General features: G+C 45.6%; 1 protein-coding gene across 2 annotated transcripts; it reads left to right on the top strand.

Moving 5' to 3' along the window:
• The first annotated feature begins 138,395 nt into the window (after window positions 1-138,395).
• On the top strand, window positions 138,396-283,440 carry Ubash3b (ubiquitin associated and SH3 domain containing B). Of its 2 annotated transcripts, none has more exons than XM_021643053.2 (14): window positions 138,396-138,718; window positions 242,595-242,648; window positions 243,414-243,600; window positions 246,371-246,569; window positions 249,359-249,528; window positions 255,378-255,586; window positions 261,132-261,264; window positions 262,852-262,972; window positions 266,219-266,341; window positions 268,187-268,279; window positions 270,913-271,057; window positions 276,085-276,191; window positions 277,494-277,603; window positions 279,177-283,440. In XM_021643053.2, exons 1-14 carry the CDS (start codon window positions 138,591-138,593, stop codon window positions 279,312-279,314), a joined length of 1,917 nt encoding a protein of 638 aa, XP_021498728.1. In that variant the 5' UTR covers window positions 138,396-138,590; the 3' UTR covers window positions 279,315-283,440. The 2 variants fall into 2 exon arrangements, with proteins under 2 accessions (XP_021498728.1, XP_021498729.1); XM_021643054.2 differs by having other exon boundaries at window positions 242,595-242,652.
• The last annotated feature ends 4,918 nt before the right edge of the window (window positions 283,441-288,358 follow it).

Raw genomic sequence — 288,358 nt, 5'->3', positions numbered from 1 at the left:
TGCTCCTTTCAAAGCAGCTGCCCCGGATGGCTTTCTCCTAGTAAGATTTCCACACTTGTGAGATTTGCAACTGGAAAGGAACAGGCTAGAGTTTCTGGAGAGCTTTTCCTCTTGTCTGTAGCCACTGATTTAATATCATTGCAGAAGGATCATCTCCCTGAAGAACTGTGAAGGCCTCCCACTCCATACTTCCAGATTGATGTAGAGAGAGAAAGTCATCTGAGAGAAAAGCTGGGGCCAGAGAAGTGGAAGGGATTTCATTATTCCAGTATCCTTCGAAGCGTCTACCTGAGGTTCTTTAAAGTAGGGTAACCACTTTAGCCCACTCTCTTCTATAGTACAACCAACCAGGGAGCATGTGAGAGCAAGCACCCTATCTTTTCTGTCCAGCACCTGTTTATTAGTACATGGTGTAGGAAGGAGAGGCCAGCAGGAGGTGTGGAACAATGGGCACAAGCTTTGGGCCAATAGCTCAGCCCCTGAAACTGAAGGGCTCAGTAAAACTTCTAAGTCATTAACAGGAAGAGTTTATTTTAGTATCTGTTGCTAATACAGAAAGTTAAAACAAAAAATTAATAAATCCGTTTTCAATTTGTGTATATTGACAGAACTCAAGTCAGGTAGTGACAGGTTTTATCTGTTTGTTTCTTGGAGGATTAAAAAAAAATCCTTGTCTACATTTCTCAATCCCATTATCCTACTGTCACTAACCATTTCTATTTAGTGTATGTATGTTTGTATGTATCCATGCATACGTGTATGTGCATGTTTCTGTGTATATGTGAAAGAATGTATACACACTTATGTGTGTGGTTGCCCAAGGTGGAAGAGGCCAGAAGAGAGTATCAGATCCCTTGGAGCCAGAGTTCCAGGTGTCTGTGAACCACCAGTCAAGGATGATGGAATCTGAACTCTGGTCCTCCTGATTGAGCAACAAGTACTCTTAAACTAAACCCTCATCTCTCCATGCCTTCATCAGACATTTATTATTGAAGAGTATTTGAGTATTTTCTGTGTCCAAGGCCTCACACTAAGATATTTGAGAACTGTAAAGAATAAAACAAAGACCCATGTCTCCAGAAGGCTAAAATACAGATGTGATGCCTTAGAAGGTAACACGGAGCAAAGGACTGGGGTTTCGAATAGAGCTCCATCTGCAGCTGACTGGGGTCAACAAATGGACATCAGCTCTCTTCAGTCCTGTGAGGAGAGATGAGGAATGAAGGAAACAGACAGGCACATAACAACTGGAATCAAAACTCGAGTGTGATGCTAGGAACTTTGAACAAATCAGAATCCCAAGGGATCTCATGCTTTTCATTTCTTTCATTTGCTTTGAATAAGACACAGCAGAATCTACAATGTCTTCATTTAATCTGTCACAGCATCCTGGGCTAGAACGCTTTTACATCACCTGCCAATGCTTTTGCATCATCTGTCGATCCTAAGCCAACCACTGTTTACTCCACTCAGACAGAGCTTTGGCTGGAACACAGGGAAAATGAAGGAGCAACCCAAAAATCTAAATTCCAAGTAGCATTCCCTAAAACATTTATACAGACCTTCCCTTTTGTGATGTTAGTATGTTGACATCTGTACAACTAGAGAGTGCCAAAGTATAAGCAATTCAAATATGACAACTCTGTCTCAGGGGAGAGTGACAGAAAAGAGGGGTGTAGTGGTATTTATCAATTACTACTTTGGAAAGATAAGCTCGGTGAGTTGCCACTTCCTGGCATTAGACAGATGTCGTTTCACAGCTGTGAATGACCTCCAGGAGTCAGCTCCAGTGCAGATGAGAAGTCACAAGAGCTGTCAGGGAGCTGCAAACAATTATTGGTTAAATCTTGTCTCAGCACTACACCTACTCATCAGAATAAATTGTAGGCAGGGACCACTTCCAACAGTGCTCAGAGAAAGACCCACAACACTGCTCGACCCCCAGCAGACTTCTGCAACCTTTCCACACTCCAGGCTTATCTGCTCTTTTACAGGAGGCTATTCCCATCTGTTCCATTCTCTGCACACAGCACATTCTTCATTTGGTATCTTTAACGGAAGCCACAGTAGCCTAAAAAGAAAATGTCTGTCTGAAGGCTAGGTCCTGCAATAAAATGTTTACACTGTCTCAAAACCCAAGCAAGTCTCAAGGTTACACCATACCTCTGTTAGTCGGTCTTCTCTCATTCAATCAGACAACAGTATGTGTCTCACATCTGCTACAGCCTTTGTTTTTCCTCCCTTCCTCCTCCTCCTCCTTCTCCTACAATTTTTTTTTTCTTTTTCTTTTCCTCTTTATTGTACATCTCTAGTTTGGGTTGAATTTCTCCTTGATATTTATGTGGATGCTACATCTTCCTGACCATTCTCTGTCTCCTCAAATCCATCCCAGATGATAGAACTTAATCCATTAAAACCCTCATTATGCATTTTCCCCTCAATATAGTTTTAGAAGACAAGGTAAACATAAGAAGTCATGAGATGTTTATGACAATGGAATAGGATAAGATTTAATACAGGAGCCATAAAGGAAAACATGATAAATTAAATTAAAATTTTTCTATTTGAAAAAATAATTTGGCTCTCATATCAAAAATAGACCAAAAAAAAAAAAAAAACTAAAATAGATAGTTTAAATTTAAGTAAAGGAGGTTTAGGAGCTGGTGAAATGACTCAGTGTTTTGGAGCACCAGCTGCTCTTCCAGGGGTTTGACTCAGTGGCAAAAAGGACCAGCTGCTCTTCCAGAAAGCCCAGATTCTGTTCCTAGCGCTATTATGGTGATGTACAATTATCTAGAACTTCCTTCTTAGTAGATCCAGTGTTTCTCTGGCCTCTGCAGCAACAGGCATGCATATGGTACACAGACATCCATTCAGGCAAGAAACAAAACAAAACAACAGCAACAACAACAACAAAAAAAAAAAAACAACTATACATGTGAAACAAAATTAAATAAATCCAAATGAAGGAACATGGCAGTAAATGTACAAAAGCACACACAACTTTATTCATCACAGGTAAAACCAATGTGAAAAGCGAAGCATGCTCTTGACACAGTATATCAATGCATCAGACGTCACAGCTGTTCCCTAAATCTGATGCTGTGCCTGTGCATCAGTTAAAAACAGGAAAAAGCACGATGAATCCTGACTGTGCACCCCACCGGAAAGGCCACATTAAACACACGGGCCATATGGAATGTAGTACTGGAGTAACTAGGCTATTGAAACGTTCTGATGGAATGAACTTTCACTCTTCCATCAGGAAACATTGATCCATGCACACACCCCACATCCAGAAGTGTATCCTTGGGTCACCTACGCACATACTCAACAAAGCACAAAATAAGAAAAGCCAGTGGGTCAGCTTTCCTTGTAACAGTCAAAGTGCTCACCCTAAAAGGGAAATGCATAAAGACATGGTGAGGTCCTCATCTAGGCAGTGCAAACAAGTGTGAAGAAATCATGTCTATGTGCAGCAACATGAACTCAGGAAAAAAAAAAAAAAACTGAGTACAACAACCAACACAAAAAGATGCTTTCTGTAAGATTCCATTTACACGATGGACACAAACAGGCAGAGATAATCCATGCCAAGATTCAGGCTGGCATATCCCACAGGAGAGAGATTGACTGGTCAGGGCTGGAGGAGTGACAACTGGAGTTCCTAGAACATTTCCCTTCTCCTCCTGGGTGCTGCAGGAACAGATCTACTCACCTGGTGATAATTCACCAGCCTCCACACTGGTGCTCCAGGCCTTTATATTGTAGTAGAAAACCAAAGCAAAATGACATAGGCTTTCCTCTTATTATTCAGTATTTCTCAATGCAGTTTCATGACCTGTCAAATCCAAGTTTACTTTTACACACACACTCCCACACAGAGACTTTTCTGTGCCCTTGCTTATACAGTTTTCCCATATTGAAATGCCCTTCATTCTTCATGTCTGCTTTGGTAAACCACATCCCTTTAACACAGCATAATGATGAGCAGCATTTTGCTACAGTCCTGTTTAAGACTGTTGTCCTGAAGAAACTATGGAAAGTTCCTAGAAGCATTCTAGGTGCTTAGAATAGTTCTATTACTTTTAAAGAAGGAGCGTTTGTTTATCTGTGCTTGTTTGTTGATCGGGAGAAGTTTGCAAGTTGGTTCAACACCTCACCACCAAGAATAACAGCCAGTGTTTGATCTCTGGATCCCACTTGGTGGAAGGAGAGAACCTATGCCTGCAAGTTGTCCTCTGCCTTCCACAAGCATGCTATAGTATCTACAAGTGCATGCCTCCCACTACCACCCCCCAAAACCCATACACACGTAAATATATGTAATTAGCGTGAAGAGTAAAGGTGTTTTTAACATTCTTAATTCAAAAGCCAGTTTCTAGTGGCTTGGTTTCCTCACATAATTTTGTAAGCATTCAACTTAGTTTGCATGGAAAGATTAAATGTGGCATCTGATTAAGTTATATCCATATAACAGTAAAGCTGACACAGAAAAAAAAATAGAATCGCTGCCACAGACTGTTGGTTCTGGGAAGCTTTGCTGGTGGGGGAGCACAATGGTTACTGGCCAGACTGTTTCAGTTTTGCCCCCAGAAATCTGGGTACTTGCAGGTCAAATCTGAGTGGTTTTACTGTGTATCATTTGTTAAGAAAATTCCCAAACACATCAGATACACTAGCAAAGACTTCAAATCAACAATGGGAATGAGGGCAAAATTCTGCTGGTTTCCTTAAAGCGGAGTATACATTTAATCAAGAGATTGAAAAAAGGTTAGGGTTAAGCCACACAGATCTTATAGAATTTAAAAGCCATCACAAACATTCAGACATATACAGCCTCCCTGACCAAGCAGATGTTTTATGCAAAATAACCCAGGAGAGTGCCTCACTAGTACCAAGCCCTGGTGACACTCAGTCTTCTCTCTGACGCCCGCGGGGAGTTCAGTGCTGGCATGACCACAGAAATCTGCCTCCTGGTTGTTAGTCAGTCCCTTGACAGGGACATAACGGGAAGAAAGAGAACCTAATGGGATTAGAAAAATGAAAAAGGAGGCTGGAGCCAAGGATGACATCAGCCTTGTAGGGAGGCCAGGAGGTGATGGGAAAATACTGCAAGAAAGGGCATTCTTCATTCTTGTCATCGTGAGAAGATCTATCCATCTTGATGCTGGATTCCTTGCCACAGGCTAAATGTAAAATTTAGAAAAGCCCTTTCCATTAAATTGCCACTTAGCATTAAATACTTAGAAGAAGAAAAAAAAAACCAGAGATAAAATTGTGACCATCTAGCTAGCTAGTTCCTCCATCAAGCCATCAAGGTAGGCAGGATTCCCTCATGTCTGTGACTCTGGCAATGGTCATTGCATCCTAATGGAGCCTGCTAGGAGCAACCTGACCCAGCATGGCTAGCAAGAGAGGGATTAGACCGAGTGCTTTCCCATCCAAGGCACCTTTAAATAACATTACAGGATTAGAAGCCTTACAAGGAATATAATTTCTTTAGCTGGTTCCTCTTACTTTTTTCTAACTAAAACAAGAGTGGTGGGATAAATTCAGAATCCCCAGGACAGGGCTACATCATTCAATTCTGTTTGGAACAAGAACTTTTTTATGAGATTATTTGACATGGGTAAAATTCTTAATAATCATGTTTTAGCTGTTCCAGCAAGTCTCGGAACCTGGTCAGCATGCTTGCTTGTCACAAATGAAAACAGATGAGAAACAGAAGCAAATATACAGTTAGAAGAGGATGAAAGCAAGCAAGCAGTGAAACAGGGGTAGAGAGGCTGGGTTATATAGTTCAGTTGGTAGAATACTCACCTAGCATGTATGAAACTCTGGGCTTGACTCCAAGACACTGGAGGTTCAAAGTCTTTCACAGCTACATAGTGAATTCCACACCAGCCTGGGATACATGAGACCCTATCATAAATAGAAAAAGAGATAGCCAAAATGGAAGGGTTAATGTAATACACTGAATAGCAGATCCTTCTCTTTAAAATCTGTTTGCGCAAGAATCCATAAAACTCTACCATGCCAGCCAAAGTACTGATTCAGGAGGTCTGAAGGAGCCCTGCCTCAGTGTCCCTCTGGTAGGACTTGAGTAGCCTTGGGCAATATCTACACTGTCCTTTCAGGTTGCCTGATCAAGCCTCTCCTTCATCCCATAACCTTGTTGCTTATGGCTATGAGTCTCAAACTTACTTTACTTCTCAAGTCATTTTCCAGCCACCTCTTTAAAAATGAGCATGCGCATCAAAGGTGTAAAGGGCATTTCTCCAGTTGAAGCAGGTGGGAAGACAAAATCCCTGTGCCTCTCTGAGTCCCCCTACCTGGCAGTTTCTGGGGACACTTTTGAGGGACACATGGCTTCTCATATACGTGAAACACTTGAAGGCAAACAATTTAGCAGATATGGTGGCAGGAAGTTGGGAACATCTGCCCTCCAATGGCAAAACATACAGCATGGAGGCTCCATCTCACCCCAGTCACAAAAAGAAGCAAATAATAAATGCTGATGACAACGCAGGACAAGGAATTGGTACATGGACTGGTATGGTGTGGGAGTTGGTATGGAAAGTCTCCAGACTGCTACAGACAGAATTATCACATTGTGATGTCTAGCCTTGGTTAACAATCTGACTGAACCCAGAATGGAGTAAATTTCAAGCTGCTGGGCACACACATGTGGGAATGCCAAAGCAAAACCAACCCAGAATGGAGTAGAATTCAAGCTGCTGGGCACACATATGTGGGAATGCCAAAGCAAAACCAATCAATCTGGACAATTCTTTTGCATCAATAAAAGCAAAGCAGTAGTAGGGCATGGTAGCACACTCCTTTAATCCCAGAACTCAGAAGGTAGAGGCAAGTGGATCTCTGTGAGTTCGATATTAACTTGGTCTACAAAGAGAGTTTCAGGGCAGCCATGGCCGATACAGAGAGACCTTGTCACACACACACACACACACACACCAAACACACAAATAAAAGCAAGGCCGGATCTTCTCCAAGATCCCAGGGTGTGGGCCCTCAGAAGATCATTGAAGCCAATAGCTCAGCTGCTGTGTGAAAACATACAAAATTTCTTTTACCACCCACCCTCCCACTTGGGAATTACGGCTGTGTTGAAAGACACTTCTCATGACATCAGAGGAGCAGGAAACCAAATCTAGAACTTTCTGAAAAACAAATGACTACGGCGCGGGAAGCAAAATAGAGCTATGATACCCAAGATGTGAAGACTCTTCAGTTTTCCTGGGTTTTCTGAAACGCTGAGCTCACAGCTCTCAAACTGAGGATGGACACATACTAGCCTCCTGAAAGGCTGCGGGGAGCAGCAGATTTGCTGAAGCAGAGAACCCCCACCAAAACTCCACAGTCTACCGACTGGTGTCTCTTTTCTAGCCTTCTCTACCCTGTTCCCACTGAGCTGCTGGCAATCAGAAGTTGAAAGAAGAGCCGGAAGTCAGAGTAACGGTTTACACAGAGACGTGCCCAGCCAACGTCTAGTGTGCTAGGAAAGGCTGAGTGGAAAAGACATGGAACACCATCTAAATCCAGATGATGTCTGTTCCTTGACCTCCAGCTCATCAGAACACGTCCTTTGAGGGCAGGGATGTAGTTCAACGGTTAGGCACGCATGAGGACCTCAGTCTGACCCCTAGCAGCGACCATCTGTGGTGGTCCCTGATGAGAAGACCTCCCAGCTAGAACCACAGATGCCCTTATGGGGATTCCAGTGTGCCCCAACTTTGTGACCAGAAACCCCTTGAAAGCTTACTCTGTCTAGTTTGAAGTCTCATGATTTCTAACGGTTTCATAGATTTTTTTTTTTCTCCTCTCAAAGAGCAAGTAAATTCACAGCTGGCCACCCAAAATCATAGGAACCAAGGTAAACCTTCAAAGGTTAATATAACTTTTTACTTCTTTAACGTTTTCTTTGTGCCTCCATTCCATGCCACCACCATGCCCACAGATCCCCTACAGAGTAGATAATCGGGCTATTCCAATACACTATAAGGTTTGCATAAATACAGGGTCTGGCCTATGAGAAGTACAATGATCTTGTTATGGGCTTGGGTTGGTAAAGTCACCTTTCTTCTTATTTATTTGTCCTGCACTTAGAATAAGCAGAGGCCCCAGCAATGTGCTAGCTTTGGTTTTGTGGTTTAAATTGTGTGGTTTCCCATTATGATTAGAGGGGTCTGGTTTCTATCCTCTTTGTTGGTTCTTTATTCTTAAATGAGTATATGAAAGCTGTGGGGATGGATGGGTGGATAAGGCTCTTACTCCACACAGGTAAAGGCTAGAGTTTGGATCCCAGAACCCATGTATGCTCTGCAGGTTTGGCAGCCACCTGTAATCAGGAGTCAGAGACAGGGTCTCCCTGGGGAGAGATGGCTGCTTAGACTGGCAGGAATTGGCAAGTTCCACAGTCAGGGAGAGGCCTTGCATCAAAAAATAAAGAGGGAAGCAGTCAAAGAAGATACCTGCTATTTTGAGCCAGAGAGAGAGAGAGAGAGAGAGAGAGAGAGAGAGAGAGAACACAAAGCATTTTATTGAAGGGAGAACAAAAGGTATTAATATCATTAACTGTAAAAATTTAGATTAAAAAATGGTTAAATAGAAAAAAATTACCCACACATATACCCCTACCTACTATAAACCTCACTGTTCATTTAGACATGGTGTGTATTATTTAATAACAATTCTGGGAACTGATAGATTTATCCCAGACTCCAAGTTTATTCAACAATTATAAATAGACCACTTGATTTGAGAATGGGCCTCATCAGGAGTACCTGGTTCTAAAGTTTTTAGCAACTTCACCAGCCAGATATGAAGAATAAACACCTTCCAGCAATAGCCTCTCCTTTACAGACTTTATTTCCCTAAAGACAGGAATGCAGTAGCCAGAGGCCAACTGTGCTCTCAATCCTTCTGGCCATCTTTGTCTTTTTTTCCTACAGTGCTCAGCCTTCCATCTTTGAAAGCAGAAATTACTTTTCTTCAGCATTCAACCACAGAATGAAAGAGACCCTATACTTGTAGTGGTTATCCACATCAGCAGAAAGAAACGGTTCTGTTGGTTATAAAAAAAAAGAAGAAGAAAAACTTAACTTTCCTCTATTAACCAAGAGTCCTCAGGTTCCCAGTGGCAAAGAGCCCACAAATGTGGAAAGAGCAAGGGTCCTTATCAACCTTTGAGAGCATGAGCCAGCTCCAAACTTCCTCCTTTTAAGGTAGATTATCCATTTTAAGTTTCCAAATCCATTTAGCAGAATCATTTAAAATACATTGAAACAAGCATAACAAAATTTTAGGCCACAAGGAGAGGTAATTTCACTCTGGCTGTTTAAAGTCAAGGTCAAAGCCACTGGGCATGTCTTCCCACCATCTCTGTGGGTTCTTGACATTTTTGATGACTGGAGGGCTCAGTGCCAGTGGAGTCTGTGAACTGTGCAAGGTGTTTCTCATTCACGAACATCAAAAACAATGGCGTGTAGGCTTCACAGTTTCCAGCTCTGCTCCTGTACCTGCTTAGAGGCTTTGAGTAATGGAATTTACTGAGCTTGTGGGACTTGGATTACCTAACTCTGCCAAAAAAAATTAAAAAAAAAAAACATACAAATAGGCTTTCCTTCCCTTGAGCCTTGGTTGACTTTCTTTTTTCTATATCTATAAATGAAATATAAAAGGCAGCCAAGAGGGTATTCTTACCATGAGTCAAGACTGTAGGTTATAATCTTTACTCTGCCACTTATGACCAGATTGGCTTTGACAATGACTTGAGCCTCCACTGCTCGCTTTTCTCATTGTAATATTTTCATCCCAGAGTGTGAGCGTTAGTGAAACACACACGACAGCTTGGTGCTAGGCTGGAGCCCAGTTCCCTTCCCCTTGAATGTAGACATTGGTAACTTGCCAGAAAGACAGACCTGTGTCTCCTTCCACCCTGGGCTTTTTTTGGAATAGTTCTGAAAGCCCTGGGTTAGCACATACAAAGTACAAAGTTCAAAGCCATCACAGTGGAGAGACCACTTAGGCAGATCTTGAGATGAGAGAGTTAAATAGATTGTCCTTTAGTCCTGACTCCTCGCTGTTTAATCATCCCAGGAGAGACTCTCAAACATCAGATAGACCATAGCAGGCTAGACAATGCCACCAAGCCCTGACTAAGTCACAGGCTCATAGCAAAATGAATGACTGTCATTGATGTAAATCACCTCATTCTAAAGTAAATGACTCTACAGCGACAAAGCCAAGAGCCCACAGGTAAAATCCTCACAATAGAGATGGAGCCTGTGCCTTCTCCCCTGTATTCTCCACAACTATCAAATCCAAAGTCTCATGCATGTGTTAGTTTGTTTTCTATTGCTGTGATAAAATACCTCGGCCAAAAGCAACTAAGGAAGGGAAGGGCTTATTTCCTCTCACAGTTTGTAGTCCATCATGAAGGGAAGTTTGGACAGAAAGGTAGGAATGTGGAGTCAGGGACTGAAGCAGAGGCCGGGGAAGAGCTCTATTACTGGGTGGCTTTTCAGGATCACATTCAGCTACCTTTCTTATGAATCCAAGGCCCACCTGCCAGGAGGTAACACCTCTTGAATCAACTGCTGCTAATCAAGAGAGTACCAGCTAGGTTGCCTGCAGGCAAATCTGATGGACTCCACTGGCGGTCCCTCTTCCCAGACACTAGCCAGCACACCCTTCACTCCCAAACAAGAGTTGTGCCTGTCAGTACATGGTGGCTGAAAACCGAGCCAGACACTTGTTCTCATGGTGGCACCGATGCTGTATTGATTCACTCCTCATTTGGGGTATCCACCCTGGTCCTTAGACAAAATGGTGCAAGGAATAGGAACATAAGCAAATGCACTAGACAAAACCTCATAAAGGCTCTGGTGCGCTTCAGACACAAGAACACAGAAGGAGAGCTCCTACCTTAATGGCATTTGCTTGGGGCTAACAGTGAAGCACTTTGCTGGAAACAGACCCTGATTTAACTTCCACAAAAGAAGACCTGAGACTTTACCACCAAACAAAGTTTCTCCTAACAACCTTTAGTAACCTGTGCGCCACAAATTCCATGTCATCGCCAACAGCACCCATGACCATGAGGCTGGGGGCAGAGAAAAGCTACATCACAGTCTTTTTGACTGGCAAAAAAAAAAGGCACACCTCCCTAAAAGCTCATGTGGGCAGGTCAGAGGAACATTTTCGCTTTTTTTGTTTTTTTTTTTTTTTGTCTGTTTCAAAGGGAAGGTGTCATTGTTGTTGCTGCTGCTGCTGTCTTATAGTTTCTCAGTTGACATTCACATTCAGCAATGGAGAAAAGTGGGCTTCCGGAGACACGATGGAGTCTCTGTCAATAATGTTCATGAAAGGAAAATACAGGGAAAGGTTGTGTCTGTGAAGAGAAATTCTTCCATACACTCATGTGCTCCAGGTTAGACCGTGAGTTCACAAACACAGTCACCCACAATGCTAGGCTTCCACTACATGCATTGGCATGTTAGCACACCAGTCCTAAAATGTGGAAAGGGGCTGGAGAGATGACCCAGCAGTTAGGAGTATTTGTTGAGCAGTCATGAGGGCTGGAGTTTAAATCTCAGTGGTCACGTAACAAACTGAGCATTTCACATGATCCCCCCACAACCACATACCTGTACACACACATGCATACAAACACATACAAACATACACATGCACATGCGCACATGCTCACACACACACACACACACAGACACACCTCTAACTTAAGCTCTGATGAAAGCAGAGACAGGAGAATTACTGGGGTTTGCTAGCTTCCAGTTTGGCCAAAAGAATGCAAATCTCAAATTCATCTAAAGACCTTGCCTCAAAAGAAACTGTTAGAGGAGGAAACCCAACGCCCTCTTTAGGTCACTGCACTCACATAGATACACATACAGGCACATACACTCACACAGACAGGTGCATGCAAATCAATAATTTTTTTTAAAATACTAGAAAAAGAAACATGAAACCCAAACTTTTCTCTCCTTTCTGCATAATCCTAGTAAACAACACTTTTCAGTCAGACTATAAGTGATTTAAAACGTAGAAATTAGGTTAAGTGGTTCTATATTAGATTTCATGAGATATTTGGACAGAAGAGAATCTGAATAGTTGCTTTTTAATACAACAACTAGGTTTTCTTTATAGAAAGTCTGAGGGCTTTGGAATGGTTCCATGGGTAAAAGTTCTCGCTGAACAAGCCTGACCACCTGAGTTCAAATTCCCTTCACCCACATAAAAAGCCAGGCATGTGACTGTAACCCCAGTGTTGGGGAATGGGAAAAAAAATCCTTAGAGCTCACTGGCCATCCAGGCAGGTTCAGTGAGAGACCCTATTTAAAGGGAATAAAACAAAAAGTAATAACACCAGATACCCATCCTCCTCCTCTGGCATGCCACCATGCAGAGAGGCATTCACAATGTACCCATGATGGGTGAGTGTGTGAGTGAGCAACCAATCAGCATCAGGCAGAGACTTCACTCTCATCATATGAGAGAGAGAGAAGTTGACAGCATCTAGCTTTAAAGGACCTTTTACAGTGTACTCCCGATCTTAGCCCATTGGAATCTGAACTACAACCACCACAGTGCTTGACTGTGCTTTTCCACTTAGCAGCTGACCTCTGGCCCTTCAGTATCTTATTTCTCTTCAGTGCTACTCTGTATGGTACAGAACAGCTGTGGGTAAAATGTTCTGGGTGAACCAAAGCAAGCCAAGTACAGTACAGAGCCTTCCAAGCACAGTAGGAGACTGTGCTCAGAACACTGGCCTTTCTGCTCTCACCGGCATCCTTTCTGTTTTCAATAGTTTTTGTGAGGTAGACTCTGCCTATGTAGCCCAGTCCAGCCTCCATCCATCCTCTATGCTATGCTTCCCAAGCACTGGGTCTCCAGGCATGCACAGCCATGCTGAGCTCTGATTTGCTTAAATTAAAAAAAGAAAAAAAAACAGTTATTTAGAAACCTGTCTCTAGTCTTACTTTGTGTCCCATGCAGATGTTCAAATCAAATATTTTCAATCATAGTTGGCACTCTAGAATAAAGTCTACGTTCTTAATTCATTCTCTGAGGAGTGACTTAATGGCTCTCTACATCCCTCTTCTTCCTCTCCTCCCTGAGACTGTTAAGTCTCTCTGCTATCATTTGGCCAGGGCACAAAGCCTCACCACTCCAGACACTGACTAATGCTTTCAAATAAATTTCTCAGGGAAAAAAAATATCTCTCCACCATACACTAGACATGACTTCAGAGGGTTGTTTTTTTTTTTGTTTTTTTTTTTTTTTTTTTTTTCTTATTTACCAGTCTCCACATCAGCCTGATACTGATTATAGTAACTTCGGCTCACTATTTAAAGGGCAGGTGTCTGAGAACACTTAACCAATGAGGAGCTCACCAGCAGTTTGACGATCACGTGAGACTATAGTGGAAGGACTCATGAAAGCTAATGTACCTGAGCAAACACAGTGGGCCTCTCTGGCCCTGACCGTCCAGGGCTGCTATCCAAACCAAGTATAATGAAGCAGGTGGACTCTAAAAGTTGGCCTCTGGAAAATGAGTTCTGACAGGTATTGTTCCTCATCCTCCCCTTCCTCCATCCTCTCCTCCTCTTCCACAGACAGCCATGCTCCACATGATGCCACTTTGGTCAATAATGAACCACACGTACACAACAGTGGTCCCATAACAAAACACCACCTAACGATACCATAGCCATCAATCGGTATACGGGCGTTCCATAAGGTCCACACAAGATGAAAACATCAGGCGCCACCTTTCTCAGAGCTTCGTCAGCAAGTGACAAGTGACTGTGTGGTTATTCAGTTGTAGTAATCCAGAGCTGAAATTTCACAACTCAGACTGAATTTTTCATTTTAAATGGAAGAGAACTAAAGCCCAGAGAAGAGAAACCAATTTTCTGTAGTCATTCATCCAGTGCATTCTACAGCTGGGAATTATTTCATTCATTCACTCACTCATTCATTCATTCATTCATTCTTCATTAATAAAATATTCAGCAGGTATTGCTTATCACCCACCAGTCACATACACACCTTGGTTGGTTTTCTGTTGCTACTACAAAAACCTGAAATCAAGTAATTTATTAAAAACTAGATTTTATTCAGCTGACAGTGCTAGTGAACCTGGTGTGGACCTTCTTGTTTCGTCAGAGCATTGCTGATGGGATCACATGGTGAGACACAGAAATGACCCAATGGAACCACTCTTCCTCTTCCGGTAAAGCCGTTAATGCACCGTGCGCACCCACCCTGGCGGCCTCCTCTAACCCTCGTTATCTGCTAAAGGCCCGACCTTCAAATATCTTAACATATGAATCTGGGAGTGAATTTTATAACACATGAACTTTGGGGGACACAGCTGCATAAACTCAGATCGAGAATAGAACTGGGCCACACGGAACAAAACTGGCAGAATTTGAATCTTGGCCTTACTTAGTCCCAGGGCACTTTGCACTTCGCTTGTAGTGGAGAACTGAAGCAGATCAAAACCTGTCTTGAAGTCAAGCCTAGCTAGCTTTGTTTTTTGTTGTTTGTTTTGTTTTGTTTTGTTTTGTTTTGTTTTGGGGAGGTAGACAACGTCACATCTCTGCATTTATTAAGAATCCATGGAAAGGTTGTGTAAAACACCCTCCTTGATATGTCACACAGTTCTAGCATAGCTCGGCATTTTGTTTCCTGTTCATTGAGACCACTAGAACATAGGTTGTGCTCAAGAAGAGCTCTGTCTCCAAGAGAGATTTAATTAACAACTGCAGAAAGCCTGCCAGGTAAGGCTGAGCCCAGTTTTCTGCTCCCACAGTTAGAGAAGTTCAGAGGGCAAGAAAATACAATGACCATCTCCCCACCTGTCTCTGAAGCAGACAGTGGGACTTTGTTTGAATGAGGATATCCCTTAATAGGCTCCTGTGTTTGAACACTTGCTCCCCAGTTGGTGGCACTATTTAGGTAGGTTCAGGAGGTGTGGCCTCGCTCATCACTGGGGGAGGGCTTTGTGTCATTCCCGTGCTCCTTGTGTGCCTTTGTGCTTGCTCTAAGATGTGAGCTCCCGGCTTCCTGCTTGTGTGTCCTTGCCTGCTCCCTGCTCCCATCCCATCCCTGACCCATGGATTCTAACCCTTGGGAATGATCCGCCGAAATGAACCTGCTTCTCTAAGTTGTCTTAGTCCTGCTGTTTTATCACAACAGGAAAGTAACTAACACAACTTCCTACATTCTGAGATACCTCACTAATCAATAACCACTTTTGGCTGCTGCAAGAAGAAAGCCGCCAACCAAGTTAATTTCGGGGAGGTTGATAGCAACACAGACAGTGCAGTACTCCAGAGGATGAGCAAACACACTCATCCCTTCATATCCTCAATGCAAGGGTTCTAGAAACCCATCCCTCCATCGACACCAAGAGGTGACTATGTTTAACTCTCTTACATAAAATGACGTAGTGTTTACATGCGACCATTCACATCCTCCTACACACTTTAAATGGTGTCTAGATTCCTTCTCATACCTAATACAGCATACTTGTTCTGCTGCGTTTTTTTCAGAGAATGATGACAAGAAGGAAGGATCTATCCATTTTCAGTGCAGAGGCAAGTTTTTTCAGATATTTTCAATCCACAGTGGGTTGACTCCATGAATGCAGGACCCATAGAGAGAGAAGGTAGACTGTGCTAAAAATAACACATTCAAACACTTAAACGATCCGGCGCTTCCCTGAGAAAATGGCAACGATACCTGAGACAATATGGAGCCAAGGAATCGGTGTGTGCCACAGACATGTGGCCCCTCATAAAAGTTCAAGCCTACGTGATCAGCAGTTATCTTTACCGACAAAACAGCAGCTTTAGCTCCTAAAAAGACATTACAGTGATTTTCGGGTTTCTGTGGTTGGTGGCGTCACTTTCGGTGAGATGTGGTTCTCACCTGGTGTAGGCAGTGCTTAAAGATGGTGCTCAACGATCCTTACCAGCAACTAAGCACTTATATAACCTCTGCTCTAGGAGTGTGGGTTAGGCTGATGATGGAGTTCTAATAAAATGAAGGAATTTCTAATTACAAAATGTTACTTTTATCATCAGATTACAAGAGGCCATGACTTCCATCCTGCTAGACTCTGTTGACTTTTCATTCTGTGTCTTTTGATGAAGTGGACAGCCACTAGGAGACATTCAATCGGCCTGAAACTGAAAGTGGCATCTAACATCCCCGGGGGCAGGGGTGCTGAGACCTCAGTCCAGTAGTCTATAAGGAGCCTATGAAGAGTCATATGATCTCAGTAGCTGAGTTTCTCACATTAAATGCTGAGATGACCACAGCCTAACCTACGTTTTGACTGCAGCTTGCAAGAGAGCCTGCAGCATAGCATCAGTGCAAAACATGGACATAAAATAAATTGGGGTAAATGGAAGCCACTAAGTTTTAGGGTGGGTTTTATAATAGGTATGTAATACATGATCCCAGACAAAGTCACCTACACACACACAAGCACTGGCATGCACATGTGTGTGTGTGTGTGCATATGTGTGTGTGTTGGAGTATTATTTAATCATAAAGAAGAAGCTAGTTGTGTTATTTACAAGAAAATGAATGGAACTTGAAGACATTGTATTAGGTAAAGTAAGCCAGACCCAGAAAGATAAATATAGAATTTTTTTCTCATATACAGAATTTATGCTAAAAATAAATAAATAAATATAAAGTGAACATAAAAAGGGGATATATTTGTGAACAGTTGGTGTCATGTATGAAAACAAACAAAAAAAATAAGGTATTTTTTTCTACCAAAATATCTTCATCTGTCTTCTCATCATCCTCCACATTGACCCTTGAACGGATCTGAAAAAGTTAAATATCAGAGATGCCCCCATGTCCACTGTTTCCATTGCTGTTTCAAGGGTCAAGATTGATTCCTCCTGCAACTGATAAAACATGAAACAAGTGACTTTTGTTTAATACTCCTCAAATACTTATGAAAGACCTCGTATGCCATATCACCTCTTAAATACACTGTCACATGGAGCCTCTACAGTTAAGCCTCTTCATAACTCTTCCAAGTAGACATTATTTTTGGTAAACCAAAATGAAACTCAGAGCTTTAAATGCCTTGTCCAAGTCAGAACACAACTAAAAAGCTTGAATTCAAATTTGATTAAAGCCAAGTTCACCATCGCAGTAAATATGCTTTTTACTAACTCTTCCCAGATGTTTGAAGGGTTCCTGTAAGTGAATGTCTTGGGCTGACCAGCCTGGCTCAGGCTGTGCCAGGCACCTTCTCAAAGAGAATCAAGGGGAGGCCACCAGTCTGACATGCCCTATTCCTCACCCAGTGTTTTCCATACATTCTTCTGGGAGATGTAGAAAAAATATAAAATTCAAATAACTCTGAGAGTGCCAGAGTATTTGAAAGTCATATTAGAGTAAAAATCAGGGTACAGGAAAGTATCTGATTTTACAATGGAAGCACAAATGACTTTGAACCTGTAAGTGATTGAAAGAGAATTAAAAGAACAAGGGCATTTTTCATGACCCATGTTATATGAGCCCAACTAACCTCAGTGTCCATAGATAAAGTTTTCTTCAGATGAAGTCACACTTGTTCAGTTTTATAAAGCCAACCCAGCATGGAGAATCAGGCAGCTGCAACACAGGCCAATGGCCTGCAAAGCCTCAAATATTTTCTATGGCTCCTTATAGGAAAAAAAAAATGGTAGTATCACTCATAATGCACATTTTCTGATGCAGAGCCATTTCTGCAACAAGATGTTTGTTTTGTTTGAGTGAGCTGAAAAGAAAAAAAAATGGAGACGAGAAGAGGGCAGGAATAGTGCCTATTTTAAAGCCAGAGAAAGACCTGGGATGACCAGCGCTTGGGAGATGAAGGCAGTGAGCAGGCTGAGTTTCAAAGCCAGACTTGGCTACATGGTGATCTGGAGGCCAGCCTGGGCTTCGTGAAACTCCATCTCTCAATTAAGAAATTAATTAGTTAAAATTCAGGACAAGCCAAAGTGTAGGGGAAACAAAGAGTGGGAAAAGACACATTGCAGTCAGTGGCGGTGCATGCCTTTAATGCCCACCGAGGCAGGCAGAGCTTGGTGAGTTCAAAGCCAGCCTGGTCTACAGAGAGAGTTCTAAGACAGCCAGGGCTACACAGACATACCCTATCTCAAAACAACAGAAAGGAAAGAAAAAAAGAAATGAAATGAAATGACACATCAGGGGTCTGGAGAAATGGCTGTGTAGGCTAGGGACTTGCCTGAGTACAATCCCTGAAATCTATAGAGTAGGAAGAGAGAAGCTATTCCTTTAAACTAACCTTTGATTTTCACACATGCACTGTGGCATGCAAACTCAAGCCTATGCATGCAATGTGCACACACACACACACACACACACACACACACGCATACACACACACAAAATAAATAAACAAAAACAAAAGAGGAAAAATGAAGGAAAAAAGAAAAGACACATCAGCCTCATAACGCCACTTTTGATCCACTCCAGACAAAAAAAGTAAAGTGCCAACCACCTACTTTAATCACATCAGTTTGAAGACAACCAGAAGTCATGATAATTAACACCAAAGTTAACCCAGCAAATGGCATTTCATATGGATGGCCCCATGCTCAGTGATCCTCACCATGAAAACATACCATATAAACTCCACATGGACCAAGAGGATCATAAAACATTACTTACGCATCATTATAATCCTTTTGAAAGCCAAGCAAGTCAGTCTTGCTCGCAAGAGGAGCCTAGTTCTTCTTTTAGATACCCCTAGACCTGGAAACACAAGCCCTGATCTTGACAACAAAGGAATCCAGGTTTATTCAATTTTGAAAGTCTTTTAGTGTTTAAGTGTGAAGTACCAGATTAGATAATTAAAAACCAGGTGTTCTCATAACAGCAAGTGATAGCTTTATTAGTGGAACTGCCTAACTCAGAGGGTAATTCTAGCCAAAGTGGGTAAAAGATCTCCTGAGGTCTCACGTCTTCCAGAGGCCACACTAGTTTCTGGGAGAAACATTTACTTTGGTGTTATAACCACAGGTCAGGTGCCCATGTTCCTGTAAAGCTCACTGAGGCACCAAATCGGGGAGGATTGGGAAGGGGATTGGGGGGAGAAGGTGAAGCATAGAGATGGTAATGGTGAGTGAATAGGATGAAAAATGGTATACATTGTCCTAGGGTTACTATTGCTGTGATGAAACCCCACGAACAAAGCAACTGCGGAGGAAAGAGCTTATTTGGCTTACAGTTTCATATCAGTGTTCATCACTGAAGGAGGTCAGGACAGGAGCTCAAACAGGGCAGGAACCTGGAGACAGGCATTGATGCAGAGTCTTATTGGCTTGCTCTTCTCAGCTTGCTCAGCCTGCCAGGACCCAGGACTACCAGCAATGATGTCCTACAGGCTTATCTACAACCAAATCTTAGGGAGACGTTTTTGTAATCGACATTCCCTTAGGGCAAGTAGACAATAAATAAAGAAAGAAAGAAATAAACACTATCTAGCGCATACATATATAAAAATGCATTAATGAACCCCATTGTATGTGTTTAATATATACTGATTAAACAGTAAAAAAAAAAAAAGAAAAGGAGTAAATCTATAAAAGTATTAATAGTCTCTCTTGTTGGAAGACAAGGAGATGGCTCAGTACATGCTCTTACATAGGACTCAAGTTTGTTTCCCAGCATCTATCAGAGGGAGGGAAGGGGGTGGGAGACTCACAACAGCCTATCACCAGCTCCAGAGGATCCAATACCCTCTTCTGACCTCTGTGGACACTTGCATTCATATCCACGTACCTATACACAGTTAAAAATAAAATAACTCCTTTCCCCTCCCTCTTGGGAGAAGATGTCAGAGCTAAGAAGGTGAACAACCTTTATAAGACCTCTCCGCAAGATATGTAAGTAGTTAGCTATTGCTAGGAAGAGAGACTTCGGGATGTTATAGATGACTAGAGTTTGTCCTTTCCTGAAAGTAACCCCGATAAAGTCAATGGCTCATGAAGCTAGATTTAGAAGGAATCATAGATAGATAGATAGATAGTTAGTTAGATAGATAGATAGATAGATAGATAGATAGATAGATAGATAGATAAAAGGAAGAAAGAAGAAAAGAAAGCTAATTGTAAAGAAGCTACTATGGGAGAGGAGGGATGCTGGGAGATGGTATTACTGATGCCGTCAAGCATCCGCTATATAAAATAAACAGAATCTCTCTCCAGCGCATCAGAGCATGATGCACACTCCTTAGAATAACCGAGAAAACACACATTCACACCATTTTCTTTATTCTGTGGTTCAGATAAAACAGGTAGGAAGGAGGTAACAATGAAAGGGGTATGTGATTCAGCAGGAATGTAGTTGGCAGTATTAGGTACCACACATGGCAGCTGCTCAGTGACATTAGCTTCCCTCTGAATGACAGGTCAAAAAGAAACTGCTCTTTAGTTTTCAAGACACCAGTACCCTCCAGAATGCCCCCCAATGCAGCTCTCACAACCAGCTCCCTGACAACCATGTCTTCCAAATGGGGGTGCTTTTTATGTAAGAAGGTATTTTTGAGGACTGTAGGGGGAGGCATGTTAATTGGTAAATGAAACAAAGAGGTAAGCATTAAAAATTTACTGAATATGGGCGGTGCTGGCACACACCTTTAACCCAAGCCTTCAGGAAGCAGAGGTAGGTGGATCTCTGAGTCTGAGTTCCGGGGCCAGCCTGGACTACAGAGAGAAACCCTATCTTGGGAAAAATAAAAATAAAAAATACCGAGTGAAAAACACATGGGTGGCTGTGACCTTCCACAAAACCGTGGCATCACTCCTTTGCTTGTCTGTATTGGTCTGCTAGCTTGTGCTTCTCATCTTCATTACAAACTCCTTTAGGGCAGAGCTGAATGGATTTTTCGCCGGTGGTGACTAAGAGAAAACAGAACGGTATCTGTGATAAATGAATGACTGGGTGGATGAATGAATGAACAAATGAATGAATGAATGCCGAGGGAAGCCAGAAGAGTCTGAAGGCTCTTGCATAGGAACAAAAAATAAAAAATAAAAAATAAATAAATGTTCGGCCTAAGCAGCACTTCCCAGAGTACCTGCCTCTCAGCTAAGAGCATCGCCTCTCTCCTGTGATGGATGTGGAACTTGAGGGATCAGCCCTGCCAGCTTTCAAGCAGGCGCCTCCATGGTCTGGAAGGACCAGGCAACTCCATACTCGGTGCCAGCAAACAGCTCTCCTCCAGGCTCAGGTCAGGTGACCAAAGTCCAATTTTTATTCCAGGGACAACTCGCCTAGTCAAGCTGGCTAAAAGCACCGCGCAAACCACCTGAGGAAGTCCTCGCCTTTGTCTCCTCCGCTGTGGTGGTGATCTGTCAAAGGGTACACACCCGAGATTGATACAGTGTGGCAAGCTACGTCTTTTGAAGGAGGAGGTCGTTGGGGAGGCAGAGCCATCTACAAAGGGAGTCTCGGGCTAGGCGAGGTCCAGCGCTGTCGCTGTGGCAACTCCTGCCACCTCGCAGAGTACCCAGAAAAATAGTTCTTTTCTTTCTTTTTTTTCCTTCTGCCTCTTTCCCTACTTAAGTCGATGTGGCGTGGGGGTGGGGAATCGGTCTTTGAAACTTATCTGGGACATCTACTCGGTGTTCTGGAATTTGTAAAAAATTGAGGCTTAAAACAAACAAACAACAACAAAGAAATCAAGATTCTGGAAAAGGGCGCACGCCCCTGCAAGGCTGCTGGTGTAAAATGGAACCGCACGCGGGCACCTTAGCTGGCGTGGTTGCTTTGAGACGGTGCTCCGGGCTGCAAAGCCTGGCAGAAAGAAAGCTGCGGGGCTGGGACCCTACGTCCTGCCGGGGGCCTGGGGGCTCGCTGGAGGGGGAAGCCCAGACGTCCGCCCCGCCCCCACCCCCTCCCGCCCTCCGAGCGGTCACGGCTGAGCAGCCTCGGGTCCCGGGTTAAACAAAGAGACTGGTGTGCCTTAGGGGGGGAAAAATCTCTCTTCTCCTTTCGTGGAATAGGTGAAATGTGGAAAATTAATAACAGGAAATGCCTCCGCCAAAAATGCGGCAGTGTTTGTCTTTAAAGGGTTTTGGCCCCTTCCTTCTTCTCCATGCCCCTCCCCGGCTGCGGTGCAGCTCAGCAACCAGGAGCAGACAGCCATGCCCCCTCTCCCTCCTCAGACATCAGACACCGTCCCCTTCCCCCCGACCCCCCCGCAAAACTCTTTTATTATCAGTTGAGTCACGTCTCCTGCCAAGCAAAAGGTCATTTCAGGTCATCTTGGAGACGAAAGGACGGGATAATGCATTCGAAGGTGCTGGAATTGGCAAGTGCGCACACACACACACACACACACACACACACACACACACACACACACACATATATGGAGTATATGGAGGGAGGTCGGGAGTGGAGAGGAGAGAGAGAGAGAGAGAGGCGCGCCAGAGAGAGAGAGAGAGAGAGAGAGAGAGAGAGAGAGAGAGAGAGGCGCGCCAGAGAGAGAGAGAGAGAGAGAGAGGGAGAGGGAGAGAGAGGGAGAGAGAGAGGCGCGCCAGCATGCACAGCTCTGCCGGAAAGAGAAGGAAAAGCTTCAAAGCATGGCAGGAGCAGCTAGCTACCCAATCTGCAGCTAATTCCTTATAAAAATAAGAATGCGGTTTATAATTGTGTGCTGCCTGAAGAATAATTAAAGTTTCTAATTGTTCTCATCCAGAATCTCATTTCATCAGAGAAAGAGGTTGCAAAAGTGCGTGCTTGTGGAAAAGGGGGAGGAGGCGGGGGGCCGACCTGGAGCAGGGAAGAGACTGACTACTGCCTGGCGCTCTTGAACGGGTTTTAGAACCACCGGGGGTAAGCAGGCAACATGCTTAAGTGTCTTCATAGCACGCACAGATCGCTTTGTTTTGAGATGAGGAAAACAAAACTTGCAAGTATTATTTTTCTATTCTGTTTACAGGGAAGCAACGGCCTATTTTTTTTCCTTCTAAAAACCAAAGAAGATGCCTTCTACCTCCTTTGAGTTGTTAATTCAGTGCCATTACAATAAAGACAATTGGCGGTCTCTGAATTCCCGCCAAGTACATTTTTCCCTTCTTTCCGTTCCCACTGCTGTCTTTGAATGCCCTGAACTGGCTTCTCGAATTTGGTTTTTGTTTTTTTTTCCTGAGAAACAAGACCATTCCTCTTCCTCAAGCTGCTGCTGCTGCTGCTGCTGCTGCTGCTGCTGCTGCTGCTGCTTCTTCTTCTTCTTTTTCTTCTTCTTCTTCTTCTTCTTCTTCTTCTTCTTCTTCTTCTTCTTCTTCTTCTTCTTCTTCTTTTAATAAAGCATGCACCAATAGCAATCAGACCAGGGAGCCAAAGGTTTGAGCAAGAAATTGCTCCCCATTTCCAAAAGTCTCTTACATGGAAATTCTCCATGCACCCTACATCTTCAACAATGGCCTCTCTCTGCTCTTCCCTGTCTTATTATTCGCTGTCCTGGTTTGCTTCTGTTACTGTGATAAAACACTGACCAAATGCAACTTGGGGAGAAAGGAGGTTTCCTTCATCTCATACTGAATAATCCATCACTCGGGAACCCAAGGCAGAAATTCATAGTGAGTTAAAGTCGAAACCATAATGAACGCTGCTTACTGGCTTGCTTCCAAGGTTGCCTTCAGCTCCCTTTTTTTATACCCAGGATCACCTGCCCAAGGGTAGCATGGCACAGAGAGCTAGACCCGGCCTCCATCAACTACCAATCAAGAATATGTTCCCACAGACATATCCACAAGCCAATCTGGTGGAGGCAATTCCTCAACTGAGGTTCCTTCAGCTTAGGTGTCTCAAGTTTGTGACACATTGAGAAAAAAATAAACAATACATTAACTGAGGTGCACCTACCATTCCCTGCTCACACCACACCCATAGACGGTACCAGGAAGAGTGGTTAGGAATCACCAGTTAAAAAGAGAGAGAGCATGACCTTTCTTCCTGGACTCAACCCATCCGGGAACATCTCCATGGGAGGCCCCTTCCTTCAGCCTGCTTCCACATGGCCGTGAGCCACCTCCCTCCAGGGTTAAGCTCCCACTGAAGCTACACCACCTCACCCACTGCGGGAGTCACACATCTCTGCGAAACAAAAACATTGTCCTTTCTGTTGTAGCACGGAACTTGGTTTTCTGAGTGTTTGAAGAGAACAGATGACATCGGTATATAGGAGAGCAATTAACTGTGTGGAATGGCATGAATAATAAAGAACCAGCCGTGGATTTGGGGACAAGGCTCTTTGCTTTAGCTGAAGTCAGCAGCCAGCCAGCCAGCGACTGAAGTGTTACAGGCAAGTGTTAGAATGATTGGCTGGTACTTACCATACACAGCAGCTATGGCCAATCACACATGGCTAGAAAGATCTCTTAGGCCACAGCTGATTCCCTACCACTAATAAGATCTATGAGGGAGAGCCCTGCAGCAAATATGACAATGGAGCCATGGGTCTTGTCACCACCACATCCCTGACAAGATACTCTCCCAACACATTGCTATTAATGGCATCAGTTTTCCAGAGGAGCACTAGTACACCCTCATAGTCTTGTCCTCCCAGATCACTGAGAGTTAGAACAAGAGCCTAAAGGTTGGCTCAAAATTCTACCCAAGAAAGAATTTCTTTGAACCTTAGGGGAAAGAACCAAAGGAAGGAATTCAATGAAATGATCACTGTGTGTTATGCACTACACTGAAAGATAATTGGTGACATCGTTTACCCATGAGGAAACTGACAGTCAAGATCAATGACTCAGACAATGCCACATGTCTAACAAGGGGAAGAGAAGTGGTCTGAAGTTACGGAGAAGGCTTGATTCTGGAGACCCGGCTTCACTTTAGGCACCGTTCCTTTCAAATGAATGTGTGCTGCAAAAGTGTTGCCATTTTATCTGTGAAGAAATTAAGGTTCAAGAAACGTACGTTAACTTTTTCCAAGTCACAGACCTAAGAAACGAAGGAGCCAATATTCGAAGTCACATCATACTGGTTCTCATGGTGCCAGTTCAATGTTTTTTCCCATTAGTGTGAGATAGAAGAGTGAAAGATTAATTTTCAGCCCTGTTCCCCTAGTATACTACACAAGATATCTCCTTTCCTAGAGGGCTTCCCTCAGGAAAACTGATGTTAGCCCTTATTAGTCTGTTCACCATGAAGCCCTATAGGTCCACCAGAAAGATGCCTCAGACAATTTTATGGAGATCACAAATAATTAGCATTTAAGTATGGATTTTAAGTTAAGATTTCATGAGTGATGTTTGTTTTATGTCTCAAAGACTTCAAATGGAGAAATTCCATAGTATTTTCTCATTTTGGCTATTGACTATCAGTCTAAGACCATTTTTTAATGTAGCCATCAAATCTATCATTTTCAATTGAGTTGGCCATCTCAGTTAATGGAATTTGTTTATTCAACAAACAGTAAGTCCCTACGAGGTAGCAGGCCGTGTGCCAAATGTTTAAGATACATCTGTACTTGCGCAATTCACTAAATAGTGTCATCACTCACTATCTAGGGATTGAAGAACAGAAGAAGGAAACACAGAAATTGGAATGGTTTAGAAGGGAAAGTGATGAATCAAGATTTGGCAAACTGAATGGAGTCTGAGACACCTACAAAAGCATCCATCCCTGCAATATGCTAAGCAGACAGAGATATAGCTGTAACCTAAGGAAACAGATTAGGTCTGAAAACGTAGACCTGGAAGGCAGCGAAGTAAAGCAGGTGACAACTCAGGGTATAAGTGGGACAGCCCAGGAAAACACTGTCAAGTGGGAAAAAGACAACAGAAGCTTGAGCAGGTGTATAGGGAGCCTGTGATGCTTGCATACTCTTTCCAGCTGCATGAGTAGCAAAGCAAAGCATGCATGCATTCCTTCATTCACTAATTCACACCACACACCCTTGCTGATGAAGCTCTCTCTGTGTCTGATGATCATAATATCAACATGGCTCTGGGGATATCTAACGGAAGGCCATTAATAAAAATACCAGCTCTGGTACCTGCAGGGCTAGAGAGATGGCTCAGCAGTGAAGAGCACTTAACAGCTCTTGCAGAGGGCCTAAGTTCAGTTCTCAGCACCCACAGGGTGGCTCACAACCATCTGGATCTGTAATTCCAGCTCCAGGGGATCTTCAGGATGCCTTCTGCCCCACATGGGCATCAGACACATATGTGGCGCACATGAATACACTCAAACAAAGATCAGTATCCATGAAACTGTTTGCATTCTTCAAGGAAGAAAAAGAAATACATGGCCAATACAGGATCAAGGTAGAAAGGACATTTTAAACTTTACCTTGACTGATGAGTAGGGTAGAAAATATCAGAAACTATCTGATCTTTGTAATTTTTAAGCGGTGCAGAGAATCGGGAAATGTAATATTAGAATAACACAAACGTGCAGTGACAAGAAACAATATAGTGAGAGAATGAGTTTTGGAACCATATAAATGGAGTAGGCATGAAAAACACCAAAAAAATGTTTTAAAAAGAGAAAAATGGGAAGGAGGTTTTAAAAATGAGTGAGGAACCTCTATATTACTAGATAAAAGAATATTATTAGTCAAAATTTTAAAAAACTGGGGAAGGAAATTTTGACAGTTTCTTTACTGGGGGTGGGGGAGAGAAGAGAACAAAATTGGGCTGACCAACATTCTCAAGCTGTAACTAAGGCCAACAAACTCAGAGCAGTTTATGGCAGCAGGAGGGTGGGGTCGGGGGTAGAGGTCTTTGCAGAATGGCTGCTGTAGTGTCACATAGGACTCAAAGGGATGGATGGGCTGTGTCCCGGGGCTGGGGTTGGAGGAGTGGGGGCAGCTTGGAGGCTTGCCCTGAACGGGTGTTGCTAATCAGGCAGGCCCACTTCTCTCTTGTCTCTCTGCCCCTCTGCTTCACCCTCTCCTTTTCTTCCTCTGCTCTCAGTCCTTGTGCCGCAGTGGGAGCCTAACAGCCCAAGACTCTACACGTGCCCTTCAGTCACACTACAGCACACGGCTGTTTACCTTGACGATTGGTTATTTGGTGTCTCCCTAACTTTGCACCTGAAGCAAAGGGCTCACTCCTTTCAGCCCCAACCTGCTAAGAAGTGGGGAAACCAGGTGGAAATTTAGACAATGTCTTGTATGCAGAGAAGCTTGACCGAGCTTATAAAAGTGGCTTTAGGGTCATTCATCAATATGCAATTGGCAGAAACAAATCAAAGGCAAAAAGCACCCTTTAATGCCTTGGTTAGCGGGGCAAGACTTTGATTTAGACTTGACTGGTGTTTGGCTGAGAATATACAGATATATAGCTTCTGTATAGAAAACCCCAATTAGCCTACAAGAATAAATACTAGAGATAGTAAGCAAAGTTAGGCAGCTTTCAGGACCCAGGATGCTATGAGTAGAATTTTGTCTCCCAAAATAGATGATAAAAGTCTAACCTCTAATACCAATGAATGTGAACTTACATGGAAATTGAGTCTTTGCAAACACAATCACGTTAAGACATGGCCATACTAGACTAAGATGAGCCTTTAATTTAGTGGCTGGTGTCCTTCTAAGAAGGAAATTTAGACATTCACACACAGAGAGAATGTTGTGTGATTATCGAGGCAGATATTGGAGTGATACAATTAAGAAAAAAATGCCAAGGACTACAGACAACCACTGAAGCTAGTAGACAGACAGGGGACAATCCCCCAGGAACTTCCCGCAGAAAATAAACCTTATAGTCACTTCAGACCTTGAAGATTATGAAGGGATAAGTCTCTGTTGTTTTAGACATTAAATGGTGTTACTTTGTTGGAGTAATCCTAAAAAATTAATACACAAGATCAATGTATAAAAGGTTCTTTGTGTTTCTAAATGTTTGTTCTAAACAACCAACCAAAAGCTAAATTTTTAATGCCACATAAAATAGCTTTGAAAGTATCAAATATTTAGAAATAAGTCAAACAAAGTGTGTACAAAATTAATGTACTAAAAACTACAAAATATAGTTAAAAGATCCTAAGGAAGACTGAAGCCTTTGGATGTTGAGCTCATGGCCATAAATTTTAAAAGGCTATTAAAAGAGGATAGATTTGATTTAATATTCATGAGAAAAACAAACAAGCAAAAAAAAAATCCTAGGGACAGAAATCAGATCAATGACTGGAGATAAAAATAGAAAAGGAGATTTACAAGAAAAGAGAATAAAGACACATTTAGGCATGACAGGAATGTATCAAATCTTCAACATAACCATGATTGCAAGACTGTGTGTGTATGTGTGTGAAAATTTTGCTGAATATTATGCCTTAAAAAAGTGAATTTTGTTTATATCAGTTTTACCTCAATGAAACAAACTATAATGGCCAAACAATCAACTGAATAAATATTTGAACCATTTGTAAACTCACTAAGATCTAGTTATTTTCACTAGAAAATAAAATAAGTCACAAAATAAGAGTAAGCTTATGCACAACTCATAAACTAATTTGAAGCCAATTTTCCATTTTCTGTGTACGTGTACAGGGGGCATAGTCTTCATTAGCTCCTTTCCACTCCCTCCTAAAACCACTGGCCTCCTCCTGCTCCCAAGGTCACAGGTACAAGAACACAGATGCCCACTCACAGCCTACCCATTCAAGGCTGTCTATTAACCTCCTCCTGGATCTGGGCATCATCCCAGCAAAAATACATGAGGAAAATCTAACAAGGAAGAGATGGTTTCATTGTCACCTGGCCCATTCTGTGGTTTCTTTTGGATGGTGGCTGATTTGGCCTCCATTGGTCCACTTTCTCAATGCTGTCTATACCACTCTGGCCTCTCAGCAGTCACTCTTCTAGTTCAGCATGAGACATCATTTTTCTTTAACAGATCATTGACCCAGATTAAAATCCACTTATAGACCAGACACCAAATAGGTCTCCTGGTGAAGATGAACCTTGAGCCAACTTCTGAAGGAAGATTGGAACATGAGTTGTCAGACAGCAAAGGGAAGGAAATTGCCTGAAGCAGGAGACTGGCTGGAAAAGAGAAAACTGTCTGCCTGACTGCTTCAATAAAAATCTTCTTTTGGAGAGTAGAACAGTATCCCACAAAGTCCACTCACCCGTGAAAAGCACAGATTTCCTGTGTCTCCTGCCTCCTCTCCTTCAGACTTTCCAACAGGGCCAAGCTGCTCCTTGTTCAAACGCTTGGGCATTCTCCCCACTACATACACACATACACACACACCACAGCCCTGCAGGGTAACACCCACCCTGATATGTTAAATGTTCCAATCTGGTCACAACTTGCCTTTCCAGTAAATACTGCTTATAAGAAACTCACCCATAGGTTATGCATGGTGGTTCACACCTTTAATCACAGCACAGAGGTAGCCAGATCTCTATGAATTAGAAGCCAGGCATATTACATAGTAAGATCCTGTAAAGAGAAACAATAAGGCAAATGGAATAAATTGTACATAAGGAAATTTTCTAAAGTATTAGACATCCAGACTAGTCAGAGAAATACAAGGTAGAATTGTGATTACTGGGGGCTGAAAGAGAAGGAGAATGAGTTGGATTTTGAAAAGTATTAAGTTTCAGTTTTGAAGGAAGAGCTCAGAAAATGGCATGTTGTCTGTGCGAATAACCTTAACACTATTCAGTTGTGCACTTCCAATTATTTAAGTGATAAACTTGATGTTTGCATATATTTTATCAAAACTAAAACAATTTTCTATAAATGAACAGGCATTCAAAGAATCAGGAAATACTTTTATAACCTGGAGAATCAACATAAATCTACCCAAGTTGTGCACAGGGTAGAATTAGCAGTCAGGGATATTAAAATAGAGACTGTAAATATTATAAATATACTCCAGGTGTTCAGGGAGTATATGTTCACATGTGACATGTTCACATGTCAGAAAACATGAGAAGCAGAAGCTGTTAAGAGGAACTAACAGAAACATCTAAAATTAAAAATAAAATGTTGGGGGCGGAGGTGGCCTAGAGATATGGCTCAGAGGTTAAGAGCTCTGGCTGTTCTTCCAGAGGTCCTGATTTCAATTCCCAGCAACAGCAAGGTGGCTCCCATCCACCTGTAATGAGATCTGGTGCCCTCTTCTGAACTGCAGCTGTACATGCAGACAGAAAATTGACTACATAATAGATAGATAGATAGATAGATAGATAGATAGATAGATAGATAGATAGATAAACTTAAGAAAAGAAAATGTCTGGAATTAAAGCTACACTGAAGGGCCAGGTGTGGTGGTGCACACCTTTAACCCCAGTACTTGGGAGGCAGAGGCAGGTGGATCTCTGTGAGTTGGAGGCCAGCCTGGTCTGCAGAGCAAGTTCCAGAACAGCCAGGGCTACACATAGAGAAACCCTGTCGCAAAAAGTAAATAAATAAATAAACTACAGTGAATGAGAAAACAGAAAAAGATGACTGAAGTTGAAGGCAGAAATAGAGACAGCTACAAAACACAGAAAGAAAACAACACTGAAAAAATGTAAATAGTGCAGTCCTTCACTCATGTAACTGGAGTCCCAGGAAAGGCTGGGAAGGGAAGGGAGAAATTAGTAAATATGACACTATTTGAAAAACTAATGGCAGAAATCTTTCCAAATTGGATAAAAAAAAATGTGAACTTTTTCAGATAAAGAGGCTTACATTTTTTTTTTAATGTGAAGATACATAAAACACACACAGAAAGACATATCATAATCAAATTGTTGAAGACCAGTGAAGTCTTGAAGAGTGTTGCAAGAGCATTAGATTCTAAAGGGGGCATTCTAAACAAGAACAGAGGGGAAACGTAGATAACACCCTTACGAGAAATCATGCAGGTGAGAAGCCAGGACAGAGATGTGCAAATGAAAAGAACCAACATTCCACACATAGCAAACATATCTTTTATATTCCAGTAATAACAACTGAAAGCAAAATCAAAACTATTTTGGCACAAACAAACAAAACAAAAACTTAGTTCCTTTCTTTCCAGCAGACCAACATTACCAGAAAGTCCTTTGAAAAGGAGAGCGACTTTGATCACCTCCCCAAGTGTGTGGGGGGGGAGGGCAGGAGGGCAGCCTTGCCAGGCCACAGAGGAAGACAATGCAGACAGCCCTGATGGGACCTGATAGGCTAGGGTCAGATGGAAGGGGAGGAGGACCTCCCCTATCAGTGGACTTGGGGAGGGGCATGGAAGAAGAAGAGGGAAGGAGGATGGGATTGGGAGGAGATGAGGGAGGGGGTTACAGCTAGAATACAAAGTGAATATATTGTAATAAATAAAAGAGAAAGTAAAAAAGAAAAGGAAAGTGAAAACACTAGGTACAAATGTGACTACACAGAGGTGGAAAATAGCCATATATGCATATACTATAAATGACACTTTTTTTTCTTTCTTTCTTTTTTTTTTTTTTTTTTTTTTTTTTGAGACAGGGTCTCTCTGTGTAGCCTTGGCTGTCCTGGAACTTGCTCTGAAGACCAGACTGGCCTCAAACACAGAGATCCACCTGCTTCTGCCTCCCAAATGCTGGGATTAAAGGTGTGTGCCACCACATCCGGACCTATACGTGACACTTTGAAACTAATGATAAAACTCCTGAACAGGTAACTGGCTCTTTAAAACTATGAAAACATGTTCACAGCATAGAAATAAAATGTTCACCATCAGGAACACAAAGGGCAGCAGGATGACAGTAACATATTGGAAAAGTCCCATATTACACAGGAAGTAATTTAATATTATTTAAAGGTGTACCTGATAAGTGAAAGATTTTAAAGTAAATCATGTAGCTTATAAATAAGTGGTAGAGCTAGAGTAAAATTCAGACATACACATAATCTACAAAGAGGCTGGTGTACAAGGAAAGAGATGTAAATAAGAGACGAATGAATCAAAAGTAAAGGTGAGGTGAGACTTTCAACTCCAAAGAGTAGTAATTAAATGAAGAGGCCATGAATTTGAGAAGGAGTTGGGGAGGAGGACAGAAGAGGAGTTGGAGGGCTAAAGGGTGACATAGAAATGATGTAAAAACAGAACTCGTGTTTGACATGCTCAAAAAGTACATGTAAAGTATACCCCAAAGAGGATATCCTATAGTAAAATGTTAGTGGTAGAATTAAGCCATAAATGTATCTATGCTTAGTGTAAAGTTATTCCCACTTGTAGGCATAAGGTTAGTGTGAAATTCAAGTGCTGATTTCTGTACACCATTCCCCCCCCCATATCTGGTCGCAATCCTTGTCTGAGAATCTCCTGTCTCAATGCCGTGTAAGCACTGCTCCCAGCTGCCCCTAATATGCCAATAAAGCAACTTACAGCCAGTCGCTGATTAAGGGAGAAAATGGGGGTGGACTTCCTACCCTCCAGGGAGGAGGAGCTAGAGGAGGAAGTAGGGGATTCAACCAGGGGCGGAGGACACCTCAAAAGGAGGAGCTGGAGCAGAGAGAGCCGTAAAGTGCGAGTATCTCAGGATCTATGCTGGAAGGAAACCAGCCTCGATGGTTAAGAACAGAGTTAAAACTGCTCAGGATTGTGCTGTAAAGCTTGATAAACAAATAATATCATAGAGTCTCAATCATTTGTGTGATGGCCGGGTTAAGGAAGAAACCAAGAAACAAACACAATTTTATAAAAAAATAAATAAATAACTTTAACACCCACGAATGTGCAAAAATCCCTCCACTGAAATGTTATAACAATTAATTTTTATTTTTATTTATTTGTTTTTGAGCAGGTTCTCACTATGTAGCTCTGACCGTGCTAGAACTCACTATGTAGACCAGGCTGGCCTCAAATTCACAGAACTCTACCCACCTCTGCCTCCTGAGTGCCGGAATTAAACGTATGTGCCATTACACAAAGCTAACAATTTTAGCCAAGAGAAAGAAGTATGTGCTATTTTAATTCATACAAAATCTAAAGTGGGCACAAATGATGTATATAGATGACGGTCAGAACAGTGGCCACCTTTTGGGATATTGTCTGGGGTGGGGGGAGCTTTCTAGAGTATTTCTGGGGTATTGGAAAGTTCTAGATCCAGATCTGGGTGGCGTATATATGCTTGGATGTGTATAAAATGCTATCATTAGTTGTCATGCTTTGCAGTTTGTGATATTCCACACTTTATGAAAATATCTACCAGGCAAGTTCAGAGATCACTGATATTTTTTGAACCCATCATAGTTTTTACTTGTATAAATAAGTGAGAAACCAGATCTTTGCTCAGTTCATTATGAGAGAAAAATCAAATCTGAATAATTTAGCGACAGGTTAGATGCTGTGCTTTAGAGTGTTAGAGGTCTAAATTATTCAGAATCTCTGAATTTTACATTTCAAGCTGGTGCAGGAGGGTCTGTAGTTGGCATTTCTGTATTTGTCACCCTCCTGGACTTCTCCACTTTGCCAGCCCATTAAACCTCATGTCTAGAAGTAAGGTAACTGCTCCACATCACCCAGAAGCTCCTCCCACCACATCCCTTCACCTTGTCCTATTTCTGTCAAACAACCACGACTTGTCTCATCGTCACCCACTCGACAAATCCTCTCTGAACTTTCCTGGTTTGTAACGCAGTGAGGATCCTGCACCATCCTTCCCACATGCCTCATTTTGGCCCTCATTCTACCCGCGTATCGGAATCAAATCTTAAGTGTCCTGGCTGCGGCCTGTCTCCAATATCACTACCAGATACATCTTTCTGCTGTGCCCTTGGTACTCCCCTGCTTCTGATGTTGCAGAAGGTAACCCCTCTGCAACAAGCCCCATACAACATTCAAGACCTGCTGTGGTGCTCTAATCTACTTCTCCTCCCTGATTTCCAAGTGACCCAAAATAGTGGCCCTGACCACTCTCCTGCATTTATTAATCCATTATACTCTACATACTCCTCTTCTATGACCTCTTCCAATACCTTGTTCCCTATCTGGAATGTTCTGTCTTTTTATCATTTCTGAAAATTTTACGGCCAAGTGGGGAGATGACAAAGTGCATAAAGCACTCACACGCAAGCATAGAGACCGGAGTTCAAATCCCCAGGACCCGTGAGAAGCCAGGCTCTGTAAGTGTGTCTGTAATCCCTGTAGGCCAACATGGGAGGCAGACACAGGGGAATACCCACCCAGAAGCTTGTGAACAAGCTAGCCTAGCGTACTAAACAAGAAACAGATGGCTCTTCCCTCAAGCAAGGTAGAAGGTTGTTCCTCTGACTCTACACACTCCATTATCATGAGTGTGCATGCACTCAGACACCATACACAGACATACACGCAAACAGAAGAAAAAAATTTAAAAAACCAAAAACCATTTCCCATCCCCCAAGACATCTGTGCAGACACGGCCACCTCCCTGAAACTCCTTCACAGTTCTCCATATCCTATGCCTGGCAAATGATTCTGGATGCTTCAACTTTTCCACATGCTGATATTTTCCCTCCAAATATGGAAGTTCTTTGGGAACAAGAGTCCTTTTGAGATTTTGAGTACTTGAGAGATAAATATGAGCATACTTCACAAGGTGAATTGTTCATATGTGTCATTCCAACTAGAAACGGCTGTGGTATCATCTGTGTGGGTTCAGAAAAGCTTGGTTTACTACCACATCTCCAGACCTCCTTAGAGAGTTCCTGTGTCTGTGCTTTGGCTATGGGATATGAAGGTTGCATTTTATCCTCATTCAGGGACCTATAGTTTGGATCTAAAATGCCCACTCTGAAGGTGTGGTCCTCCTTTGGACCAGTGGTAGAATCTTTAAGAGGTGGGGCCTAGAGAGAGCTTGTAGATAAACCAGTGGGTGTGTACCCTAAAAGGGATTCTCATCCGCCATGCTCTTTCTCTCTTCACTTCCCAGTGCCTTGAGGTAGACAAACTTTCTCTCTCACATGCCCTGTATGAACATGCTACCTCATCTAGCCTAGGATCCACAGAGCCAGCTGACCATGGATAGAAATCTTCAAACCAAAATAAACCTTTTCTCCTTTTAAATTTATTTTATTTATTACTTTACTTTTGAAACCAAGAGGTCTATATTAGAAGTCTTGATTAAAGTAGAGATAATGGTTTGGGAGGTTTTCTGTGAAGACAGTTAGGACCATCAGTATTGATTATTCTGACCTAGAAATGCAGTAGAGGTGCCTGGAGAAAACCCAAATAGGCCATAAGGTCAAATTGTGAGAAGTGAGTCAGTGAGAATAATGGGTAAAAGGAAAGCATGTTATTCAATCGTGAAGGAATTCACTATTCACTGAGGATGCTTGCCCTTCAGAGCCCATAGTCACAGGCCTCAGAGCTGTCCTGTAGGTAGAGACTTAGGTAATCACAGTAAGTCATGGCATCAATGAAATGTGGTGATACTATGGGGGGTTTCTGCATGGCTGCCATCCAGAGCTTGAGTTTTGGAGTGTGGGTCATACACTCATTGAGTTCCAGTGCTTCCAATCACTGATACCAAGGCCAAATGAGATAATCAGTCATAGAGAGAGAATTCCCACCAAAGAAGTCTTCACATTAGTCATAGCCTCCTCTGCCTTGCTGAATTCTTTCCTCAAGTCTTCTTTTATGCTGGGAAGTTCTTTCTTCTTCTTTGGTCTAATAAAGTTTATAACCAAAGATGGCACCTTAGAGAGTAGCTCAAAGGTCATCTTCTGCCAAGCTTTCTCCTAAGGGTCATCTGAAAACAGCTTCTTCTCTGGGTATGCCTCAAGAGTGGTCCCCAAGCGAGAGTGGGACCAGTGTGGCTCTCAGTTTGCACAGTGCAGCGATGTTGGGATCATCTGCCAGGAGCCTGGGGCAGGGAAGCGTGCCCCCAGGCCGGATCCCAGAGGGTGTGATCTGTATCCACAGCATGAGGTTCTGCCCGAAGGCAGGACGCTGATGGTCCTGAAGGCCAAGGGAATCTGGCATATGAAATCATCAATATCAACCTGAAAAACAAGTCTGAGTGGTTCTTTAAGAATCCCTCTGGGCTAGTGCCAGTTCTGGAGACCAGACAGGGTGACTTAATCTCCGAATCTGTCATCACTTGTGAGTACCTCTGATAGTTATCATCTTGAGCTTTTTGTCACAGCAATGGGAAGTTGCCTAACATGGAACCACTGAAATCCATGAGCTAAAAGATCTGTTTCCAGTTCTATGGTTAGTTTGCTGTGTGTTCTTGAATCCCTCCCTTTTCATTCTGTAAAATGAAAATTTTGGGTAAGATGTGTTTGAAGTCTCTTTTAATTCTAAAATTATATTGGTATTGTTTCTCACTATTTCATGAACTTCACTATATCCTATCATAGCAATCATCAAACTCAGGCAAAGAAGTTTATGTATTTGTTAGATATACCTGTTACATCTTAATTAAATTTCACTCTTAATGTAAAAGCTCTGTGAGTTTCAATAATTGTGAAAATTCCCACAGCTACTGATTGGTAGGGTGAAGATTTGATGTTCAGAATTTCAAAAAGAAGCAAGGCATGATGGTGCACACCTGTAATTCTTGCTCTTGGGGGGCTAAAGGAAGTTGGGAAGTCTGAAGCCCACCTGGGCTACAGAGAGACCTGCCTCAAAAAAGCAAAAACAATAAAAAACAACAAATATCCAAGGAGATTAACTCCAAAGACAGCTCTACTTGTAGCATTTAACTGGTTCGAGAAAAATCTGTTTAAAAATTTTTTTCAGCTTATAAACAAATTGCTACATCATATACATTGGCTAAGAACCAATGTTTATATATACTCACAGAATTTATAATAGCCTTTCTCCAATTTATATCATCATTAGAATTATATTTTACATTTGTACAAGCCTTAACCCTCTGCCTAGAGGATCTCCTGACTCTCACAGCTTGTACGTGGGAAGATAACCATTATGTCCATCATATAAGAGAAGCAACTACGTCCTAAAGACGTTGGATAATTTTGCTTTAAGCTTTAAGGAGTTAGAGATCTTGTAGAATACTGGTGGAGAACCTAGATTGTTTTTATTATTATTATTATTATGCAGACCCAAAGCCAAATACAAGTTCACTGGCCTGCCATTTGAATTACCTAACTTATTTTTTAATGAGACTTTTATTTTGAGTTGTCTTACTTTTTTAGAGGCCGAAACTGGTAAGAACAGCAGCAACAGCAGGAACTGACTTTAAAGCAGCAAATGAGTCTATCTTGCTGTGTTGGTCATTGTGGTTCATAGGCTTTACAGCTGAGTAGGACTATTAACTGCTTGGAAGCTCACTCAGCCCTTGCAGATGCTATAAGCCAGTCCTCCAGCTTCCAGGCAAGTTCCAGCCCTATTCCTTTAGGTCCTTGTTCAAAGTATGGTGTCCCCTGCAAGTTACTGGGAGGTGACCAAGAGCATTGGCAGTAGTCTGTATTGTTTGGAGAGTCATACCCAAGAACATGTTATTGGCGTTTTTATCCTGAAAGTAGTACCTCTTAACAGGTAGGAATTTATGCCTGCTATTATAAACCTAGCCAACTCTGCCTAGGTGAAGTCATGAGCCCCAGGTGAGAACCTGTTTCCTCCACTTTCTGTGTCAGTATAATTCCCCTAATTCCCCACAGCATTCTAAATACCTGTCCTTACAGCCACAGGTGAGAGTATCTCTAAACCCCACCCCCACCAAAAGAGCTTCTTTGAGACTATCACAGAGATCCACAGCTCCTCAATACACAGAGAACGCCCAACCGCAGGATGCCCATAACCTCCACAGCATAGCTCCTACACCTAAGGCTCAGGGAATATCGTGAAGGAGAGGGTAGAAAGACTACAAGAGCCAGAAGATCAGGATATCAGGATGCTATGAAAGGATGTCCTCCGTCTCTGACAGAGAAGCTGAAATATTGAACATTAATGACAGTCAGCCAAACGAGACCTGCATGATGACAATACAGTTGGCATGCCAGTGTGAACCCCAGAAATCTTGCAAGGGTCCACCCCTAAATAAAGAGCTTCAACTGACTGACAGCTGGTGAGAGGAAAAGAACCAGTGTTATCCAACAATGAACCCCTGACAGGTTATCAAATCTCAGGTGATCAGCACTAAACACATATGCATAGCAGCAGCACTAAATAGAGGCAGTACCTTAAGTTTACATACACAAATGCATGTATGAATACACACATACATCCAGTAAAGAAGAGAGAAAGTCATGAAGTTGAGAGAAAGTGGTAGCAGCAGCTAACAGGGGAAGAGTTGGAGGAGGGAAAGCACAGGGTAGAAATGACATACATAAATTCACGTATGGAATTCTCAACAACAACAACAATAAATGTTTTAAAACAGCACATGGAAATGCTGTCATACCACTAGGCTCCCTTATCAGTAGATCATATTAGGACCCTTAGCTGACAGCATAAGTGAATAAGATATCGTTTATTCCAGAAAAGGTATGAGTGGCCGTGGCTCAGGAATGGAGATTTGGGCTACTTCAAATTTCCTGTTCCAATGTGGTGGCCATTTCAACAAGTTTTTATAATAACAGCATAAAAAAATCATGAATTGGGACACTTTTAAAACTATATGATTATAAACATCAGGTAGGTAGGTTCTGCAAAGTGGGAAAATCTCTGCTGTAGACCACAGATGCTAACTGATGACAATCATAGCGCCTATGTCATAGGCTTTTAGGAAGATTGGGTAAGAGATTACAAGTTATTTTACAGTTCATCTAACATGCAGTGGGGAGTATTAACTCTTACATGGTAGTTCAACCCCCCAAATTCTAACTCAGAATATCACCTCTTAGTTAGCTCATGACCCCTTGGTACTTCTGCCTATCGCCTTTGGGTAAGATTTAGGCTATTGCTTTATCCAATTGAGAACTTGAGTTGTGTGCTAGCACATCAAAGGAGACAATTAAGAACTAGACTCCGAAATAGACCTTTGAGTTATCTTCCAGGAATGGTGAGGACCAGTTCACTTTGAGACATCCAGACAATCTTTCCCTATCCCTAAATGAGTCATTATTGTAGCAGCAAGGCAGCTCCACACATTGTCTCCCCTCTGTAATTTCAGATCAGAGATCCTCTACAGATAATCAGCTTATGGAGGTGCAGAACCCAGGAGCCTGGCCTCATTAGCATCACATGATAGACAACTGGTTTTCATTGTAGGCCTCTGTCCGCGCTCACTCACATGCACCAAGTTTACCTTTTGATTATGAATGAAATAAAGCACTTACATCTCATTAAAAAAAAAAAAAACCTAAACTTTATTTTCACTATGTTCCAGAATAGCAGCTTGGAAAGAGTTAGAGAGTTAGCTTGCCACTGTGTGTGTGTGTGTGTGTGTGTGTGTGTGTGTGTGTGTGTGCGTGTGTGTGATATGCAATTGCTTTAAAAATACCTGCAGTTTCAAAATGGAAGTGTTTATATAGTAACTCACACTGGTTTCAGGCACGCTGGCAGTAGATCAAATCCCCAGCCAAGTGTTACAGCCGTAATTTTATTTTGATTTTAATTAGTATCAATTAAGACTAAAAAATAGACAGTGTGGACGAACAATGTGTGGTTGGCTCTAACAAGTAAATTAGATACTTTGCAGAAAAGAGAAGGGGAAAGCCATGGGGGACTCTGCTTTCTTTTCCAATCCCTTGCTCCTCCCCATAGCTGCTGCTACAGGCAACTTGGATTTTGGGATAGCGCCTGTGTTAATTCTCAGGGATCTAATATCTGTGTGGGGAAATTAAAGATAGGAAATGTGTACACCTCAGAGTGCCTTCTGGCATGCTAATGGGCTTATATTGTCTTCCACTGAGTCACTGAATGATATGAGTTCCTTTTGTTTTTCTTTGAAGCCTGCAACATTCACAGTGTAGAATTCACTGAGAGGTTCTGTCTTTGCTTTCTTTTCTTCATCCTCATCTCTAGTCCCAGGTTACCTTGTGAACAAGAAACTGTAAAGGGAAGTATCTACGGGTGTCCTGAGAAATGTTTAACAAATTTTTTATACAAGTATTTAGATGAGTAGATAGAGATAGATAGATAGATAGATAGATAGATAGATAGATAGATAGATAGAAGTGTAAATGATCAAAGATTAGTGCTTATTAAATTGTTATTGATACATCTGAGCTATAGTATAGTGAACTATTTACAAATGATAATAAAATACTATCAATAATGTATAAGCCTATTGTTCTGCATCATATAATACTCTTTATTAAAATGTTTGTATAGCAACTGGTTAGAATGAGTTTATTCATAGATTTCTACCAAACTTTTGCCCTCATATTTAAAAAGAAAGTCCGAGCATTCCAGGCTCCAGGCACCCATCCCTGCACATCTATCTGTGCTTGAGCCTGCATGCACCCTGAGCCATATTTGTGTTTAGCCCTATAGGCTGTTAAGCCTGTGCACATGGTGTGACAATGAGATGGGAAATGACTTACCTGTAGCTTACTGCAGACAGCACTACAGCTGCAGGTCTGAGCTGCTTGGCTGAAGGAGAACTCCCTGCATGCCAGCCTCCCTATGGGCCTGGTGTGCTGCCTTCTGACCCAGAATGGCCAGTTTCTAGCTACCTATGAGATTGTTTCTGGATACAGATTTGAGGAAACCTGAGCAATATCTACAAGTACAGTGTAGAAGTAACTACAAGCAACACAGGGAACAGTGAAATGTAGTAAAATAAACAGGAAATGATACTTGAGGGACAACTTGTGTGTGTGTGTGTGTGTGTGTGTGTGTGTGTATGCTTGCATGTGAGCACACAAGTACAAGTCAAAGGACAGCTCATGGGACACAGTTCTTTCTTTCCATCATGTGAATTCTAGGGATCAAAGTCCAGTTCCTTTAGCTTCTGAGCCAATTCACCAGCCCTATAATTTTTGTTTTTACATAATTTCTAACATTGTGGGTGTACACAATCTAAGTTTTAAGAATGGCCATATTTAATAACCGATGGGCAAAAAACTTAACAGACACAGTGGTCTTTAGAGGCCATTATGAGTCAACCCCAGCACATCACGGAACACATCTAAGCAACCTTATTCTTAATAGTAACAGTGATAGTGATTATGACAATAATGAGGTCCGAAACTGAAGTAGAGAGGAGAGTCTAGAAACTGAAAGAGGCAGCCTTCTCTTTCACAAGGACCTGATGCTGGGCACACACCTTTAATCCCAGTACTCTGGAAGCAGTGGCAGGAAGATCGCTGTGACTTCTGTGTCAGTCTGGTCTACATGGAAAGTTCTAGGCCAGCCAAGGCTAAATACTGAGGCTCTGTCTCAAAAAATAAATAAATAAGATAAAATAAAATAAAATACAGTCAGATCACTTGTGTTCACCAAATGCCTACCATCAGGTGAATCTGGGGCAATTGACTTTACATGGGTATTACATTCAAGCCTTAACATTTCATAATATTCATAAGATCATCAAGCAGAAGCAGTGACCAGATAAAAGCAGATAAATATAGACAAACTTGAAATGCAGAGGGAATATGCCATTGGCTTCCTAATCTTAGTTATTCTTTGTGACTTTGAGCAATGATAGCTCTAAGTCCTTGTTGCTAGAGTTTCTCAGACAAGGCCGATGGTTTCTTGGCTCGTTTACTTCAGTTTTCTCCGTGTAAAACACAGTTCACATTTGCCTCTTTAGAGACCTGTGTCTGCGTCAGTGTTTTGGTCTTTGAGGAAGGGAAATCCCAGGAACCTGGGATCTGACTTAGTAATGGCCAGATGACATTCACCCACATCCTCCTCACCAGAGTTTCAAGAAGCCTGGGGCCAATTCTAAGGCCTCCTTCTTCTGGTCTACAGTAAGGAAGCACTCACTGGCTGTTCACTTTTGACCAACACCTTTTGTTTAGAAAAAAACAAAGGAAAAATACAAAACACAGGAAAAGGCATTAGTAATACAAACCCATTTATTTCTAAAATAACAATATACTATCTCTATAGAAATATGTGCCCATATATCAAATATATACACTGACATGCATGTGTACCACTGTGTAATACCTATAGATTATACACAGTGTATACGTGTGTAACTTCTATCTACTCACTAGCACAGCTCACCTGAAACATGTTTATCAGCTAAGCTACCACTTTTCTCCGCTTACACAATTACGTAATGCTGGAGGCACATTTAGGCTACGCAGTTTTGGCTGAATTGTGGTGCACAGCTTCTTAAACATAAAACACCCTTCTAAGTCACTTCACACAGCTCAGTGTCAGGTCACTGCTTCTCAACGCTGACATGAAAGTCTCTTTCTTTTTCTTCAGTCAAGGCTGCATCTTAGTTTTCTTGTAACCAGCTTTAAAGCTCCCCAGTAAAGTGAGCTAAAGTGAGCTCAGGATTGAGAGCCACCTCCCACCATAGTCAATGAAGCGATGGTGATGGCTCGGTGTACATCCTTGTCCACCTTCATTTCTGTGCTCTTGCAGCCATGCACTGCTGTCCCCAAACACGGAGTTGCGATTCACTAAAACATAGAACATTATTAAACATGCTGCTCTGTGATTTGTTGCACCAGTCTGAAACTATGATGGACATCCCTTTGGGTCAATGCGTAGTCATAGCAAGAGAATAATCTTGTTTGAGGAGGGTCTTTTTAAAAAGAGCATTTTATGACTAACTACACAATATTATAAAAGAAGGATGCAAGGCAAATAACAGAGACCTCCTCATAGAAGCTTAAAAAATAGTCCAGAAGCCAGAGCTGTGGGGTTCTAAAGAGGTAGAAGCAGTTAAGGAAGGGAGGAGGCATTGTAAGAATTGCTAGGAAGAAAAGAATAATAGTTCTGGATACTGCCTCACACACGACAAAGAAAAGTGGGCGGAACCAAAGGCCGTTCCACTGTTTAATCATGGAAGCCTGAAAGAACACCTCAGAGAAAGGTGGCCCTGAGAACAAGTTACATGAGACAAGAATGACAAACTCAAATTTACTCAATCCCCCACTCTGACCTGTGGATTTTAGGCTTGCCTAGCCAATCCTACAGAACGTTTTCTTACACTTCGTAGCATCTCCTGCTGGCTCTGTTTCTCTGGGTGAACCTAACAGCCACTGTTGTTGCTGAAAGCAGAAGGCAAGAGAAGAAAGAAGAAAAGAGATGAAAGAAGAGAGAAGAGGAAAGAGCAGGCAATACTAGGGACTTGGAGATGGGGTGACTCAGAACCACCGGTGGGAGACTTTTCAATAAGAAAATAAGCAGTGTGCTGATTTTGTCTTCTCAGCTGTATCACTTTTCTATGAGAAATTAAGCCTGCATATTCCACATCTTTTTGGCAGTCTTGTGTTATGTCTGGCATACTGCCCCAGGTTCTTTTCTTGAGAACTTGTACATACAGTCCTTACCTGTGGCCCACCCTTCAATATCTAAGATTTAATAAGACTGGCTCGGTATCTCCAGGTAGTCTAGAGTACACAGAGAGAGAGAGAGAGAGAAAGAGAATATTATCTTCCAAATATTCAATATTAGGGTTCCTAGACACCCTACCCAAATGGCATCTTCACTTTTGATTCTGTGGGTTCTACAGCTGTGACATTAGAGACAAGAAGCTGCCCACTGAAGCCCTGTCTGTCATGTGCATAATCTTGAAACATTTATCCTTAATTAAAAAAGTAGGTGTCTTAGTCACTGTTCTATTGCTGTGAAGAAATACCATGACCACTGCGACTCTCATACAGAAACTATTTAATCGGGACTGGCTGACAGTTTCGGGGGTATAGTCCATAATCATCATGGTGGGAAGCATAGTGGGTGTGCAGGCAGACATGGCGCTGGAGATGAGCTGAGAGTTCTACATCTGGATCAGTGGGCAGCAGGAAGAGAGAGACAACCCAAAACCTACCCCCAGTGACAACACTTTCTCCAACAAAGCTACAGGTATTCCAACAAGACCACACTCCCCAATCCCTGTTAAGTAGCACCATTCCCTGATGACCAAGCATTCAAATCTATGAGCCTACTGGAGCCATTCTTATTCAAACCACCACAGTGGGGAAAACAGTACCGTGCATGCGCATTGATTTTTCTAGCAGACATTCATGTTTTGTTGGTGTTGCTTGTTTGTGTGTTTGTTTGTTCCTGGTCACACCAATTTTCTAGTAGTATACATAAGACTTAAGATAAACCATGGCATAATCCCTATTCTCCTGGCACAGTGAGAGGGCTCAGGATCAAAGCTGCCCAATTCAAATACCTTGGAATTATTCACATTAACACTAGGAAAGAGAAAAACACTTGCCTTTGTTTCTACACAGTGACGAAGCTCTGATATCAGGCTTCCATATCACATATACATAAGAAAAATACGACAATAGGCAAGAACCAAAAAACACAGAAAGCCAGAGCAGATTCAGGAAGAAGCCCTCAAGTGTTCTTGCTTCCCTTCTCCTTCTTGATATGTCAGTCAGCACAGGCCCTTCCTTGTCTACGCTGTATCAAGTTTCCCTTCTTTCATACGCAATTAGAAAAAAAAAAAGTTCAAAGAAGTGCAGCTCACCATCAAAGAGAAAATCACAGAAACCATAGCTGTGGACGTGATGCTGAATGACCATCCTAGCATGGAAAGGCGCTTGTAAACAGGAAAGGCCAGAGCCAAGGAGATAAGGAAGAGGTCATATGATCACATATGAAATGCACGAAGCCTGATACGCTGAGTTTGAAGCTAGTGACTCTTAGCTTCAGACATGCCCTTTTGACACTTTGGTTTGTGACACTGGGGTAAGGACCCACACAATTGCGTCTGGTGTTACCAGTAGATTCCAATCATCGATACAGCTCATGCAGGGAACTGTTTACTTTCTAATTGTTTTCTGTGTCTTTCAGTGCCTTCTCACCTCAGTGGCAGAAGCAATTAACTCCAGTCACAACTGCTCCAGATTCCAGGTTTTTCACAGCCCCCCAGAACTCCAAGGTCCAGCTAACCAGCACCCCTCCTCAAATGCACGGGAGAGCATTCACCCCGAGCTTCTGAAGCATCCGCAAGAGCATAGAATCCTCTGCTGATGCTGCAGCCCCAGCCTGTGTCAGATGCCCCTTTGGTACGCATGTCTTAAACTGCTAAGTCCTCAACATGCCGACTGAGCTTTTTTTTTTTTTTTCTGGTGCCCTTCTCAAGGCATGTCTAGGGCATGCAGGCGTCTCCTGAATGGAAATGGTATCTCCCAGGACCATCTGGGAGTCATAGACAGATGGGAAGGGTGGAGTTGGTCTGATTGAAGCACCTCTGTGATGAGGACAAAGCGGTAAAGTGGGAAGTAGCAGCAATTAGAGCCATGCCAGTGGAAGCAATCATTGGCAGAATACCGAGTAACCTAACCTAATTCCCCGTAAGGAAGCAACCCACTTATCCTAAATGGCAGCATATGCTTCACCATTATGTGGTGTTTGCCTCAAGCCAATCCCAACTGACAGTCTTTTCGTTTTCTCTATAGCACATTCAACACAAAGAATCCGTATCCTCTTTTTTTTTTTTTTTTTTTTTTAAGTCTTGTGCTTCTGATCTCCAGGGTGTGTGTTCTAGCCATGACTGTGCAAACACAAAGCAAAGCTGGGATGAAATAGGCCCCGTTTGGCACAGAGGAGCCTCCAAAACTAACCCACTGAAAACTGTGCGGTGGGAGTCTGGGCTGTGACACAGAAGGCCATGGAACTCACCTCCCTCTAAGATAACAGCATCAGAGCTGAAGAGATGGCTCCGAGGTTCAGATCATGGACTGCTCTTTCTGAGGACCCAGGTTCAGTTCCCAACACTCACGTCAGGTAACGAGTACCCGTAGCTCAAGTTCTCAGGAATCCAATGGCCTCTGTAGGCACATGCAGGAACGCCCACACAGACACATAACACATCATTTAAAATAATTTCTATAAAAAAAAAAATCTCATCAACTTAGAAAACTTGCTGTGGGAGTTCCGAGAATACGTAGGCACACGTGTGGGAGCTAAGTTTCCAACATGGGTCACGGGAGAGGAGTTGTACAGACCATCACTGCCCGCCACCACCCCACACGTACCTATGAAGTGAGGCTTCCTAAGCGCTCCCCACCCTCCATCCGGGCTTCATAAAAAGTTCCAGGGACTCAAATACGCCACAGCACCGGGTCTCAGCTCAGCTCTGAGCGGCGCAATCATCTTCAGCGTAGATTTCTACCGGGAGCTTTCTGTTCCTCTTACCAACAGAATTGCTAAAAAGACTCTGGACTAGCCTTAGGAGCAAACACTCCCAGTGATCTTTTGGCAAGCAACATAAAAATTAAAAAGGGGGTGAATAACCCCAAGCCTTTTCCCTCCCCAAGAGGGGCAGAACCTAAGACATAATGAAAGAAGCTCTCACAGACATGAAGTATGAAAAACTACTCTTGCTGGTACCATGGACCACTTCAGTGATAAGGTATTCTTTTTTTTTTTTTTAGATATCCCCATCCCATGACCTCAGGACCAGCTCTCCCACCTGTGTATAGCACCCAGAGCAGGCCCTGCTCCGCACCTGGACAGCACAGTAGATGGCCCTGGTGGTGAAGGATTGCAGATGAGCCAGCCTAAGGGATTGAGCATGGGAGAGCTGACCCAGACCATTGCCGGCTGCAGCACAGAGCGGGCGAGCAAGCCAGGCTGTGGTGGAGAGCTTGTCCCTGTAGTGAGGATGCAGGAGAGCTGGCAGGCTACCACCCAGGCCAAGATCCAGGGCTGTGAGACGGCCCACCCCAACATCTACCTCATCTATGAACTGCTGGAGAACACGGAGAGGCCCATCCTGCAGAACCAAAGCTGCAGGATCTCCATGACACAGAGCAACAATAACAGCACACACACACAGGACAACACAGAGGTGTAAACGATAAAGAGGCATTCTGAGACTGCCTAGCTTTCTTACCCCAGTGAAGCATTGCTTGCGGAGTCTGCACTCGCCGAGTTCTTTTCCTTCATGTTTTATTTCTTTCACTTGATACCAGATTCAACTCAGTGGCCCAACCTTGCAGTGCTTCTTCTCTCTTGCCCTTGTTTGTTTACCTACCTTTCCTGAGGAACACAGGCTAACCTGGAGCTGGAGTGGGGGGTTCCCTGCTTAGACTTCGGCACACTGGAGTTGTGGGAGCTTGATTGTATTCCTTTCTCCTCTTCACTCATCTAAAGCTGCCTCCTCTCCTTCTGTTTACTTTTTCCTCTTATATATATATTTTTTCTTTTCTACTCTAATAATGATAGAAAATCTTACTCTGCTCCTCAATTCCTCCGTAATTAATTTCTTAATACAAATGGTACTATTCTTCCTCCTTTACTTCTCCAGAAATATTAGAGCTGAAGAGGTGATTGTTTTTAAACTGGCTATAACAGCATTCTTTTTTATTTTCTTTTTGGTTTTCTGAGACAAGGTTTCTGTTGCCCTGACTGTCCTGGACTCACTTTGTAGACCAGGCTGGCCTCAAACTTACAGGGATCAGCCTACCTCTGTTTCTGCCTCTGCCTCTGCTTCTGCCTCTGCCTCTGCCTCTGCCTCTGTCTCTGCCTCCATGAGTGCTGGGATTAAAGGTGTGTTCTACTGCACTGGCCTGACAGTGTTTCTATAGAGGACCCGCCATTACTTGTGCTTGCTTCTGCAGAGTGTAGCTGACTGTCAGAGAACTGTTGAGGATTGATTCCAGTGTCCCAAGCATGTGTGGTAAGTGTTTTATTGACTGAGCTAAACTCTAACATAGTGAAGAGAAACATATGTCTCAACCATATGAAAGTCTAGTCCCACATGAAGATTGGGGGAAAAAAACTGAAAAATACAGATGAAAAGGGAAAACCAATAACCTTTCATACATAAGTCCCAATGAAGAAAACCAGAAACTTGAAAATTCGAATGACATGACTTCTCTAAAAATGACTAGTCCACTGATTCCAGTGGATGAATTTTTTAAAAATCCTCCAATAAAGACCTCAAAGGAATGATGATGAAAATTGTCAACAAAATTAAAAAAGACAAGACAAACTCCTGAATAAATCCAAAGCAACAAACAGCTAAAGGAAATAAAGAAGTCAATACAGGATATGAAAGGGAAATTGAACTGAAAGGCAGAAATACTCAGAAAACCTAATTTTGGAAATAAACAGCTTAAATTTTAAGACTTTATGGAAATCCTCACCAGTGAAATAGAAGTGGGAGACAGAATATCAGGACTTGAAGCAAGGTACCCGAATTAGGACATTCAGTTGATGACAAAGATAAAAATGAGAGTATATTAACAAAATGTTTGAGCTATGTAGGGTGTCATTAGAAGAGCAAGTCTGTGTACCACGGGCATAGAGGAAGGGAAGCATTCAAGCTAAAAGGGTGGAAGATATAGTCAATAAAATCCTAGTAGATTTGCCAGTCTAGAGAAAGAGATGGCTCAGATACAGAAAGCATTTAGAACACTAGAAGGGCAAGACCATGGAAAAAGCATGCTATGTCATAATATAGTTTAAAATAGTAAGCATACTGAACAAAGAAAAACTATTAAAAGCTGCAAGAAAGAAAGCACAAACTCACGTACAAAAGTGGCCTCAACAGAACAGTAAGTTCCTCAACTCTAAAGTTTTAGAGACTCTAAAATTCAGAAGGGCATGGAATGATGTAGTCAAACTCTAAAAGACAATCATTGCTGATCCAGATTATACTCACCAAAACTGATCTTCCTAATGGAAGAAGGAAGATTGTCCATAATAAACAGGGACTAGAGGAATTCAATAACCACTAAGAACACCACAGAAGATACTCGAAGGATTCATGTGTACAGAGAAGACGAGCCCATCCATGAGGACCCCAGGAATGGAGACCCTGGACTAAATCAACAAATAAGTAGTGAGGACTTAGAAAATACCCAACACCAGCTGGGAAGATGGCTCAGTAAGTAACATTTCTGCCATGCAAGCAGAAAGGCCAAGTTTAGATCCTCAGACCCCACGTAAAATGCATGTGTATTCCCAGCCTTTGGTAGGCAGAGACTAGAAGATCTCTATAGCTCACTGGCTAGCCACTCTAGCCAAATCAATAGGTTCCTGGAGCTTCTCTATCAAAAATTAAGGTAGAGAATGATAGACAAACAACCACTGAATAAAACAAATGACATTATAGATTAAACTGGACTTACAAAAGGCTACAGAATACACTACCCAAACCCAGTAAAATGTAGATTCTTCTCTGCAACCCATGGAACTTACACTTAAAACAGGGCACACTTAAAGACACTGAATAAACCTTTACAAACACAAGAAAATTAATTTGTTCTATCCAATCTGATTACAATGGAATTAAGGTAGAAACAACAGCAAGAAAAACTGTGTAACATATACAGCTTCATAGAGATTGAACACACTGCTGAATGACTAATGGGTAATTAAGGAAATGAGAGGACAAATCTTCTAAATTCCTAGAATCAAATGAAAAAGAAAATGCAACATAACAGATGTGTGAGACACAAGGAAAGCCATTCTTAGAGGTAAGTTCATAGCTATTAATGCCTATTGAGAAAGCTCAGAGATCTTGAATAAATACCTTAATGATTCAACTTACTGTTGTCTTAGTAAGATGAGAACAGGCCAAATCCAAATTCAGTAAAGGAAAAGAAATAACAAAGGCCAGGGCAAAACAATGAAATGGAAATTAAAAGAACACAAGGAATCAAAGAGACAGAGTTGGCTCTTTCAAAATATAACCACGATTGGGAATTTTTCACCAAGACAAAAGAAAGAGAGGACCCAAGTTAACAGAATTAGAGTAAAGGAGTTAACTATTACAGCAGACATCAGTGAAATTCATCTGATTGTTGGAGTGTATTTTGAAAGTCTATATGTGAGAAAATTGAAACCCAAAAAGAGTTAAATTTCTAGATACATATTTACCTACCAATATTATCAAAAGGACATAAACAGCTCAGATCAATTTCAGGCAATCAGATGGAGCAATAATCATTTTTTAAAAAAGTCTTCCATGAAAAAACAAATCCCAGGCCCAGATGGATTCACCACTAAATTCTACCAGAAAACATAAAAAAGCAACATCAGTGCTTCTCAAACTATTCCATAAAGTAAAAAGGAAAAGAATGTGATAAAATTCACTTTACAAACCCACAATTACCCTGATGGCAAAACCACCAACACATGCACACACACACACACACACACACACACACACACACAAAATTATTGACCAATCTCTCTGAGAAACACACATTCAAAAATACTTATTAAAATCAGAGATATAAAACAGAGATTACAAAAACTTTTTTATTAAGACCCAAATAGTAAAAATTCTAAGCTTTCTGGGCCTAAACAGTCTCCTTGCATGCTTTTCTGTTGGTGTATCTATCTGTCTTTCTTCCTTATAATTTAAAAACTGCTTTTAACTCGCAAGTTGCACAAGTGCAAGCGGTTGGCTTGATTTGACTCATCATAGTTTACTAACCCTTGACTTAAAATAATCTATAAACAAAGGAAAAGAAATCGCAAAAATCAAAAACTGAATATCTGTAATCTCATCACTTGGGAAAGAGAAGCTAGAAAATTATGAACTCAGGGCCATCAGCTACACAGCAAGTTCGAGGACAGCCTGAGCTACATGAAACCTTGCCTTAAACCAAACAACAGAGCACACAGAGGGTGAAAAAGGACTGTATACATCCTAAAATGAAAAGACACATAATTCTGTAGACATCTCACCAAAACCAAACCAAAGAAACAGACAATGAAAAGCGGCCTTGTGGAGCTGAAATAAAACCTGTCTTCTTCACTAATCTGTCTCCCAGTTAGTATGAGAAACAGACCCTGTTAAGCTGGGTGTGGAGTGCAAGTCTTTAATCCCAGCATGCAGAAGGCAGAGGCAGGCAGACTTCTGTGTGTTAGAATAGTCTATAGAGCGAGTTCCAGGACAGCCTGGGTTCTGCAGAGAGACCTTGTCAAGAAAGAAAGGAAAGAGAGAAAGAGAGAAAGAAAAAAAGAAAGAAAGAAAGAAAGAAAGAAAGAAAGAAAGAAAGAAAGAAAGGAAGAAGAGAAAAAAGAAAGGAAGGAAGGAAGAAAGAAAGGAAGGAAGGAAGGAAGGGAAGGAAAGAGAGAAAGAAAGAGAGAGAGAGAGAAAGAAAGGCCCTGTTACACATGTATCTCACAGAATTTAATAAAATATTACATACCATACTTGAGAGATCTTATGTCTTATTTTACTATTTGCATGACTCAGTTATCATTTAAATATGAAGGTATTGTGTGTTCATATGACTAAATACAAAATTCTAGTCTCCTAATATGGTAATCTTTTCTAAAGGACCTTTAAAATTTATCTATTTTCCCCCAGAATGCAACTTGCCTTTGCATTATCCTCTTTTCTTCTGGTCCAATGTTGTGTCATTTCCAAGTCCTTGAACACACCTCCCACTCCCCATTCTGAGGCCCATCTCTGGGCTTATTTCTCTTGCTGTCTCCCATTGTCAGCCTTCCAGAATTAATTTCTTCTTCTTTTAGGTTCCCATAATACGCTATTCATACCAAGATTTCTCAGACTTGAATGTGATATGAAATTGCATTCTTAACAAGCTCCCAAGCAGATTAGCAAAGTCTATGGTGAAATCCATGCCCTCTCACTTACTAGAATAACTTTTAAAAGAGAGTTATCTCACCTTTGTAACTTTCACAGCCTCTAGCACAGGGCTATACTGTTAATGATTCTTAGTCAAGCTTTGATTTTTCATTTTTTTACACTTATGGATATACATCCAATTTTTAACTGGCTAGGGGAAATAAAACCTAATGTCTCTTTGAGGCTTTTATACTAATGGAGCAATCCATTGCTATGAAACTTCCATACTTTTTAAAGATTTATTTTATTTTTTATTATGGGAACATGTGTGTCTGTGTGCCAGTGTGTGTATAGTAGTGTGGGTACCTGCAGAGACCAGAAGAGGGCGTCGAATCCTTTAGAACTATAGTTAGAAGTGATTTTTAAATTGTCCAGAGTGCGTGCTTGGAAATGAACTCTCACCCTTGGCAAGAGCAGCAAGTGCTCTTCACCACTGAACCATCTCTCCAGCCTCTGAAACTGTCATACTATATTCAGTATTCAGAAAAGATAACACTGATGATAAGATTGTCACTTATTTTGCTGAATTTTAAAATGTAGATTTGTGGAACTTTCTTCTTTCCCTTGTTTTCACAAGTCCCTTCTGTTTCTGAGGAGAAAGGGAGCATGTGTGACACGTATTATGAGGTGAAAGATTGTTACAGTTCAAACAGAAAAGCCTCCTTTCCAGGTTCTTACGAATGTAATGGAGTTTGTGTATTTGAAAAGCTTTGGAGACTTTTGCTTTCTTCCCCCGACACCACGCTCCGAGGACTCCTGGGTACTGCTTGACTCCGGCCCACATCCTGTCATGTGACTGACAGCCGCAGCTATCAGCACCTAGATATTGTTTTGTACTGCAGGACTCAGCATGTGTTTCCCCTTTGCAATAATTACATCATGTCTCAGGAAGCCGCTTTTCTCCGGCAGAACCAGCGGATGTGTTCGGCGAGGCTTTGCAAATAAGAAATGAAGATAAATGGATCCCGGTGCTGCTGCTCCAACCTCAGACGCTGGCTGCAGAGTCCTAACTTCACAATCCGCTCAAACTGTCGCATCTGTTCATTGTGTCTCTCTTGCTCTCCCTCCAAAACGAACAGTGTAACAGGGAGAAGGACAGTTCCTGCTAGTCTGGTGGGCATAAAGTATGATCTCTTCTATCCCTGGCCGTTTTCCAGATGTGAGGCTGATGTAGTTTGGCTTCCAACCACAGAGACATTCTAACCTGTTACCTAAAAAGATGAAAACAGCAAAATTCTGAGGATTCCTCTTCTTTCATGATGCCTTTCCCAGTTTCTCAGAGGAAAGCAAACAAAATCCCTTTGCCTTCCCTCATTTGAAAAATAAAGTAAAATAAATGTGACGACTGTCTTCACGTCCCACCCTCGCCTTTGATCTTCGTTCTGAAATGCATTTCCCATGTCTGCACATTATGTAAAATTCCCCCATTCTGAGTCTTTTTTAAAAGGTTAGACTTGTGCTCTGTTTTTTACCAAGCTCTGTGTGTGTTTCATTGTTGTTTGTCATAAGTTGTAAACAAGATGCCAGACGCAGGGACAATAGGAACTCCTTTTTTTTTTTTTTTTTTTTTTTGGCAGCTCTCAGCAGAAACCCACAGATAATTTAGAACCCCGGAATGCACTGGGCTAGAAGGATCATCCTAATGATTGCTTACCTGTTAGGAACACCTGCCAGTTCAAAATGGTCTCCTGCCTCTAATGTCGTCATCATCACTTTTTGCCTATTTTACAAATACCTAATGATTACTTGTTCATAGCAGGCACCATGCGAGGCCTTTGTGGGGAAGGCAAGAGTGGGCGAGAAAGGTGCTATCTCCGCCTTCATTTACTCAATGATTCGTGAGTGTCCACTGAGCGTCCATGATATGTCGGAAACTCTTCCAAGGCTACATTTGTAAGATGTTTTAAGTCTCTTCCTTGTACACTTCAGAGATTTGAAACCCAACAAGATTGGTGAGTTCCCAAGTCCCTGTAGTTAGCACTAGGTACAAAGGGTATGGCAAACACCAAATATTTACTGTGACAGGGACCTTAGAGGTTGCCCACATCAACGGCAGTAAGCTTCCAAACCAAGGTAATGAAAAAGTCACTATGCCTTGGGGGAAAAAAAATCACATGCTGGATGAAACAGTAGACTCTAAAGCAGAAGTTTAGATTTCAGCTCTCTTTCCATCTTATTTATCTTATTTTATCCTATCTCATAAAGTAGGGTCTAGTTATACAGCCCAAAACCATCCTCAAACTCACCATTCTCTTGTCCTACTCTCCAGCGTGAGAGGTCTCTTTTTCTTATTTCCTAATGCACTAAATAAAGTTACTGGCTTCCTAATAGTGTTACCCAGAGTCCTAGCGTTCTAAGAAAATGACCTCAGAATCTTTGAAGGGAGAGGGAAGAGGAGGATTTGGCTCCATGCAATCTGTTCCAGATTTAATCGAAGGTTTTTCTTTTGTTTCCTGTATTGAGAGTATACATTCCCTTTTACTTTTGAAATAGAATTTTCTGGCCTGGTGAGATGGCTTAGAAGGTTTAAAAAAAAAAAACAAACAAACAAACTTGCAGCCAGGTCTGCTGCCCTGAGTTTGCTCTCTAGGGCTCACATAGTAAAGTGAAAGAATAGACTCATGCAAATTGTCCTTTAACTTCCACACACAAGCCATGTCCCCTGTGCACATGAGTGGATACACACACACACACACACACACACACACACACACACACACACCATTTTAAAACAAATTTTCGAGAATCTTCTCTAACAACCGGGTGACTTAGAAGCCGTTTCAGCTCTGAGGGTCTGTGAGTCATCCAGCACTCTTGGCTAAGAGTCCGCTTCTCTGTGTGGAGATGGCTAACACATCCACGCGGCTACAGGAACTGTGGCACACTAAACCGTTACTACTCAAGTGTGTCTCCTGCGTCAGTAGCCGCAGCATCACCTGGGAACTTGGAGATACAGAGCATCAAATTCCACCCTGGGTCTGAGCATCAACTTGGTGATCTGATGTGTATTAAGTTTTGAAAAGCGCCCATGGCACAAGATTTTTTTCTTCTTAGTAGTTTGTAACACTCTCTCCCACTACATTCTTGTCTCCAGGACTCTCAGCAAAATGTTTCAGATGGCTGATTGCTCCTGCCCTACCTCGTCTCCATGGCTTACAGGGGAGTGACAGTTCCATTTTGCCCATATTCTGTCTTACAGCTTAACAGTTACCATCTGCCAACCTATGTTTATAAATGCGCCCCGGTGGTGCCATGCCCAGTTGGAATACTATGGATATTGAAAACAGCTCTTCTCCAGTAAAGCTGAGGCCCCTTTGATGAGGTCATCTTTTCAATCCAGTCCAATCCCAAGACTCACTAATTTTATAATACAGACAGTTATAACAACAAAAAATAAAATAAAATAAAAAACCCTTTCAGATCCTTTACAGATTGCCCCAGGCTTGTCCATGTGTTATTAAAGTCAGGCTGAGTAATAAGTGCTATAAACGTCCTAGGAGACAGCTCTCATGCCCAGTGAGCATGACATCCCATAATAGGCTGATCTGGCTTGTTACCCTGGCGCCTTTCTCTACGCTGATCTCTGGAAACCAGAGAAAGGCAAACATGGGAATGTCAATCCAAAGACATAGACAGGGATATGAGAAGCTTTGCTTGGAGAGTTTTTATAAGATCATATTTCTGGCCAAATTCCTATTATTTGTGTATTACAGTCAGGAGGCGATCTTTTTTTTTTCCTTAACATTTCTCTTCCCAGAAGGAAAACATTATCCTCCAAATAAAGCCCAAGTGAACTAAATCGCTTCCAACCCCAGCATCATGTCAGGCTTGGTGTCATTTGTGGATTCAAGCTTGAGTCCTGTTTAATTTGCTCAAGTTTCATTCTGAAGAGGGAAAACGCCAGCAAAGAAAGGAAGCCTTTCAGAGGCTTCCACTTTCTCTGCTTCAGACTGATCACCACACAGTTCAATTTAGCAATTCCGTTCACAGTCAGCTCTTTCTGGCAAAGTCAACTCTGCATTCTTCCTCAGCAAGCACTTAAGAAGTATCAAGCCTACCCCAAGCACTGAGGCTGGCTCAGAAAGAAGCACAGATGACTTGTTTTAATCAAAAATTCAAAGCTTACCTGTGACAGCACAAATATAAAAAGCTACTAACACGTATAATCAATCTCCTCCTAGTGGTTTGTTCAAAGTAATATGAAAATATAGACTGGTGAGCAATGAGGATTCAAATATCAATAAAACGCTGTTCTTTCTCTCAAGGGGTTTTAACTTACATGGGGAAACAAGAAATGCCCCTGAATAGTTAGAGGCCATCTTTGGTGAGGGCCAAGTGTATAATTAACCCAAACGAAGCCAGGTCTCAGTGTTGGGGGTGCTCAAGAATTTACCATGGTGGGCTGTGGGGACAAGAATGGTGTGATAAGTAAGTTGTACTTCCAGAAAGAAGAGGGCAGTTCTACCCTGATTATACGAGGCACTGTCCCAGGTACAGGGATCTTGGATGGAAGGAAAAGGAGAAATCAAGCTGATGCCCTCTCCAGGTTCATCTCTCTCTGCTTCCTGACTACATGCTCCTACCTCCCCAGAAGGGGCAAGCTGGCCACCATGCTCTTCTACCATGATGGACTGTCTCCTCAAATTAAGCTCAAGTAAATCCACCATTCATTCATTCCTTTCTTCCTTACTTCCTCTCTCCTTCCCTTCCTTATTTCCTTCCTTCCTACCTCTTTTCATCTCTCTCTCCCTTCCACCCTACCTTCCTCCCTTCCTTCCATCCCTCCTTCCTTTCTTAAGTTATGTCATCAAGTATTTTCTCACAGCAATAACAAATATAGGTAGATAGTAAATAATTAGATTTGGGCTGACTGCAAAAAAACATTCATATTTTATATTTCTGAAAAACGTAAAATAAGGAGAACAAGGGAGTCTGAGTCTCAGCCAGCATAAACAGAATCACTCAACAGGATGTTCCATTCCCAAAGTGCTCCATCCCCCATTGTCCTTCTACTGTAGCAACAGAGATTTTGAGCATAAGGAATTTTCAGGGGAGAACTTGAAAGAAATATTGAGGCCCTCGCGAGTAGCATATACAGGACTGTGGGTTTTATTCCATAACTGATGGGGAACTCACATGCCTTTCTGAGCACATGAATGAGAGGAAGTCAGGAGGAAAATTGGATTTGTGATACTTTGTAGGATAACTTGGAGTAGAAAAGTACTGGTGAAAGAAGCAAGTGCTTGGAAGGAAATGTGATAGAGAGGAAGAAGCCTGTGTCTGCACTTTGCAGTCATTAGCAGGCTTGATGTCACTAGAAGGCTTGATGATGGTACACATGAAAACTATGTGGGGTTCTTGTGACCATTACTTAAGAAGTATTCCTTGGTGCAAAGTGGACGTAACGATCCCAGATTTGAGCTTCAAATAGGTCTGTCATTTTCTTCAAGCTCATTGAGTCCAGTGAAGCACTATCTGCTGAGAAAGGGAACGCCTAGAATCTCGGGACAAAGAGAATTTTCGTAATAAGGAGTGTAAAGGTGATTTTGTCTAGCAACCTCATTTCTAGGTCCAGATCAGTGGTTCTCGACCTTCCTAATGTTGCAACCCTCTAAAGCAGTGCCTCCTGTTATGGTGACCCCTCCAACCATAAATTATTTTTGTTGCCCTTTTCTAACTGTAATTTTGCTACTGTTATAAATTGTAATGTAAATATCTGTGTTTTCTCGTGGTCTTGGGCGATGCCTATGGAAGGCTCATTGACCCCCAAAAGTGTCACTACCCTCAGGTAGAGAACCACTGTTCTAGACAAAGCCCCCAAGTTACAGCAGTAGAGAGCCAGTTCAAACTGAGGCACGCACTATTCGAATCAGACACTCCTACTACATCAAACTCTTTATTGAATAATAGGCAACATGACTCCCCTTAAAGAGCTTACATGCCAAGATGACTAACCTGTCTTTCATTAAAGGGAAATGTAAAAGACACTCTTATACCACTGTGAGAAAAACCGGATGCTTTCTTAATGATTGATGGAAAAATATGCCTACTATCCATCCTGAGGGCAATTTTCTGGGAACTTAGAGGTTACATCAGGGACGACCACACTTTTTTTTTTTTTGTTCTTTTTCTTTTTTTTTTTTTTTTTTTTTTTTTTTTTTTTTTTTTAGTTTCACCATTATATACAAAGTTTGTCCTGGAAAACAAATGTAGGAAAGATCTCCTTCCTGTGAATAGAATGCTTTCACTCTATATATCTAATGTCTCAATTCTGAAGTTGGTCTTAGGGAAGGCAGACCAAATTATTCACAAATTGAGCTCACAGTATGAAGAGTCTAATTATTTGAAATGGGCACAAGTATCAACACAATGGCTTAGGGTCTTTAAGAGCATGTTTATGAGGTCCCACTGATTAGGCATAGCCCCACCTCTTATATTCTTCATAAGGAACTACCTACATCAATATTTGAGGAACAGAAGAAGATAAATCAATAGAACCATAGGTACTCATTAAAGTATCTCAATCACTGGGCCTAAATGCCTCTTCCTGAGCCATTTATTGGAATATCACATGTAAATAAGAAAACGAAAGGGAGGGACTGGCTCTGGCTCAAAAAGCTACTATTTTTCCAAGGTTCATTAGAATAAATATTCTTTTATTCAGACCAGGTTTTCTACCAGAAGGTCCTCCCAGACTATTGCTATCCCCCACAATGCATTTCAAGAGATTGAAATGCACTTACTTTATAAATATGGTGAATGTGGGTCATATAATCATGGATGGCTATGACTTATTGGAATACTGCCGAATAAAATCCCCCTGTGAAGAGCTGCTTAAAATCAGCCTGTGAAGAGCAGCTCCTACTGCGGAGCTTGATCAGGTGACTATTCCAGCCGCAACTTGAATGCCACAAAGGAGCAAAGAGCTCCTGATATCTGGCTATTCATCCACTTTTATGCATTACCACCCAATGTCAGACCAATATTCTCCATTTTGTGGGTTTTCATTGCAAGAAAGCATCTGCTCCCTCTTCCATATGACAATTTATGTCTAGATATTTACTGATTGTATGTCACACACTGACTGGGCAAGATACTTGGGAAGGAAGGAAAGAAGGAAAGAAGGAAGGAAGGAAGGAAGGAAGGAAGGAAGGAAGGAAGGAAGGAAGGAAGGAAGGAAGGAAGGCAAGCCCTTATCTTAGAGACCTATTATGGGAAATACTTGTATGGCATACTCAGAGTGTTCAATTGTACACAATATTCAAGTTTGAATAATTAAGAAAAGTAGTAAACAGATCTCTCTCTCTGTCTTCTGTCTCTCTGTGTCTTCTGTCTCTCTGTCTCTCTGTCTCTCTGTCTCTCTCTCTCTCTCTCTCTCTCTGTGTGTGTGTGTGTGTACTGTGTACTTTCGTGGAAGGAGTGCATCTAGGTAGAGGCTGAAGGACAAGCTCAGGTTTCATTTCTCACTTGTCACTTAGCTTGTTTTTCTGAAACAGGTCTTTTACTGGCCTAAAGTTCACCATATAGGCTAGGCTGGATGACCAACTAATACCAGGAATTCACCTGTGTCTTCCTCCCAAGCAGTGGGATTACAGGTGCACACTACCACACCTGGATTTTTACAAGGATTCTAGAAATCAAACTCATATCTTCTTTGCAAGGCAAACACTTTACTGAATGAGCTGTAGTGATAAGTGGATTTTTAAGGGCAAATAGAAGTTAGCCAAAGAAGTAATTGCCTAAGGGGAAAAGTTCAAACAAAGGCACATATTGGAGAAATAGGACTGTTTATTTAAGAAACTACAGAAAGAATAGTATGCACTGAGTGTTGAGCAGCTGCATTAGAAATTCAAGTAATAATCCGATAAAGACATTTATATATCACACTTAAAATCTCCTAAGCGATTTTTAAAAGGAAATAATAATTAGATTTATTTTTGGTTGATTGATTGGATGGCAATACAGAAAAACAAAGGCAGAAAAGTAAGGCCACTTAAGAAATTAGTTTTGCTAACCCAGAAGAAAGTAACAAAAAAAAAAAAAAAATCAGCAGTGGTGATGGAGATGAATTTAGGAATACCTAGCTGAGAGGGAGAGTCTGGACACATGTGGAGGTCACAGGATAAGTATCAACTCAAACATGGCTCCTTGGGTCAGATCTTGAGTAAACAGCTAAATCTTGATACTGATAACTGTTCATACAGCAAGTTTGAAATTCTGGTGTGAGTTGAGGCTAGATCTGTTATGTTTGTTGGGACTTTAAAAGAAATCCTAAAAATGAATGGCTAGTCGTTAGATATGAGTGTTTGGCTTGTAGGAAGATTTGGATTGGAGTGATAAGCCCAACATCTAAGTAGATAGTTGCAAATGTATTCAACTACAGCCTGAGAAATGTGAAGCTAGAGCCCCCTAAAATAAAACATGCTGAGGGTGTTTTCCAAACGCCTGGCACAGTTGTTGTGCTCCTTTCTTCTAGCCATTGGCACATCTTCGCTTTGTATCTTCTAGCCAGTTCATTTTGCCTTTCCTTGCTATTAGCCCACATACCCATGTATCTACCAGTACTGAGACTATTGTCTCCATTCTGAATGTCACAGAGGCCAAAAAAAAGTTATCAGTGCATGTGTCCCAACTCCATGAGATAGATCTGTCACTAGCTCCATGTCTACTCTCCCTTACTATGAAGAAGATAGGAGGTGATCCGGAATACTTCTGGGCCATACTTTGCTTGAACAGTTGTCCCTTCTCTGCTCCTGCTTCTGCAACAGTGAGGACAGTGAGTTTGGGAAAACAAGGTCTCTTCTTCATTTGCCTGTAGGCTAAGTAGGCTAGGCTTACTGGCCAGAGAGCCCAGAAACCCACCTACCTCTTCCTCAGTGCTGGGATTATATACACACCACAACGCTGGGCTCTTTTTATTTTTCAGTTCTTTGATTGATTGTACATCTTTCCGCTTGTAAGTGTATGTATATATGCGTACATGCACCATACCACATCACACATGTAAAGGTCAGAGGACAATTAGTAGGAGTCAGTTCTCTCCTTCTATCATATAGGTTCTGGGGATCAAACTGATGTCAAGCCTGACAGCAAGCACCCTTTCCAGCTGAGACATCTGATTGACCCCAAGCTCTTTCTATACAGTTTCTAGGGATCAAACTCAGCTTCTCACATTTGCATGGCAAGTACTATTACTTGTATTTGCAAATGGAGCTATCTGTCCAGCTGTCAGTGTACCCATCTCTATAAAGTGGGAGAGAATACGAAGCTCTTTACATTCCCCCTTCCTGAAATGTATATATTCATTTGGAGCTTTTTTGAGACAGAATCTCATTTATCTCAGCCTTGCCTCAAACTTGTTATGTAGCTGACGATGATACTGAATTTCTGATCCTCTTACCTCCATCTCAGACCTGCTAGGATCCCAGCTGTGCACCACCACATCTGGTTTGTGCTAGGCTGAAGAGCAAACCCAGGGTATTGTGCTTGCTAAGCAACCAGATTACCATCTGCAATACAACCCCAGGCTTATTGAAGTATATATGACAGATGGAAATTATATACATTTAAGACATATACCATGAAGTTTGATGTGTGTATACATTGTGAAATTCTTTCCATAATAGACCCAATTATTGTGTTTATTACTTCAGTTAACTCTTTATATATTTTTTCATCATATATATGATGAAAATTCATGTGACCAGTTCTCTTCGCAAATTCCAAGTGTTCATTACATTGCTATTAATATTGTCACTATGCTGCATATTGTCTCTACAGAATTGATTCATCCTACATAACTGACCTTTGACCAACATCCTCCCCTTTCTTCCAATCTCAGCCCCCGGAAGCCATTGCTACTCTGTACTTCTCTACAAGTTCAATGTCTGCACGTAAGCGGGATCATGCAGGAGTTGACTTTTTGTATCTGACATTTCACAGAATATAATGTCTTCCAGGTTCGTTCATGATAGATGCAACATCACAGAAGCGACAGGAGTCCCCCTTCCTTAAAAGCTGGACAAGGCTCCACCTTCATATGAACACATACGTGTACATATCCATGTATCACATTTTATATGTTCACTCGCCTTTTGATTCTGTATTATAGCTTCTATGAATGCTTCAATGAACACTGGCATGCAAACACTTCCTTAAGACGCCATTTCTTTCTCTTTGCCTATATATTCACATGAGGAATTGTTGGAGCACATAGAAGTTCTACATTCTAGGAACTGTTTTGCACAATAACAGTAGTGATGAACCCTCGCACCAACCGTGTACAAGGGTCTGCTCCCCTCATCCTCACCAACACCTCTATGATAGACGTTCAGTAAAAACCCATTTCAACAGATACTGGGTGATAGTTTATTGATGTGGATACATGAGTCATCTATATTTCAGTGTTTGGCTTTAGGACTTGAAGACCCAACCATCCAAGTTAGACAGAGTAAGTCAGACCTGTAATCACAGCGCTTGGAGGAAGCTAAGGCAAGTGGATGGCCGAGCAGTCAAAACTAGTCCAGGTTATACGGGGAGTCCAGGCTAGCCTGAGCTGTGGAGGAAGACCTTGTGTCAAAAGAGCCAACTGTCTTGTCTTCCCAAAATAAACATATTTCTTTATGAGACCTGGATCTACTTTGATGTATGCTAGATCAAAAAACCTTCTCTATGTGTAATAATGAATCTTACTTAAGAAATGTGAGCCGGGCGCTATGGTACATGCCTGTAATCCCAGCACTCAGGAGGCAGAGGCAGGTGGATCTCTGTGAGTTCGAGGCCAGCCTGGTCTACAAAGCAAGACCAGGACAAAGAAGCACTGTCTCAAACACACACCCCCAAAAAAAGAAAGAAAAAGGAAAAGAGAGAAACTTGGCAATTACTTGATAAGCAAATTCTGAATGCTAGTTCTAAAATTAGCATGCACACACCTAGTCAGGACAAATTAATGTTATTTACATTTGTTGTTTGCCTTAACAACATAATAAAGAATAGCATTTCATCCAAATACCTGGGAATAGATTGAGTAAGAAGAATAAATCCAGTAATTAGTTTGGGAGTAGAAAGCAGGGTTGACTTCATTATGTAATGGCTTCCAAAGGGAATGGGCTGTCTTCCTTTTGAAGTTTGATTAAAGGTGTGCCTAGGGAAGATATTCCACACAGCCTTCCTCAGGGATTTCTTTCCATGGTGTGGTTTCCCTGGGGTAGCTGGTACAATGAACTGTTCTGCTTTCTTTCACAATTGTCCTGAAGCCCTTTGTGTTTTTAAACTGCTTTGCCATTGTTTTGTTCCTTACGATACACTTAAAAATGATTCCATCAGGGGATACCGGAGAGCAAGCACAGTTCAGCATGCTGGCAAAACTGTAATAAAGAATATGAAAATTCCCTGTACATTGGTAGGGTGTTTTCAAACTGTCCTTTAAAAGATATTGTCATTTCCAAAATCCAAGCTTGCTTGAAAAAACATCAAGCTTAGCTTTCTCTCTTTGGATATAGGGTGCAGTTGGCAGATAAAACACAGGATGGTCAGTGAAATTTACATTTCAGATAAACAATGGCTTCTTTAGTGTAAATGCCTCAATAAATCCTAAGAAATCTAATTCTAGGAGTTCTGGCTTCTTATTTGCTAAATAAGAATGAGGCACCTCTGAGATATAAAAATGATGTACCACTCACCCAGAGCTGTGTGAACATCAGCATAATAATAACAATAATAATGATAATAAATATAAAATAAAATGGTAATCTTTATCTTTTTGAAAAAGTTTATTTATGAGTCCAGTTTCATGGCTCAGAAGGTGAAGGTGCTTGCTGCCAAGTCTGATGACCTGGAGCCCACAGCATAGAAGGAGAGAGAGATCAGACTGTCCTCTGACCCTCACACTCCAACATGGCATCTGAGCACTTATATACAAACACACACAATAAATGTGTGTGTGAGTGTGGGTGCGTGTGTATGTGAATGTGCTTGTGTGTGTGTGTGTGTGTGTGTGTGTGTGTGTGTGTTCGTGTATGACAGTGCTCATGCGGAATTCAGAGGACAATTTGCAGAAGTCTCCCATCCTGGCGAGTCAGGGTCTCCGGTGTAATCCTCCAGGACTGAAGCCTCCAGAAGTAAAATGCTATGCCACCTAAACTGTAAGTACAGTTTATTGCTAACTAGGTTGTGCAATAGCATCCCTCTATCACCCAAGACTTACCTGGAGAATAACTGGTGTCAGGCAATGGGTGATGGGCAATGGAGGCTGTATTTAGAGCAAGAAGATCTGAGGTTGAATTTCATCACTGACTGTACCACCTTAGGCAAATTAATTCCTCAGCGTCTTGGATTCTTTGTCTACAGCAATGGGGATAAGATAGTCATTATAGGAACCAAATTAGCTAATGTGCACAGAAGCACTTTGCTTTTATGAATGGCTATAAACAGATTATGACTTATTAGAAAGCCACTCTGATCTAGGAGTAGCCCAACCCTGAAATCCCAGCACTTGCGGGGAGGAGGAGGTAGGCGGGGAGGAGGAGGTAGGAGGACTGAGTGTTTGAGGTCAACCTGAGTTACACAGTGAAACCCAGGGGAAGAGATGGGGAGAAAGGAAAGGAGAAAGAAGAGGGCGAAAAAGGTACCACCAGAAGGTACCCTGGTCTCAGGCTGCACAGTGACGAGCCCGTTCCCCAAGGCTTCAAGAGCAGAATTCTTAGGCAGTGACCACAAGTAGTCATTTTACCGTCCATTCTCCTTACAGTTTGAAAGGCTCAGTTTCAAATGGCAGTTCCAAGCCTCTGCTTCTTCGAATAAAAATGGACCAAATGACACATCAGTAAGAAGGGCTGAGGAAAATAGAGACTTGGAGCTTAGAGTTTTCTTTCTAGGGATGTGTATGCTCTTTTCTGTGCTCCTCCTGGAGTCTCAGGTGCAAGACCCCCGGAGTGGGTACCCTTAAAGAATAAACCTCAGTTTCCCTTGTCTTTCTTTGCCTTGCCCAGAGGCTCTAAGGTCAGACAGAGCCCAGCAGGAGAGGTGTGGGACAGGCCTCTTGCAATCTCCAGACGTCCCTCCAAGACGGGGTCAGAAACGCTCAAAGCAGTATTACCCTGGATCTCTGTGGACTCCCAAGACAATAACCTTCTCTAATCACTACCAGATTCGCGCCAGAAAGCAGCAGGGGAGTAGTTGCCTTGACCCACCGGGGCCTCCAGCCCCTCCCCGCCAGACGCAGGCTAATGCGATACAGACGCCCCCCTCCCAGCACCGCTCTCCCACCCGCAGCCCCTCTCCAGACGGACGTCACTCTTCCGAAGTCACTTTTTACAGGTCACCAGGCCACTTTTCCGCGAAGCCAGGGAGAGGCCTGTGTCTCGGGACTTCCTAGCTACCCAGGAGGTATTATATTCACCACTGGCGGAAGCCAACTTCAAAAGGGCATCAGGCGGGGCTTAGCACGCATTTCGATGGTACAACAGTGACCTCCAGTGGCTGAGCCAGGAGACGAAAAAAATGTCCTGCAATGCCTCAGAACATTTCTGTAGACTGTAGACTGAAAACAGTCTACAGTGTGAAAGGATTTCCTAGAAATCCTGTGTACAGTATCTAAAAAAATTAACGACGGCTTTAAAGGATCCCAAAGTTGCTGAATCTAAGTAACCCAGCAGATGTGGCCAGTGGGAACTCTCTAGTCCGCGGATCTGCACTGGAGTATGTGTTGGTCAAATCTCCTCTGAGCTGCTTGTCACTCGGTACAACTTCCCCCCATCTCTTAATTCACTTAAGATGCCCCACCCCCACCCCTACCTAGCCCCCGACCCCAAGTGGTTTCTGTTAATTCCTCTTTTATAAATGACCTTTTTCGTTTCTCTGCCTGATAAAAATCTTTGTGATGATATCAGACGAGAGCTTGCCATTTGGGTACACTTTCCAGATCATCCCTCCTAGCAGAACTAATCTTGTCTTCAAGACATACAGTACCGAGGATGCCGACAGTGCTGTCTGTGTTTGGCTTGAGACACAACGTGACAGAGCAGCGTTGTGGGGATTTACGCTGCTGTGAGTTCCAGGTAAAGAAAGCGGTGTGGCATGTCAGTCACGTTTTCAGCACTGTGACAAAACGCCTTTGGAAACAACATAGGACAGGAAGGCTTTATTCGGGCCCACAGATTTGTGTCTTTCTGTCCACTGTCATTGGTATCTGTTGCTTCCAGGCTGGTGTGTGGCGAGGCAGAACAACAGAGCAAAGCGGCCTTCCTCGTGGCAGACAGGAGGGAGAGACGAGACGGGAAGGGACTCAATCAGGGCATGATACATCCTCCTAATGGATGACTGCAGTGGCTACTTCCTCCAATGAGGCCCTGCTTCTTAATGTCTACCAACTCCCATCAAATTATGAGCTCAGGGATGGAGTGATCTACAGATAGGCCAGAGCCCTCGTGAGCCAATCATCTTCCCCAAGCCCGACTGTTGAGTGTTGCATTGAGGACAGAACCCTTAACACATGATCCTTGAAGAGGGATGTGCTTCATATGCAAATTATAATAATTACTGAGCTCAAAGTGCTGCAGACTAGTGAATGGGCTGTGCACAGGGAAACAGCTGTGCAAGTGCAGTAAGGAATTCCATCATATTTGTCTCTAGTAAGAGTCATCACTCCAGTCTGGGGAAAAAAAATAAAAAGTTCCAGGTGTGGTGGAACTTAATCCCAGCACTATGGGAGACAGAAGCAGGCAGATCTATGTGAGTTCAAGGCCAACCTGGTCTACAAAGCTAGTCCAGGATGGCCAGAGCTATTACACAGAGAAACCCAAACTCCGGAGGAAAAAAAAAAAAGAATAGGCAAACAGCAATCAGCGACTGTCTGAATAAAAGGGGTAGGGTTTTTGGTCAGGTTTTTGGTTGGGGGCTGAATAAAAGTTAATGAGGCAGGTAGGATAATATAAGATGGGAAATAAGGGATAGTGCACATTTGGGACATGAAATAACTCTCTAGAGATGATTGTGTTGAGACAAGGGACTCGCATTGGCTGGGTTATTTATCACTGGATGTTGCACAGCTTAGAGATAAGAAACAAGGCTGGAATCCAACTGAGACCAGGAAAGGGAATCTTCCAAACTGTTGGCTGTGTAAACCAGAACCATCAATGGCTGCTGAAGTAAAGCGATATTTAAGGAGAATAAGCTCACGCATAAACTGGAATGGAATACAGCTAAAATCAAAATCAGCTTTCTGCCCGCGAGAGATCCTCAGATTCACTGGAGTACGTACGTGTTGGTCAAATCTCATCCGCTGGGGCGAAGGTAAGTCGTTAAGATGGTGAACCAACGTGTCGAGCACGGTGCCTCAAAGCGGAAGGCAAAAGCCCAAGAAGGGCAGCCCAGCTGAACTGTGAATGGAGACAAACGTCAGTGTTACAGGAAATGAGATGCTCCGGCAGGAGAGTGAAGATCTCAAACCGTATCTCTGTGAACTGCATCTGGCTGAATCATGACTGGTTTTGGACATCCTCACTGTTGAGAGTGTGTCCAATAAAGATGCTCAGAAGGTCTAGCTCTGAGATCCAGGGAGCCTCAGAGGGGCCAGAGGGACCCCTCTCTCCATTCAAACATGTGTCCTAAGCAGCTGGGAGATGATAGCCTGTTTGTTCTTCAGCCTCAGATAATAAATACTGGCTGAATTTGCTGGAACCTGGCGCTTCTGGATAATTCATCATGAATGAAGAAATATATGCCTTTTGATGTATGGCACAGGGACTCATTGGTGGCTGAGATGGACAGTGGCTTAATCCCTGAAAGTTGTGCATCAGTGTGTGTTTATAGATGCACATCCTGCAAGCGTGAGGATCACAGTTCATTTCCAGTGAGTTGTGTGTGATGTGGAGAAAACAGGTGACCTTCCATAGAGGGTGCAAAGATCTCCATCCAGGCCCACAGAGTTGCTTGTCTGCACTGTGATAGCTAAACACAGCATTATGGACCTGTCTGTTTCCTGTTAACTCAACCCGTTAGAAAGAGAACTGTCCGAGGAGCCTCACCCAGCACCGTGCCTGGACTCAGCACTCAGTGCACCCGGCTGAATCAGAGAATAGTAAGCCCCTCAAGGAGAAGGAGCTAGGAAGTTCCTGGAGATACCCAGAGGTTGGGCAGGAGTACCAGAACATACCGTGTTTCCCAGCTACGTCCTTTTATCTTTGTACTGATATTGTTAATATGGATATTAGGGGAAATGTCAGTTTGGGAAACAGATAAAAGTGATTTTGAATTCTGGCTGTGCCATTTCATTAGCTTGGGCAAGTTGCTTGAGTTGTTAAGGTGATCTTCGGCTCTAGGAGATGTCTAGAAGCTCTGTATATAAAGGTGACCCTTTCTGTTTACTATCATATATTAAAAAAAAAAACAAAACTAACCAGCACAGCCTCCAACAAACATTGTGTTTGCAATGGCAGTACCACATACGTTCTTTCAGTGGAATTTGAACGAACACAGCCATTGCAGGAGATGAACTTTACTTGCTGAGACATCTCTCCAAAACAGTACATGGTCTCACCCAACAAATGCAAGAATTAGGTCTGGCTGGAGAGGCCGTAAGCTGTGGTAAGATTGTACAGACGAATGCTTACACCAGCTCAGCAGTGTGGGGCCTTTCTGGGTATGAAACAGCATCCGTGTAGGGGACTGGCCTCTTCTGTGGCCTCCAGGATGTGGAAATCAGTTTGAGAAAGCAGAGAAAAATACTTTTCCTAAATATCCATTAGCTGTAATGAAGTGATGCAATCTCACTTGTTCTATGATGATAATTCTACAGTGCTGATATGCACCAGCTCACCTCCTGTGTTCCAGACCTCGTATCTCAACAACATACTGAAAAAGATGCCTGGATACCCCAAATTAAATATGGCTGCGGTTGAGGTGCTTCTTCTTCCTCTCCCTTCCCCTCCTCACAGCCAGTCAACTGTGCCTCACTGACTCTCCTGACTCAGTAGCTGATCAGTGTATCACGTCTAGACTGAGCCCTCTACACACCCATTAGCTTTGCAATGTTTCTGTGGCAAATAACTACATAATTTTAGGCTTTAAGTAACGTAAATTTACTATCTTGGAGCTCTTTAGGTTAATAGCCCAAGTCTTGCTGGCTAAATTCAGAACCTATTAGTACTGTTGCCTATTCTGGAAGCTCTAGGAGTACAAGTCGTCTTCCTTGGCTCACGGTCTCGTTCCTTCGTTTCCAGTGCCATCGGTATAACTGGAATTCATTCTACCCATGTAATTGGAGCACATGTTCCAATGACGAATCTTTTTCTGGATGCAGCCAGGAGGGGTTCTCAAAGTGTTATTCCCTTCTAGGAACTAGCCTAGTTAGACTGGCCCACCTGAGTAATCAGAGATAGTCTCTCTGATCTTTGGTTCACCTTATTCACAACAGCAGGGTCCCTTTTGTCCCTAAGTTAACACCTATTCAGAAGTTGCAAATTGTGTGACTACTCTCCGGGAGGCCAGTAGTCTGGCTACCACAACACAGATTCTCTCCTCATTCACTCTATGACTTCTGTGACACAGTTACTGCTATCAGCTTCATTTTGTAGATGAGGATACTGTTAGCAAGCTGCTTTAGTTGCCAACTGGATCCCTGACTCTGAGAAGTGTCCAGGGACATCCACCCTGAAGGTCCATTGTCTTACTCTTTTGTGTTCCTGCTTCCTTGCCTGATGCCTCTTAAATCTTTGTTCCCACCACTTGGTGTCAGCCACCCTTGTGATTGACTACAAAGACTGGAATATCCTAACTGGTCTCACTCCGTCCTTCTCCACTGTGCAGCCAGAGTTATCTTACAAAGCCCACGGCTAACGAGTTCACAAGCTTATGGCATCCCACCACTGCTGGGGGAAAGACCGGGCTTGTGGAGTTGGGGTACCGGGACTGTGAGGACACAGCATCTGCTTAACTCTCCAGCTTCCCTCTTCTCCTTTCCCTCTTCTGTACTCCCACAGTAAGTCCAGCCCTCTCTGGTTTCCAGACGTTCCCATATGCTAATTCTTTACTGGTTTTTTTGTGTACATTAAGATGCAAAAAAATATATTATCATACATACTTTAAGTATGTGTTTAATAAAGGATAGTCTACAGAGAAAGCACGAGCAGCCGTGAGCAGCATGTGCAAGACCTCACCACCATCGATCTAAAAGAAATAGGAAGTTGTCAAATCTGCTTCCTTTTGTTCTAATTTGTTTTTCATGCACTGCTTCTAAAGACTGGTGAAAATAGAGGTGGGGAGAACAAAAGCATGCTTCAGAAACAGCACGGCTCAAGAATGATTCAATAACTCTTCTCTGTTCCGTTATCTGAAATGGTAAGCACATAAATGGAACAAACGTGATAGAAATCAAAGACTAAAGCAGGCCCCTCCTGCTATTAACTATAAGCACGGAGAACAGGCGGTTCGTGAGACAGCTGCTTTACCAGGGGGAACCCTCCGTCACAGGAAACAGACAAAGGTCTAGGTGGTTTGAAGTACCGGGTGAGTGATTTTATAAACTATTTGCAATTCCATGTCAAGTGAAATGTTTATAGTATGATTTAGAGAAAGTATTCATGACTGGGTCATATGTCATTCCAGACCTGCACATTGGAGTAAACTACACTATTAATTCATTTGACAAAGGCTGACTACACATCTCCCTGCCTTGGGCAAGGATACAGACATTAGGAACCCATTGGCTGATTTGTAAGAAGCTTAGGCTCAAGACAATCACTGTGGACCTACTGATAGTCCCAGGCTTAGGGAGCTGGTGGACCTGGAAAGTGGGATCTTCTTCTGTTCGGGGTGATCGAGAGATCTTTATTTAAAGAGATAAGGCTTGAGCTGAGTCTCACAGAATGTTCAAGAACAAGCCTGGCACAGAAGCCTGGGAGGAAGTCGCATGTATGCAGAGGAAGAGAGAACATAGCAGAGAGGAAGACTGTGCCTAGAGAGAAAGGCAAGAGCAACAGCTAAAGGCATCTTGGTTAGCTAGCGTTATGGCTTGGGAAGCTGTCAGCGCTAGTTGGACCATTGGGCCATGAGAGCACTAACCACTAGGGGTTACTTCACTGATGTTCACACTGAATGGGCTGCTGGTAAGAGGTGTGAACTGTGAAGGTGAGGCCTGATTAGAGGGTGTGAGTTGCCGGGGGGGGGGGGGGGGGGGGTATGCTTGTCTCGCTTTCTCTGCTCCCTAGCTCTCCCACCACATGCTTCCTGCCTTGACTTTCCACCGTCACCTCCACCTTAGGCCCACAATGACCAAACCAGCTGATGTGAACTTAAATCTCTGAAATACCTGTTTTCTTGTAAGTTGTTTATCTTACTCAATGAAAAGGGACTAATATGGGATGTCAAGAGTTTGAACTTCACTTGAACCTAATAGAAGCTCATGAGTCATTTTCAGCATCCATAGGTGCAGGAGAATTTGAATGTTAGAACTACTATTTGGGTGGCCATGTACAGGAGGCTTCCAAAAAAAAAAAAAATCATTTAACTGGAGTCCTGGATAGTCAAGGCTACACAGAGAAACACTGTCTAAAATAAAAATAAATAAATAAATAAAAAGGACAGACACAGAAAGAGAATATGACTCTGTTTCATACTAACTCATTCATTTCTGCTTCTAAGTTAAGAATTGTGACTGCACTTGAGCAGAAATCCCTATGAAATCTCTTGGTATGCTATGGGCAGCAGCTTGGGGCTGTGTCTCCCACTCCTACTGTTGGAGACTTCTCTGGGAATATTCTAAAGCACTGTTGATTCCTAGGGAAGGAAGGGAGGAGGAGATGAGAGAAGGAAGGAGAGAGGGTCGGAGGGAAGGGCCATGTTCTGCTCCCCTGCCCCTTGAGCTCTGTGCTCCAGATTTTCATGAATTCTCCCCACCGTGCTCTTGCCATCACCTGGAATATGTCCTTTATCACAAACCCCACTTGAAGACCTCTCACAGCCCCTTCCAAGCAGTTCATGTTCTTGGGTTAGATTCCATCTCAGAACACTGTCACCTCCTGCCTTTAACAGCACCATGTCTGAGAACACCCAGTGTAGACCTACCACACAGCAAGCTCTCAGTGTGCACCTGTTAAAGAACTAACAACCAAGGTAAAAGTCAGGTGAGAGATGGGCGCAAAAGCAAAGGTCTAAAATAACAGCTCAAAGGACGACAGGAAGTTGTTGGCCAGAAACACACAGAGAGATTCCGAGCCACACTGAAGACCCACAGAAACTGGAGCACTGCGTTCACTGTGGCACTGGTCCCACTGTTCTTTGTTTTTTGGTTTTTTTTCCTCCCCAAATGGTACTCTGAAGAACAGCAGCGAGTTCTTTGACAGCAGATGCTCTTGCAAAAATCAGCATTGTGGGATTCTTTTAGGGCCAGTATCAAACAAAACCAATGCAACAGACAATGTAACCAGACAAATGATTTGAAAAGAAAAATCACCTGGAAGCCTCGGTCCGTGTCTAGGGGAAACACTGAGCCAGGATGGCAATGGATGTAGTATGCAGTGGGTAAATTGAGGAAGACAAGGGTGTTGAAAAGCAGAGACATAAAGAAGAGATGCTAGAGGGCAGAGTGCAGAGGAGTGATCAGGACAGACACGACAGGACACGATGGCACAAGGAACACCATGGACATCGCCATGTAATGCCTCTGTCAGATATAGATCGGTAAAGTCTCTTGTTATGCATTGAAAACAGGTTTAGTCAACCTGTTCACTGCTACGGGATCTGTAACTGTCATTAGAACATTGTAAAAGTGCAGTGGGTATGTGTGCAATAAAAACATAAGTAAATGGACTAACATCCGGTTCAAGCAAGCAGAAATGGTATTGGCTGAAATCACATGGAAGGCCTTCTTCAAGACCATTGAGTCACAGATCAAAGGAAGTAACCAGGACTCATGTTCTATCCAGAGCTGGGCTCTGCCTTCCGTTGTTTTGTCCTAAGTTCTGGGCTTGCTTTGGTACCAAGAGATAGTTAAGAGTCATTTTATAAACTATCCTTATGAAACTTTCACTGGCGATTTTTGGTTAACCTGTACATTCCCAAACTTGTCACCATGGCCAAAACAGTGATGCTATTATTGTCTTGGGCTGGCTAACATGGACCTTGAAAGCTAGAATTGTGTCAGCTTCATCCCAAAATCTAAAACTAAGGGGAAATGAAAACGCAGTTTCACAAAAGTCAGATAATGTGTGGCAAAAGAAACAGAGCACCATGACAAAGAACATAGCCCACATTCTCTCAAATAGCGGGGAGCTGCTAAAAGATTTATCAGGAGCAGCATGGTTTCATTTGCATTTCAGAAAGATAACCCTGGAGCAGTATTCAAGACAAGTTAAAGTAGGCTGGGTCTTAGGGGAGGAAAATCTACAAGATGACTTGGTTCAAATTTAAAATCACCATCTCCTGCCTCCCTCCTCTGGAAACACAATAATGAACAAGACACTATCCATCCATGTGAAAGATAGTCAAGTAACAGGTACTTACATCGCATAATGAAGCTTCTTAGCATAGCAAAAGATGTGTTAAGGTTTGAAAGATGAGTCTGTATTGGACATATCTGCCATCAGGATGCAAGTAAAAACAAGATGAACTCAGAACAGTCAGAGCAGAGTTTTCCAACCGGGAAGTGGCTGGAGCTGAGGACAGGTCATTGTGAAGCCAGCCTGGTAATGTGCCTTGCCAGGTGGAAGTTGGAAGTCAGGCATTTTCCTTCAGCTCTGCAGAGCCATGAATGTCTTAGGATTTGAGAGTGGCAACTGCCACTCTAAAAACCACTTTTTAAAGATCTTGGAAGCCATGTGCCACTGTGCCTGAGAGCCTGTAATCCCAGCTCTCTGGGAGGCAGAGGCAGGCAGATCCCTGTGAGTTCAAGGCCAGCCTGGTTTACAAAGAGTCTGGGAAGCCTTGGCTGTCCCAAACCAATAATAATAATAATAATAATAATAATAATAGATCAATCTGGCCATGTAATACGTGAAATAGAAGACTTATAAGCAGGATTTGGGGATGGTGTAGTTTAGTAGACAACCAGCATGGGCTCAATCTCCATCATCCCTCCCCCTCCCAAAAAATAATTACCATAAAATCAGGTTTTGTTTAATAATTCAGAAAGGATGTCAGTTCCATGTATTAAGATGGTAATAATGGAGATAGAGAGAAGTGGGTTGTGATGGAGAATCAACAGAAGGCATACGGAAGTCAGTGAAAGTCAGGGCTGATTATCAGGACTTGGATCTCTGACTTAGAAGCTGAGCTTTCCGTTGCTACAACAAGACACCTGGCAGATACTTTTTAACTGGGGGAACCGTTTATTGTGGCTCACAGTTGTTTCAAAGGTTTCAGTCACTGGTCCGGTGTCTGTGTTTCTGGGGTTGTCATGAGGCAGAGCATCATGGCAGAAGGGAGCCAAGAAAGAAAAGTGCTTACTCATAGCAGCCGGGAGGCAGAGAGCAAAAGCCCGTGCTTGCTGGTTTCTTCCTTCTCTTCCCTTTATCCCACCTAGGCCTCTCTTAGCTTATCCTCTCTGGAAGCGTCCTCATGGCCCCAGCCTTCCCCCACCCCCATGCACATTATTAGTCTCCTAGGTGCCTAGGCATACTCCACCTGAGTATACCTTGTAAGTGAAGTGCAAGGGTGAAGTCCAGGACAAGAACTGGAAACAGCTGTGTGGCATTTGTGTGGTCTGGCCCTCGAAGTGGTCAAGGTTGGACTTGATGTCAGAGAGGATGACATGGCCAGGGAGGAGCCCCAGAAATAGAAATCTGGTAAAGGCAAGGGCAGAGGAAGAGGCTTCAGCCAAGAAGTCTGCACAGATGAAAGAGTGGGCTTGTTCTACAACTGACTCAGTGCAACACTGTCCTTGTTTCCATATTGACTCTTCCCTGACGAAATACTGGTCCTTGTGTGGTTTTTTTAGCCATCGATTTCTTCAGCTCTTGAAGGTCTTAAAAGATCAAAGGACGTAATGATTCTTCCTCTCTTCTAAGTCTGTCTATCCCAAAGCTTGTCAAAGAACCAAGAAGTCCCAGGTTCTGTGCTCTGCCTCTGATTTAAGGACTTTCATGGGTTAAAAGAAGTAAAGCGCTTACTCCTTACTCCCGGCAACTGCTTAAACTTGCTTCCGTGCTTGGAAGTACTTCAATCATTAGGTTCAGCTGAATCGCATCGCATCCTACAAAGGCTGCTCCTCACAGGCTGTTGTGAATGGCTCAGCAAGTGGGCCCATCATTTTCTTGCTAATTAATTTAGGTCTAATTGGTTTCTGCCCACACAACAGTGCAGGTTGCAAAAGAGGGCAATAGCAGCCATTTTCCTCTAAAAGTACCTGCCAGCATCAGAGCCTCCACCATTAAGCAATTCACCACACGGGGAAGAGCCCTTAAGAGCTAAACAAAGTGAATTAATTCCCTCCCCCTTCCCAATTAGCTTCAAAAAAAAATCTCCAAGTGAGGAGAACTCTGTCAAAGTACCAGGAAACATTTCATCTTACTATCACTATTCTAGCATAACACATCCTTGCAAGAAGTTACCAAACATTTACCAGCACACATGCTGTGCATTATTTAGAAGGATCTCAAGTTCTCCAAAAGACCATTACCTACACAGGTGCCACAGCCAGGAAGTTCTACTTGTTATTATATCCCTGGTTTATAATAGAATGTGTATAGTTGGTGTTCAATTAATTCTGGATACAGGAATGAATAAATGAGGAGAAAGAGGGAAGAAGGGGGCAAAAAGGAAGGAAGAGGGGAAGGACTGACTTGCGAATTTATTCTAATTCAAAAAGCCACAATAAAAAATACTATCTTGGGGTTTAGAGATAGCACTGTTGGTAAAGCGCTTGTGGCTTAAGCATGAGGACCTCAGTTCGAATCCCGCTTGTCCATGTTAAAAGCTGTACAGGAGTGGAGGGAGAGAGATAGGCAGGTTCTTGAAAGCCATTGGTCAGCCAGTCTAGCCAAATTGACAGGCAACAGGTTCAATGAAAAAAAAAAAAAGGTTCAAAAAAATCAAATGGAGAGTAATTAAGAAAAAAAAAAAAAAACAATGTTAACCTCTGGCCTCCACATGCCCTTGCATTCGAAAGTACAAAGATGCGCACAAATGTGGCCATGCACCACACTTGTGAACACACATGTACATACACACAAAGGACCCTGAGACCTACGAAGTAATGAGCAAGTCATTTAATTGCTCTGTATCATGTGTTCCTTCATTTAACGTCAGCGCTGTCTGCATAACACATTTCAAACTATTCCAAGGAGGCCGGGGGGTAGGGGTGCATGCCTTTAACCCAGGACAGTCGGGGCTCTATAAAGAGACTGTCTAACAAACAAACAAAGTATTATAAGGAAGCAGGGTGTTTGGCTCAGAAATAGAGCATTTGTCTAGCACCTGCAACTCCAGATCTCCAGCCCTTCAAAGGGCAGTGTAATAATGATAGAGGTGATGGTGTAATAATGATAACGAGTCTCGATATTGGATCAATATATTAGAAGGCAAAAAGTTCAGCTTCCTAAAAAGCTAAGAGCCAGCTGCTGCCATATCCGTTACAGTTACATCAAGTTAGTGTCTTATGGCGACATTTTACTACAAGCTTTCATGAAACTGTTGTGACTTCTTGTCTCCACTGCACAAAGCTAAAGTAGCTCAGCTTCTGTCCTTACAAAGGGCTCAGGACTCAGTGGGGGAAGCCTCCTAAAGACAGAAGCCGCCATCCTAGCAGGAGTCCCATGCTACATCAGAGAGTGGCCAGAAGCCGCAGAGGGGAACCATTTCTGTGCTCAGCAAGTCCGTGACTGCGGGGGGGGGGGGGACAGAGGGGAAGTGACTGCGGGGGGGTGGAACAGAGGGGAATAATTGAACAGGGTTGTAAAGTCTAATAGGCACGCGCGAGGTGAGAACAAAGTGAGGTTTGGATGTTTCAAACGTTATGTGAGTCATAGCTCACCATACTTTCCCAACTTTCTTTTCGTACAGATTATATTTTCCAGATTTAGCCAGATTATTATAGAATGAGTTCACGAGTGTCCAGCTCTTTCCTATGTTTCAAACGCTCCATGACTTAAGCTACTTTTTAAACTGGTCATGGTTTAGGATGTTTGTAATCCCAGCACTGAAGGTAGGATGCAGGAGGATCAGCCTCTACCACTTCGCCAGTTTAAAGCTAGCCTGGGCTATATGAGACCCCATCTCAAAAAAAAAATGTATGGAGGGTAGGGGCTGGGGAGATGGTTCATAGGATAAAAGTGCTCGCTTCACAACCATAAGGACATGAGTTCAAATCCCCAAGAGTTAGCATGATCCCATGTGTACCAGTAACCACAGCACTGAAGGCAGCAGACACAGAAGGATCTCTGGGGCTTGCTGGCTGTCAGCCTAGCTCTAGACTGAGTGGAAGACCCTGCCTTGAGGGAACTTGGTGGACAGTAATAGACACAGAAAACCATTGCGCTCCTCTGTCATCCAAGCACCACACTTGACCCAGGCACCGGCACATACACATATCTACATACCACACACACTCGACACACAAACACAAGATAGATAGATAGATAGATAGATAGATAGATAGATAGATAGGCTTTTTTTTTAGGAAACGAAGGATGCCTGCTCACTGGAACAAAGCTTTCAAGGGCCTGAGAGGTAGGCATTGGTAGACATGGGCTAGCTTGGGAAAGCTCTACATTTTGCAGTGAACGTTCTATATTTTCTTGCTTGACTAGCAGAGTGCACTTTTGAGGGAGAATCAACCCTGAGTCCATCGAGAGCTCTGTCGGATGAGAGCAGAGACTTGTCCATAAGCCAAGTGAGACTTGACTCTGGCTTGCACATTTGCCTCCCCCTCGCTGGTCCTGTTGAGCAGTTTCTTCCAGATTCAGGCAAGCAGCAATGATCATTAGGATCTGGGAGCTTTCAGGCATCGTCGAGAAGTTTAAGCTGGTACTTGTAAGTCCAGTATACAGAGCACAGGCCACACATTAGTGAATCTTCTGCTTACACCAAGTCGAGAGGAGCAGGGAGTCAAGCCAGGCAGAAAAATGGTGGCTGTCGTTTCCTTCTTACGCTCCACAGACATCCTTGCACCACCTTGTACCGCATGAGGTCCCCAGCTCAATCCCAGGATTGAAGGCCAATTGTGTGTTGCTGTGACAGCAACTATTTAAAAGGAAAATAAAGACACGACAAGCTACGACATGCTATCATTAAGTAATCATAATTTCCTCCCTATATTTCGACAATAGATGTCACTCTCGTCTCGAAGGCAGGCCACGTACAGAAACACCATGTCAAAAACCTTTTCAGACAAAGACGGGGTGGCAGGGCGTGAGCTAGCTGCATTCACAGCAGAAGATCTTGATGGGCTGCATCCCATCCCACTTGCCCCTCCCCCAACTCCCACATTCTCTAATAAAAGTCAGATCTGTAAAGAACTTCAAAGGCTCCCTAGTCTGACAAACAGTAATAAAACAAGAATCTTTTTTTTTTTCAACCTGCCAACAAGCATGGAGGAAGCAGAGCTGACAAGAGCTGCCTTGGTTCTGTTTTAGTAATCAACGGGCTAACGGCAGGGCACTTCCTCCTAGCAGGATGCTGAGCCTGGGCTGTCAACTGTGAAGGAATACAGAAAGGTCAGGCAGCACAGGGCTCCTTTCTATTCTTTTTTTTTTTTTTCCTTCCAGTCTGCATCCCACCCCAGGTCACAGCCCAATCCAGCACAGCCACAACCTCAACTACGCTCTATTAAGAAAGACGTGAGAAGCAAAATGGGTCTGGTCTCACCTTCCCTTCTTCCTCTGGTGAATGCAGGACTGGGGGTTGGGAGAGTGAGAGCGAGTATGCAGGGAAATAATTCTGGAATCCAGAACATCTGGCTTCTATTCAGACCCAGTCACCAACCTCGGGAGCATATTGAAAGCATTTGGCTGTCTCAACAGCCTAAAAGGAGCTATTTATTCCAGACTCAACAGCCAGCCAAAACACATGCTTCTATTTGGACACAATTGGAGCTAAGACAGCCCCCCTTTTTAAAGGAAAAAGGTGGAAATAATACAGGACTTAGAGCTGCACGCCAACCATAGATCTGTCGCTTCCCCGTCACAGCTATGAGACTTTATTTGACTTCCCCAGTCTCTCTGCAACTTTTTTCCCCCAACTGAGAAGCCTTGATTCAACTGTCGTCACGTAGAGTTACTGAAAGTACTTACTAACTAACACACTATCTCCTAAGGACCTGGTGGAGAACCTGACATACTTCCCTCAGACAGACCACTGAGCCACATTTTATCCACTGGGCATGAAAACGCCTGTCTTGGCAGATCTACTGCTAAATGCCTATAAACTGAATACTCTGAAAGCTGAAGCAGAAGGGTTGTGAGTTCCAGGCTAGCCTGGTCTACGGAGGGAGACCTTGTCTCAATAACAAAGTTCTCCCTCGTCTTTCTCACACGTACTACAGCGGTTACTTACGGTCAGGTCGGTGTTGTGTGCCTTGCGGGTCAAAGGGATTGTGGTTGAGATCATTGTTACAGCAATAATATATAAGAGTATGACAGAGACAATTGGTTTTAGTGTTCCTAAAGCCTATAGGACATAGGGAGGCTGGGCATGAGAAATTCCTAGGCCGCCACTAGGCATATATTTTACCTCAAGGGGTGATGAAAAGCTCCTTTGTATTAGCCCACTGCAGCCACAACCAGTCTGCTCCTAAATCTTCTGAGACTGAGACACTGAATTCCACACAATCCCTAGAGCATCAGCTTTTCTGAACAGCACCGCTAGAAGCCAGGCTCTTGGCAAGTCAATACACCTGTCTGATAAAGCACAAAGCATATCAGGGAGGGAGGGGTAGGCACGGTCCCCCAAGGCACAGTGAGGATTGTCTCTACCTCTGCATGGCTCTGTCTTAGTCCAGTCTCTAAAAGTGAGATTAGATAAAGGTTCAACCTAAAGCTGCTTTGCCTTAGGAAGCTAGTGGAGTAGAATGTATATCCCCAGAACATTACTGGCTCATCAAGTCTCTCGCCTCTAAGAGCCAAGACTGGAGAGTAGGAAACACGGGCTTCCTATAGAGTCTGTTAGGATACGCAAGACACTTTCACCAGTGTGCACGCACGCTGACTACATCTAATGCTTCCGACGGGGAAACTGAGTCCCAACCAAATGGTTGTAAGGTGCCCAGTCTTCCCCAGTTCAAAGCCTCTGTATCACAGCACAGCTGCTAACTGAGTCAGTATGAAGGAATCGTCACCGTTGGAATCCCTGGGGCAGCTCTGGGAGGCCTAGGTCTACACAGGCCCAAAACAACCTCTGAGGTCTGGCTGATAGCGGTGCTCCTCATTCTAGTCTCTACTGAAACTTTCCCTTAAAGGAAGAGAGCGTCTGCAGAGGATGAAGCATAAGTGTCATTCCCCGCCCCTCTCCACAGCTCTGGCTCTGCCTTCTAGCCGAAGCTTTAATTCCCACCATATTAAGTAGAACCGTCGTCCAGCTTCCGGCCTCTGAAGGAGAGTGTACCGCTGCTGAGCGTTTCCAACAGACCCACCAACTGAGTCTTATGGAAGGCCAGAAGGCCACCAAAGTGCCCTGGATTACATGGTAGCTTCTAGCTAAGTAGACGTAATGTCACGCTGCCCCTCCGGGAAGCCTCTCCTTTCCCCCTTTCTCCCCACTGTTCCACCCCTTCAGAGGTACAGGCCACCCCTGTGTATGCTGATGCAGCCACACTCTCTCGCCCATGACAGTATCCGTTCCACTGTATTTTAAAGGTGCGTGGCGTTTGTCTCTGACTCTATGAAATACATACTCCGTCTTTCACTATTGAACCACAGTTCCTGGCACCATGTCTCTGAGATGATGGACACTCCTGAGTGAATGAAAATTAACTGTTTCTGAAATGCCTCTGAACAGACAAGAACTGCAACAGATTTAGCTTTATTATTTGTTTGTTTGTTTGGTTGGTTGGTTGGTTGGTTTTTTGGTTTATTGGTGGCTTTTTTTTTTAAGACAGGGTTTCTCTGTGTGTATTCCCAGTTGTTCTGGTCCTCGCTCTGTAGACCAGGCTGGCCTCCAACTCAGAGATCCACCTGTTTCTATCCCCGAAGTACTCGCACTAAAGGAATGCACCACCACCACTCGGCTTAGATTTTGATTTTGCTTTTGTTTGATTGGCTTGTTTGATTGATTGATTTTTATTTGTTTGCTTGTCTGTTTAACTTTTTATTGATTTTTTGTGGATTTCCCATCATGCACTCCAATCCCAGTCATCTCCTTATCCCCTTTTATTTGCCCTCCACCCTTGCAACCTCCCACAAGAGAAAAAAAAAAAAAAAACTCTCACCATGGAAACTGCAGTATGTTACAATGTGTCACACACCCTTTTGTATAGACATCTTTACCTGCAAAGGTTCATGTGGCCTTTGATGGTAACCTGGGCCACCACAGACCCCTACAGCTGCAGGACCACTGTCTCAGACACGGCCCTCGAAGGCATCGAGGGTCAGGACTTCATCATGGCCTCAGGTGGCAGGGCAGCAGCTTCTCATCAGGCTGTTCCTCACCACCCTCGCACCTCCGGTTTCACCTCCCTTCCGAGTGCCCAAACTGTTCAGTTCTCTTTCTCTCCCACCCCTTACTTGCACATCATAGTGGCGCCTGCCCCTGACGGGCTTCTCAGATGTTGTTTTGTAATAAGGCCAAAGAAGCTTGTATTTCTGAGTTCCTTACTGTTTTTTTTTTAAATCATAATTTTATTTTCTTTTTCTTTGAGTACTTCTCAAATTATGTAAATGCCAGGCTGCTTAAGGCCTGTCTGTTCCTTGTGAATCAAACTCAGCTGTCAAGACTGACAATCTGAATTTGATTCCCAGAATCCACAAAGTGGAAAGAGAAAATTAACTCCCACAAGTGTCTTCTGATCTACACAAATGCACATGCACACACACATGAACACCCATGTGTACACACACACACAGAAGACACACACACACACATGCGCACACACATACAGAAATAAACACCACCAAAATGTTAAAAAGCAAAACAACTAAAAGCTACAACACTTTGGTGTTCATAACCTTAAGCAAAACGTTTTCAAACAGAACTCTGTGACGTGTGCTAGAGCTTACCAATTTGTTACCAGGCTTGTGAGGTGGCTCAGCAGGTAAAGGCGCTTGCTGCTGTGCCTGGTTACCTAAGTTCTATTCAAACAGTCATTCCTGATAGGAGTCTTTCTCAACATAATCACGTCACACATAACTCCACAGACAACTTAGCGTCTTCCCTATGGCTATATAACGAGCCGCTAAGAAGCAGTGGCTTTAGGACGATAACAGTTATTCACTGTGCCCCCGATCCAGAACATACTTGAGCCTCAGCAGATAGGTCTTGCCGGGTCTGTCAGTCAGCAGGGGCTGCGACATTGCCGAGGCTTTTTCTTCACAGTGTACAGCAACCGACATAGTGGATATTTAAACAGCTGCCACAGCTGGGACCTCCGAGATAGCTCCTCCTGTGTGAAGTCTCCATGAAAGATCTCACGAGAAGGCTGTTCTCCAAGGACGGATAAAGGCATCCCAAGTGAGTGTCCCAATAGAGAGTAATAGGTATTTTACTTGCTAAGCTGGGGGAGGGGGAAGCAAGAGAATTAATTTTCTCATAGAATCTTTCCTGAAGTGGCCACAAAACTCTATTGAAAGTCAAAAGGATAGCACATCATCTGCACCTCTTACGGGGACAGTGTCGCTTTGCAGATATGTCTTAAACAACCTGTGACATCATACTTAATGAGCAGGAACCAGCAGTGATGTGAACGTTCTTATTACAGTCAGAAACAAAGCAAGGAAGGTCACTGCTAATTATGATAGTATTCTCGCATAGAAAAATGTATATGACTTCATTCTGACCCAGAAAATACAACATCTGACAACATTCTAGTGAGTTTCGACTTCATAAGCTTCGGTGGCTTTCAGTGGCTGTGGTTCTGATCCCTTGGAACTCTGTGACTATAGGTGGGAGGCTGGGTAGATCCCATGCGCTTCCCTTTGTTAACCTCTAGTTCAGAGTTTCTAGCTAAGACTAATTAACATAAAGTAAGAAGTAAAAATATGAGGAAGGAGGTGATAACTACTTTCAGTAGATAATATAATGTGCATTTATAAAGGTCAAAAGAATCATCTGAAAATATTATAACAAATATTATAAACTTTAGAAAGATACATGAATATGTATAAATATATATATATTCTATATATGTGTATGGAGGGAGAGTATACAAGTATAGATATATATATACATTTCAAAGAATGCAGCTTAGTGATAGGGCATTTGTCCTGCATGCTCAAGACCTTGGACATATTCTCAAATTTGAAAAAATAAAAAATAAAGAACATGCAGGTACAGTAGTGCGTGCCTGTAATCCCAGCATTTGGGAGGCACACGCAGAGGATCTCTGTGAGTTCAAGGCCAGCAGCCAAGGCTACACAGAGAAACCCTGTCTAGAAAAAAAAAAAAAAGAAGAAAGAAAGAAAGAAAATAATGAAAGAGGACAATAGAAAAAAAAAAAAGACACTTCAGAGCATAATTGTAACACCCAAAGAGCAAAAATGTTGCACAATTTTTGCCGAAACATCAAAACACTCCTGGAGACTCTTGTTTATTCTCTAAATCTACCTGTGACTATGCAAAATGACAAAACTTACAAAGTTGTGTGTTACAACACTGCTTAAAGTAGCAAAATGTTGTACACAGCCAGTCTAGCAAGTAGAATACTGGCTTAATTAATGTGTATGTATCCACAGCAATATTAAGCATCCATCAATGAAGGATGAAAAGACCTGATCAATGTTAATATGAAATAGGCTTCAAGACAATCATTAATCAAATACCTATGCAAGAGTATTTCTAGTCTTCCAATATTTGCTTGAAAAATCTTGGGAGAAGGAACGGATGTATCAAAGCCTCCACGCTGTCTATAGAGCAGACTGACATTGTTATCTGCCTCCAAATGCAGGAGCTAGGTAGCTGGGAACAGAAGTTAAAAAAAATAATAATACCAAATGTTCATTACTGTGCTTTGATTCCTGACCTGAATGACTGTATTATTATGTAAAATTTAAGTCCTGGAGCTGAAATGGGGCCTCCTAGTTAGAGGAATGAGTAATGCCTTGGTCTAGTCTCATAAACACTGGGGAGGAGACGTAGCCCAATGTCAGAGAGTGTATTCAGCATGGGTAAATCCTGGGCGCAACCCCGTCAGCAAAAGAAAAAAGAGGAAGAGGAGGAGGCAAAACTTAAGTACCATTGTCAAAAAGAAAATAAAATGCTTTTAAATATTTAACCTTGTATTAATAGGTAAACATTCTGTGCCTATTGGTAGTAGGTAATGCTGTACATACTAGTTATTAAAATGTGTACCTAATAATATATACATATTGTACCGATTAGTTGGGTGTGGCTTAATAGTTCCATTAAATCTTTTATACATTTTTGTGGTTGTTTATTTTTCTTTCTGTTTTTCACATGTCACAGGTCTGGATAAGCTCACAGAGTAGAGGCTGAAAATACAGCCCATGTAGCTTACCTTGCAATGAAAGGCAAGATGCCTGCTGACTTGGCCTAAACCCACTTGTTCTAACACAAGTGTCCCCAAGCTTGTTAGACAGGGGTGCCTTCCATCCACCAGAGAACCTATTACTACCTCTCAGGGAAATTTCACTTAGAGCAGACAGTCTTAAACTTGAATTTGCAAAAGATCTGTTAGCTTATTCTTTTGTTTCTTCTTCTTTTTCTTCTCTTGGTTTTGTTTGGAGCATGTGTTTTTGAGATTCAATGCAGGGATGTCACACACGCTCAGCACATAGTCAAACCCCTGACACCCCCCAATGCCAGAGCTATTCTTTTTAGTTTATTTTATTATTTTTAAGCCATTCTCACTATAAAGGCCAAGCCTCCAGAAACTTGCTATGTAGCCCAGGCTGGCCTCTCGACTCCTCCAGAATATCATAACTCCTCCACTCCTGAATCCAAAGAACTGAAATGAGCAAAAATCCCAGAGAAAGAACTCAAAATGTAATTTGTAAAAATAACCTCGAGAAAGACACAAGCAAGGAGATGAGTGAAGTAAGAAACGGAAAACCTCTGTGTGGAAACTTTAAAACACTGAAAAACTTAAGGTCACTAAAAGATAGTCCTCCCGTGCTCGCAGATAGGCAAAACTAACATTGTGAAAATAGTTACATCACTGAAAGTCTTTTACAGATTCACTGCAACACCCATCAGAATGAAGAGGTAGTGTGCAATGAACCCTTCCCCCACCCATGGTTGTATGTTTACATGCCTGGTTTGACACAGGCTCAGTACCAACAATCAAAGCAGCTATGAGACAGATCAGGCTTACAATGGCCTCATCATGCTTTAAAGATGGCATTTCTAAGCCCTTCTCCTTGCCTCTATCTCTTATTTTTGTTCCACTCTGTCTTCCATGGTGTTTGAATTAGAACCCCAGAGGAAGCAGTGTAAATGTCCCATTTAAGGCTGGGCAGTTAACCGTCACATATTCTCAGAACATGCCTTTGCCGTGAGTTTGCATTTGCCCTAATTTTTGTTTCCTTTTGGTTTGGTTGGTTGGTTGTTATTTTTTTAACAATGAGCATGAGAATATCCGTTTACTTGTGTAAGATCATGTCGTTAGTAAATGGTTAGGATGGGCTTCAAAACAAGAAACGGGACCAGATCTTAAGTTTTCTCTTTAAGTTGTTTGTTTGCTCTGTGTGTGTGTGTGTGTGTGTGTGTGTGTGTGTGTGTGTGTGTGTGTTGGAGAAAGGGTCTCCTATAGCCTGAGCTGCCCTCAAACCCTCTTGTGTAACAAAGGGTAACAGACCTCCTGATCTTCTTGCCCCCATCTTCCAAGTGCTGAGTTACAGGCTTGCAACACCAGTTTTCACTCTCAGTACATTTGGGGTTGTTTTGTTTTGTTTTGTTTTTATCACAACTTACTCATATTATTTTTGAGATTTGTCATTTGGGGGCTTTTGCAATTAAAATTAATTTTCTATTTTATTTATAAAGTATCAGATAACAATAATCTGTGCGTGTTGACTCATTGATTCTTTTAGGTAGGGTCTCACCTCATGAAACCAAGACAGATCGACTCTCTACGTGGCCAAGGATCACCGTCAGCTCCTGACCCCCTCCCTCTACTTCCCAAGTTCTGGAATTACAAGCAACACCTACCGCACTAGGCCAATTTTCTTCTTACAGCTCTAGCCATTCTCTTCTGGCTTTCTTGAGGTCTCCAAGGAAACAAGAGTCTTTTGCTCGTGTGGTCACTTCACCCCTGCCTGCCCAAGATTGTGCCTCATGTCTCTGCTGATCACTTCAGGAGCCTTTAGCTTGTATGTTTTCCTGATTTTGTGTTTTCATGGATTTGGGTACAGCTGTGTGTTTCTTGTGTTCTTCTTTGGTTTTGTTTTTTGTTGTTGTTTGTGTTGATGTTTTGCTTTTTATTATAGTTTGTTTTGTTGTTGTCATTTTGTTTTTAAGAGATGGAAAGAAAAATCCTCTATGGCTGGGTGGGGTGGGTCAGAGAACCTGGGAGCAGTTGTAGGGGAAAACTCATAATCAGACTATGTAATATGAAAAATTGCAATGAAAGTAAAGTTGACAGTCCTTCGTCGACTTTCTGCGTTTATTTGGGATTTTTGGATAGTTTTCCTGTCTGCTTATCCTCTTATTTTGTAACTCATAGTAACATGGAAGCTGTTATAAGCCGCAGGTACCACTTTGTCCACCAGATGGCAGAGCAGCGCTACTGTAACTTCCTGACTGGCCACCTTCGCTGTCTCCGCCCGCATTTGCCTTACATAAAACGCCCAGTAAATCTTTTCTTTTCTTTTTTTTTTTCCAGTTCTTCTCTGATTCTCCCGAATATTTCAAGCCGAAATTATTTTACACTTCATCCTAGAAATGACTTTATACTGTAGCTGTTCGGATGGCTTCTTTTTGATTATAACACACACACACACACACACACACACACACATATATATATATATATATGATAGATAGATAGATAGATAGATAGATAGATAGATAGACAGATAGATAGATAAAACCTTATGACCTAGCTATTTAGCGGGACAGATAGACCCTGTGAAGAAAGAAGACAAAAGAGCCCTAAAGGTTTGTCTTGCCCTCTGGTAAGGCGTCACTACCACAGGCATGCGCACTTGCGGTTCAGACGCAGACCCACAGAAACGTCTCCTGAAAGAAAAGCAAGTCCGAGCTCCGCACTGCCACCCAGTGGTGCCAGCTCTTCATTGTCAGACTTGTCTAAACCAGACTCTCTCCTGCGGTGAAACTGGTTTTCGCCTCCTCTCAAAGGACTTTACGCTTCGCAGTCGCTTGTGCCAGCATCGAACTAACACAGAGGGCTCTTCCCGCCACAGGGAATCAATCTTCCCCAGAAGTTGTCTGTATCTAGCGTCAGGGCCTCCTCTCTTTCCTGACAATGAAGCTCTTCTGAAGCAGTCCCCTGCAGCCTGAGCCTCTCTTCCTTCAGCTCCCATGCGTGGGTCCTCAAGCAGGAGAGAGTTCAAGTCGGAAAGCTTGGAAGAAGAGAGCACCAATGTTCTCTCTAGGCAAGAGGGCACAAGCCTCCAGGGGAGGGCACAGTCACGGTCATGGAGACTGGAGGCTGAAAATTGAATTTACGTGACAGAAAAAAAAATTGTACATGCTATATGAATCCCGTGTGCCAAAACAGCAGAAAATGTTCTCTTCTTTTAGTTATTTACAAAAAAAAGGGGGGGGCTTCCACACAGAAATATCCCCAGGATATCCGTGCAAAGCAGCAACTATTTTTGCCTCTGCAAAATATCGAGGAGTGCTGTTCCAATTCTAATGTTCTACTGTCTCCTAAGGCACCCTGAGTCCTGCTCAGAACGGAAAGTATTCCCTTGAAAAACACACCTCTGGAGTTCTCCCCTTTTCTGTTGTCCTTCCTCTGTCCCCTCTCTCTCCCTCTGTACACTGTACACTCCCTAACACTAGCCATTGTCTTCCTCCTCCAATTTTTACCAGTCATAGCTTTCTCCCTCTTTATCCTCAGTAATTAACCTAAGGAGAAGCAAAAGGAAAGGCCAATACCGCCATTCTACCATGCCCTATGACATGAGTGTTTCTCCCATTTCAATGAGTGGCAAATGAGCTCATACTCTGAAATCTCCAGGATGCCCTCTGTGGAGGAACTTGACTCTGATCCCAGCCTTTAGGATGCTGGGACTAAAAGATCAAGTTTGAGGCCCAGTGTGGGCCTCACTGAGACCCAGCGTGGGCCCACTGAGACCCAGTGTCTCAGAAAGAGCAAAGCTGAAGGGTTAAGATAAAAGCAAATAAACCAAAAGTAGCTCCTTTGTTCAGGTTACCCAGCAGAATCATCTTCCCATGGGACTCTTGGGATAGCCCCACCTTTACAGACAGGTACTGGCATAGAAATAGAATGGTGGATCAATGGAATCGAATAGAAGACCCAGAAATAAACCCACACACTTATGGACACCTGATTTTTGACAAAGATGCCAAAACCATACAATGGAAAAAAGATAGCATCTTCAATAAATGGTACTGGTCTACCTGGATGTCTACATGTAGAAAAATGCAAATAGATCCATATTTATCACCCTGCACAAAACTAAAGTCCAAGTGGATCAAAGATCTCAATATAAAACCAGACACATTAAACCTGTTAGAAGAAAAAGTGGGGAAGAGCCTTGAACTCACTGGCACAGGAGACAACTTCCTGAACCAACAGCACAGGCTCTAAGAGCAACAATCAATAAATGGGACCTCACCTCATGAAACTGAAAAGCTTCTGTAAAGCAAATGACACTGTCATCAGAACAAAACAACAGCCTACAGACTGGGAAAGGATCTTCACCAACCCTATATCTGACATAGGGCTAATACCCAGTGTATATAAAGAACTCAAGAAGTTAAACAGCAACAAATCAAGTAATCCAATTAGAAAATGGGGTACAGAGGCAAACAGAGAATTCTCAATAGAGGTATATCGAATGGCAGAGAAACACTTAAAGAAATGCTCAATGTCCTTAGTCATCAGGGAAATGCAAATCAAAACGACCCTGAGATTTCACCTCACACCCATCAGAATGGCTAAGATTAATAACTCAAGTGACAACACATGCTAGAGAGATTGTGGAGAAAGGGAACCCTCCCCCATTGCTGGTGGGAATGTAAACTTATACAACCACTTTGGAAATCAATCTGGTCTTTTCTCAGACAATTAGGAATAGTGCTTCCTCAAGATCCAGATATACCACTCCTAAGCATATATCCAAGAGACTCTCAAGTATACAACAAGGACATTTGCTCAACCATGTTTGTAGCAGCTTTATTTGTAATAGCCGGAAGCTGGAAAAAACCCTCAGTTGAGGAATGGATACAGAAATTGTGGTACATTTACACAGTAGAACACTACTCAGCAATTAAAAACAAGGAAATCATGAAATTTGCAGGCAAATCGTGGGAACTAGAAAAGATCATCTTGAGTGAGGTATCCCAGAAGCAGAAAGACACACATAGTATATACTCACTTATAAGTGGATATTAGACATATAATATAGGATAATCATGCTACACCTGTAAAATCTGTACACCTAAAGAAGCTAAGCAAGAAGGAGGGTCCTGGGTAAGATGCTCAATCCTCATTCAGAAAGGCAAATGGGACAGACATCAGAAGCAGAAGAAAACAGGGAACAGGAGAGAAGCCTGCTACAGAGGGCCTCTGAAAGACTCTATCCAGCAGGGTATCAAAGCAGAGACTGAGACTCATAGCCAAACTTTGGGCAGAGTGCAGGGAATCTTATGAAAGAAAGGAGAGATAGAAAGATCTGGAGGGGACAGGAGCTCCACAAGGAGAGAGAGAAAAAAAATCTGGGCCCAGGGGTCTTTTGTGACACTGATACTCCAGCCAAGGACCATTCATGAAGATAACCTAGAACCCCTACACAGATGTAGCCTATGGCAGCTCAGTGTCCAAATAGGTTCCCTAGTAATGGGAACAGGGACTGTCTCTGACATGAACTCAGTGGCCTGCTCTTTGATCACCTCCCCCTCAGGGGGGAGCAGCCTTACCAGGCCACAGAGGAAGACAATGCAGCCACTCCTGATGAGATCTGGTAGACTAGGGTCAGAGGGAAAGGGAGGAGCACGTCCCCTATCAGTAGTCTTGGAGAAGGGCATGGGAGGAAAAGAGGGAGGGAGGGATGGGGAGGGGTCTAGGAAGGGGGCTACAGCTCAGATACAAAGTGAATAAACTGTAATTAATAAAACAATAAATAAATTTTAAAAAATTTTAATAAAACAATAAAAAATTTTAAAATCTTAATGTAAGATTAGAATATAGCCTAGCTCAGGCCAACTAGGAGACTCCTGCTGGGACATTGTCTGTGAGTCCTGAACTAGGGGACTTTCCCTGACGCGTCTCACCTGGGAAGTTTGTCTTATCAAAAGTATTGTGTAACTGGCATAATTGGTGTCTTCCAGATTGCAGACCATTTAACTGCAAATAGTGCTGTCTCAGGCTGTCAATAAATGCCATCATCATCAGCACAGCACCAAGGACGTCTTGACCTCCAAAGTTGTTTGAATGAGAAATGTCTCTATATGTTCATGTATTTGAAAACATGGTCCCTGGGGTGCTGTTTGGGAAGGTTATGGAAACTTTAGGAGGAAGAGCCTTATCCCAGGAAATATATCACTGAGGGTAGGCTTTGAGGGTTAAAAATGACCCCGGTTTTCCTGTTCTTTCTCTCTCTGTCTCTGTCTCTGTCTCTCTCTGTCTCTGTCTCTCTCTCTCTCTCTCTCTCTCTCTCTCTCTCTCTCTCTCTCGTGTGTGTGTGTGTGTGTGTGTGTGTGTGTGTGTGTGTGTGTGTGTGTGTTTCTTGGCAGGCTGGCCTCAAGCTACAGTTGCCATGCCATCCTTCACCATGTTGGACTCCATCCCTCCGGAACTGTCAGCTAAAATAAACTCTCCCGAAAGTGCTTTCTGTCACGGTATTCTACCAGCAGAAAAGTAACCAATACAATCTCTGAGAGATGTCACAGTCTGGCCTTCACCCTGTTGTGATAACCGCTTAATCCTGTGCTGTCCACATGGGTCAGTCCCCCACCTAGAACTCACCAATTAGGTTACACTTGCTGACCAATGACGTCTATCTATCTGCTGCTTCCATCTCCTCAGCCCTAGGGTTAAAAGAACCACCATGCCTAGCTTTTCAACTCAGGGCCTTCCGCTCAAAAGGCAAGCACTTTACCCACTGTTTCTGTCTCCCCAGCCCTACGGTCTAATCCCTAATAATTTACAGCCTTAACCCAGATGGCCAGCCTTTTAAAAGACCACTGGCACTACAAAACTTCTATTTAACAAGATCCTGAGGTGCCTGCCTATCCATCTAGATATGGACCACACACAAAGAGCTCCTGAGATAAAACCAAGTAACTTCTTCTGACTGTCATAAAAACAACTGCCCTTCCTGGGAGTCCCCAAAGAATTTACCTACCACATCTCTGTCTTTGTGGCAGCATACTTTCTTTAGCAAAACTTTTTTTATAACTGTTCTGGTCTACTAAACGCTTTATGCAAACACACGCATACACCTTAAGCTTGCCAAGTCATTCCTAGGAGGGAGCTAACATCGCTATTGCTACTACAGGAATACTAATTATGGCCAACAGCACTTGTAACAATGATTTATGATACAGCCCACAAACAAATAGTACTACCGGATTCTGGACCCCACTTGTAGAAAAAAATCCTTGCATCCGCTTATCCCTATCTGTACCACTCTCATGAAGTGTCTGACTTCCAGATGATAGCGCCTCCAGCTTTTTGCTGGGAAGTGATTACTAGGTGGCCCCCTGCGACCAACCAACTGCCCAAAAGGAAGCATTCTCCCCCAGGAGTTGCAAGAGGCAAATGGTCAGCTGCTGTGTCCAGTCTGAAGCAGCCCCATACCCCTAGATATTAAAACTAAAACGTATTTACAGAACATAACTGGATTTGAAAACAAAACAAAACCAAACACCAAAATTCTCACTACAGAAAAGTTCAGAGTCACAGTTGGACTCGGCAAGCAGACTCAGGGCACCGATGAGCCCTGGGTCAGCGGACACCTTTCTGAACCTCTACTCAGCAGAGCTATTGGTGAGAAAATGCTGGCAGCATGTTAGAAACGGTAGTCCTTCAGACTGACTCAAAATGGAAATGGTTTATTTGTGTGTGTGTGTGTGTGTGTGTGTGTGTGTGTGTGTGTGTGTGGCTAGTGCCTGCACATGAGTATGGATGTCAGAAGTTGACATTGAATGTCATTCTCAGTCTCTTCCCTCTCTCTCTCTCTCTCTCTCCAGGAAGCCTAGCGATCCTCCTGTCTCTGTCCTCCTCTCTGGCACTAGGACTCCACACCTGGCTTTTTGCACATGGGTTTTTAAGGACCAAACTCTGGTCTACACATTTGTGGAGTAAGCACATTACTGTCTGAGCCATCTTCCCTACCCCAGTCACACTCTTTCTATGACTGTGTGGTCCAGGAGACCATTCGGCAGCTGGTGCAAATGCAGGGTCTCCTCCAGATGCGCTGAATAGACTGTGTGTCTTAACAATGACCTCACGGATTGATGCCCACGCAAAGCTAAGTTTCAGAAGCGCTCCCCTCAACTCCTCTTCATTCTCGAGGGTTCAACTTCCTGTTCATACAATCGGATTAGAGGCTCATGCAAGTGGGGGAGGAGGCACAAACACGCTTGTCTCACGTCTAGTCACCCAGTGTGCACACCAGTAGAGGCCACAGCAACAGCCACAGTGCACCCTGGGAGCTGCACACCACCACTTAGGAAGTCAATGGCTTTCACTCTGCAGGCAGAACCTTGAATTTCCTGACCTGTCTGGCTTTGCTGAATGTAAATGTTAAGGCGAGAAGTAAGAGGCCCAAAGCTGGTAACATTGAACATTCTCCTCACAGCCTGAGTCAGAGCAGCAGGCTGCTTTCTTCCTCTCAGCTCCTACTGTCATCTCTCTCTCCCCCCCTCTCTCTTGCCTTGTTTCTCTTCTTTCTCAATCTGTTTTCCCATCCTGCCCCCCACACACACAACTCTACAAAAATTATGTTTCCAAAGTTGGAGAAAGGCAAGGAGAATCCTCTTCAGATGTAGGCCCAGGAGAGAAGGTTGGGCATTAATTACCTCTCTAATCCCCTGTCCCAGGGAAAGCTCAGCAAACCTGAAAGGCTTCCTGCAGGCAAACACCTGTGCGGCCTGGCAGTGGCCTGGGGACCCTGAGTTAGGGAGGCAACAGCAAGAGCTTGGAAAGGAGCCCACTCATGGCTTCCGTGCAGGTGTTCAGGATGGTGGGGAGTTAATGGGGTAACAGGTGGAAACTCAAAGGGTGGAAGGAAGAGAGAGCAAATGGGGCAGAAGCTGGCTGTCAAAATCTAATTTTAAACAGAGTGGAATTTTCCTTTTCATTGCTCCATTCGGGGCTCAGAAAGCTCGGTCACATTAGAACTGAGCAAGATGGTGTCATTTAACACAGCCAGCATCTCCAGCTGCTCTCTGTCCGAGCTGGAGCACATCACAGGCTCTGTCCTTCATCTTCAAAGTGGCTCTGGAGGATTTTCTCAGGAGAGTATTTGCTCTAAGAAGGCAGAAGCCACAGTAAGGTAGGCCGCTGCTTCAGGACACACAGATGGCATTCAGCTGAGCCAGGATTCTCTGGCATGAAACAGACTGTGTATTAACCCGTTCCTTTGTGCTATCACTCTATATCTGGCCACTGCTTCTGTGAAACAAGAGGCCCTGTTGCACAGTCGCTCACCCACACCTGAAGTGAAGTCCTCCAGACCGAGCAAACCGAGGAAAATCTAGAACCATGGGGGAACGGGCTATGTTAGGGATCAGCGAACTCCCACCTTTCAAACCCCAAGCCCACCCCATTCATCAGTAAAGGTTCAAGCGCACAGCTACCTGTGTACGTGTCGGCCATGGATCCTTTGTGCTAAGATTGTAGAAGGAAGGGTGGTAGCACCGCCCTCCTCCCAGTTTTGATTGGTAGGGTGTAACCCAGAGAATACTGCATATGCTATGGGATTTTTTTTTCTTTTCCATATATACCTATGATAAGAACCCATTTATAAATTAGTTACAATGAGGTCAAAACTAACCACTACTAATAAAACAGAATAACTATAACAATATACACCAATATTAAAAAAAAATCGTAACTACAACAAGGATTATAATGGTGTGGGCTTCATCTTTAAGAAGCTGAGCAAATATTAACAATTTGGGAGCACAGTTTAGTGCGGGGGATGAACGGAAGAGAGTGGGAGCCGGCAGAGAAGGGTCCGGTAGCTACAGCAGAGAGTGGGTGCCACGCACAGACTCAAGCACCTATTGTCTGGACCTGTCCTGGAGACGGTTGCTGAATACTGGCCAGATAAGCCAGTTCAGAGCCTTCTCTGATCACTGCTCTATGCTGCCCAGCAAACTGGGGAGTGTTTCGCATGGAAAAGAGAATGCAAAAGAGAATGACTCAACCTAGAAAGGGGGTTGTTTGTAGGCTGCTGGGTGGAAACTTTGGGGAGCTGGCCTTTCGGGCTGGGGGTAGTAAGCGCTCTGACCTTCAGACAGCCAAGCGGCTCTCCAGCAGACACGCCTCAGAGGCTCTCCTGTATGGTCTCTAGGTTTGTTTAGAATGCCCGTGATTTTATGACCTCATGAATTTCCTTATAATTAATGAGGCGTAGGAACTTTACCTTCTCGAGTCCTAAAATAAGAGTTTAAGATTGTATTCTTCTCCTACCCTCTTCATTGCACCCCTCCCCCTCCCCGCCTGCCATAAGTACAGTGGCAGGTAAGTCATCAGGAAAGAGTCACCTGCCGCTCTTTCAAAGGACAAGAGTTTGGTTCCCAGCACCCACGTCAGGTGACACAGCCACCTGTAACCCTAGCCCCAGGGAACCCAGTGACCTTTTCTGACCTCTGCAGGTACCACTTACACAGGCACACACCTACACAGACACACATACTCACAAATAAAGACAAAATAAATCCTTTTTTTTTTTTTAAGTCAGTAAAGAAGAAACCATCACATTTAGGCTAAGTGCCAGGTCGCTGAGGTCCTGCCTGTGGTGAAGAGGCACGCACACTCTTTTGTTTTCAAAACTCAGAAATAAAAATGTACTGGGCTGGAGGTAGTAGCTCAGTTGGAAGGGGATTTATTTGGCTTGTGCAAAGCCCGGCACTTCGTAAAACAGGGCAGGGTAGTGCATGCCTGTAATCCCTACAGAGACAAAGGCCAGAGGAATAGATGTTCAAGGTCATCCCCAACTACACAGTAAGTATCAGGCTAGCCTGAGCTACCCGAGGCTTTCATTTAAAAAAATAATAATAATTTAAAAAGTGTTATTGTTAAAGAAAAAAAAAATCATAGCTGCAGCCAAGCATGGTGGCTTACACCTGTAAACCCAGCATTCTGGGAGGCAGAGGCAGGCAGATCTCTGAGTTTGAGGCCAGCCTGGTCTACAAAGCAAGTCCAGGACAGCCAAGGCTACACAGAGAAGCCCTGTCTCAAACAAACAAAACAAAGAAACAAACAAACAAAACCATAGCTGCTTTCAAAAAGAAGATTAATTTATTTGTTCAACAAATCTTCATTCATAGAGCACCATTCTTATCAGGGCCAGAAGAATAGAGCCTGAAGCCACCACAGGCCTCTGGCTCCAGGTCTAAAAGGGGCAGGAATCCCAAGCATCTGGAATAATGAAGGGTTAAGAGCTACTCTTGCAAAGGACAGGAGTTCTCAACACGACCACCTGCAACCCCCAATCCAATACCCTTTCTGGCCTCTGCAGGCACCCACATACATGTGTACATACACAGATACACACACATGCATGCAAGACAGAGCCAGGCCCCACAGGCCAAGATTGCTACCGGTAGAATGCACCTAAAGGAAAGTCAGGGAAGCAAAGTGAGGCTAAGAGAAATAGTCTGATATGTGGAGAAGGGGCTGGGCAGCACATTGCTGGGTCTGAAGGAATCCCTTAATGTGAAGTTAGTCTCCAAACGCTGATTTTTGTGGGCAATTTTTCAAATAATGTGATGCAACCCAAAGCCAAGGAAGGAGGAACCAAAAAAGTCAATCCCAATAAAATGCAACTAATTCAACAATCCCAACATCACTGGGGGTTCAGGAACCAAATTTAGGGCTCAGGCATGCTAGGCAAACATTCTACCACTAAACTATATCCTCAGGTCAATGCTATTTATACAAAACTTAAATCTTCAAAACGACAATAGGAAAGGTAATGTTACATTTTTTAAAAAAAAGAACAAAAATTATTAAGCAAAAGCATAAATGAAGCGTGTCCCTTTGTGAGAAGAAAAAAAGGGCTACCTGGTGGTGTGCGCCCATCTCCCAACCCTCACCCCCACAGACACATACTTCCTGAAGATTCTGACTCAGGAGGATGCCTGAGAGGTTCAGACCTGGCTGGTCCCAGCACACCTTGTGGTGGCGAGCTGGGAGAAAACACGAGGAACCAAAAAAAAAAAAGAAACCAAAGAAAATCTGTAGGGGCCAAAGGATGGGAGAAACAAGGACCGGAGGTGGGTGCTGTGGGGAATTTTATGAGGCTCTAGAAGACGATTTGCTCCACAGTCATCTTCACATGGATGAGAAATGGGGATAAAATGATTTTAAACCATCTTAAAACTGGTGCAGGGGTGCAGGCTGTAATGTCAGCACTCAGGAGGCAGAGGCAGGAGGGAGGAAAGTTCAAACCCAGCCTAGTCTCTGTAGGGAGTCTCTGGCCAACCAGGGCTATATAAAATACCTTTTCTCAAGAATAAATTAATAAATCTCAAGAGCCAGGCATGGTGACACACACCTGTGATCCCAGCACTCAGGAAGTGGAGGCAAAGGATGAAATGTGATGGAAGCTTTGGTTGCTTTAAAAACTCAGTTATGTTATGTAAACAGGTTTTTGTTCTAATCCCAAGTGTGGGATATGGAACTGCTATTAGTTTATCCACAGCTGATAATTGATAACTCCTGCGGCTCAGAAAGGGGTGTGGTCTTTGCCAGCTGCTGTTAGTGGAATTCTGAAAACCTGGAGAGGGTATAAATACCAGAGTCCAGAGACAGAAAAGACACTTTGAGGGATGTTTTGTGTGTGTGTGTGTGTGTGTGTGTGTGTGTGTGAGAGAGAGAGAGAGAGAGAGAGAGAGAGAGAGAGAGAGAGAGAGAGAGAGAGAGAACCCTTCCGGGAGACAGTTGGAAGGGGAAGAAGGCTGCTGCTGAGTTTGCTGTTTGCTGGTTCACTGGACTGCTGGATATCCTGATGACTGAGATTGGTATCGCCCCAAAGAACAATAGGACTCTAATCAGCCTGGAGTAGCTAAAGAGAACTCTGTCCCCTTTCTCCTCTAACCTTCTTTCTCTCCTACCTAGGGTTGGGGGTGGGAGGAGGGGTTGGAAGGGAGGTAGAGGCATAAGAAACCAAAATAAAACAGAGTTTAAAAAAATATAGTGCCAAGAATGATGAGTTCAAGGTTATCATTGGGTGAATAGTGAGTTAGCAGCCAGTGTGGACTATGGGAACCTTCATTTCAAAATTAAAACAAGGAACACATGCACACATACACACACACATGATCAATCTTAGTGACAATACATGTCCATATTATCTTTATTCATTCATTTAATCATTTTTCAATAGCGGGGACCAAACTCAAAGCTTCAAACCACAACAACCAGTGCCCTACCACTGAATGACATCTCCAGCCAACTTCTTTTTTTAGCTTATTAAGTAAGAATCTTCTAAAACATATGACATATGATCCTGTTGTTAAACTAGAAAAGTAAGAGCTTAACCTCTCCCCGTGTCTGAGGTGGGTTAAAAGTGTTTCTCCTCTTCGACTGTTGGGAACTGTTCAAGGCTCTCGGACATCCTCGGGACACTGTAGGGCCATCTTTCACTTCCGTCTCTGCTGTTGATCTTCTAGGGTGGGACACTGCTCAGCCAAGTTTACACTTGGGTGACAGGAAATGGATGGAACAGACAGGCCTGCCTGAAGGTGGATTCATCCGCTAAGGCAGAAAGAAAGAGACCCAGGTGGACCTTCTTTTTGTCATACTTCTTGGTCGTTTTGTTTTTTTAGTCAAGGTCTCACTGTGTAGCCCAGGCTAGCTTAGATCACGTGCTCCTCAAGCCTCAGCCTCTCCACACTGAAAGGGCAGGTTCTTGTACTTTCTTTACTGTCGTTTGCACATATGGTATTATTGACAAATTGAGGGTGTGTGAAAACCCTGCGTGTTCACAGACACCATTTTCCCAAAAGATCAGATGATCATTAGCACCCCTCAGGAATAAAGCACCTTTTAATTGAGGGATTCATAAATACTGTTTACTTCAGAGAAAAGGCTACAGACCTGGCATTATGGTAGTGTGTGCACTTAATCCCCGAATTCAGGAGGCTGAGGCAGGAGGATCTTTAAAATGGCACCAGCTTGATCTACAGAGTGAAACACTGTCAAAAACAAAGCAACAACAACAACAAAACCCACAAATACAGAGGTCAAGGTACCAGGAAAAAAATAACACAATTTAAAAAAAATAAAAAATTAAATAGTATGACTATAACTCTGTGTGTGTGTGTGTGTATACCATGTGTGTGCAGGGCACCTGAAGAGGCCAGAAAAGGACAATGGATCCCCTAGAGCTGTAGTGACAGGCAGGTGTGACCTGGAGCCTCAGTGTTGCCTGGGTAAGCTTCCTCTTTGTTTGGTTTTGCTGGTGCTGGAGATGGAGCCAAGGGCCCACAAGTGCTAGGCAAACACTGAACCACTCAGCTGCATCTCTGGCCCTGTATAAAAACCCATTTTGTTCTAGTTTACTTGGATTTGTCTGAGTCTACAGATACACTACAAACCGATGCTAGAAATAAAAATATAAGTGACTTCTGTGAGTGGTGTGGTTTTGTTTGTTTTCTGAGTGCTGGGACCCATGACTTCACATGTACTAAGAGTTTCAGTGCTGACCCACATCCCCAGCCTGAGGGAAGCCTCAGACCTTTGCTGAAATGCCTAAACCATGGCTGAGCTTCAGCTGTGACCTGTAGTGGATCTGCAAGAGGTTACCCAGGGTCCTTTCTCCCTGCCAACATGCTCAGTATCTCTTTTGACAACACAAGGAAAGGGTGCCACCTTTTCAGGTTTGACCAGCATTTCATACTTCTGTGGTGACATCATAGTGAGGCCATGATGCTGACCTCAGAGGATTTCTAGGCATGTCCACATGGTACCCAAGAAGATGCTATGAAGTCAACAGTCATTGCCCTTATCTAAGGAGACCTGAAAGCCTTTCCTCACTGGTCTTCCTTCCTGAGAGTCAATTGATTGACAGCAGTCAAATATAAAAAGTTAAAATGGAAGAAATAGAAACCATTTCTTCAAGGCAGAGAAATAAGCAAATAACCACAGAATAAGGCAGGGTGAGAGAATAAATGGAGAGAGGCCTGCTGATTTGGAAGCAGGAAGTCACTTTATGTTGTGTGAGGTCTGTGTGCTCACACGACAACCAGGAATGTTAAACACACACACACACACACACACACACACACACACAGGGGCCATTTCTCAATAGAAGAAATAAAATACCCGTTTTCTTGCCCAAAGCTGGGAGTGGATTTCCCTAACATCCTGGTGACTTTTTTGCAGACCTTACCCCAGTTCCCCAAAATGATCACACCAGATTCTTCCTTCCTTACAGCATTACCCATCCTTAGAGGCAATGTCACATGCACTTTCTGGCCTGGTGACTTCTATGATTTCGATCAGAGACCACACTAGATCACAGGCCTTTTAGCTATAGAACCCACCCTCATGGACACATGTCCTTTGTAAAGGAGTTTCTATGTAGCCACACCTTAAGCTTTGTTGTGCACCTGAATTTGGACTGATTGGATTTAACTGTTGCCTGGAAACCTTTCCCCAAATTGTACTGTGTTTTAAATACGCTAGCAATGAACCGCCTGGCATTAGACTCCCCAAAGTCTGATCCTGGTTCATGAAGTCAGTCTGCTCCAGGGCGTGGTTCACTTCCTGGTATGACACCTGCCGGGACCAACCCTACCCCCAAATTTCAAATATGGAACCAGGGAAGTCTCACAGAGATGGGGGCATCAGAAGGGAAATACAAGCCTGGAGTGTGAACGGGTGTGGGGCACTTCCATGCCAATGGTCCAAGGCCTCCAGCATCTGCTGCACAAAAGGTTGTAGGAGACATGGGCTCCAGGGCTCTGCAATTACTTTCCATACCATGCAATTCTCAAGCAGCCTTGAAGGGGAACCAAGGTGAAAGATGCATCATTTGACCTGATAGCCTAGCTGTGGGCACAGTGGAGGAACAAGAAGAGGACAAGAACTGTGGAGACAAGTAAGGAGTCAAGGGGCCATGCTGGACCCATCCTGTGGCCTCTTCTGTTACGTGAGGGCTTCTTACAGTGCTTTCTCTCTTCACCCAATGGAATTCGAGAGTGTGGTACCTGGGCCACAACATCTTTCCAAGGCAGGAGCTGACCAAGGCCTGCTTGCCTGGGTTGGAACCTCATGGACTGGAAGAGAGCTGAGTCTATTTTATCCCACCCCATTCTATTAGATTCAGTTGGTCCTCTCCACCCATATACAGCATTGAGAATAGGGTCTGACCCTGTGACTGCACATAAGTGGCAATTCATTCCTAAATGGAGAAAGAGGGAACAAAAGTGGCAAGCCCACAGAACTCCTCCGGGCTCAGAGAAAAATGAAACGATGGCAGTTTTTAAGGACATGTTTGGAGAGATGGATCAGCAGTCAAGAGCACTGGCTGCTCTTCCAGAGAACCCAGGTTCGATTCCCAGCACCCACAGAGCAGCCCACAGCCACCCATAACTCTAGTCCCAAGGAAAATGGCACCCTCTTCTGGCATGGCATATAAAATTTAGACTCACTTCTCTACACAATCATCGTTACACATGGATTTTTTTTTTTTCCTGAAAGCGTCTCAGACAGTCTGCTGTATCCATGGCAGTGTAGGTTAGCGTTCCCCAGAAATCAAAACCTGAAACTTAATTTATGAGGGGCAAAAGTAAGATAGAAAAAAACAAAGAACAGTGAAGATGTAATAAGGAAAGATTAAAGGCAATGCATAACTATCCTGGCTGCTGTTCATGGCTCAACAGGAGAGAAGGGAGCTTTGCCAGTGTGTCCATTCTATGTGATGGGAAGACGGGCAGGGAAAATGGTGGAGCATTGACTTTCCTAGTTTCCCTCCCGCCTTCTGGCAGAAGCTCCGTCAATGAGCAGCTCATGGTCTCTCAAATGAGAGAAATTATATTGGGCTTTCCTCACTATCTCCCAGTTCTTCTCAAATCCTATGTGGACATGGCACACACCTGAAATCCCAGCACTCAGAAAACTAACATGACCCTATGGGACCCCCACATTTACCATATCCTGGAAGTGGGTTCTTCTTCCAAGTCTGGAAACACAGACAGGAACTGGACATTGGAAAGGGGCGAAGGGAATATCCCAGACACACATCCATAGTCATTCTCACCTGTGGGAGCCAGGCAGCCTACCCTTGGTGGCAGAGTGAGCTAAAGGAATCAAAAAGGACACTGAGGGGGCTGGAGAGATGGCTCAGTGGTTACGAGAACTGAGTGTTCTTCCAAAGGACCCAGGTTCAAACCCCAGCACCCACATGACAGCCCACAACTGTCTGTAACTCCAAGATCGGACACCTTCACACAGATATACATGCAGGCAAAACACCACAATACATACGTACATATTAAATAAAAAATACACACATATATACGTAATAAATAAATAAATAATTTTTTAAAGAAAGGACATTGAACTGCCCTGGCATTACACGCCCCAAAGTCAATTCAGGCTGACAAAATAAATCAGAAAGGACACTGAATATATGTGTATAGTTTCTTGTGTCTTATTGGTCCCAGAGGTCAGAAGTGTCTCTCATGGGCTAAAACATCAAGATATTTGCAGAAACTGGCGGAAGAACCTGTTTCCTTGCATCTCCTAGAGCTCCTCTGGCTCATGGCCACTCCCTCTTCAGCTCCAAAAATCTTGTCACATTTCCTACTGCGACCCTCCTCCTCTCCCTGATGAGGGCCTGTTGGCTTACACAGAGCCACCTGTAATTTCCGAAGCCTAAGTGTCTTAGCTTTGCAGATTAGGTTGCACCACTGGGGAGGGGCCGTAGTTCCGCTTCTCATGATGGAGCATTTTTCAGGAGGAGGAGAAGGGACCCCAAGTTATTTGAATATACTTTACGCAGAAAAGCAACTCGAACTATAACATTGCCCTCCTCATGCATTCATCTGGTCTTGAGCTATGCCTGTGAATACTCTTTAGAGGCCCCATTCACGTGAAGAAATGAAGCCCCACTTGACAGATTTTAGTAAAGAAAAACACAGAGTAGGCAGTGCTCATTCCTATATTAAAGCTGCACATACCTGCACTTGAAATCAGAGTCTGGGCCGGCCATGGTGGCACACGCCTGTTTTCCAGCATTCGGTCAGGCAGAGGCAGGCAGCTCTCTGTAAACTGAAGCCAGCCTGGTCTACAGAATGATTGCAGGACAGCCAAGGCTTCACAGAGAAACTCTGCCTCAAAAACAACAACAAAACAAACAAACAAACAAAACAAAACAAAAATGATGGGCTGGAGTAAGAGCACTCACTGCTCTTGCAAAGGCCTGGGTTCGGCTCCCAGCCCTCCCTCATCAATCACTGAGAAAACTCCCCACGGGCTTACCTACAGCTCCATCTTATGGGGGCGCTTTCTCAACTGAAGTCCCTTCCCCTCGGAGGACTTTAGCTTGTGTCACGTTGCTGTGAAAGTGGCCGGCACACCTAGGAACTGACCTAAGTCAGTTTGTTTTCCCTTCTGCCCTTCTCTTCAAATGTGCTGTTCTGAGCACTGTCCCAATGAAGTCTCAGCGACACAGCCACCTTTCCAGTTCCTGGGCTCAAACTGAGGAACCTCGTGCTGCCCCTGAGTCAGCACTGCTGCCCCTCATCCTGTGCCAGCTGAGCCAGCGGTTCTGCCAGCTCTGGCAACAGTAACGGGCAGGGCATCTTAGGTTCCTCTGAGCTGTGTACAGTGGTGGGTCCTAGTGAAAAAAAAAAAAAAAGCAATAGTGGGTGCTTGCTCTGTTGGGTGGGACACTCATAAGGAAAGCCTAGGTCTCTTACGTTGTCTGCTCTTGGTGTGAGAGCACGAGGTTTAATAAGAGTTTAACTCTCTTGTTTTTAAAATTGTGTTCAGAGTTTGACAATGATGCTTCAATTTAAAATGACTCATACACTAATTTCACTTTATTAATATATGTTCCCTTTTCTTGTTTAGCACTCACAACAAAATAATGTTTGAAAAGAGAAAAATGTGTGTCATATATGTTCACAAGATATCCCACGGTTCAATAGAGCAGGGGTCAATTGCTCAGGAAAATATCCGGTCTTATTTTTTTTTTCCCCAATGTACCAAAAGCTAGTGTTTTTGTTACATAAAATGAAAATGACTTACTTGAAAAATAAAAATGTTTTTAAAGTTAACAGGATACATTCTGGATAGTATTGCCATAGAAGATATGAGTCACAGTTGGTGGGGGTGGAGGGGGTGTTAATGGCACCGTGAAACTGAAAAACAGATGCACACGCTGTCTGCTCCCTTCTGAGAGCCTCTCTGTATGTCCTGGGCTCTGAGACAGGTTTCAGTACAAACACCTGAGTCTGTGCGTGAGCCAGTTTATGGAAATGGGTTTGAGATCTGCACATACAGCTTAATTGCTAGAGCGCTTGCCTGGGCCCTCATGAAGCCCTGGGCTCAGTCTTCAGCACCTCGTCAGCCAGGTGTGCTGCCATGCAGCTGTGACCCCAGAACTCCAGGGGTCAAGAGTTCAGGTCATCCTTGACAACACCGACAGACAGGTGGAGGCCAGACAGGGCCACATGAGAACGTGTCTCAAAAAAATAATAATAATAAACCATGTTAAAATTCTTTCCATGGTTTCTGACACCCTGAGGTCCATAGCAACCGTATTTTTCATCTGCTGCTCAAGTGCGAATAAGCTCTTAGAACAGTGAGCTTTTCCTGTGGGTTTATACTTTCCCCTTCCAAAAGAAGAAGTGCTGTGACTTTGGTTGGAGTAGGCATAGCGGCAGGTGCTGGAAGGGAGGGGTTGCCAGGGAAGAAGCTGTGAGGAGCTTTGTGAGCTGGCAGATGCTAGGATTTTCCTCTCCGTGCAGCAGCGTGCTGAGCTATATGTTTTGCACAGACACATTTCTTTGGCAAACAGACTGTTCTTTTTGGTATAGGCCTCCAACACACTGTGGCGTCATGCACAGGAAGAGACAGGCTCCAGGGACAGGAAGGAACCCAAGGCTGAGCTCTAGAGATGTAGTTCCTACATCTGGCCACAAGGAGGCGCTCGGAGCACAGTGTGATCCAATGTAAGACAAAAAAAACGTCCTGGATCTTGGGTAGGGAAGAAGGTCCCTGCAGATGTTAAGATGGGAAGCTGTTTACCCTAAACTGATCCGGCAGGCCCAGATGTCACCTCTTACAGCAGCTACTGTGAGAAGAAGATGGATTATAGAGTGGAGGTATGGTGCTGGCGGAGCTACCCTCCAAAAAGAAAATTAGCCACCCTGCCGTGATTTTGCTACCAGATGAAAAAAGCCTGGAATCTCTCACGCTCTCTTCCTCCCTCCCTATCCCTTTCCTCTATCCCTCTCTCTGTCTATCTCCCCCTCCCTCCACCCTTTGCCACACACACACACACACACACACACACACACACACTTCATTAAACAAGCTGAGCATGGTGGCTCACATCTGTGATCCCATTGTTTGGGAGGCTAAAACCAGACTACCACTACATTAAGGGCCAGCTCAGGTTACATAGTGAGTTTCCAAGGCAGCCTAAGCCTGGCATATAGGATAAGACCCAATCTCAAAGATACATACATACACATTTATGTACATACACACATATAGTCATACATACATATACACATACATACATATACACATACATACATACATACATACGTGAACACATACTTACAAACATGCACACATACAAGAACAGAAACACACATACACGCTCACCTATTACCAACTGGTCATTATTAACAAACTGGCAGAGAACAGCTTGTATCTCTTATTCTGTAAACAGCCCTCTGTTGGATTTTGGTTTATTAGTTAGTTAGCTAGTTAGTGCTCTGAATTCAATTTCTCCAAGGAGACAGACACAGCATTCCAAAGGTGGGTTCTGTCACCCTGCAAGTTAATACTGAGCAACCAAGAATTCTCCTTAAGGGGCACATGGCCCTTCCTAAAGAAGCGGGCTCCAGAGCTCATGGATTGACCTGGCTCTGCTCAAAGTATGTGTCTGACTTCCTCTGTGGCTAGCCATTGAACTCTTTCAAGAAAGAAATCTAACCGCATTCTTTTTCCGCTGTTGCAGTATCCAGAACAGGAGCCACAACTATGTCCCGCTAACCCATAAAGACATAGAGTGTGTCTCATTCCCTTTAATCAGTGCTGGTCTTGTGACCTGCTGTGCCCAGTAGAAAGTTCCTGAATGACACTACTGCACTTGGCCCCAGGCCTTCCAAAGACTGGCAGTCTCCACTTTGATCTTCTTGGATGAGTGCCGCCATGGCACTCATCTAAACAAAGAGGCTATATGCCAACAGCAGCATCCTGTAGGATGAAAGGGAGAAGGAGGGCCCAGCAGGCTCCTGCATCTTTTAGCTGGACCAGCTGAAGCACCAGCCATGAGAGCGGGGCCAGCTCGGATCCTGGAGTCCTAGGTGAGCTGCCCCAGCAGGCTGCACAGAACAGATGATCCACCACCAACAAAGCACTGTGCAAACTACAGAATCATGGACAAGTAAGTAGCTGTTTCCACCCATTTGTTTTTTTTTTTTTTTTTTTTTTTGTCTTGTTTTGTTTGAGACAGAAACTCAGCTGACCTCAGGCCTGCTTTGTAGTAAAGCATGGCCTTGAACTTGAATCCTCCTGCCTCTATCTGCAAGTTCTGGGGTCACAGGCTTATGCGATCACGCCTGGCTTTATGAGGTGCCTGAGTTCAAACCTAGGCTTTGTGCATACTCAGCCAACACCCTGTCAACCAAGCTCAACCCCAGTCTACCTGCTGGATTTTGAAGTGGTTTATTGGACAGCAATTAAAAACTAGAGCCTTTCCTAGATGCCCCAGCAAGATGACTTTGCTCATACATGGTAACAGCAGAGGTAAACGGAGCTCAGAGAGGACCTCTGAAAAGCCCTACTCAGAGCCCTCAGAATTCAGTGCCCTTCTTTATGATATGCTAATAGCCTGTACATTGCTCTTTCATGACCCTTACATTGTCTGATATTAACTATGATCTGTGTACCTGTGTCTCCTCTCATCCATTAGACTCAGGACAGGAGGCCTGTTACATTCATAACTATATACAGAATGCCTGAAAGGTCTATTCAAGGGATCACTCAATAAATAAATGGAAGGTGAGATACAGGTCAGAGATATGAGTCAAACCACTACCCGGATGGGACAATCACACAAAACTTCTTATGAACCAGCAACATAATCAGAAGCAAAATGAATGCAAGCACCCTTCTCTCCAAGAATCTCCCAGAGCCTTCATCCAGGGAGACCTGCGTTTCTATCTCCTTCTTCTGATTCCCTCTAAGGATGCAGCTAAAGAGGGTGGAGGAGTGAGGAGAGGACTTGCCTAGCACACATGAAGCCCTGAGTTTAATCCCAGCACTGTATAAATCAGAAGTGATGGTGTGTGTGTGTGTGTGTGTGTGTGTATCATCCCAGCACAGGCGAGATGGAGACAAGAGAACAGCCATGAAATCAAAGCCAGCCTGCTCTACATAGTGAGCTCCAAGCCATCCTGGGAGCTAATGAGACCCTATCAAAACAAACAAACAGAAAGAATGAATTAATGAGTTGGTGAATGAAAGAAAAGAAACTCTGAAAATGTCTAAAGAAAAGAAAAAATGCCACTTGTAAGAAAGAGAGCCAGGAGCAGGAGGCAGGCAGCCATTGCCTGGAGCTTATTGGCCATGCTAGAACTAGCAGGCACGAGTGATAAAATATTGTACACCACACAATAGAATATTACTCAGTCTTGTACCGTCCTCCTTCCCAATGCTGGGAATAGAGCTCAGGCCTCAAACTCACAGAGGTCTACCTGCACTGCCTTCTCAGTGCTGGGCTTAAGGCGTGCACTAGCACACCTGGCTGTGTTATAATTCTGAGAAAGGATAACATGTAACCCAAGATAGCCTCGAACTGGCTAAGATGACCTTGACTCCCTGATCCTCTACCTCCAGTGCTGGACCACAGGAGTAAGCTACCACTCCCAACCCAGAACACCTGGACCCCTCCTCCCAAGCCTTAACGATAGAGTTTGATTGGTTGTTGTTTCTTGTGTTGAGACAGGATGGCCTTGGCTAGCCTGGAACTCACTGTGTAGACTAGTCTAGCCTAAAACGTAAGGCATGTCTGCCTCTGCGTGGAAAGTGCTGGGATTGTAGCGTCAGTCACCCCACTTGGCTTCTTAGGGCATGCCTTCTGGTCCAGCCACAGCATCTTCACGGCGGGATCTTTTATGCTGAAAGTTGCCTTCATCAGCCTCCTTCCACAGTCCCTGAGACGGGGCTTTCAATCACATAATAATGTCAGTCTCTCTCTTTTTAGAAAGAGAGCACGGTGAGGGCAGGTCTTGGTTATTACAGATCACTCATGCACACCACTTAACAGAGCCCCTGGGGAAGAAGAAGGGAGGAATCCTGATAGGATGAGAACCAGGGACATACAGGAGGCGAGAGGGTGTCTTCGAAGCTGTGGGGTGTGAGCTTTCGGGTACAAGCTCCAACACCAAGCTGCGGTAGCCAAAGACTAGGGAAAAATTAAGCTGTGGTCAAAGAGCTAAAAACCAAAGCAAACCAAAGCGATGCCAGAGCCATAGAGGTGATGCCAATGTTAATAGACACTGGGTTGGTGGCAAATGACGGTGAAAATCCACTTGCAGAAAGACTGAGTGTGGAGTGTATGGCAGATCAGAGGAAGAGACTCGGGAGATGAACCAGGAACCAGAAAGGTAAAAGCGACCTTTCTCAGGGAGAGGGAGTCTCAGATCAGATCTGGTTAGCTAAAGGCATAGGGTAAGTCGAGACATAGATGAAAGCCAGTGTTTTCTTCTTATTATTTATTTTTTTATGATGTTGGATATTGAAGCTTAAGCCTATCCTGGCTAGGCAGGTGTTCGACCACTGAGCTACATCCCCAGCCCTCATTTTTTTTGACCTATTTTTATCACAGATTTCTATCCCTCCAGAGCTAGTCTGCGATGCTTACTCAAATAATTAATGTTTTCAATACAACTGCCTCAGTTGGCAGAGCAGTATGCCCCTTTGCCAGTGTGTGGGCTGACACCAAACTTTTCCATGAGATGAATGCCATAAAGTTTGCCGTTTGGGCTGGAGCTTCATAAATGCTACAGCCCAGTAGGCTTATCTCTCTCCCTTTCTCTCTCTCTGACTTTTAAATCCAATCAAGGTGGCAAAGAAATAGAGCCTCAAACATGCCAGACGAAGTCTTTATGGCTAAGGCACACAAAGAGCTCGAGATGTCAGATCTAATGGAGAATTTCAGAAAAATTTCAGAGAAAAAGAGACTGAGTTATCAAATCAGTGCCAAGGGCAGCGGCACGTGCCTGTAATCCCAGCATTTTGGAGGAACAGTCAGGAGGATCAGAAGTTCAAAGAAAGGTACATGTGCCAAAAACCTAAACCAGACCAAAACAAAAGGCAACCTAAAAGTTTCAGATAAGTGCCACATTCTGAAAGATTAGTAAAATATACATAACATGACAGTTTCCATTTTAACCACTTAACGTGTGTGTGTTGTAGGCATGTGTGTGTGCATGAGTGGTCATGCCCACGTGCACTTGTTAGAAGGCCAGAGGGGATTGTGGGCTGTCCTGCTCTATCAGCCTCTACCTTATTCTCTTGAAAGGATTTCCCGCTGGAGCTCCCAGTGTTCTCAGCCAGGCTGGTGACAAGCAAGCCCCCAGAGAGCCTCCTGACTCTACAATCTCCTGCACTTGGATTATAGGAGACCTTGGCCATATCTGGCCTTTTAAAGAAAAAAAAAAAGTAATATTATTAATGAATTTGTTGATAACTTCAAACATGCATATCACGTGTTTTAATCACATTCATCCCCTCACCCCCTCACCCCCTTCCAAACTTACATCTTTTTCAAAAATAACCTGCTAGGTTTTTCTCCCCTTTTCCTCCCTTCCTGCTCTCTTTCCCTTTTCCTCCCCCGACCCAGTGCGTGCTCTCCTTCCCTCTCCCCTCCCCCTCCCTCACTGCTCCCAATAAAATTGCATTTATGTAATGTATATATGTAATATGTATATACATTACATAGGTCCAATTTGTGCTGCCCTTGTACTTAAGCAGCAGTGTGGGGCCGTACGCCGGAGTGCTGTCCACCTGCCTGGAGCAACACCTTAAAGAAAACTACCCTTCTGCAGAGGTCATCATCTGCCAAAGCTCCTCAGCGAGGGGTGGGGATTCCTGACACCCAGCTAGACTGGCTTGTTCTTGTGCAGGTCTTATGCAGACCATAGCTGCTGAGTCTGCTAGTGCAGAACCTGTCCTTTCCAGAAGACACTGTGTCACTGCAGTCCTTCCTGCCCCATTTTGCTGGATAGTCCATGAGCCTTGGGGGGAAGCGGTGCAATAAGGATATCTGTGGCAAGGCACTCCATGGGCACCTACTCTCTGCACTTTGATGACATGTGAGACATCTTAATGGTTAAGAGTCTTGCAGAGTTCTGTTCCCAGCACCCACACTCAGCATCCTATAACCACCTGTAACTCCAGCTCCAAGGGATCTGACACCTCTGATCTCCATGGACACCTGCACTCACATGGACATAGCCATACACAAACATATACATAATTAAAAATAAAATAAATCTAAGCCAGGCATGGTGGCACATGCCTTTAATCCCAATACTTGGGAAACAGAGACTGGTAAATTACCCCTGTGAGTTGAAGGCCAGCCTGACAAACATAAGGAGGATCTGTCTCAAAAAACAAAATAAAAAAATTAAATCTTTTTTAAAGATTTAATTTTTTTATAGTTTTTTTTGTGTTAATTCCAGTTTATTTACTTTGTGTCCCAGCTGTAGCCCCCTCCTCCATTCCCTCCCAAAAAAACCATATTTTTTTCCTTCTTTCTCCTTCCTTCTTCTCTTTCTCTTTTTCTCTCTTTTGAGACAGGGTCTCTATGTATCCCAGACTGGCCTCAAATTTATTATGCAGCCTAAGCTGGCTTCAAACTTTTGATCTCTTTGCATCTGCTTCACAGGTGTAGGAGCTAAATACACCACTGCCCCTGTCTTTGTTTTTTCACTTCATTTTTTGCACTGCTTTAGGTCAACCCTACAGCTTTGTGCATTCCAGGCAACTGCTGGACACTTGATCTGAATCTCCATCCTTTATTTTCTGCATGTATATATATATATATATAAATGTATATGAGATTTGACTTGTGTTGTACCCGAAGCTCCAAGCTGGGTAAACTGGATGCAACAACTTTCATGGGATGCCTGTGCAGCAACAAGACAGCTAAGAGGCAAGGAAACCACGTCTGTCTCTTTCTGTCCTCGGGGTGTTTTCAGCCTACACAGGGCACGTCACCTGGACAATGAGGATAATGTCTTGACAAAGTACTGGCACTGGCTTTTTCTTCCCGTGGAAACATTACACTCCGTGGTTTCCATAAGCAGATGAAAACTGGCTGAAACATGGTTTTCAACAAGTTTCACTGAAAGGTCTAATTCAAGGGAATAAAACGGTAGTAGCAAATGGAATTTTTCTATTGCGTCTAGGAGAGTATTTCTAAGAACACATTTTATTTTCCTTGTTGCCAAGGTAACGGCACATCAGCCCAAGCAACTGTAGGTTCACACTGCGTGGATGTGAATTTATTATTGTTTGTATGTGGACTCGTTCCTACCAGGTAGGACCTGTGGCAAAGCACACTAGCCCAAATGTGTCTAGAGGTGACTGGCAACTGAGAAATGTCACTATGCTACCCTGAAGACAGAATTTTGTTGCTGTTGGTTTTGGTTTTTCCGAACAGGGTTTCTCTTTGTAGTCTTGGATATCCAGGACTCACTTTGTAGACCAGGCTGGCCTGGAACTCACAAAGATCTGCCTGCCTCTGCCTCCCAAGAGTTCTGGGAGTACAGGTGTGTGCCACCATGCTTGGCTCAGAATACATTTTTTTTTAAACTAAAGCAAAGTTTGGCTGGCCCTCAACTGGCAGAGCATTTGCCTGGCATTCACATGGCTCTGGGTTCCATCACCCAAACTGCACATGACATTAGTGCTGCAAGCAGGACCAGCTCAAGGTTATCCTTGGAACACCGAAAGTTAGAGCCCAGCCTTGGCTCCTTAAAACCCTGACATAGAACAAGTAATAGAGAAAAACCAGACATGGCATCACATGCCTATAATCTCAGCAATTTGGAAGGCAGAGGCAGGAGGGTCTCAGATCCAGCCCAGCCTGGTGTTTATAGTTTGGGGCCAAGCAGGGCTACCTAGGAAGGCTAGCATGTTAAACAAACAAGGGAAAATGTTCTTACACAAGAAGAACGGAGAACAAGATTAATCAGCATGAGAGGAAATGGGATTTGAGGAGGATGGGCGAGAGTCCAGCCGAGACAGTAAACACGCTCGGAGGATGAACTGAACCAGTGTGGCTCAGGCATGCAGCAGAGAGTGTAAACAGGGCTCTGGACACTGGACAGTCCTGGACTCCAGTCCCGGCACTGGTGTTTACTGCTCAGGCCAATTATTTATCCCCGTGGTAATGACACTCTGATCACGAGTTTGGGGGAATGAAAAGAGACAAGGAACATTTCCTGGCGCCCAGCACACAGGCCACTTCCTAAACAACGGTGATTATATTAAAGGTCCAAGTAAGAAAGGGTTGTCAGAGAGACCAGGAACACGAGGTGTCACAGTGAACTAAAATTTTACTGTAGATGCGTTCATCTACAGAGGGTTCTCTCCAAATACGACAAGCTGCCAAGCAGAAAGGGAGTGTAAAACTTTTATAGCTGGCTGTGATGGCACATGCATGCGATTCCAGCTTTCAGGAGGCTGAAACAGAAGAGCCACCAAACCTAGGCCAGCCTGGGCTACGTAGAAAAACTCTATCTTTTTAAAATTTATTTTCAATTTACACATCCACTTTACATCATGATTGTAGTTCCATCTATCCTCTCCTCCTGGTCCCACCCTCTTCCCCCTATGTCCCCTTTCCTTCTCCTCAGAAAAGGGTAGTCCCCCACTCACTCGCCTGCCCACCTATCCACCCCCAGCACAGCAAGTCTCATCAGGACTGAAAAACTCTTAGAAAAAAAAAGAGTTTTGTATTTCTTCAATAGACATATATTTTTAAACTTTTCTTAATTACATTTTTCTCTATTTATTGGAAGATGTATACAATAGTGAAAGTGTAGAGACCAAGAGATAAATTTCTGGAATAAGTTTTCTCCCTCTACCATCTGGCTCCTGTGGATCAAACTCAGATTGTTTGGCTTGGTGGCAGATGCCTTTACCTGCTAAACCATTTCCACCAGCCCCGCATAGATTTTTAAAAACGAAACAAAAACAAAAACAGATGAAGGCTTACAGGGCACAGTTGGAGTGTTAAGGACTTTCTGTCCAAATGTCTGCCTTGGTAAACCATGTTTTCCAGGGTGAGAATTACTCACCCTTGTGGGGAAGGCCTTACCACTTTTGGCAGAGCTAGTGTCAGAAAATTTGGCTGGATACTTGCAGAGTCTCTTGTGGCTTTGGAAGCCTAGCCTACTTTACTCAGCTATGTGCTGTGAATGTTGCCACATTTCCTAGATGGTCTTCTGATCATGATAGGATAAGAGGTGAAGAACAGGGACCAGGTAAAAAGACAATACAACATTATTCCCTCTGAAACATCTCCAACATCCTTAGGAAAAACAAGGCACACATTGAACTTACCCAGTAACTTGTTTATTAGAACTCACTTTGTGGTAAATTCTCTGCAGGTCTACAGGAATTCAAAGACAAATTGGCCCAACCCTAAGGATCCTGGTGATGCATATATTGTAACAGGAAGATGAACCATAAAGTGGTCTAGTCCAGTGGCCAAATGAAATGCCCTGCACAGGGAATGCCTACCATCCTGTGAGAAGTCACAGAAAGAGGTCCTTTCATTTGCTCAGTACCTTAATCATATATGGTTTATGGTGCTTTCTTTACACACGCCAGTCACATGTGTGCCTTTTGGTTGAGGATTTGCTGCAGTCAGACTTAAGGAACTGAAGAAGCTGGCACCTGCTAGGTTTCAGCATGTAAAGGAAGGCTAGGAGCTTCCTTCAGCTTCAGGAGATGGGGAAATGGGCAGGCAGTCAAGTGAGGGCAGGAGAATTTGAAATTTGGATCAATCAAGCTACTCGACAAGATGTTGCCACAAAGTTGTGGTATGGGAAAATAGCAACAAAAATAGAACAAAGTTTAGCTCAGGGCAGATAATTCCAAGCTAAAACACTATTGGTACTTTTTTTTTCATTGTGTCGTTTCATTTTGTAGCTTCATCACATCCATAGCCTGCAGACAACTCAACCCTTACTTCATGCACAGCACATCCAATTTGCCTCAATTACATCTTCTTCACTCTTTGTAAGAACTTCCAAAGAAGAAATGAATGCATGAAGAAGAGCTTTTGCGCTGGACATGGTAGCACACACCTGTGGCTATGGCAGAGCAAGAAAATCACAGAAAGGGCGATGCCATTGGGGTCCACATCATGAGTCCCAAGGCACCTGTGGCTCCATAGTGATGTCCTGCCTCAAAAAAGAAACAAAAAAAAACAAAAAAACAATTCTTTTTCAATTCATTAGCAGGGGATTTATATACGTTTCCCACCTTCTTGTTTGTTTGTTTTGGGTCTTAGTCATGTGAGCATTATTGTCACCCCCACGTAATCAATATGAAAACTGGCATAAAAAGCAGTAATTTGTCTGAGGGAATGCAGTGGATTAATCACAGTCCATCCATCTGGACAAATGGTTTGTGTTTTAACAGCATCTCTAGCAATGGAGGTAGCTAAGACTGGTGTGCACTTCCTATCTGCCTGCCTCCACCTCCCTAGCTCTGGTTATGCCTCCACACCAGCGTCCACGCTTTCAGGGACTGAGCCCAGGTTCATGCAGCCCGGCACATGGCTTTAAATACGGCTTTCCCAGTATTATGACTTTCCAGGCTCACATCAGATGCTCACAGTCAGGAAGGTAATGATCGCAGTGGGAGGGGTGGTGATGGTGGTGGTGGTGGAGACGGTGATGAAGATGACGGTGTGAAGGAAGAGCAAGACGCTAGCTGCAGTGCTGATGAGCTCACAGAACTGGTTCTCTCCTTGGAGAAGCACAGGCGAGACAGTCTTCATAACCAACACAAGAGGGTCCTGTAACACAAAGGAAAACAGAACTGGTTTCTAGAGAAATCTCCCTGCTCCTGGGTCCCGGGAAAGCAGCTGATGGCAAGGCCGGCCGCAGCCTCCAAGAGGCCTGCTCTGTGCCGCCGGTCACTCTCAGCCGCTCTGAAGGTCAGCAGCTGTCCTTCCGTTATGCAAATGACTCCGCTGAAACATTAGGGCAGAGATATCTATTAGACTTAATTAGACACGGATTCATGTACTTTTTAACTTGTATTTACTGTTTTTTGTTGTTGTTGTTGTTTTAGAACAAAGACAGAAACTAAACTTTCATGAAAAAAATCTTAAGTCAGACAGCTCACCTCTCTGCATGGAGACAAGGAATTTCCCTTGTGGTCCCCACAACACACACCATTCTCACTTTGACAAAGGTAGTCAAGTAAGGCCGCTTGACTTCCAGCTGGCTGTGTGTTCTGAGGGTGGGATGGAGGAAGGCATATAAGCAATGCAGTCTTCAGAGACCGGGGATAAAATGAGAAACAGATGGGCCTCCAGGCCCAAACCGGAAATGGTCTTTCTTAGGGAAGTTGGTTGATTACTGATTGTAATCTGAACCCAAACCAGGAGACACATGTAACCAACTTGACGTGACAACTCGCAAAGCATGGCTGGGGGAATTCAAGGCCAGGAGTAGCCTGTGGCTTGGAGGGGGGGGGGATTATCAGCTACCTTGGTTGAGGACTTGGGTCCAGGCTGACTGAGAGTCTCTGGTCCCTGGTGACCCCAGCTTGATTGAAACTCCATGTATGACTATCACACTCATCCCTGTCTGTGGAGTGCTGAGTGCAGAGGCCCGCAGGTCCTGCATGGAGTAGGATGATGGTCTAGCTGTGAAGGCAAGACCATGTTCCAACTTTGTTTTCCTGCTTATCAGCAGGCCATTTGCTCCAGCTGCAACCCACTAAGTCTCTCCCCTCAAATGACCCATTTCTGACTCTGGCTCTGGCCTGTGGGCTCACTCCTTCACTCTTTTCTCACATCTAAATAATTTCTCACCCTTCAGAAGGTCCAGATTCCGACCCCCTCCAGAATCTAATAGTTCATGTTAAACGCACAGCCAGCATCCTCTTCAGTCTTCCACTTGGATTTTTGTAGAGTCCAAATTAGTCCTAAATGAATGTGATGGCACTCACCTGTCATCCCAGCACTCAGGACGCTGAGGCAAGTGCCTGGCCATGACGCTGAAGTAACCTGGACCACAGAGTAAGACCGTTTCAAACAAACAAAACAAAATACAAAAGAAGGGATGCTGCTAGAGAGATGGCTCAGTGGTTAAGAGTGTGTGCTGCTGTTGCAGAGGACCTAAGTTCAAGTCCCAGCACCTACATCAAACAACTTATAATTATTTGTAACTATAGTTCCAGAGGATCTGATGCCCTCTTCTGGCCTCCAAAGGCACCTGCACTCATGTTCACGTTACCCAACTCCCCAGATACTTACGCATAATTTAAAATAAATCTTGGTTGCTTTTGTTTTTCGAGACAGGGTTTCTCATGTGTGGCCCTGGCTGTCCTGAAATTTGCTGTGTAGATCAGGCTAGACTCAAACTCAGAGACACACCTGAGTCTCCTGAGTACTACAAATGTTTTAAATTTTCTATATTAATAATTGAAAATAATGTCAAATAATAGTATTAAACTAAGCAAGGTATGTTATTATATGCCTGTACTCCGAGTACTTGGGAAGCTAAAACAGGAAGATTGTCTCAAATTCAAGTCCAGCCTGGGATACAAAGTGAGTGCCAGGCTAGCCAAGGTTTTACAGCAAGATCTTATCTCAAACAAACAAACATACATACATACATACATACATATATACATAGGAAAACACACAGAGATACCCAGACACACAGGTAACCAGTAATAAATTATGTTAAAGTTATAATTTGAAGCCAGGCACCATGGCATACACCTGTAATACCAGCACTCAGGGAGGCAGAAGCCGTTGGATCTCTGTGAGTTCAAGGCCAGCCTGGTCTACAAAGTGAGTCCAGGACAGCCAAGGCTTCATGGAGAAACACTGTCTTGAAAAACCAATAAATAAATAAATAAATACGTAGATAGATAAATAAATAAATACAAAATTTTATTTTGGACTGGCATGGCAATGCATGCCAATGGTCCCAGTTCTCACACAGTGAGTTCAAGCAAGGTCAGCCTGCGCTAGATAATGAGCCCTTCTCTCAAAAATTCAAAACAAAACAAAACAAACTGTAAGATGATATATTTTCTATTATGTATGTTTTCCCACTTACAAAGGTTTTGAAAAATACATTACTGAGAGTGTGTCTATAAACCTGAGTGTAGGTAACGTTGATACACACACACACACATTTACAAATTTCAAAGCCAAGATTCATGGCTCAATCAAGAATTCCAGAACTTGGGAGAAAGAAGCAAGAGAACCAGAAGTTCAAGGTCATCCTTGGCCAAGTGCTGAGGCAGGAGGACTGCCTCAAGCGTGAGTTCCTGTTTCCACAAGCAAGAATGGGCTGGGAAATGGCTTAGTACAGCGGTTCTCAACCTTCCGAATACTGTGACCCTTTATTACAGTTCCTCACGTTGTGGTGACCCCCCAGCCATAAAATTATTTTCATTGCTGCTTCATAACTATAATTTTGCTACTGCTATGAATCATAATGTAAATATCTGTTATGCAGGATATCTGATATGTGACCCCTCTAAAAGGGTCATTTGACCCACAAAGGGCTCTTAACCTACAGCAGTTGAGAACTACTGGCTTAGGCAGGCCAGGCACAGTGGATCACGCCTGTAATGCCAGCACTCGGGGAGGCAGAGGCAGGCAGATCTCTGTGAGTTTGAGGCCAGCCTGGTCTCTAGCAAGTACAGGATAGCCAAGGCTACACAGAGAAATCCTGTCTCGAAAAACCAAAAATAAAAAACAACAAACAAACAAACAAACACCACTCAAAGCACCCCAGCACCCACATAGAAAGCCTGGTGTGGCCATGCTATAACCCCAGCACTGTAGGAGATAGAGACAGAAGGATCATTGAGGAGTTCTGGCTTCCATCCTAGCTCTAGGCTCAGTGGGAGAGCCGGGATGGATCATGGTAAGGCAGGGCACTCACTGTCCCTCTATGATTTCTTCATGAGCTCATACGTACACATACATAATTTTCCCCACATATATGCCACACACATATCAATAAACAAAAATGAACAAGAGCAAACATTATTGAGTATTTCAGGCCACTGAGAGTGTGTCTATAAACCTGAGTGTAGGTAACGTTGATACACACACACACACATTTGACATGACCAAATTGATCTTCAAGTTCTTTGTCATTGTTGTTGAGACAGGCTCATAGTAGAGACCCGATTTTGATATGTATGTAGCCCACGCTGACCTTGAACTTACAATGACTCTCCTGCCTGTCTCTGGAGTGCTGAGGTTATAGGCGTGATCTACCATACCCAACTATTTGCTAAATTAAATCTAAATTCTTCAGTTGACCTGGGTAGCAGGGCTGCCAGAGTCCACATAGGCTGCTGCGCTAGTGTTGAACCAAAAGCTTGAGCTTGTTTGTTTGTAAAGGGTGTGTGTGTGTGTGTGTGTGCTGGTTTTCTTCTGAGATGAGATTTCACTATGTAGCCCAGGCTACCTCTGTACTCGCAATCCTCGTGTACTGCCTTACCTGGCAAACCTGAACGCCTACAAAGAACAAAATGTTTTCTTTTACAGTGATGGAGGCAAGAGGTCTAAGGTGAAGGTTCTGGCCTCTGGAGACTGCTGATGACCTTCCTGCTGTATCAGTACATGATGGAAAGCAAAAAAGTGAACCGGAATGAATGCCGAAGAGCAAGCTACACAACCATAATATATGCAGAAGGCCTAAGGCAGAACCATGCAGGTTCACTGATTGTCATTTCAATCTCTGTGAGCCCCTGTGAGCCCTGGTTAGTTTGACTCAGTGGGCCATTTTCTTGTGGTGTCCTCGATCTCTCTGGCTCCTTGAACATGCCCCACCCCCCTCTGCAGGATTCCCCAAATTCCAGCGAATGTTTGGCTGTGAATCTCTGTATCTGTTTCTATGAGCTGCTGATAGAAGCCTCTCTGATGACGGTTATGCCAGGCTCCTGTCTACAAATATAGCAGAATATCATTAGGGATCATTTCATTGACTTTTTGTTGGTGGTGGTGGTGGCGGTAGTGGCCCTCTATCTTGAGTCTCTGGGCTATCCAGCCTCTGATTCCTGGCCCTCTTGGTGGTGTCAGGGCTGGCTGGATCAGTCATTGGTTGGTCACTCCCAGGATGGAGGAAGAGAATACTGGAAGAGACAGCGGGAACTTGGGCACATTTCAGAGACAAGCCCGAAACCTAATGCAACTGAAACTCCCGGGAATCCATAAGGGTGACCCTAGATAAGTCTCTCTCTTATTGGTTCCCTGTTTACTTCAGTTTAAGTTTAGCACCTTTACTGGAGACAGATGTAATGGTGTACATCTATACCAACATTTGGAAGACAGAGATATGGGGTAAAGAGTTCAATTCCAGGTTTGACTACATAGAAATACCCCATTTACAAAACAAAAGCCCTCACTGGGATATACCCCATAAGACTGGTTAGAAAACATTAGCAAAACCTTTTTGCATATTTCATTCCTTGTGCAGAAACATTTCCCTGCCCTTCTTGATCTCTTATGACCCTGTAGCTTTTACCATAGGTATCCTCCTTTCAGGAAGTCATCCTTCATATAAATGCCAGGATAGGCACTCTGCCCATAAGACCCTGACATGTCCCTCCCCACACTGTAACTCCCCATGTCCTGTCTGTGTCCAAAAGTGCGGGTACACATTTTACAGGAAGTTGTGGTGAGTTACTGATCCCTGTACTGAACTGGAACTGAGATTGTGTGACAGAGAAGGACCACAGATTGTGGGGCAGAGAAGGACCACAGGATACAAGGAGAGGAAGAGAGCCCTGGGTACCATCAAGGACCATGACTCTACCCCAAAGCCAGCAAAAAACACTTGAGTTCTTAGCTTGACATGGGTATGTTGGCTTAGATTTTTCACCAAACCTATTTTATTTAGGGTTCTTAAACCCTTTTACCTCCCTTCTAACATCCCCCACAGACACACATCTTAGGTAGGAACTAAGTATAGAAAAGGGTTGTAGACCTCTTCTATCTACTTCCTGCCGATTACCAAACTCAGTCGTCAGGACACCAGGAGTCCAGTTCAAAGACCAACACCAAGCAGCAACATGAATCAGCCCAGTTCAGAAGATTGGTACAAGTCATCAAAAGCCGCAAGACTCGGTTGGATTGCCCTGAGAAGTTCTCTGTAAAGTTTCTCTCTGCGAAGTCAAATGTTGAAGCACAAAGATTGGCGCAGCTATGTCAATTCAAAACGATGTTTCACTGTTTGTGGGCTTCTGTATCTCCTCTCTCCTCTAAGTCCACCCACGAATATTCTCAGTTGGCCAAAGTCATGCCCCTCGCACAGGACAGCTCACAGCAAAGCATCACATGACAAAACTGAGTCTTCAAAGAAACCAGAAACTTCTACTTATGGGTACAACTCTATTTACAAATATGTGTGTGTGTGTGTGTGTGTGTGTGTGTGTGTGTGTGCTGGAAGTTGAGCCTGGGGCCTTGTACATGCTAGACAAATGTTCTCTGACTGAGCTATATTGATGGCCCTCTTTTAATTTTTTATTTTGAAATAGGATCTCACTAGATTGCCTAAGTGAGTCTTGAACCATTGTACCATTGTACTTGAACTTAATGATCTTCATGCCTCAGTCTGCTGAAAAGTGAATATTACAAGGTTGAGTAACCAGGCCTAGCTCAAGTCTTGTTTTATCTATCTATCTATCTATCTATCTATCTATCTATCTATCTATTGAGACAGGGTTTCTCTGTGTAGCCCTGCATGTCCTGGAACTCAATCTATAGACCAGGCTGGTCTCAAACTCAGAAATCTGCCTGCCTCTGTCTCCCGGGTCCTGGGATCAAAGGCGTGTGCCACCACCGCCACCCAGCCTCTGATCAGATTTTATAAAATGTCCTTTATCAAGGCCTGTGAGACAGCTTAGTAGGTAAAGGTGCTTGCTGACAATCCAACAACCCAAGTTTGATTCCAAGAACTCACAAGTGACCCTCTATATGCATGCTTTGACATGTGTGCACATGCACACACAATAAATTAAACAAATATAAGAGAATTTCAAAAACAGAAAATGCACTTTGCCTACAGAAGATGAACAAAGAGGGCCAAGACTAGCTACCATCTTCACCGATTTCTTGGGGCTACTGCTAGAGCTCTTCTGTTCCTTGACCTCTTGCCGAACAGGACAGACAGCCTTGGGTCCTTGTTTCGGTAACGCTTACATAGCTAACATGCTCATGGGCCATAGACTGAAAATCAGTTCTTCCAAGAAAGGAAGTAGAAGCAAAGGTCATGGGCTGTGACCAGGACCCCAGACTTACCTTTCATTTCAGTTACAGACAGCCACAAAAGCTTCGCCTGCGCAGACCTCCACATTAGGCCTTGTGTAGCACTAAAGAAAATGACCCTGGAGCTTCCGAGAAAAGTTTTCTCAGCGAGGAGATGGGGTATGTCAGATGGTTGCATGGTATGACGAGTATACAGAGGCTGGTGCTCTCTCGCTCCCTCTTTCTCTGTTTCTGTCTCTCTCACTATGTAGCTCACCTAAGCTGGCCTCACAATTCTCCTGCCTCAGTCTTCTAAGTGGTAGGAGCTCAGACGTGGCCATATGCATGTCTGTGGCGGTTTGAATAGAAATGCCCCCCTCCCCGTAGACTCATGTGCGTGAATGCTTGGTCCATTGGGAATGGCACCATTAGGAGGTGTGGCCTTGCTGGAGGAGGTGTGTCCTGTGGGGGATGGGCTTTGGGGTCTTATATGCTCAAGCTACATCCAGTGTGGCACGTGGTTTCCTTCTCCTGGCTAGGGATCAAGATGTAGAACTCTCAGTTCCTCCAGCACCATGTCTGCCTGCATGCTGCCATGCTTCTTGCCATGACGATAATGGACTAAACTCTGAAACTTTAAGCTAGCCCCAATTAAATGTTTTCCTTCGTAAGAGTTGCCATAATCATGATGTCTCTTCACAGCTATAAAACCCTAACTAAGACAATGTCTTCAAGATTTCATTCTTAGACAAGAGAAAAATACTGTAAGTTATCTCTAGGACAAGTTTGAAGGTCTAGGTGAGTCCATTTTAATCTGAGAGCCCTTGTCCTGTGGATCAAGATGTCACCAGTCTCCGTTACCTCAGGGGGCTTGGATTGTACCCACTTTTCACTACTCCACTCTCAGCTCAGCATCCGTTGTACATACGCTATTACCCACAAGTCCATCCTTGATATAACTGATAACCTTAGTGACCTTTTAATGTTACGGACTGTGGACTCAGCCTGTGTGCTGGTTTGAATGAAAATGATCCTCATGGGCTAACAGGGAGTGGTCCTAATGGAAGATGTGGCGTTGTTGGAGGAAGTGTCTCACCAAGGGGTGGCCTTTGAGGTTTCAGAAGGTCCAGCCAGGCCCAGTGGCTCATTCAATCCTCCTGCTGCCTGCCAAGCCAGATGTAGAACTCCCCTGTCCTTCTCCAGCACCGTGTTTGCCCGCATACTGCATGCTTCCTGCCAAGATGACAATTGACTAATCTGCACTGTACACCAGCCCCAATTAAACGTTGTCCTTTCTAAGAGTTGCTGTGGTCAAGCCTGTCGGTAATGATGCATACCTTTGTTCCCAGCGCTCGGGAAGCAGACTCCAGGACAGCCAAGGCAATAGAAACCCTTACTAAGACAGCACAGAGGTATTGAAACTATCTTAAAAACTGCCCCGTGGATGAGTGAGCACACATTTGTGCTCTTGAGTTTAAGTCACATGGAGGCATTTCCCAATTCCGTCCTTACATCTGCAAGAAGAGAAGGCACTATAACACCAGGGAGCCACTATAATATCAGGGACCTAGGTGCTTCCATTTATGGGTGAATTTTTAAGTGTCATTTTAATTTTCCAAGCCCTGAGGGAAACTGATTTTCTCTTTTCCAATCAGGGTGATTCTGAATTCCCTTGAGAAACAAAAGGCAATGATCAGACTGTGTTGGGGCTGATAGAAAGAATTTGAGTAGAAACTCCCAATATTTCATGGATAGTTCTTATTCTAGTTTTGTTAAAGTACAGATTTCCTCAGAGAATTGTTACCATTGGCCCTTGAATGGCTTCATCATGTCTACGTTGAAGCAGACACAGATGAAGAGAGTAAGAGAGACCAAGCTCTGGACCCCTTATTCCCTGGGGCTCCAGTGATCTCTCTCTCTCTCTCTCTCTCTTCTGTGTACGCGCGCGCGCGCGCGCGCGCGCGCGTGTGTGTGTGTGTGTGTGTGTGTTAGGAGACTACAATACAGCCATTCCTACCTGTAAGATGGAACAATGGAGCACAGCAGAAACTCTTCTGGAAAGATCGTATCACATTATGGCCATGAGGAAAATCTGTGCTCAACAATATAGCACCCAAGGGCTTAGGGAGTTATTGTTTCTTCTTTGTTCTCTTCTCTGTGTTTGCACGGCTCATCTATAACAGAGCTGAGTGGAAAAGGAGTTGAAGTAAATAAAAGAAAAAGATCCTGAGCCACTCAGGATTAGAGATTATGAGGAAGGAGCTGAGTAGCAGGCCAAGGGGGCACATCCCTGTGATCCCAGCACCCCAGAAGCTGAGACAAGAGGATAGTGAGTTCCAGGGAAACCTGAACTACACAGTGACATCCTGTCTCAAAACAAAAAGACTGGGGATGTTGCTCAGTGGTAGAGTGCTTGTCTATTGTATGCAAAGCCTAGATTTAGTACCCATTGCCTCAAAGAAAAAGAGGAGAGCAGAGCAGAGCAGAGGTGAAACCCAAGATGTATGAAGATGCCAGCCCCATTCTCTGTCCCTTTCTGCCTGCCTCCCATCTCAGCCTCACTTGAAGGATGGTATGGAAACCGAGGGTACATTCTTCTCCCAAGGTATCCAAGTGACAAAGGTCTAGAGAAGCAGGCCTGCAGGGATGAGCACTGCAGTTGGAAATGACTCGAAACTGTACATAGTGAATGTGAACTTCCTGGACCGGGGGTGGGGGGAGGCACCAGAATCCTTCCCTTCTAGAACTTCCTCGTTTTCAAGGCATTTCATTTCTTTCCAACAACATTCTGCTCTTGACAGTGCCATGCCTATTTCACAGGTGAAGAAGCCAAAGGCCAGTGGGCAAGGGACTTGCCCAGAGTCACATGGGAGCAAGAAACCCACAGCAGCCACCAAATCCAACGGCTATTGCCAAACACCAAACTGTGAGTGCTTTGGACCTGGGATTCAGAGAGTTGTCCTGATGGGAAAGGAAGAGTAGAGACTACCTTATTCACCTTCCCACCCACCTCAGCTCTTTCACTCCCTCCTCCCAACCTCTGCGGTCTCCCTCTGTAATATCGATGGACTCATGCCATCGCACCATCCCCCAGCAGCTGCAGCCCTCATGACCACAGCACACTTCCCACTTCACATCCTGTCTTTGACCTACGAGCGCAAACCCACTGCAACAAAAGGAAACAGCTCCAGGAGCAAGCCTCTGTCTCCCCGTCACAGCCTCTCTTCTCTTTCCTGCTACTCTCTCCCTCCTTGGTCCCTCCTCCATCCCTGCCTCTTCAATACAGGAAGGCTTTTAAACCCCTTCAAGGTGAAGCAAAGGACAAATGGCTCCCAGCGGGGAATGAACTAGCCTGCATCCTTTCTGACGGGCCCAAGAGATTGCAAGTTCCCAGGCATTTCAAGACCTTTTCTTATTTCCCTTCCTTAGAGATCATGCCTGCAAAAGCACTCCAGCTCTGTCTGCAGTTGTTATTCGCAAGCAAGAGACATCTTCCCCAGGTTTTAAAGCCTGGGAACAGGAAAACACACAAATTAGGAGCTGGAAGAGCCTGGGCTCAGTTGAACCTGTCCCTGAATCATTTCCCCTGGTAGCACTCTCTCCCCTCATCCCCGGTATTGCTCAGCCCGATACACTCCTGTGATAACACCATGACTGAAAACAACTTGGGGAAATAAATGGTTTGTTATACCTTACAGGTCCGTGAGGGAAACAAGAACCAGTTCTTAAGATGGAACCTGAGAGGGGTAACTGGAGCAAAAAGCAATGACAACTTGTTGCTTCCTGCCTCGCTCTCTCTGGTTTGCTCAGCTACATAATCCAGGACCACCTGTCCGGGCATGGCACTACCCACAGTCGGTTGAACCCACCTCCTAATTAGCCTTTCAGACATGACCACAGGCTGGTTTGATGGAGGTGATTCCTCAGGGGACATTCCCTCCTCCCAGGTATGTCAGGTTGACAATAGAAGTCAACCCCCTTAAAGGCAGGATGACTTTAAATACTGTATTTTACCCCCAGGCAGTATAGCTGGCATTGGGTTCAAATGACCAGGGCCAATGTCTCTGGGGTGAGGGAGGAGGGCTTGCAAGGCCTGATTCACACCAGGCCTTGGGGTGGGGGTGGGGGAGAAAGTAAGTCTGGCTGTAGCCTCTGAATCTTCATTTCAGCAGGAGCTCGATGAGTGAAGAGAGGCTGAGATACCGAGATGAACAACCATGGTCTCAACGCTCATGAACAGCGTCCTCACCCTCAAAGAGGGTCTCGCCTGATGCTGGATCCAGAATAGAAGTGAGGCCAGCTGAGGGCTGTCATTAAAGGAGACTCCTAATTCTCCTCACTCGTGGAAGGGTGACAGCACAGCTAACTTCCCCGACAGAAACGCAGCCCATGGGAAGCGCTGTCCAAATAAGGGCTACTCCTCAGCCAGGAACCAGGCTCTCAGGAGGACTTCACCTGATGGGCAGGCACAGAAACAGAAGAATGCATGAGTGGGAGAGTGGGTGAATGGGTGGGATCTCTCTCTCTCTCTCTCTCTCTCTCTCTCTCTCTCTCTCTTCAACCTCCATGAGGTTGTATGCTAACTTACCTCTTGTAGGCCTATGAAGGCTACATTTTAATTTATTTCCTACTTCATTTTAACCTTCATATATATCCCTTACACGGTATGCCTTGTAAAAAAGGCTTTTGTAGAGCAGGTCCAGGACCACCTGATGTCAGTGAGGTCAGAAGTAAAACAATTGCAAGGTCTCACACCCAAGAACTTTAACTCTGGCCTTCAGCTATGCCTACCCGCATTGTTGTTTCCGTCCAGCTTATCTGCTCCCTGGTGAGTGGTCAGGCCTCAGCTTGAACACCATCTCCTCACCACCAGCCTCACCCCGCCCCACCCCACCCCACCCTGCCCCATGTCCTTTTCTTTTTCTGCTGTCTTGTTCAGCCACAGGTTGTGTTTCCCGCATCTTGTTTAGTGTTACCAGGGTTTGACATGATCTTATTCGGCATTGCTGCATTTATGTCTGCAAACTATTCTGAATGCTGAGCGCGGCACTGGCTTTGAACCCGTCATTTATTAAGACAGTATATAATCTTTGTTTAACCTGTCAAAAACTGTAGCTTATGAAGTTTAAATTATGTTCTTGCTTGAACAACAGCAGCAGTTACCCTGAGAACAGGAGTTTGGAAACTGACTTTTGTTTGTTTGTTTAGCAGCCATCATCCTGGATTCCAGAAACAGCAAAAGCCTTACAAACCAGAGTCCCCCACCCTTACTCCGATGATAAGGACAGTTATCTGAGAGGCTGAGAACTGTACCCCTAGAGCACAAGCGCTGACCTTGTAGGAACTAGATCGATTCCCGCAATCATGGCAATTGTGTCAATAACAACTTCTCCAGACCATCCGGCAAACTGGAACTGGGACAATGATCAACTAGCCTCTGTTTTTGACCTCAATTGCTTGGCCACTCAGATTGCCTTTGTACCAATTCTCTCCCTCCTACAACCTAAAGCCTGTCAGGACCCTGACGTCTGGTTTAGAATCATTGAAGCCGTGTTCTTTCCCACATAGCCACATGGATTAGATCTCCTCTTCCTGCTTTTCTCTACCATAAGTCTTTATAATTGGTACATTGGGATATGTTGTATGACAAATTCTTTTCCTGGAGAGACATAGCACACACATGTACTCAGTTGTGGATCCCATGACAGACCAAAGTACTGATACCACCAAAATACAACATGGTGACCTAATGAGTTTTTATTGGGGTTACTTACATTTATCGGGGTTACATTTCAGGAATATGAGTAAGCAGTCATTTACAGTATCAAAAATGGCTCAAAGCCTATGTCAACATGGGTGACCACTGCTCACAAAGCTGAGAACCTGGAGCATACTGCACAGCCTGCAGGCAGGCAGCTCCACAGGTTGGACATAGCCTTCCCAGGTGCCGAAGTTGGTCTAAACCTCTTCAGGCAGCCCTGCTGGATTCTGCTTTTTCCAGGCAGCTGGTCTGGTCTCAGTCTTTACAGCTCAGCTTTTATTGCTTTATCTGGCAAAGCCTAGTGAATCTGGTCAGTTTCAGGGACTTCCTGAAGCTTTTATGAGTTGTTTACTTTTCTGCTTAAGGAGCTTTCCTACAGGGTAGAATGTTTCCATTTTAGAGAAAACTGTTATACAGCAAGATGGGTGGCCAAACATAGCTTGTTTGACTTCGGGAACCCAGGCTTTTGCTCTAAAAGTACAGTTACATTTATGTCGTGCTAAGCCACGGTAAATAATTGAGAGGCTAAATATATACTAATTTTAACTATTATTTTCAGAATTAATGCATAACTGCTACAATATCTCTGAAAAAAAAAGTAGCATCTTAGTACCTACCAGTGTGAATTTCTGGTGTGTGTGATATAATGGAAGTTTGCCATGAGCATTGATCCACTGCTTTTCAGGCTAATGAAGATGAGGAGGGGCACTTACTGTCAAATTAATGTGTCCTGAAAATGCATGTTCTCATTCTCCTCAAGATTGTTTAGTGAAGACGATCTCAGCAAAGGGAGATGTATATTGGAAGAAAAGGACAATAAGCAACCTAAGGCCAAATGGCTAGCTATCAAATGAGTGGACTGTGGGTTCCTGTAGATAAACCACAGTGGGAGGAGCTTTTGACACATTCAACCAGAATGTGGAGTAAGTTCCAGCCCCCTGAATCTTGCTCTCCTCATCTGTGAAATCAGACATCATAAGGACTCAAGGAAAATGTGTAAAGCTCTCAATGCTGGGGCCAAGGAGCTGGCTCAACAGTCAAGAGCGCTTCCTGCTCTTGCAGAGGACCCAAGTTCACCCATGTCAGGCAACTCACAACTGCCAATAACTCTAACAACCCTCTCTGGCTTACACACCCACACAAATAAAGAAAGAAAATTAATCTTCTAAAAAAGTCAACAACAACAACAACAACAAAAAAATATACCTGATGCATACTTGGTGGTAGTCGGCCTTTAAAGTTCTCCCTCTATCTCTTGTTAAGAACTAGCCCACATCTAAGATGTGATTGTAAAATAAAGGAGATCAATATCAGGAGTTACTGCATTGGAATGCGAACTACGAAGTGAATGTGGCCGGGCACAGTCCATCTTAGGGAATTGCCCACTTTGCCTAGCAGTGCTGTTTGTGTGAGCATTTCTGGAATGCCTTTCTCTGCCCATCAGACCCCTGGTTCAGAAACCATGGGCAGGAAATGAAATCAGCGATCTGCTATCCACTCATCACCACCTACTGTTACTCATCCCGAAGAAGTGAATGAGTGACTCTTTTCAATTCAGAGCAGCAGATAAGGGCCTGCCCTAATACTAGCACCCCTGTACAGAGTGGCCATTCAGTTCTGGATCAAGTGTCACTCAGCTGCTCAGAACTTTTTCCAGATAAGCTCAGAAGCCCTTGTAGCCAGCTTCTCCACAACAGCTTCTCCGGGGAGTGGCATGCGTCAGTCATAGGAGGTGGAGGATAGTGACATTCCTGAAAACAGGGGACCAGAAATAGAATCACAAATATCCAGGGCCCTCTTTCTTCCAGAGACAGGTTGAAATACTAGCTCTTGGGGAATAGGGTGGTTGTTATAAGGCAACCAGAAGGGAGGCAAGCCCATTTCAGGGAGACATGCTGTCCTGGAAAGGTAGTGGAGAGGCATCACTTCAGAAGCCGGCTTTCACTGAGAGTGGCCAAAGAAGAGCCACATAGCTTGAGTTCTGAAGGTCAACCGTGTTGATAGCCCTCCTAGTGACTGCTGGCTGGGTCTTTATTCTTACCTGTGTGGTGACACAGGAGAGAAAAAAGTCAGGAAACAGAGGACAAGCTGCCTGATGGCTCTGGGTCTTGGGAACTTGCTGTCTGTATTGGGTACTTTCCTAGGGAGAAGACCTGAGGCCCTTGTTCCTACTCCAGCTTTGCTAACTCTGCTAGGAGGTCCAGATGTCCCCAGTTCCTACTTCATATAGTTCCTACAAATGCTGGCTATTTTTTTTTCTCAAGATGGGATTTCTCTGTGTATCCCTGGCTGTCCTCCAACTTGCTCTGGCCTCAGATTCAGAGATCTTCTTGCCTCTCCTCCTCTGTGCTGGGATTAAAGGCATACACCATCACCACCCATCTACTTTCATACAAATGCATCACAACTCTTGAAGAGAAACCCAGCCAACCATTGTAATTTGAAAGTCAGCTATACTTCTGCAATTTCCCACCTTCCCCCACTTTCCTCCCTCCCCTCTTCTCTCTTTTTTGGACACAGGGTCTCTTGTAACCAAGGCTAGCCTTAAACAAGCCAAATATGACTTTGAACCTCTAATCCTCCACCTTCTATCTTCCGGAGTGTTTGCATTATAGTTGTGACCACAGATTCATTTATATTGCACTGTGGATCAAATCCAAGGACCTTCTGCATGCTAGATAAAGAGGAGACCTGATCTGCACCACTAACCCCCACTCCCACGCCCACCCCTGCCACACACACCTTAACTACAATTTGTTGGCTTCTTTTTTGTTGTTGTTGTTTTGTTTTTTTGTTTTTTTGAGACAGGTTTCTCTGTGTAGCCTTGGCTGTCCTGGACTCACTTTGTAGATCAGGCTGGCCCAGAACTCAGCAATTCACCTGCCTCTGCGTCCCTGAGTACTGGGATCACAGGCCTATGCCACCCCACCTGGCTTTCAATTTGATTTTTAAAAGTTTTTTGAACGTTTTCAAAACCAGGGGGAAATGGAAAGAGCGGCACAGTGAATGTCCCCATGTCCAGACGCAGCAACTGGCAAGCACCTGCCTCACCAGCCCTCCTTTGCGCTCTTTACACTGGCACTCTCACTGCTCTTCAGCTAAACCATCTGGAGATGAGCCTGTCGTATTGTGCCACCTACCTCACTCTTAGAGATGTCAGTGCCAGAGAGATGGCTCAGTGGTTAAGAGCACTGGCTGCTCTTCCAGAAGACCTGGCTTCAATTTCCTGCACCCACACGGAGACTCACAACTGTAACTCCAGGTCCAGGGATCTGCCACCCTCACGCAGACATACATGCAGACGAAACACCAATGAACATGAAATAAAAATATTTTTTTTTAAAGAAAAAGAAATGTCAGTGCATCTTCAGAGGAAAAGAACTTTCTCTGACATAATCACCACTACAAAAACCATCAGTCCAACAGCAGCTGACATCCAGTCCACATTCAGATCCCTCAGCCTCCCCAAAATATCCACCAACTGGTTCTTTTGGATCTGGTTCCCAAGCACCCATATGGCAGCCCACAACTATCTATAACTCCAGTTCCAGGGGATCTGATGCCCTTTCTCTGACCTCCATGGCATGGGCACCATGTATGTATGTATATGCAGGCCAACACTCATATAAAATCAATCAATCAATTAAAAAGTGTGAGTTCTTAGTAGCTGAGGGTCTTGGAAGACTTCCTGGAAATTGCTTTAGCTAGATATTAAAGGACAGAGAGCATTTTGTGAAATGACTAATTTGTCTCTAGGATCCAAGTGGTTCAAGTTGAGCAGGACTGCTGTGCTCAGCAGGGCGGCCGTGCTGGCCAGACACCAGCTGTGGAACCATTACCCACTAAGAAGCCTGGCACTATACAGCCCAGATTCTGCATCCTGGTGATGGAGTATCTGAACCATTGGCTTCCCTATTCCCACTCCTCAGGTTTCTGTTTCTGCCACGTGGCTTTTCAGGGATGACCTCTCCATTGGCTAGCCTTCATGTATCCCCTACTTAGAGTGGTATGTGTTTTTTTTTGTTTTTTTTTTTTTTTTTTGTCTTTACACTTTTTGATACAAAGTCATAAGGTCATAGTCCTAGCTGACTTGGATCTTTCTATGTAGACCATTCTGACCTCAAATTTGTATCAATCCCCTTGCCTCTGCCTCCTGAGTGCTGGATTACAGGCACGTACCATCAGGCCCAGTGGAACATGCTTTCCTTCTTTTTTTATTTTTATTTTTTATTTTTTTGCCCTCTGTCTGGTCCTCCTCTGCTACCCTGTTCTTCATCAAATGACCTTCCATTCACCGGTCAGTGTCAGGCAGAGACCTCCTCCCACACTGCCACTAGATCTATCTGGTCAAACCACTATGTCTCTTACACATCCTGTGCTGTCGTGTCCTGGTCTCTTTTGTCTCCTGTTAGACACTGTATTCCTTGGAGTCACACAGATCTGTGAGCCTGTATCCAGAGATACAGTAGTTGTCCAGTCATTGTGGACAGCGAGTACAAGGAGGAAAAAAAAAAACTGTTTATCATTAATGAGTTTAGTAAAATTTACTCTTATGTCAGGTTTGCTAAAACCCCTTTATATGTCTTTCTTCTGCAGAATTGATTGTCCTGTGAACTCAAGCATTTCACAGTACAACTGTAGGAATAATCTACTAAAATGATTTGTCCATGACAATATTCCAAATCAATACTAATCATTTATGGTTCATGATAGTGTGCCCTTAACCTGAATCTAGATATCATAGTCTCTGCTGTTCGTGCCACCACGTAGGAAGCATGTTACTTCCAGCAAGCTATGGAGCCTCCCTGAACCCAGAGGTTTTTAGGCAAATGGCTTATATGGATGTCTGTTTGGCAGTGTGGCTGACGGGGTTAAATAGTAATTTGGCAGCCCTTACATGCAGCAGACACTCAAAATGTTGGTCAGCGTTAGTCCCTTTTATCCAAGGCACACACAGGGTAAAGTGAGAGAGACAGTTCAGGAGCAAACACTTACTATTTTGTTTTACTTTTGTTGTATTTGTGTGTGTGTGTGTGTGTGTGTGTGTGTGTGTGTGTGTGTGTGTGTGTGTATTTGAGACAGTTATAAGGCCCAAGCTGGCTGCAAACTCTGAATCTTCCTGCCTTGTTCTGTTTCTTTCATAATACATCTATTATGGCAACCTGGGGACAGAGACCCTGAGGCAGCATACCTATCCTTACAGGGAAGAACAGGGAGATATACAGTTGCCAGTGAAGGTTCAGAATAGAAGCCCAAAGACAGGCAACCCTCACAACACAACAAACAAATAATGAAAGCAGCTACCCCTCTCCTCTTCCTAGTGCAGTAAAAATTAAGAAAGATCTTAATTTTTTTAAACAAAAAGAAAAAACTATATAGGTTATCTGAGGCTGGAGAGATGGCTTAGTGGTTGAATGCTTGCTGCACAATCATGAGACCAGAGTTCAGATCCTAGACTCCATGTAAAGAGCCTGGGGTCTCACAAAGGCCCGAAACCCCAGGTCCAAGGAAGTGAGATGGGGTTACTGGCGCTTGCTAGCTTCCAGGCTCAGAAATCACGAGCACCTTTTACAGTCAAGCATTTGCTGTTATTATTTTGTTTTTAGAGACAGGGTTTGTCTGTGTAGCTCTGGTTGGTAGACCAGGCTATCCTCTAATTCAAAGATCTGTCCACCTCTGCCTCCGAAGTGCTAGGGTATTTATTTATTTATTTATTTATTTATTTAGACTTTGGCTCTCCTGGACTCCATGTGTAGACCAGGCTGCCCTCAAACCCAAAGTGATCTGCCTGCCTCTGCCTTCCCAAGTGCTGGCTCAGTTAAGAATTCTTAACACAACAAAGCCAGATGTGGTCACACATGCTCAGGCTCCCAGCATTTGTGAGACTGAGGCTATTGTTCTGAGTTCAAGGCTAGCCTGTGCTATATATTGAGTTCCAGATCTACTTCAGAGTGAGGCATTTAAAAAAAAATAGTGAGCTGGTGGTTTCTCCCAACCTGGATGAGGGAGAGAATTGGCTTCTTGAGTTCTTCCTCTGACCTCCACGAGAGAATTGTGTAGGAATGCACCTTTGCTAACCACAAATAAATGTAACTGAAAAGAATTTTGTTTTTAAACTGAAACAGAAGAAAGGGAGGGAGGACCAGAAGGGAGGAAATTGCAGATCAGCTTGTTGCTTATTTAGGGTTAGGAGGTTATATCTAGGTGGGGTCAAGGATGTGTTAATAAGGGAGAGGAATGGTCTTCTGGGAGTGGGCAGAGATTTTCCAAGAATTTGGGCATCCTTTTTATTCTTTCCTTTTGTGGTCCTTTCCAGTGTCAACATGGTGACCTTTACCAGTCTTAGAAGGGGTTGCTGTGTAGCAACCAGATGCTACTAAGATGAAGTCAGAAGTTGACTATCAGCCACTGTGGTAACATTTGTAAATCCAGCCAGTACAGACCAGCCCACCTGAAGGGCAACTTCAGGCCCCCAAGCATCTGGGAGGATGAGAACAAAAGAGCTGAGTGGAGGACTGGCCAGACCTTGTCACAACCAATTTCACTCCAACACTCATCCTGGGAGACCCCCTTCTTGCTTATTCTTCCCTAGTTCACTTCTCACTTGTCTCTGTCTCTTCCTCATGAAAGAAATCCTACTCCTGTCTCCCTTGCTTTCCTTTTATTCAATTACAGACTTCCAAACTAAACAGGGTGTTAAAAATCATCTAGTTCTGAAGCTGAGTGCAGTGGTACAAACCTATAATCTGAGTATGGGATGGAGAGAAGGGAAGGGAAGGAGTTTAAGGGTAACCTTCAGTACACAGCAATTTTGAGGTCACCCTGGGTGTTCTAATTGGGTTTTTTATTGCTCTGATAAAACACCATGACCAAAAGCAAGTTGGGGAGGAAAGGGTTTTTTGGTTTATATTTCCACATTACAGTCCACCACTGAAGGAAGTCAGGGCAGGAACTCAAACATGCCTGGAACCTGGAGGCAGGAGCTGATGCAGAGGCCAGGGAGAGGTGCTGCTTACCAGCTTGCTCCTCTATAGTTTGTTCAACCTGCTTTCTTATAGAGCCATGGACCACCAGTCTAGGGGCGTGGCACCACTCATAATGGGCCGGACCCACCTCCATCAATCAGTAAGAAAATACCTTACAGATTTGCCTACTTATCTTATGGAGTCATTCCCTCCCTCCCTTCCTCTTCTTTTCCTTCTCTCCTTCCCTTCCTCCCTCCCTCCCTCCCTCCCTCTCTCCCTCTCTTGGTCTCTCTCTCTCTCTTTTTCAAGACAGGGTTTCTCTGTGTCACCTTGGGCTGTCCTGGACTCAATTTTTAGACCAGTCTGGCCTTGAACTCACAGTGATCTGCCTGCCTCTGCCTTTCAGAGTGTTGGGACTACAGACATGTACCACTGAGCCTGGCTTGGAGCCATTTTCTCAACTGAGATTTCCTCCTCTCTGATGACTCTTACTTGTGTCAAGGTGACATAAAACTATCCAGCACACTGGGTTACTTGAGACCCTATTAATAAACAAAACAAAAAACAAACAAACAAAAAACAGGGTCAGGAAGATGAATCAGTGCAAAATGTGCTTGTTGTGCTAGCATGAAGACTGGAGTTTGAATATCGGAATACACTTAAGTGCTGCGTGGGCATCTTTGTAATTCCAGACTCAGGAGGTAAAAAGGTAGAGTCAGAGCATCCCAGAGTGAGCTGGCTAGCTGGACATCCTTTATCAGCACACTCTGGGTTCAGCTGAGAGACCTTACCTCAAAACAAATAAAGAAAGTGAAGAGTGATTGGGAAAGAATACTGGTGTTAACCTGGGACTCCCACATGCATGAACATAAACCTTCTCACACACATGTACATACACACACACACACACACACACACAAAACCACTAACAAAACCAAAACTCTTGTTCTTTGCTTTCAAAAGTATTAAGAATGGGGGCTGGAGAGATGGTTCAGCAATTAAGAGCACTGGCTTAAGACCTGGAAGTGAACTCAGGTCCACTTCCAAAGGACCTGGGTTCAATTTCCAGTACCCCACATGGCAGCTCACAACTATAACTCCAGTTCCAAGAGCTCTTCTACACTCACACCAATGCACATAAAATAAAATTAAATAACATTTTAAAGAGCATTAAAAATGTTTCCAAACTCTTTTCATAAAAAGCCTGTCATAAAACTACCTGAGATGTGAAGCTGACGGGGTTTCTTTGCATTCAAAGAAAAGTAACGATTACACAGATCCCACCCCACCCTCAAAGAATTCCTGAGTTCTGATGTCCTGGGATGACAGCATAAGGGGAGCCCCACATTTGATAGTTAAGGAAACTGAGCCTAGATAGTGGCAGCACATGACTCTATGTTCGTGAAAAACTCCCTTGAAGACCAGGAGCTAAAGTCATCCCCAGAGGCTCAAAAACTAGACCACACTCGGCCCTCAGAACTGGAAGAAGTCTTTGGACTCCCCCCCCCCCCCCTGTTCTGGTGGAATTGCTGACCTTTTCTCCTGGCTGAAGAGAAAGAGAGGAAAAAAAGAACAGACTTCTGGAAGGGCAAGTGTAAGCTGGTATGCTGGCTGTAATCCTAGTATTTGGGAGGCTGAGGCAGGAGGATAATTTCCAAGCCAGCCTGGGCTATATAGTGAGACACTGTTTCAGAAGGACGATGAAGGAGGAAGAGGAGGGATAGGAAAAGAAAAGGAGACAGGAAGTAACTAAGAGAAAGAGGAGGAAGTAAAGTCAGCTGAGCCCATTCTATGGCATCTCTATGGCCACTGTGGAAGAGCTCCTATACCAAGAACGTGGCTGGTACCAGTGACAAGAACTGAAATGGTGTTCACACAAACAAAAGAGCTTTGTGATCTGGGTGGACTCTGATTATGACCAGGCACAGGGACATGACAACTTGCTTTTCCTCTGAGGGAATGGCAGTTTAGTGCTGATGTGTCAGCTTCATCATTGTGCAAGCCCTCCTCTGCCTCCTCCTTCCCCAAGGCTATAAGATACACTGTCAGATGAACGCTCATTCTTCTTCCTCCTTTGTAACAAAACAATACCGATGTTTATAAAGCTTCTCCTTGCCTTTCAAAGTCAATACAATTAAAGAACAATGCATCTTAATTACCAGCCCTCTAGCCCTGAGCAGAGCAAATGGCAGCCGTCCCAATTAAAATAAGCACAGGCACTGAGCTGGGACTTCTGCAAAAACTGCCCCAGACATAGCAGAAAACAGTTTGCATTGAAGGTGCCTGGTTTTCAATGGTGCCTTTTCAGGCTCTTTACAACTGTTTTTATATCCATCATTTTCTCGCCCACAGTTTTCCAGAGGCAGGGGGAAAGGCGATTAAATCAGTCTTTCCAGAGGAAATAGTACCCCAACAAACCATGTCAAGAGGTACAGAAGGCAACCACATGGAGCAGGCGTGGCACTTCGAAGGAGACCGAGACTGAAGGATCTTCAGTTTGAGGATAACCTGGGCTACACAGGAAGACTGCCACCAACAATAAACAAACCAAAAGACAGAATCAACTGTTTTATAGTTTGACATCCTCTTTGTCATCATTTCGGAAAGTGGTTGTTGGCTTACTATGAAAAGTAAGATTCACTCATTTTATTTTATGTGTATTTTGCCCACATATATGTCTGTGTGCCACATGCATGCTTGGTGTCTGTGGAGGTCAGAAGAATGCATCAGAGTCCCTGAAACTGGAGTTACAGAGGGTGGTGAACTACTGTGTAGATGCTGGGAATATGAACCTGGGTCCTCAGCAACAGCAGCGAAAGCTCTTAACCAATGAGCCATCTCTCTAGTCCCCCAAAGCTGGAATTTCTCTTTCTCTCTTTTTTATTTCCTGGAGACGTGGTTTCTCTGTGTATCCTTGGCTGTCCTGACTCCCTTTGTAGACCAGGCTGGCCTCAAACTCACAGAGATCTTCCTGCCTCTGCCTCCCTAAGTGCTGGGATTACAGGTGTGTGCCACTCCACCCAGAAAAGTTGGAATTTCTTAAGAAAATACTTCGGCCCAGTGAGATGGCTCAGTAGAGGCACAGAAGACCTGAGTCCAGTCCCTGGATCCACACAGTAAAGGGAGAGAATTGACTCCTGCAAGTTGTCTTCTGACTTCCACACCCACTGTGTGCTCTTGTATACAAACACACATAAAATTAAAACGTAGAAGAGAAACTATGGTAATAATAGCTTTTGCATTGAAAGGGAGAAGTACCTAGCGAGAAGACAGTACGCACCCAGAACATGGGTGTAGGTTTCTCCAGAGACCCGCTCGTAGTCTGGTCTAAGAATGAAAAAGCCACACCTAGCAAGGACTCGTTAAATCAGAGCTGCTGTCTGTGCACCGCTCTGAATGCACAAACTGCTGCCACAGACGGTGTTTTCTCTTGACTGAAATCCGAATCATCTGGCTCAAGCCCAGATATCTGAAAAAGATTTAGAACGCTGGGCACTGTCCAGTAGACGTTCCTGAACGCAGCCCAAGGAGGCTAGTCTATGGCTTATGGTTTTCCCAGCTCCCTCTAACCGCTGCTTTAGCTGAAAAGTTCCTCCCCTGGGAAGAAGAAACTCCCCCACTTTGGAAGTGTGAACTGTCCTTGGTCTCTTTCATAACACCAGGCAGAAATATGGAAATTGTTACCCATGCTTCCCCGTTCCACCTTCCCACATCCAAATGCTGCCACTGGTACTTTGCAGAAAAGCCAGTGGAGGATAGGAGGGTAACTCTTTCAGGACACCAGAGTGAGTCAGAGCTCTGTCTCTCCCCGCCCCCCCCCCCCCCCAGCTGAGTTTTCTCATCTATAAAACCAGGCTATACAGGTAGACACTCTAGGGCACTGTAAAAGTCCAATAAGTGTTAGGTGGTATTATTATTATTACCATCAAAGATGTCTTCTGTTACACCAAATGGGATTCTGTTCCTGAGTGAGGACAATGGCTTTGTCTCCAGGTGGCCAAGCTGCAATTCCTCAGCCAAGTTCATGGTGGGCATGGCCAACAGTTCAGTAATGATTCTCTTTGTTGAGGTGGGGGTTCCTTGGTCCAACGGTGTTGGGCTCATTGTGGCTCCTGTGTAGGAGGGATCCCGTCTATGAACCTTTTTATAGACAGGGTGCACAATCTCTCATGAAAGTCAGCTCACTCCATTCGGAGGTGCCATAATTAGCATCCTTTCTCTCTTTCTTCTCCTAGCTTTTATTTAGCCTTTCTCTGCTCCCCCTCCCCTTTTTCTTCCCCTTTCTCTTCTCCCTTCCTCTTTGGCCTTTGCTCTCTCAGGTCCTACCACTTCCAAGAGCCAGGAGCCCTTTTCCAGAAGTTGCTGTCCAGTCAGTCACTGAGGGCTGTTGGGACATCTCGGCCTGTAGTGATGTAACAACTTTGTAACTTTTGCAGGATCTATTTGAAGTGACACCTTTTCCCCGGGCCTTCCGGTCCTCTCATCCATCCATCCGTGCGGTAGGTTTCCATTACTGACCTCGCCAAAGATCAAATGAAACGTGAAATGGGCTATTCTGAAGCCTCAAGGCCCAGATGGGTCGATACGCAAGCCAACGGCAGAGCTGTGGCTCTGTGAAGCGAAGCACACTGGCCTAGTTCCTTGCTGGAGACCTTCTGTCTAGAAGCAATCCCTACTACGGCTGGTTGGAATCCAGCCAGCCCAGCTTGGGCCGGCGCGGCCGCTTTAAGAGAGGGGCGGGGCCCAGCAGAGGCGAGGCAGGGCCTGCCCACAAAGCTGCTTTTTCCTTTTCGATCCATTCAAAAATTACTCATTGCAAATTCTCGGACTGCTTCAGGGAGGAGAAGCTAGGGGCGCGGAGGACAGAGAAGGCTGCGGCGGCGCAGCTCTGGGACTCCCGGGCCCCGCGGGTCGAAGTCGGACCCGCCGCAGCCGCCCGCCGGCGCCGAGCTCCGGTGGCCTCTCCAGGAAACGTCAGTCTCCGCCCGGGGATCTGGGAGCACCGCCCCCTCCGACCTCCCGGGACCCCCGGCTCCGGCGCGCGGGCGATGGGCGGCCGCTGAGCGGGCGCTTGGAACCGCGACCCCCAGTTCCTCGGCATGGCCGCGCGAGAAGAGCTGTACAGCAAAGTCACCCCGCGCAGGGACCGCCTGCAGCGCCCGGGCACGGTCAAGCATGGGTCGGCGCTGGACGTGCTCCTGTCCATGGGCTTCCCCCGCGCCCGCGCGTAAGTCACCGCCTGGGCCCCGCGACCCTCGGCTTCGCTCCGGCTCGCCGTCCTGGCGTTGCCGGAGACCTCCTTAAGGGGACGCGGTGGGCGCGCTGCGGGGCGGGAGCGCTGGGCTAGAAGCTTGTTTGGGGATGCTGGGCGGCCAGGGCTTTGGATTCGAATCCCGGGCTCTGCCGGCAGCCCTCGGCATTTCGCGCGCGCGCTCCCCAGAGGTCTCTTAATACTAAGCCAAGGGAGAGGTGGGTCCCTTGGAGGACTCGGATCCCCTATCCATCCAGAGTACCGAGTCAGTTTTGTGGGCTGGGGAGGGTGTGTGTTGAGGGGGGGGGGTTCTTTTGGTGGCTGGGGAAAGTCGAGGGGCAGCGGGGCAGGGTGGCCGGCGCCCCCGCTGCAGCGGCTTCCAGCTCCGGATGTCGCTCTTGAGCTCCGGCTCTCTCCGGAGTGGGAGGAGCGGGAGCGTGGGTGTCACTGCGTGTTCATTGATAGAGAGGATGGAATGGGAAGGAGAAGTGATTCCTCCAGGGGGACCAGGGTTCTCGTCAGTGGTGACGGCAGCGTAGAAAGCTGTGGGTGCTCGAAAGTACGGGGCGCGGGGTGGGGTGGGGGAGCTGCCTTCCTGCCTCCTCCTTCCTCACCCAGGGTGGGCTGGGGAAGGGCGGAGAGCGCAGGTGGCTGTCGCTGTAGTCTTCCGGGAAGAATCGGGTTGCCAGCGCAGGGCTGCAACAGCGGGAGTCTTTTGGAGCCAGTGCACTCCAGCGAGGGGCTGGTGCCTCGCCTCCTGGAAAGCCGGCGCCGCCGTTAACTCCTGGCCTGCTGGTTTCTTCCGTGGGACACAAAGTTCGGGATGGTGGCAGGTGTCTGAATTGAAGAGTTGTGCGAACTTAATCAGAGAGGGTCGAGTCAGTGAGTTCCCTCTTTCCTCCACTCTCATTCAGGCGTGACTCCAGGTGTCTTCCTGGGAGCCGTGTACTGACTTGGCTGCAGTCTAAGGAAACTAGACTCCTGTTCAGGAATGTATCATCCCACCCAGCCTGCTAGGACAGGCTTCAGTGTTGTTTGGCCCAGCCTATGAAAGGCCACGAAGTGGACCAAGATTTCTTCTTCCTGCTGACTTAAAAACACTCAGCACAACACAGGGAGACTGACGATGTGAAGGGTTCTGCAGGGGGTGCCAAGTGAGGGTCCTTCATGGAAGCCCTGAGGATGGATGGCCCTCTAGGGCCCCTGCGGGGACCCGAACAGAGTCCAAATGTAGATCTTGCATAGTTCCAGGCAGCCGCCATTTCTGAAGCGGGACCACTGTCAAGGGCTCACGTTGATTAAAGAAAGAAGTGCTTCGGTGGCCTCTTTAGATTTTCATATTTGATATTTAGTGGGCTTTCAGAGAACAGTCTATTTCCTGCAGTGGGCCTCGGAGGCCTCGTGCTCAGGTCATCACTGACTAGGATGATGGCCTGATTAGGTCTTGCTTAATCCCTGAGGCCTCACAATAGCAAGATTCCTGACTGCACACGATTGACAGTTGGAAACACTTTATTTTCATAACTCAGTGAAGACATACTCCATGCCTGTCTTATGACCTGAAGAGCTGGGCCTTAAAGATATTGTACAACATACTGAGGGTCACCGCAGTTAGGGGGAGAGCAGAGAATCAAACCCGGGCCCTGTGTCTGCCGTGCTAGGCCTCACAGGAAAAAGCTGTGGGATGCCCCACGGATGAGAGGCTCAGAGAATTTCCCTGCACACAGTAGGCGGGCACTAAGTGGTAGTGACATATTTGTTCCTTTTGGCTGCTGGAACAAATGGCTGCAGGCTGGCTGGCTTACGTCAACAGAAACGCATTCTCTCCATATTCTAGCAGACAGATGTTCAAAGTTGGTATCCCTGGGATAAAACCGAGTCAGTGAGGTTGTCTCTCTCTCTCTCTCTGAAGGCTGTAGGGGAAAATCCATCCCACTCTTCTGCTTCTGGTGGGAATTGTTTGGTTGTGGCTACCCCATTTCATTCCATCCAGCCTGTACCCTTAATTGTCTTTCTTTTTTCACCAAACCCTCTGGGTGTCTCTTATGATACATGTGGAAAACAGTGTGTTGGTGTTTGTGTGTGTGTGTGCGTGTGTGTGTGTGTGTGTGTGTGTGGCCTGTGTGTGCATGCGGAGGTCACAGGACACCTTATAAAAGTCTAGCTCTGTCCTTCCACTATATGAGTCTTAGGGACAAACTCAGGACATCAAGCTTGACATAATCATTTCCAGCCCCACCCGTGTCATCATCAAATGGCAGGGTTCTGTTATTTTTTTTATGGCTTAGTAGTGTTCCACAAATGCATATCACTGCCCTATGGTCCTTGTGGGTAATTCAGAATAATTAGTCATGTCAGAGTCATCCCTGAACTTCATAATATCATTCTTGTAAAGTCTTTTTTTTTTTTTTTTTTTTTTTTTGTCATGCAATAGTGTTTATAGGTCTTAGCAATATAGATGCACACCTATACTCCCAGCACTCAGGAGTCACTGGCAGGCAGATCTCTGAGTTAGAGACCAGCCTGCTCTACAGAGTAAGTTCCAGGACAGCCAAGGCTACACAAAAACCCTGTTTCAAAAAAAACCCAAAGGAAATGAAAAAGACATAGATATTGTTTAGAGAGTCATTATTTAGCTATTTTCTGTTGCTTTGCTATTTCTATTTCTGTTATTGCCTGTCTTTACCCAAGAGGAAACAGAGAGGGTCTGAGGGAGGGAGGTGGGGTTTATTGCTCTATTTCTCCTAAAGGGGGCTGGTGTTGTCTTGGTGTCATCTGATCAAATTCAATGCCCTGAGAAGGCTTTGCTTTGTTGTTTGTTTTTGTTTTCATTTTCACAGGGTCTCTCATAGCCCAGGATGGCTTTTTTACCTTGTTTTTTTTTTGGTCTTTTTGTTATTTTGTCTTTTTTTTTTTTTTTTTTTTCCAGAGCTGAGGACCGAACCCAGGGCCTTGCGCTTGCTAGGCAAGCGCTCTACCACTGAGCTAAATCCCCAACCCCCCAGGATGGCTTTTTAACTTAATATATAGCTGAAACTGGCCTTGAATTCCTGACCCTCCTTGCTTTCTTCTACCTCCAGAGTAGTAGGATAAGAGGCATGTGTCACCATACAAGGCCCCAGAGGGGGCTTGAGTTGGGTTCCCTGCCCTACCCCAAAGGCACGAGTGTCTAGTGTTCACTCTGGTCAGCAAGAGGCAGCTATTCCAGATAACAGAGAGCAGGCTTCTATCTTTGTGTGGAAAACTGAAGAGGAAGACTGCAAGACTCACCTGACTAGAAACACTTTCTGGAGCCTCCAGCCTGGAGGGAGGAATGAACAGGAATGAGCAGTGTTGTCCCTTGGCTCCACAAGAGTCTTGATGTAGCATATGAAAAGAGACCCATCCAACCTTCTGGATAGCTGAAGCTGCCTAAGCTGGGCTCCCTGGGTGTAACAGGGTCTATTGTCCTGGGACAGGGACTGGACTCTGATGGCTGCAGAGAAGACAGGCCAGCAGACCAGGGTCCCATTCTGATCTCGTCTGTGCCATGCTGTGGGCCTGAGGTTGACTTCACCCAAGGGCCTTGCTGGAGCTTGCTCTTGGAATGCTCTTAATGAGCCCAGGTTTGTTAAAGTGCTTGATGGAGCTGAAAGCAGCAGACTGCCAGGCCTGGCTAACCAGAGTGACCTCGGGGTATGTTCTCTGAGGCTCATCACTCCTCTCAGGGCTTTGCCACCCCACATTAGCATCAGTTCAAGCTGTAGAAGGACCTGTGTGGTTCTGTTGAGGAGACTGGGTGGGACAGAGAGGGGGAGAACGAGATGACAGAGATGAGTTAGGGACTCTAGAAGGAAACTTTCCAAGGCTGTGTATGGCTCACCCCTTCCTTTTTCTTTTTATGCTCATTAGCTCTTTGCTGGCCTAAATGTTTTGAAAATAGAAACCTGGCTTCCTCCAGGCTGGTGAGGTTGGTCTGAAGGAAAAGGAAAAGTCATTGGTGGGCAGAGTTGTGAGGCTAATGAGGCCTCAGGGACCTGAGTGGTCCTGAGGAGAGTGGAAGTTGCCTGTGGCTGTACACACTGGACTTCAGGCAGGGCCATCACTGTCTGCATGATGCCCCCTGCGGCTTCAGAGGACAGATGCTCTCGGCTTGTTTCTAGGGATCATGTGGGCCTTGGAACAAGTCACTGAGGGGCTGAACTTATGGAGTCTGCCCATACAACCCTGTGCTATCCTTTTACTATTTCATTTGTTTATTTTAGTTTTGAGACATGTAGCCCAGGCTGGAATCATATTCCCTGGGTAGCTAAGGTTGGCCTTGAACTTTGTGTGTGTGTGAGTGTGTGTGTGTGTGTGTGTGTGTGTGTGTGTGTGACAGGGTTTGTTTGTGTAGCCTTGGCTGTCCTGGAACTCACTCTGTAGACCAGGTCGGCCTATAACTCACAGAGATCCACCTACCTCTGCCTCCCTGGGGGCTGGGATTACAGGAGTGCACCACTACTGCCTGACAGCCTTGAACTCTTGTGTGCTGGGATCACAGGTAGATAGACTACAGTTGGCTTATTTTTGTTTTTTTAAGGTTGACTGTGGCTAGAATATTGTTTGTTTACAAAAAATAATGGCTTGTATGTATTTCCTAATGACTGGAGAGAGAGAGAGAAAGAGAAAAGAGGGCCTCCCCTCCACAAATTCTGGGTTCAATCTCCAGGGCTATGACAGAAACAAATACCAAAACACAAAAGTCTTGGAAGGGATCTGGCATGAGTACAACATCCCGGGTTCTAGTCCAGAGTCTGCCTGATACTTGAATCACCTACTTTCCCCTTGAGCCTCTTTGCCCCAGCATTGTGATCAGCTCCTCTGTACAGCAGTGCCTGCCCTGTTAACGTGGGCAAGAACTTGGGACAGTAGAGCCTGGACATTCGCTGTTATTTTGGTAATACTGTGTTACTGGAAGGAGACGAGGTGGGGGAGGGGTGCCGGTGGAACGACAGATGGAGATAGCTGGACAGGATGGGCTTGTTTTCCTCAGCTGAGAATATTTGAGCTCTGTCTAGTTAAAGAGCGGGACAGTGGCAGAAGGCTGGAGTAAGCGCCCAGGACTTGGCTTCAGGCAGCAAGCTTGAGTTAGCTACACCTCACTGCTCAGAGATAAAGGCAGCCCAGAGTGGCTCCACCAGCAGTTGAGGGACAACCTGCAGGGCCATGCATTAAAGTATCTAGTTTCTCTGGTCGTCTCTTTTACCTGTTGGTTGACACTGGATCCCCTGAAAGCACTTGGCCAACCAAGCATCTCTGAAATGTAGCCAACTCTCACCCAGGGGCTGGAGCTGCTTCCCTGTGCATCTTGGATAGAAAAATACAATTGTGGTCCACTCACTGCTGAAGGGCTCTTTTTTATTTTATTTTATTTTTTATTATTATCATTTATTACAATTTATTCACTTTGTATCCCGGCTGTGGCCCCCTCCCTTGTATCTTCCCAGATCCACCCACCCTCCCTCTTCTCCCCCTAGGCCCCTCCCTTAGTCCACTTCTTTCTCTCCCTCCTCTCCTTCTGTCTGACCCTAGCCTATCAGGTCTCATCAGCGCTCTTAGCAGGTAGAAAGGGCAAGGAAGTCTCTGCCTGCTGTAGCATTGTGCTTGCCTAACGTTCTCTTACTGTGAGTTACTGTGCAGTTTAAGAAACACTACGTGCGCTAAGTATCAACAGCCTCACGGTGGTCCTCTGAGGACTATTTGCCTGTGACCACACAGTTTTCGGGGGTGTGGGTATGGGGGTCCTTATGGCTGTGTGGACCTCAGGCTAACACTTCTTCAAGTCCAGTGACCTTTCTGTGTCGACGCTGGCAGGCCATCTTTTTAAAGTCTTTTGAGGAGAGATACACTACTGAAGACTGATGTGCTTGGACAGATCATGAACTGAGACATAGCCTATCCATTGCCTCTTTAAGTTTTCTTGGGTCAGCAAGATGGACTGGTAGGTGAGGGTGCTTGCCTGACGACCTGAGTTCAGCCATGGGACCCACAGGCTGTAAGGAGAGAACCAACTCTGGAAGGTTTTCCTCTGGCAGTGTGAAGGTTTTCTTGTGTCCTTTTATAGGAGTCCCCTCCTGAGTTCAAACCCTGAGTCCTGTGCAAGTTCTGATCTACTTATTGATTGAGTTGGCATTTTTTTTAGACTTACATGTAAGTGATATTGTACAGTGCATACTGTTGACTCCTCTTTTCTTGAGTTTCAAGTGACTCCGTGTGTGTGTGTGTGTGTGTGTGTGTGTAAGTGAAAAAGTGAGAGAGACTTTTTAAGGTTTTCTGAGATAAGGCAAATGTGATACACAAATGTGATGGATAGCTGAGGCTGGTTTTGAACTTTGGATCTTCTTGCCTCGACCTTGATAGTGCAGTGATTGTGGGCATGTGCTACCACACTCGGCTTGATCATAATTTTTTTGTTCAGAATCCTGTGTTGTGTATCAGTAGTTAGTTTCTTTTGATTGCCCTTGAGGCGTGTGAATGGGCTGCTGGCCTAATTATAACCCCTGAGCAGAGCTTCTATGAAAATTTCCCGTTACGCCCTAATTTCTAATTATACGTTAGGCTTTTAGACCACATTGCCGATGACACAGCAGGTTCTCAGACATAACCACTTTTAAGTCTCAGAAATTGAAATTTTGATGAGGAAGCAGGCCCAGAAGACCAAGGGCTGTGGAAATGGGCAAACACCCTGCCTTTCTGTCCTGTGTCTTACCACCTGGCGACCTTGAACTCCAGCTGCCTCTGGTCAGCCATTTTTGGGGCTTAAGGCTTCACTTTGTCTCCCACCAAAGCGACTCAGGCTAAGGACAGTTGCTCTGTGGCAGCCTCTGCCATCCCAGCAGGCATTGCTTGTGGAGGGGGCTTTCCCTCTGTGGGCACCTGGCAGGTGTCTTTATCTGTCTGCTCCCAGCAGGCATTTCACATAGGGGCCTTTTTTTCCTCTGTGTTAGCATCTGGGGACTGGAGAGACCCTGTTTTTTATTTTCTTCCTTCCTCCTGCCCAGGTGTGCACTATGAAATCATGCCTGGGTCTGAGTCCTAGGCAGGCCCTTACCAGCCCGGTGAGCTTGGGGTGAGTTTCTGAACACACCGAGCCTCAGTTTTCCTGTCTGTTCTACCCTTCAGCCCCCACTGCTGTCTAAAGCTCTTCATCTCAGGCAGTCTTCCCATCTCAGCCTTCTGAGCAGCTGGAATTATAGGTGTGTGCCATGCAGACCAGCTCTGCTTGTAGAATTCTTGACAGTAACAAAGGGACAGCTATGCCAGTGAGAAGTGCCAATCCACGCGAACAGCCTCTCCTTCCCTCGTCCCTCTGTAATGAGACAGTTCCTGCTGCCACTCGAATGGCTAGCAGCTGTATCCTTCTTCACGGTGCTGCTGCCTCCTGGGTGCCTGGCTACCCTGTGCCTTTATCTCCCTGTCCCTCTCTTAGCAGGGATATACGGTAGTAGATGGGCAGAGGCCAGTGGTATTTCTCAGTACTGCATTCTGCTCCCTCGTGCCTGGTGCCTGGCTCCCTCCAGAGGGTCTGAGCAAGGCCAGGCCAAGTAGCAGCAGAGGCAGAGCAGAGCCAGCACCGCCCAAGCTGCTGGCTGTCATTGATGGCCAGGCTCAGGGATCCAGTGGGGTACCATATGGCTGTCTACTGATTACTCTCAAATGGAATCAGACTTGAGGTCTGGATGGAGACGCACACACACACACACACACACACACACACACAGAGAGAGAGAGAGAGAGAGAGAGAGAGAGAGAGAGAGAGAGAGACACACACACAGAGAGAAACTGACTGAGACTCAAGAATAGATCTCCTGTGCCTTTCTGCACTGTGACGGGCATAGCCCCAAGCAGGACACAGTGTCAGTGCCAGGAGAAGGGTGGTAGCAGTGCCCATGAGGACTACAAACCTTTGGTCTTTTTAAAGGAGGACTTTCTCAGGGACCACTGGGAATTTGCATAAAGACTTCTGGGAGAATTCTCTCTGTTTTATTCCTCTGTGTGTGTATGTGTGTGTGTGTGTGTGTGTGTGTTTGACATTGGCCATAATCCTCTGGATCCTCTCCCAAGGGCACATGAGTCCTCTCTTCCTCCCTCTCCCTGAGCCCACCCCACCCCCATTTATTTGTTTTGAGTCCCAGCTGACAATGACCTCTTCAGCCCCTGCCTCAGTCTGCCCAGTGTTCCATTTTCCTAACGTCCTCTTCCTCACTGACTTGAATTAACCTCTTTGCCTCCTACTGTTTATGAGGGCAAGGTGTCCTGGATGACCCCCTCCTGTGCCCACAGCACCCCACTAAGATCTGTGGAGTGGAGGAAATGCCAGATGTCAGTCTCATACTGAGTGCTGTAGGCAGCTGCTTGATCTGGCTGGCTGTGGACTCTTTCCAGTGGCTCTGGAGTGGCAGGTGAATGTCTACCACATGTGAGTGGCTAGAGGGAATGTCCAGAGGCTTTGGGCACTGTCACCTCATGAGCAGATCCTTCGCAGTCACCTGAATGGCTCCAAGGTGACTTGGGACAAGTGCGTTTGAACATCACCAGGACGTTTTTGTGGCTTCTTTTCTATCCCAGGGCACTTGAGTTTGCCTTCACTTTTGTTTTCTTTTCTACAACACTCTGTTGTCAAGGAGCCTTCTTCAGGGGTGTTGGGAAATGGCTCAGTGGGTGAAGTGCCTGCTCTGTAAGCTTGAGCACCTGAGTCCCACCCTTAGCACCCACATTAAAAAGCCAGCTATGGTGATACTCGCTTATGGTCACAGTACTGGGGGGCAGAGACAGGCAGATCCGTGGAACCTGCTGGCCAGCCTAACCATGGAGTGCCAAGTTCCAGTTCCCAGGGAGACCCTTGTCAAAATACAAGGTGCAAGGCTGCTGAAGGATGGATGACAGACCCCTGGGGTTGTCCTCTGGCATACACATTCACACGTATATGAAACACACACACACACACACACACACACACACACACACACACACATACACCAAGCTCTTTAGGACTGTTGATATTCTAGAAAGTAAATAAATGAAAAGAAAGAAAGATATGGGGCAATTACAGCCATGGGGAGCCATTTAATGAGCACGCATTAGAGTAATTTTCCAATTGGTACGAAATGTGCTTGCTTTCCTGCAAAAATACAACCGAAGTGCTGGTTAAATGAGAGAGGAGGTCCTGCCTGCAACCTGGTGCCTGCAATCAACAAATGTTTCAGGGATGACTTTTCAGTTAAAGGAACGTCTTCCCTTCAGCAGAGTTGCCTGTGGTTTACATAATGCTTTCTGGTGTGGTCCCTGGCTCCTGGGGAAGCATAAATATTCTTGACTTCTTGACTATAAAGCAGCCTTGGCAGCGAACTCTCTCAGGACTAGGGCTGTTTCTGTGCAAGGGTAAGAACCCGACAGAAATGCCAGCCTGCAGAATGCCAGGGGGAGCCTGAGGGCACAGATGATGGACGGTGGCAGCTGCATGCTTTCAGGTGTAGCTGTGTGACTGGAGGGAGTTTGTTTGGGAATCAGGTAGCGTAGTTGTTTAGAATCCGACTTCTGTGGAGACTGTGCCCCATTCAGAAATATTTACCGAGAGCATTCTCTCTCTAAATGTTTATTCTTTTTGTCCCAGGAAGGAAGCACTTCAAGGGCAGGCAGGAAATGTACTTCCATAACTGCTGTCGCGCACAGTGCATTCAGCCACAGAGACACATGCAGAGCCCTGCAGCGTCGACCGGGACTCCCCAGCCCGTGTTGCCTGCAGACTCACTTCCTGCCCAGCCTCTCCTGGAAGTGCTGCCTGTCCGTTCTTTCTCCATTTTGTCTGACCACGCAGCTGTGGCACACTTGACAGCTCTTCCCTTCTACTTCCCGTCTCCCTCAAGCTTTACTAAATGTGAGCCTTGAAACAAAGCAGGCAAAGGGGGATCCCTACATCATGTTCTGGGGACACAGAGTAAACATTCCAAGGCCCTCTAATAGCTTTTCAGTGAGAAGTTTCTTGTGTGATGTGACTTTCAGGAAACAACAAAAGGTGTAGACACACCACTGCATATTTATGGACAGCTGGGAAAGCATGTTATAACAGGAGCTGGGAGTACAGATATCATTAGACATAATCGCTCTTTCCCTGGAGCACTGGCGCTCTAGTGTGAAAGGCAGACACTTATCAGCATGTAGTACATGCAGCACAAGGAAGACACATCTGTGGGCTGGGGGTGGAGGTCAGTTGGCAGAGAGTGTGGCTAACATGCGCAGAGCCCTGGGCTTTCCCCAGAACCATATCAATGAGGAGGGTTGACGAATACTAGTAATTCTAGCACTCGGGAGGCTGAGGCAGAAGGATTAGAAGTGTAAGGCCATCTTCATATACATGGCAACTTCAGGGCTAGCCTGGGCTACATTGGACGGGAGGAGGATGATATGACCAAAGAGGGAAACTTGGGTTTGAAATGCAACAGGATCAATGGGGCGCAGTGGGGGGGTGGGGTGAGAGTTCAAGGATTTTTATAGTACAAGTGGAACATCTCTGACCCAAGAACCCAAACTCTGAAATGTTCTAAAATATGCAACGTTGAGCATAAACAGGATGCGGCCAGTGGCAGATCGCACACTTGGCCTCAGTATCCAGAGGCACCCAAAAATCTATGAAACGACCTGCAGTTTATTCCAGTGAGGTATGGGAACATAAGTGAATTTCATGTGTTTAGAGTTGGGTCCGTTCCCCGGGGAAATCTCATTTGATGTACAAGCGGTCATTCCAAACAGAAAGTGTATAAAGTACGAGGGCTTCCGGGTCCCAAGCGTTGTGGATAAGGCATGAACTGGGCATACGGTGAGACACTGCTTGTGGGGAAATCCTCCAGAGGGGTGAAGCTCAGAAGCACATTGCTGGGATAGCAGCACAGTTTGACTATTTTCAAGCCCTTGGGTAAAACTGAAGAGAGATAAGAGCAGCAAATGAAGCGAAGCTTTCAAAATCTGTCAGGCCGCCTGTGACAGAGCACAGCTTAGGCTTGCTGACCGCCTGTCTAGACCACAAGGTCTGCTTTCTATGTCACGAAACTTGCCAGAGAGCAGGCTCTATGAAACAAGGTTGCGTCTGTTCCTAGGGGCATGATCTGGAGCATTCTCCGGATTAGCCTTACATGTGATTTCTCTCCTTTTCCTCTTCTAGCCTCCCTTCCTTCCTTTTTATTTTTTTGCTTTGAGATAAGAGCCCACTGCATAGCCAAGGCTAGGGGCACAGTCCTTCTGCCTCTGCCTCCTGACTTTTATAGGCACACGCATTTCTGGGCCGAGCCCTCCTTGTCTTTTTGGCTTTTCGCTTGCTTTGCTTCCTTGCTACTGCTGGCCTTTCATTTGTGTCTGACCTGAGAGAAGACAATAGTCATTTGCTCTAAGGCCTTTGGGAATGGCAATCCCTGAGAGGGAGGGTGGGATAGGGTGGGGAAGTACTACCCACATTGGAGAGCTGGGGAGCCAGGGGTGTGTTATCTGAGGGGACTCTGGCCAGCTGGAGGTGAGCATGACTCTGGCAGGCCTTGCCTTTCTCCCCCATTCCCCCTGCCTTGCAAAACACCATTAGATCACATTCCTAAAGCTAGTCACCAAGGTCTGTTCCCTTATTTGGCCACTTCCTCCTCCTAAGGCTGACTACCAAGGTCCAGCTATCAAAGTATTGAAGTCCAGCAATCTAAAACCCCTTTTGGCTCACCTAATTAACATGCCTAATTAAAATTAAACACCTCGTCCTAACAAAAGGGTTCCCCTTGTACCTTTCTATACTGCTGTTTTCCTGTGGGCCACAACTGTCTTCCCTCTATCCAGAGGCATTTCTTTGTCCTCCTCTAGGACAAATACCTCTGCTTCTTCTTCCTTGTTCCCCTCCTCTTCTGTCTTTTTCTCTTAGTCCCTGCCCCTGTCCTTCTGGGGCAAATTAATCTCCTCTGTGCTGAGAACTTGGTCTTGGGGGCGCTGAGTAGATTCTTTCCCTAACATAACCCAACACCTATGAAAGTTAGAACAAGGCATATTCAGCCAGGAAGTGGTGGTGCACACTTTTAATCCCAACACTTGGGAGTTAGAGGCAAGTGCATCTCTGTAAGTTTGAGGACAGCCTGGTCTACAGAGTGAGTTCCAGGACAGCCAGAAGACGCACATTGAAAACATGTCTTAAAAAAATAAACAAAAACAACAAAAAACAAGGTGTATTATTCTTCGACTGAAATGGGCTTTTGAATTAAATACCCAGGTTCAAGTCCTAGATCTGTTGCTTTCTGAGGATGTGGTTTTATCGTGTGACAAAACTTCACCTGGGGATATGCAGCATACACCTATTCACCCCAGGTAAGGACCCCATGACAGACCAAAGCATGGATACTACCAAAGGCCTATGTGGTGAACCAGTGACTTTTATTGGGGTTACTTGCAGGAAGTATGGGTGAGGGGTTATTTATAGGAACAGAAATGACTCAAAGACACCTACATCACTAAAGCCCACCCTAGCATGGAACGCAAAAGCTTGGGACCTGGAGCACCAGAGCAGTTTGGAGAATGTCTTTTCCAGGTGTCTCGATTGGTCTAAACCTCTTCCAGACAGCTCTGCTGGATTCTGCTTCTTCCATGCAGTTGGTCTGGTTTCAGATTCTTATTTACAACTTTTTGTTTTGTTTTGAGAGTTGTCCTTGAAGTTTATTCTGGCATTGCCTATTCTGGCAGGGAGGAGTCTAGTGAATCCACTCAGTTTTAGGGACTTCCTGAAGCTATTTTGTGTTATTAGCCTTCCTGCTTAAGGGGCTTCCCTGTAGGATGGAATGTTTCGGTCTCAGAGAAAACTGTTAATAGGTTTTGAGCAAGTTGGTTCTATAGATTAGGCTAATCAGGCTGAGGCGATGGATATGTGAGGGAAACCCACAGAAAGCTACATGCATAAAGACACAACATACAAAATGCTAGCTGTTTATTGTCAGTGGTTGGGCCCTAGTACTCTGGGCTCTGATAAGGTGCATGAGGCCCACACCAAGCGCCCTTGCTTCAGAGGATAGTGAATGGGTTGTGATGAGGACAGCTGGAGCCATGGAGTACTTCCACCGGAACAAATACTTCCTTCTGGAGGCTTCCATTTTCACTTCATCTCTTTTGGGAATTGGGGATATGAGTCATAAGGAATTAGCAAGTGGCTTTTGTGAAACACGGTTTTGTGAAATACAGCACATTCGGCGAAAGGCGTGTGTAGTTCCTTCCGTTAGCTGCTGTCAAAATTACTACACATTGAACAGCTTTAAACACCCAGGTTTATTTAATCGTTTGGGCGTCCAGAGTACAAAATGAGTGCAGGAGTTTTCTTGTTCTGGTTTGGTTTCTTTCTTTTCTTTCTTTCTTTCTTTGCAACAGGGTCTGGCTGTGTAGTTGGGCTAGCCTGGACCTCTCTGTATAGATGATTCTGGCCTCACACTTGCAGGACGGTTTGCCTCTGCCCCCCCGAATGTTGGAATTACAGGCATGTGCCACCTCACGTGGCTCCAAAGTGTGTTTTACAGGCTTCCATCAAAGTGCAGTCAAATTGGTCTTCTGTCTGGTTGTCCATGCTAGGAGAGACTGTGTGCCTGCCTTTCCCAGCCCTGGGAGACTGCCTACAATCTGTGGCTAGTGGCCCCACCCTCAGAACACATTTACTTGTTGCCTGCCCCATCATATTTTTCTTCCCCTGCCCCTGACTCTCCCACCTCACCCTTTCCCTTCTAAGTACCCTTGTGATTGCACATCCCCAGTTTAAGGAATGTATCTTAGCCGTACCTCTGTAAAGTGTTCTTGTAATGGAGGTAGCATACACTGCAGGATCAGGGCGTGAACAGTTTCGGGAGGCTCTTACTGTCAGCTACAGCCTGAGGTCTACGTTTTTCCTTAGTCTGTGACATTTGTCACATTTTCCTTTCCTGTCGCTAACCCTCATTTTCTACCTTGTTTCTTTTTTGGCTTTTCCAGATAGGGTTTCTCTGTGTAGCCCTGGCTGTCCTGGAACTCACTCTATAGACCAGGTTGGCCTTGAACTCACAGAGATCCACCTGCCTCTGCCTCCCAGGTGCTGGGATTAATGGTGCACATCACCACTCCCTGGCATAGTACTCTTAACTTTAATTCCCAACCCTGATAGTGCCCACCTTGCTGCGTGTCTGCTGTGTGCTGGGTCATCATTTAAACACATTACAGCATCTTATATTGCGCCTCACAAACAAGCCCATGAGACAGGAACCGTGAATTCCATTTTACAGGTGAGAGAGCACAGCCAGCAGGCTGTGGAACCAGGATGCAAAAGCTGGGGCGGCTTTCTAAGGCAGTGTGCCTCTTGTTTGTTTTGTAGTTCTGGAGAATAGAACATCACACATGCACATGATAGGTGAACTTTAACTCAAGATATGTTCCAACCCTTCTTCTTTTTTTTTTTTTTTTTTGGTTCTTAAATTTTTTTAAAATTATTTTTAACATTTATGTATTTGTTTTCGTGTGAGCTATTTTGGCAGCTCTTAATGTTTTGAAAAATGGTTTATTTTTTGAGACTATAATATAGTTACATTATTTCCCCTTCTCTTTTGTACTGTGTTAACTTGATAGTCATCAGAGAGGAAGGTGCCTCAGTTGAGGAAATGTGTCTCTGGGATCCAGCTGTAAGAGATTGTCTCCATTAGTGATCACTGCAGGAGGACCCAGCCCATTCTGAATGCTGCCATCCCTGGGCTGGTGGTTCTGGATTCTATAAGAAAGCAGACTGAGCAAGCTATGGGGAGCAAGCCATGGGGAGCAAGCCAGTAAGCAGCACCCCTCCACGGCCTCTGCAGCAGCTCCTGCCTCCAGGTTCCTGCCCTGTTTATGTTCCTGTCCTGACTTCCTTCAGTGATGAGCAGTAATGTGGAAATATAAGCCAAATAAACCCTTTCCTCCCCAACTTACTTTTTTTTGTCACAGCGTTTTTTGTCATAGTTTTTCATCGGAGCAATAGAAACCCTAAGACACCTTACCACCCTCAAAGTCCGCTCATGTGTCTTTCCTTGCTCTCTTTCAAATTCACAGCTTCCCTTTTCATTGTTACATACACATATGTGTATATACATCTGTATTCCTAAATATAGAAGTACAACATACTCGGTCTGTATAATGTCATTTATTTGTATATTTTTATGTACAAAGTGCTAGCATGCTCTCTTTCACTGGGGAGATGGTCTTGAATAGTCTGTTTTTAGAAGGTCACTTAGTTCCAATAAATGAAGCCTACACCTTTTGTCCTGGGGAAACACTGCTGGCGTGGGTTCAGCCTCTATTTTCAGCTTAGCCTTGGCTGGCACAGACAAAGCAAATGTGCACCAGCCTTATTTTTTACAGGTGTCTCCAAGGGAGTTGCTGTTGAGGTCTTCCCTTCAAAAGCTCAAGGAAGGAAGTGGCTGAGTGGGAATTCTTAACCAGCACTCAGAGTGCTGGCCTCTGGCTGGTGTTCTGTGAGGTTTGATGAGTAACAGAAGGCAGGAAATGCAAGTTTCAAGTAGATGAGGTGATATCCCTAGATTACGAAGGACTGAGGTCACAAGGGCAGTTTCATTTGCCCCTCCGTTTGTTTCTGGGTCCCACCAACTGCTTTGTGGTTGGCTGTCTAGTGGTATAGACTGGCCTGCCAATGATGCTATCTACCTTTAAGAAGGGTGTGTGTGTGTGTGTGTGTGTGTGTGTGTGTGTGAGAGAGAGTGTGTGTGTTGAGGGTGGGGACAGACACTGGAGTTCTTGGAATCACAGATCAGCTAGCCCCTGCCAACTAAACAGCTTCCACCTGCTGCTGACATTGAACCATGGTGGTAGAAACAGGAAGTACATTCTTATTCCTGTGGTTTCATTGAGACACTCCCTGGGCAAAATACATTGTGGTTTGTGCTCAGACTGATGCAGGTTCAAATCCCTACTCCATTTGGGCAGGTTAACAAAATCCCTGTCATCCTCTGTGTGATCATCTCTTAAATGCAAGGGGATGGCATCTACCTCAAGTAATTGTTGTAGTGATGAAAGGAGATAGTGCATATAGGTGGGGTCAGCATGAAGCCAGTTGCCAAGTGCACAGTGAGTGGCATGCAGAGTGGGAAGGGTGCTGTCTTTAGAGCCACAAGCACTAAGAGAGGTGCAGAAGGGGATTCTATGTATAGATGGGATTTTTCTGTTTGTTTTGGGTTGTTGTTTTTGAGACGGAGTCCTATGTAACCCAGGCTGGTCTCCAACTCGCTGTATAACTGAGGAATACTTGAAACTTCCCTCCAAGTGTTGTGGTTACAAGCAAGCATGCACCAAGATGTGTGGCACATTTTGGTTTCTTTCTCCTGCTTACCCTGTCCTGGAGTTTAGTGTTCTCTGGCCTCAGCCCCCACATGGTCCTGGAGCTATAGGCTAGAGCTGCCACACCCAGCCAAGTGAAGATAACAAGCCACTCCAAGTCTTTATAGAAGGTAAGTCCTCCTCTCTTTCCACATCCCTTGAAGATGGAAGGCCTATGGTAAATTAGTGAAGCATCTGATTGACTGGGACCTTTGGGAAGGACTGTAAGATAAAGAGATCTGCCTTTGGGTGTGGGAAGCCTCTCTTCCAAAGCTCATGAGAGCAACACATTCTTGTCTCCTTCCAGGCTTCCCATGTGGACAGATCTGGTTGTCTCCCATTTCAAGAAGGATCTGTGTCCATGAGTGATGGCTCTGGCCTATAAATACCCTAGTACTTTGGGGATCCTGGGGATCAGAAGTTGAAGTTTATCCTTGGCTAGGTAGTGAGTTCAAGGCCAGCCTAGAATATACAAGACCATGTCTAATAAGAAAACAACAACAAAAACAAAATAAATAAAAGAAAAACCTATAAAGCTGAGCCTACTGGCATAGACCTATAATCCCAGCACAAAGGACACTAGAGCAGAATGGTGAGTTGACAGCTAGCCTGTGCTACACATGGTGAGAACTTGTCTCAAGAAAACAAACAAGCAAAGAAACAAAACAAACAAGGGCTGGGATTATAGCTTACTGGTTAGAGCACTTGTCTAGCATTACAGTTTAGCAAAAACAAGTAAACAACAAGAATAAAACCAGGGCTGGAGAGATGGCTCAGGGGTTAAGAGTATTGGCTGCTTTTCCAGAAGAACGGGGTTTAATTCCCAGCACCCACATGGCAGTTCACAACTGTCTGTGACTGTAGTTCCAGGGAATCTGAAACCCTCACACAGACACATGCAGGCAAATCATTAATACACATAAAAATTAAAAATAAAATAGTTTTTTAAAGAATAAAACCAGAATCCATGACACATTGGCTGGATTGTAATAACAGCACAGGACCCCTGTGGGAGCCAACTTGTCGTAGGACCTGAAAATATCTGGGCCATAAGCATGAGCCTCCCAGAGATCTAGAGCACCAAGCCTGAAGTGTCCTTCATGTGTTGGGAAGTTCTTATTCCAGTGGAAGAACACAACCTTACCCATGGAAGGCTAAAAGACAGCCGTGCCCTGTTGACTGTCAGGCACAGCAAAGCTCTCAACCTCACTTCAGCTATCAGTCATGGCCAGAGGAAGTAAGTGAAGGATCGAGGGAGGTGGCCCTGGTAGAATTTTGGTCTAGACTAGTATGAAGGGTACCAGTGCTTTGAGCCTTGGGAGAGCAGGAGTCACAGAGAAGTTTGAACTGTGACAGGCAGCCAGCCCCAAGGATGCAGAGGTTGAATCTCGGTGCATGGAATTGTCATGTTTTTGTTGTTGCTGTCTGGTTGTTTAATCCCTTCCCTTTTCTGTCTTCTGTAGCCTGGGGAACTGCCCCTTGCTTCTTCTAGAGTTGTCTAGAAGTAGTAACGTTGGGCTACAGATGTGTAGTTTGGAGAAAGCTTGGCAAGGTGGAAATAGTCGGGGTTAGTTCAACAAAGATTCACCATGCCTTGATCCTGACCAGTACCCAAGATTTTTGCTGTGTGGGTGGAATTAATACAGAGAGGAATAAGACGCGGCCTCCGACTACAAGAAGCATGTGACTTTGATATGAGATAAGATAGAGGGAGGAGAGGGCGGGTATCTCTCCTCTAATCTGTGGGCTGCCCTGTGAAGATAGGCTTATCGGGGGACTTTCATAGGCAGGTTAGCATTGCTGGGGGCACAATCAGGTCTTAGTTCATAAGGACAAACAACTTTGAGAAACCCGTGACTCGGTGATACATGATGACCCCCTCGAGGCTCCAGGTTCACCGAACATGGCTGACTTTCTGACTGATTTCACTGGGAAGCCTCAACTGTTCCACTTCGGACTTAGAAACAAGTTGCAGAGCCAGGCTGGGTTACTCTGGTGATAAGGTCTATGGAGATGAGGGTCTCCTTTAGGGATCAGTCCAGGTAGCTTTGCCCTCATGCACACTTCCTGGGGCTGTCGAGGAAGATTGTCTCTGCACGAGGCTGAAGCATGTCCAGTGGTCAGCTGATGGGAGGCCAGCCAGGGCCTCAGCAGAGATGGCTTTGAGCATCTGCTTGCCCATCGTTCGTGGGAGCCCACACTTGCCCTACTGTGACTGTTCGGTACAATGAGGGTAACAGGGAGTGGGGACCAGTGTTTCCCAATTGGAGGTAGAGGGTAGAGATGGATGGGTCTCAGAGGCAGCAGTGAGAGGATGGCCCAGTATGACTGAGCCAGGGCATGAGCGTAGCCCTGAGGAAGAAGATAATGAGCTGTCAAGCTTATGAGAATGGGAATTCCAGCCCTTAAGGCTCCCAAGGATGGCTTGGAGCTCCTAATGGAACTGGGGTCTGTGAGTGAGATTGGCAGCAGTAAGAGGAATAGCTGTAGATCAGCCTTGAATTCCTTAGAGAGAAAATTCTAGAAGAGACACAGTTGTTTCTGCAATCTCTGAGGGTGGGGTGGGTGTGTTACAACATTTATTTTTAGTAACAGGTCCAAGACCATTTCCCCGTTTGGTCCTCTTGGCTCAGTTGCTTTTTTATAGATGGGGTTTCCTCCTCAGACAAGAAAGGTCATGATAAAGAAGGCACAAAAGTCTCTATAACAGTTCTGCAGCCATATCAGCTTTCCCTGGGACCCCTGCCACAGCACAGAGCATCATTTTATTTTATCTTATTTTTCTCTGAGACAGGGTCTCTCAGAGCTACTTGTCAAATGTCCAGAACGCTCTCTTCCTTATTTATGCTTGTTTCATGTTATAGGGTGGTTTTTTTTGTTTTGTTTTGTTTTGTTTTAAACACACATAGATTGGGAATGTGTAGTACTAGGATCTAAAAGAAACAAATACAAATAGTACTCCCTTAGTACTCCCAGTCAGGTAGGGACAAGAAAAAAAAAAGGTTTAAATTTAAGAGCGAGATGAAAGATGAGATGGCTTGGAAACAGAGACATAAGTGGAGCTGTGGAGTCATTCAGGAGCTAGCTAGGTGGTGGTGGTGGGCCCATCGTTTCTCCCGAAGTAAATGCATACTGCTTTCTGAAAGGTGTCGGAGGTGTGCATGAGTGTGTGTGTGATTGCGTGTGACTTTATGAATGAATGCATTCAGCTAAGCAAGCCTGTTACTGCTCAGTTCCACCCTCCGTGTCACCAGGTTTTGCGTGATTTCCCAGCATTAGCACCCTTTGAACCCAGTCCTAACTTAACTGCAAAAGACCATCAGTGTTAATGACCCCTGTTTACAAATGAGGAAGCGGAACTCAAAGGGGCTATTGGGCATGCATTGTGAATTTAAGTACATGTCTGGTCTTTAACCTGAGTTTTCTTGGCTCTGAATTTTTCCTTACACTTACGGCTGGCTACAGGGTTTTGGTTTTGGCTTGGCTGGTTTATTTTTGTTCCTGGATCACAGCTTTAAACTCACGCAATGAGCTCCCACACTGCTCACTGGCAAACAAACCTTCCTGGCAACACAGCCAGCTGCTGTTTCCTGTGTTTAGAGACCACACTGCAGGAAAGTGTTTTAAGAGTTGTTTGGAGTGTTGTGTCTGCTCCTCCGTGCAGAAGTGTGGATGCCGCTCCCGAGAAAGGAGACGGTGACGCGGATGCTCGGTGGTCTGTGGCAGCCCTCAGGTGCTGGAAGATTTGTGTATCAGGATGAGCTTGGAGCCTTTGTTCTGTGAGGTGTGAAACCAGGGCATTTTTGAAGTCAGCGGACTGCAAGGTCAGAGTTCCTGAGCCTCCTTGGACTCTGGGGATGACAGTTTATGTCTGCCTTTTCCATCTGTTGGACAAGTTCTCTAAAGCTGCTGATAGTATCTCTAGGAAGGCCAGTGTAGGACAAATCCCTCAGCCCCTCTCAAACATAAATACGGTGCCTTCTGCCCCAATAGATCCCAGAGTTGATATGAAACAAGGGGGTGCATGCTGAAAGAGGGACCCTTCTCTCGTCTTCATCTTTGAACAACAGAGAATCCACAGCTTACTAAAAAAAGGCAGATGATAGCATATGTGCCACTTTATGCTTTTCTTAATCCTGCACCAAGTATTAACTAGCATTCCTGTTCTGCAAAGGTTTCATGAGAAAGACATGCAAAGGTTTCCAGCTAGGAAGTGACTACATGAATGTACTTTTTTTTTTTCTTTTTTTTTTCTTTTTGGTGCAGTGTGTGTGTGAGTGTGCTGGTTTTTCAAGCCAGGGTTTCTCTAAGCAGCCCTGGCTATCCTGGAACTCGCTCAGGCTGGCCTTGAACTCAGATCTGCCAGCCTGTGTCTCCTGTGTCTCCTGCACCAGCCCTGCCATGCCGCGACTGAACTCTTAACCCATCAGATTTTAGAGTCCCCTTGCCATTTGTCATTACTTGCTATTCCATATTCTGCTTCGCCCCGCCCTGACAACCCATTGAAGCTTTTGCACACCGACGATTCTTGCTATTGCATTGTCCTCCCTTTGCTGCTCTGGGGCTCCCTTCTGTGTTTCTGAGATGACTGTTAATCAGGAATTAATGACAGCCTGGCTACCACTTGCCTTTCCAGCCCCTTCTCACCCTGCACGCTTGTGCGTGCACAGTACAGCTAGCTCACTACCTTTGACTTCTCAGGGGCCAGTCCTTTTAGCACCTCAGGGCCCTGCACAGATTTATTGATTAAAAAAAAAAAAAAAGAATGTCTTCTTCCTGGGTGCATTTTTCTCTCTGTAGTGAAATCTCATGTTCATTTGCTTTGCTTATTGAGCTAGGTAATAGAGCAGCCTTGAACTCACTGTGTAGACCAGGCCAGCGTCAAGCATGTGATTCTTCAGGCTCAGGCTCTGCATTGCCAGGATTACAGACACGTGACACCACACCCTGATTAGGAAGGTATGATCTTACTCATACCTTTCAAGTAGTCCGTCCTGTGAGAAAGTTTCTCAGATCGTACCACGGATGTCACACATCTCCACCCACCTCTCCGCTCCCCTTCCTAGGGAGACTGTGTTTGTGCCTGTGTCTGTATGTATGTGCGTGTGCGAACACACATGACTACGCTGCCTCAGCTCACAACATGCAAACCATGCCACACCACTTTTCAGAACACTCGCAGGTGCCTCATGCCCGTTTTCAGGACCGGACTGTAATCACGAAGAGTAATGATCTTAGAGTTTTCTGTCTCCTTAACTTTGTGGAGCCCAGCATCCAGTGACTGGTAGCTGGTTCATACCAAGTGCAGGTACAACTTATTAACACTTGTCATTCATATGCCCCGTGCTGGGAAGACTGTGATATGCAAAACAGGGTTCCCAGATTTCCAGGAGCTTAGTGTTGTTTCCCTGGAGCTCATGGAAACCCAGCCACTTACCTGTAAAGCAAAAAGAACCGTCCCTGGTCAGCCTACACCAAAATAAACCACAGACAGAGCAGCGGGACGGGAAGTCCAGTGCCAGAATCTGGCAGTTTCTGGTTCTGGTGAGGCTCTTTTCCTGACTTGATGATGGCGGCAGCTTCTGGGATGGAGAAGAGGGAGAATGGGTTTCTGCACTTACTCTCCTGTGTCTGTGGGTTTTTGCTTGTCTGTGCGTGTTTGTTTCTGTTTTGTAGTGCTGTAATGCTACGTGGCTGAGGGTAAGCTGATCCATCTACATCAAATGCTGGGATTGACAGGCCTGTGCCGCCTTGCCTGGTTACATGTGCTGCTAGAGATCAAGCCCCAAGCTTCACAAATGCCAGGGCAAGGGAGCCATCTCCTCCCTTTGTTTTTCTTCCTTGAGACAGGACATGTAAACCAGGCTGGCTTTCAACTCTCAACCCTTCTACTTCTGCCTCCCAAGTGCTGTGACTACAAATGCGTGTCACCAGCCATGACCTTACTGGTCTCTTAGGCCACTCTGCTACCCTTATGAAGATCCCAAATTCCAGGGTATTGTAGGTTAGAGTGTCCATCTGTGAATTCATTATTTACTTTTTTAAAAGATTTCTCTGTGTGTGTGTGTGTGTGTGTGTGTGTGTGTGTGTGTGTGTACATGCCTCTGTGAGTTTATGAGCACCAAGTTTCTGACTGGTGCCCACAGAGACCAGTGGGCATCAGCTGGAGTTGTAGGTGGTTGTGTGCTTCCTGGTGTGGGTGCTGGGAACTGAACCCAGGACTTCTGGAAGAACAGATAGCATTCTTGACCCCTGAGCCACTTTCTGGCCCTCTTCGTTTTGCTTTTCAGCAAAGATACCAAGAAGCCCTGGCTAGTTCTGGATGCCTGATCCTCCTGCCTTAACTCTCTCAGTCTGTGGGTTTTAAGGAAAAACACTTCTGTTTTTCTTGCCACTGTAACAGCCAAGTGACCTCCTAAAGAGTACTTCTGGATTTAACGATAGGAATCTGAGAGCAGCGAGGAAAAAGCTGGTCAGCGTGCTGCAGGGAAGGTGTGGCAGGCAGGATGTCTCCGTGTCTGCCCGCTCTTCCTTGGTCGTTTCAGTAGCGGGGCCCAGCATCCATCATGCCTTCTGCCCTCCTTCCCATTGTGGCTGCACTCAGCCTGCATCTGGCTGGCTGGACCACATTCCTCTGGGCCCAGGTGGCCAATAAGGAAATAGAAACCACAGAAGTGAGAGGGAAATGCCTGCAGCCTGGAGGAGTGGTAGCAGAGACCAAATCTGTTTCCCAGGCCTTGTCACTAACCGCTTTACAGCATTGACCATGCTCCCTCACTAGTGACTCACTGCCCTGACTGATAATCCTTTCACCTAGACACTATCAGCTCTCAGGACCTTCTTCCTTGAAGCTGAGAGGGACCTTCAGAACCACTGGACACCTGGGATAAGAGATTCTCAGTGCTCCAGGCAATGGACAATGGGACAGGGGCTGCTCTGCTCAGACACTTAAGTGTTTGAACCTAGCCTGAGACTCCCTCCGATTGAAATGCAAGAACAAAATACACCGCTCATGAAGGCAGAGAGTATCCGTTTGTGGCACACGGTCTGAGGAAAGGTTACCACACACAGGCACTCAGAAGGTGTGAGTTCTAGTCCCTGCTTTTCACTTGTTCCCTGGGTGCTGCTGAGCACTTTGTCTGTTCCGTTTCTAACGGCGTGCATTTTATACTTGCTGGGTAGCAAGAGCTGTTTGGCGAGTGGGCACGTGCGAACAAACCGGGAACTTCTGCCTTGAAGTACTTCAGTCTCTTATCCACGTGACGCAGGCTGTGAAGGGGAGTGTGTGGTACTAAGAGACCCACTCAGCCCACTTTGAGGAACAGGGGAAAGCTCTCGAAGGGGGTGCTAGTATCCATGAGCTTGGAAGGACAAGAAGGTGGACAGTCGCACATGCTGAAGGTGGCGGGTAGGTAGACTGAAGAGGCAGAGTCAGCGTGCACACTGGCGAGATGGGTAAGACAGGTGCACACAGCCCAGGGGTACATTCATGAGGCGTGTGATGGGCAGTGAAGCTAGGATGATTTTCTCACTATTCTGTAGTCAACTTGATGTCGCGTTTCGATTTTTTTTGTAAGTGCTCTTGAGTGATTAGAAGTGCAGGGAGGCTGTGTGGGGAATGTACGCAGATACAGTGACCCTAGAAGATTGAGCTCCTGCGACCTGTCTGTCTGTAGGAGGAGGTCCCGAAGGATGACAGTTGCCTTCAGACACCTTGCTCTATGCTCCAGACGCTTGTTCTACACTAAGGAACTACACGCCTTATACAGAAGCAGAGAGAATATTCTTGGCCCGGTGGGTCAGGTGGTCCCTTTGGTGACAGCTCAAGACTGCTGCTGTGATAAAACAAGAGACAGTGTGCACACAGGTGACCTTGGCCAGGCTCTGGTAGCCTTACTGAGTCTCACTTAAGTTTTATGAAGCACAAAGTTTTATTCTAAAAAAAACTAAACTAAAAATGTAAAGACTGTGCTCAAGGACTAGGGAGAGAGAGCTCAAAAGCAGACGGACGGTGGGTTGGATTTTAGCCAAGGGCTATTGTTTGCTGACCCCTGTCTAGAAGATGGCAGACCCCCCCCCCCCAGTTTTCAGATCACACCTCCCTGCCTTGATACCTCAGAGGGACTGTGAAAATCAAGTGAGTCAGGTAAAGCACCCACACCAATGTTGGGGAGTGTGTGGTGAGGACATGGGGGCTCCGAGCAGGAGTGTGGCTCGCTCGTAGGCATGCAGCCCCTTCCCAGCTAAGACTCAAGCAGGCAGCTGGGTATCCAGCAGGTGCTCTGCTCTGTCACACAGGCAGAGTTGATTTGAAAGGAGAGCAGTGCTTATAAGACAAAATTATTAACCTCCTTTCTTACAAATGGTAAGTTAAGGGCTTTTCAATGCCAGAGTTTCTTTGTCGATGTCAAAATTCAGTTAGCAGCCTGTCTTCAGAAAATACCTTACGTAGGCCAGGAGTTTTAGCACCTGAAATAACATGTTGATGCTAATATGTGTGTGTGTAATAACATATGTATATATGTATATATCTGATGCAGGGTCTTGCTACAGAGCCCTGACTGGTCCAGCTTTTCTTCTGTTAACCAGGCTGTCTTTGAACTTGGAGCAGCTTCCTACTTCAGTCTCCCTAGAGCTGGGGTGACAACATTAACCACCGTATCCTACTAAAGCTCCTTTTTATTTAGCAAAATCAAGGTTAGGTTAAACGTAATCTTCCCCATCACAAAGTCTGGGTAGACATTGTTTCATTTAAACATCCATTTCTATTGAAGCCTTGCTGTTCAGAGTAATCGGCGGTCATTCATTGTGAAGGTTACTTAGAAGCGTAATAGTACAAATTGTTTTAATTGTTTTTCTCACCCAAAACCGCTGCACACTGGGGTGGCCTTCTTTTTTTTGTTTTGTTTTGTTTTGGTGTTCTGAGGCAGAGTCTTCCAATGTAGCCCAGGCTGGCCTGGAACTCATTATATAGCCCAGAAAGAAAACTTATGATTTTTCTGCCTAAGGCTTCTAGTGACCCATTTCATAGCAACACCTAAGACAGATTAAAACAAAAGAAGCTCACCAAAAAGTCCAGCTTTTTCCAGAGTACAGGCTTCACCTCTTTTTCTCATGTTCTAGCCCAAGTGCCCAGTCAGAGGGAAACAATTGCTCACAGAGAAAATGGAGTTTTGTCTTCTTCTACTTCTGCTTCTTTTCTTTGGGACACACACACACATACAAAATGCTGAGATTGGGAGTGTAGGTCATGGACAAACCTAAGCCAAGGATGCTTCTGTGGACATGCACCAGCCCACCTGTAATGAAGCACCGGGTCCCTGCACATGGGAGCGTGCTCATTCATTGTTTGGTGTCCTGTTCCTTCTTCCTCCCCTGGCAAGGGGTGCTGCTCACACGTAATCTTCCCTGTGCACACATATCTATCCCTGGGCCTTGCTGAACAGCTGGGCAAATAATTGAGCTCCAGGTTGGAGGTGGGAGGCTGTCTCCAAAATTAAGGTGGAGAACAGTTGAGCAAGACGTGGCATGCTGACCTCTGGCCCCCGAGTGAGTGTACTTGTGTCTTTATATACATGTCAACAGACGCACGTGCACGAACGCCTTTATTCAAGGTCTGTGAGGAGCCTGTGAGCTGAGGCACGCCTTTAGGGAAGAGGTGCAGAGAGATATGCCATTGACTGACTGTTATCACATCAGCCTGGGTGTGTTTGGTCTGTGATGCCCTGCTTAGGCTCAGGAGCCCTGTGTTAAGGATAGTAGCAGTGAGCTGACTCATCTCTGCCATCCAGGGTGGCCCAGCTGTTAGAACCAGAATGCCCACCCTCACCCCATTTGCCCTGCTTTGAAAAAAAAAAAAAAAAAAAAAGCCATGGTTTGTGAATCACTTGCCCGCATCAAGCCACTCAGAGAGCTCAATGGGCTCAATGGGCTCAGAGGGGTGGGGGTGACATATTGCCCTCCTAAAGTGGAACCCTTGCTGAGTCACTTTGACTCCTGGAACAAATTGCTTTCTTCTAAATAATTAATCACGGCAGTTTTCTTTTATTTAGTATCTGACACTGTATGGCCCAGCAGAGCTGCTGGTGCTGTTCAGACTCAAGTCTCTGCCCCCAGCTCTGTGCTGCCTGTCGCTGAGACAGCACCCCATGCTCAACAATTCTGTGAGGCAGACAGCATCCCCTGAGTTTATATCCCCGAGTTACAAACAAGAACAGTGAGGTTCAGGGGAGTTCACGTGTCCCGGGTAAGGAGCAAGGCCTGCATCCTAGCTTTACATGAAAACCCCATTTTCCTTCTAGCCTGCCTTTTCTGAACCCCACCCCATCCCTCCTTTAACTGGTGCCGAGGAGTGAACTCAGGACTGGGCTCGAATGTGCAGCTGCTCTACCAGAGAGCTACATAACAGCCCCTGGGCTGCTAAGAGGCCGGACAAGTAGAGGGACTTGCTATTAATCCTGACTACTGAGTGTGGTTGCCTGGGTCCACACCATGGAAAGAGCTGAGTCCTCTGACTTCCACGTATATGCTGTGCTCTGTGCCTTCTCTCTCTCTCTCTCTCTCTCTCACACACACACACGTAAATTAATGTAGTTTCAAAAATAGCCTTTGATTTTTTTTTCTTTTGAGATGGGGTCTTCCTGTGCAGCCCAGGCCAGTCTTGACCTCAAAATCTTTCCAATTCTGCTTGTCAACTTCTGGGATTAGAGGCATGTACCGCCACACCCAACTGAGCTATGATTTTCTATGAAAAGCTGAGAAATATGCTGCTTTTTAATTTTTTTCTTCCCTTTTTTCTTTCTTTCCTCTTGCTGTGTGTTTGAGTCCAGCTTGGATTAAGTCCTTGTTGATTTTTATTGCCAACTTGGTACAACCAAGAGTCACTTAGAAAAATGGAGTGTCAACTGGAGGATTGCCCAGGTCACAATGTGTCTACGTATGCCAGGAACTGCCTTGATAAATCACCCATGCGGGAGGGCACAGTCCACCGTGGGGTATACCACTCCTGGGCAGGTGGATCTGGCCTGTGGAAGTTAGCTGAGTGGAACCAGTGAGCAGCACTCCTCCGTGGTTTCTGCCCCAAGTGGATGCGTGAACCCTGGCCCTGACTTCCACGATGGACTATGACCTGGAAGTGTAAGCTGAAATAAACACTTTCTCCCCAAAGTTGCTTTTGGTCGTGGTGTTATCCCAACAACAGAAAGCTTAACTAGAACAGTTTACATGGTGGATTGCAGAACGGCCTGGGCTACAGAGTGAGACCCTATGTCCTTCAAACTACCTCCTTCAGATCCCTTCCCCCACCCTTTCCCTTTTCCAGTTCCTTTAGTTCCTGGAGCCTCAGGTACGGATCAATCTGTGACTGACAGGCAAGACACAGAATAGGCTCTCTCATGGAAGAGCTAGAATAGATCTTCCTAATTCTGCAGCCCTTTAATACAGTTCCTCATTATTTTCATTGCTATTTCATAACCGTAATGTTGTTACTGTTATGAATTGGAATGTAAACATCTGTGTTTTCCGATGGTCTTAGGTGACCCCTGAGAAAGGGGCCATGACCCACAGGTTGAGAACCACTGGTCTGAAATAACCCAGCTCTGGGATACTGCTGTTCCTCACCCCACTTAGAGTGTCCTTCACTAAAGCCTGTCCTGGACCAACCCACTCTAGAGTTCAGCAGTTATTCTGCACTTACTGGGATGTTAATAAACTATTGTGTTTTAAAATGTACCAGGGAAATTCAAACTTATGCATTAGAGTCAGAGTAGTGTAGCTTGTGAGAGAAAGTTATTTTAAGAGCAAGCTCGAGCCCTGAATTGCCACGTAACTTCTTCCTGTATGGTAATTTGATCTTTCACTCCCACATGATCCTCTACCATGGAGGCTGTCTAGCTAAAATGACAGTCAGATGACATTATACTGTTTGCATTTTCAATCTCCACAACTTGAACTAAATAAACCTTTGTTCATTTTTTAGTAGCCTACCTCAAGTGTTTTGTCATAGTAACAGAAAACTAATATAGCCCGTTCATAAACAGAAATGAATGTTTTGCAACATTGCTGTTATAATAGAAATACCTTTGCTTCTCATATTGCAGTTGACAAAGCATTTCCATTTTTATAGTCTGCTTTGACCATCACGGCCCTTGTGACCATCATAATGGCAGGTGAAACCTGAATAGAGCATGAGTGTGCTGTTGATTGATGAGAAGCTAGGTGAGTCTCACACAGTGTGAGATGCACTATAAACCTGGCTCTGCCTGGTCCTGCTCTCTTCTCTCTGCTCTTGGAGAATGAAGTGAAGTAGATTTCCTTACAGCCCACTCGGGGGCCCTTTGGGGAATCCTGCTCCAGCTGTGGTCTGAGGTGATGTGGAAGCCTCTGGGGAGCTCAGCAATGGAGGCTGCTTCATGGCCCAGCAGAGACGAAGTCTGTGTGGACCCCAGACAAGCAGCCGCCTTCTCCAGTGAGCGTGAAGAGACGGATGTCAGTGGAGGAAAAGTGCAGGAGTGAGCAGAGGGCCACATGGCCACATGGGGAAGCAGCAGGTTTGGGTCCAGGTCTCCGTGGGAAAGCGTGGCTCTGAGCTGGGAAGAGGTCAGCAGAAGAGACGCCGCTGACGGTACAAGGGTGGCTTTGTAGGAGAGGATGATGCTGGGATGGTCTGAAATGTTAAGAAACTGTAAACGTCTGGGGACTGGATCTGGGCAGTGTAAGACTCTGGACCATTGTTGTTTCAGGAAAGCACAAGGCCCTGAAGAAAGGTCCCTGAGAGGAGCTGGCATGATGGGAGGAGCAGGGAGACAAGACTACAAAAGCACTGAGCAGTGTTTCCAGCCTTGCTTTCTCCTTTCCCCAATCTCTTTCTCCCACGTCCATTCCCACATGCAGTTGCTCTCAGACAAATCAATGTCCGTGATTCCTGTTTGTTTCTAGGTAAAATGAGGTCATTGTCATTATCTTCACACCTCCGGAGAAGTGAGCTGTATCATGACTGAAAGTTTATAACAGGCTAAACAATTGTAGACGGAACAGAAATGGCGCGGTCAGCTGTCATTCAGCACTAGAGGGAGGGTCATGGCCAGCCTAACCTATGTAGGAAGGTCGAGGCCAGTTGGGTTACGTGGCCTTGTCACGAGAAAAATAAAAGCTGAAAAAAAAAAAGTCTGTCAGCTTAAATACTAAAGAATACTTAATATCATCTAAGATCTGCAGATGATGTTTGGGATCGTGCATGACTGTGAGTCCAGCCGTGGTGATGTGTCAGATGGTTAGGCACAGTGTAGACGCTCCCCTTGAGGTGGTTGCTCAGAATGATGGCCTGAAAAAAGTGGAGGGTTTTAGCCCCCGAGAAGGAGAGTGAGCAAATGTGTTGGTTTGGAGAGAGTGTGAGGGCCTTTTTAATAGCCTGGGAAGGCTCATGTGTAACAACTTGGTCCTGAGCTTGTGGTGCTGTTGGGGGTGTTGTGGGAATCTTTCTGGAATAAGCACTCCAACACCAATGAGAGTGGAAGACAGGAGCTGTCATCGGTGGATCCAAGCCAGGAGAGCTCCTGAGAAAGACTCCAGTGCCAGGTCTAGTTTGTATTCTCGTTTCATATGCGTTTAATGCCACAAGGTGAGGTGGGCGAGCATTTTACAGGGGCTTATGTGGTAGTCAGCAGCTTGCTAAGGGCAATGGCCTATCGTTCTAGCTTTCTCTTCATGTCCTGTTCCAGACAGCGAGTGAAGTCACACGTGACAGAGGCAGCACGCTCAGTCCTTTGTAAGTAAAGCACTAGATGAACCCATAAAGCAATAGCTAACAGTTGGCCTTTTCTACCTTACTCTACTTCAGGAGGGGCGGGACTTCTAGCCTCACCTGGCCTGTCTTGGTTTATTTTCTGGTTGCTGGGGGATAAGGTAGTCTTGACCAAGCAACTTAAGGGAGAAAGGGCTTCTTTCAGTTCACAGTTCCACATTCTAGTCCACGATGGCAGTGGAATCCAGGGCTGAAGCAGCTGGTCACATTTGCACCTGGAATCAGAAGAGAGCGATGAATGCATGCACGCTAGTACTCAGCTCACTCCTCCACTCATACAGGCACAGATCCCCTGCCTAGAGAGCAATGCCGCCCACAGTGGGCAAGGTCTTCCCGTCTCAGTGAGTGGGATCAAGATAATCCCCAGCAGACATGATCAGAGGCCCATCTCCCAGCTGATTCTAAATTTCATCAGGTTGATAGTTAACAGAGACCGTCACAGACATGTTGGAAGGAAGTCAGGCTGTTGTGAACATGCCTTTGAAGGGGTATGTCCCACTTCCTTAGTCCCTCTTCTTTTTTCGCTTCCTGGCTCCCGTGTACTCTTGCTGCCAGGGTGTACTATACAGTCACAGGCCCAAAGCAGCAGGGTCACATGACCACAACCCCAAATCTCTGAAATTACAAACCAGAAATTATTTTTTTCTTTTTAAAAAGTTTAATTAAACTTATACCCTAAACTATAACCCAGATTAGCCTCAAACTCAATATATGGTGGAGGCTGGCCTTGAACCTCTTGCCACCCCCTTTTTTTTTTTTTTTTTTTTTCTGTGACCTGAATAGGATTGATCTGATTTGGGTGACTGGGAATGAAGAAATGACAGACAGACACGAAAGTACCCACAGAAGAGCTAGGATAGGGTAGGTAATCTGTCCAGATAGAGTGGTACCAGAAGCCCAGAAAGTCAGCTCATTTGTTTTATATAACTAAAGCAGGAGGTGGATTAGCTAATGTCCTCTTTGTAGAGGAGCAGTCTAAGGTTGCTGGAGGAGGCTGGTTGGTACTTTCTGTACACATTATCAATATATGTCCCAGGACGAGGGGAAGGCTTTGGCATTCCCATGGGCCTGAGGTGTTAGGGTCCTTGACATGGACATACACCGGTTACAAGTGCTCATTCATGCAAGGGTACACTTGACCTCCCCACACTTTTTCCTCCTTCACGTTGATTTTTCTCAAGCATTTTATCACAATAATGGAAGTCGGAAGGGTGGGCTTGGGGGCAGACAGATGCTGAGTGGCCGATGTTAAGTACCTACTCCGTGGGCCCTGTGTGCTTTGCATTTATAAGGTCATCATTGCCACTTTCAATAGGGAAATGACTGACAGTAGAGCATTTGCCTAACGTGTGAAGTCCTGGTTTTGATCCCTAGCCCTGGGGGATGGGGAATGAGTGTCTTCTCATACCTGTTTCATAGATAAGAAAGTTAATTTTCACAGTATTTATCAGCATTCTAACCCAGATGTACCCGAAAGCCAGCTCACACTTCCCACCAATACACAGCATCTTCCATCTCCAGACTGGTTCCTCCTCAGCTCCCCCGTGTCTCCAGGTGGGAGAATCTGCCACCTTATGAAGCCAACTCGGTGCTGTTTGTTCCCCTACCCTGATGGAAGTACCTCGCTTAAATGTGTAATGATAGCAATGATGAGGACAATAATATACAGCAGAGACAGAACATTCAGAAATAACATTTTTGTTTGTTTGTTTTGTTTTATGAGTTAGCATGTAAGTTACCTTTCTCTCACTAACAGAACACCTGAGTCTGTCATCTTGTAAGGAAGGAAATTGTATTTAGTTCATGATTCCTTGGGTTTCAGATCATGGTCAGTTGACCCTGTTCCTTTGGGCCTGAGCCCAACACAGTAGCTGAAACATGAGGAGGCCTATTTACCTCACAGTAGTCAGGAAGCAAAGGAAGAGAGAGAACAGTTAGAGAGTCATTAACCCCTTCAAAGATATTCCCTCCAGCAACCAAACTTCTCAGTGGGACCCACATTCTAAAGGTTCCCCTCGCTTCCCAGTAGGAAGCTGAGGATATTTTGGATACCAACTACGGCAGGTGGTTTTATTTTGGTGTTTCTGCTTTACTGTTTTGGGGCATAGAAGTCTGGGCCAATTAGCAAGACAAGAGCCCAACCCTTAGATAGCCTCTGATGTCCCAGCCAGTCACGATATTATTCACATTATCATATATAATGACCTACAAATTGAACAGTTATAGTTACTACCCAACAACTTGTGAGCGTTTTTCTATATCAAATGTTCCCCTCTTATTGTATGAACATACCATTAATCAGTGTCTTCATTTCTGGAAATATGGGTTGTTTTGTTGAGGTCAGTGCACTTACACATACAGTCTTGTGCCCTGAACAGCCAAGTAAAAGCTTTAGAATAGTGGAGACAAAGTGCCCATTTCAAAGGCCTGTCTGGGGGATTACAGATGGTAATTCACAGATTTGAGATGCACACTGCCTTGAGCAGAATCAGCTCTGCATAAATACAGCTATGGTGGCCAGCTTACTTTAGGTCTCATTGTTTTCTTAAGAAGTACAATTACATTCTCTTAGCACTTGAAAGATGTGTGGTTGGATTGTGCTGCCCTGTGCGAGGCTCAGTTGAAACAGGAAGCTGGTTTGAGATGCCTCAGCTTAGCCACTGCAAAGTGAACTAGATAGGCTGGCTGCAGACTAGAGATGGCAGGCTCCCTTATAGCATCCCGCCCAAGACCTTTGGGTCCGAATCCCCTGTACTGTAGGCTCGGTAGCAGCTAAAGTTAGACACAGAGCCGTGAGATCCAGGTAGAAAGACATGACCTATTCCCTCCTCCTTCTCAACCTTCTTTTGTTTGACCTCACATACTTTTGTTGGTTAGAACTGTGGGTGGGAGTAGTGTGGGAGATGCTGGCCTCAATGTGATCATCTTTGTTCCTGGGGCAGAATTTGCGTGAGGTGCTGATACCTGGGGTTGTGGGTCAGACTCCCGTCTATTTTGTGTATGTGCTATTACTATCACAGGATTTCAGAGCAGAGAGGAAACTTAGTGATCTTCGGGCATTGGGCCCAATCCCTTCCATCTGTGAAAAGCAGAAGCTTGGAACATTTAAAGGATTTGTCCAAGCCGTGAAATATGTGGCAATTCGAGGACAAAAACCCAGGTCTTCCGGTTCCCTCCCCATCCTAGGGATTTTCCCCCTGGACTGTGTTCATCTGAAGCAAATAAAAGGTCATGTTTAAAAAGTTGTCTGGATATGTTTGCCTCTCTCTGCAAAACTGGTGTTGCTCCAGAGAAGTTCATTACCAGAAAAGCAAAACCAAATGGCCACATAGTCTGCCCTGGGCTTTGGCAGGGCCTTCCCTGCAGATTCTTCTGGAAACATCACCAGGAAGCAGGAAGTAGGGACTCAGGATATAGTTCAATGGTAAAGAGAGTCTGTATAGCATGTTTAAGACAGTGTTCAATCCTCAGCCAGCTAAGTGCGTAATCTTTCTCTTCTTGAATTCATACAAATATTGGAACTAGTTTTTGAAGAAGGAAATTGCTCCTTTATGGACAAAAACTCCTTCAGTCAAGCAAATTGTGTTTTTTTTTCCCCCCTTCACTTTCTTGTGTATAGATGAGAGAAAAATGGTCTTTCCAGCGTCAGTGGCTTTTGACACTGGGCTGCAAATAAAGAAGGAACAGCTGTGACCCCTTTCTCAGAGCAGACAGACCATGCCAGCATCGCTGGACTCTGTCATAGTTCTTCAGTCAGTTTAAGGCTTACAGCCTGCATGGAAAAAGTGTTTCTTCAGCTCTCAAAGACACTGGTTTGCCTGTTATTACTGTAGCCACCCACTGCTTGTAGGAAAATCCCCAAATGTCAAATTTGGGATATTTTTAAATGAAAGGAGATACTTTTGGAATTAGTGGAACGCTTGCCTTGACTTGCCTTCTGCTGGTGACTGTCGAGCCCAGGGTCTTGCTGACTCAGCTTGACTTAGCACTAGGCTGTGGTGGCCATTCGTGGCAGCGTCCTGGGCTTTTGGCAAGGCTCGCTTCTTGACTTAATGGTGCTGTTCCAAGAAGCATAGGCATAAGTGCTCACAGGCTATCTGCCTAGGACTTTGTTTCCGATGATGAAAGAGGGTCATAGGTTTGATAGAAAAATCACATGCCAGGCCAGAGGGTAGTTAAGCTCTATGGAGGTTTTCAGAACTGGGTCTGTGTCCTGTGATGTAATCTGTATAATATTGGCCTCGGGACTTAATCTTCCTAAGCCAGATTTCCTCACCTGCAAACTGGCACCTATCCATCAAGCTTGAGATAACTAAGAGATCTTCACAAAGCACCTGGAAGATAGCAGGCACTCTCAGGATGTCAAAATCAATGTCATAGTCGTGTGTGTGTGTGTGTGTGTGTGTGTGTGTTTTCTGACCTTCCAGAAGGAGGCTGGGGGATTTGTAAAAGAAGGTAGGAGAATAGGAAACTGTTGCTATGAAACCCTCCTTTCCTTCTTTGGATAATGTGTATTGATTGTTGTCTATATGCCAGGATCTGGCTAGACCTCCGGATCACAGGACGGAGATGCTCAGAATCTCTGACTCAGACACACAGCCTTCTCAGCAGGGCTATGAAAGGGGGTTTGAGTATTGTCAAGGGCATTCCAGCAAAGACACAGTATTCAAAAACACTCAGAAAAAGGAAAGACAGAGCATGTGGGAAATAGCTGGAGTCTCTCATTTAACATACAGCTAATGCCAGCTACTATGGGGGTGGGGGGAGCATTTCTTTCCCTCAAGCAGTATAGAAACTGGTAGCAAAGCAAAGGCCAAACTAATTTCTGCTTATAATATAAGGACCTCACATAGTAGGTGCATAGGCTAGATTATTGTTGCAGGCCTGTAGTCTTCTGGGGAGATGGAAACAAGAGGATGAGGAGTTCAAGGTCAATCTTGATTACATAGCTTGAGGCCAGCCTGGGTTGCATAAGACCCTGCTCCCGCTGCACCCCAAATCAGAGGGTAGCACACAGAAAAAGAAAAACAATGACAAAAATCCCTACTGGTACCCCAACAACTCTGAGGACCAGCTGTCTCTAACCCTGTCAGTCCCAGGGATCCAATTCCCATTCTCAGACTCAGCACTGGTAGCCTTTACCCACTAAGCCACCTCATTGGCCTGGTTTTGGTTTTGCTTTGGCTTGTTGTTGTAAGGTTTCACTCTATAGCCCCGGCCTCAGACTCTTAATCCTCCTGCTTCAACCTTTTGATTGCTCCTGGGGGTCACAGGTATGTTCACATACAACAGGCTCTGCCTTATTGTGGCAAATCAGTTTCCCGCTGTGTAGTGCCCGTGCAAACTTTACTTCAAAATATATTTGAGTAAAAACACATGGGTTATTTTAATGAAAACAGAAATACAAATTCAAGTATAGTAAGCTTCTCAGTCAGGTTGACTCCTAGGATGAGCGGTGGTGAGAGGGAAGGCCATAGAAAATGGGTGTGCTACACAGTGAACCAGAGGCGGCTGATGATGAAAGCTGCTTTGGACTGTGGCTTGAGTGTCAACGATCCTGGGTTATCTTGATTTTGTCATCCCCGGTTCCTGTAGAGCTGGCCACTCAGCATATGCTTAATGTAGGCAATCCTAGTGTGTGCGTAGGCTGTCCTGTGTGTGTTGTTTATTTACAGGTGATCTGTTTGTTTTTGGAGACATGATCTCACTACATAGATCTAGCCCTGACTGGCCTAGAAAGCACCGGGTTGTGCCCGACTCAGCCTCCACAGTTCTGGGATTACAGGCGCTTAACTGCCACACCCATTTTTTTATGAGATGGCTCAATTCAAACCAAGGATGTTGTGCATGCCAGCCAAACCCTCTTGTTGACTGAGCCACACACCCAGCGTAACAGTTGATCTACTTTAAAATCTGACACCGCGGCCATCAGTGGCAGGTTGGAGTCCTTCCTGGTCTACATTGCCAAGGTTCGTAGCCAGGCCTACAGGGTAATATCTTGTTTCAAAAAAAGAAAAACAAACTGAGACCCTTCATTTTTCCTGTGACAACCCTTGTCATCCTTGTGGGGAAGCTTGGAGGAGTTAGAAACCATGGCTCTGAGGAGTGTAACTGGTAGCACTCTCTGGTGCTGGGACCGGCAGGCTGGTGGTCATGGATACACACCTGCATATACGGGATAAGCATGCCAAGCTCTCTCCATTTGATGTATTGTTGTGTGAGACAGGTCCCGTGCAGCCCCGAAGTCCTAAGAATCGTCTGTAGTTGAGTCTGGCCTCGAGCTTCTCATCGGCCCTCTGCTCCTTCCACCGTACAGGGATGTGTCCCCTCCCATCCTGGTGCGGCTGGGAGTTGAACCCTGGGTTGGTGTTCTCTGGGCAAGCATGCTACCAGCTGAACTGCATCCCCAGCCCCAACAGTGGATTGCAATAATGTTTCAACCTGCACTGAGAAGTCTCCTTGGGTCCTCGTAGCCACCCTGTTATGCTCTGTCAGATGAAAGGGATGATGAGTATTCCTACTTCCCGGATACTGTTGCAGGATAGTAGCTCTAAGACAGGTGCTTTCTATTAATTTCAAGTTACCGTGCAAAATACTGGATTTCATCATGGTATCTTCATGTATGCATGTGGCTGTATCTGCTCTTACCCATGCTCCATCCCTTCTGCTCCCTTTTCCTTTGTTACTTATTTGTTGGTTTTTTTTTTTAATTGTTGTTTGTTTGCTATTCAGAAACATTTCTGTATGCCATGTTTGCTGCCTAGAGATTCTCTTAACATGTCTAGGGTAGTTGCTTGGAGCTCATTTACACGGTGCCTCATTCCCTAGTGGACCGACGATGCTCAGAAGAGACAGGGAGGGATGTTTGCAGGATTTTTGCATAGGCTCACTGCTTCCTGCATCTCAGCCATGCCAAAAAGAATTTCAGATGGGGTGTGCATCTCATTTCCAGCTGCTTGTGTAGAAAGCTGCTGGGACATTCACAGACATATCCAGCCCTCAGCGAGTTTTGAGTTTTCAGTTCTGAGCAGGCAGACTGGTTTCCACAGAGCACCAAGTCACTAAACACTCTCTCTCTCTCTCTCTCTCTCTCTCTCTCTCTCTCTCTCTCTCTCTCTCTCAAAGACTTCAGACTTCAGCTAACTTCTAGAATGAGGACCTTGCCTGTATATCCAAGCTGCCACCAGCCAGCCTTCTGTGGGCCATGCTTGGTGACTTGGCCCCATTAGAAGAGCAATCTCTGGTAGCTACCTGGCCTCTGGCTTCCCATCTGTGTAGAGTACACACAGGCACACACACACACACACACGTTGCCCTGCTCTACGGGAGGTCTGAGTGCTGACAGACATTTCTCCTTATCTTGTTTTCACATCGGTAGCTGCACGATTGCTGTTCATAGCAAGCGTGGGTGGGGGTTCCTCTGCCCTGCCCTATGCTAGCTGTTAAAATAAGAGGGTGGTTTATTGCAGTTTTTCAAGTAAAGATCAGGCTACCACTAGCTGACAACTTCCCCCCCATCCCCACCTCCCCGATTGCTTGGAATCATTTGTTCATATCAAAGCGAAACCAGACACAGATCTTTTGGGAGTGTGTTAACAAGATGAGGGTGATATGAATTGTGACTAAAAGTTGGCACCACTATGGGGGTACAGGTGGGCAAAAAGGAGGCCGTCCTCAATAGTGACAGCTTTTCAACTGGCCTTGCCGAGTGGAATCCTGCCTCTGAGATATGAGGTCTGCCAGACAGGCTGGGATCGCACCACTGAGCCGGTGCCCTGCCCTTGACCTGCTGTGGAATAGAGTGGCCATGCTGCCGTTCTGGTTCCCTCCCCGGCAGAATGTGGGGGTTGGGCTGGGATGCTTTATAATCACAGAGACCTAGATTCGAATTTAGGCTCCACCACCCACTTGACATGCAGGTTTAGACCAGTTCCGGTTCTCATCAGTCCACTGGGGATAAACAAAGGTGTCTCCAGAAGGAATGTGAAGCTTTTTTGATGAGGAGACATAAATATCTACACCCCTGCGGAAGCAGGTCCTTGAGCATCCCAGCCAGGAAGTACCTACTTGCTCAGTAGGTACTCACCTGCGTCCTTTACTGTGCCGTGTGCCCATGTGTCAGTGGGTAGACACGATGACACAAGTCTTTATTACTGTGCATGGCTACACTGCTCTTCCCTTCTCACTATGTAGCCCAGGCTGGCCTTGAGATCACGATCCTGCTGCCCTAGCTTCTCAAGGGCCGAGGCCACAGATGTGTACAGCACCATGCCCACAAGTCTAGAACATAAATGTGTGGCATGTGCAAGCGGTATGCTCGGATTGATTCTCCATCTTGATTTCTGAGCAAGGGGCATCATGGTGGGAAAATGGTGACAAGGATCTAGCAGGTGGCTGCCCCCCACAGATGATTCACATAATCCTTACAAGGTATTAATCTCACTTTACAGAAGTGGAGACATCAAGGGTCAAAGTGAGCAGGTAGTATGCTCAGGGTGGCCAAGCTAGCAATGGGCAAGCCAGGGTCAAAATGTGGCTTTCTCCTGAAAGCTCGCACCATCTCCACTGTACCAGGCGCCAGGTGTAACAAAGTGTCTCCCTTCGGCATCTTAACAGAGGTGGAAATAATATAACAACTGAATTCAGAAGAGCAGGACACAGACTCACACAGAAAGATGCTCACGTCCTGCCCGGCAGTTGCCAGTATATTCTTGGCATTTCCTTCAACCCCTGCGCCATTCTCTCCTCTCTGAAATGCCTGTAAATGGCAGCGCTTGCTTTCCACATTCACTGATAAATCTCAGAGTATTTTGTTACCTGTCATGCTCTGAGTACACGTTGTGATTGAACTTTGGGAATCAGTTGTGGGGTTGCTAATGACGCCCCCGCAGCAGCAGCACCCACATACCAGAGGCAGAGCTGCCGTGGATGCCTGCCAGCAGCCTCATGCACCTGGGCTCACAGGTGTGCACTGTGAGCAGCCGGGTGCTGGTTGGCAAGAGCCAGCATGCTGTGTGTGCACCTGGGGGAACGGGAGATGCGGAGGCAACTGTCACCCCATCTTAGAGCATCCCTGCTGTTGGAGTGAGGAAGAAAGGAGGTGGAGAAATTACTCTTCTTACTCTCCTCTGAGATCTAGTTTCTCAGGCCTTTAAACTCCCCAGTAGAGTGGCTTCACATTGAGAGCTCTGTCTTTCTCACTTTGATCTCTGATCCAAACTGTAGATAGTGAGGGCATTTTTAAACAGAAATCACCTACTCAGAGCCAAGTGTTCAAGTGTGCCAGCGTGTAGGCTAATGGTCCTGCATCTGAAGGTGGAAGCAAGAACAGCCGGGGCTACATACTGGGACCTTGTCTCTGAACAAACAAACAAAAATAAATGAAACAAAGGTACATGGCCCTGGGTTACCATTCTAATGCACAAACAGCAAAACCTTCCAAACTTAGAATTCTTTTTAAGTTCAATAGATACACCTAAATGTTTAACAGAGCCTTTTCTCTTCTCAGATTTTCACCTTCAGGTTTAACCTGCCCATTTGTTCACATAGTAATTTACTTTGGATCTTGATGCTGGTAGTTTGGGATTTGATAGGTAGAAGAGATTACTGACAGGTGAGAGAATGCCTTACCCGGAGGAGTAATAGACAGCCCAAAGTTGTTCTAGATAATCCCTGAGATGCGGGAGAGCCCTGGAAGTCTGTGTTTGCTAGAACTCCAGCATATGGGTCCTCGTTTAACCAGAATCATCAGGTCTCATTGCAAAAAGAATATCAACACGGTGAGGGTGTCAAAGATTCCCAGGTCCCAACACTGTAACATGGTGGAGCTGATTCGCATGGGTATGGAATTCTCTGCTGCATTTCTTAGTTTCCCTGTCCAAGAGTATTCACAAAGATGGTTGTTTCTGGGGACAGTCCAGGAATCTTATTAACTTTGTATAACAAAGAAAAAGATGGCGGGAAGGGTTCCAGTTGTGTCTTCTTACTGTGCACTGTCAATGGACATCCTCTGGGGCACTGAACATGACATGCAAAGAGTTGAATGTTCCAGGGTCAAAAGCAGTGGGGAAATTACATGGCCTTGGACATAGTAAAGTGAAACTTTTTTTTCTGTTTTCTTTTCTTTCTCTAAGGAGAGCAGGGCACTTGCGTGTTCTGCTGGTCATCCTTTCCAAACCTCTTTTTGGTGCAAAGCTCACACTTTCCCACATCCTTGGGCTTTCCAAAATGTGTTGTTCTTCCTTCTGACACGATGGGGGGGAGTGTCTGTGCAGAAGCCTGCTCAAGGCAAGGATCCTCAGCATACATTCCCTTATTGAATAATGCACTAGTTGGCCCTTGGGAAACTCATGGTATTTGGGATTGGTAGCGGTGGTGGGATGAGACTAGGGCCAACTCCTCCCTTTTGGTTCTATTCTCAAGGTTCCCCTGCCTCAACTGAACAGCTCAGGCAGGAAGGTAGCATTTGTTCCTTAGAGAATAAAGATCCTTTGAGAGGACCGAAGGGAAGGAAGAGGCAGACTCCTCACACAAAGACGAATGCAAGATACTTATGCCAGTACGGAGGGAGATCCTTTCCCTGATCATTCGAAGTCACAGAGACTTCAGAGGGTTATCAGAAGTTAGGTTTGGGAGAACAGCCACCTTAAAGCAGGAAGCAAACACATCAGCTTTTATCTTAAAAAAAAATATGTGTTCTTATTCTGAGCTTGTTACTAGCATGATTAAATGAAGGGTCAATTGTTAAATTGACTGCTAAATTCAATGAGTTTGCATGCATTCATTTATTCATTCTTATATTTATCTATTTTCTTTCCATCTCCTTCCCTCTCTCTCTCCCTCTCTTCTTTTTGTTCTTCCTCCCTCTCTCCCTCCTTCCCTTCATAGCTCTGGATACCCTGGAACTCACTCTGTAGACCAGGCAGGCCTCTAACTCACAGAGAATTGCCTTTCTCTACCTCTCAAATGCCAGAGGCATGGCCCACCATGCCTGGCTTCATTCTTTTGAGCCTTTGCTCTGTGTTGGCCATCATCTAGCCTTTCATGACAGAGGAAATGATGTCTGAGTTTCTAAGACATGGTGACCTGGTTTTGGTTTTACAGTGGGCAGAACAGCAGTTTTCTTTCTTTCTCTTTTCAATTTTTCTTTTCTTTTTAAATGTGTGTGTGTGTTTTCATGTAAGTGCTGCCTTGTGAGAAGAGGTCAGAGGACAGCCTCGAATGTTGGTCCCCACTTGTCCATCTTGTCTGAGACAGGATCTCTCTTTTAGTTACTTATTTCAGTGTATACCGTGCTAGCTGACCTTCAAGCTTTTAATCCTCCTATATCTACTTCCCATCTTTCCATAAGAAATAGGCTTCTAGATGTACACCACCATCACACCTGGCTGTATGTGTTTCTCAGGACTCAAACTCAACTCCTCAAGCTTGTGTGGAAAGCACACTTTTCTGGGGTAGGAAGGATTACTGATGACATGGGAAGGGATCTCTAGGGATCAGGTCACTTCCTCCCTTAGGTTCTCAAGTGATTGTCCCTCTTCGTACTGGTAGGTAAGAGGAGGTCACAATTTGCAGAGCACTCCTTGTACTCTCTAAACCAAGTAATGGCTTCAAACTTGGCCCTGTCCAACCCAGAAACCAGCTGACATGCCCCAGGTGCCTGTTACAAGAGGCTTTGGAAAGGCCAAAGCCAAGTTTTGCCAAAGCAGCAGGTGCTCTGTAGACTGTGCAGGGCCTTTAAAGTAACCGCAGTGCAGCGGTTGACATTTTTGCTTATGGCTGAGTCCTTGGCTTGAAGGCGGCCAGTGGGCAATGGAAATTGGGGTCGTGTGGAGTGTCTGAATCACAGCTTCCCCAGCACCTCCCTCTCAGACAGTATTGGGAGCTCATATTTCTCAGCTTTGAAAACACTTTCCACTCTTCACTTTGATGTAGATGGCCTTTTTAAAGGTCGTACAGGCCAGCAAGGAAGACCCGAACACAGGGGTTCAGTTTCAGAAACAGTGACAAGTCTAAGGCTAGTGGGGTATGTCGTCAAGGCTGTTTCCCCATGAGAGATTCTGAATGGCTGACTCTGGAAACCATTACTTACTTTTATTCCTGGATTTAGTTCCTCCTCTTATTTTGTTATATTTCGAGAAGTGGTTTCATGGTGTAGCCCTGGCTGTCCAGTAACTGGGAATGTAGACCAGCCCAGTCTTGAACTTGTGGGGACTCTCCTGCCATTGCCTCCTGACTGTTAAAATTAAACACTTCAACCACCACACATAGACTTTTTTAATAGGCTGAAATTTCTAGGTATATCAATGGTCAGAAATAGGCAATTGTCTCATGTTTTCTTAATTTGGGAGGGGGGGTTTAAAAGAGAAAAGAAGGCCACATACACACAAGCCTAGGGTTAAAAGATTTGTTCTAGAGCTCCAGACCCAGTAACTTCAACTATAGAAGGATGCAAGTGTTAACTGGTCAGAATTATGTCTGAGCCTGATCTCACCCTGTCCCTACACAGAAACTACTTCTTATTTGCCACCCAGACCCATGAATCCCAAAGGGAGGTGAGTGGCCATCGGCCACAGGGTCCACAGTCAACTGCCTACAGACACTTGCTTTCCTTTGCCTCAATGAGCAATCATCACAAATGTGCTCATGGTTCTGGCGCTCCTTCCTAAGGCCCCTGGAGGCTCAGCACCACCACAGAGCATCTCCTGCCATCATGAAGCACCCGTGTAGCCACCTAAGAAGTTGGGAAGTCTTGTGGATAGGTAAGGAAGAGAAAATTGACCGCAGATGAATCCTGTGACCTCCCCATCTCTACCACCCAGGCTTACCAGAGGACATTCTTTCACCTTGCTCTGCCTGACTGAATTCTCAGAAGCTGGGTTTGCTCTGCACAGAATGCAGTCAACTGTCCTTGATTCCTGGGATTCCAAGCGTGGTGTCACTCCCTGCAACTCCCACTGGGCACTGAGACACCTACATGGTAGCTGACTGCACCTCAGATTATGACTAGCACACTGGTGTCTATTCCTAAGATCTCAAAGCATTCAACATAAAAAAAGATGTGTTTTCCCCCCCTCCCCCCTTGTATGTGCTCAGGGAATAGAAGCATGTAGACAGAGAGTTTGAGGCCATCCTGAGAACTATTATAATATCCTTTTCTTTTTTAAGATTTATTTATTATATATACACTGTTCTGCCTGCATGTAGGCCTCCACCAGATCTCATTATAGATGGTTATGAGCCACCATGTGGTTGCTGGGAATTGAAATCAGGACCTCTGCAAGAGCAGCCAGTGCTCTTAACCTCTGAGCCATCTCTCCAGCCATAAAATCCTTTTTAAATGACTAAGAAAATAATCCTTTGATAAAACTTAGTTCCTTATGTCAGGCATGGTGGCACACATCTGTAGTCCCAGAACTCTGGGAGACAGAGGCAGATGGACCTCTGTGAGGTTGAGACCAGCCTGGCCTACAGATTGAGTCCAGGATAGCCAAAGCTACAGAACAGATAAACCCTGCCTCAATAAATAAATAAATAAATAAATAAATAAATAAATAAAACAAAACAAAACCCAAACAACAACAAAACTTAGATCCTTGTTTGTTTATAGGTTTATTTTTTTGTTTGAGAAAGAGTCTTGATATGTGACCCACATAGGCCAAAGCCTTAGTTCTTCATGACACCCCTGGATTCAGATCTCTTGCTTACAACTTTAAAGAGTATACACTGGGTCTGTGAGATGGCTCAGTGGGTAAAAGGGTTTTGCTACTATGTCTGAAGACCTGAGTTTGATCCCTGCTATACTGTGAAGGGAGGAAATCTAGACTTGCCAGTTGTCATATGACCTCTATATGTACACCATAGCATGTGATACCTAAACACATGTACACACACAGGCAAACACATACACTGTTTAAAAGTATGCATTGCTTGGAAGAAACCACCTCCTTTTAGAATAGACTGCATAGTCCTTGCCATACCCTTATCAGGCCTTCTGTTATCAGAGCACTGAAAAGGTGGGCAGAGGTCTTATTTGCACATGTGCTGGCTGTGGGAACCTTCCTCCCACGAAGGTCTGAGGAAAGGGGCCCTCTACTAATAGATTGTACTCTTAGGCTATACCATGTACATTCTGCAGTTTGCTCTGGTGCCCTGAATGGAGGACGCCTCCAGTTACATACTGATGCCAATGACTGTGTCCATGGGTTAGGCAAGGTTTGGCTATCTCCTAATATTGAAATATAAAGAAAGAGTAAAAGACCTCTGAAGGATGGATGGTTACAGAAATTTTTGTTTGTAATGTTACATATATGTGCACAAAAAATGACAACTTGAAGTTTGGGTGCATCCAAAAGATGTGGCATAGAGAATTTCAGGCGTCGAAGTCTGGAGAGCATCACATACATATATGCTGAGTGACAGATTGCAGCGTTTCCTGGTAAAGGACAGTGGCTTGTCTCTGTCTTTATCTTGTGTACTGATGGCTTATGGTCGTCAGTCATGACTTTGGCCCCAGATCCTGCCAACAGTGTCTGTAGTCTGTATTGAAATGAGTTATAAAAGAAAAAGAGTACTGACGAGAAGTTTCCAGATAACTGTCAGGCCTTCTGATAGTTAAACACCCCTTTTCAATGGACTGCGTAACTGCACATTGGAGACTTTTGGAGTTTTGTTGTTGTTTTGGTTTGGTTTTTGTGAGGGTTTTTGTTTTGTTTTGTTTTTTAGAGAAAATATAAAGTTAACAAATCTATACGATCCATGAGCTCAGCACTGACTCATTTTCCAAGGACATTAGTCCATAAGATCCAAGTATGCAAAGCTGCTGCCTGGGTGTCTGCCCAGCTCTCTGTGAACCAGCTGGTAGCTGGTACTCTCCTGTTCGCTTTCAGAAGACCCTACAACTCTATTGGAGGTTGTTAGTCTTTTGTAGCTTGCGCCTCTGCTGCCTAATGGCTGCTGTCTTCGTATTTCTTACCAGTTATCTTCTGGATACCCTTTGCAGAGGACTGACTTGCCTCTCACCCAGCTGGGCTGCCTAAGCCCTTTGTCCACATTTGGTTAAAGAACCATGATAAGAGAATTACTTGAGTTAGCCTTTTTCTCAATAAGTGGAGAGGTCCCTAACAGCTTTTATCGCAATCATTTTGTTACCACAAAGCTCAGAGCCAGCTAAATACACATCTAGTAAGTGAAAAACACAGCTAAGTCTCAAGTTGCTGTGAAAGCCTTCTGCTTCCTTTGTCTCTCTCAGTAGGAGTAAGCCCATGATCTCTAGTGTATCTCTGGTGCCTGAAGGTCATAGTAAACTTCCTCTTTGACCATGACTTCTCTTGCAGAACAGTCATAGCAGGCAGGGCCAGGAATTTGAACACTGGGCTTTTCCTAACACTATTCCAAGCAGACATCTCTTTAAATGTACTCTCTCTACATACTTTGTCTGGAAAGGAATGTGATTGAGAGTGAGTGAGCATCTCCATGTCATGTGGAAGAAAGGGACTTCAAGGGTGAGGTGCTGACTCTTCTCTGGGGTGTTCAACTAAATCATCTAGAACTTTATTTTTCCATTTGAGGAAAGAACTCAGGTTTCCTGGTAGAACTGAAGTCTCATTGTTTACATTTAGGCAAATCAGCTGCTCTCCTTGGACCTTCATTTTTCCATCTCTAAAATGGAAATTCCACCAGAAGTGATGGTACACTCTTGTAATGCCAGCCCTTGGGAGGTGGGGAGAGGAGGATTACCAGTTAAAGATCAGCCTCGAATACATATATATTCATATCCATTCTGCCATTGATGCCTCCTTGGTGATTATACCCTGTCACAGATATTTCAAGGATAAGGCTTTTTAAAGTAAAGAATCCAAAGCTAGGAAGAATGCCAGGATTCACGTTGTCCATTTCTGGGTATCTCCAGTGGAGTGTTCCATGCACTGCCCGTCCTAGACTGAAGACCACCTAGAAAGGGAACCCACAGCTTCCACTTGGTTTGTAGCCAAGTTGGAAGTCATGCCAAGTTTCCCCCGGCTTTGCTGTTCACTGTCAAATGATTTAGGGCACAGCAGGGGGGGGGCTGGAAATGAGGGGGTGATTTACAGCATCTGCTCCTTCCTTTTTGGTTGAATCTGTTCTTCTCAGACACCAGCAGCAAGCGCCAAAGTCAGCAGTGGAATTCAGCTGTGTGTGTTTGGAAGGCGCTGGGAGATAAATTTATGTTCACTATTCGTATGTGGATTGTGCAGGGACACCAGATGGACAAATTGTCCTCCAAATGCCCCAGAGGGTGGTGGCTGATGAGAAGCATGGATAGATATTCACCCTGGATATACTTCCTCAGAGGAGGAAGGTCACGTGAGGGATCCCAAGGCCCTCATGAACCCTTCCATCATGCCCCCGAGGGATGGACACTTTTGCACCATGAGGTTCTGGGTTGGGCCATTGCTCTCTTCTCTTACATCCCACATCATTGTTGAGCACCAGAAGGGTACTGAAAGAGTTGAAGGAATTTCCCACCTTAGAAAATGCCCTAAATAGAAGAACTTGTGCTGAAGCCAGGACAAGACTCAATGGGCTCCCCACACACCTTTCTGGCCCAACCCCCAAACATAGACTACCCAACTTAACACAGGTGTGGCTTTCTAGAAGCAGTTAAGTTTCCAGCAGTGGGAATTTTGCTCCAGGGTGAAGGAACAATGGTGGTCCAGGGTCCTGAATTTCTGAGCTGTGACCAAGGAAGCTAACTGAGCATTTCTCTTTCTCCTGGGAACTACCTACACTCTGAGCCTTGCTAAGGAAAACCTGGAGCTAAATTCCCTTATTCAAGCCTCAGGACTTCTTCTCTTGCCTGTCCTTTAAAAGCAGTCAACTGACAGTTGGACTCTTCACTCTAGAAACATCATCTAGGGGTACTGAGATGAAATGGAGGCAGCACAAGATCACCGTCATTGCTGGCTCTGGATGCTGGCTATGCCGCCATTGAACTGTGTGGCTTTGGACCAATTACTTGACAACCTGTGACGACACTCCCCCCAACCCCTGGTTTCCTGATAAGTAAACTTGGAGATTCTAGTGTGGGTGGGAATTAAGCTGAAACACTGAAAATTTACTTCCTCCTTCCATGCTTGCTCACGGCTAAAGACAGGTTTCAAGCAAACCCGGTCTTGGGCCTGGGTCCCATGTACTGGTGTTACAACCTTGTACAGGTTGTGTTTAGCTTTTCCTCTGCTCATGTGTGAAATGAGACAATATTAATGAATGCCTATGTCACAGGTGCTCTGAAAACTAAGTTAGGTACTTTAAATGCTTATGTGGTGCTTGACACATAAAAAAAAATACCCAAGAAATGTTATTTTTTGCTATTATTGATAGGCAGCAATAGGTACAACTTTGTGGTCTGAGTGGTCCTTGCATGATCGCCATTTATGAGAGGTGGTTTCGTTCTCCAGGACTGTAGTGTTGCTGTCAACATCCGTTGTGAATGAGCAACTTCCTATGAGCATCTATAGACACGATCCAGTAAGCTTTTGAGTCAACAGACCCTCTCTGACCACTGTGACTCTAGCAAGGCTCTCATCTCTGAGGCGCATAACTGATGTTACATGGCAGAAATTACTGGAGAGCCACTGATGACAGTGATGACTCCGGCTCCCCTCCTCTCTGTTCATCTAAGCCCCCGTGCTTCTCTCTGTGTCCTTTGAAGTCATCATATAGATGTACATGGCTTTTGCCTCTCTCAGCAAGGGATGCTTACAAAACCCAAATCCAAACAGGCAGCAGAAGTTTATATTTGTGTTTCAGGACGTGACACACGCTTCCCAGCCAAGCTCTCACCCTGTAGGGTGAATTCTTCAGCCTCGACCAAGGTTCTCTGACTGTAGGGCCATTCACCCTGAGATTAGCGGGGGAATCGTGAACGACAGCTCCTTAAATGATAGTCATAATTTCGTCTTCTAGCCTTAAGAATGTTCCAGAAACAGAGGAGATCCAAGTGCTCCCTTCCTGCTCACCACCCTAGCATCTTCTTTCAGTGACAGGCCCTGGGGGAGAGGACTTATACAGGAACTCTGATCATGCTGCATTGTCCCTTCTGGAGTAGAAAGCTGCAAGATGGAGGCAGTAGGTGGAAACTGTTGAGAATCAGGATGAAGGGAAATCTTGGGGCACAGGTAGGGACCATGGACATCCTATAGGGGGAATCGTCATCCTCTCTGTGGCTTGCGATGTTGTTGTTTTTTTTATTTTCTGAGGCCATTTTGCCTCTGCTTAGAGCTTTTAGTCTGGCCTGCTCTAAAAGGAAGTGTGGTCTACAGATATGGACTCCCTCCACCCACAGGAGGATGACAACCTCTCAGTATTGTCCACTTTGAGATGCAGATCAGGCTGCAGGGCAGAACCCAAAGAACTTCCTGGGAGGGAGAGAGAAAGGATGTTCTTCCTCCTACTCTAAGACTTGGGTATGGCTGCCTCAGCCTCACAGTTTATATATCATAGACTGAGTGACTCGTTGACCGTTGACCGTATTCTCCAGTCTCCTTTTCCTTGACACAGACTCTGAGCCTGAGGTTCCCCCAGCACAGCTAAGGCCTAAATACAATAAGCTAAACAAGACTTGGCAAGCTCAGGCTCCTGGCCACTGTCGTGGGACCTCCTTGGGGCTCCTGGGCTACCATCCTGCATTAGAGGCCATGTCTTGTAGGTCTCAAATATCTTCAGGCTCCCCAGAGTCTTAAAAGTCAGGACAATGAAAGACATTCTGTCTTCCTTGTTCATCTTAAGCCTCTTTGTGGATCTTGATGCTCATTCCAAGAGCTGCTCAGGATCCTCTGTTACTGAAATAACAGAGATTGTGGTGAAAGGACATGAAGGGGAACTTTCTGATCATGTTGCATTGTCCCTCTTCTGAGTAGAAAATTCTAAACTGATTGATCTAGGTCCCCCTTCTCCGCCCCCAAAGAAGTGATCCCCCTAAACAATCACTTCCAGGCATAATGAACCTTTAGTCCCAAGGAAGGTGTCCTGGCCACACCCAGGCAGTCTAGAACCCAACCACATGTATTAGGCATGGTTGAATCACTGCAAACAGCCCGAGGTGCTTGGAGATAGTCAGCTGTTCTCAGTGGGCGTGGGGAGATGGTGGCTATAATTAGCCTCTTGGGTACCCTGTGTTCAGCAGAGAGGAAACCAGCCCCTTGAAGTGTGGCTATTTTCCACTGCTGTACCCCATGGTGTAAACCCAGGTGCTTTTAAGCTGCACGGGGCTTCTTGTTCTCCAGGAACTGCTGTGGCTGTTGGTGGCAGTTTTGAAGCTTTTGAGAAGTCACACGGGGCCTGGTCAAGCATCAGTAAATGACTTCGGTTCCCTTCTCCCCACTGACAGAGTTCTGTGACATTAGGCCACCATCGAAACGGGGAGAACATCAACTCTAAGGGAATTTCTCACCCAAGAGTTAAAGCTACTCAAGAAAGGAGGTACACACATACCCAGCCTAATTCAGATGTTTATTCCCTTGTTCCAAGCAATCTATTATAAAGTCCTTACACATAAGGACTTATAAAGACTTATCTACAGGGCTGTGGAGTCCTGCCTGGTCTCTGTGACAGTTCATAGCATGTGCATTTAGTGCTGAGTGCAGTTGAGGAGGGCTGCTCTGTCTACACACACATGGGTTTTCCCTCTCAGCTCTGCCTCAGTTAGCCACTTGGCCTCAGGCAACTCCTTCAACTTTTGAGGGTCAGCCTCCTGATCCTTAAAATGGGATAGTTAATTTGCCTCACAGGACTGTGCAAGGATTAATTATAAGGACCAAAGTACAAACAAATCAACACAGCATTCAGCAGACTCTCAATAAAACACTGTTTATGCAGAGAGTAATACTAGCATGCAGGAAAAACAAAACAAAACAAAACATTACAACTGTTGGGGGTTTTCTTCAGTTCAGGGCCTTGGACAGTTAGTAACCTAATGTTTCCTCAATGAACAACACTCTCAGCCCATGGATGTATTTTGTTATTGTTCTGAAAATAGTTTGAATGGGACCAGTAAACAAGATAATACGAAGTAGAAATAGAACGCTAGCTATCTCATACAGCCTTAGTGTTTTGAGAAAGAGAAAAGGTAGAAAGAATTTGCTCCTTCACAGCAATCTGACCAGAATCCTCTGAGTGGCTTGGGCAATGGAAACACGAAACAAAAGTAACACTGTCTTCCTGTCAGATACGGTCCTAAGAACCTGAGAACCAAGGTCTCAGTTGTAATGTCAACCTAAGGTTGTGGGGAACAGCACACCTCCCTGTTTAAGAAAGAAGTATTAGCCAGTGTAACCGAAAGTAAGAGTAATTGGTTCAAGACCACATAGCTAATGAGAAATCCGGAAGTCAGTTCCCCACTCTGAATATCAATCTTCATCAGAGCCTCTGCTCAGCTCTCCACTGGTATCCACTGATTGTGCTGAATTTATCTGGGAAACTGGAGGGGAAGGGGATGTGTGAGAATTGGCATTAGCGTTTGTGATGGTAGTGACAGAGCAGAAGTTAAGAAGATCCATCTGCTCTGAACTCTTCCATTTCCTCTTGCCCTCCTCGTCTTACTGCTTTCTTAGGTCATCCCGCTCTCCTGAAAATAAGCTTTCAAGAGTAAGAAGAAGTATGTCTCATGACATTATCAGCACTGGCTTCTCTTGCCAGTCAGGAAGTTCCCAAAGGCAGGAGCAACTGGGCGTAGAGTGAGAGATCATGCCCACTGTTTCCCCTTCTGGCCAAACCAAATGTATCAAAACACAAACAGCAAAACTTCTCAGAAAGCTTTCTACACTCTCTACTATTTGCACTTTCCTCATCTCCTTCTTGTTAAGAGTACTGGCATCACAGCATTGTCCTGTCCACAGTCAGCTGCATCCCCCGTCTCCAGCACGAAGTAAAGATGGCTGAACCCTCCTTTGCTCGAGTTTTCTTAGACACACTTATCTTCCAGGAGTCTCCACCCTCCATCTTCTTCTTCTGTAACTCATTCTGCTTAGATTCTTCTCCTCGTGAAATATTGGAGGAGCCCAGCCTGAAAACCAAGTCCCCTTCACCCCGAAAACTTGCTAAACAGATGCTTTTGTACAGTTTCTCATGCTCCTGCCTCCACCTTCCAAGTGCTGGGATTGCAGGAATGCACTATCCCACCTGGTTGCCGTGCTGCATGGCGCTATGAATCCAACTGAGGGCACTGTGTGGGCGAGGCAAGTACTCTGCCCACTGAACTCTATCTCCAGCTTTTCCCGTATTCGTTTTTATTCAGATTCCTGGCTTTAAATGGCTTCTGTATCCTGATAGTTCCTGTGTTGACCTTCCAACCCAGTCCAGTCCTTTCTCCTGTTTTCTAGAGTCAACATCCCCTGAATGCCAGACTGCCGTCTCAACCATAGCTTTTCTCTCCAAGGAGGATAGTGACTCTCTCCAAGATGGTCAAGTTTAACACCTTGGGCCTCTCAGTGAGTCACTTTTTCCCCATGTGCGTCCATCAGTAAACTTGTCAGCCACTGTGTTTGCGCACAACCCAGTCACTAGTGTTGACTTGCTGGTGTTTGGATTCCAGTGAGCTCCAGTCTGGTAGTGGTGATTTTGATTTCGTTTTTCTAAAGTCTTGTCAAAACACAGATATTGGGTGTTGTGTGAAAGGGTTAGCTCAGTTGGTGGAATGTTTGTCTAACAAGAGCAAAGCCCTAGGTTTGATGCTCAGCATGGCGTAGGTATGCTGGAACATGCCTTCAATCCCAGAATTTGACAGGTGGAGACAGGAAGATCAGAAGTTGAAGGTCAAACCCAGCTACATACTGAGTTTGAGCTAGCCTGAGGATGCATGAGACCTTGTCCCCTCAAAACTAGATTCCATCTTCTGTCCCCCTTGCTCATTCAGATATATATGATGGTCTATATATCATTTCCTTCTTTTTTTAAATTTTAATTTATTTGTATGCATCATTTCTTAAAAATCCTAAACATGCTGCTGCCCCAGACCTTTGATGTCTTCTAGTTCCTCTCAAGAGTGTCTCTAATAAGGAATCCACATAGCTTCTGAGTCACTTATTAGCTTACCTGACCTTTGTCAACTAGAAATCTCTTCCCATCCTCCCCGCTTTGTTCTCTTCCGTAATACTTAGTGCAGGGCACACATTTGTTTATTGTGTGGTCTCTCCCTCTAATGTGAGGGCAAAAAGGTTCGTAAGTCATGTTCACTCCTGTAACCCCAGGCCTAGAGCATCATTTGTGGCGCACGGGAGTGTTCAACCAGTATTTGATAGGAGAAAAGATGATACCAGGTAGTTTGTTTGAGGGATTTCTTTTGCTTTGTCTCTTGTAGCTCAGGCTGGCCTTGAATTTCCTATGTAGCTGAGGGTCATTGACCTTGAACTTCTCTTTCTTACTGTCTCTTAAGTGCTGGGATTACAAACAAGAGCCACCACACCCCATTTGGGTGTTACTGGGATCAAATGCAGAGCTCTGTGCATGCTAGGCAAGCCCTCTCCTAGTGGAGATATGCCCCTAGCCTTTAGATCAGTTTTAATAACAGGTTCCGAATAACCAGGAGAGCTCTTTATAATATTTTGTTAACTTAGAGCAAATGAATCTTCCACGGTCTTTTAAAAGCAGAAGTGGGGGTGTGGTGGCTGGGCAGACAACTAGGCCTTTTTGTTGTTGTTGTTGTTGGTGGTGGTGGTCATAAATTACCTTCTCAGGTGATAGTATATATTGTAGCAGGGTTCTGCTCTAGCTCAAAGCTTCCGAAGGATATTTGGCACAGTGAACTTGCCTGAGAGTTCAGTGGTTCCCAGGATGGTTTCCCTGAAAGAGTCCTTGTTGAAATGCCATCCCTTTAAAAGAGCAAGATCCAGACCGCCTGTTCAGCAGACATTCTCTTATGCGTTGCTTAAAAAGTTATTTCCAGTGGTGCGTGGGTGGGAGGCGGGAGCTACGTTTGCTGCTTAGTGGTTTGGAAAGGCCTTCCACGTGTCTTCCCTTCCCACCCGAGTCAGTTCGCTCCCTTTAAACGCTTTTCCAAATCACGCAGCATGACCCCTCAGGCTCGTGGCCCATCAGCAACTCTCAAGGCAGACTTTGTCTGCTCTGGGTGACATTGGGGAGCGGCTTTCCCCCTCGTTAACATGTCTCTTAGGAGAGGGTAACTTTTTCTCCTTGGAGAGTCATATAATGATACTCATACATTGTCCTGTGAGGACAGACAAACTGCAGATGTTTAATTATTTGAAGAAAGTTTTCTTTTTCTGGGTAATGGTTCATCACTCATCACACTTTGTATTTGTTTTTGTTAGTGAGACAGGGGGTCTTGTAGCCCTGGATGGCCAGGAGCTCACTATAAAGTCAAGGATGATTTTCAACTTTTGATTTTTCATGCCTCTACTCCCTGCATGGTGAAGCATTTGGAACAGTTGTTGGATTTATGCAGCCCTAGGGGTCCAGTCCCGGGCTTCAGGTACGGTAGGTTTCCCCCACTGATATCTCAGTTACGCACAGCTGGCGCACTTTTAAAGAGCGAAAAGGTGCATTGTGTTGCTGGGGAGATGGCTCAGTGGTTAAAGTGCCTGCCCTCCAAGCTCAAGGACCAGAGTTTAGAGGCCCAGAACCCCGTCTGGTAAAAGCTTCGTGGGTGGGTTGGCCCACCTTTAGTCTTGGGAAGCAGAGGTAGGGATTCTTTGGATCTAGCTGAAACTGGCTAAAATGGAACAAGTTAGCTGGCAAAGTAGTTGAAATGGCAGACTCCAGGCTCAGACCAGGTGGAGAACAATACAAGAAGACACTCACTCAGTGTTGACTTTGGAATTCTACACATGTGCACACATACCCACACGGAGCCATACATACCCACGAATGTTGCATTGCGTGTGCATGGCCTTTGCTAGTGTCCGGCAACCCTTTGTGTGTGTTATTTCCTTTGCTCTGGGAAGCTTCCTGTGGTAGACAAATTTCAGCAACATTTTACAGAGGAAGTCAGAGAGGCAGTGAAAGCTGGGAGTAGCTGAAGCCTGCATCTGTTGGCAGCCCCGTAGGATCTATACATCTCAACGCTTGTTCTCACTTCCTGGCCTTGCAGGACTTGCATTTCCACATTAGGTTTTTCCTGACCATGGGTATGCATCCCCTCCTCTGCCCTCCAGGAGGACAGGGGCGTCATTCAAGAGTTTGCTGGTTGTCTGTGACTGTGGAAGCCATTTCTAAATTGATGTCTTGCCTCTGACTCCCCTGCATCTGCCTGGCTGGGGGTAGGTGGGAGAATATTGTATGTTCCTTGTCTAGGAGAGCAGCAGCAGAAGCTGGAGCCACCTATGCTCCAAATCTGTGGGGGCTTCCTTTCTCTGTGCGCACAAGGAAGTCATCTCCTTCAGAAATGCTCTGTTTGTAGGTCCTGTGACCCTGGGTGCTGTCTTCGAAGCAGTGATACTCAGACCTGGGATTTCACCAGAGCATTACATCAGTGTCAACTCTGTGTGGTGTTGTGGAATTGTGACAGTGTCTCAAGAGCACCCAAGACATCTCTGGAAGGAGAGTTCCTGAAACCCTTCTCCCAGAGATTTTAATTGAGCAAGCTCTTAAGACAGATCTAGAAATCTATAATTAAATTAAAGAAACTAACCCTTCGGCAGTCCTGACAGTGAACCGGGCTGGAAACACTGTTTAGATTACTAAACCCTTTTGTACATAATATTTCATTTGTTCCTCTCAGCACATGAGGAAGCTGTTAAGCTCCTCTGCAGATGTGACTCAAATACGGTAAATAACTTGTTCCGTGCCACTAAGTTAGTAAATGGCACGGAGGCCCTTGTTCCTAAACCCAAGTCTACTTCCACTGCAGTCTCCCTGGAGACTCGTTCTGTCAGTTAGTCTGAGCTGTAGATTTTTTTTCCTCTCATACTCTGCTACCCAGTGAAAGGCCATGGTCAATTGCTCTTCACTGAGAGCAGCTCTAAGTGGGTTTGGGAAGAGAGTGGAAGGATAGGCTCCAGGGAGATATTGCAGAGTGCCCTAGCCTGCCCCGGTATCTGCGCCCATCAGCTAGCAGTGACAGTAAGACTCAGCTTCGCCCAGAGCAGTCAAGGCCTTCTGCCTTCAGAGGCACAGATACCAGAGAGCAGCCTTCATGGCTGAATGGCTGTTTCTACTCAGTTCCAGGAAAATGTCTGACCTGGAGCTGAAGCCGCAGACCACAGGCGTGGCATGCTGGGGATAAATCTTCCCTCTTCAGTATGGGTTGTAGTTTAGAGTTAGAGCATCAGGACAGACCTCAAGATCTCTTTGTAATAGGAAGAATGATGCTGGGTGGTCCTGGTGGAGGCTCTGGGAAACTGTGGGTTCTCTATGGTTTCAGGGTGAGCTGATGTCACTCTGGGTCTTTTGTTCCAGTGGGTCCTGTGCTGTGAGAGCTCCTGGGAGCAGCCCATTCTGTTTCCATTCTTTCCAGTATGGCCATTTGTTGGAAATTTTAGAAATGACAACCTTGAAGACCTTTACATTAGCAATGTGAGCCTGTCCCTAACTGTTTATTCATTGTTTCTATGTAGACATTATTAGTCACTTTATAAAAGCGTGGGCTCTGCAGGCAGCTACCTGGCTTCAGTGTCCCACATTTGCCCCTGACAATCTCTGCAACTTACATTCTGAGCACCAGTGTAGTTGGCTGTATGAAATAATGCGGATGTCTACTTCCTAAAGTTTGGTAAGGTTAGATGAGTTATGTGTGGAGTGGCAGGCGCAGAGCAGATGGCATGGTGTAGGGGTGACCATGAGAGACCCTGTCTGGCAGGAGTTTATAGCTAATGAGGAGGCACACATGGAAATTGCAGTCACTGATGATTGTTGATAGACAGCTGCAGTGTGTCACAGGAAGGACTGTGAGAGAGGAGCATCTAGCATGCCTCGGGATATAGGCAATAGGCTATTCCATGCTCTATAGAGGAGCGAGCCTGAGGAGGTCTTGACATTTGATATTAAAGTGTCAGTAGGCATTTACCAGATGGAAAAAGAAAGGCATTCCCAAGAGAAGTATGGTCCACACAGCTTGTGAAAACGCTGTACAGGAAGTGATACAGGGTGGAGGATATGTGGTATGGACAGGAGGTGAGAGGTGAAGAAAAGACACCAGCCAGCATCATGACAAGAACTGTTTGAGCATTGTACTGGACTTCAACTGAGGGCAGGTACTCAGAATTTCGCTATAAGGAACAGGAAAGAGGGAGAAGAGGGAAAAGGGAAGTGAGGCTGGTAACTGGTCTCACATATTCATTTAATCTGAATTTGTGTCATCCATCACTTTGGAGAGAACAGTAACTGGCCAGGAGACAGTGTAATACCAACGGGTAATACCAGCCTGATCCTGACATTCACAGTGACCTTGTAAGAGTCCTCTTCAAGTGTCCAGACTTGGCAGTTGTTCTAGGCATGGTGGGGCTCTTGCTGTCTCCAGATTTAAACCTAAGGTGATCGCCCTGAAATACACAGGACTGAGGACCAAGGCCACGGCTCAGAGGAATAGCTTTGCATCAGCAAAATGGTTTCATTTCCATGTCTCACAAAGGACAGATAAAAGCTGAATATCTGCTCACCCACCCACTGCTCCTCCACCTTGCTGGCCTTGACCCTTCCACAAGAGTTTGATCTTACTAGTTTCTTGCCTGTCACTTTCAACCATTCTTTGTATAAACATGAGCAAAGGGAGGGGATGGACACTTTCAGAGTAGGTATCCAATATGTCAACTATAGAAAGTAAAAATGTGTTCATAGTAGTTTCTAACTTCTTGAGTTATCTCTTCTAGGATGCAACTAAGGAAAGCAAAATCTTGGATGCAACTGTCTCCCTGCTCCGTAGACAAGAGACAAGATCTGTCCATCTTGACCTCCATATCAGGAGAGTTCCAATTTCACATTCATCAATCACTTGTTGCTTTGCGATGGAAGGGTTTTCAGAGCTGGACCCGTTTGATGGTTTCTCAGCCTGTGACTTCCCTTGTGTTCACTGGTCCTAGGACTTCATTTTTAAAACATTTTTTTAGACTGCTAATTACTAACAAGTTGTTGGGTCTCCCCTCCCCTACCTCCCCTCCAGCTCTTCCTGTTAAGGCTTCTGATCCTTAATTGGCCGCCCTAGTCTCCACTAGAGCCATGTGTGTCTAATTTGAATCTTGAGTTCTGCCATAGACTCCTCCTGCATGCATGTGGCTGTCAGTGCCTCTCCGGAATTGGTCGCTCTTTTTTTTTTTTGTTTTTTGGTTTCCACCACATGTGTGGAGCCCCACGGAAGCCTTAAGACTCTAAATGCCAGCACTGAGCCTGTGCTGGCTGCAGTTAGCTTGAGCTGCCACCCTCCCCGCCACCCCCATCATAAAGAACCCGTATCTTTGCTTATGGTAAAGAATTTCCTGCATTCTCCAAGGGTCACTAGAGAGGCTCAGAGGAAGGAAATTGTAGAGGTGGGGTTGGGGAGGGCCAGGCTAGATGATCTCCAGGATCCTTCAGCTCTAAAATTACACATTGGTGACATCTTTGGGGACTGCCTGTCCTATGCCACTAGCTTGAGACATACCATAGGAGAGAAGATACCTTGGTTTAATTTGGAAGCTGCTGTTTCAGGTTTTGTTTTCTTGGGAAACTCTCCTGAAGGTTTTTGGTTTTTGTTTATTTATTTGTTTTTGAGGCAGTGTGTTTATGTTGGCCCTTGGGTCGTGAACAAAACCATTTTCTCTTAGATGTGGACTTGGCAATGAGTTGCTAAGTTCTGGGCTGTGATTCAAAACTCTACCAGCTTTGTGAAGGACAGAAATCCTTGTCCTACCCAAGGACTCATAGAGACCTTTACTGTAACACAGCCAGGCAGAGGACGAGCACTGTGGCCTATTTCCCCTCCGGAAGGCTCACAGCACTTACCTGGAGTAAAAACAGCTGTAAGGGGAGGAGGGACCCATCTTCCAGCCTGTGGCCGTGGTCCATGGGGAGGTAGAACTGTGCAGCTGTGCTTGTTGAATCTATAGCCGTCTTCAGGAAATACCACTCACCGAGTTCATGAGGAACAGGTAGTGGTCAGAGCCCCTCTTGTGAACTTCCTTTGGGGGGTCCTGGCCCTCCTAAAAGCTCCAGGTGCTGTCTGGAACATACTGCCCTTGGTGACTTGACAGGCATAGATCTTCCTGAAGTGCTGCTTTTGGGGCAGTTGTGAGAATTGGCAATTAGGCTTAGTTGATGTCAGGGTTCAATTAGAGAAGCAGAAAAACCATGGATTGCAGCTCACACTCCCATATCTTTATCTCAGGTCTGAGCCGTTAGGACCCATAACCACTTCCCTTAAGTAAGAGAACTGCCCTCTGCACTCTGCAGCTTTGTTTAAAGTGTAGTCTTGTCCAGGAAGACTTGAGGCCCCTGGATTGACATTGTGCTTGGATCATTGGGATGCTCTGGCATGGGTGATGGCATTGGAGAGGCATCCGCCAATGGGTATTAAGTATTGACCAAGTGATTCCCACTGAGTTAGAATCTGGTGATACTAAAAGAAAATGATCCTAGCAGCCTGGCAGAGCATAGTGGCCATGGGCAGCTTTTGAACTGGAAGCTATAAGTAGTCAGATCTGGGGTTTGGTGGTTGGGGAAGGGGAGGCTCATAAGGGCATCTGAGTTTCCTCTCTTTGGAAATGGATGAGAGACTTGACCCACCCAGCCAGAGGTCACCAAACAGCATTCAGTCTACAGTCTTTGCTCTTTGCTCTTGTTAGGCCTTACAAACCAAAAAGGTCAAATCAGGAAGGGTGGGGACAGTACCAGGAAGGAGGGAGCTGCTTTCATCACTGGTCTACAGAGGCGCAGTGACCCAAAGCCTATGAGTACTGGTAAGTTCTGAACTGTGGCCCTCAGACTTCCATGCGTCAGGGGCCTGGCTGCCCACAGCTCTCACTGGGACTTCATTCACCAGAGGCCAGACTCCCAGAAGCCCAAGCCATGTCATGTTGACCTTGTGGCTCTGATTGTTTAGCTCCTGACACTTGAACCATAAGTGAGGTTCTGTCCTTGCTTTTCCATCCTGCCAGAATTAGGCCAGAGCCTCCTTGACCTTGATTCCAAGTAACTGAGTGTTAAGAGACAAGTTTTGGATAATCAGGGGGAAATGAGTGGTGTGAGGTATGATAGTGGAAGGAACTGTCAGAAATGGGCTTTATCAGCCAGATATGCTGATGTCTATGTAGGTTTTTAATTGCTCTGGAGAGCAGCTAAAATGATAGCTTAGTCAGTGTAGGTTCCTGCTGCCAAGCCAGACGACCAGAGTTCAATCCCCAGAACCCTCATGGTAGAAGGAAAGAAGACTCCGACAAGCTGACCTATGACCTCTCTATGCAACACACACACACACACACACACACACAGTTTTTAAAAGGAAAAAAAAAACCATTATGTATTTTGGAGTATGATAACATGCTGGCTAGGAGTCACTTAAAATGTTACAGGAAAAAAAAAGTTGAATTAATGAATAATTCAACAGTCTCTTCTTGTAACTATTGAAGCAAGGTGATGAGTACAACGAAGCTTATTATCAAGTACTCTCCATTTTTGCAGGGGTTTGAAAAATCTAAGAAGGCTTTGAAATAGGGTGAGGATCTCTCCTCTCGCCCATTGCAGCTCTCAGAAACCCTTTGGGACAGAGTGGAGACTAGTCTTCCAGTGGCAGATCTGAAAGGGAGGAGGCTGCTAAGGTCTCTGAGGCTTCAGCCTCTGGATAGAGGATGTATGAGCGGTCCAGATACCTCACGGGAGTGTGTTGTTCAAAGGCTGAGTCATGTCACTCAATTCTCCATTATTTCCTTTCTGATGACTCCATGGAAGCCACACGAACCCAATGCCATTCTTTGTATTTTCCATTTGTAGCCCTGGCCCAGCTAGGTATTCCGTCAGCCTCCCCCCCAGACCTACCCCCGAGAGGCCCCATTCTAAGTCGGCCCACGCTCAGAGCTGGGCAGCACAGACTCGCTCCCCACCCCACCACGACACAAACGCTTGCACTGTTATTCACCTCTGCCGTGTCTGTGTCCCTCTCAGTGTCTACAGCCCTCCATCCTCTTCATCCCCAGAAACTACCACTTAGTCAGTCTTTCCCCTCATGACTCAGCAGAAGCCTCTGTAGTCACCTTGCCCTTTGCAACGGAGAGCCTTGAGGGTTAGTTCATGTCACCGTTTTATTCTGTTATTTTCATATATGGTTTTTGTACATATCCCTTCCCTTAGACCAGAGCATCCATGCTAGTCCTTCTGTGGCCCTGCCCTCTAGTACAGAGTGAAGAGCCCTGAGGACCGGGAGCCATGGTTCCATAGAGCCTGTCTTCCTCTGTACTTCTCACTCCCCATCCCCGTGCCACAACATGTATATGCTTTGGATATGAGGTACCAGCTTCATGGGTCTTAACCATATCCAGCATCCTGAACGTAACTAGATGCTCCTCTCCACCGATGAGCTAAGAGCACTTTTGTAGAAGTGTGGGCAGAACCTTGACCTGCTTCTGGGCTATCCAAACACTTGAATGTAGAAAGCATCCAGAGCAGATCATGGGGGCAGCAAGGAATGAAAGAAAGCACAGAATGCCAAAAAGCTGAAAGTGTGTTGCCAAGCTACTGGGACTATATGACAGTCAGGGTGAGGAAGTAGGTATGTTCAACTCACCAGTTAGTCGACTTGACTTATGACTTTTAAACATTTGGACATTAAGAAGGTGGCTGGCTGGGCTGGAAAGTTGACTCAGTAGTTAAGAGCACATACTGTGGCTTGCAGAGGAACTCAGTTCCAAACACCCACATGGAGCAGCTCCTAATAGCCTATAATTCTAGCACGGGAGTTGGGGGTGAGGGTGGATGCCCTCTCCTGACTGCCTCATGCAATTGTACACAGGACAGATACACACACATACACACACACACTCACTCACACAGAAACATACAGCATACACATTACTTTGGATATTCCTGGTGCTCTGTTTCCTATTCAGACTCAGGGCTTTGCTCTCTGCTGTGCTTCCTGTCACCTGAAGGAAGGCTCATGGGTCCCATGGTATTTCCTGCAGCTTGTCACACAGCTTACAAAGGCCTTGCTGTAGTGCCTGTGCTTACAAAGGAAGGGAAGTCACAGTTATTTCATCCTCTCATCCCCAAGAGCTCTTATTAACCAAACTAACCAGTTCCTTTCCACTAGTCTTAGTTGAGGAACAGTTGTGTGTCCTTTACTGTAAATCCTCCCCCCTGAAGTTCCCTGTGGTCACTCTAACACACTGGCTGTGTTAGAAACTCCTCAGCAGATATCAGCTGCAATATTGAGTTACCTTTTAAGTTATAATTGTGCAATATGGCTCCTCCCATTCACACTGTAGCAGGATCCCACTTCCTTGTCTTTCTCCTTTTATTTGAGATGTTTTGGTCTTTCTCGGTGCATTGTGTTAAATGAGCTATATTAGAATTCCCATTTCAATATGGTGCATTTTCATCACTACACACACATAATGGCACGCACAATTCTGAGGTCCCGCTGGGATATCTTCTGCCAATGTTAATAATATGATTAGCCTCTCTCTCTCTCTCTCTCTGGTATGTGTGTCTGTATCTCATATGCCCTTGTCTGTATGTGGGATGCCCATACTTGGAAGCCAGGGGTCAGTGTCCCCTGTCTTTCTCAATTGGCTGTTCACCTTCTTCTTCCTCTTCCTCATCTCCTCCTTCTCCTTTTCTGAGTCAGGGTTTTTCTGTTGTTGCCCTGGCAGGCCTGGAACTATCCACACAGACCAGGCTGGCCTCGAACTCAACAGAGATCTGCCTGCCTCTGCTTGCTAAGTGCTGGGACTAGAGGTGTGTCCCACTATGGTTTGATTTCCACATTATTTTTCAAGAAAGGGTCTTTCACTGAACCCAGAGATCAGTTAGGTTAGTGTTATGGTTAGGAATAGGGTTAGGCTTCCAGTTAGCATTGTGGTTAAGGTTGGTTTAGGGATAGGGTTAGGGTTAAGATTACAATTAGGGTTATGGGTAGGATTGTTTTTCCAGTGTACCTTGGGCCTGTCTCCAACCCTCAGCTCTGGGGTTACAGTCACACACATGTACAGGATCTTGGGATCTGAACTCAGGTCTTCGTGCTTGTGCAGCAGGTACTTCTCCCACTGAACCATCATCTCCCCAACCCTGGTTCTCTTTAAGGCCACAAAGCCCCTGTGCTACATGGGAAATGCAAGAGGAGTCTGGTTCAGAGAGTGAATGTAAATGTGGGCAAACAAGTATGAGGCTTCATACACAACAGGATATCTGCTTTTTTGGTTATAGAAGATTAACCATAGTTTTCTATCTCAAACTCCAATTAAATGTTAATCCAAATCATCACAAATGCACAGTATTTTCTTCAACTCCATTATGTCCACAGCTCCCTGGCAGCCAGTTTAATACATGCTTCAAGGGAAAATGTCTGTCAACGACGGGATGAAAGTCTTGACTTTGCAGGGGAGTCTTAACGGCAGCAAGCACATCACTGGAAAGGCCCTAGAAGCAAATCCCAGCTCTCCAGCTTGCTTGTTTATGTGGGTTGGGTGATTCTCACCGAAGCTTGGTTCAGATCCAAGCTTCACATAAGCGAGTCCTGTCATTCAACATGTCTGGCTTTTGGCTCTTAATGGACGTCCACAGACCCACAGTCCTCCTACATCCATTCCATAAAAACAGTGAGTAACTCTGGAGGCCTTCCTTTATAGGCACCTGCAGTGTGTTAACAAATTGTTACAGTAGTAAGAAAACTATATGATAATGAATGTTAGAAGCACTGTTTGGATCTAGAAAAAAAGTGGCATCTGGCTGCCGAGGAGAATTTGATCAAGGGGCAAAGAGGAGGGCACAATTGAGGTGGGTTTTGGAGAAGGGATAGAGAACTGAGTCGTTGGAAGTTTTATCTCTGTTTTGAGAGCTGCACTTCAGGGGTTTGATTTTCCTGAGCACAGAAAGAGGGCTGCTGATCAACTTGGGCTATGTCAACAAGCTGTAGGAAAAGAAAGAACTGGAAAGAGCTTGGGATGGCTGATTCAGGGGAGTGCCCTCTGTTTGAGCCAGTGGGATCATATGGCCAAGGACAAGTCTGCAGAGCGTCCCATGGGGCTCTGACCCTACCTTTTAGCCTGGATGGTGCTCATAGACTTGCTAGTTGCTGATGGGCTTCAATATGGCTCTGGGCTCATGTTGTTCTCCACTTGGCAGGGGCCTAGAACTTGGCTGGGGTTCTGGAGCTTCGCTTTCTAATGGAGAGCAGGGGTTTCGTTTCTCTCAGGGGCCACTAGAGTGCTTTAGGATGAGGACCGTGCGGTAGGATAAGGTATGGAAAAGGTTTTCTACAGAGTGTTAGAGTTTAGCTCTTTTAGCATTAGATCGATAGTGGCAGTGGAACCTCTGGCGTCCCAAAGCCTATGGTACCAAAGTGTTACAGCTTTTGGTTAAGCTGCAGTGCTGAGCGCGGCAGAGGTTCAGGTAGAAGCCCATGCCTGGTGGGCTTGCAGCTGAGGCACAGTCATGGCTAGGCCCAGGCCCAGTGGGCTGGAGGGCAGGACCATTGAGACTGGCCCAGTGGGGAATAAATGACGAATCTCAGGCAGTCATGGTGGAAGGCTGATGGTATCAGGCAGCCAGTCAGCAGCACCCCCAGCAGCACATTTATTTGAAATCAGGGATTTAAAAACCTTTGGGCAGTGGGAGAGATTTTGAGGGTGAACTGTTTAATTCACTGGGGTCAGGGATACTGGATTTTCATGTGCCTCATTTTTCATGCAATAGCATGGGCCTATCATGAGAAGGAGAAAAATCTCCAAGTACAGTTGAAGGTCACTGCTTAAAGCTAAGACCCTTAGCAGGGTGGGGCATTTCTAGGAATAGACTGCTAGGTGATCTGGTCTCCTGATCAGGAAAGAGTCTGGCCTGTAATCTGCCCTGAGGGCTATGTGACGCTCCTTATAAGATCTGGGGTCATCCAGACTGGGAGTCGGGAGATTTTTTTAGGGCTTTGCTGAGAAAAAGGAGCCCAACATCATAGACTGAGCACATATAAATGGCTATCCAGAGATGTCAGACCTCAACCTAATCCAGCAAAAGCCCCACAGGGTCAGACCCAGCTGTCTGGAAAGGCCAGGAGGTTGCAGTCATCTGGCTGAGCTGAACATGCTGAAGAAGGCAGCGAGCTTTGCACGCTAACCTCCCTGCAACTGCGGCCTTGGTTCACATCTTGAAATAACTTCTCATCCATTGCTGGGTGAATATTTTAAGACCTTGTTTCATCAAGGAGGCCCCATTAAAGCAATTCCAGTAGAGCGAATAATCATGCCCTTGCCCAATCAGGCAAGCTTGTCTTGAAGCATCACAATCAGTTCAGCTCTAACTTTTTTAGCCTTGGCTTAATAACAAAAAAACAAAAACAACAGCGAAATGCTGTCATCAGTGGTGGTTGTACATTTGTATCAAAAGTTTCCCTTTAAGTTTTCAGATCCGTCTCTTCTGGGTCATTTCTCTTTATGGCCCTCCTTATCATGTTTTTTTTTCCCCAACTTCCTGTTTCCTTAGCAAGCTTTATATAAACTCATTTTGCCTTTTCAGGATAGAAGTTTTCTCCTGTGGAGACCAGTACTCTCTCTGCATCTTCTTATTCACCACGCACACGAAGGTTATAGTGATTTCAAATGTTTGGACAGCCTGCAATTATTTGTACTTAAAGGGTTGAGCAGAGAAGGGCCATGGCATACATTAAGAGCAGACTGTCATTAGAACAATCACCTGGGTATGGCCCAATGGCATGCATTCCTTCTTTGTTTATTTGCCCTTGGCATGGACTTAATGCCTTATTTTTAGCGTACTCAGCTGCAGTCATTTGCTATTGCTATGCATATGATAAATGGGCAACAAAATTTACAGAGGAGAACTCAACAACGTGAGACAGAAAAGTAGTGCAATTAACTTTTTTCTCCTCCCTCCTTGTTCCTTCCCTTTATTCCCTCCTTCCTTACTTAACAGTTCCTCCTGTATCTCAATCTAAGATAGAATTCCATTTGTAGCTGAGGTGACCTTGACCATCAGCTTCTTCTACTTGCAACTCTAGAGAACTGGGATTTTGGCCCCAGTCTCCATACCAAGTTTGTTGTTGTTAATAGTGCTGTCATGGAGCGCAGGGCTTCATGCATGCTAAGCAAGCACTCCACCATCTGAAATACATCCCCAGACCTGTAGTAATTTAACTCTTTGACAAGAACAACGTTGGGAGACAGGTTACTGGAGCAGTCTCCTAGTTAAGGAAAGAAACAAAGTGAAACAAAGGCAGGACCTTCTCCACTCACTCAAACGGACCTCAGCCTAACTCCTTGCTCATGCAGCTCCAGATATGCTCTAGGTGTCAAATTCAAAGATGGTAACCGAAGAAGCTAGCTTTTCTTGGATGCAGCAAAGGAAAAACAAGACTGGCAAGTCTCCATGGAGATCTGAGTGCCGTGGTAGCAACAGTTAATCCTGCAATATTCAAAAGAGAAATAGTAAATAGGTACTTTAGACATAAGAAAGTGCACAAAAGACATTCCTGTGTAGAAATGAGGAAACCTTGTTCCGGGCCAAAGGCCCAGCATATGTTAAGTCGGGGAAAGAAACAGTGTATTGGGGGAGCATCAGGCCAGGGGTGTAGAGAGTTGTAGGGGTTATAGACTGGACGTGGTTGAGCCTAAAAGATGGATTTGGGCACCATCATGAAACATTGACTTGTGGAAAGGTTTTTATCCTTAAGTGATAGGATGTTCCTGAAGGAGTAATCCCAGACCATGTCACTGAATCTGAGTTTTAGAATAATCACTGACAATGGTGTGGAGTATGTCTAAAAGGGGAGAAGAAGGGAAGGTCTAAGAGCAGGCCTGACAGAGAAAGATGAAGGCACACGGAGGTACATGCGGAGTGGAGGTGGGGCACTCCAGCTCTGTGTCCATCACTTCTTCCTGATAGAAGAAGAATGGCCTGAGAAAGGACGGGGTATTGAGAATACTGCCTGTCCGGTTTCAACTTGAATCAGCATGGTGGGCCATCTTCAAAATGGCTACATTAAAAAAATATCCACTGCTGCCGGGCGTGGCGACAGCATGCCTTTGATCCCAGCACTTGGGAGGAAGAGGCAAGTGGATCTCTGTGAATTTAAGGCCAGCTTGGTGTAGAGTCCCGGGACAGCCAGGGCTCTATACATAGAGAAAAAAAAAAAAAAAAACCCTGTGTGTGTGTGTGTGTACATATACATCATATACAAATACTGCTACTACACAGTTCCTGTTCCTGCTAAATGTTCCGCTCTCTCCTAGCAGAAATGAGTTACCCATCTCTGGAGCTTTGTTGTTTCTTTATATTTATTTATTTATTTGATATACAATCTCATTCTGAAACCTTCTATCTTGAGGTCCAAGGGCTCCTTCTGTTTTATCTAGCAAATGGCGCTGGCATCATTCAGGAAGATAAGGCCTACAGAATGAGGACCTAGACTTCTCCCTCAAAAAGCTCATGCACTTACAGAGAAAGAAGATAGAAATACACATGAACCAAGGCTGAGGAAAAGCACAAGGGTGGGATCATCAAGATGGCTCAGTGGGTAAAGATGCTTACCACCAAACCCAGCGATCTGTATTCAGTCTCTAGGACCCACATGGTGGGAGGAGAGGACGATCTCCCCCTACTTGTCCTCTGACCTACACACATTCATACACACAAGGGCTAAGAACCATTGCTGGTTCAGGAGGATACATGAAAGGGGTGCATTTTAGTTGAGCACCCACTGCATGCCATGTGCTACCCTTGACAGAGTGAGTAAGGTGGAGAGTGTTACCTAGAACACATAATACTGTTAGTCCAGCCCCCAGCACTGTGAAACAAACCAGAAGCAAACAGCAGTTTAATATAGAGTCACAAGGAGACAAACCCAAATAGAAGCAAGGAGGACTCAAGAATTCAAGCCTGGGGGTGACTACAGAAAGTGAGACAAAGCATGGAGAAGATTTACAGTGGGATGTGAAAGGCCAGAGGCAAGGGCGTGGGGTGGGGCTCCTGAAGACAGACTTCAAGCTTGCAGTGAGGAAATGTAGCAAGTTCAAAAACCTGAGAAACACTGTCACGTGACTGGTATAGGCAAAGGAGGAGAAATGGCTAAAGAAGGGTCTGTGAGAAAAATACATGACTGGGACTTGTCCACCATGTCTCAGTTGCAGAAATGTATCCTAAGGGAACCAGGGAGCTCTTGAGGTGTGGAATCATGTCAGTTATGGTGTAACTGGTCGGAAAGGGGGAGGCAGTGAGTCTGTTACGTGCTGAAATAGTCTGAGAGTGAGATGTGAGACACGGGCAGAGGAGAGGGATTGACCTGAGACTTCTAACTCAGTTAAATGGGTGGATGGCATGGCACTAACCAAAGCAAGCAGGGGAGGGGCCGCTCTGGAGGCCAAAATAAATTAGTCCTCTTTGCACCCTGAGATTTAATGAAAGGAAAATACTGAAGGGGAGATTTCCAGTGAGGAGCTTGCTCTGGAAGCCCAAAATCCGAGAGAGAAGAATCACTTGGTGGGACTTGCGGATTAGGATGTGGGAGGGAGCGGCTCAGATCTCTTCCAGAGTGTGTGGCTTGTAAAGAGGAAGGTGGTCAGACCCCCAAGGAATAGCCATAACTAAAGTGTCTGTGCGAGCAAGGAAATGGAGCAGCAAGAGAAAGCAGAAGAAAAAGCAAAGGAGGCCGGCATCTGGAAGGTAGAGGACAGGAGGAGTGTCCATGAGGGGAGGTCCTGCTGACGGTCAGGCAACCTTCACAGAGCCCATCCAATGGAGTGCGGTGAGTCCCCTCTCAGGGCCTCTCACTCAGTGACCCTGGCCAGCCTGTTAATTTTACACTGAGCTCGTCTGTAGATTGGATTGCTTCTGTGCAGTTTAGACAGCAGCCAAATATTCAGCAGATATCACCCAGTATTATTATTCAGGGGCACGGAAGACTATTTTGGAACTAGAGGAGGAAAGAGGTAGTCTCAGGGGAGTGCCACATTAGAATGGCATGCATTCAGGCACTCATTCGTTCGTTCATTCAATCAAGACAAGGTCTCATTTTGTAATACTGGCTGGCCTAGAATTCACAGAGATCATCCTGGCTCTGCCTCTCTAGTGCTAGGGTTCATTGTGTGAGCCACCATCATCAGTCGGTTTTTGTTGGTGGTGGTGGTAGTGATGTGTGTGTGTGTGTGTGTGTGTGTGTGTGTGTGTGTGTGTGTTGGCATATGAACCCCTGCCTGTGTAGAGCCCCAAGGCTGGAGATTTGTGACTGCCTCTATTCTTCCCTCTTTCTGTACCTTGCATCTGTCTACCCCACCCTCTTGGGTAGACACTGGAACATAAACTTAAGTCTTCATGTTTTACAACAAGCACTTTTCGACTGAGCCATTCTTCTAGCCCCGAGTTCACTTTAAACCCAAGAATGAGACTGAGAGCTGGAGAGAGGCTGCTTAAAAGCAATTGAGACATTCTTGGGAGAAAGAGACAGAGGCTTGGTTTTTAGTGGGAATAAAACAGAACTCCACCCAGAGTTAGGTGCAGACTAGGAAAACTGAGATGTACAGGATGACAAGAGCCATTGTTATGTGGTGGCTGTGGTGGGGTCAGCCTTAGGTGCAGTGGGAGTTTGAGGCCAGCCTGGGCTACATGAGACCCTGTCTCAAAAACAACAACACATCGCATTAATGAGTATGACTCAGTGGTAGAATGCTTGCCTAGCTAACAAGAGTGAACATGTGAACTTTCCCTCTGTGAATACAGGAGAGACATTGGCAGTCTCACAGGATTAAGGTGGTTAACTCAACTTGCTTTAGGAAAATGAGGCCTAGATGTAGAAAGAAGAATGGATCCTAGAGAGCAAAGAGTTATGTGGTTGCTGGTAGAAGAATTTTAATACTGAACAAAAACAACACACTTGTAGCCTTTTAATTTTGACTAGGTGACACACGTAATTGACTCAGTTTTTTTCATCAACAAAATGGGAAGAATGTAGATCTCTGCGGCCCCTTTGAGTTATGTTTGATTTTAAAAATATTTTAGACATTTTATATCAACTATGTAAGGTGGTACTGGGCACAGAGAAAGCAGTTTAATCATCACCCTGCTACCCTTTCTTGCTTCCCTTTGTTTTCAAGACCAGTATGAGGGCGGGGGGGGGGCAAAGTACTTACCCCACAACTGTGCAGGCTGGAGTACAATTCACTAGCATCTATAAAAATGCCAGGCGACCACAGAAGCCTGCCTGTAATTCCAGCACACAGGAGGCAGAGGATCTTGGGGAAAGTTGCCCAGCCAGGATAGCTGAGTTGGTGAAATCTGAGTTCAGGAAGAGACCGTACTTCAATAGAGTGAAAAGCATTTGAAAAAAGACCCAATCACAACCTCTGGTCTTCACACACGTGTACACACATGTGCCCTCACACATAAGTCTCCACACATGAGAATGTGAATAGACCCACATAAGCACATTGATCTTCCAAGTCTGCTATACTAGAGGAAAAGAGCAATCTTGTCTTCCAAGAAAAATGTCTAAGAAAGGTTAAGTACAGCAGCACATGGCTGCAAGTGCCTTTAATTCCAACTGTGGCAGGCTGAGGAAAGGGGCTTCCTGGGTTAGAGGCCAGCCTGGGCTACAGAGTGAGTTCCAGGCTATCCTACTGAGACCTTGTCTTAAGACAAAGCAAAACAAGCAACAGTAAGGATGAGGTAGGAATCGCACCTGCTTCCTGGCCTCAGTGCAAGATCCTTTTGTGTCTGGGCCTAGATACAGGCATTAAGGAGTCAGATGACCATGAAACTTTCAGGCCTTGACCATAAGGAAGGAGAAAGGCCCTTCTCCAATGCTCTCTCACCCTGTATTCCATGACAGCCGATTGGGTTAGATCATAATTACTTTCACTCTGAAAAAGCTATAACTGGGTGGTTTTTCCGTAGAGTCAAGTGCTCTATATGTCTGACATTTTCACACCATTTGATTCCATTCTGTTCTATTCATTCAGTAAATATTTATCAGGTGTCTGCTCCATGTCTGGCATCTGCGGTGCCCAGAAGGGCAATACCCAGCTCCTCACTCAATCTGCTCCCATAGTTTACTGCAACGCCTCCATCTTGCTGGAGCCCTAGAGATAGAATTTTAGTAGATTGTAGCCAGGTGTTGCAGGAGCTACCAACTGGCTTTGAAGTAGGTCAGGTGGCCACAAGGAAAAAAACAAAACAAAACCAACTGCAAATCTGGCATTTTATCTGAGTCTGAGAATGGGAATTGGATTTTCCAAGGTGAGGTAAAAAAGATGGGTTTTCCTCTCCTAGGCTGATGAGGCAGCAAGCTCTTGAAAAAGCCTGGCTGGGCTGACAAGATGGCTTAAAGTTGTTAAAAGGTACTTGCTGCCAAGCCTGAGGACTGGAGTTTGATTCCCAGAACCCAAATGGCGGAAGGAGACAACCAACTCCCACTAATTGTCCTCTGTCCTCAGCATGAATGCTGTACTTGCAAATGTACACACACACATACACATACAATGTAAAATAAACAAATAATAACTAATAAACAAAGCAGGTGGCTCTGAGCAGGGTGAGGCATTCGTGGCTGCCAGGACAGGAGACCAACACTGTTTACCAGAAACAGTGTATGTCTCCTCAGTACCCACCAGGGATCCAGGGTGCCAAACAGGTACCAAGTCCAAGGATGCTCATGTCCCTTCCGTGCAATTCAGTGTTTGCTTGTGACCTGCACTCACCCTCCCATAGACCTCCGAACATCTCTTGGTCACTTGTAATACCTAACACATTGTAACTATGATGTGTTAATTTGTGGTTTCTGTGTGCTCCTTCTACCATTTAGGTCCTGGGGGGGGTGAATTAGCTTGTCAGGCCTGGCGCCGGGTGCCTTTACCTGCCGATCCAATTCTCCTAGCCCCTAAGTCTCTATCTCTGTCACACACACAAAAGTATTTCAGATTGGCATAAGCCCACAGCTGGCTGAAAGGCTGTGAAGTCACATGATTCAGATCCTGTAGGAACTCGCACAAGGTGAAATCTCTATTTCTCTGACTTTTGTGATCTGTGTTTCCTCTCACATCGAACTGCAAATTGTTCATACCAATATCTGCAGAGAATATTCGAACCAGCAGAAATAAACCCTAGCAGAGATACAGTCCGAAGCCAAGGCTTTGTCTGTGTTGTTTATTAATGAATGAACTTTGGCCCAGTGAGAGTGATGGTCCTGTCATCTGCTTCATTCCAAGCCGCTCTAGTGGACACAGTTCCTGGAGTGGCTATCCATGCTAAAGGATCCACAGACTGTATAAATGCCTCAGCTGCAGAATCTTCTAGTGGGAAGGCTGACCCGTAGGATTAGGAAGCCCAGGACAGACCCACAAACAAGCAGGACACTCCCTTCCCTCTCTTAAGGCCCCATAGACATGAACTCCCTGAACTTGGGTGGCCTGGCAGCTTCAGAGTCAGCAGCCCCGTCCAACTCCTCCCTTCTTCCTCCCATGGGTTCTGCTTCCTGGACCCTTTTCACTAACCATGGAAACCAGCCTTGAGCAAGTCCTCAGTGCTTCATCCCACCTCAGCAGGTCAGCTCCCCAGGGACAGCTCTCCCACACTCAGCAGAAACCGGGCCCACCACCTAGCACAAGCCAAGATCCAGCCTGACTGGTCCAGTTTTGGAGTCAAATCCAGATGACCCTGCCCTACCTCCGAGATCAGCCAAGGCATCTGCTGCCCTGCTAGATTCTTCCTAACTTGTTGGGCAGCATGATATCACCAGCTGGTGTGACCTCAGGGAATGGTCAAGCCTGGGGAGGTTCAGGAGGGGCTTGGCAGAAAAGGGTGGGGCTTTTTCAAGATGAGCCAAAGGAAAGAGCAAGAGCCGCTCTGTGCTCCACCCTGAAGGTCTACAGGAGAGGAAATTCCAAAGCTTCCCTTGAGTAAGGCCCATCCTCTTTCCTGTGGTGTCTGCTGTGTCTCTCTGCAGAGCCCAGATGTTCAGAGTGTGAGATCTGAAATGAAGAGGGCTGTGAAAGACGTCACGTACGACTGTGCTATCTGGATAAGTCAGGGCTGGTCCTTTTCTTCTGTTCTATCTTATCTCCCTCCAGGCTCAGGCATGGTGTCACTAGATCTAGTCTCCTAGGCTGGTCTAGAGGCTGCCAGAAACTCCTCACCCCACCCTCCCGCACCCCTTTGTATAGAAAAGAGCAAAAGATCTCTGTTTGCTTCAGAACATAGAGGCCCATGTCCTTTATAGGACTGCTGCCGAGGAGAAATAGTTTTCATCGTTTGTTGTTTGTTTTGTTTTGTTTTGTTCTTGTTGTTGCTTGTTTTTCAGAAAGAGAGACAGGGAGGACTAGGGGTGCTGGTAGAGTTCCTGCTTAGTACATTCAGAGCCCTAGCACCACTAAACTATGAGTGATGGAGCCAGCCTGGAAGGTCTTTATGGCTACAAAGGAAGTTTGTGGCCAGCCTGGGCTACGTTTGTTCTGTATGAGGGAAGGCAGAGAGACAGAGACCGACAGAGAGAGACACATACAGACAGATTCACATCCACAAAGATCATTTACCTACATAATTGTAGAGGAATTTTATTTCAGAACATGGCTGCTCTGGCAAGAGATCAAATTCTTCTAGGTCTATGTGGTCCAGCTGGAATACAGACCTCTCTTTAATCCCAGGAGACAAAGGCAAGCATGGTGGTAAAGGCCTTTAATTTCAGCACTCAGGAGACAGAGGCGTGCAGATCTCTGAGTTCTAGTCAGTTCTGCTCAGGCAGTTTGGTTGAGTCGGTGAGTTGAGAAATGTAAAGTGGAGCTGAGTCCCTGACAGTTCAGTTTGTGGAAGTCAGAGGTAGTTTTTGTTGTTGTTGTTTTAATATTTTAGCATTCTTTTTTTTTCCTCTTTTATTCTTTTTTTATTTTTAATTATACTTTAATTACTTTGAATCCCCCCTCTAGTTCCCTCCCTCCTCCCAATCCCTCTCTTCCTCCTCCTTCTCCACACACTCCCCTCCCCAAGTCCACTGGTAGGGGAGGGTTTCTTTTTCTTCCTTCTGATCCTAGTCTGTTAGGTCTCATCAGGAGTGGCTGCCTTGTCTTCCTCTGCGCCCTGGTAGTTTTACCAGAGTGGAAAAGAGAGCGAGCTAGACACAGATGAAGCCAAAATGAGCCAGTGAAAGAGGAGCCACAAGATTAGAACAGATTGCTAGAGTTAGTTTGAGGCCGAGCAGAGACATTCAGTGAGAAATTGAGAGAAGCCGTATTGAATCAGTCAACTTGGAGAGGAGTTTGAGTCGGAAGAGCCGAGTTGAGCCAGGCAGCCTGAGTTCAGAAAGAGCTAGGCTGGGTGAGCTTATTCAGCAGAAGTCTCAGAGGCTGAAAACCTTCCGGGCCTAGATAAGATTGTGCGGAGATGACACTTACTTCAGGCAAATAAAAGTTACTTTTAAAAAATGTTACTTTCCTATGGCTTCTCATGCTTGTGTGTGTCCGTGTGTGTGTGTGTGTGTGTTATATGAGAGTGTTTGCGTATGTAAGTGCAATATGAGTGTATGTGTGTGTGTGTGTGTGTGTGTGTGTGTGTGTGTGTGAGAGAGAGAGAGAGAGAGAGAGAGACCAGGCCCCTTCTTTCTCATGCCTGCCCATCTAAGCCCTGCTCTTGTGTTCAAAACCAGGGTGACACCAGGCAGTGGTAGCACACACCTTTTATCCCAGCACTCCAGAGGTGGAGGCAGGCAGATCTCTGAGTTCGAGGCCAGCCTGGTCTACAGAAGAGTTCCAGGACAGCCAGGGCTACACAGAGAAACCCTGTCTCGAAAAAACAAAACCAGAACCAGGGTGGGAGACTTGGTTTGTGGCAGTCCTGACCGTGGAAAGTTGGGTGACCGAAGTCTGTCTTGAGACCTTGGAACAAGGAGCTTAACCTCTGCTTTCAGTTCCTCATCCGTAAAATGGGCATATGATAACCTCCCAGATGATCTGGTCTCAAAGATTCAAGATGGTGACCCAGGGGCAGACACCATGCGACTTGGGTGGCTGCACAGGTGAGCTGTTGAGCGCATCCCAGCCAGGACTGATCCTGTGTGGGACCCTGGGCCAAGTTCTGACTTAATGCAGCTCAGCTTTCCGCCTGCCTGTGAAGGGAACGAGGTACGGTGTCCTCCAGCGTCCAGCCTTGCACCTGGACCCCCTGACCAAGAAGGGTTTCCTGTTTTGAAACAGAAGAAAAATGTGGTTGCTACCACTTGAACAGATGAGGCTGGACCTGTGAGGGTGTGAATATGTGAGTCTGTGCTGTGTGCATAGACGAGTGTTCATGTAGGAATGTGAGTTTGAGAGGGGTTCGGTGGGGGATGTGCACGTGGGTGAATGCATGCCAGTATGCGCTGGGTAAGTACGTGGGCATTGCTGTGTGTAAGTAAGTGGTGCTAGCTGCTGTGTTGTGTATCACTGTGTCTATCTGAACATGTATGACATCGTGTGAGTCCATGTGTGTGACAGCGCCTCCACGAGTGAGTGCTGTGTGCTGGGAATTAGGTGATAGAGTGTGCTTGACCCAGAGCCTGGCAGAGCACTCTACTAGCTGAACGAAACGGCCCTGTGTGTGATTGTATTTGTGGCTGTGGTGTGTGAATGCAGCCACCTCTGCCTGTGTGTGTTCGGTGTGATTCTGTGCATCTTGGATAACTGTGGGTGTGCCTAGGTGTTTTACTGTTGTGCTCCACCTGAAGAAGGCCAGCTGAGGCCCTGTAGGAGGAACTAGATTAGCCATCGAGGGTGGCTAGCACGTAAGCCTTTCCCGGGGCATTCCTGCCCAGTGGCCTAAAAAGTTCACTTTTCCGCCTGTTCAAGGCCTTTTCCAAACTTTGAAACAGCAAATTTCCTACCACTTCAGAAAAAGCTTCCTTGGGAACAAGATCACAGTACAGAATAGATTCCAAGCCTGTAGCTTGAAGGTCATTTCTTTATCCCTGATATGTAACGGGTCCTACCAGGGAGCAGGTCCAGCCAATTCATTCAACAAGTGTCTACCTGCCAATTAACTATACACCCCAGGCTGATAAAGACCGTTGGGATTCAAGGCATATCATAGCAAAAGCTTTGACCTCAGACGGTATACAATGTTGTGAGAAGACAACCCAAATCCCCTCTCCTACACACACACATGTGTGCACACACACACACTCCTGAAAATGTGTCAGATACAGTTATTGCTGGGTGACAATGGGGTCACTTAGGGCTTTTTCATAGATGAGACTAGGCCTTTTCTGGTTATCAGTAGATGGAAGGTCATACCTTTTCTTCATTTAAAAAAGTAATAGTGTTCCACAGGCTTTAAAAAATTTTACATTTATTTATTTACTTGGGGTGGGCATGTGTATGTGCGGAGGTCAGAGGGCAACCCTTGAGAGTTGATTGCCTCCTTCTACCATGGGGGTCCTGGAGCTGCAGCTCAGATCTTCCGGTTTGCTGGCAGGCACCTTTCCTCCCTGGGCAGTCTCACCAACTCTCACAGGCTTTTGAGAACAAAGAATTTCTCTCCTTGAGAAACTGCATTCATGTTTCTGCTGCCCAGTGTTCCCTTGCCCCTTGTTGGTGGCCTTGTGGCTTCTAGCACCTTTGTTCTCACCTTTCTTCACAGTTCTGACCCTTCTGTCTTCTTGACTGGGTGAAAATATTCCATGGATCCATCCAGGCTCAGCTCAGACCTTTTCCTGTCTGTGGGTAGAGTCAATCTTTACTCCTCGCCATGTTTTAAGTGGCAGAGGAAGGTGTGTGTGAGGGTTGGGATGGATTGTTTTTGTTGTTTGTTTGTTTGTTTTTCTTTGTCTCAGCTGAGCTCCTGGAGAGCAGAGACTCTGGTTTCTTGCTGACTCTGCCCAGGCTGCAAAGTCATGTGTTTCTTGGACACTGAGCACCCCCTGAGCTGAGTGGATGGAGGGTGGGTAGATCCAGAGCTTTTTCAGAAGTGAGGTTTCACGCCTAGAATAGCCCCAAGAGGGATCTCCTTTGATGCAAATAGAAGGTAAGCAGAGGGTGGCTCCTGAGCATGTGCAATCAAAATGCTGCGTTGTGGCAGAAGTCACCTGAGGTGGAGATTGGCAGAGCAGCCCTGTCTGTGCTGGGCAGTGTGCCCAGGGTTATTGCACCTCCTCCTTCCCCGGGAGGATCCCGGAGTGTCAGCCAGGAGGGTTGTCAGTGCGGCCTGTGAAAGTGGATGTGGAAGGGGGTGACTGAGATGGGGCTAGCAGAAGAATTCGGTGAAGTACCGAGAGACAGCAGAGGAGGCTTCATGCATTTCATCCTTTTAAAAGTTTTTTAACATTTTATTGTCTAATGGTGGGTGGGTGTGTGCACCAGTGTCAAGAAGTCAGAGGACAACTTGTGGGGGTTGGTTCTCTCCTTTCAGCATGTGGTTTCCAGGGCTTGAATTCGGGTCATCACACACGGGCAGCAAAGCACGTTTACACTCTGAGGAACGACACTATCCCTTCAGCTTCGTCATTCTTGTTTTATGCACTTTCGGGGCATCCACTGTGTGCGCCATTAGAAGACAGAGCTCAGATAAGGCACAGAGCTTTATCCCAAAGGACTGCACAGTCCTCTGGGGGAATGTAGATAAGGAGCTTGGGCGAGTTGCCAGGAGATTTGCAATTCAGAAAGGAAGTTCTGGAAGGTTTTCTGCCAGTTCCGCTAAGTCTCAGATTAGTTTTGTAGCAGTTTTCAATTCCAGGAGGTAGAAAAGGAGGGTGTGAATAACCCCAGGAGAAGGGCAAAGTGGATGGGACCCCACAGAGAACTGCAGGGCATGACTGGGCAGTTTGGAGGCTTCCAAGGCTGCATGTTAGCAGGAAGCAGGAGAAGCAAGCGGGAATGTGAGGATGCTAAAGGATTTTAAGCAGGACGGGGCTTGGGCCAAGGTAATTTTATTGAAGGGAGGACTGGGCATTGTGGAAAGCAAAAGAGGGTGAACCAGGAGCGGAGAGATCCCCGAGGCCAGTCAAGCCAGAGCACACACGTTGGGAATAAAATTAACAAATGAGTAAGTGCATGAACTCAGAATGAGCAGACAGGAGCTCACCTGATGACAGCAGCCAATACCTGGGGAGTGTCCTCTTTCCTGTGAAAACCATGCTGGGACAGCTCAGACAGGAAGGGAAGCCAGGCGAGGTGGCCTATATCTGTGATCTCAGTACTCGGGAAGCTGGGGCTGGAGGGCGGAGAGTTTAAAGCGAGCCTAAGCTATCTAGCAAGACCTTGTCTCGGAAAGCCAAAAATAAATAAATATGGGAAGGGAGAAGAATAATACCGGAAGAGAGAAAAGTGCCAACGTCATGGGTCTGGAGATTAAGTGGTGGCTCTGTTACTTTGAACAGCTGTCTATTCTGCTGAAATGACCTTCCCCCATGGGGGCTGTTGAGAAAACAAAACAAGATAACCAATGTTTTAGTTTCTTTATAAACAATGGCATGAGCACCTGCAGAGATATTGGTTGCTTCAGGCTGCTGCAATTAAAAGATAAAAACCAAAAAAAAAAAAAAAAAAAAGAAGAAGAGAAAGAGAGAGAGAGAGAGAGAGAGAGAGAGAGAGAGAGAGAGAGAGAGAGAGAAAGAAAGAAAGAAAGAAAGAAAGAAAGAAAGAAAGAAAGAAAGAAAGAAAGAAAAGATAAAAACCAATGCTGTAAGGGCTGGAGAGGGGCTTTGGTTGGGGTCATGATGATGTTGGAAAGTTTTCTTTAGAGAGACACAAAGAAAATAGAGCTCTTCAGCCGGGACAGAACAAAAGAATATTGCTACTGCTGAGGTTTACAGCCCAGGGGAGTGGAGCACACTTCTACAGTCAGACTCCCTAAGTTCAAATCCTGCGCCTGCAGCTAAAGACTCAAATGTTGCCTTGCACATAGTGTTCACCCTCTCTGAGCCTCTGCTTCCTCATTTGTGCAAGGGGGGTGATGATAATGAGCTGGTGGAGCGTGCAGATAGCAGCCTGACTGTTGGAAGGATTGCGTAGCACGGAGCCAGTAGGGAGAACAGAACAATGTGCGGACACACACAGCCTCGGCTTTGACATCAGGACCAGGTGCTTGTTCCTTATCCCGAAAAAGTGAGAGCAGGGAGACCTGTTGCAGGCTTTGAGAGATGCAGTGACAGACAAACTAGAGCTGCCCCACACAGTGGCTCAGAACTGACAAAACCATACTTCTTCCTTGTTCTTCTCTGTGACAATGGAGAGCGGCCTGTTAATTTTCATGTAATCTTAGCCTAGTTTCTTCTCTTGGGCTAAGTCACTTACCTGTGTAACATAACTGTGGAACACTGTTCGACATATTTATCTTCTCCTTGGGTCTTCTCTGAAGACTTCATTTCCTTCCCAAAACTGATTTTGAACCCAGAACAAGAAGTAAGAATTTTAGCTGGGCCCAGTGGCACACGCCTGTAATCCAAGCACTCGGGGAGGCAGAGGCAGGCGGATCTCTGTGAGTTTGAGGCCAGCCTGGTCTACAAAGCAAATCCAGGAGAGCCAAGGGCACGCAGAGAAACTGTCTCAAAAAATTAAAAAACAAAGAACAAAACAAACAAACAAACAAAAAAGTAAGAATTTTGTCAAAGGTCAGCATAAGGACCAGAGAGATGCGATCAGATCAATCGACTGAGAGCAGCTCTGAACTGTGTACCAACCCCCGGCCCTGTTGCACACATGAATGCTTCGTGCTGACTTGCCCCTTAAGCTTCTCAGCTCGCATAGAACCACATGTCAGGGAGAGAGAGGGCACGTGGAATGTAGGGGAGGCCTCCAAAGTGGGCTGTGTTTACACGGAGAACATCTTCGTGGCTGACAGCTGGGATGACAGAGTGTTCTGTCGCTGCCCTGTCCGTGCCCTAGACTGCACATGACAGTATGGTTATTGTCATGGTGACGGGAGGAGCTGTCTGCTGACACACTGAAAGTTCTCAGGTTGGCTCCCCTGAGGCTTTCGATGCCGCCAGGACCCCTCCCCAGGGAAGTGGCTGATTCAGGTCCCGCGTGTCTCCAGTGGGTCTCTAATTTGTGAGGTTGGCAGCCTGGAATGTAGTCTCTGCAAATGATACTAATCTCCCAGCTGAACCCCAGAGTGGAGCTGCCTCTGTGGATGCCGTAATTGTGTGTAGCCGATAATTACTGCTATATGAAGGCACTTTGCGTATTGGCAGCACTTGCCTAGAAAGATAATCACAGTTATTTGCGTTTGCTTTGCATGGAGCGCCTAGAATATTAACAGAAGACGTTCACCGGGTGCCCAGGACACCAGATGCTGTGTGAGCAAAACCCCCAAACAGCACTCTGGGTATTATTACATCCTGTGTGATCAATGAGGAACTGGGGGTTAGCTGGGTTGTCAAAAGTGCCCAAAAGCTGCTGAGCCTGATAGAAGATGGCAGCCTTTCTTCTTTTCTTCTGTCATATCCATCGGGCTAGTTGGGCGTTGTACTCACACATATGATACAACCTCAGTTATATCCTCAGAACTGTACACTTTTAATGTAAATTCTCAATGCTGCAAAGACCTCCACTCAGCCAGTACTCTGTGTGTGGGTAGGGTACTTTAATTTGGGATAGCACCAACCCTGAGGCCAGGGGCTAAATCCACTCTTCCTTCTGAGGCACGGCCAGGAGGAAAGTGTTCTTCTCCAAGGCATCTTGTGAACAGACTCTGGGGAAACTGAGCGCCCAGACTCTACTGAATTCTTCTGGTAGTTGCCATCTAGGATGGCATTTCTAGGATGTCCACTCTCAGAGGAACCTTGACACTCAAGGGTGCTTTGGGGGGACATGCTTATTTGCTTGAGTTTTTAATCCCAAGTCAGAGTCTTTCTCTGCCATCTTACTGAGCACCTTCCTCCTCCATGGGTGAATGTACATACCAGTGATCCGTTGGTAAGACTGACGCGCTCAACCTTTCTGTACCCTCTTAGGGAAGTGGGATAACATTAGGCTTGGAAATCCTAGGGGTGTACTGGTTGCATTTCTGCTGCTGTGGTATCCTGACAGAACATCTGTAAGAGAGAAATGGTTTATTTAGCTTCCAGTTCCAGATTGCAGTCATCTTTAATGGAGAGGTCAAGGCAAGCACTTAAAACAACTAGTCACATCACATCTACAGTCAGGAATGGGGAATGAATGCATGCTTGGTACTCAGCTGGCTTTCTCTACTCTTCCCCAATCCAGGGCTGAAAACCCATGAATGGCACTGCCCATTTTCAGGCTAGGCATTCCCATATCCATTAAGTCAGCCAGGACAGTGTCCGCCCCCATCCCAACCCCAGACATGTCCACATGCCAAACCTGGTATAGCCAATCCCTCATTGAGATTCATTTCTCAGATGACTCTTGGTTGTGTCAAGCCGGAAGCTGGTTTTGCACAAACATCACCAAGGAAGCTAGGTACACAAGCACTGTGTGTGTGTGATGGCTTCATAGACTCGAAGGAGCATCGGTATTTGAGTGCTCTGTAAAAAACGGCAAGCTTTGGTTTGCAGTCCCATTGCTCTCCATGATTTCCTGCCTCTCCTTGTTTGGTGCATTGTCAAAAGCAAAGAATTTTATAAAGTCATGCCCAGCAGCAGTTATTCTGCACAATCCCATGAATTAGATGATACAGTGTCTCTCCATATATGAGGCAGCTGGGTCCCCAAAAGCAAACTGAAAACTCTCATGCACTGAGAGTTTTTTCCTCTCATTCCCTCCATTCCTTCCAGTCTCCAGGAAGCAGCCTGGGATTGCTTCTGCAGTCCTAGGAGTGGTGAGATGCACGGAGCCTCCTCTGCCCATCTAATAATCCTTTAAAATCTGCCCAGAGGAGGCTGATTCCAGGCTGACATCAGCTGTGGCTGGTCTCGGAGATGCTTCCAGCCTGTGCTCAGCTTCAGGGCCACCAACGAGGCCCACCTCCTGGCTCCAGCCTGCCCCATAATTAGGTGTTTTGATTGGATGATTTGCTTATACTCTGCCAGAGCTGTGGTGCTGTCTGGGGCCTGACAAAGGCGGTGCTGCTGCCTGGCTGGCTGTAGCCTTGCTCTACTAAAGGTGGTGTTCATTATGAAGAGGAAGAGTGGAAACCACACACATTGGCCTCCGGCAGCCGCTGACCATCTTCCAGGTGGGAGTGGCTGGCAATGGAGCTCCCAGTCCCTCTGGGATGGCTTTGTTAAGTCCCTGGCCTCCACCTGAGACGCAGGTGCACCTCATCTTAGAGCTATCACCTTCCCGAGTGAGAGAAGCCTTTAGAGAAACTCTTGTGTCGGGTTTTTAACTTCCTCTGTGGTGCTGGGAATAGAACCCAGGACTTCACGCATGCTAGACAAGAACTCTACAACAGAGCACACCTCCCAAGCTGATCATAGAGGTCTGACCCAGGGTGACACTGATTGCCACAGTCAAAAATAGTTAGCTATCTAAACCAAAGGCCCAAATAAATGAAATGCTACATTTCTTTGTCTGGGCTGGATTTGTATCAACTTACAAAATTTTTTTAAATAGAGAAATTAATTATTACAATTTTAACTAATACAAATCCTTGAAATGTTTTTACTAAAACATGGAATCAATCGAAGCAAACGTATAGTCCGCCCGAACAAGCTACTTACTTTTCCAAACCCGGTTTTCCTTCTGAGGTACTTTACCAGCACCACACATGCCATTTTTCTAATCCACCTATAAAACCGGTCACCCTCTCCCTAAAACCCTATATGGCGAGGAGCCAACAAGCATGGTCCCAGTGTTTGCCCAATGCCTGATGGGCCTTCTGGTGTATTATAACACGATGGCGGACACTAGATCATTGAACCAGTGGGCTAGCTCAAGTCTCGTCCTCTTCATGCAAAGCCTTACATCCCGTCACAGAGGCCTCATCCCCATGACGACAGTTAATCCTAATTCTCAAAGAATTTACCTCTACATACAAAAATGAGAATTAGATCTCATGCACACAGCTCCTGCAGGACACATTCAAACCATGGCAAGTACCAATTCCTTTCTGGAGAGTTGGACCACATTGCTAAGGAGAAGAGGTGTACGAAACAACCAGAGAACAAACCCAGGAGGGCGAACATGTTCTAATGTGCAAACAAGAATAAGAATGCCAGAGTGAGAGCTGGAGAAATGACTCAGCCCTTAAGAGCATTGGCTGCTCTTCCAGAGGACCTGGGTTCAATCCCCAGCACCCAAATGGCACCTCCCAACCATTTGTGGCTCCAGTTTCAGGGGAGCTGACCCTTCTGCCTTCATTGTGCATAGACATGCAGGCAAGCAAAGCACTCATGCCCATAATAATACGAAAGAAAGAAAGAAAGAAAGAAAGAAAGAAAGAAAGAAAGAAAGAAAGAAGGGAGGGAGGGAGGGAGGGAGGGAGGGAGGGAGGGAGGGAGGGAGGGAGGGAGGGAGGAAAAGAAGAAAGAAAGAAAGAAAGAAAGAAAGAAAGAAAGAAAGAAAGAAAGAAAGAAAGAAAGAAAGAAAGAAAGAAAAGCATCCAGGTGATTGGGGGCTAAAGTGACAAGGTGAACTCAAGGGGGGAGATTTGGTGTGGAGGGGTGGGAGGGGAGCAGGCTAGGTCAGGTAGGACTATGCATGTAGCAAACAGAATAAAGCTTTTTTCGTCAAATCCTGCCTGATTATCTGAAGTAGAAGCTTCCTAGTCAAATGGGGGCACGAGGTAGATTGATTTATTTTATTTTATGTGTGTGAGTATTTTACTTGCATGTATGTATGTGTGCCATGTGTGTGCCTGACAGATGAGGTCAGAAGAAGGCATCGGATCTCTTGGAACTTTCTAGTTGTGATGGTTGCGCGTTGCCTTATGGGTGCTGGGAGGCGAACCCAGGTCTTCTGCAAGAAAAACAAGTACTGTAAACCATTGAGCCATTTCTCTATCACCCAGACTTCTTGATAAGCTGAACCTGGGCCCCCATTTCTCCAAACAAATTGCTCTGAGTCTTTCTCTTCTATGGCCTTTACTATGAAACAGTACCCTTAGCCCTCCTTGTCCATGTGTAATATTTAATCAATCACTGGTCAAAGGTATTTAAAAATGTGTGTCTGTTCTGGGCCGTAGTGGTGCAAACCTTTAAGCCCAGCACTCTGGAGGCTCAAAACAACAACAAAGAAAAAATAAAAATAAAGCATTGGGGGAGGATGTTCGTGTGTCCTTGTAAGAGACCTCTGCATCTGTTTTGATGTCTGTGTGCTGGGTGTGGGGAATGGGGCCCCAGAACCAAGCCTCTGAGGGTACCAACAGAATGAATGGGGGAACTCACTCTGTGTTGCATCTAAGAAATAACTGGAAGGGTCAGACCGTGTCATGTGGCTTAGAGAGACTGTATGGTTCCTTCTATGGTGAGGAACCAGAGCAAACTGCGATTCTGCCCAGGGGGGAGGGTCCTTTGAGCTTGGGGTGGCTGCTTTGTCTAGCATTCAGTACTGTAAGCATGACTCTTGCTTTGGTATCTGGCACCAGTTTCCAGTGAGGATTCTTCACGCCCCCTCCTTCCCTGTAGCCCATACCTCTGTTTTATCTACTCATTTCAGCTTAAGGTTAAGGAAACCACAGTCCCACTTCCTCCCCTTGTGGGTACAAGAGACTCCACAGCACAGAAAAACACATAAGCTACTAGAACTGAAAAGGGCCTGAGATCTCCTTGAGCCCCTTTCATTTCCTATAAGCTCAAGGAGGCTGGAGAGGACACACAGAAGGTCACGTGATGATGTAGCTGGGACTAGACTCTAGCTCTATCTCCAGCATCACCCTTTTATAAACCTGCACAGGAGCTCATCAGAGGGATGGGGGAAAGGACCTGGAATGTAGCTGATGTAGATCCTCAGGTCTGAGGTCATCAAGTAGGCTGTGCCCCCAGCCCACAACTCCCAGCTCTGTGCAATGGGGAGGATACATTTATGTGATCCAGTCGCTTCTGCATCCCAGAGAGCAGCTAGGCTTTTGGCTTATCACCTGCTGGGGGAAGGCCCTAAGCACAGGAAGATTTTGTAAAGGAGAATGAAGATTGGGCTTTTGATTGTGGAGGGAAGTGGGCAATGGAGGAGAGGGTGCCTTCGAGAAAGAAAACTGCACACAAAAGCACACACCTCGGCTTCTGCATGGCACCAGAAAGGTCCCAGCCTCGGTCTGTTTATCTCCCCCTCCCACTCCACTGGGGATGCTGTATCAGTGAAAGAGGAAGTAAAGCAGGGGAAGTGACTCACCGGGGTCCTCCTAACCCCGGACAGAAGGGTATTTTGACAACTCAGACTCAAGGCCCTATCTTTGTTAAGCCTGGTTGAATTATATTCAGGAGAGAGAAAGAGAGAGAGGGAAGGAGGAAAGGACGATGGGGAGTGGGAGGAGAGACAGAGACAGAGGGACAACACAAACCAAAAGAGCTCTCCTGAAAATGTCCTGGCTAAAGACAGCTGCTGAGCCAAAGACTATGGCTTAAGACTCTGCTTTCCTTCTGGTACTCACAGGCTAATGTAATTGTTTCTGGGGCAGGAGTTGGAGTTCATTGTGGAGTCTTGGATCCAAATAGTGCTCCTATTGGTTTTATCACAGAGGACACTGGACACAGGCATTCTGGGTCAATTCGTGAACTGGTTAAGGAGGATGACTGAGTAAGTTAGGACAGAAGGGTGGAGCGGTGGTGACACACACCTGAGATCCCTGTACTCAAGGAGGCAGAGGGAGGTGGATCTCTGTGAGTTCGAGGTTAGCCTGGGCTACAGAGTGAGTTCCAGGACAGCCAAGGCTACACAGAGAAACCTTATCTCAAAAAAAAAAAAAAAAAAAAAAAGTTGGAATAGAAGGAATTAGGTCCCGTGTAGGCATAAGCAATACCACATGTTGGCCTGACAGGAATCAAGGCCGACCACATTTGGGGGCAGCATTTGAATGTAGCAATGAGAATAAGCCGTGGGGAAATTTCTTGAGAGCATCTGACCTTGAAATGCATGTAGAGCCACCCAGAGCTAAGTCAGACTCCCTTCCTACTCCAGGAACAGGACACCACGTCTTGGTAGGAGAGCCAGTGTGAGCTGAAACTTCCACATGTAAGCTAACTAACAACCCCACCCTCTGCTCCCATTTCCTTATCTTTCCCTTTTTTACCTTAGCCAGACATGGTGGTCTAGGCTTGTCATCCCAGCACTTGAGGCAGGAGAATTGCTAGACTGAGGTGAACCTGGGCTATAGAAAAACTCTGTCTTTAAAAACAAAGCAAAACAATAACTTTTTATAGTGGTCAAATGGTTCCTTAATTTTAAATTTTATTTTTTCAATTGATTATTTAGTATGTGTTGCATGCATTTGGTGTGTGGTATAGTGTGTGTGTGTGTGTGTGTGTGTGTGTGTGTGTGCGCTTGTGCATAGGCCACAGTATACATATGGAGGTCAGGACAATTTCTGGGAATTGGTCTCTCTTCCCACCATCTGGTTCATGAGGATTAAACTCAGGTTGTCAGCTTTGCAGCAAGTACCTTTGCCCACTGAGCCATCTCCCAATGCTTGATCTCTCTCTCTCTCTCTCTCTCTCTCTCTCTCTCTCTCTCTTTACCTCAAAGCCCTGCCAGGAGAATTAATTTAATATTGTGACATAAGCAGAGGTGCCTAGCATGGTTTAGGGCACCATCCAGCCCTCATAGCCTTCTTCACTGAGCCTTTAGGGGAAGATCACAGAAGAGGAAACAGGGCTTGAGGAGTCTCAGGACACTTCCTACTCCAACAAGCTCTTGAGTGTCTATGCTGTGGTTCTTTCTTCCACCCACCAAAGGAGGAAGTTGTTCTGTCCCCCCTCTGCCACATCTTCTCACATCCTCTGTTATCTCCAGGGCAAAGATCCTGAGCAGGGCCTGTTGTGAGCTCCTTGAAGACTCCGTTCTCTTATGTCTTTTCATCTTGGATGGTCCAGGCTGCTGTCAGAAGCTATGCTGCCTCGTTGTGGAGAGCTCAGGCAGGGTCTGGAGAGCTGAGGCAGGGTCTGGAGAGCTGGAAAGAGGAAGCTGGACCCTAGGGAGGGCCTGGCTTGAGAAGGAGAACAGTTGGTACTCAACCCGCAGGGCCACCTGGTGGGACCAAAGACAGGCTGAGGAGTGTGCTTTCTCTGCCTCCTGCCAAGGTTGTCACAGTAGCTTCCAGCAAACTAGTGCTTGCCCAGGAGCTCAAGGGGTTGGCTGAGTCAGAAAGGAAGCAAGCAGCACCTTCTAGGTGGAAAAGAGACAGTGTTACTGTGTAGAGAGCAGCTCGGGGGTGAAGAGACCCAGACGCCTAACTCACCATATTGCTACCTCTGTGGGTCTCTGTTCCCCATTTGAAACAGGAGGACGTAACCTCTGAGACCTGACATTTTGAGGGCACTGTATCCCAAATATCATGTTTATGTTTGTTTGTTTCTTCTCTCCCCTCATTGCCCTCCCCCTGTTTTTGAGACAGTGTCTTTCACCATATAGTCCAAACTGGCCTGGTATTTGATTTGTAGTTCAAGATAGCTGCAAATTTGTGATTGTCCTCTTCAGTACTGGTCTTACAGGCATGTCCCACCATGTCTGACTCGGATACCAAATCTTAGTGTGTGCACACACACACTGTTGAATCCTAAAATAAGAACTTAAGTATCTTTGTCCATACAGATATTATATTAAGTATTTTTATGATGAGAGTCTTCATGGATGCTATATACTATTGAATGTGTTATATGCTATATACCATTGAATCCTAAAATAAGAACCTAAGTGTCTTTGCCCACATACATATTATATTGTGTATGTTAAAGTGAGAGTCTTCGAGGATGCTATACACCGCACATTTCCTCTTGGGAAGTGATTGGGATACAGAGGCAGCACCCTAAAGAGTGGGATAAGTGCCTTGTGAAAGTCACTCCAGAGCTAGGGTTGTGCTCGATAGTAGAGTGCTTGGCTACCGTGTCAGAGTTCATGGGTTTGAATCCTGCAGTACAGTACACAGATTCCTACGGTATACCTGCCCTTCCGCCAACCTGGAGAGCCCACGTGAGACCCCAGCCAGGCTGGCCCTGATCTTAGACTTCCAGACTCCAGACCGGCAAAGTGTAAATTTCTGTTTCCTCCTCCTTCTCCTCTTCCTTCTCCTCCTCTTCCTCCTTCTCTGCCTTCGGCTTCATTATTTTGTTCTGTTTTTGAGACAGGGTTTCTCTGTATAGCCCTGGCTGTCCTGGTCTCACTCTATAGACCAGGCTGGCCTTGAACTCAGAGATCCACCCACCTCTGCCTCCCAAGTGCTAGGATTAAAGGTGTACAAATTTCTTATGCTATCAGTTACCGAAGTCAGCAGTACATAGCGATCACAGCCTGAACTAGAGCAGTATATATCTATCAAATCTAGGATAATCAAAGCCAGGTGGTATTAGACAAATGTGCTGTGTGGTCTCTGTCCATACCATAACATTCACAAATACCTTCTGGTCCCGGTTTCTTGCTCTGCTGAGGCATTTGGAGAGACAGGCTTGTACAATAGAGTAGAAGGGCATGTTTACTGTACCCCAGAGTTTGAAGTTCCTCATCCTCTGTGCTCAGGGAGCTGTGGCCCAAAATCGGGAGACTTGGCAAAGGGGGGAGGCAGGCATGTAGTTAGGCCAAGCAGACAAATGACTGCCCAAGAGAGTTTGTGGGCCTTCTCACTTCCTGGTGGGTTTGATATAAGTCCCTAGTTATAAATATCAAGTACTCCCATAGAGGAGGAAACAAGAAATCATTTCAGGAAGCCATGCCTGGCCTCCCTTAGCAGCTCAGCACTGTTAGAACAGGCCACTTGGGATTTCCTAGGATTTGGGCTGCAGAGTGGGCCTTGCAAACACCTGCAGAAAACTATATTGCCAAAGGAGTCTGTTCAAGAGAATACCAAAGCAAAGCAGGGATAATCTTAATCAGAAGAGACAGGGAAAGACATAATGGTGGAGGTTGGCAGTTTAGGTGACAACACAGACTCCATGAAGGCCCTGAGTGTGCACCCCTTGCCTACATTCCACACAAACAGACGTCGAAAGCTTTGTTTTGCACACACAGGGACTGAGCCTCCAGAGGGTAGAGATCTGTCTAGCTGTGCAGTCCATGTCATCACGGCTCTGCTCCTTCCTCTTGAGGTACCAACCTGTCACCCCTTGATCTAGAGGACCCACGTGGACTTTTAACTGGTGCCAGGAAAGGGATGAGACACGTGCTTGATACGGAGTATTGGAACAATGGTTTTCTTCTCCTGCATAAAATACTTCACTCTCCCTCAAGTTCATACCAGCCAAACATCAATCAGTGTTCCCTCCATGCCTGTTTAACTCAGCATGTAAGGCTGGGTGTTTTCATTTTCTACTACTCCGCCTTAAAACTCAGCAGCCTGGAACACACCCACTTGTTCTTTCACATTGCCTGTAGGCTGGCAAGTCCAGAACTATTTGGCTGTAGGCTCTCTGCTTGGTGTTTCATTTCACAAGGTCTCAGTCACCTGACAACAGCCAGGCTGTGTTCTCCCCTGGAAGCCTAAACTGGAGCCTTCTCCAAGCTGCTTCTGCTGCTGGCAGAATTCACTTCCCTTTGCATGTGGGACTGAGGAAGGAGCCTCAGTCTCTTGGTGGATGTTGGCCGTGAGCCACTTGCAAGTCCTAGAGGCCACATAGAGTTTGCCATGTGCTTCTCTCTATAGGCAGTTCCTGCTCTGCAGCCAGCAGGAGAGGGAGTCTCTTGGAGTCTTCTGTATGGATGCTAGTGTAATCACAGAAACTGTAGCCTGGCACCACTGCCACATTCTGTTGGATAAGAGTGAGTCATGGCCTCACCTGCACTCAAGCTGACGGGATTATACAAAGAGGGGAGCACTGAAACAGGTGTATAAAAGGTGTCACTTTAGGGTTCTTGCCACACTGTGAAGAATACCTTTAACATCATGTCGGAGGCCACATTTTAACATTATCGCCTCCTGTATACCGGATACTATGCCAGCTGTTGAAACTACAGAAAAAAACAAGAAATGGCCTGCGCTTCAGATAGTTCACAGTAATTTTGGGGGGGGTATGTAATTGGGAAGGTGGATACAGGGGATGTGGGTGCCCAGAGAAAGCAGGAAGCTTCTGGGAGATGATAAGCCACAGATCGAGTGTTCACACCTAGGCAGGGACCAGCCAAGGAAGCAATGGTGGATCTCAGCCAGTAGGAGAGGCAAAATCCAGGGAGCAGACTGAGAGTCAGCTAAGACTCGGGGTCTAGGGGAAGAGGGAGGCCCTGGTTTGGGCTCCATGTGCTGAGGTAAGGTGGTCACCCATGATGTTGGCTTTAGCGTAAGAGAAGAGACTGCATTGAGTCCTGTGTGGTAGCAGGGTCTTGCCCTGTTGGTCTTCTTTACCCTGATTCCTACAGTACTTCTGGGTTTTGAGCCTCAAATCCTGTATATAATTGTGGTCATGAGTCCGTCATACCCCACAACTCTTCTGCCCTTTGGCTCACCGGGCTTCAGATGCCTCTTGAAATAAGTGACCAGCTGAGGGACATTTGGCTGTACCATGACACTTTTACCCCTCTGGTAGAACTGGGCTGGTAGTTGGGTGTGAAAAAGTTTCACATCGTCCCCCAGAGAGTCAGCTGGCAGCACTGTGGTAGAAGGAGTGTCCTTCTCTGTAGAGACGTGCCCAAGGTCATGATAGAAACCCATCCCCCTGGAGAGCCTTAGAGACTTTCTCCAAACTCATGAGTGTGATGAGTCACTTGGACTGATCCTAGATCCTTCGCCATCTGTGTTCCAATGAAAAAAATAATAATGTGTGTATATGTGTGTGTGTGTGTGTGTGTGTGTGTGTGTGCGTGTTCCTGTATATGCAGCTGTATATGTGTGTTCATGTATGGGTGGTTGCACGTGAGTGTGTGTGGAGGCTAGAGAGAGCGTCAGGAGACACCCTCACAAAGGCTGTTTATCTCCTTTGAGACAGTCGTTCATTGGCCTGAAGCTCACTAGTTACGTTAGACTGTATCTACCTGTCTCCACCTCCCCGTCTCCGGGATTACAAACACACACACAACACCTGGCACTTCTGTGTGGGCTCAGGAGACTGAAGTCACATTCTCATGCTTGGAAGGTGAGCCCTGTATCAGCGAAGCCCCTCTGTATCTTTTTATTTTCTCTGCAGTTTTTAGCATGTGTATGTAGGTGGTATCATCCACCCCATCAAAAGTGGCTTATGAATTAAACGAGTTGATGGGAGAGAGGCTAATGAGGTCCCATTCCTAGCTGAGGAGCTATTGGGAGTTGATAGCTGCTGAGGAAAGGGTAGTCATTTTTCCTCATGGTTATGGCTACTGGCGGTTTACCCATGCTCCAATGGTGACTCTACATGCATACCCATACAGGCAGCAATAACTGGACTCAATGACTCAGTGTGTGTGTGTGTGTGTGTGTGTGTGTGTGTGTGTGTAGTCTTTTTTGAGGCAAGGTTTCTCTGTGGACTTTTTTTTGGTCTTTTTTTTTGAGACAGGGTTTCTCTGTGTAGCCCTGGCTGTCCTGAAAGTCACTCTGAAGACCAGGCTGGCCTCACTCTCAGAGATATGCCTGCCTTTGCCTCCCAAGTGCTGAAATTAAAGGCGTGAGCCCCTAACACCCAGATATTCAGTGGGTTATTTCTAAAGGGAGATGATAATGAGGAGGAGGAGGAAGAAGAGGAAAAAGAGACAAAAAAGAAGGAGGACAGTGAGAGAAGGGATTTGGGTTGAATATGATCAAGATATTTTGTATCTGTGAAATTGTCAAAGAATAAGTAAAACACATTCTTTGAAAAGAAAGGAAACAGAAAAAAACTAAGAATTACACAAAGCGGTGTCTGCACACTGTAATAGATGACCCTAGGTATTAATTAATTAATTAATTAACCATTAATGCCAGCTCCTCCACTTTCTTATAGCTGTTTGTTGGTGTGGCTTAGGCTGGCCTCTCCTAAGTGTAGCAGCCATGCTTGCCAGTCTGTTTATTCACAGCCCTTAACACAGCACCTGGCAACAGAGTTTGGCTGAATATTTGCTTGCCAGGGGATATTTGAATGAATGAATGAATTAATGAGCAGCCACATGATGGAAAGGAGTCCATTTTAGATCATCATTTACTTTTCATTATCATTCCCAGAAACAGAGCGGCCACTGTTGGTCCCAGCCCCCACCACCTGCCCTGATTCTTGGGAGACTCAGCAGTGACACCCCCTCTTTTCAGCTATCTGAACCAGCCAAATTATACTGACTCCCCAGACCCCAGCTTTTTCTACCAGTTTAGCAAAGAAATACTGTACTTGCCCAGAGGGCAAGGGAGAGAGGTTTAAAGAGACTGTTTACATGGCAAATGATCCGTATAGCACCTGGCCCCTGAGAAGCTCTGGAGCTTAGGTGACTAATCCATTGTCACCAAGGAAGACAAGGACTCTCTCTGTCTAGTCTGCGCTCCTCTGACCCAGTGCAGCTCTGAGTCACGCAGCCTCTTCTGCAGCTCTGGGATGAAACCATTTCAGGAGGACAAACCCCATCTTCGCTCAAGTATTCTTAGCCGATTCTAGTGGTTAGGGGAATGAGGAGGTGGGGATGGGAGGAGAAGAGAAATTAGTGTCTGTTGTCATCCGCAACCTGAAATGACTCTATTCCTGCAGAGTCTGTCACTCGCTCCTTTGGTGCCGTGGGATGGAGCGGGGGCTGGTTCTTCTCTCTGCTTGCAATCCCAGCTGCTGCAACCCTCTCCCACCTCAATGAACTCTGAGCTTCAGTCATACCTCAGACCTCACACAAGGAGTGGGTTCTAATCTTGCCTTTTTCTTGAGCTAGTGAGCAGTTCTGGGCATGTCTGTTTACCTCTCTGTTGCCTCCCTTTCCGTGAAATTATAATGGCTGGCTGCCCTAGAACTGTGGGGCTTTTAGGAGGCCCCATGGAAGTAATTATGGAACTGTCTCTAGCACAGCGGTGACATCCTTTCTCTGCCCAAGGAGCTCTCTGCACCTTCCCTTAGAGCCACTTCCCAGGGCTGCCAGCCCTGAGTGACTTCTGGGAACTCTCTGTGACTGCATTCACTCCCACCCTCCACAGCACCCTATAGGGACACGGCCTTTATTATTCAGTGGACATTTTCCCTCCCAAATCATCTTGGCTGTTTTCTGTGGGGTTGGCATGACTCTAAGAGCAGACACTGTTCCTCTGGGACAGTTCGGTCTTCCGTGATGTTCTGTAGAACCTGAAATAGAATCCCCTTGACTGCTGAGACTTCAGACAGACACCTTAAGTGTGATCTTGAACCCAGGGGCTCGTTAAAGGACTAACCTCATCTTACACTCAGAGGCCTCTCCACAAAAAAGTGCGGGAAGACCTGCAGAAATAGTCAGTCCCTGTAGAGAACAGAGTCGTGAAGTGGGAACTGTGGCCTTGTTTATCCAGCACCTGCTGTGGGCAGGACCCTGGGATGAATGTTAATATCGGTCGTCTCGTTCCTGGGTCATGGTGCCTCTGGCTTCCTTGCTGCAAGACTGTAGCTTCTGAGCCTCAGGTTCCCAGGGGATAATACTAGTTGAGCTTGTGCAATGGACAGAACTTTGGAAAGCTATGTCCTCTGTAGGGAAATAATCCAGTGAGGGGTAGTGACGCCACTTTGCAGAGTGGTAAGGACACCCGCAGGAGAACTATAATGATCTGAGATCAGAGGTACGTGTGCATGCACGTATGCCTGCTCCCTTGTCCCCTTGAATGACTGCACATGTAGAAGCCACAGGTCAACATCAGCCACTTCTCGGCCAAGTCTGTCTTTGTTTTTTGATAAATTGTCTCCCGATGAAGCTGAAGTTCGTGGATCAGCTAGAGGAGCTGGCCAGTGAGCCCATAGAATCATCCTGTCTGCCTCCCTGGGCTGGGAAAGGAGACATTTGCCACCTGGTCTGCCTTTTATGTGGGTGCGCAGGATTCAGACTCTCATCCCTGTGCTTGTACAGCAAGCACTGAGCATCTCCGCAGTCTCATCCATGCCTCCGTTTTAGAACTGACTTTAGCAACCCCACCACCACCACCACCACCTGCAGTGCTGGCCTGGATGATCGAGGCGGTAGATCATGGTCCTCCCCCGATCCACAGCCTCTCAGAGATCCTTCACTTTTCCTCCTGATTGAATCTAGATATCACTGCCGGCTACAGCCTAGGTCCACCACCCTCCTCTCAGAAGACTTTTCTGTCACATCCCCCGGCCCCGCCGATTTCCACTGTGGCCCCGTTGCTTGTGCTGTTGTCTTGTCTAGAAAGCATTTCTCTCTTACCCAGTCTCAAACACTCTTTCAAGACCTTCCCAGAAGTTGTAGATGGTTTTAGCAGAAAAGGAATCTGGGTCAATGAGCGCTCAACCTTGAAATGCCTCTCTTAGCACGGAACTTCCATTTATCCTTGGGAAACGGTGGAGATTGATAGACTGATGAGCACAGGCGTGCGTGCAGATGTTATTTTTGTTCAACGTCTAATATATGCAAGGCACCATGCTGAGCGCTCCAAACGCATTACCTGATCTTAACCGTGAACCTTCCTGAAGGAGTCGGCTATAGTCACCCCCACTTAAGAAATTCAGAAATTGAGTCATGGGGAGAAATAACTTGCCCACCAGCGGCTTCTAGCCAGAAACAATTTGGTTCCCGGTAACAAGTTTTTTTTTTTTTTTTTTTACACAGCAGACAGGCACGCAGCCCTTCCCCCATCATGTGGGGAGGAGAGGCATTGCCGGAGACACCTAGCAGTGGGGGGCAGTGTGTTTGTGAGGTTGCCACCCATGGGCTAATAGCTGGTTTCCCAGTTACAGACTGCTACCTCCCTGCGGCAGAGGCCACACAGCTCCTGCCTCTCTTTAGCAAGAACAAAACGAGGCCTCCCGTCTGGGCTGCTAGGCCCTGCCACGTAAACACAATGGAAACCTAAAAAGCATTTTTCGTGCTAACCACCCCCTGAGAAGGGCTGCTTGATGGAGGTGCTAGTGGGCAGAGAGGCTTCGCCTCACTGGAGTTCCCTGGGGAGGGCCTGCACACCTAATTCCCCAAATAGCTCATCCTTTCTTTCTCTGATGAGATTTATGAAAAAGTTCAGTGTGTTTTTCTCCCCATGGGCTGGCCTTGGAGGCAATAGCCAAAGGCTAGTCATTGCATTGATTATTAGAGACAGGCAGGCCATTAACCCGAGCTGACTGAAAGGGCTCTCCACTGGGAGCCTGACCCTGACACAGGCCGTCAGGATCAATACATCTTTCTCCATTAGGTGCATTTCCTCCAACGGAAATGGGTCTGCCCATTACAGCTGATGCTTACTGACAGGCCTCTCTGCTGCCCTCTCAAAGCTTCCTGGGGAAACGCCACAGGGATGCGAGCCAAAACTCTGAGGATGAGCCTGTTTAGTGAAGCTACCTCTGTTCTTAGCAGGTAGCTAAGTCTCCCTTGTGTGAATGTGACAGGATGAAAGGTTTTTAGTGTGTGGGAAAGAGAGACCAGGTACAGAAGGGAAGGATGAGTTTGAGAACACTGAGTTCACAAGAAGCAGACTCATGGAAGGACTTTCTGAGTACAGAAGCCATTGGGCAACCGGAAATGTCCTTATAATGTCTAGAGGAAGTGATTCCCTCAAAAGTCGAGTCCTTCTCTTGGCCTTCTCATGAGAGGCAAAAGGCAGGGTGATGGCAAGCTCTCTGCAGTCATGTGATCACTGTCCCTTAGACTGACCGGGGGTGGGAAGGCTCAAAATACCTTGAAGACATCATTTCTTTCTTTGTCAATCTTCCTGTGGACTTACCAGCCCTCCACCCCCGTGGAAAACATTAGAACTGAGCACCAAAGTGGGAACTGGGTCTCTTTGGGGAAAGGACATTTGGTGGTTGGTGCTGCCTTCCTTGGCAATAGAAATAACCTGAGTTGGTGGCCTTACTAGCCCCACTGCTGCATGTGTTTGGTGTGCATGGCTCTTGGCTGGTCGCCAGATGCTGCCTCACACTCATGGACCTCTGGCTGCCAACTGAAGAAGAGACTGAATCTTTATAGTTCGTACTGTCCCCTGAGAGGTGACAGGTGAAAGAGAGAGGGACAGAGAGGGGGATGGGAGGACACAGAGCAAAGACACAACGAGTCACAGAGACGGTACAGAGAAAGAAAGAGAGAATGAATAGCTTCAGGGTCCTTCACCCTTCTCGATAAGCAAGGACATTTGTTGTTGTTTTGCTTTATGTTTTGGATCATAAAAGCCTTAAAGATTTATTTATTTTATTTTTATATGTATGAACTTTTGCCTGCATTATGTATGTGCAGCATGGTGCTCCTAGAGGCCAGAAGAAGACAATGGATCCTAGAACTGGAGTTACAGATGGCTGTGAAATACCCTGTGGGTTCTGGGAGTCAAACCCAGGCCTTCTTACGAGAACAACAGGGCTGTAAACTGCCGAGCCATCTCTCCAGCCCCACAGAAGCCTTTTTCATGTCCAGTGTTCCTACAGAGAAGAGGTTAGATTGTCTCATAGTTTTGACAGGTAGGAGGGAGGCGTCAGCTGATGCGGTAAGGTAAATGTCCGGTGTTAGCCCAGAGAAACCGACTCTGACATTCCCCATGTCCCCATTCTCTCTGTGGCCAAAGTTCCATGCATCCTGGGAGGCACTGCCGGAGTCTGGAGTAGGTCTAACAAGCTTGGGCTGAACAAGAGGGTTCTCAGCCACTTCTCTCTGGGTCTGAAAAGAGAACAGAACTAGTGACCCACTCACCAGCCAAGGCCCTTCCTCAGGCCATGTAGACCAATGAGAGGGGTTCCTGCTTTGATGTGAAGGTGCCAGCTCAGGCAAGACCTTTAGGTGGGTGACAGGAAGGGGAAAGTTGCTGAGGCTCCTTGGTTAGACTCTAGAGTTCCAGAGTTCAGCATGTATAGTTCACATGCCTTCATCTGCAAAACCAAAAACCTAAGACAACTTTCTTAAACTTTGACATGATACTCAAAATTTGGGAGTTTCGGAATATTTTGGATTTCAAATGTTTTGATTAGGTGTACTCAGTCTATTATAGGACCTTTAACTCCAGCACTGTGGAGGCAGAGTCAGGCAGATCTGTGAGTCTGAGGTCTACCGAGTGAGTTCCTGGCCAGCCTGGGCTACATAGTAAGACCCTGTCTCAAAGGGTGGTGAAGGGAGATGCATTTGGTAACCCAACAGGCCAGAGAAGGTGACAATACTCTAGAAAGGCATTTTAACGGAGCACGGTCTTTAACCTTTTGTCTTCATGAGGAAATGACAGATGACAAGCAAAAACTGGCAATCTACTGATTACTCATTTGCATACAGAAAAGGCCAGAGATTACGGAAGTTTTGGGTGAGACAACTCTGGGCTGCTAGTTTCAGTGATGAACAACAGGGATGTGGGTGGAGGCTGTCCTGGGAAAGCCCTGGACACAGCAGAAACTCAGCGGTGTCCACACAACTAACCATGTCCAAGTCCAAAAAACCCCTCTGAAATGCGACAGTCTGCAATGAGGGATGCCTCAACCTGTGCTTTTAGAAGAGCGACCATTTTGCTCATGGGGTGAATTTTATCTTAGAAGAGGAAGTTGAGCACGCTAAAACTGTTAATTAACTGACCACTTTGGCAATCGGTGCCTGATCTAGATCGTTCCTCTGCAGTCAGCTGAACGGCTGCAGTTTCCACCAGTAGAGCCCGTCTCTCAGGTACAGGTCACACACAACTCTCCCATGATCCTTTGCAGTCAGCTGAGCGGCTGAAGCTTCCACCATTAGACCCCGTCTCTCAGGTGCTGGTCACACATAACCCTCCACATCAGGAGTTCCCACGTCCTTAAGCTCCGTCTCTGTCCACCAGGCTGCCCTTGGGTGAGGATTGTGGTGCTAATGCATTGATCTGGACATCTCTCAGCTTGCGTGTATGTGTGAGTGCACATATATGTATGTATACAACATGTACATACATGTGAAGGGGAAGAGATCATCTTCGTTACTGAGGAGTCATCCATTTTGTGTTTTGAGACGGTGCCTGTGGTTGGCCTGGAACTCACTGAGCAGGCGAGGCTGCCTGACCAGGGATTCAGTTGTCTGTGTTCCACAGCTCTGGGGTGACAGAAGTGGTTCCATGGCTGGCCTTTCTTTTATTTGTTTTTTTAGCATGGATTCTAGGGCTCTACTTTCAGCCTCCACATTCATACTGCAAGTACCAACTATACTATCACCCCAGCCCCTCACTTTGTGTCTTTCAAGGTGGTCAAGCTCAGCTGCCCCTGTTTGTCACCACCCCAGACATTACAGCAGCTAAGACTTCATCTGAGGTAGGAAGGTTCCTACCTTGAGCCCCCAGTGTGGCTGGTGAACTTTGGGACAGCAATGGCCAGTCACTGAATTGGGGAAGCTTCCTGTCTTCTGGGGGTGGCATGGCTGCTCTGGGCATCTGTGGGTCTTCTCAGTGGAGCCCAGCATCTCTGAGAGAGACTGAACTTTGAAGTCAAGAGCTGTCATGAGCCACCCTATCTACCATGGAGACAGAAACAGGTATGTCAAGAGAAGCAGCATGGTGATTGACACAGGCTGTTGTTATAGGAAGGGATTCTGGTTTTGCTTTGCTGTTGTTTTTGAGACAGTGCTTCATAAAGATCAGGCGGGCCTGAAACTTTCTATGTGGAAACTGATGACCTGTTATGGCCCCACAAGTGCTGAGATTATAGCTGTGAGCACCATACCCTGATTTGGGGTCTTGTTGTTTTATTTGCTAGTTTGATTGTTTGTTATTGTTTTGCTGTTTTAATTTGAGGGCTGAGCTCTTATGGATCTCTGGCTAGCTTAAAACTCACAAGGGAAACAAGGCTGGCCTCAAACTCAGAGATCTGACTGCCTGTGCCTCCACAAAGGCAGGTACCACCATGCCTGGCCTGGCTTTTGTTTTGTGTTTTGAGGTAGGGTCTCACGTAGTCCAGCCTGTTCCTTGAACTTCCTGTGCAGCCAAGGAGGGTTTTGAACTCCTGATTATCCTGCCTTTATCCTGCAAGTGCTAGGATTACAGGCCTGGGCCACCACGCTGAGTTTATGCACTGTTAGGAATGGAAGCCAGGATTTAATGCATACCAAGCAAGTACCCTATCAGATGACCATTCTGCCCAACTTATAAATGAGACTTTTATTAGAAGAGGAAGGGCAAGCACAGTGTGTACAGAATTGGTGCTAGCTTCAGTTTTAGACACACTCTGGGAAGTCTGGGGATGCAGCCCCTATGATGGGACTTCCACCACTGGTTTATGGCCTTAGGGGCAAACCTTGGGAGCCTTTCCTTGTAGCGGGCCAGCCTGGGATACAGAAGAGGCAGCCAGGAGGATTTAACATGTTCTACTCAGTCCCCAGTATTCAAAGTCACTTGCCCACTCTTTGCTTTCCTGCCAGAGAGAGAAATAAATGGAAGGTCACCTCTTGCTTTCAAGGTGGCTGCCAGACTCCAGCACCAATGCTGAGCTGCCCCTGGTCATGCAGAAGTGCTTGGCTCAGCAGATAGCCCCTCAAAGCCTCTGACATTTCTACCTAAAAGCCACTTACAAAAGAAGAAAGGCTTTGCTGGGCTGGGACTGTGGCCCTGAGTGTTTCTTTATCTTCAGAGGCCGGGATTCCATTCCCAATGCCACATAAATGGATTCCCAGCATCGTATGGTGACTCACAACTGTAGCTCCAGTTCCTGGAGATCCAGTTCTCTCTTCAGGCCTTCACGGTCACCAGGCACACACATGGTGTATCTATGTACTTGCAGGCAAAACACCTAGACACATTACATAAAACCTGCATGGTGACACATCATGAAATCTCATCACCCAGGGGGGATAGGCAGAAGAATCCGAATTGCAAGGTCATCTTTGGCTACACAGTTAATTTTAGGCCAACCTGGGCTAAGTGAGGCCTTGTTTCCAAAAAAGGCATTGTTTTGCAGGTTTCTCTCCTCCATTGTCCCTTACAGCACTGGCGGCTTCCTTAGGGTACATCTGGACTTTCCTATTGAGAAAGAGAATGGACTCCACCTAGGTCTGCCCCGCCCCCAGAGCGGCACAGACCGTTAAACTGATTTTGAGCAAAGAGTCTCTCGTTAATTATGCCATATTTTAACTCAGTTAAATGTGCTAAGTGTGGGAAAACCTAGCAGTTGCTATCCTGCAGGTTGAGAGTTTTGTTTTTACACCTTAGAGTTCATATTAAATATTTCCAGAATGTAACGTTGTCTTGGCGACATGAAGAAGAGATGTAATTAATTTTGGTTATATAGGGCGTTGATCCCGCTAGGAGGGTTCTGTGCTTGGCCTTGTGTTTTCTTTTTTTTTTTTCATTGCAAATAGGTCTTTTGAACACAGATAACTGGAGCACACAGAGCAGGGCAGGAGCCTGGGGGAGGCTGTGCTTCTCTCCAAGAGTCACTCAGAGTAGATTCCAGCACAGTAGGGAAAGCGTCTCTAAGCCGTTGCTCTGAAATCCGAAGGGCTCTCATAATTCCTTTTCATGTTTAGCACCGTGTCTTCGCTGCAGCTCTCAAGCTGAGGGATGCTACCCCTTTGGGGCTCGCCTGTCGGATATCCTGCATATCATATATTTATGTTACGATTTATAACTAGCAAAGTTACAGTTATGAAATAGGAAAGAGAACAGTTTTATGGTTGGGGTCACCACAGCATGAGGAACTGTATTACAGGAACTCCGCGTCAGGAAGGTTGAGAACCGCTGAGCTGGAGTAATGTGGAGGGAATTGAGAGCAGAGGCTTTTGTGGCATCTGGAAATGACACAAGCCTGGATCAGGCCATGATCTCTGAAAGAGGCCCGCCAATCAGAAACCAGCACCGCAGGCCTGGCTTTTCATTTTCATTTGATTCTGTGCAAAGTTTCATAAAGAAAAGCAGGCAGGAGGTAAGGGGACAACAAAGAGAAGGAAAGAGGGAAGGGAGTGGGAGGAAGAGAAGGGCTGAGGTGAGAGAGGAGGGATGCTGTCACAGGCAAACCAGCAGGAAAGGTTCTTTGTGGATCTTCTAAAGCATGACCTTGGTGCCATCCTTTCACATCCAAAGATCTGAAGATCCTGGGAGCTGGGAGGACCAGGAGGAATACCAGCAGAGGGGAGGACTCCCAGCAGAGCACACTGTAGGTGGTTGGTTGGTAGTACTACAGGCTCCTCCCACAGGCTAGTGGCCTGTTTGGCTTGTCCATCAGCCCTGATCCCCTTCCTTGGTAGGCAGGAGGCCTGACGTTTTGTTTCGCCAACTACAAATGAATGCTAGATGTCAGTTAGAACCCGGATGTTTCATGTGACGCTGTCAGGAGCTCACAGATTGTCCCACTCACTGGTCTCAGGTGAGACCACTCTACCAAGAGTATTCACCGCTGCACTGCCCCATTGAGACCAGAGGGTGAGGCTGGACTCCCACACTCTAGGCTGAAGGGGCGCTCCTCTCTCTGCTGAGGCCTCTGAAGTCTACCCTCTGCCAGTGTCTGAGGGGTGCAGATGCCTCGGCGGAGCCAGGGTTTGGCTGTTCTCGGCACCCTCCCACTTGCCCTTGGCACTGGCCCCAGGGGGTGGACCGTGGGGGTGGCGCTCTATGGCAACTCTGCTCTTCAGCGAAGAAGAGCTGGGATTCTTCTGCCCTTGTTCTGTGCTTGTCTGTTCTGTGGGCAGAGTTCTGGGAACAGGCTCAATCCGAACTGTAACCAGCTTGCTTCGGGCCTCCAGGCCTCGTAGGGCTGGGGTTTTCCCTGCCTAGGGAATTCACTCCTCTGTTTCAGTCATTTGAATTTACTTTCTAGAAACCTTTAGAAATACATTTCCAGACCAGCGGGTGAAGGTGCTCACCACAGAGCCTGACAGCATGAGCTCCATCCATTATGGAAGGAGAAGACTATTTTCAAGGTTGTCTTCTTCTGGCCTCACCACCACCACCACCGCCACCACTGCCAACCCCCGCCAACCCCCGAAAACAGAAGGGAGTAAGAGGGGAGCTGGAAAATTAGGTCAGCAGTGAAAAGCCCTTGCTGCTCTTAGAAGGGAAGCAGAGTTGGTTTTCCAGCACCCACATGCTGGCTCCTCATCATCTATAACGCCCGTTCTGTGGGATACAATGCCATCTTTTGACCTCTGTGGGTACCAGGCATGAACACAGTACAAATACACATATGCAGACAAACATACGCATAAAAAAGTCTAAAAAGAAAGATTTTAAAAGATGTTTAAGCCGTGCTCCTTCCAGAAAGTTCTTTCTCGAGGCTCAAGGGCCCTATGTGCTGTTGCCAGCACAGCTACCTAACCCTCACTAGAGAGGACACCCTTCCACAAAATGAAGGCCCTGAGCCTTGTATTCTCCAGAGAGAACTAACTGTTTAGGTTTCCTTAACCTTAACCGGTATCACAGACTTATCACTCTCCAACCTTTCATTATCTTACTCCATTTTTTTTTCCCCTTTGAACCCTCTCCAGAACATGTCTTTTAAGTTAGGGAGACCATAACTTAATTAGATCTCTCATTTCCAGACGATTCTCGTGGCTCCTCCAAAGGAATAAATTAAATTGCAGTCAGATATATTTCACTGGGAGAAGGGTGCAAGACAAAGAAATTGGATGCTCTGTATAAATAGCACGTTGTCTGGGCTGAAAATGAGTTTTCCTCATTCCAGTTGTTTTTGGAACAATGGGTCCCTCGGGGGGCATTTAGTCCTTTAGAGTTTCTAGCCTCCAACTCCCCACGACTGGTGGGCTTTTGTGTATATGTGTGGCTTCTCTTCCTAAAGGGAGCCATGGGTCTCGGCCTGGGGAGCAGCGTTCAAAGGTGTGGTAATAAGGGTGAGAATGCCCCCTGCCACTAGCTGTTTGGGACCAGCTTTCTTTCCCAGGCTTCTGCCCAGTTTCTCTGGGACTTCATCTTAGTGAGTAGGTTTGTCTTTTCGTGGTGATGTTCCAGGTAGCTGATCACGGGTGGGGGTGGGGAGGAAAGGCAGGCTGGGAGTCAAGGCAGGCCTGACTGAGCTCTCAGCTGGTGACAGAGCCACAGGCCCTTTTCAGTGTGGCACCTCAGCCAGGGTGCTTTGAACGGATTTCCTCGCTCTCTCTACTGGAGTTTTTCTTGGTAGACTGAACCATGGCTCTGACTGAGGGGCCCAATGGAAGGGTTATGAGAGGAAGAAAGACCCAGGTTCCACAGGCGAACAGGAAAAGGATACTTGGAAAGCGTGACAGTTCCGTTTCAATTCCTTCCCTTCCCTTCTCCCAGAGGATTCCCAAGTCAGTGTAACAGAAAAAGGCACAAAAATGATCACTTATTTTATGATCATTTATGACCTGCTGTAAATGATAATTTACTGGCCGCCTGTGTCAGTGTCAGGCACTGGCCAAGGCTCCGTGTACTATTCGCCTTTGCATTCCGTGACAGAGCAGAGGTCCTCGGGGTCTTCCACCCTGCAGCCTCCACCCCTCCCCACAGGAGTAACCACCCTGCAGTTCACACTGCTTCTTTCTCGGTGCTGTCCTTAGACCTCTGTGTGTTGTCAAGGCTCCCGGGCTTCCCTCCATTACTATTACCAGTTACTGCTACTACTAATTAAGTCAAGGTCTCACCTTGTAGCCCTGGCTAGCCCGGAATTCTCTATGTAGACCAGGCTGACCTCTGCTTCCCCCAGTGCTGGAACAAAGATGTGTGTCACCATACCCAGCTCCCTCCATTGTTCTTGCCCGAAGTGTAACCGGGTAGTTAACTTAGAGCTCCTCTCTTCCTGACTGCTTGACTGAATCCATGGGTCAGGGACCGTGTGAGTCTCTTTCCGAGCACCCAGAACGGTGTGGATGAAACAGGAGAGAGTAGTAGAGATTTGCAAGGACGTGTGCATAACTGCATGGAACCATGGATACGAACCCAGGACCCCGTGGCCCTGGCAGACCTGGCCTTGCAGTGCTCCTTGCAAGCTTATGTGCAAGGCCTCACTGCTGTGAGCCTCCTGTAGATACTGGCCCACGATCAGGCAGGCTTTGAGCAGTTTCTCCAGAAGGACTTGATCATAGTACCTCCTGGCTCCATTCTATCCAACATCATTGGTCCCCAAAGATGTCTGTGAGACAACTGGACATGATGGATCCACCTGGGTGGCTGGAGGAAGTGAGTTTACCCGAGCATCTTGTCCGTATTTAGCCCCACGTCTTCGTGTTCGTCGGCCCCGTCTCCTCACCCATTTCATCAAAGGTTGTGAGTAAGAATCTGCTCTGTAGGAGATCTAGGTCATTGGAAACGAGTGGGTGAAAATTGAGGAAGAAACACAAAGACATGACAACTTTTAGGGAAGTGACAGTAAAACCCTAATGTGGAAACAACTGAAAATAGACTATATGGGATGTCGGGCTGCATGCAAATCCTATGCTAATTACATGGAAATTAATGATGACTTCTAACTTCCATCTGCCTTCCTGTGACCCCGTGGGGAGCCCCTTGCTGCAGGCATCTTCCCTATGCCACATAGCAGCACAGGGAACACAAACTCTGATGTCGCCCCCTGCCCACTCCACCCCTGTAAGAAAAGCTGGGGGGAAGGCTAAAAATACTAACAATAGATGTTTGATTTCTTTTTTGCAGACAAAAAGCTCTGGCATCCACGGGAGGAAGAAGTGTTCAAGCAGCATGTGACTGGTTGGTATGAAATAAATAAATTGAGAAGATAGCATGTAATTATCCCTGAGTGTCTATGATGAGTGCGGGAGTGCAGTCTTTTCCTAATGGACCCTTCCAGGAGGGGATGAGACAAATGTGACAGGCCCATTTATCAAGCTGGCTGCCTCCTCTGCCCTGGCGCTGGGGTATGTGTATCTCCTTGGATCTGTTTAAAGGCTTTCTAAATCTTCCCAGATAGAGGCTCCCATTATCTGAGCCCTGCCAGTCACCTCAAGAGTCACCGTGTGGGATGCTGGACTGGCCAATTTAGAAAAATGTCCTACTCATTTACCGGGACGTCGTTCCCGAGGAGAAGCCCACAGACCAACTTGCTGGAGCTTCCTTTTGCTTTGGACGCCCAAGAGCTCCTCCAGCACAGACTGAGCTGAAGGGCCGGGGGTGTGCAAGGAAACTACTCTGTGGGGAATGGATTTGGAGTTAACCCAAGGATGCTTCCTGGAGAGCAGCTTTGGGTTTTTTTAGGGAGTTGTGGGATGAAGAGGCAATACCACTCTCTGGAGAACAGAAGCCTCTCCATCTGAGAGTTGGTTGGAAGTGTAAGCTTCAAAGGACGGATATTTTTTCTCTCTCTCTCTTTTTTTTTTTTTACAGCACAAATGGAAGCCCTTCTCCGTGTGGTCCTGGGGTGGGAAGCATGGAGAGGGATGGGCCTGCCTCTTCTCTTCTTCCTTGTCCATTGCTCTCCACTGAGGCTCTCTTGACTCTCTTCCCTCCCTCTCACAGGTTGTTCTCTCATGTCGGTGACCCCTTCCTGGATGACCCCCTGCCTCGGGAGTATGTCCTCTACCTCCGCCCGACTGGTCCATTAGCCCAGAAGCTCTCAGACTTCTGGCAGCAGTCCAAGCAGATCTGTGGGAAGAACAAGGCCCACAACATCTTCCCCCACATCACCCTCTGCCAGTTCTTTATGGTGAGCATCATTGCATTCCTCTACTCCCTCCCCCCCCCCCCGACAGTCCCTGGGGACCTGGACTGCTCTCAACACCGAGTGGACCTCCCAGAGGTCAGCGTGGTCCACAGTGAGGGCCTCTCCACAGTTTCCCTCTCCGGGCATCTGCACCAAACATCTGGATTTGGTGTATCAGGACAGTCACATGCTTATTCTACAGCCGAAAGAATAAGCCTGACCCTTCATGGATGGCAGTCTGGCCTGGCACCCGAACAGTAACTGGCAGGAACGCCAGAGACCTGCCAGATGTCATTTCTTAAAAGCCATCCATCCACCTGGTAGCTTAGCCTGAAACTCAGTAAGGAGTCTGAGCTGGCTGGCCTGTCTTACCTCCTTGGTTCTGGGATTACAAGCCCGTGCTACCACACCCAGATTTTTTTATGTGGTTCTGGACATTGAACTCACATCCTCATGCTTGGCATGGCATGTACTTATATACTCCATATGAGTCTTTTTTTTTTTTCCTTTATTTTTATTTTTTGAGACTGAGTCTCATGTAGCCCAGGCCAGCATCAAGCTTGCTACATCACCAAGGATGACCTGAAACTCCTGATCTTTGAATTCGTGATCCTCCTGCCTCAGTGTCCCAAGTGCTGCGATTACAGGCATGTGCCACCATGTCTGGCCAACTCTCAGGGCAGGGAGAGGAAGGAACAGAGAGTGGGGAGCAAGAGAGGTGGCTTAGAGACAGGAAAAGCCCCTCCACTTACATGAACGTCACCATGAGGTCTCACTAGAGTGTTCTAGAGACTGACAGATAGCTTTCTCCTGCTACTGTTCCTCAGCCACACCCTAGCTGTCTGTGGAAAAGCTTGTTTAGAGGCTAAGTCAATCCTCCATACTCGTATCTGTCATCTACTCCCCACACTGAGGGAGATGACTTACCCCCATGTGTTCATCACAAAAACAAACAGAAAAAAAAAAACGGGATGGTATCCTTTTAAAACCGTTTTCAAAAGTACATTTTTGCTTTGTTTCTTCCTGGACATGTTCTCACTTCCCCTGTGTCTCAGGTAAATAACGTGTTCCTGACACCTTGTCTCTAGCAACTCACTCTGAAAATTAAATCGATTATCACTTCCTCTTAGTCATCCCAGGATCTTGCAGAAAAGCATTCAGAGGTTTAGACACACTCATTCTTCCTCCCCAGCCCCGCTAAGAGGGTAGGTGGATGACGTCACCACTCCCCAGCCTTGTTCTTTCTTTTTCCCAAGGATCATGGGAGTGGAGGTGAAGGCAAGAGTTGTCCAAGGAACAGCTGAAAAGACTGCTGGAGGCTATGTTCTTTTTTCTTTGTTCTGCCTCCCCACTCCTCCTCTTCCTTTCTCCTCCTCCTTCAAATCTCAGGTGTCTTCCTCTCTCTCTCTTTACTATTCCCTGGAAACAAGCTGAACCAGAAGGAACCTTGCTTTTGGCCAGGCTGGCTGGCTAGCACAGTATTAGGTCCCACCTACCTCAGCCTTCCTGTGTTGGGCTTACAAGCACCTCCAGCACCTGGCTTTTATGTGGGTGCTGGGCATTTAAACACGGGTCCCTCATGCTGGCAGAACAAGCACTCCTTCACACTGAGTCATCTCCATAGCCTGCCTGTTTTGCAGGGGCAGGGGCCAGGGTCTGGTGTATCTATCCCAGCCTAACCTAGAACTCAGTATCGCTGAGGATGACCTTGAACTATTGACCTTCCTGCCTTCACTTTCTCCGTGCTGGGTTTGCAGATGTGACCTCACCATTCCTGATTTATTCTCCGCACCCAGTTTTACATGGCGCTGGAGATGGAGTTCTCAGCTTCCTGCACACTAGGCCAGCACTCTGCCAACCAAGCTACATCCTCTGTTCCACCCTCTGGATTATTTTCACATTTTGTTTCATGTTTGTTGGTGTATGTTTGCACACTACTTTCATGCCTGGTACACACAGAGGCCAGAGAAGCATGTTGAGTCCCCTGGAACTATAGTTACAGACCATTGTGAACCGTCACGTGGGTGCCAGGAACTAAGCATGGGTCCTCCGCAAGAACAGCAAGTGTTCTTAAACTCTGGGCCATTTCCCCAGCCCCAAGAACTTTCTATCTAGTTGATAGATCATGGCGTCCAGTGTGACTATTTGATTTATGTGTCCATTAAAGGATGTTGGTTGAGCTAATTCATATATACACTACCTAGCTTCATTTTTTATTTGTGGTGAGAACTTGACCTTCTGTCTTGTTTTACTCTGGGGCTGTGGGTTGAGCATGAGGCCTCTGGCATACCGAGAAAGGGCTCTAACACGGCACCCCATTCCCAAACCTAGAACCTACCTACCCTTTCAGCAGTTTTCAAGTATACTTGACATTGCTTCTACCCCTGTCATTGCCGGGCTAGCTTGTATTTACGCTGAAATTGTTTTCTTTAACCAATACCTCAGCCCTAACCCTGGCTTTTGCTTAACCAATTGGATGGCATTCTGGCAAGGTTCCCAGAAACTACAGCAGAGAAAGGGGAGCGGAAAGAGATGTCATGATGCCTTCCCTAGTTTCATTTGCCTGCTGGATAATCGGTGTCTGGATAATTGAGAGCCCAAAGCTCATCTCTCCTTTGTGGACAGGAGGAGTGCTGGTTAAGTAATCGCATTATCAGCCTTGGCTCTCTAGGGACAGACAGACTACTCGGTGCTGAGGGGCAGCAGGCTCCCCCCCATCCCCCACCTCCCTTTCCTGGGCTGTAATGAAGCCTGCTTGTCTTTCCATCCCCAGTGTGAGGACAGCAAGGTGGACGCACTGGGGGAAGCCCTACAGACAACTGTCAGTCGCTGGAAATGCAAGTTCTCAGGCCCGCTGCCCCTGGAGCTCTACACCTCCTCCAACTTCATTGGGCTCTTCGTCAAGGAAGACAGCGCAGAGGTCCTCAAGAAGTTTGCGGCTGATTTCGCTGCGGAGGCTGCATCCAAAACGGGTAAACATCTCCGACTATCAGCCCAGGGCTGGATCCTAAGATCACAGGTTGAGAGGACAAGGGTGGGAAATGGTTATGTGACAGTCAACCTGCAGAGGGAAGTATTTATTTGGACTCACACTTCCACAGTTCTCAGCCAGTGGCGCCGGGCCCACGGCTTGTAGGCCTGTGCTGAGTCGGGACAGCATGGCGGAAGTGCAGAGAAGAACAGGCCTGCTCACCTCCGGGAGGCCAGGAAGCAGGAAGGAGCAAGCACAGGGGGATGGGTCCCCTTCAAAGGCACATCCCAAATAACAGAAGTTCTTCCCATTAGCCTCATGAAACACCCCCCTCCTCCCTGTGGTACCACTGGCCGGTGGCCAAGCCTTCATCAACACATGGAGTAAGGGGGCTTTTAGACCAGATGGTAACCTCTGCAGAGGAGAGGACCGGAGACAGAAGATGGGGGGTCGTGTGGAAATGAGCACCAAGGCAAAGAACACCCCATGCCTCTTGTAAAAAAAAAAAAACGTTGCACTTCCTTATGATCCGCTAACATACCAGACAGCTTGCCCGGGACTTCTTCCCTGACTCCCAGGGACTGCACTGTTCACGCTGAACTATAAATGTAGCCCTTTGTCGTCTCCACCTCCTCCAGTCCAGATCCAAGAGAGCGTCCTTTCATCCTCAAGGCTCCCTACCCGTGCGTGCTTTTATCTGCATCTGACCATCCCTGGCACAGCGCAGGGCAAGGTAGAGTGGAACCACTCCTTAGCAAGTCGTGAAAATAGTCACCAAGTTGAAGAGCGTTGGCTCCTTGGGTTATTCTATTGTACAGTTTATTTTGAGATCAGGTCTCATGTAGCCCAGGCTGACCTCAAAGGTGATAACGTAGCTAAGGCTGGGTCATGGACTTCTCGTCTTTCCAGGGTTTGGCCTCCAGGTGCTGGGGTTCTAGCTCTGTGCCACCCCATCTGGCTTTAGCTGGTCTAGGGATAGAATCCAGGGTTTTATGCATGCTCCGTCAGGGTAGTTGAGCTAAGTCTCCAGCCCCTGAATCCAGATGCTCAGTGAAAAGCTGGGGGACACCCACAGCTCCCCAGCCACACATTAAGGGGTGGCCAGAGGCTGGAAGACCTGATCAGAGCCACACAACCTACTCCTTTGTCTCCTGGCTTTCAGCCGTAGCTCACAGGGTGTCTGTCTTCACTGATGCTTCCATTGCTGTGTGTGGCATTTCTTCAGGGCCCCATAGAGCTTAGGCCCTAGGAAGAATGTGATCAGAATCCACTCCAGGACCACAGGGCCTGTCAGTTCTCCAGAGGAGTGTGCATCCCGAGGAGACTCCTGTGGTTTGGGGGCAGTCTTTTCGGGTTCCACCCCCTTCCAGGAGCTGCCTTCCCCCAGGGACCAGCCCTAGGCTTACTAGGTCAACAGATATATCAAACATTGCAGAGAAAATAACGAAGAGGAAATCACCCCTCCTCATATCCATTGCCCTTAAGGAAGTTTTTTTGAGTTTTTTGTTTGTTACGCTTTTGTTTGTTTGTTCCCCCCGCCCCCGCACTAGCTATTGTCAGCCCACCAAATCATTACAAGAACCATAAAACAAACAAACAAACAAACACCCATATCCTTTACAAATCAGAAAAGTAGGACCATGGCTGATTCTTAAGGCGCAGACGAAATGAGAGATGGTCAAGGAACGTTGTTTTCCATGTGACAATGGGAGACTGCCAGCCCCTCTCCAAGAATCTACTGTCACTAAGAACCTGGTGGTTTCATGGCTCTGTCCCTGCGGTGCCCCCTGGTGGTGATCTGCAGAACTGCATGACCCTGATTTGTGGAAAGTGGGTCATTATGACTTTGCCCTAGAACTCATGCCTGTGTAGCCCAGAATTACTGGTTCACCCAGATTCCTTTGGCAAGTATATTTAGTGTGGCTCTTCTTTCTGGGCGGCGCTAGAAGATTTGTCCATGTGCATTCATTTCATCAGCAAGTACTGATGACCCAGAGTGCGGATACTAGAACGAGACACAAACACCCTGGAGTATGATGGGAAAACCAGCCTCCTTTCTCTCTGGCCTGCTAGTTCCCTGAGACCTGATGGGGTCCCTTAATTTCTTCCAGTTCTCTAATTTTTTCGTTCTCTCCTGGGATGTAACGTACTAAGGGGACATAAAACTTACCCCTCCTGTTGCTAGGTTTGCTAATAGTGATGTGCATACTTCAAATGAGTGGACCCCAACCCAGAGCACCCTCACCCTGGAGGGACTGCAGTCATCCAGGGGCTAGAGGCCACTAAACCTTCCATAATATCCAAGACAGCTGCCCACAAGTAACTGTCCATATTCGTGTGGTTGTGAGAGCCTGCTTTATACTGTGAGTGTCTCCACCAGCTCCCTCATTTTTTTCCACCACACTCCCAGAATCCATGAAATCCCCTCCCGGATAAACACAGCATAGCTCCAGAATCACACAGTTGCAAACCCCGCTTTGTATTTCCACATCGTGGTGGTCGTCTTGCTTGGTTCCCTGGTTTTCTTCATCTGAACGGTGGGGCTGGTGATGAGCCCCTGGTCTTGTCAGGAGGAGTCAGCCAACATGATTAATCCAAAGCCCATCCACAGCTCCTGTTGAACAGCCATCTGTCGCATGGCTTTTTGTCTCCGGAACAGCCTTTCACAGGGACTTGCTTCTTTGTTCTTTGGGGGAACAGGCCACCTTTGTGGGCATTTCTTCTGTCTCCTCCATTGCCGTGATTTCTTCATTCGGATCCTCGAACACAACCTCCTTTTTTTTTTTCCAGAAGTGCACGTGGAGCCTCATAAGAAACAGCTGCACGTGACCCTGGCGTACCACTTCCAAGCCAGCCACCTGCCCACGCTAGAGAAGCTCGCCCAGAACATCGATGTGAAGCTGGGGTGCGATTGGGTGGCCACCATATTCTCGAGGGATATCCGGTTCGCTAACCATGAGGTACTGTCTCCTTGCAGCCCTGAATCCTCCAAGGCACAGGGATGCCGTGATAATGAGGAGCGCTTGCTGCCTTCAATGCAGGGAGATAAAGACCAAAAGAAAGTGATGGAGTGGTTCAGGACAATGGGGACCTGTGGGGAGTGAGGGATGGCTTGGCCAGCACTCCAGATTTCACTCGGGTTCTGCTGACTCTCTGAGAGGCTTAGAATGTTCTGTCTGTCCTGCCATCCTTATGGAGGGGCATAGGAATAAAATGGAGGAGAGACAGAGAATGTATTGATGAGAAGTTAATAATTATACTGGTATACATTTTTGATGTTGGGCAAGGCATTATCCTGACCCTAGGTGAGTCAATCACACAAATTCAAAAACAAACCCACACCTCAGAACCACAAAGGCAGAAATCACAGATAACTGACAATGTGCCGTTGTCTAGAGCACGTGAGGTACTATGCTGACCAGCGGAGTGTTCAAAATTTCGCGTTCAAGGAGTTTTAAAGGCCAGCAAGGTGACTCAGCGGGCCATGGCACTTGCTGTCAAGCCTGACAATCTGAGTTCGATTCCTGGAACCAACGTGTCAGAAGGAGGGAACTGAGTCCCACAGGTTGTCCTCCGACCTCCCTTTGCGTGTGCGTGTACGCACATACACACAGAATACATCTATAAGAAAGGAGCTTTGAGTCCAGCAAGGGAGAGAAGACAGACAAATGTAAAAAGGGAGAGGTTGTGAACACCACAGTGGAAGGTAAGAGTGAGGAGGAATGGATCCCGCTGTAGAAAAATGGGCGTGCATTTGGCGTCCTTCTTTGGCCTTTTGATCGGCAAAGGCAGGTCATGTATCTAAGGAGGGACCTGCCGTGTCTGCTGTCTCCCTTTCCGTCGTGGTTTCAGTTTAGCAGAAGCTATCAGCTCACAAGTAGGGCTAGGGAGATCGCCCGACTAGTAGGAGCGCGTCCTGCGCAAACATGAAGACCTGAGTTCAAATCCCCAATATGCACACAGAAGCTGCACGTGGCCCATGTGCCTGTAACCTCGGTGTTGAGAGGCAGCCAGGTGAATCGTAGCGTAGGTGAAATGGTGAGCTTGGGGATCGGTGAGAGAGACAAGGGAATAAAGTGTAGAGTCTTTTTCTCTGGACTGCAATTTCAGGCCTACCCTCCGGGTTTTGGAATGAACCCCATGGTTAGAGGAGAACTGTTGTAGCTAGATGAAAAACTGTCTTCCAAAACTTATTAAGCAACAGTTGCATGTTTCCCAATTTTTCAATAACAATTAAAAAGTTTTTTGTTAGTTATTAGCATACATGACCTTTTGATAATACTTTTATACTTTATTATTATTATTATTATTATTATTATTATTATTATTATTATTTATTTATTTTCATTTTATCTGTTTTAACTGCATATGTGTTCGATTCCCTAGAACAGGAGTTACAGACAGTTGTGAGCTGCCATGTGTGTTCTGGGAATTGAACCCGGGTCCTCTGTTAGAGCAGCCAATGCTCTTAACTGCTCTTAATTCTTTCCAACCCACCTCTTATACTTTCTTAGTTAAAAATAAACAAATAAAAACTGAACTTCTGTCTGTGCCCAGGCAACCTGTAGGTAAGTGTTAAGAGCCAGTCTGAACCAAAGCTTCAAGGTGAGGTGCAGGAGTGATGAGACCAGGCTTTGCCTGACTTTCCTGATGAGAACATCCTTCAGTCATGCTGATTTCTCCTGAGACAGATCGAGCAGACCAAGTCCGATGTTAAGAATTATGGCATCTTCTGCCGTCACCTAGGATGAACCCTTAGGATACTAGAGAGAGGTGTGGCTGGACAGACTCTTCCCAGGACAAAGGCAGACAGAATAAAAGGTCAGGGTTTGGTTGTGCGAGGCTTCGGAAGTCACCTTTGTAAGAGAAGGTGGCTGTGGAATTTTTCAAGGCTTGTCTCCGAGTGAACCCCGCCCTCCGGCTAACTCCGGGGAACTGCTTTCCTGCGTGACCCACATTCCGCTCAGTCTGCGCAGGAGGAAAGAGCCTGCAAATGCCCACATGAGTTATTTTCTAAAAATAACTTGTCCCCCTTTGTCTCTTATTTGTGAAAGCTCAATTATTACGGGTCTCTTCTGATAAGGCACCCGCTTTGCCTCTAGCTTCGGTCTGGGGACTTTTGGCCTTCGGGGAGTCTCTTGGCTGTGTCCCTTCCTCCTTCTTCATTCCCTCCCCGGGAGGGAGGCTTGAGAGAGTGTTCTAACTAGGGGACTGACATCCAGAGGAGTCTGACTGAGGCAAGGGCACCGAGCAAGGCCTAGGGATGCTTAGGGAAACCGCACAGTGGTGTTTATCCCTCGGCAGTTCCAGGTTTTCAGATGCAGACTCACGGCTGTTTGCAGCTTACACGGGCCCTGTGTTCGTGATGGCACTGAGCTGCCGCCCTAGGAATGCCCCCACAGAAACATAGGACAACGTTCTACAAAAACTAGACGTTTCGGAGCCTTGAGCCCCTGCTTCAGTACTGGCTTCCGCATTGTAGCAATAGTTAGATTCACGCTGACAATTTCTGTAGTTCACAAGCTGGGGATGTAGCTCCACTTGTAGAGTGCTTGCCGGGATTACATGAATCCCTGGATCACATAAAAGTGGATAGGGTGGTACCTACACACATGTAATCCCACAGGCAGAAGGATTAGAAATTCAAGGTCATCCTCAGCTACACAGTGAGTTCAGGGCCAGCCTGGGCTACACTGAGTCCTTGACTAAGACAAAGCAAATAAAAAGCCCAACTAACCAACTGAAAAGCCAAAGGAACAAACAAAAAACAGGCTGGGGAGATGGCTTAGTGCAAGCCCAGGGGCCAGAATCAATTCCCCAGCACTCACATCAGGAAAGCAAAACAAGTGCTGTGCCGTGTACCTGTCTGTAATCTTAGTGTTGGAGAGACAGAAACAGGAAGATCCCTAGAGTTTGCTGGAGAGACAACCTAGTCAAAGCAGGAAGCTCCAGGTTCCATGATAGACCTTGTCTCAAAAAAAAGGTAGAATGGGATGGAGAGATGAAGTAAAAGGTAATTTAAAAAAAATCAGCTTTGATCTCTGACCTGCACACATAAAGCATGTATATTTCTCCAGTTCTTAGTTTTCTCTTCTCTAAGATAGAGGTGTTTCCTAGTGTGTTGCACAGGTATGGAGGATGTGTGGATTGCTACCGTGGATACAGCTCGCACGTAGTAGATACAACAGAATCACATACCTGCAGCTTCTCTTCAGTTGGCTGCCTTTGTGTTTGGTCTCCGGTTTAATGAGGGAGAAAAAGCTAAGCTTGACACAGGAATCTATTTAAAAATATATAGTTTTTATTTTATGTGTATGGGTGTTTTTGCCTGCGTGTGTCCATGTACCATATGTGCGGTGCCCATAGAGGCCAGAAGAGAGTGTCAGATCCCCCTAACCCCTGGAATTGGAGTTACAGAGGGTTGTGAGTGCTGGGAGATGAACCCTTCCTTTGGAAGAGCCGCCCATGCCATTAACTGCTGGGCCATCCCTCAAGAATTCTTAGAAACAGACACTAAACCATGAAACACAGAATTAGCAAAATGTAGGGCAGGTTAGGCCTGGCTCTGATGTCTTTCTGGCTTGGGCTGAATTTTTGCGTCTACTTTTGGGGGTGGGAAGGAGAGAGAGTCAGGATTATTGTTTATGTGTTTACTGGTGCTGGGGACTGTACCCAGAATGCAGAGCATCTGACTGAGCATGCATGCCACTGAGTCACCCCCACACACACCCCACCATTGGTCATAGTGTCAGATTTTACTGAACTACCTTGATTTTTAGGTTATACATTCAATCAACCAACACTATTTGGTGTCCCTCTACCATGTGCCTAGGCTCTATGGCCTCCAATCCTGCTTGAGCCTTGATGGCGCCAGGGGCGTCTGGTACGGGATACACAGGTTTAAGAGCTGGGACAGAAGGACTTCTCTGAGCTGCTCTGAGAAGGCAGTACTACCAGGCCAGTGCGTTTTTTGAGCCACAAAATGCACTGTGCGCAGGAAGCTAGGGAGAGCTTTGTCTACACCCTGCTCCGGGAAGAGCAGGACTGCTTTCCCTTGCATCACCACATGCCCAGGCTTGAGCTTAAAAGAGACTTCTAGTCAATAGTTTTTCTTTTAAAACAGTTTAAAAACAAAAACCAGTTCATCAGAACCCTTGTATGAAGATCAGAGAGAGACAAAGGTAGTCAGAGGACAGACAGACAAGCAACTGAAAGATAACTGGAGAATTAGAGACAAAAGCAAGAACCCTCGTTAGAAAGCCAGGGAGACAACAACTGTGCATTGTCAGCTTTGTCCTCTGAAAGAAACTACATTTTTCCTGGCTCTTTTCTTTGGAGGTTTCCAGAAGAAAATGGTTAATTTGGTTTGGCTTTGTTGTTTTAGTTTGTTTTCATCTGAGATAAGGATTTACTTTGTTGCCCAGGCTTGCCTAGGCTCACTGTTGAGCAGGCTCCCCTCAAACTAAAGGTGAGCCTCCATCTATCTCAGCCTCCCCTGGGCTGAGATTACAGCTGTGCCCCACCACACAGAGAAAAGCCCTCTTTGTAGCATGTTTTAGGGCTTAACTTTGACATCAGCCAGCTGGATGGTTCACCCAGAGCTGGCCTCAGGCCCCAGGATCATGGCAAAGAATGCCATCACTCAAGAAACCAGGAACCCTGGGCCACTAGAAGTACCTATGCCTCTGCAAGGTCCTGCCCTCTGGCATTTTCCTTGAATAGCGCATTTAACTTCTGATGGAGACCAACCCTGAGAACTCTGAAGATGGTAACCGGAATATGTAGCCTGTCACTACCAGCTCTGACGCCTTCCAGAAGGCTGTGAAAGCCTTCTTTACCTTTCTGGCTGTCTAGAAACACATAATATAGGATATCATTTCCTTCCTATGAGTTCTCTTGCTGGTAATAAAAAAAAAAAACATAAAATAAATGTCTAAGGTTAAAAAAAAAAATGTCTAGGGTTATGAGGCTTATACATACCAAGAAAGGAAACACCCCTCTTTCAAGTACGGTACAGCAGCCACATGGCCTAACCTCATGGCTCCTCTGGGGGCCTTTTCTGAGCTCAGAGTAAGGACATGTGGCCTCCATCTGCCCTCTGATGGAAGCTGGTTGCCTTCTGATACACACACTGGTGTCTAGGAGAGACAAATTTCTTTCAGGGTCTTTGTTGCAATTGTAGGCTTAAAGACACAGCCTTGGAGGCATAGATGGTGCTTCGTTCATTGGCTGAATCACGTAGAAAGCACCATTCTTCCCGAGCAGCGAAGAGCACTTACTGCTCTTGCAGAAGACCTGGGTTTGGTTCCAGGCACTCACATGGCAACTCATAAACCTTCTGCAACTCCAGTTCCCAGGGGATCTGATGCCTCTGAGGGCTTCTGGAGGCACAGACATGGGACACGGACACACACACACACACACACACACACACACACACATCATCATCATCCTTTATTCCCATCCCAGTAGAAGTGATTCCCCCTCTGGCCTGTCTGTAAGCCTATGTAGAAGACAAGTTTCCTTGCACGATTCTTGTCTGCCTAGTGCTTGCCACAGCAGGTGGAGCAGGGAAATGAGTATCTGTATGTCCAGCGTTGCCCAGAAGAACCTCCAGCTTTCTGATGAGTCCTCAAAACCCACCGGGGTCTAGAAGGTTCTGGAGCAGCAGGCACCTGCCCATAAAACTCTGCCAAGAGAAGAAGTGCTTTCTGGTCAGAAGCCGTGCCTGTGTGTATAGAGTATGGCCTAGTGCCTGAGGTGCTCAAAAGAATGGTAGAGGGGTCTCATGTGTCTTCTCCTTTTGCAGACGTTGCAGGTGATCTACCCCTATTCCCCTCAGAATGATGACGAGCTGGAGTTGGTCCCTGGGGATTTCATCTTCATGTCTCCCATGGAACAGACCAGTACCAGTGAGGGCTGGATTTACGGCACCTCGCTGACCACCGGCTGCTCGGGGCTGCTTCCTGAGAACTACATCACCAAGGCTGATGAGTGTAGCACCTGGATCTTCCATGGGTAGGTAGACCCACTCTCCTGCCCTGTGCGCTGCCACCACCTATCTGGGGTCCTGGGGGGCAGCCCGGTTGAGGCTGCTATCCAGCACCGGCTGGAGGATTGGTTACACACTAGTGCTGAGACCAGCTCTGCTTCAGGGCTTCTGTCCGCCTCATTCTGGGCCCGGACTCTGGGGGGCCAACTTCTCAGAGCAGCTAGACAGACTCCTCTGTCAGCCAGACCAATGACGGAAAGAGATTCAAAAGTCAGGAGCCCTAACTGTAGCCCTCGTTTGCTAGGTATCCCTGAGCAAGTCCTCAGACCTGGCATGTATGTGCCTAGGCAGAAGAGACAGTGTCCGGGGTGACTGTTGGAACTGGACAGGAACATGTTTTGTCACTTTCTTTATCAAGGTGGCAGCCACTCTGCTCTCTGCAGCCACGCTGGGGCCCAGTGTCCAGAGTAGACCATGTCGTGTGACCATCTTTGTCCCAGACAGAAATAAATATGAGCACAAAGTGCCTTGCTCCTTTGCAAGCCAAGGAATGCAAATCCAGCCCCGGGTTTCCCATGCTGTTCCTTCCATGTGGCAATGTGGTTGAAACGCGGAAGCCCTGAATCCCCACTGCATTGTAACCTACCACTGTTAGTGCCAGTCATAAGGGACCGGAGTGGTTGATTTCTGCAAGTTCTTTTGCCTGGAGGGAAAAAAAGCATAGAAGGTCCCCTGCTCCGTGAGACCTGGACAAACCGCGCACCCAGGATGGGAGAGAACGCTCTCTTCCTTCCTCTGCCTTCCGTGACGTCCCGCCCCAGCCCACAGTTATCCAGATGCTTCATGACCGCAGACATCTGGTTTTTAGAGATGTTTCTGAGGCTGAGGATATAGAAGTTGAGCCTCTGCAGTCATCATTTTATCCCGTAAAACTAAGTAAGGGCTGGGCGAGACCTCACTGGTAAAAGTGTGGCTGCTCATCTCGTAATTCCAGTGCTGGGCAGGGTGTGGCAGTTCAGCCTAACCTACTTGGTGAGTCTGGGGACAGTGAGAGACTCTGCCAGGAGAGAAGAGGAGGAGGAGGAAAGTGAAGGGCTAGCAACGCGATAAAGGCACTTGCCAGAGAGACTAATGACCCAAATTCAAACTGCAGGGCACACATGGTGGAAGGAAAAACCCAGTCCAGAGGGTTGCCCTATGACCCCTTCCCACATACACTGCAGTCTGTGCACAAACATAAAAATATAAATGTAAATGAATGAATGAAGAGAAAGAAAGAAGGAAGGAAAGAAAGGATCCTAAAAACTGTTAATGGACCTAGAGAGATGGACCAGAAGTTAAGAACACTAGCTGTGTAATCATAAGGACCAGAGTTCAGATCCTATCCCTACAAGGGGACTCACAAAGCACCTGTAATTCCAGCTCCAAAAGATCTGATGCCGTCTTCCGGACACTGAGGGCCCACATGCATATGCTCACACAGACACGCATGCACACACACAGAGATATTTATATAAGTAAAAATAAATACATTTTTTAAAAGTTGGACAGTGCCTAAGGAACTCGGGGCTGTTCTCTGTCAATCCCCCCCCATACACACACACACACACACACACAGAAGCTGTAACAAAATGCAGTCATGCATTGCATCTGGAATGGCGTCTGGGTCACGGGTGGCCCTTGTACACAGTCATGGTCCCTTAAGCTGCATCGCGGCGTCCTAGCAGCCGCGTTTATTCTCACTTTGATGTTGTTCAGACAAGTCAGTCAGCTAGTGATGTGATTCTCGGAACACAGCCCCAAAGGGTGGCTCGTCATGTACTGAGACCTGAAGATACTTTGCCTGGTGGAGAATGGCTCACGGGTCTCCTGTCTTTAGCAATGGAGCTACATGTGAGGGAAGAGTGCACACATGGGATCCTGCTAATTCCTGTAAGAGTCTCCATCTAGACCTCTGCCCTGAACTAAGACTCAGCTCCACCATGGGAGACACTGACCAGCCTCACTCAGGGCACCATGGAAGGTCTTTTGAAGATAACTGTTGAGGTCATTTCCTGGGAACTTTGTTGGAAATTAAACTATCAAGTCCATGGCCAACTCAGCTAAGTGTCAGAACACAAGGGTTAGGAACTGAGACTCTGATTAAGTTCTATTGAGTTCTATTCCAGTTGGATCCAAATCCTACTGTCTCATCTACTGGCTGTGTAAACCTTGCCCAAGCTGAATTGCTTCTCTAGGCCACCATAAAAGAGATAATCATTGCACATACAGTGTAAGTTGTGGTAGTAACTGCAAAAACAAACAAACAAACAGCTCTGCTAGATCTTTGGTAGCTATACAGCAGTACTGACTACAGAGTACCCACTGGTGTTTTGATTGTTTTTGTTTTTTTTTTTTTTTTTATTCTGTTTTGTTTTGTTTTTTGGTCTGTGTTTAGCAGACCTCATTAAACTAAATGTCTCTTTCATAGAAATGGCCTGACAGGTGAGTTGCGCTTTGCTTTACTGTGTGGCTGCAGAGGTAGAAATGGCTCACAGAGGCATAGCTCGGCTCCACTGTAAGACACACCTTCTCCTGCCTACGATGGGTAGTTATGGGGAGATATAGGACCTGGCTTGGCCCTGGTTGGCTGCATGGAAAGCTCTAGAGAGGGTTCAGGCAGTGTACAGGGACTTGGGGCGTCAGTGGCCTCCATGCCTCTCCCCACCCACGGCTCCTTAGCTTTCGGAATGCCTGAGGAAGTGTTTTCTTTCTCACTGCCCTTTCTGGTGGTCATGTATCCCTCAGTGTCCCTGAGCACCTTCCCAGTGATGCTCACCCCTCTAGAGTGGTTGCTATGCTGACCCTCACACAGGCCTACCATGTCCTAGGCAGGAGCCTGAGTCTTCCTGCTTTCTGAGAAGGGGTTCTTGGCATCAGACCCGCTTCCCCTCCACCCTGGTCTGACACCGTTCCCAGGCTGTCCCCGGGGAAGCCAGATCTCCTGATTCTAGTGACATTGAAGATGGGAAGGAAGCTGCCATTCACCTCAGCAAGGGAACTGGAGGGAGAGAAAAGGCCCTATCATTTTCTTCCCAGCTGCGATAAAGTGAAGAATTCACAGATGTGGGCAAGGGAGATGTCAGCATGATTCCAGACAGCTAGACACTGGAGGCCTAAAGCTTTCATGAGCCAGACAGGAAAACTGACATTTCTTCAATCGTGTGTCGTTGGGGAGGCTCCTCTGCTTAAGATAAAGGCAGACAGCTGGTCGGTCTACCAGAGTGTGTGAGTGCCTTGAATTTCCTTGGGCTACACTTACTTAAGTTTGCTCATAACAGTTTTAGCTTGGCTGCACATCACACCAAACAGACACAGCTCTGTCGAGCTTCAGGCCCCTGGTTCTGCCTCATGGGTTCTGAACCATGGTCTGTGAGGAACAGGACCCGATCAAGAGCACCCTGGTGTGTCTGATGTGCACAGGGCTGCAGATCTCTCTTTTGGGGTCTGACACCTTTGCCTGAACATCAGGCTGGGAACATAGCTCGGTTGGTAGAGTGTTTGGCTAGCATGCCTGGAGCCCTGGATTTGATCTTCAAGGCTTTGTAGAGAGTAGGTGTGGCAGTGCACATGTAATCCCATGGAAGCACGAGGATCAGGAGTTCTAAGCCAGCCTCAGCTGTGTGTGGAGTTGGAAGCCAGCCTGGACTACATGACACCCTATCTCAAACAAAAACAAAAACTGGCCTATCATTTGGAGGGAGAAAGCAGAGGCATTGAGGACTTCTAAAAGTATGCCAAAGTACTAACATCATATGATTTCTTGAAAAGGAAAAACAAAAATCCTGACCTCTGACCTGACTATGTCACTCATGGGCATTTGCCCACACGACTTGAAGGCAATATACAGTGCTGTTTATTAAAGCACTGTTCATAGTAGCCAAGATGGAGTCATCAGAGGTGACACAGGTCAGCAGAGGAATGAATAAAGAAAACATGGTAAATATATGCAGTGGAATTTGATTTAAAAAAAAAAGTTGTACGTGAATTAAGTCAAACTCAGAAATCCAAATATTGTGTGGTTTTCTCTCATCAATCATAAATTTTACATAGGTACAGAAAGTCACACAAACACACATACATGTTTACATGTGACATGAATACAGACATGAAACTGCTTAAAGGACTTTGGGGAACTAATGGGGGAGCCATGTTAGGCTAGAGAGAGGAGAAGGAGAAAATGTGATCAAAGTGCATTATCAACTTTTTTGGAAATAAGATGTGTCTCTCCCCCGCCCCCAACCACTCCCACCAGACAAGGCTCCTGTGTAGCCCTGGCTGTCCTGGAACTCACCATGTAGAGCAATCTGACTTCAAACTACAGAGCTCTTCCTACTTTTGCTTCCAGAGTGCTGTGACTAAAGGGGTGTTTACCACGCCCAACGCCAAAGTACATTAAATACTTGTATGACAACGTCCTTACAAGACTGAGTACTGTGTGTAATGAATATATGTCAAAAAAAAAAAAAGCTAGAGGTAGGTAATTAAAAAACCAAGAGCCCCGACAACCAGTTAGCTTACTGATTTTAGAAAATATGAAAAAACATTCAAAAGTAAAATTCTAACAAGCATACTATGTTAAATACCAATACTGTAGAGGAGGCGCTTGCTAACCAGCTCAGATTCTTGGGTCTACAGAGGCAAACCCAGACTTGATTAGGCAAACCGGCCCTTTCCAAGAGATTAAAATTAAAAATCCAGATAGTTCCCTTTGAGACTGCCCAGTGACCCAGGAGATGTTTGTCGGAGCTGCCCAGCGGCCATATTGAAATAGCACCCCTCATTACATAAAGCTTTCAGAAGGCATCCTGTGTTCAGGAATTTCAGTGTGGCATGTTCGGAGAGTTTTGCTCTCAGGCGGATCTCCTCTGGGCCTCCATAGTCACAGTGGCTTAGTTGGAAATAAGAGTTCTTAGTTTAAAGCTTCAAACATCTAGCAAGAGTCAGGTCCTCTGAAATGCCCCAGTCTTTACTCATCTTCTTGGAGTTGCTGTGAAGGCTAGCACAGTGCTGGAGACGGAAGAGAGCAGGTTAAGGGATAAGGACCATGTTCCTGAGAGCTGCAGAGCCACAGGCAAAGCCACGCTGGGAACACATCTGCCCTCACATTCCTCAGATGGAGACAGCCATGGAAAAGATGAAAGGCAACAGGAACTGTTTATTTCACTGCAGCAACAGGAAGAGCAGGAACAGTGGTACATAATTGATACCTCATTATTCTTTAACGTGTCTCTGCTGCCAACCCTGCCTGCAGCGTCCTAATAAGCCGAGAATCACTGGACCCCATCCCTGCCCAGAGGGATTCATGCATCTGTTCTCAGCTCTGAGGACTGTCTGCCCCTTGTTTATTAACGGCAAGCCTTCAGTAAAAAAACAAGATGTTCTTGCCTGGGGATGGATGCTCACTGCTCAGATTCCCAAACACCATGTGACCAGAACATCCTTTGTGCTAATTCCCATAATCCTGTTGGCTAGGAACAACCCAGGACTCCCGCCCAAAGCAGTTAACCCTTTCCTCTCCTCCCTCGGCAGTTCTTACTCCATCTTAAATACGGTGTCCTCGGGCTCACTCACGTTTGGTGATGGAGTATTAGAGAGGCGGCAGTATGAGGACCAAGGACTCGGGGAGACAACACCTCTCACTATCATCTGCCAGCCCATGCAGGTAAGGCTGATCGTGAGGGTCCTGTCCTCAAATCGAACCCTGAGCTTTTGTTTGTTTGTTTGTTCTACTTTGCCCTTTGAAACAGGGTTTCTTTGTGTAGTCCTGCCTGTCCTGGAACTTGCTGGCCTCAAACTCAGAGATCCTCCTGCCTCTGCCTCCCAAGAGCTAGGATTAAAGGCATGCACCACCACCACCTGGCTAATCAGAATGCTTTGAGGACCATCCTTAGCATTGACCTTGCTCCTTCCAAAGGTCACTGATCTTATGCAGAGGCAGTTTACAAGGTCATAAAAGACACACATTAGTCCTAAACTAGAAGAGACTGGTGAGCGGTGATGACTGTGGACATAGACTTTCAAGTTTGAGCTTGGAAGTAAGGCCATCCTAAGAAGAGAAGAGGAGGCTTTCACCTCAAAATAGGTCTAACACCTATACCTGTATCGATAGAATGAGGTTCTTATCATAGTAATCGGTGTAGTGAGAATTCAGTATATTAGTGAGCCTTTTGGAGCCCAAAGGAAGAAAGGAGTAGGAGTGGTTGTCAAGCAGAACAGACAGACAAGCAGAAAGTTCAGTATGTTGAGGACGAACAGGGAGGAGCACTGTGTTTGGAGCATCAGCAGAGCAGGCAGCAGAGGCCACAACGCCAATCCCCACACCAGCCCTGGCAAAGCAAGAATGAGCCGTGGAAGGTGTGGGTCAGCGGTGACCTAGGAGTCCAAGGCAACTAGGAACATGTGATGTATCAGCAATAAGGATACAGAAACGTCTGTGCAGTTCCACTAGCAGCTGCGGAACCTGTAGTTGTCTCAACTTGCCTGTGTCACCACTGAGAAGCTGTCCCTCCTGAGCCCGTTCTGGAAATGCCAACATGTATGTAGTCAGATAGTCATCAACACCTGATGATTAGACTATGCAAAGCATGGCTGGAGAGATGGCTCAGCAGCTAAGAGCATGGACAGCTCTTCCAGAGGTCCTGAGTTCAATTCCCAGCACCCAACATGGTGGCTTATAACTGTCTGTAACTCCAGTCCTAGTGAGTTCTTCTGCCTCTGTGGATACTGTACCACATGTGTAGTGCACATCCATGCAGGCAGACAAAACACCCATAAATAATACATGATAAAAGTATTAGTATTAAAATGAAGCAGGGCACTGGAGAGACAGACACATGTGTGACAATAGAATTTCTCCCTCCCTGAAGGAAATGATGACATCCTCCTTTGGAGGAGACAGCTGTCTTTCTGAATGATCATCTCTACGTTAATGACTGGTTTGACCTGGGAACTGTACCTTGGATAAGCCTATTAGAGTAGGACAGCAAAGAGCATAATAGCACTTTCGTAATTCCTCGTACTTCAAAGCACCTGAAGGGATCTCATGGGAGCCTGAGAGTAACTTGTGAAATCCATAGAGTGAGTTTATTATCCTCACTTTACAACTAGGCCAAACTAAGCCCACGGCAGTCAAGGGCATTGTCAGAGTCAGACACTGGCAAATTTTTGTCCTAGCGCTCAGCTCTCCTGGCCTGATGGCAGGTCTGTGATGCCCTATGTATCCTTACTCTTTGCTTTTCTTTCTCTGCAGCCTCTGAGGGTCAACAGCCAGCCTGGACCTCAGAAGCGATGCCTCTTTGTATGTCGGCATGGGGAGAGGATGGATGTTGTATTTGGGAAGTACTGGCTATCCCAATGCTTTGATGCCAAAGGTGGGTGACTTTAGTCTCTCCATTTGTCCAGTTTGACTCTCTGTGGTTTCAGTTACCCGTGGTAAACCATGTTCTAAAACCAGGAAGTGGAAAAGTCTAAAACAAGCTGCCTTAGAGTTTTTATTGCTGTGATGAAATTCCATGACCAAAAAGCAAGTTGGGGAGGAAAGGGTTTTTTAGTTTACACTCCTACATTGTAATCTATCACTGAAGGAAGCCAGGACAGGAACTTGAGCAAGGCAGGAACCTGGAGGCAGGAGCTGATGCAGAGGCTATAGAGGGATGCTGTTTACTGGCTTCCTCTCCATGGCTTGCTCAGCCAGCTGTCTTACAAAACTCAGAACCTCCATCCCAGGAATGGCACCGCCCACAATGGAGTGGGGGTTGGCCCTTCCACATTAATCTGTAATTAAGAAAATGCTCTACAGGCTTGCCGATAGCCCAATCATATGGAGGCATTTTCTCGGTTATGGGGTTTCCTCCTCTCAGATGACTCTAGCCTTTGTCAAGTTGACATAACGTTAGCCAGAACACAAGCAAGTCATGTAATTTAAGTTGTAATCCCTCCATTCTGGGTAATGTGATAAAATCTCAGGCTGCCTATGTCCCACCTAGGACATCATCCTTTTTGTCATCGTATCCACAGTATATATGCTACCCACCCATTTGTTGCCTAACAACATCTTGGTTATGTAATCTACTGTCACAGTACCATTTACCTCTCCTCGCTTGATCATATAGATAGATTATGTGTTGTTTTTCTTAGTTGGCCTGCCTTGCTGATCAGGTGGGAAGGTGTCCAGCCTTCCGGTACTCAATGGAAGGGTGTCAGGGAGACCCACAGCTCTGAGGCCACGAATCTGAGTCACGTGCTATGAGGACTGGGGAGGTATCCCAGCTCTGAGATGAGAGAGAGTCCCAAAGGTATCCTAAGACATGGGGGCCCAGGAACCTCACAACTCTGAGAGAAGGCCTCCTCAACAGAGACATTGCAGCTCCCAAGGGAGGGTTGCCCAATCCTGAGGAGCTGAGGAGCCTGAGCTCTGCTCCTTCATTTCTTCTCTTCTCTTCTTCTTTTCCTTCCACCTCTGACAAGTGAGTTAGAGCAGGCAGTAAATCTCTTAAAAGAGATTTATTAGAGAGACAAATCCAAGAGAGGAGGGACAGATCCAGGACCAGCTGAGGGAGAAGGCAGCAAGAAACTGGGGAAAAAACAGCCTTTATATAGGAATTCTTAGGGGGTGGAGCTTTTTTTGGGGGGCAGAGGTTTTTAGATTATGGGTTGGTGGGATTTCAAGGCCTGAGCTACGGGAAGGTCAGGGATTGGTGAACTTTCCTGTTCAGGGATTGGTCAGTCTTCCTGCTCAGGGATAAGTGGTTTTCTGTCCAGTCTTTTTTCACCTCAAATTTGCATAATATGGGATGAGTCCTGCTGAGGGGGCTGAAAATGAGAGTTACAGAGATCTCAGGCAGTGTCCTTGGGCTGCTGGAGCTTCCTCAAGCCGAGGTCTGGCCGCTTTTCTGCCTTGAGGGGTTATAAAGTATAGAAAGTGTCCAAAATGTTCAGAGTTCACTCTGAAGGCAGTAGACTGAAGCAGGAAAGGTTACCAAGGACAGCTCCCATGGCCTCAGCAGGTGGGGAGGAGGGGCTGACTGCCCAGAGCCTGGAAGAACTAGAGGGAACCTCTAAACATAGCTCTTGGGCAGGAGGGTGCAATGGGCAGCCGGCTGCGGCAATGGGGAAGGGGCGGCAGTGGGTCACAGCTTGTGAGGCATCAGAACAGCTTGGGGTGGCCTGCTGCCTCGCTTGGGGTAATTTGGAAGGTGGAACTGCCTTAGCCTGGGAGGTCTGCTGCAGTGGCCTTAGGGTGGCAGATTGCCTGAGCTCCAGCCTACATGGTATCTTTAATAAGAAGTGCAACGTTCTTTTTTAAAATTATCCTTTATTTGAGGTGCTTAGGCCTCTACCTCCCTTCCACCAACCCCTGAACCTTGAGTAGGAGAGAGAAAAGGTTAGTGGGGAGAGGAGGCCCAGACCCCTTTACTTCTCCCGGCTATTGAGGGTCAAGGGGTTCTTTCAGGGCCCTATACCAATCTCCATCAACTACAAACACAGCTAGCAGGCTCCTCCATGAGGCTGCGCCCTGAAGCGTTTCTCTCCATTTGTCTGCTCCAAACCACCACACCGTCTCTGGTCTCTCCAAACGGCTACACACCAACACTGAGCGCCACACCTTTTCTTTCTCGGCTCTCATATTTATACTCCCAGAGTCCTAGACCATGCCCCTCTCTGTGCTACACATGGAAGGCCATTACCAGCTGGCAAAGATCACACCCCACATGGGGCAATTAACAGGTGTGGACAAACTATAGCCCAACTAAAACCCCACACTTAGGATTAAAACCAAAACATGTTTACATGATATAACTGAGTTCACAAAGAACCCAAAATTTCCGTCCTATAGAAGCCCAAGTATAATAATCTATTTTGTGCAAGACACCTGTATGATTTTCTTTTTATATGTCATTTTATTATTCCTCATTACTGTGACAAGTTAAATGTTGACATAGGTGTGCCTGTGTGGGGAAATGTATAGTCTGTTCAGGATTTCACACTGTCTATGAGCTCAGGCATCTAAGTGGGGATACATCTCCTGTCTCCAAGGTGGTTGGTGGCCTGCACAGCAGTGCATACCCGTCGAGGCCTCTAGGGGGCACCATCAAGCTACTTTTACATACAATGAGTCATTTTAATGTAGTTAGGAAATTCCTGGACTCTTAAGTCCTTCTTGGTTGTTTCAACTCTTAGGGGAGAGATAAGTGTTCTTGTTCCCATTCTATAAACTGAGGTATCTGGAAGCAAAGAGTAGCTGTGTCTTGCCCATGTTCATGAGCAAGACATGCTGATCCTGTAGCCAGAGTCCCTGCCCTTAAATCACGTAGGCCATCCAGTTAAGTTCTCGTTAGAGTGGCGTTTTAAGAATGGGAGGCGTTGCCTTTGTTTGGCTGTTATATTCGCCGAGAAATCCCCTCTCCGTTGTCATCAGCAGAAGGGGGAAGTGGATTCTATATCAGTCTACTGAAGAAAAGGTGTGTCAGCTTGAACCAGCATCGGCTTCAGATGGTTCAGTTCATTGTCTGTGACCAAGAAGGAGGAAGGGTCAGGCTCTTGGAGCAAAGTCTCCAGGAAGCAAGTCTGTGCAGCCTGTATATGATCTTCTTCTCCCCCCACCCCCACCCCTGCAGGCCGCTATATTCGCACCAACCTGAACATGCCTCATAGCTTACCTCAGCGGAGCGGCGGTTTCCGGGACTACGAGAAAGATGCTCCAATCACCGTGTTTGGGTGCATGCAAGCAAGACTAGTGGGTAAGAGCTCTCGCATGGCATCTCCTCGCTCCTTCAGCACACCCACGTGTGCAGACATACTTCATAAGACTTCCTTTTGTGGTTTGGTTGGTTGGACTTTTGAGGCAAGGCCTTACAGACCACGCTGGCCTAGAGCATCAGATTTTCCTGCCTCAGCCTTCTGAGGGATGGGACTACAGGTAGACCCCTACTGAGGAATGAGAGAAGGAAAGTCAGGCCTTTTTATTTATTTATTTGCCACTGGTCTAGTAGATGTATCAGCTGCTAGCTCAAGATGGCAGCCTCAGTCAGCATGGTGTATGAAAAATCGAGGGTGTAAGGGAGAGATCCAGGGACACTGCAGAATTTGCAGAGGCCCGATGACGTTTTGAAGCTGTTCAGTTCTTTGAAAGCCGTTTTCTATATTGGTGGTGCAGAAACTGTGCCTTGTACAACTCAGCCATTTAATGTGTATTACTGATCACTTATTTGAGCAAGTTCTGGGCTAGGTAACAGGGACCCAAGGGTGAAGATTCATGAAAACACATGTATGTATTGTGATGACTATTAGACTACATGGCTGATTGAATAACAAAACTGCACAGAGCATGAGAAGAATATTAAAAAGAAAGAAAAATGTAAAAAAGATACAAGGAAGCAACAAGAGAGGGAGGGAGAAGGAAGAAGAAAGGACGATTAAGAGGCTGGGTGACTGCTCAGGTGTAGCCCATACACAGCTCAGTGTCCATGCAGGTCGCCTAGTAAGGGGACCAGGGGCTGTCTCTGACATAAACTCTGTTGTGTGCTCTTCCATCACTTCCTCCAGGCAAGGTGACCTTGCCAGGCCACAAAGGAAGAGGGTGCAGACACACCTGAAGAGACTTAATAGTCTGGGGTCAGTTAGGACAAGAGGAGGGCTTCCCCTTTAGGACTGGGATAGAGGGGAAGAAGGTGAGACCTGGAGGAGACGAGGGAGGGGTCTACGATCTGGATGTAAAGCAAATAAAGTAAGGAAGAAAAAAAAGAGGTGGGATGAGCTGAGGCCTCGAGTGAGAGTCATCTAAGTAAAGAAGGAACAGAAGGGAGAGAGAGTATTCTTGGTGTAGAGGACAATATAAACAAAACCATATTGCATTGGAAGATCCCTGCAAGACAAGTGCAGTGGGTAAAGGCACTTACAACAAAAGCCTTGCGACCTGAGTTCAAGCCCCAGAACCTCATAAAGGAAGGAGGAAACTAATTCCATAAAGTTGACTTCTGACCTCCATATGCACACGTGTGCCTTCTGTGTCTCTTTCTCCACTAATAACAAATATTTAACAAAAAGCACTAGGAGTACAGGGGATGCAAGCCCTTCTTATTTCCAGAGCACAGGTCGAGGCAGGTCAAAAGAAGGAGCTGGGAAGACAAGTCCATGGAAGACATTGATACCACATGAAGATATTTAGAGTTTCCCTAGTAGAGAAAAGGGAACCACAAGAGAAAGCATTAAAGTGTTAAAGCGTTGGATGTTGGCTTCCCAGTGTTAAAGAGTCTAAGCAGCTGAGATTCGGGTTAGCACACTGGAATCACAGCACCATAGGGTTTTACCGTCTAGCCCTCTGCCTGCTGTCACAGAGCGGGTTTCAGCATCTTCGTAGAGGCCAGAGCACTGTCCTGTCTGTAGCTCCCCTAAGAGGCGCCAGGGGAGAAGAAAAGAAAAAAAAGACAAGAAGAGGCGTGTTGCGTGGCCTCCTCATAGAAGCACCAGTGAGGGGATCTGGCTCTCTGTGAGCTCCCTTGGGTCCGCTTGCACGGTTCCGCTGAGGGTCGGGCTGATGCCCGAGTGAATCCATCATGCTGATTCTCTGTTGATTTGCTTGGCAGGTGAAGCCCTGTTAGACAGTAACACCATTATTGATCACGTTTATTGCTCTCCATCCCTACGCTGCGTTCAGACTGCACATAATATACTGAAAGGTAAGACTGTCGGCTGAGCGGAAGTCACGTGGTCCATCCCTCTGCTTCCTGTCACTTATTACAGAGTTATGGAGCTTCAAAAACCGAAAGGTTTTGTTTGTTTTTTGTTTTGAGACAAGGTTTCAAGGTGACATGTAGCCCACTAACCTACAGCAGTCCTCCTCCCTCAGCTCCTCCTGAGTGCTAGCATTACAGGATTGCGCCACCATGGCTCACACAAATCTGGAATTTTTGTTGAGGATTCTTCCACAAGGTGAACAACCTTGCACAAAAAAAACCATACTGCTGACAGTGTAATCGAGATAAAGGGAGTATACTATTAATTTCTCCTGAAATCTTTTAAGCTGTCTTGAACAGATTGTAGCTGTAAAAAATTATTTGCTCCTTTTACAGAGATGGTTCTCTTTGCATTTAGGCAGTTGGACCATCTTCCCTGGCTTTGATGTGGTGTTTTGTTTACCTTTTTGTTCTCAGCAGTAACTGAGCTATTGGTGTTCCACACCATCACCATCTTAGTTTCTTCAGTTAATTGGAAAGACTTATTTATTCATTCACTTTTTTGAGATGTGGTCTCACTGGGTAGCCTTGACTGGCCTGGAACTCTGTGTAGACCAGATTGGCCTCACACAGAGATCCACCAGCCTCTACCTCCAAGGGCTGGGATTAAATGTGTGCACCACCCCGCTCTGCAAATTAGAAAGGTTTTAAAAGCTCCATCGCTGAAAAAGTGCTCAACTTCCACCCTGAAGACCATGGACATTTGCATTAGCTCAGTCTCCATTCTCACCTCCTTGGGAGGGAGACAGGGAGCTGGACTGAACTTGAGCCAGACACACAAATGAGCCAGAAATAAAGAAGCCAGAGAAGAACTTGCCACGCACTTCAGTCTTCTCTTCTTTAACCTCAAGTGAACTTTCCCCTTGGTGCAGCGGTGTCTGTGTAATTAACTGCGCACAGAGAAACTGAACTAAATGCACCGCAAAGAGAGCTAAGCAAATATAAAGAAAAAAATATACATATATTCTAAGGAATCACACTGTGATAAAATAGGACTTGTGCACTGGCATGTGTAAATGATTAACGTCGGGTTCCCTGATAGACAAAACGAGCAATGTATATGTGATATTCAGGCAGAGTAAGCAAATGCGTAGTAGTCAGTGCAGAGAAACTAGCTGAGCTTTTGAGTGTGGGCTTTGTTGTATAAGACATCATAGAATTTACTTCAGAAAGAGTTGGAACGCAGAAACGAGCTGGGTGTGGTGGCTCACATCTATAATCCCAGCACTCCAGAGGAAGCTGAAACGCAGGCGTTGAAGGGAGACTTTATCTCTGAAGGGAAACAGAGGGTCACCAGCTTGGACAGTTTGAGTAATGGTTTGTGGAGGGGAGAGTTTCCCTTAGATAACAGCCAGCATATACAGTAATAAATATTAGCACATGTTCGCAGAGCAGAAATTTTATTTTTAAACTCATGCTTTGTGTGTAGCTGTACAATATGCATATTAAATAGCACTGTAAAGCACAAACTTTAAAAACCTTGTCCAAAGCTGTGCACTTCCAACTTAAGTGATACATTGAGTCCAGTAGGAAGGGAATAACTGCCTTGTAATTTTTTTTTTTTAAGGAGAGGTGGGATTATGGTATAATGACATCATTTCTCCTCCTCTTTCCTCCTCCCAGATCTTCCAAAACACCTCCCTGCTCTCCCTCATGACCTTTTTCCTTATCATTTGTTAAAAGTGTGTGTGTGTGCATTTCTAAATACATAGGAACAATCTGCTTGGTTTGTACAGTGCTTCTTCAGGGGTGAGCATTTAGTGCTGGACAGCCCATCAATATGCTTTTCCCTGGAGAAGGGTACCCACTCTGGCCATCCCCAGTTCCCTGTGTAGAGTTGAGGCCTCATGAGCCTCCCCCACGCCCCTTCCACCATCATGTCTGTTGGTGTCATCCTTGTTCAGCTCATGTTTAGGCAGTCGTGTTTGGGAGACTTTCTGGGTGTAGCTCCTGGTATGCCTAGAGAAACAATCTGGTAGCAAACTCTCCGATCTTTCTGCTCCCTCTTTCATAATGTTCCCTGAGCCTCGGGCGCTGGAGTGTTTTGTACGTGTATCCATCGGGCCCAGGCTCCACAGTTCTGCATTTTATTGGTTGTGGTTTTCTGTAATGGCCTCCAGCTGTTGCAAAGAAAAGTTTCCATGTTGAAGGTTTGAGGACACACGTATCTGTGGGTATAAAGACAAACATTTAGGATGTAGTTGGGGATCCTGTTGCTTTAGTAAAGTGGTGGTTATGGGTTCTCCTCCAGGACGCATGACTTCACCAGCCCTGGGAAGTTGGCGAGGCTGATTTCCCTCTTGTTTAGTGGGTCTTAAGTAGTCTTAACTAGAGAGCTGTTGGTTGCTGCCAAGGCCTGCATGCCACTGCTGCCCCATTAGAGTCATCCTGCCATGCTCATCATCATTGGTTAAAAGACACTATAGCTGGGTACAACTTTTGGTTGCATCCCTCTTTTGCCTGGTACATCCTGCTCTGCCTTATCATTTTTTTTTTTATCAGTTAGTCCTGTGGTTCATTTCTCCACTGACAATATGGTGGTGCTTCCTTCATCCTGACTCTACTTCATCCCCAAGGTTTACAACAAGACAATCACTTGAAGATTCGGGTGGAGCCAGGCCTATTTGAATGGACAAAGTGGGTTGCTGGGAGCACGTTACCGGCATGGATACCTCCGTCAGAGTTAGCTGCAGCCAACCTGAGTGTCGATACAACCTACAGGTAACACCCGTGACTTGCTGCCTCTCCAGAGCCTTGTGTCCTGTACTGTCACCAGGCCATGTTCATCAAACAGGTGGTGGACCTAGCCAGGCCTACAGGGAGTTGTTCATTGTGGTAGAAATCAAGCTATGGTTTAGAAAACAAGACTGGGAAATCCTTACCCCACCTGCTCTTGGGTTCAGATTCCCTAACTTTATTATTGCTATTTCAACATTCTAGTAAAGCCGTTCTGTATTTTAGGGGCACACCCAGGGTGGTCAGAGAACAGCTCAGTGAATTAGGGATGTGACAGTGTGTCACCTTCCATTTTTACTCTCAAATTCTCAAATCACTTGCTCTTTTATCCTTTTGAGAGAGGGTCTCATTATGTAGCCCGGGCTGACCTGGAACTCGTGATCCTCCTGTCTCTGACTCCCAAGTACTGTGACTACAGGCCTGGGCCACCGTAGCTGGCTTCCACCGATTTTTAATTCTTTCTATGTTCATATATTATTTTTATGATCCTGTAAAGTGAGAGTGAATAAGGAGTGTTTGTGTGTGTGTCTGTGTGCGCACATGCATGTAAGCATTCTAAGCTATGTTCCCAGCCCAGAAAGCCATTTTAAGTCCTAGTGGCTTGCCTATGGTAAAACATTTTGTTGACCATGCGTGGAAATAAAATAGTAATGGTTTTGTTGTAAAAATTAACATCTATTAATATTTTTCTGTGTCTCAGGTTCTGTGTGTTCAGCCTTGTAGTCATTCTATTCCTGGTTCATTGTTTTTTCCAATAGGCCATACTGTGTACTAGATTTATTTTTTTAATGCCCCCCAGATGAACAATCTGTATGCCTGGCAAAAAAAAAAAAAAAAAAAAACGAAAAATAATACGGCGATAATACCATTCAAAAACCCACCCAGACACTTTGAGGAAAGCCAGATAGTCACCACCATTCCACTAGGAAGTTAAACTCCTCTGTCCAGGGCAGAATTTGGCGAAGTAACCAGTCTGCGTAGAACATTCTTCCTCATGTTCTCACTTGTCCTCTCCTTTAAATACTTCACCTGTGACTAATCCCGAGTTCCTGGACACGGCGGGAAAGAATATCCTTTCTCCACAGTCACACTTGCTAAGATAACCCAGTTGCTCAGCTCTGTGCTATTGCCTGTCGGAAGGGAATAACTTTCCTCAGACGATGACATCACATCGGAGACTTACCTAGTATGCCTCACACTTTGTTCTAGCCCCTCTCTGGCTGCCATTTTTCTTCTTCTTGGGGGAAATAGCAATAAACTATTGTCCCGTGCAACAGCCATCACCTTTCTGGTTGGGAGAGATGTCAGGTTATTGTCAACATGGGTAAAGTAACTCTCCTCTCTCTCCACCAGCTCCATCCAGGTCATCCTGGGGTGGCTGGGTCCTAGTTCCCACTGTGAGTGTGTTCTACAGTATGTCCCAAGGTGATCTACAAAGTTCTGCAAAGGCTTCCTTGCTGAGCCTCTCGGTGTACCCAGGCCACACAGCCGTCAGCTGTGCAGGCAGCATGAATGCTGGGAACTGCTGGACTGAGACATGGTTCTTATTCCTTTTTCATTTTAAGATTCGGTGTGACATTTTCTGTCAGTTTTGAGTAGGACCAGGAAGCCTCTGCTTCCATGAATAAAACGAGAAAGCCAAATGTAAAGCATATGAGAGGCACTGTACTAGAGTTAATGGCTGTGTCATAAATGGAGCAAAACACGTAGACCTTCAGAGCAAGTAAATGCAGCTCAAATGGTGACAGGGAAAAGAACCCAAGAGTCAGTACAATCAATCACACGCTGCTCAGAGAGCCCTGGCTCTGGGGCTCAGGGGTTAAGGGCACCTGCTGCTCCTACAGAAGAACGGATCTTGGTTCCCAGAACCCATATGGCTGTTCACTGTCTGTAATTCTATTTCCAGGTCATCTGATGCCTCTTCTGACTACCTCGTGCTCCTGCACACATGTGGTACACTTATATGCAGTACACATAAAATTAAATACACATACACATAAAATTAAATAAACAGATAACTATATGATTTTGAAAAAGAGTCTTGGCTCCTTGCAACAGGGACCACGCAGAACAGGAGGAAAGGGTTGGAAGCTAAGTGGGGAACCATCCCAGGCTACTGACTCATATCTAAGTGTCATCCACAGGCAACAAGAGGCGCCTGTATGTAGAAAGCAGGCTAGGGAGCTAGGCCAGGAGTATAAGAGGGAAAACATAAAATATTCTACCAACTGGGAGGCATTTCAGAGCAGGGCACAGGGCCCTGACATTTGGAGGGGCCAGGAAGGACAGGACTGACGCAGGGTGAGCTTTGGATGAAGCTCAAGGCAAAGGCATGCACTAGGATTAGAGCAGTATAGGTTGGAGAAGAGGGTGGCCAAGGGAGGATGCTGGGAGAACCACCATGGAGCGCTTAAGCTGTAAGAGCAGTAAGTGGTTGGAAGTTGACCTGACTCTAAAGGCAATACTGTACCTTGTAAGTGTAGCTGGGGATGTGATAGGTCCTGCTTATAGGAGAAGCTTAGACTATCCCATGACAACCAGGACACCTCTCAAGATGCTGAGAGAAGTCAAAGGCAAGAACGGGTGAGGAGCTAGGTCCTGGGATTCCATTTTTATTTACACAAATATGACAATGACACCCAAGAAGAGACTCCCTGACCGTACAATGTGACCTTTAAAATAAATAGAGGCTTTTTCAATTAATCACATGGGGGTGATGATTCCCCTTTTGTTTTTCACCATGTCTGTAAGAATTCCCGTAATGGTTTGCTTCTTGTGAGGAATTTGAGGGGAAGATTTTGAGTGGGGAGCCCACTAGATTTTGGAGTTGTGGTTACACAGTTCAGTGGTTATTAGTTGTCTTTCCCTGCCTGGCCCAGGTAGTGGGAGAAAAGAAGCTAAAAGGACTTGGAGGCAGTAGGGAAACAGGACAGTCTCCAGCTAGGAGACCAGGGCTGTTTCGTTTCTCAACTCCAGAGTAGGAAGGGAAGAGGGCGGCCATAGTCAGAAGAGTCTAGAAGGGATTAAGAGAGGCAATGATTCTGTGCCAGCTGGAAAGGAGCGTCACAGGAGGGTGTGAGGAAACACTCCTCCCCACCGCTCACAAACTGGCTGTCCCAAGAGGACTGGTACAAGGCTTCCAGCTGAGCCAAATTAGAGGCCCCTCATCTAGCTTCTCCCTGACCTCCAAGCCTGCCGCTCTAACCTGCTCCGGATAAGGGGCTGGGAGAGCAGCCTGTTGGAGGCCTGTGGAATATAATCAGCTGTGCCCGAAAGCATTCCCTAAGTGATAGGCACCTGGGGTTAGCTCGTCGGTTATGTTCCCCCTGGACCCTGCTTTCCTCCTTGTAGAAAGGTCCATCCAGTCTCGTGTAGTGCCCGACCGGTGCGTCAGCCCCTCAAGGATGGGCTCAGCCCAAGGCGAATTGGTCCCATCCTCCGCCACTGCCTTATGCAGTTCCTTGAGATAAAAGATTTATTAGAAAACCCTCACCCCAACCTGGTGAGGTAACTGCCACTGGCAAAAACCGCCTGCAGGAAATAAGCTTATCTGCGCAGCCGTCTCTCAAGCAGATTGAAACCCCTACTTTTAAGCAGAAGTTGTAGGGATTCCAGACCTGGGTTGGATTTCTGAGATGAAGAGGACTGCCCCATATTTAACGGGGGGACACTCACCCGCAGACCAGTTGGCCCGTCAGCGTTCTTCCGTCGAGCAGGATCCTCACATGGGGCATCAGTCCGCCGGGTCGGTAACCAGCAGGTAGTGCTGAGAGGAGGGTGGCCAGTCCACCTGGATACCCTCCATGGCTGAGCAGGATGATGAGTGTCGACGGCCCAGGCCTCCCCGGATGCCCCAGGGAATAAAACACCACCAAGCTGGGAGATCTGTCGAAGCAGGAACTCGGTTTATTGAATAAAACGGTCCTTTTTATAGGTTTGGATCAGGAGGCAGGATTAAGGAAGTGAGGTAAAATGATGTAGAGGGCAAGGTTAGGTAGTACAAGGAGAGGTGGGCCAGCGACAAAACTCCACGTAACAGTTGCCAGGCAGGGTTGATTTTAAGGCGGATATGCTGAATCACTTTTGCCCGGAAGTGGCACCTCTTAAATCGGAAGCTAAAGGCAGGTCTCCAAACTCGGGCCAGGCTCGGGTAGATGCAGCATGCCTCATCAGGCCCAACATTAGAGAACTCAACACCACCTGAACAAGGCACCACACATTCAACAATTAAAGGCACAAAAAAGTGAGAAAAGCACGGATTTATGATAAAAACAAATATCTCATGGACCAGAAACACCATAAAATTAAGGGAGATGTCAACAGATCAAGAAGGGCCCCATGGGCACTGGTGACTGGTCGCCATGATGGATGCTTTGGTTCTCCCCTTAAGTACCTTTGTAGATTGCCTCAGTTTCCATCTACAGCCCCTCTCACCTGGCCCACACAGAGAGCTTCTCAAGTAGAGAAATTAATTCATCGTTCTGTCCCTCGGGCCTTTCCTAGTGCTGGGAGCACGGTTTAAAAATAAGACCCAAGGAGAAAAAAGTAGCTGAGGGCAAGTCCATAGGCTCACAAATGGAGGGACGACACACCTGTTTTTCAAAGCCTTTCTTTCGGCTCACTGTGAATAAGGCTGGAGAGCCCTGGCCATCCTAGGTGATCTATACAGAGGGAGCCAGTCTCCACCTTGTTCCCTGTGAGCCATGGGATTAGTACCCTCCATGACCAGTAATGTTGAGAAAAGGTCAGTCAGTGTGTCCCCGTGGGCAAGCATGTACTGGGTGCCTCATCTTCCCAACAAGTCACTGCGAGTGACGCAGTAGCCCTTCAACCTCAGCATCCACCGAATGGAAATTCTCTTCCTCGTGCCTCCTTCATTTCCAGAGAGGTGGATGAACAGAAATTGGGGATCTTCCAAGAGATCTTGAAATATTTAGAGTGCTATCATTTGCTTTTTCTCGGGATCAAAATGTCAACACGTTTCCTTTCCTTTGCTCGCTTTTCCATTGTAGACCTCACATTCCAGTCAGCAAATTAGTAATTTCGGAATCCTATGACACTTACATCAACAGGAGTTTCCAGGTGACGAAAGAGATAATAAGCGAATGTAAAAGTAAAGGTAGGTGGCATCCTTTGGGACTTCATATATAAATATGTGAACATCTCTCCCTCGTAGTTTATGAACTGTTTGGGCTTTTTTGAATATACTTTGTCAAATATAATAGGAAAGAATTACGTTTCCAGATAATCCCAGTAGGGACTTTCACATTCAAGTTGCGATAGTCTATGAGGATCTAACATGACAAGTGTTGCACAGGAACCCAGTAGATGGCATCACCACATTGAGTAACTTGGGCTCTGTATTGTAGCTAGTCATCTTGTACCTTATGGAGGGGATGCCCAGTTTTAATTTCCAGAAGTTCTATAGAATAATACATTTACCGACCACGATTCATGATGGGATCGTTTACACACAGACTCATGCATACAGTGGCCCTGCTGCCACTAGCCAAGAGCAGTGTTGGGGAAGACTCTAGTGTGCATCTCCTAGAGCCTCAGATAGTTGATAGCATGCAAGACCAACTATCCACCCTGAGTCTTGGGTTAATATTATTTGTATTCAGGGAGCAAAGGTCGTGACTACACGCATGCAGATATTAACAGTGGGTGGTCATGGGCAGCTGAGGATGGATGATTCCCACCTTGCAGTCCTCACTGATGAGCTACTCGCCACCAGGAGGATCCATGAGGCATACTCTCAGCTATGAGGTGTCCAGGACTCACAGTTCTACATTTAAAACTATATTAGAGGGCCTGGCTCAGGGAGCCGGCATGGTCAGCTTGTGTCTCAATTATGATGATGGTTAAACAGATACACACATGTGAGGGCGTCACCATAAACTGCTCATGCATAAAACAGTGCTGATGAGCCTGGTGAGATCAGAACTGTAACTTCTACCCATGTCCGTTCCTGTGTTTTTGATGATAAACCACATCATGAAACACGAGTCAGGGGACCCGAGGCCACCTTACTCCAGTAGAGTAGATTCATAGATTTATAATTATAAATCTATAATTATTTCAACTTTTTAAAATATTTTTGTTATTTTTAAGATAATTTTTTTAGTTCTTTAGATTATCATACAAGGTATTAGATATTATAATATTTTCAAATGAAGTGTATTTTAGTGGATTCTCCCGCCCCAAATTTACCTATTTATTTTCTGTGTCCAGGACTAAACCCCGGGTTGTTATGCATGCTAGAAATGTTGTACCGTTGAACTCCATCCCTAGAATTCTTTCAGGTTTTTAATTAACATACAATAATTGTACATATTTACAGACTGTAGTGTGATTTCAATATGTGTATATGCAATGTATAGGGAGACAGTCAGGGTAATGAACCTTTCCCATTTCCTAGGAAATAACATTCTGATTGTGGCCCATGCATCTTCCCTCGAAGCATGTACCTGTCAACTCCAGGGCCTATCCCCTCAAAACTCCAAGGACTTTGTCCAAATGGTCCGGAAGGTACGTCACTCTTGCTGTTACAGAGCCGGGGGTACAGCTGTTCGGTGATGGGATGATAGCTAATTTCCTTGAGGCGGAATTTTCCCCTGAGCTGGGAAGACTCTTTTATAGATTGACACTGCCAAGATGTGTTTAGTGTGTAGGGTGTTTCATTAGACTGTGTGTGAGGAAAAGGCTTTGTGGAGGAAGCTAAGAACCGCAGGTGATGAGGGAACAAATAGCAGAGATCTCAGCCTGAAAAGAGGGCCCAGCAGGCAGGCCAAGGGAAAGCAGCCTGTGAGAACAACCAGACTGAAAGGTAAACTAGGACCATGCCAGGACAGAAGTCCCAGGGGCTGGCCTAGCCCCTCCTGTCTGTGGTTTTTTTTGTTGTTGTTGTTGTTTTGTTTTGTTTTGTTTTTTTGTTTTGTTTTGTGTTTTTTTTTTAACGTATTTTGCCTGCATCTGTCTGTGTGAGGGAGTTGGATTTCTTGGAATTGGAATCACAGACAGTTGTGAACTGTCATGTGGGTGCTGGGAAATGAACCTGGGTTCTCTGGATGAGCAGCCAGTGCTTTTAACCCCAGAGCTATATCTCCAGTCCCCTGTCTGGATTCTTTCTCCAGCCACATCCTACACACACATCTTGAGGTGAGGCAGCTGTCTCCTTTCCCTATAGTTCAAACTCAATTACAATTTAAAAAAAAGAAGTTTCACTTGGGCAAGCATCTGTCCCATTAGTCTATAAGCTATGAGTTGGGGGTCAGGTTGGTTGTCTTGTTTATGGCTGTGCCTCTGGACACAGAACACAAAAATAAGCTCTGAATTGCCATGACAGCTCATAGTTTCCTCTCTGGATGTCACAGGTACTTGTGCTGTGCTCCCCTAAAAAGATAAAACAAGGTTGACTTTTTATTTTTAATTGACTCATCAGCTAAGGAAGTAGATGCTGGATGATTAGGATTTCAAGGTCATTCTTAGATGAATAATAATGAGCTCAAGGCCAGCCTGGACTGCATGAGACCCTATTTCAAAAAAACTTGGATATTCTTCCCTGTTATGCCCAAATAGAACGTGAGAGCTCCTCAGTATACCTCTTAAACATGATGTGCAGTTTGGAGTTAATCCTTGGCACAGTTGGGTTACTCTCGTCTCTCCCCAACCCTGTGGTCTGATGAAGTCTTATTGTGTCTAGTTTAGAAGTTAAACGTTACCGTAGGTGTGTAAATATAGGGGGAAAACATATACAGGGTTTGATACTGTCCAAGTTTCAGGCATCCACTCACTCTGGGATTTATTCCCATGGTTAAGGCAGCACTGTGCATACTTCAGTGCTGTTCTTCCGCCCCCTTAGTCAGCGACCTGTAATCATGTAGTGGGGCACTCATTGACCGGATCCTGCTCATCAGTGCTAACACTGTTGCCTTAGAATTACCAATTCCACCCACTTGGGATTGTTTGTTGACGTTTGGAAAGTTTTGCATTTCTGCCTGCGCGCCCTGGAAACGCTTGAGTGTGTGTGTTGACACGAAGGTTAAAGCATTATTAACTCTCCAACGTCTGTTTTCCCCTTTCTTTGCTGCTCTGGCATCAGATCCCATACCTAGGCTTTTGTTCCTGTGAAGAACTAGGGGAAACTGGAATATGGCAGCTGACAGATCCTCCCATCCTCCCCCTGACTCATGGACCCACTGGGGGCTTCAACTGGAGAGAGACTTTACTGCAAGAATAAGCCACCTCAGAGGTGGGAAGAACTGGCCTTTGGTGGATGAGTCCTCAGGATGTTCAATGACTGTGGAAAAGCCCACACTGCGTTCGAAGGGGACAGCTCAGAATCAGTTAGCATACTTCTGTTCACGCTTCGGGGTCTTCCGGTGAGACTGTGTCGATGAGAGAAAGGCATGATCAGAGGGAGAATAAAACAAAATCCATCTTCTCTGGACTTGCCTAGCTAGGAAGAACCGTCTTCCTAAGCTGGGGTGCCTGCTGCAGCAGAGACTACCATCCTCCTTCAGGCTATGCATGGCTAAAGAGCCTCACTCTTCTCCCCAAGAGCTGCCCGAACCCTCAAGAGGCATGCAAGGGGAAGGTCTGTGTCTCGAATCCAACTGGAGGTGGGGTAGTCTTCTGTACTCTGTTTGCAAGTTAGGCAGAGCCACACTGAGGAGTGCTTTGATGGTTGTTAGCAACCGTAAGAATAGTCCTCGGGTCACACAGCAGATGCCGCAAGGACCCCTACTCTTCATCCTGGCACCACCGCTTCGTCTCTAGAGCAGCCTGGCCCTTCATACTTCTGTCGGCGAAATGGGGAGGAAAGTACTTGTGCTCTCCAAAGCACTTTGAGATCCTCAGGAGGAATCAAGAAAATGAGTGACGTATCGGACAGGAGGTCTACCGACTTGCCGAGTATTAATCAAGTTGACATTGCCCCTGGGATAGCCCGATGAACTGGGAAATCCCTGAGCCTGTCTGAATCAAGATGTGTCTTTCTACCCAGGCAGTTAAGGAGACTGACATTTGGAAGGATGTAGGTTTGATTCATTATTTGGATCAGGGAAAAAAAAAAACCTCCTTCAGTGCAATAGTAGAAACTATACTGAGGGTTGTGTTGTCCACAAACAGTCCACAGTACCTGTAGCAGAACGCCCACAGGCGAACCAGTTCTAGGTTGTCTAAGGAAGCCCAGGGACTAACGTGAATGATGACAGTCACAGCTGCACTGCTTCTCTTGCTGTCCTCTTTCTTTGCTTTTTCTATAGTAATTTAAAACAAAACAGATGGGAGGAAGGAGTACTTGAAGGACGTTGGAGAGACACAGCCTATCTGTGGACTCTCATCACCCCTACTTCCCGTATTTAGAGGGTGTGTATTTAAAAGCAGAATAAATGACAATCAAACCAAAATATCACTTATCAATGCTTATTTAATTGTGTGGACAGCCGTTAGGGCCGCAGACAGTAACCTGGTAGGAGGTAGTTTGTGAGTGTAGCGTGTGTGTGCAAATCGAAATCCCAGCCACTGAGAAGGAACACTGATACAAACCGAATGCATTCCTTCGCCTGTATGTGAGATTGGCATTTGATAGCCCACCCCTGAAAAGAAGAGGAAGGGTCAAGGTTGCTGGCTACATGTGAATCAGCAAAGGGATGACATTTGTAGTTTTAAAGGCGCTTAGAGAAATAGTCATGAATTTTACATTTTAATTAAATAAGCTGTGATTTTTTTTTTCTGGTACTGAAAGAACACAGACCCAACTCCTGGCACAGATGTTACCCTGTGCTGACACATTCATTATGTTTTAAGCTTAAAATGTCTTGAAGGAAAAAGACTCCAATTAAAAGCTTTAAAAGAAAAGTCACATTACAGCCACTTTGATGTTCCTGTCACTCATTCTTCTGGTATTTGTGAGTCCTCTGTTCACTCAGATCCAAAATGATTCACCACCAGCTTCCCAGACTTGGTGCTCAGAATAAGTCTTAAATACTTTCCATCAGAGTTCTGTGGCACTGTTAAGAATGCTGTGGACAGTGTCTGTACTTGTAAAACACCTCATCCTAGGTTCTCCTCCCTCTCGGTTGTCTTAGCCTTAAGTGTCCAGGTAAATGAGTCACTTTGGTTGTGCCACATTCCATTGTCCTTAATCCAATATAGACAGAGTCCTGGGCCATTGTCTACAGAGCCAAAGAGGATGGAAACTGAAGTAAGTTTCTGAATAACTTGTGGAAAACTCTTTAGTACAGAAAAGTTTAATTATCCAAATTGCTTATCAAAATATGCTGGAGGATCTGAAGTCAATGAACATCTTATTGCATGGTTGCCTATTTAAAAACATTAGAGATTGAGTCCATCTAAGCAGTCCTTTGGGAATCACGTCAAATCCGTGTGCAGTGACGTCTGCTTCATCAGATTTCATATACGTACAGAAGTTCTCGGCTGGCAGTTGACTCTGAGCTGATGCTAGCTCTTTTTGACCTGCAGCTCATGCTAGCTCAGATGATATCTGGGAGAAGGAATGAGTCCCAAACAGGGCAGGAAGAAGATAATTTAAAAAAAAATTTTTTTCCCCATGCCCCCACCCTTTTTCTGGTAAGTGTTGGGAAGGCATCTGAAGTCTACCAGGAGAGATTAAATGAGTCAAAGGGTTTAGTGTGGGATTGCAAGTCTAAACGGTGACCTGTTTCACCAAATGTGCACAGGCTCCAGCCTTGTTCCTAGGTAGGACTTCGTCCCTGTGGTTTTCTCTGTGGACTGTCTGAAATAATCGGTGCATGTGAATGCCCACGCTGGGGCTGTCCTTTTCCCAGGCTCTCCTCACCACCACCACTGCCCGGCTGTGAGGAGCCCTGTACCTCACCCCAGAGTGACAATAGCATTCAGATGACTGTGTTTCTATCCCTCTGCATTCAGAGTCATCCAGTCTGAATGGCTGATGAAGTAGCCTTCTGATGGCTGAAAGAGGGTGTTATTTTTCACCCTGTAAAGAAAGGCTTGGGAGACACTACTTTTTTATTTTAACTATACTTTAACCAAAGAATTATTTTAACGTAGATGTATATTTGGAAGATGGTTTTACAAAATACAAATGAATAAATAAAGAAAAATATGAAGCATGTCTTCTGGAGCCATGTGGCTTTTAGTAAGTACCGCTGTTGATCATTTTCTTGCCACTTTTGTTTGGAATAAACATAGATGGTCTTCCTGCCCTGAATGTGTCTCCTCCACTCTGCAAGTTGTATCCCTGTGAAAATGAAGCCCCTTATTTCAGTTATCCGATGCCATGGGGCACTCACAGAAGGGCAGCAGGAAGAGAGGGTCCTGTCTCGCTGCCTTTGTAGAAAGCCTTGTTTCTGTGCTAAGAACAGCATTCCTCTGTAACCTAGGCGCTGGGTTTAATTTCGAAGCAGTGATGAATTGCTCTTTTGAATCTACTCTCCGTATATTCATGTGTTAGAATACAGATGAGCCTCCCTCTAAGCTTCACAGGCATCGGCAGTGTCAACTGTACCAAATCTGCACAAAGTTGGATAATGAGACTCCTGGAGATTTGCATTTAAATTGTAATCCGGCACATGCAAGTGAGGAGAAAAAAAGAGGGGTCTAGTCTCGTGAGCCTGTGGTGCCACGGGAATAAGACTGGCAAGAAGGACAGGGGGCAGCCTGACTTAACGTCTGTTTAGGGCAATGTCCATGTTACAGAGGTGATGGGGGTGGGGTCGTTAGGTGCTTTCCATCTTTAAACACATGACTAAAATTGGATTTGCTTTACCATTGATTTCTGGGAAGGTGGCCGTAGGCATTGCCTTTCAACGCAAAGGAAAGAGCTGCTCTGTCACATACAGTATTTCTGTGTGTAGCATGAAGACGCAGAGTCATTAGTAGTCAAACACTATATGGTCAGCCCTCACAAATATTTGCCCGGTAGTCCTTAGCCGCCATTACTTGCACAGAAAAATGTGCAGCTGTTCAACTGTTTGTGAAACTCTGTACAGGATCTGTGTGCAAAATGAAAACAGTGTACACTGGTTCTTCGGTTGCCGCTAAGATGGGAACAGCACCCCAGAGCCTTTGAGCTTTGCATACACCACTCTGAGCATGTCAGTTTCGTTCTCACATATGAGACTCTTGTGTCATGCTTTTTTTTTTTTCTATGTGATTGGAGTGTATTTATTGGGGGGGGGGGGGGAGTTTGTCATTATAAAAATAGAAAACCGCACCTAGCCATACTGTCAAATTCCTTGTATGCTTCGCTGGCTGAGAAGCTGATCTTCTGGACAAAGCTAGGACCATATCCACTGAAATGGTTCTTAGATGACTTAATAAAAAGAAACTGTGTCTTCAGCCGACCTAGAGCAACCGCAGATTAAGTCCTGAGTGTGGTGTCTTCCTGTCCCGTCTTCCCATGGTGCTGGGGTCACTGTGACTGTGTAGGTGTCCATAAAGAGTATGACTCTTCAACAGTGGGAGAGAGATGCTAGCTGTTGATGGAAAGGGGAGGAAGCTCCTGCAGCCCTGTGGGTCTCAAGTCCTTTCTGGCGAAGCATTCAGAAACAGAAGTGAGAACCCAGCAGACACTGAAAGAGTGGAAGCCTCTGGTTCATCCCAGGCAAACCATACCTCTCCATCAGCTGATCCAAGGCTCCTGTGACAAGCACAAATTAACAAGAGAAAAATAGACATGTTTAACTTTTTGTATAGCACGAGAGACTTCATAAAGAAATGAAGACCCAAAACTTAGAACACAATGAAGCCATTGTGTAACCATAACTGATTACTTTTTTTTTTTTTTTTGAGACAGAGACTCACATAGCCCAGGCTAGCCTTGAACTTGTCATACCATTGAAATGGTCTTTAAATTCCTGATATCCGGTCTCTACACTTTAAGGCTAGGATTACAGACACAAACCACCCCACGGGGATATAAAGCCTAAACGTTTTAGTGCTAAATCTGGGAGCAAGTAGATGGTTATAGAGGAATATGATAGAGCAAAGAATATGATCTGATTGTAATGAGTGGCTGGCAGCTATGCCACCTGGTTGGCTTCTCAATGTCCCTCTATCATCAGAGACAATAAAACCCCCTTTCCCCAGTTGTCAGAATATGATCTTCCGTAGGAGGGTTCTAGGACCTGTTTGGGGGCAGCAAGGCTTAGAATATCATTCCCAGGTTTTATGACCTGCTTTGGGAGAGAGAACAGTGCAGGTGTTAGGAGTGACCTGGCTGTCATTTTCAAAATCCATCTTACAATCCATCTTACAATATACAAAGGTGACATATTTGAGAGGGGACAGTTATAAACCCTATTGGCATCATCATTCCCCATCAATGACCACTTTAAGAGGAGCTGGTGTACCAGACATCATCTACTGAGCAAGAATATGAAAGATGGGAGTGGGGTGGGGTCATAGATCTAGCTCAGGCTACATTCTACACTCATAGTTAGGCTAATAGATTTTAAAATAAGCCTTGAAAGCAAATTTGTGCTCAGGACATGAATACAGATTTTCATCAACACAGCCATCCACAACCCTGGCAGAGTCTACTTCCTGAGAAAACATGGCAGCCAAGGCTAGAGTCTGCACAAAAGACCAGGTTATGTTTGGCCTTCTGGCTGCTTCTCAGTTGTTCTCTGCTTGAAAGATTCCTAAACTCATTTTGCCCTTTTGTGATGTGTGCAAAAGCTGGCTGCACATCCAGAAAAAATAAAATCAGCCAGCATGCTTTGCATCTGCTTAAGCTGACATCAGCAAAATGCTCAGCTTCTCTTGCCTGTGTGGATTTGGTTCATTGTTTCTGTTCTTGTGTCAGGACCCTTCCTGCACCAAAAACATCTTCCTCTCAAACAAAATGTTGCGCTTTCCAGAAGCACACACAACGACTTCGAATGGCCAGGAAGAGATGTCCTGGCTTATTTAGCTTTTGTTTGTACTTGTGTTCTTGGGGCCGTCCAGAAGGTCTACATCGATGGGGAAGGCCAAGCAGTACTAACGATGATGTTTCCAGGACCATAGCTGGGCGTGACACCGGTTCAGGCTGGTTGTTGCAAGCCTTCAACTCACCCCACCTATAAATGAGCACAGTAATGACTCTTCCTCCCTCCCTCTCTCCTGTCCCTTTATTTTTTTTTTTTATTCCTTCTTTCTCTGTCAGCATGCTTTTAAGATTCAAGGGGGATGAGGCTGGAGAGATGGCTCAGAAGTTAAGAGCACTGGCTCCTCTTCCAAAGGTCCTAAGTTTAATTCCCAGCAACCACATGGTGGCTCACAGCCATCTGTAGTGAGATTTGGTGCCCTCTTCTGGCATCTAAGCAATCCATGCGGAAAGAATATTGTGTAAATAATAAATACAAATGTCTGCTGTCTCTCCTCCTCAGTGTGGGGTCCATGCCTGGCTGTTACGTGCTTTCTGGGGATCAAACTCCAGTCCTCAAGCTTGTGGCATCAACTGCTTTACCGATGGAACCACCTCAACACCTCAGCACCCTCAGTCTTCTTGAGAACCCTACTCATCTGATGTAAGAGAGAGGAAACCGAGTCTTAGTTAATAGCTAATCCGCAGTCACACGACACAATCGCATGAGGAAGAGGCCCTAAAGCTGAGACTCAATAACCATGTCAGTGGGTCCCCAGAGCTTAAATCTTTTTTTTTTTCTTGTCCTGTATGTACCCCACACTGATGTAGAACTCCATGTGTAGCCCAGGCTGGCCTCAAGCTCTGATACTCCTGCCTCTGCTTCCTGAGTGCATGAATTAGACATGATCTGCTATATCCATCTAAACCTGTTCAAAAAACTTCATGAAAATACTGCAGAAGCCCAAGACACCCGTGGGATGCTTGGGTTTTTCAGAACAAAGAAATTCATGACTTACCTCCAGTCTCCTTGTTTACAGATGAAGACATGGGCAGCCACCTGTCTGTGAGCTAGGACCTGAAAGGGGCCTTGGTTACTCTGCAATCATTCATCTAAGCTACAGTCTACCCCCTTTCCTCCTCCTCTTCCTCTCCTTCCTTTTTCTTTCTTGTTTTGTTTTGTTTGTTTGTTTGTTTCCTAAGGTACTAGGGTTTGTCAAGGCGGGACAATTTCCTTCTGAAATCAACTTTTATTTGGGCTGTTTCAAGAATCACGCATTTGAATAAATTAAACCTCCCACCTCCGTGAAAGCTTAGGGCAGAATTTCCAAAAAGCAGAAACCTCGTTGTTGTCAGTTCCGTTCTAGTTTCATCTCCATCGTCGTGACAAACACCACAACCAAAGCAAGAGAAAGAAAGGATTTATTTGGCTTATAATTCCAGGTCATAGTCCACCCAGAGTGAAGTCAGGATAGAAGCTTGAAGCAGAAAACACAGAGGAGCACGACCTTCTTGCTTGCTTCGGGCTCCAGGTTAGCTAGCTAGCTTCCTTACACATGCCAGGACGACATGCACAGGGAATGGTGCTGTCCGCGGCGGGCCAGGCCCGCCTCCAACAGTTAGCAAACAGGAATTCCTCAGCTGGCCCGCAGACCAGTCTGATTCAGGCAATCTCCGTGGAGAGTGGAGACTCCCTTCCCAGATGACTCTAGGCTATGTCAAGTCGACAACTTTGAGGCAGTGCTCTTTTCCAAGCCGACCCATCCCACCCTGGTTGCTGTCATGCAGCCCCAGCCACGTAGGTCTGAAGACCTCCATACCACAAGCTGCTCGGGGTACTGTTTAATCCAGATCTCCCAGTCCCTGTGGGCCAGGATTGTTCTTGCCAATTTACAAATGGGAAAATTGATTCTAAAATAATAACCAATATACATATATGCTAATGTGATGTGGCGGTGTTGACAAATTCCAGGTGGCGAGGCAGACTGCAACCATCTCATGTCTACCGTCATCCATGATCTTTGCTGCTCCTGAGAAACATTTTCTGGATCCATAAGTGATTTCAAAGGTTCCTGGTCCAGCTTAGAAACCCCACAGAAAGTTTCACAGCAATGATCGAAGAACCCTGCCCCCAGTGTGAATTAGCAGCAGCAGCTTCTGGGAACAGACCAGCCCACGGCTGTGTGTGGTCAGTAAAGGCCAGGGTTCTTCAAAAGAGCATGAAAGGTCAAAAAGGAAGTATGGGCCCTCCTAGAGCTGCTACAAAAATCCCAGTAGTGTTGGCTCATGGGGAAATCCTGTGTTTGTTTGGACCCTTAAGATGTCCATCTGTGGCCTATTTAGTAGTTCTCTTCCTCCTAGCTCTTCACCCCCAACAACAGGGTAATGGCAGGCAATGGAGAGGTTGCTTGTTAGTCTATCTACAACCTGGCCCACCCAATGTTAATCCCTGGGATTAATGAAACAAAACACAAAGACCTCATGAAATGGAAACCACAGGGACAAATTGATGGACACCCTCTTCATGACTTTTTTTTTTTGTGGTTCTTGTGGAGAACTGGGGCCTTCCCAGACTGTCTCCCATCCAAACGTGCCTCTTAGGAGCCTCTCCGAAAGCTCCTGAGAAGAAGCAGATGAGAGCAATAGACGAGTGAACAAGTAGTTTCCACCCTCAGCCTTGTTTGCTAAAAAGCAGAGCACCCATGTATGAAGGTGCCCCTGTCCTCTGAGGACACCTTTGCTGGACACAGCTTTAGGCTCTTCCCAGCCTCCAGAAGACCCCAGAGGAACATAATAAGAAACTTTACTAACCAGCCCTTCTTAGCTGTTCATTTTCACACACCTGGCTTTACTGCTGCGGGTTGAGACTCAACCATCCTTTTGTACCGTGTTGCAACTTGTGTAACCCTCCCTTGTTCTGTGCCGAAAACACTGTCTTAGAGCCCCAAGCCTCCCCTTTGAGACTTGCTCACTTGCTGGTCTCTCCCATGTCTCATGGATGAAACACACACAAAGACAAACTGTTTATTTTTTTTTCTTCTTACTCTTTTTTCTTGTTATTTGGCTTCAGCTAAGAACATAGGAAAGTATCGGGGGGAAACTATCTCTCACCTATGAGGCCCCTCACCAGCAAGGTGGTCAGCGCACACACTTTCATTAGCACATAGTTGAAAGGCGCTCTGTGACCACTGTGACTCATTGAATGGCCAGAGTCTATAATTCTTCCCCTTGGGGCACTTGTGGGCTACAGGCTGAAGTGGAGTTTATGAGTGGTTAGGAAGGACTTTGCCAGATCAAAAGGACCCATCATACACTAGCCTGATTTGAAGTATTCCCTTCAGGGAGGGTTCTTAACCTCTGAGACCAATGGACCCTGTGACATTAAACAAAATTTTATTGCTGTTTAAAGATTCTTTTTAATTTTAAAT

The sequence above is a fragment of the Meriones unguiculatus genome, chromosome 1 (genome assembly GCF_030254825.1).
Source record: "Meriones unguiculatus strain TT.TT164.6M chromosome 1, Bangor_MerUng_6.1, whole genome shotgun sequence".
NCBI lineage: Eukaryota > Metazoa > Chordata > Mammalia > Rodentia > Muridae > Meriones > Meriones unguiculatus.
The sequence above is the reverse complement of the archived record's forward strand: the minus strand, read 5'-3'. Positions and strand labels throughout refer to the sequence as shown.

Coding starts and splice junctions, on each gene's coding strand:
- Ubash3b (XM_021643053.2), top strand. CDS start 138,591: ATGGCCGCGCGAGAAGAGCTGTACAGCAAAGTCACCCCGCGCAGGGAC. Junction 138,719..242,594: donor GGCTTCCCCCGCGCCCGCGC/GTAAGTCACCGC, acceptor TCTTTTTTGCAG/ACAAAAAGCTCTGGCATCCA. Junction 249,529..255,377: donor TCCGGTTCGCTAACCATGAG/GTACTGTCTCCT, acceptor CTCCTTTTGCAG/ACGTTGCAGGTGATCTACCC.